Source organism: Podarcis erhardii (genome assembly GCF_964252035.2).
Source record: "Podarcis erhardii genome assembly, chromosome: 3".
Lineage (NCBI taxonomy): Eukaryota > Metazoa > Chordata > Lepidosauria > Squamata > Lacertidae > Podarcis > Podarcis erhardii.
In genome coordinates this window covers 49,649,536-49,893,328 of record NC_138507.1, presented here as the reverse complement: position 1 = coordinate 49,893,328, position 243,793 = coordinate 49,649,536, and the positions used below count along the sequence as shown (strand labels likewise).

Genomic DNA, 243,793 nt, shown 5'->3' with positions numbered 1-243,793 from the left:
TGCAGTGCAACACGATATGATGTCACTTTGCCGGCACAGTAATATGGTATACCATCCTCCAAATGCATCTCACAGGATTAAGATGTTTAAATCTTCGGCACTGTCAGTGTTTTCCAAAATTGTAACACAAACTACTCCATCAGACAATAGCTTAAAGAAAAAAAGACTATAAAATGGATCTGATGCTTGAATGTTCCTCTAACAAAAGTGTTTTTATTTTGCGTCTCAGAACAGAAGCAAAGCAGAAAATTAATCATTAACATAGCAAGCACATTGTCTAAGAGTGATTCATTATAAAGCAGCATTATAAAGCAGTCTCAAAGCTGTTCATTGTCTCAAAGTTAATAAATTTTATTGTTCATTAGCAGCATAATAAACCTGGTGGGCTCTTAAATGGGCTGTGTTCCTGTTTTCAGACCATTAAATTAAACACAACAATGCCATTGCTACCTGTGGATTTGTTTCCAAACTAATCTTGGGTGTTAGCTAACATTTGTGAATGCCAAAGCAATGGTGGTGTATGCACTTACTGCAAACAGCAGTCATATGTTCCAATCCAGTGAGAGTAATGAACCATGTGGAAAAAATTGAGGACCAAGCACACACATGGATCCTGCACTCATAGCTTCCAACAGTGGGTCTCTGGGTCAAGCACTGGTTACTCTTTGTGCATTGTTGTGCAGATGGAGAGGTTTTAATTCCATGCCATGGAGATATTGCAGGAGAAAAACTGCGTGAATACAGAAAACGGCACATGCTACAGTAAGAAAGAAGATTAACTCACATGTAATACACAGCAGTCCATACAAACAGTCCTGGATAGTAAAGTTCAATTCCTTTACAATCACACTTGGAATATTGTGTACAGTTCAGGTTGCTGCACTTCAAAAAGGCTATTGTAGGAGGAAGAGAATATGGCAACCAAGTGATCAATGGGCTGGAACACCTTTCTGATGGATAAAGACATTTGGGGTGTTTCTTGTTTGATTAATAGAATTCACTGCCATGAGATAGCTCAGTTGGTAAAGCATGAGACTCAGAGTCATAGGTTTGAGCCCCACATTGGGCAAAACATTACAGGGGGTTGGACTAGATGACTCTTGTTTTCCCTTCCAAATCTAGGATTCTGTGATGTTGTGAAGCTTAGTTGAATTTAAGAGGGTATTCGACAAACTCATGAAGTATGTATACACCTATCAACAGCTAGTAGTCACAGTGGCTATATGGAAACTCCAGGTTTCAGGCTCAGTGTGCCTCTGAATACCCATTATTTGGGAATAACTGTAAGGAAGGAGAATTTCCACCTGTTGTGCATTGCCAAGTGCATTGTGGGAAATAGGATACTTCTGTTCTGTTCCAGCAGGGCTCTTCTTATGTTCAGAACATTTACAAGAATCCTCTGAATAGTCAACTTTTGTTGAGGCTTCAGCATGATTTAAAAATGAATTATTGTGGAAATCCTCCCTTTAGAAAGAGCTGATAATACTTCCTTACAAACTGGAGCTTCATTTTAATTCCTGTCTGAAAAGGTTGAAAGGATCTGAAGAAGCCTGCAAGTCAAGGACAGGTGCCTGTTTCATACATTGTAGGATCAAAATATCATTACAAAAAGGGGGGGGCATAGAAGCTATCTACCTCTCCACAAGCCTTCCAAGGAAATGTTTAATTTCGGAAGAAAAGAAAATGCCATCAGTTTGAGCAAGTGTGACAGCTGCTGTCGTAAAGCAGATTAGATGTGCTAGGTTCGTAATCTAAAAGATGTGAGTCAATAACAAGTGGGAACTTGGGGGACTTTGAAGAGACATAAAAGAAATAAAATGAAAATAATCATATGTTTCAAATACAGCATTAAGAAGGAAATGAAAAAGAAAAAAATGAACATCTAAATAATAAAAATAGAGTAAGGATGTCAACTTTTTAGCTGTGGTTTAACGATATAGTTTCATCAGCTGTTGATTTGTTGCTTTAAATAGTTGTTTGGATTTTATCCTTTGTCAGAATACTTTGAGCAGGCAGCCTAGGAAATCCTTTAGTGAACACCTTATTCCAGTCTCCATCTGTAATGGGATTTGAGATACATATATGTATGTGTGTGTGTGTGTGTGTATAATTGTTAATTGCTTTAAAATAGTGATTGGACTACTGCAATGTGCTTTATGTGCGGCTACCTTTGAAGGTGACCTGGAAACTACAACTAATCCAGAATGTGGCAGCTAAACTGAGGACTGGGAGCAGCCACAGATACCACATAACACCGGTCTTGAAAGACCTAAATTGGCTTCCAGTACATTTCCGAGCACAATTCAAAGTGCTGTGCTGACCTTTAGAGCCCTAGGCCTAAATGGCCTGAAGGAGCGTCTCCACCCGCATCGTTCTACCCAGACACTGAGGTCCAGCACCGAGGGCCTTCTGGCGGTTCCCTCACTGCGAGAAGCGAAGTTACAGGGAACCAGGCAGAGGGCCTTCTCGGCAGTGGCACCCGCCCTGTGGAACGCCTCCCACCAGATGTCAAGGCAATAAACAACTCTATGACATTTAGAAGACACCTGAAGGCTGTTTAGGGAAGTTTTTAATGATTGTTGTTTTAATGTATTTTTAATCTTTTGTTGGAAGCCGCCCAAAGTGGCTGGGGAAACCATTCTGTATAAATATATTATTATTATTATTATTATTATTATTATTATTATTATTATTAACAACAACAACAACAATAATATTAATAGAAACCCTTAATAAAATATTGTGGAATTCCTGTATTCCAGCTGCATGTGTGTGTGGCGGTCAAAAATGGTATTACAGAGGGGGGAAAGCATTCTGCATATGCTCCTGGGCACTCCCGTGTCTTTTCCCACTTGCCATCAACCCCACAACAGGCTTCCCGCGTCAGGCAGCCCCTCCGTCCCTCCCGCCTTACTCCCCAATCCCTCCCCCCCCCCCCAGTGAGGCAGTCCTCCATAGGCAGCTGCTGGGCATTCTGGCCAATCCCCGCTCCGCGTGCACCGACGGCGCAGTCCCAGTGGCAGCAGAAGGAGCCGCCACATGCCCGGGCAGGGGCCGCCCCAGAAGTCTCCCGGCAGCAGCAGCAGCAGTAGAAGTTGTGTCAGGAAGCCTGCGCGCTGGGGGTCGCTCTTCTCCTCAGGCGCCGCCCGCAGCCCGTCTCGTGGCGGTTCCCTCGCTGCCTATTTTAGTCAAAGCCTCGGCTTGCCTCTCTCAGCGGCTGCAGCGCTGCCAGGCGCGCGGCGGGACGGGGCTGAGGAAGGGACGGGGGCGCGTCGCCGGCGTTGGCGGGCAAACTTGGTGGCAAGGTAAGGGGACGAGAGAGGGGGAAAGGACGCGCGGAGGGATTTTCCAGACGAGGGAAGGAAACGCGAGGCGGCTCTCTCTGCGTGTGTGTCTTCGGGGTTCACTGGCGCTGCCGCCGAGGGCGCTTCTCGGGAGAGGCGAGGAGCCTGGCGCGCTGCTTCTTCGGTCCCCTCGGCGGATGGGTCTCGCTTGCCAGCCCAGAGCTGTAATGTGGCAAAGGCTGCCGAGGCGCGAGGCTCCCGGGAAGCCCCACCCTCTGAACTTGGCTCGCCCGACTTCGCGCGCTGCTCTGGGAGCGAGACCCCTGGGAGGGTTTGCGGTCGCCGCCTTGAGCGCCTCAGGCGTCGAGCTCTCCTGCGTCCGACCTGCAGGCGAGCGCACTTTGAGGACGCCGGCACAGCTGCCCGCTCGGCCTTTCGCCCCGGAGCGGGAAGAGGCACTGATCGGCCCCTTCCGTCTGCCGCGGGGAGATAAGAGAGCGAGGCAGTCCTGGAGCGAAGGGAAAGGAAGTGTAAGCGCGGAGGGACGGTTTTGCCCAGCTTGGGGCAGGGGATAGCGCGGAGCAGGCGTTACTTTGTATGTCATGCTCTTTAAGAATATTTTGAAGGGGGAACAATTAAGATTCATGGGTGGCACTTCTGAGTTGACCCGGCATCCTAAATGGTCCCAATCCCTATTTCTAAAATGAGGAGGGCTGGACCACAGGCCTTCCTTGAAATGATCATTTGTGCCCGCTGAACAAGGCTGAATCGGGGAGTTGGACTATCAGGGTTTCCCAAACTTGGGTCTCCAGCAGTTTTTGGACTACAACTCCCATGCTCCCCAGCTAGCAGCACCAGTGGATCAGGGATGGTGGGAACCGTGGGCCAAAAACTGCCGGAGACCCAAGTTTGGGAAACCCTGGACTAGATGATCTCGGAGATCCCTTCCAAGTCTAGAACTATGGTTCTGTCACACTAATCTGACAATTACAAATTAGTGCACACCAAAAATAGTCTTTGGGCATTCCCAAATCATAACACTAAAATTTCTGTGTACCTAGTCCAAGAGCCAAACTACAGCCTTTTCGCACACACTTTTATTCACTAAGACGTTTTCCTGCCACAGTTTAGTGAGGGCTTGTTGTGTTAATTTGCAGCAGGAACCACAGCCTTGCGGCACTTTTCAAAACTAACATAAGCTTCAGTGGACTAGATTCAACAAAGGTCTAGTGCAGTAATACATTTGTTAGTTTTTTAAAGTGCTACAAGACTTTTTGTGGATTTTATTATTTTCTTGGCCTTCTTTGACAAAGCCAAGGAGGCTCACATTAAAACAAACAGATTGTGTTATGTTTTTGTTGAGCCATGGCCTAGATAAGAGTCACTTGCAGCCATGGGCCTAGCCAGGATTTATGTTAGGCGGGTCAGAACTAAGCCATCTGCAACATGATGGGTCAATTAGTTAAGTATTTTTATTTATTTACTTGATTTGGATGGCAGCTGTCCCCTGTCCCCCTCCTTGGCTACACCCATGCTTGCAGCCCAATCTTATGCCACTCTGAAGTACCATAAGTCCCACAGAGTCCAATAGGGACTTAGAAGGAAGGGCATGGTCTGAAGGCATATGACATGCAAACAGCTGTCTGCAGCGGAGTTCCTCAGTGTGAGATCACCTGGGAAACTCATGCACACACTTGCTTGAGCTCTATGATGGAAGAAAGTCAGAATATAAATGTAGCAAATAAATAATAAGAAGCATGGCCATGTTTTCGTTTTGTAGGTTGGAAGCCAACCATGAGGTAGAAATACTTACTTAGTTACTGCATTCATATCCAATCCTTTTCTCAGAGGAGTACAAGATAGAATACATGGTTCATCCTCCCCTTAATCCCCACAGCAACCCTTTGAGGTAAGTTAGTGACTGACCCAAGATCACCCAGTGAGCTTCATGGCTGAGTAGAGATCTGAACCCTAGTCTCCTGGTCTTCACCACTACACAACAGTGGCTATAAATATTTGCCCCATTGATATAAGAAAGGACTTGGGATTTTCAATTCAACTCTTTGCAGATCCGGTTCAGTTTTGTACACGGTTTATTTACAGTGGGTATAGGGAATCTGTGACCATTCAGAATTTTGTTGCCTGCGAATCCCATCATTGGCCATGCTGGTTGGGGCTGATGGGAGTTAACCACAGATTCACCACTTCCTTCAGCAAGTGGGTACAAGTGGGTAACAAGAGACAGAATAGCATTAAATGTTGCAGGGACACTAGAAACACTTGCTCATTCTCCAGGGTATGCAGAGTCTGGTTGTGGTCTAGTAAGAGAATTGTACTCTTACATAAGACCAGAGGCATTCTTTGCATCATGAATGGGTGTTGGCAATGCAAAAGGTTCTTAAGTGTCAGTGAACATGGAAAGCCCTTAGATGGGATGCTAGCACATAATAATAATAAATTAAATTTGTATACCAACCTGCATAGAGGGATAAAACAAGTATTTGTTTTTCTCCAAAACGTATGAACAGCTCTGAAGATATGTAATATTGTAAAACTTGGCAGGAAAATGATACATTTGATGCACCAGTGCTTTTTACTTGTTTATTTTTTCACTTGCCACAGTTTCCTTGCTCGTAGGTTAGAAAACAAAACAAAGCACACATTCAACAGGGGAGCCTTTATAATACTGAATTCAGGTCCACTTGGTAATGCTGTAAAGATGTCTGTCACTAGAAAAACCTGGGGTGCCAGCATCCTTGCGATAATGTTGATGGGATGGCAGTTGACTTGCATATGGATTTCGGGAGAGGTGTATGATTTATTTGGTTTAATAGCAGAGGGGAAGCCAGCTCCTTGCAGAGGTTATCTGCAATGGCCAAAACAAAATCATAAAGTTTGGGTTATTACTTTATGATGTGACAGTGGTACATATAACATCTCCAGTCCAGCTGGATTCTTTTCAGAAAAAAGGCTTTATGAATGGGTGTCACTATCACATCGAGCTGAGAGAGCACAGGGCAGGGCAAGTACTGGCCGTTTGGCTCTGCATTTCACTTGCTCCTTCTTGGGAAGCTGGAGCAGCCCAAAGATTTGAACTCATCACTCCACATTATTATCCATCCTACATTGTATCCTTTCAGTTGTAGGAAATAGGATATGCAAATAGCTACATTTCCTGTGGTACATACGGTATATGTGCATTGCAAGCCACCCCTTAAGCCAAGATCTAAATCATGGGTAGGCAAACTAAGGGCTGGATCCGGCCCAATCACCTTCTAAATCCGGCCCACGGACGGTCCTGGAATCAGCATGTTTTTACATGGATAGAATGTGTCCTTTTATTTGAAATGCATCTCTGGGTTATTTGTGGCACATAGGAATTCATTCATTTTTTCTTCTTCAAAATATAGTCTGGCTCCCCACAAGGTCTGAGGGACAGTGGACTGGCCCCCTGCTGATCTAAGTTATAATACTTCTTAGAACCATGTTGAGTTTCTGCACCAAATTTCACTAATCCTACACTCCAACACATTCTCTCTTATCCAGACACACTGGCAGTGCAATCCTATGCATGTTTATCCAGAAGTAAACCCCACTGAGTGGGGCTTACTCTCAGATAATTGTTAAAACTTCAGAAGAAAAATCATGCAGTTCCTCTTGCTATCACATGTTCACAGATTAAATCGGATGTTTGTGTTTCAATTTTTTTCTGAATAGGTTTTTTTTCTTTTTGGTCAGGTTTAATGCAGCATAGCAAAAATGCAAACAAAAAACATTCAGGCTGTATTATGACTGTCTCATATTATTACAGTGTTCGTTTGCTTTTTTAAAAAAAGCCTTTATCTCACATGGTGAAATCTAGTTATGGTGTTCTGCTTGCAAAAGGACATTCCCTTCCTCTCCTCCACCCTGTGGCCCCCATGTACCTCTGAAACCTATTCCTGAGGTGGGGAAACCCTCTGAAGCAGATTGAGGTATGAGGGCTGCAAAGGAAGGGGGAGAAGCCAAGTCCCATCACATCCATTGATGACCTTTATTTAAAAATAATATAAGAATGCCTTTACAAAACTGATAAAAGGAAAATCTCAAGTGACTTTGCATCACATACTTTTCTTTTTTAAAAAAGCACCCCACTTTTCTTCAATAACTCAAAAGTACTTGCTTTAGAATGAATGCAATATTTTCAACGCAAACTGGGTGATTCATCACCACCACCTTTATGGATCTTCCGAGGTCACAACTGTAAGCTTCTGAGACATTTCGCTTTGTTAGATCCAAGGCTGTGTGGCAATTGCTTAAGTTACTTTGTTTGGAAGCATGAAGGCTTTAAGAACCGGGCTCTGGGAGACTAATGGACACATTTTGGAAATACTTGCTTTTTGGCAAATCTACAAGTTACGTGTGGGAGGAGAGAGAGCAGACCGGCAGCCAGTCAGGTGGTGCTCATGTGCAAACCATAGAATCGTAGCATTGTAGAGTTGGAAGGGACCCCAAGGGTCATCTAGTGGAACCCCCTGCAATGCAGGAATCTCAACAAAAGCATCCATGACAGATGGCCATTCAACCTCTGCTAAAAACATTAAAAACCTCCAAGAAAGGAGAATCCTCTTGTGGGAGTCCATTCCACTTCTAAACAGTTCTTACTGTCAGAATTTTCTTCACTATATTTAGTTGGAATCTCCTTTCTTGTAACTTGAATCCATTGGTTCAGGTCCTAGCCTCTGAAGCAGGAAGAAAACCAAGCCTGCTCCATCCTCCTTGTGACAGCCCTTCAGATATTTGAAGATGGCTATCATATCTCCTCTTAGTTTCCTCTTTACCACGCTAAACATACCAGCTCTCTCAAGGCTTGGTTTACAGACCCATAACCATCTTGGTCCCCCTTCTCTGCATGCCAAAGCACCATCAGTCCACAAAACCAACAACCTACTCTTTCTAGTCAGCAACAAAACTCACTGGAAGGTATTCAACATTATCTCTCCCAATGAGGAACCCAATTAAGTTAATAGACATGACTAACTTTTGTTCATTTCTTCACTTCAGTGGGTTTACTCTGAGTAGGACTTAGCTGCATTCAACCTTGAGCAGTCACTGATAGCCACCAAACACAAATGTCATTAAGTAAGCCCTTTAAACTAACAGCTGTACAGAAGACTTGAGGAAACATCATTTTGCATATCTAGAGGATGATCGTAAGAGTAACTGACACATTCTACCAAATGATTCTGAAGACGTCCTGATCCGTTTTCAAAAGTGGACTATTTTTGGGGTTCCTACCTCCTGTTTCACAGTATTTTTTAAATCTCTTTAAAAACTACCAGCTATTTCTGTGCATTTCACATGAATATTAAACCTATTAGTTATAACTAGCATGTATTTGACAGAACACAGAACACTTTTCTGTTATTTAACTTCTACTTTCCCCTGTTTTGATTAAGGCTGAAGTACTATACAAACTTACCAAAGAGCAACTGTCATTGAACTCAATGTATCTTATATCTGCATAGGCATGTGTAGGATTGAACTGTAAAATATTGGGTAATAGCCAACAAACTCATACTCTACAAAGTAAACCCATCACCCACAAATTAGAATAAGAAAAGCTCCTCGTCTCTAGTTTAGAAACAGAAAAGCTTCCTGAACTTAATTTGTTGGTAAGCAAATTGCCTGGAGGAACATCATGTGGTTATGCAACATACCAGCAAAGTTATACTGTATTGAATTTACAGGGTTCAATCACAGTTCATTAGCTGACAAGCAGCTTTTAATCTTTTAATGTGTGCCTGCATGTTAAAAAAAAACCTAAACATTACATTTGATACATAGACTAGTTCCTGGCAAGTTGGGGGTTGGTTTTCTTTAAAATGTAATTAAATATATCTTTGCACCCATACCATTTGAGCCAGTTAAATAAACATGATTACCTATTCCAAAAGGGATTAAATTTTATAAAGGGCTAGATAAAGGTGTAGAAAATACCTTGCCATAATAGAAATGGAGTTTTGTTTGTTTGTTTTTAAAAATAAATCTAGTTATCCAAGTTTCCAAGGAAAGTTCAAATCATGTAATAGGACAAAGTACAGAAACAAGAAGTGGTAGAAAAAAATATAAGATTGGGAATAGGAAACAGAGGTTGTGAATAGGAAGCAGGTCTGTATTCTGTTAATGCTATTTATTCTATGATAAATGAAATAATGTGTGTACAATTGAATTAGAAAACACATAATGGAAAAAGGTAATGTGTAAGTGCACTTTCTCATAATTCACTGCCATAATATGACTATATGAACCTAATGGTGGTATCCAATAGTGTCTGTCCACTGATGGAAGTAGTCCAACAGCGGAAATGGTAACAGGAAGGCAATTTTCTGCAATTCCCTATTTCTCCCTGTAGCAAGCAAACAATTCATGGACAAACTGGATGTGTCTGCTACAATTCTAGAATTACACTATTAAAATAATTTGGAAAGGATTGCAATGCTAAAATAAATTGCAAATGTTTAAGGGTTTAGTCCTAAACTTGTATATACCTGGCCCATGAAAAAGATTGCTAGCATGTTGCTATTAATTAATTCATCCTGTAAGTTTAAGAAATGCTGATCCAATATACACAGAACATTTTTCATCTTACTGTTTAATATGAAAGTATATTATTGTGACCTTACTACAGATATACAGAAATGGGGTTTTGTTCTAGTAATGATAATTTGTGCTTGATGTAGAGTACATATGCATGCAACTTGCACTGGTATTCAACATCTATTTAATCTTGTCAATTGCCCTGTGATCTTCAGATGAAGGGCAGTATATAAATTTAATTAATAAATAAGTAATTTGTGCTTGGTAGACTAGAGAAGCATCACAACTTATCAAATATCAGAATATCCATGTTGAGTTTGAGCAGTACTTTTAATAAATCTCATGGAAATCAATTGTGGGGGGTTTTCTGGAGCAAGAACCTTGAGATCTGTTCTTCATCTGACTTCACTGTTTGATTTAAGTAAAGGAAAATGGCACAAGAATTATATAACCATATTTTTATTTCATTTCAGAAGTCTTTTATTAAAAAAAACCTGTGTCAGGCAGGCAATTAACACTAGGAAAACATCATAGTTGAAATGTTCCGTTGAGGTCCAGAAGAGCTCTATATATGAAAAGGAACTTGTGTTAAAAGTTGCCATGCTTTCTGGATTTTGTGAGCTGTCCAGGCAGAAACATTTTTCTGTGTTTATAAAAAATACTCCTGGTACAATTAATGTGTTGTTGCACCAGAAAATTGTAATAATTGGATAAAGATTCTAGGAAGAAATGGCTGAAACATTTATGTTATCTCTTGTTGGACAAAAGTGATTCTAATTCAGTACTGGAGGAGACAGCTGTACAGCTGTAAATTGTTAAACTCTACTGTTAGATGTAAACCATTTAAATTAGATTGCAGCAAATTACTGAATTGGGATTTGCTTGTACAAGTGATAGTGCAAGCAATTCAGCAGAACACTTCTCTGTGTCCCCCCCCCCATTCTGTCTATTGATTAAAAAACTCTTCAAAGCATACAAGCCCCATCCAGAGAAGTAAATCTTTCTTCAGTCCTTTTAAAACCATTGGAACTAAAGTCAGTTGGAACTAGCATGTCTTGTGAATTTCAACCTGGTCTGAGTGCAACTCAATTTCTCTGGACGAGGTCAATGCTGTATGCCATCAGCAGTACGTTGATTTCTGTACTGTGCCACATTTGATTTCCCAGAGCATACTCTACTTATGCTGACAGGAGTTGTGTTTAGATTTTTTGTTCTGAATGAAGCAATAATAAATTCTTAGCTTGCAAATTCAACTCCCAGGAACTGGGCTCCCCTTTGTGTACATTATGTCAATTATGCAGTTGGCACATGCCTTAAAATAACATATAGTCAACACAGACAAGACCACTAAATCAGTATTTCTCACAAGCTCTGAATAATTTGGCATTCTCTCTCTATATTATGGGCTTCTGTTGATTAACTGCTAGATTATTTTGTACTCTGGGAAGCTGCTTAATGTGTCCTGTTTTAATGTGTCTGTTCATGGATTTCATGAGTAACTTGAGAATCTTGGGTATTTCCTCAAAATAATGCAAGAGCATTCAAGGTTTTGCTAATCAGAATATGCATTCCTGGGGATGAAAACATGTTTCATACAGCTGCTTCTCAGAAAAATGAATATAAATATATAAAAACAAAAAATACAGTACAGAGAAAAACTATGGTAAGGTAATTTATATGAAGCTCATCAGTGTTATGATCTGCAGTGATGCCCACTACTAGGGAGGAGTGATGCCCCCCCCAAGGGAAGGTCAGTAGTTCCTGGTTGCCCGGGCAGGCAGGATGGCAAAGCTTGGCAAAGTCTGTCCCTTGGAGGAAGAAAGAAGGTGTGGTTCAGGACCACAAATAGTGCTCCTGTAGCTGAGGCAAAACATTGAACTTGTTCTGGAGCAGCTAGTTGAGTTTTATAGTAATACTAGGTAGTCATTAACTAGAGACCCCAGCTCTTTGTGCTGCACCCTGGTGAGTTAAATGGCTGGTGTATTCTGCAGACATAGGTTCCTTTGAGGTCCTGAGGTACCTGGCTGTGGGGGATCTCTCCTCAGGGCTCTCTTGATCCCCTGAGGAGTCTGTGGACTAGTTATCAGAGTCTGATGGCAGATGTGGCTCATCAGGATCCAAGGGCATGAAGTTGTGCCTGTGGATGCACATGGGAAAGCCCATGGTGTGAATCCATCTCCTTCTCAGAGCTGCAGTTACCAGAGGTCTCCACCTCTGAAGGGTCCTGGTCTGCAGCTATGACTCAGCCACTCGCTGTCTCTCAGTCTAACCAACGTGACAGGATCATTGTGACATTAAAATGAAGGCGCAGAGTGAGAATAATTTGCACCGCCTTCAGCTCCTCGGAAGAAAGGGAGGATATAAACGTCATAAACAAAATAATGGATAAATCACATAGAAGGAAGCATCTAAGCAGGTGTAATGAATGGAAGCTAGACGCTACCTAATTTTGCTTCTGGCCCCTCGCCATTCAGAAATGAATGTGATACTCAGGCTGAAAATTTTGCTTCATAATACCTGTTTGCTGGAAACCACAGGAGGGGAGAGTGTTATTGTGCTCAAGTCCTGTTTGAGGGCTACCATAGTGAGAACAAGATGCTGCAGGCACTTACATTCCTAAAAAAATGTTCCCTGCTCCTGGTCTAGTTTGGCCTTCAAAATGCGGCTAAGTTTTAACCATTCTAAACTTTTGTGTAACGTGCATTGGATTAAGAGCATCAGGCAACACTTGTGCAGTGTTTTTCCACTTTGAATTCTGCTAGTGGTTTAGGTTCCCACCTTAACTATCATTCTTTGATTAGTACTTGGCTGTTTTGTGATTGGACCTCTGAGATGAATACACTGAATCTGCAAAAACTGTAATAAGGAACCTGTAAAGTATGATGAAGGATACAATTAAAACAGACTGTTCTGGAGGCATTAACCATTTATAATGCTCTTAAAAGCTCCTCTAAGGCTTGGTCCAGTTGCTTAAAATACCTTGGTGGTCAAAAGGCCTGTTTGCCAATGCAGTAAGGACAGGTTTAGGTCACCCCTCTTGAAATGCACGAAATAATGGTGGTGGTGGGGAATCTGATCTCATAAGATTCTATTTTCATTAAACTGAGGCTCCGTGATTTAGAGGCTGGGGCTCCCATCAGCCACAGCCAGCATGGTCAACATCTGGAGTATCTCAGGTTATCCACCCCTCTTCTAATGGCTAGGTACACTTCAGGTATCCTTTGTAATATATATTGACTGGTCTGAACAATTCTTGATCTCTTGAATTGTTGTATACTTCCTGTGGTGTTTCCCTTTCCATAATTATTTTGTGCATTGTCTTTTGAAGCAGTTTATATTTTACTCCACATTATCAAGATGCCTCCATACCTTTATGCTTCTGCTCTACATCCAAACTACCGTATTTGCATCACAAGCTGAAGCAGAACTGAAGTTGAGCTCTTTGTTACACAGAGACTATGCTTGTGTGAACATAAGCCTAACAACAGCTTGTTCAGATCGTGCTATGAATGGTCTCTTGAGAAGCCCATAAAAGAATTAAAACATATCACCTGAGAAATGTGATATTGATAATTTTCCATGCTCTGCTTGAGCTTCTGTTTGCATTCACCACAGCAATGGCACTTCTGAAGTGCTGAATCCTCTCAGCATTCAGAGAGCAAAGTGACTGAGTGGCTGAGGAAAAATAAGCTCCATTGATTCCCCATGGAAGATAATGATTGGATGATTGGTTTCTTTAACACAGAAAAGCACTGACATTTAAAACTGCTCTATTTTCGGGGGTTTTGATGGTAATTATTTCAAAGGCAAATTGTAATTTTTGCTTTCCTGCTGTGCCTGCAGCTTGATGTCATTTTGCACAGGTGAATTTTACTCTTAGAACTGAGTCAAAGCCAGTGGGGCTTTACACTTTACACTTTCAACAGAACAAGAAGAAAAACCTCAGACATTCAGCAGCTGCTCCTGAAAACTATATTTTAAAAGTATGAGAAGACTGTTGAGGTTCATGTAAATTTACAACACTGTTTATATTAAAATTTAATTCATTTACTATACCATCCTGATGTTCTTCCAAAGCAGGCAGAGTGGCTTAGATATTGTTTTCAACTACCATCCTGGCAGACAATAGGGCCAGAAACCTGCTGGACTTCAACAGCTGACTTGTTTTCATAGAACTATAGAATTGTAGAGTTGGAAGGGACCACAAGGGCCATCAGGTCCAACCCCCCCTGGGTTTCACCCAATGTGCTTTGCATGTCTTCAGACTATTGGGGAGGGGCTCCCTTTGGAAAACTCCACTCACTTTTTTCACATGCCCTGTAGATTAGAACTGCCATTATTTATTGGGTTGGATCCAGTCTTTGCTTCTGCTGATAGGGCAGGGTGGGGCAGAGGGAAGGCAACTTTTGCAATTCTCCCCCTCCTTAAAAAACAAAAAAAGGTCACTGGGGGCTGCAGGGGGAGGTGGATATCTGCAAAAGTCACATCTACTCTTATTTGCTTATTCACTTATTCACTTCCATGGGCAGAAAGAGCACCTTAGTCCAAGGAAGATAAAGTCTGGATTGAAGCCATTGTTCTTCTTTTTAATATTTACTTAACCACCTCATGCTGGGACAAATAAGAACAATTAAAGAATAGTATTGAAGGTTGTGTACAACACTGGGACCAAGTTATTGTTGTTACCATTAACTTAAGGATGACCTGTAAATGTTGCCCACTTTGGCAGATTTTAGCTTGCTTTAAAAAATAAATAAAAAAATACTGCTACTTACAGTATGTTGTCAGATAAGAGAGAACCAGAGTCGAGTAGTGTTAGAATATCATGGAAGACCAGGGTTCAGATCCCCACCTATCCATGAAGCTCACTGGGTGACCCTGGGCCAGTCACTGCTTCCCAGCTTAACCGACCCCACAGGGTGATTGTAGGGATTAAATAACAAGAGGGAGAACCATATTTGCCACCTTCGGTCAGCTTCCTATACTTTGGATTCTTCTGTTACTTGGAAACAAGCCTCATTGAACTTGCTGAACCTTGCTTCTCTGAATAATCATGCACAGGATTCGACAGTGAAAATACTATACAAATGAATAATAATATTGTATTGAATAAAGGCCTGTACTGAGCCTTGGAAATACATAGAGCTAAGCAAACTTTTTTTGTGGCTATGTTTATACTTTCCCTTCCTCTTTATTCTTTCTCTTGGACAGATCAGTAACATCATGAACCAAGCACACGTGGATGTCTCAGGACACAACTTGGAACAGTATGGATGTCTAAGAAGACTGTTTTCCTAGCTGAGTAACTTTGCATCTCTTTAAGCTATAAAATGCATGGACATTATGGTGACCAGCTAACGAAGGCAAAGTTGGAGAAATGATGGGCTGTTATTCTGTCAGAACCTTATTTTTTTAACAGAGTTTTTGAAATCGCAGAGACAGACGATGACAATCAATACTGATCAGTTGGATGTTCCAGCCATGGAAGACAACTCAAGTTTTTGGGACAGTTTGATATATGCACACCCAATCTGTGTCAACTGGAAGTCGGAAGCAGAAGGATCAATCTATCATTTGGCCAGCATCTTGTTCGTTGTTGGCTACATGGGTGGAAGTGGCATTTTTGGCCTGCTCTACGTCTTCTTTTTGCTTGGACTAGGTTTTCTCTGCTCGTCTGTCTGGTCATGGCTGGATGTCTGTGCAGCTGACATTTTCTCTTGGAATTTTATACTGTTTGTGATATGCTTTGTACAGTTCATTTATGTGGCCTACCAAGTCCGGAGTGTTGCCTTTGACAAAGAATTCCAGGAGCTTTACCTTGCTATGTTCCGGCCCCTGGGGATTTCAATGACAATTTTTAGAAAGATCATCCTGTGCTGTGATGAAGAAGTAGTTACACTGGAGAAGGAGCACTGTTATGCCATGCAAGGCAAAACACCAATTGATAAGCTCTCCTTGCTTCTGTCAGGAAGGTTTGTTTCATTCTTACACCCTGCTTGTAAATTTAGAAACATAACAATAATCAAGAATGCTGTATTTTGTTTTTGTTTTGTTCCTGTTTAAACTGAATGCAGTAGGCTCAGCATTTCTGACACTTTAAACTTGAGTGCAAAAACATTTCTACTACCAAAGATGCCACAGCTTAAGGAGGAGGAGAAGGGTGTGTTTTAATTATCACTTATAGTCTACAAATCCATGCAAGTGCCAAAAAACATTAACTCTGCAGCTTCTGGTAAGACTTCGCTTCCCTGGAAGGATAGCTTTCATAATTTTTCTTTCTTTTTTCTATAAAAAACACCTATATAAATAAAAAATGTAAAGAGAAATGACTGCTTGGAAGTGTGAATTGAATTTTAGAAAATAGGATTACCAAGCAGTGTGTGTTTCTCTTTCCCCTCTTCATAGCAGATTCCCTTTTTACATTGCTCTGCCTCCCTCCTTGCCCTCAGCCATGCTTTCTGCTATGTAATGTAAAATGTCTAAAAATTAACTTGGATATTTCTGAACATTAAATTCAGTAACCTTGTTCACCACTGTGTCTTCTCTAAAACCATTCTGCTTTATGAGTGTGCATTGTCACAAAAGAGACAAGGTAGTGGAGGAGAGCACTGCTGCCTATGTGACCAGTTTCATCTCTCTGAAGATCTGGGAATTGAGAGATCTTTTTTTTAAAAAAAAATCCTTAAATTGGTGTGTGAGTTGTTCCTAATGTGCCACCAATCTAGGGAAAGCTCCATCTGTCACATTGTAGATAGAAAATATGGCACATTTTCTGGTCCCTGTGTGTCAGCAGGGATCTGCTGCCTGTACGTGGTAGCCCTTCTGAAACTGGCAAATGCCAATCAAGGCCACCATTTTGTTTCCAGTAGTGGTCAGCCAAGTACCTTTGGAAATTCATAAGCAGTGCTTGAAGGCAAGTCCTCTCCTGTTTGCTCATAGGCATTCTGACTCTGAATACTGGTTTCATTTACATGTTGGCCAATAGCAATGGATTGACCTACCTTCCATAATGTTGAATAATCCTTTTAAAAAGGGTTTTCTAAGCAAGCATGGTGCCACCACATCTTGATGGTAACAACATCCATCAGTTAACACTCAATGCATGAAATATATGTCTCAAAATCGGACCCCCTCCTTGCTGCCTCCATATATAGTCAGTATCCATGCTCAGATATATATTTGGATGTGCATTCGGTTCCTGATCCAGTAACTGATCTGTGAACACATCTCTTAGTTGGGTCAGAGTGCGGAAACACATAATGGTCCACTTTTGTGCAGTTTTGGAAAACTTCACCAAAGGAAGGAGGATCTCAGTTATAAAAATATCAGTGCACAGATATGATTTTAGCAAAATGATAAAAAGGCTGGGTTAGTCCCGAAGACACATTATTCCTCAATGCAGCTCCCTTATCCCTCTGGCACTGTAGCTTATGAGTCAGGCTTATCTTTTGGGATGGATGACTCTGAGAAGTGCCTATTCCTGTTTGTTTCTTGTACCTCGACTCTGTTTATACATTTTTGTGTTCTGAAAAACTCAGCGCAAAGGAGATTCAGGAACTCTTTAAGAAGACATGAATTGGAATTATTTTTTGTTCCTTGCATGTGCAAATGGTATTATTAATGTATTGTCACTTGCTGCTTATAACATTTGAAAGATGAACATTTTATATATGAAATTTATTATCCAACTTCCCAACATAATTTGGCATAAAAATGGAAAACTTTGAACTGTGTGAGATAACGCTTAATATCTGCTCTCTTTGATATCCTGCAGTATGTCTAGTATGCAACCAAAATGAAAATGAAGCTCTTTTGATTGTTATGAAATCTGTGGAAACTAAATTTTATCCATACCCAGCTGTTGCTTTTTTAAAAGAACTAATCTAATTCCTTTTCTCTGTGCTAACAATATTAACACACTGCTCTGTTTTGTTAGGATCAGAGTGACAGTGGATGGGGAATTTCTGCATTATATTTTCCCCCTCCAGTTTCTGGATTCGCCTGAATGGGATTCACTAAGACCCACAGAAGAAGGCATTTTTCAGGTAGGGGGATCTTGCAGATAAGATGGATAATCTAACATCCTCTCTTTCGCAGAATCCAAGATGCAGAGACTCCAGCAACTGTTCAGCCAAAATTAAAGCTTGCTTGGGGACAAAGGTCCTTACTAATGATGTAGAGCATTCAAACTGGAGTAAACATTTGAGGATGCTATGGATTTAGATCTTTTTTATTTCCTTCTTCCATCCAGCAGCAGTGAAATCACAGGTGCTTACAGGCAGAAACATTCAACATGAGAATTTGTGTAAATACTCATATCTGGGATAGCTTGCAATGCCAGCCAGTGAGGTTTCCCTGATATTGAGGTGCTACAAATTCAAAGAGCCAAGCATTCTGTTACTAACATCTGCACACACGTAATGCAGAAAATAGGGTTTTGGAATAAGTGATTGATTATATTTCATAGTGAGGCCTTTAAAAAAATGATGATGGAAGTAAAAAGATTTCCAGATCCAGAGAGAACATTTTGAAAGCTTTCCTCTTGCTCCTCATTCCACCTTATAAGCCCATTTCTTAAGCTGATATAAATGGAAACAGATCTATTGATTTGCCATTTGTACAGAACACATGTTCCTCCTCCTGTCTGCACATGCACAGCATTCTTTAAACCAATGGTTTTCAGCCAGTGTGCCATGGCACCCTGCGGTGCCTTGGATGATGGTCAGGGGTGCTGCAGGCAACACTGTCCCTGTTTATTTCCCTCCCTCCTCTGATGCCCTCTTGCATCTCTGCCTCCCAGAGACTTGCACAGCTGTTTCTTGCAGCAGCCCTGGCTACAAGCTCCCCAGATGAATGGTGCCTCTGGGGCTGGCCAGGAGGTGCTTTCCAGGCCCCTGTGGGGCAGTGGGAGGCACACCTCTCTTTGGGGCAAGGGGGACAGGTCAGAGACCAGCGGTGGCAGCTCCCCAGGAAAGGGAGAGGAGGCTGAGGGAACACTCCACAAGGGAGGGGGATCATAAAAGAGTGAGAGGCGGCTAGCTCTGCAAGCAAGGGGTGACTTAACGGGATTCCTGAGCCCCACAGGGGTGCCACAGAAAGAATTTAGTTGGTCAAGGGAGCCGTGGACTCAAAAAGGTTGAAAACCTCTATTTTAAACTGTAATAATGGATCCTCCCCGGAGAATAAAAGGTTACAGAGTAGGGTGGAGAGTGTATGCCCTCAATTGGTCTCTCAAAAGATGTCCCCACTTGCTGCCCCCATATATAGTATCCACACTCAGATACATATTTGGATGTGCATTCAGTTCCTGATCCAATAACTGATCTGGGAACACATCTCTTCGTTGCATCAGAATGAGGAAACACAAAATGGTCCACTTTCCTTCACCAAAGGAAGGAGGAGCTCAGTTATAAAGACATCAGTGCACAGATATAATTTTAACTTTCTGTGTTCTCTCTCTCTCCCCTTCCTTCTTCCTCTCCCAATGTTTCTTTCAGGTAACCCTCACAGCAGAAACAGACTGTCGATATGTGGCCTGGAGGAGAAAAAAAATGTATTTACTCTTTGCTAAACACCGATTCATCTCACGGATATTTTCGATTCTAATTGGGAATGACATTGCCGATAAGCTCTATGCTCTGAATGACAGAGTGAACCTGGGGAAAGGATTCCGATGTGACATCCGCTTACCAAACTTCTATCATGTGTCCATTCCAGAGGCACCCAAAATGCAACCTGTAAACCAGATTCAGCACAGTTCAAGACAACATTAACTAATATTGTAAAATGTGACTGTGTTTCAGCATGATGCATTTTGCTTTCATTGCACCTGGAATGAACTGTGGCAGTTTCATAAAAAAACAAATGGAAGATTCTCATTAAGGCAACTTTAAAATAAAAGCGATTTTTTTTCCAGCGGAAAGGAAGAGAAAAAACTAGCTCAGCTCCTTTCACCGTGTCTAAGCTACCAGGATGCCCATCTTGACTGATCGTGCGTTATGATTAGTTTCTGTTTACTCCTTCTGTTCATCTTACTATGTTGTGGGGGATGGGGCGCAGATATAAATTATTATGGGATAAAGCTTTGTTGTAATTGTGGTGCCTTGGATATTGAGGTCTCAAAAATGACATTTGCACAGAGCTCTTCATGTTTATTGAGGCCTCCTTGTCATCATGAATTATGCAAGCAGTTTTATCTTAGAGAACAGCAACATGCAGACCATCTCGAAAAAGTAATCTTGACTCACTTGTTACTTGGTAATTACAATGCATAAATTTGGTCTCATTGTGCAGTGCCTTTCAGAAGATGACACATGAAACAGGAAACTGCACAGCCTTTAAAACCTGAAAGAAGGCTAACAATAATTTCTTTCTTGTATACATTCATGAAGTGATGACTTGAGATTTCTCTCAGGGTATTGCAGAGAGGCTATACATGAAAACAAAAGGCACTAATGTAATTACTTTGAGTACAGAGCATGTGCCAGTCACTTTAATTGCTGCAACATATGTAGCAGGGAAAGAATATTCAGGTATTTTAATTGAAAGCAGAGCAGCAGGTACCCTAGCTGTGGAGAGAGAGCAGTTTTCTAAGAACGGTAGTAGTATGATAAATGCAACATTCCCCATGGTATATACATTCATTTCTGTTGACCCATTATTGCCTCTAGTCAAATAGGTTTTGCAGGTTTTTAAGCACTGCAAAAACCTGCTGAACCTGTGAACTGAAATAGCAACATCGCTCTGTGGGCAATTACTACCATGCTACTACAAGCTCTTAGAGAGATGAAAATACCATCAGCTTCCATGTCTATAAAGAAGATACAAAAGCAAGCCATCAGATTATACAGTAGATTTGTGAATGTTCATATAAAACATGTGATGCAGGGAGACTTGGTTTAAATTATAACTCCTCATCCCTGCAACAGCTTTGTTTGTCATTTCCATTTGACAGAAATATAAGATTGTGATTTTCCCCGAGGTTTGAATCCAGATCCAAGCACCGCTAATGTCATTATCATATGGTACATTATAAATACTGAATGTTACCATATCAAGGTTAACTACCCCAGTTCCATGGTTATGTCATCAGGTGTGGCCACTTTGGTTAAATGGTGATAGTAAGATGGCTTGAATGCCTGTTGTCCATAAGTAATGCTTTATACATCAGAGTGTTGAATGAAACAGCAAAACACTTTTCTGCTTGTATGCCAGAAGAGAGTCCTGCTCACCTATCTTTATGCAGGAAATCAGTGACCTAATATGGATAGTTATACCAATGTAGCAAGTGAGATTTCTGATGCAGCTGATGGTGGTGGTTTTAGTCCCTACTGATGGAAAACGTTGGTGGAGATGGTCATATTTTTCAAGGGACAGAAGATGCACTTAACTAAGCCCAAATGGAAAGGGATATGATGAGCTCTTTTGAGTGCACCTAGAAGCTTTGGGAGTCTAGTGGAATGTTTTACTTTGAACAGCATGCCTTCTTCCCATGCAATTTACCGGTAATTGTTTATGAAAGGGTCCTCAGTTCCAAAACTTGGTGGTTGACATGGGGCATGGGGCTACTGCTTGAGAAACTGAAGTCCCAAGCCCTCTTTGTCATGCCAAACTAGTTTGCTGCTTGTTCATTAGAACCTGGTTTACATTTATTTTTTTATAAAGATGCCAGATTTTATTTTTACCATTTTATATAAAAGATCAAGGAGGAAGACAACTCCACAATATTTTATACTATAAACTTTATGGTAATGAAAAGAGAAACAATCGCATAAACATTAAGTATGTGTGAAATGGCTTGATCTTATTAATGTTATGGGGCTGGATGATCTATTGTGTATGTTACTGCTCAGTTCATCCTGCAGTTGCTTTTCTTTTAAGGAAGAAAAGGTGTAAAGGCTTTTCTACTTACATGTCTGATACACCAAAAAGAATGACTAGTTTTTAAGGAGCAATATTGAAGAGTCTACAATGAGAGATGCCATAATTTCTTTAACCCTGTCAGAAAGCCGGAGACTGTTTGATGAAGGTCTGCCCCTGTAAACATTTTGAGCCAAGGCTCTTTGGAAATGAAAAAAGTGCACCATCCTGGATCTGCCTGGCACCTGGCTCTTATATGCAATTTAAATTTAGTTCACTGCTGATTATTGGTTGTATTCAGTGTTAATCCCACTGAGAGATTGGTTGTATCCAGTGTTATTCCCACTAAGAGTCTACCCATTGAAATTAGTGTACATGGCTGAATTAGGTTCATTAATTTCAATGCATCTACTATGACTATATCTTAGTAGGATACAACACTCTTTTTACATTCCAGCCTGTACCTTCAAGCCATATTTTTGAAAGCACTGCTGTGCCAGATCTGGATTGTCTTATTTTGTCCACACTCTTGCTTCTTGTTAGGAACTGAATTTTCTAGACTTACTAATTCAAATCAAACCCAATATACTGGACTAGGAGTAATCCAAATGGAATCACGTCCAGTGGTATAATATACATGGGAAGATCCAGATTTGCACTCAGCACAGTCCCACTTGTGCCAGAGGAAGGAGATAGAGGAGTTATTTTATGGGAGAGTTGGTGAAGGAAGTGTTGAGGATGGTGGGGTTTGGTAAGTATCTACCACTACCTCTGGTGGGAAACATCTGCTAGATCTCAGGGTCTTCTGTGACTGTCTTCAGATTCCATGACAGATGGGACAATCTTTGGTTTGTAGTATTACGGATTTTGTTGCATTTTTTTGTTCATACTCAGGGGAAGTCAGAAATAGGCAAAGGTAATTTTATATATGTTATCAGCTTTAAATAAAATGTTCCGGTGTTTGACTTTTCTGTACTGAACTTGTTTGACCAAGGTTGTAAAAATACATATTTTACAGATGTTGGGATATAATGTTCAGTGAGAATACCTTATTTTGTTAACAGTCCAGAACAGTTTTACATCATGTACTTGATAGAATATGTGGTGGTGGAAAGTTTCAGAAGTAGTTTCGCAGTAACTTTATATTTCAGACCTTTATATAGGCAGGTCTGTTCTGCACCTATGCTATTGCCCGCACAAAATAAGTCAGATTGTTTAGAACATCACTTTGAAATTTTACGATAATAGCCATTTTGGTTGTGGTAGAGCATTTAAATCTGAAGACTAGCTATTGATTAAACTTGGTGTTTTCATTTGAACTTAGTGTGAGGACTTTGTTGACTGGGCAGTTGGGTGGTCAACAAAATAAATGTCTGGCCAACATATGCAGAAGCATCTTCCCTACATGAACTGTGTGGACAGGCGATTCTTCTGTAGCTCCTAATGCACAGGAACATAGAAAGCTGCCTCATTCCAAGTCAGACCATTGGTCCATCTAGTTCAGTATTGTCTACACAGACTGGCAGCAGCTCTCCAGGGTTTCAGGTACGTGACATTTCCAACCCTACTACCCTGAACTTTCAGGGATTGAAGCTGGGAACTTCTGCATATGTTTTGCCACCTCCCTGTGGCCCTTTCCAACATGCCGCAGCAGCTGGGTTTGTCAGTATTGGGTTTGTCAAGAGACATCAGTAAATTTATCCGCAACCACTTCCATGAGGAAGTAGAAGAGGATTCTCTCTTATACATTCACTATTATATATGATGTGAAATAATGTATTTTCATCTTTTGGTAGAAGACGAGATGAACAGCAAGATGCTCAGAAACATTAGAAGAAAAATGAGCAATTGCTATAAATATTTTAATAGCTATGAAGACATAATACTTTCAAATGGTTGTTCCTTGGCTTTGAATTAATGAGATACATTGATCCTTTCTCTAGATGTATTTTTGATGCATAGCATGAATAACAATTTATTGTACACTGCTTTCCTTGGTGTAGATTTACAATTTTAATAGTTTCATGCCTGCCATTGCCTTACAGACACTCCTGATTATTTAGAGAGTAGGGAAAAATGAAAACACCTCCCACATTTATGGGAATTACATTCTAAAACATGTAGACCCATTTTCCTTCTTCCAAAGCATTTAAATCAGATTATTATTTTATCAGCGTGTATTTAGATAGATGAGAATTGATTGAAAGTGAGAAGAGGCAATCGAGTACGTACATTGTAAGAAATAGGAAGCAGAGTAAGAGAAAATCTAGATACAATTATAGGGGGAATGAGAGACAGGGAGGGGGAAAGAGAAAGACAGAAGGATAGATACATGTGGACCATCAAGGAAGGGCCCTTGCAAACCTCATCACTGGAGAGCTTCGGTGTTGGCTGCCCTCCACTGCAAGGTGGGGAGACACTAGCACCAACGTACAGCTGCTCTGGTGATGTCTGAAGTGGTGGGGAAGACAGGATGCTGCCTCTTGTATTTCTGCCGCCTGAAGCGGCTGCTTCACCCTGTCTCACCTGCAGGCCAGCTCTGCTGCCTAACCACTTCATCATATTTCACAGGGACATAGTAAACCATGTCAGATCAATGGCTCATCCATGGGCATAGCCAGGGGGGTGTGGTGGGGGCAGCTGCTCCCCCAGTCAAGTAAATAAATAGAAATGCTTAACTGACCAATTGTGTGGCAGATAACTTGGTTCTGCCCTCCCCTAATAAATCCTGGCTACTCCCAGGGGCCCATCTACCTCAGTGTGGCCTGACTGGCAGCGGCTCTCCTTGGTTTCAGGACAGGTGTGTCTCCTAGCCTTACCTGCAGATGTCAGGGATGGAATCTAGGACCTTTTGGAGCTACAGCCTTTCCACTTTCCTCATTGCATCCAAATCCTGCTCCCTTATCTGAGAATTGGGAGTAGGGCATCTAGTCGGAGAATACGGATTCCAGGTAAATGTGGGATCCACCTCTTTCTTTAATTCGTAGCTCCTCCCTCACCTGAGAAATTAGCAGGCTATTTCACACCTGTCGTGCTACTCGGGTGGCCATCGGTTCCTGAACCAAAGCACAGCAGCCTAGTACCCTCTGCAAGAGAAGCATTAATTAAACCTTGTTTGATTGGTCTTTCGGGGAGGACGGCGAGGAGAAGTTGGGACCTAATAGATTCTCTGCTACTCAGTGCTGAAAAGAAACACTCGGCCCATGTTCAGAGGCACTCCGAATCTCGTTTCAAACGCCTCCCGACGGCGGGAGCCACAGAACAGTTTGCATCTGCCTGAGTCCCCGCCGTCCAACAGCCGGCGAAGGGAGGGAAGGGCCCGCCTGCCCGGGGCTCTGCCTTCGCCTTCCCGGCGCTTGCGCGCTGCGTCTGCCGCCGCCGCCGCCGCTCTCGAGAGGTCGCAGCAGGCGGCGTGCGAAGGGAGAGCTGGCGCCGCCCGCAACTTGGTGGCGGCGGCTGCTGCCCGCTGCCTATTTTAGTCAAAACCTCCGCCCTGGGGGCTCGCGCGTGCTTCGCCTCGACTCCTTCGGCGAGAGAGGGCGCCCTCGGAGGAACTGTCGCCGGAGGAGACTCACGGCGGGACGGAGGCGCCTCAGAAGCGAGCGGCAGGTAAGGCGGCAAGCGCGCGAAACGGGAGGCGGGACGCTGCCGGGGCCGCTCTGGCGGCGGAGTTACTGTTACTCGCAAGTCCGCCGACTAACCAGCTGCGGGTGCGGGAGAGGCTCCCGCGAGGGGTTTTCTCGGCAGCCCGGTGGCCTTTCGGGCTCGCCTCCCCTTGCTCAGGAGAAAGTTTCCCCGGGAGTCGGGCGCCCCTCTCGCGCGCAGGCAAACCCCCTTCGAAGAATGCCAGGCCGTCTTTCTAGAGGGGCGACAGAAATTCACTTTGCGCGTGCTCAGAGACGCAGCGGAATCCGTTTCCCGCGCTTCCTCAGTAGAGCGCAAGGCAGCTGCGCGTAGCAGTCCCTTTTCCCCCAGACCTGGGTCAGCTTAGCAAGGTCACCTACCTGCCTAGTCTGTGCCATAGAGACATAGTAACTTAATGGAATTGGAGTGTTGGAAGGGACCCCAAGAGTCATCTAGTCCAACCCCCTTCAATGCAGGAATCTTTTGCCCAATGTGGGGCTGGGACCCACAACCCTGAGATTTTAAATGTCTCATGCTCTACCGACTGAGCTATCCCAGGGAACAATTTCATATGCTGCCAGAGGTGAGCTCAAAGTGTGACAAGTGCAAAAAAATACTGTATATTGGTTCCCTCAGTACTCAGTCACCTCTCTCTCTCTCTCTCTCTCTCTCTCTCTCTCTCTCTCTCACACACACACACACACACACACACACACACTCTGCTGCAGTTTAAGAGTTGGAGTGTAGAGCCCCTTGCTTCCTTTCCTTGAGAGGCAGTCTTCACATGCTGAGTTGTTCCTGCTTATTACTCCTGCAGCACCTTCTTGAATGAGTCCTGATGCTTGAAATTCAGGGGAAGCCCTAAGCTTTTCTGAGGCCTGGCTCCATTTAAGCTAAGCACCTGTTGTTGTCCCCAGCCAGGGCCTTCCTGCTTTCTGGTCCGCTTGTGTGCAAAGCTTTGTCACAGCCTGGAATGTCAAGGAACATTTCAGCGGAGACACCCCCAAGTGGTGGTCTGCTTATCTCTTTACAGCGGTCCTTTGTGAGGAGAGCCTTGGGCAGTCAGGCTATATGGGCTTATCTGCCACCCGTTTCCTTGGATGCCTTCAGTCGCTTACTGAGGAGACGACTCCTGATGTTGCTCCTTCTCATTTCAAATATATTCTTTAATAAGTATCTGCTCACAGGTATATGAAAGGTGGTGTATTTATATTTGAAGTCCAGCAAATATAGGATGCAAAATAAATGCAAACTGAATTAATTTATATAAATAGATGCAGTCACGATCTACTTGAAATAACCCTGCCAAATGTTTATGGTTACGCTTTACAAGAGCATACTGAAAGCCTGCAAAACTGCATTAACAATAAAATGTGTTTTCATTTTGAGTCAAGAGTTTGGCTGCTGTCTTTTTTCTTTTTTAAGAATGAATGGAATTAATGCATTGCTTTGTCTGTTTACAGGTCATCAGCTATTTATAAGGACACTTGTTCTGAAGCAGCACAAAGCCAGGTGATTCAGAAAACAGTGGTATCCCACGGGGAATTTTCCCAACGGTTTGTTTATCTGTGATGCTGTGCAGGGATCAGTATTGCACGATACCAAAAGTTCAGAGTTTATCTCTCTTTCCCACTCCTCCCCACTTCACACAGTTGCCCTCCATGAGTTGGAGGGCAAAGCAGAGAGGAGCTTGTGTGTAGGCTTTTCATGCTTGCAGTGTGCCCGGATAGAGCTTAGAAATTTTTTGTGTGTGTGGTGTGTTATATATAGCTTGCCTCTTCTCAGTGACTTGTGCTAGTGTGCAAAAATACCCTACTACTTACAGCCCAAGCCTAGGCATGAAATTCAGTGAGATTTATTCTCCAGTAAGCACTGCAACCTTAAAGGTGTATTTCATCCTGTACTGACCAATTTGTGTCATGTGTAAATGTTTATAGGCATAAATAAATAATCCTAATAAATTAATAACAATACATAAATAATAATAAAATATTTGTGCAGGATAAAATGCAGGTGATAATAAGATTTTACATTCTAGCCCATGCCAGGTTTTACAGTAACACTGAAAGTAAAGAAGTTTGGATTCTGATATGCTTATAATGTTGAAAGCTTTTTCAATGTCTTGTTGAATGCCTGTGCTTTTAAAATTCAAAATCTAATATGGGCCTGACTTTCGACAAATTAATTTTGATGTGCTTTCTTGCATAGTTAACCGCCACCCCACCTTTGTACTTGCATGGTAATTGTATATATAGTTCTTGCAACTTAAAAATGTTAGAATATGCAGAACTTTCAGGTTTAACCCCCAGAATAAGAGTGCAAAAAGAACGTATATTTAAAGAAGAGTGAAAAATATTTATTGAATATATGGGAAATAATTGTACACAGCTGAAAACACTGGCAGCAATAAGATAAATTCAACAGAGTAAACAATATTTGATTGATGTGAAAGTGGAAAATTGATTTGAATGGTTATTGTAAAATATGCAAGAAAGTATGATATGTAATATGAACCATGGAAGGAGAAGAAGGGAAGTCACTGGATATTTTAAAGTTTGTAAAATGTTTAATTTGAAATGTAGGAAAATGAAAACTCAATTCAAATTATTTAAAAAAGGAAACATGACTTAAGGTAAAAAATATTCCACCCTGTAAGTTGTTACATTTGTGTTCTTTTCCTTCACTGTCTTGTATGTGTTGGTGGTATTTTGACATTATTATTACCAGGCAATAAAAAGTACTTGGCTCAAGTTGAAAAGCATGAATACAAACCAGAAAAAATAATTAAAACTGAATAGGAACTGCCAAGAAAGCCACTGTTAAAACTAAACAGTGCAGAGAAGCAAACAGTTATGCCCCTGTTAGGAAGTTTTCAACTTCAATACTAGGGGCTGGTTGTGTATCTAATTAAGAAGTGCCCCTTGCTGATGCCCATGCATGGACAGTTCTGCTCCGTGGTCAGATGCATTATCTGCCCTTCTGTCGTGTTTGGAGATAAAGTAAACCTGTTTCTGCTGCACTTAAAATTGGCTGTCAGAAAAATTGTGCAGCCTTTTGCCTCTCAAGCGTTGTAAAGTGCTATATTTAGTAGAACTATTTAATGTCACTGCCACATGACAGTTTGATAGGTGTGGGATAGATAAGGGAGACTCACTTTATTTTTAAGCATCCCAGGCCAATACTGATCTAAAGGATAGAAGCCACCTTTGGCATACACTTCATGCATGCAGAAAGCTGATACTTTGCCGTGGATAGCAAAACAATTTGGAGCAGCTTGGATACATATGTTGTCTTTTGTTCTTATTTAAAAATAGAGTGATAGTGTGACACACACACACACACGCAAAAACTTTTCAGAATGTTAAATATCAGTATAAGAGTTTTTAACATCTGTGAATATGGTCTCCAGTACTTTTGTATCTGTTGAAAAAGACATTGATTCAAGCTGCAAATGTGAAACTATGTGATGTATTTTCCATTTCTTATTTTAATGTTTTGTTGTTGTTGTTTTAAAAAAACATTTAACAGGCAACTTCAAGATGAATCCTACAGAAGCAAATTCAATCATGGTGACTCATTTGAGTTTCAACCCAGATGTCAACAATCCCATCTCTATGCCTTTGAATGAAACTCTTTGTGAAAACTGGAGAGAGGTTCACCATCTCGTGTTTCATTTGGCCAATATTTGTTTTGCTGTTGGATTGGTTATTCCAACCACTTTTCATCTTCATATGATTGTCCTACGAGCCATGGTAATAATAGGTAGGACAAACAAATATTTAGGAATACGCAAAAGCTTTTACCGTATTTTTCACCCCATAGGGTGCATCAGCCCATAGGACGCACCTAGGTTTTTTTGGGGGGGGGGGAATAAAGAAAAGAAATTTTATTTTCCCCCAGGCACGGGGCTGGGGCGGAGGAAGCCTGAGCTTCCCCTGACCCCAGCCCCCAGAACAGGCAGCTCTCCACAAGCCTTGGGAGACCGGCGCGACTTCCCGCCGGGCTCCCACGCCTTGCGGATATCTGCCTGAAGCCCAAACCAGGTCGGGGAACAGCGGGATGGCGGTGCTCCACCTCCCCACTGTCCCCCGAGCTTGTGGGGCTGGTGGTGGGGAGAAGCACGCTTCTCTCCACTGCCAGCCTCCAAACCAGGTTGGGGAACCAAAGCCTGGGGCACGCTGCACAGCACGCCCCAGGCTTCGAGATACAGGCTGCTGTCCGCAAGCCTAGGGAGCCCAACGGGAACTCCCGCGGGCTCCCAAGGCTTGTGGAGAGCTTCCTGAAGCCTGGAGAGTGAAGCTCTCCAGGCTTCAGCGAATGCCTGCATTCGCCCCATAAGATGCACACACATTTCCCCTTCATTTTTGGATGGGGGGAAAGTGCGTCCTATAGGGCGAAAAATACGGTATATGCCGAATAGATTTTCTTCTTATTGCATATTAGTAACACCCCCCCCCTTCTTCCATACCACAACACAAACTGCTTTTGAAATACAAAAGTAATCTGCGGTGCAGAACAGGATTCTACAGTTTAGTAAGGCATGGAAGAGTTAAAGCCAGAAGAGGTAATTCTGGCTCATACACAACTGCTCTGTTGTCATAGTGAGGGAGCATTGATTTAGAGTGTATCTGATCTGTTGGGTGTCCCCACTAGTAAGGTTACACTGGGCCTCATCAGTGGTGGCACCCAGCTTGTAGAATGCTCTCTGACAGGTTCAGGAACCACTAACACTATTGTCATTTTACATAGCTTTTAGTAATTATGTGTTTCTGTGTATATGACTTAATTGAATTCCTAATACTGCTATACTGATTGTATTAATGCATCTTTTTTTTAATTCTCTGTCTTAAATTAATGTTTTTAGTTGTCTCTGATATTGTAGTATTGTTTTGTAAACCACTTTAGATATTATTTTAATAGAAAGGTGGCCTGTACATACAAACAGCTGTATGGTCCCAGTACACCTCCAGTGTACTTAGTGACACACATACATGTAAATGGCATGCACAGTGACCTTCTGCCAGCCATTATGTGTTCTGGGATTTTTTTTTTAGTGTGAAGAGCTTTGCTTATTGTCCATACATGATTATGACTGTGGCACATATTATATTGGAGTTGCAGTGGAATGCATTTGCATTCATTGCCTACGAAGGGCCAGTGTATGACTTGTAGCTTAATTGCCCTAAGGGGGAGCATTATTATTAATAATATTATTTGGAAGTAAACTAAACAGAATATTTTTATTCTTGGAATACCTAACTGAGGAGGCTGGGGAAAACCAGTCACAGTATTCTGTTGGAATCATAGTTCTTTGGACATGTGTGTGTGTGTATACATAGTCATTTGACACACTTTGTTTTTGGCAGGATGTACACTGTTCATCATCTGGGCAACGCTATTCCGTTGTGCTGTGGATATAATGATCTGGAATACAACGTTCCTTGTTATCAACCTTATGCATTTTATATACTTGCTATATAAGAGAAGACCGGTATGTACATCACCATTAAACTATTGATAAAATGTCTAAGGTGCTACTTTAAAAGGACCATACTCTTCCATCTTGATTCTAACAAGTCTATAATGGGCTTGTTGACTAACTTGAATACATGAATTATCCTTTCTACAACTCTCAAGAGCTTTGCTTTCAAGTATTTGTTTTCAGGTTTTTTAAAACACAAAAATCCTTCATACAGAGGCCTTTAATTCTTTATGAATTCCTATTTTTTAAATTTATTTTTTAGTATACAACCACCAAATTTTCATTTGTGTAACCTGCCATCTTGGTTCAACTTGAATCCAATGTGTCCATTATGGTAGTGGTGGTTGTTTTTCAGTTTTCAAGACACTTGATTCTTTATGATGTAGGGCATCCAGCTCATTATGACTAGGGTAGCAAGTCTTTGGGTATTTCCTCCACTCATCTGTTAAACCAGTTACCCCGGCAGGAAAAATAGATTGGTTTAAATCAAAGTTTGTGCCGGTGATCACTCAATTGTATGACCTTTTTGTTGTATCAAATATGAAATGGTTTTCTGTGTAATAGTGTTTTACAAGATATACAAGTTTTACAAGATATGATTGAAAGGCATCAATTAAGAAATAAGCAGGAAAATTTCTTGTACATGATTAAGGCTATGGACATTTCTCTGAGTGTAAGCCCTGTTGGAAGATACAACTGTGCTGTAAGTCATTCAAAGTTATCTTGAGCCATCAACAAATAATTTATTTCTTTATAGTAGAGTCCCAATTTTCAGTTACTATAGATCAGTGACAAGCAGTTAATTCTATAAAAGGGGATGGGTGTGCCTTGTTTCCTCAGCTATTTTGTTTTCGAGGCAACTGTGCATCTTTCAGTGCCTAGCAATATAACCTAGCAGCCCCTACTGAAGCTGTTCTCCAGCCTCTTAAGATTTTAAAAATTGATTCTGTGTTGCTCAGTATTGACTTTCCCTTTAAGTGTTGCACCTGCGTTGATGTTTTGCTGCTTTGTCATGTATGAAACTAAAAAGCTGGTTTGGCCCTCTCTTGCTATCTATGCCACATGTAAAAATGAATGTCTAATGCAGGCTTTACATTTTTCATACAACTCTTTTTAACTGTAGCTTGATTTCTTTCTTAAGAACATGCTGGTTCAGAGCTCCCCCTCCCCCAACTAAAAGTCTGAGACATTTTAGCCTTTTGTCATAGGGAAAGTGCTCTAGCCCCCTGCCCCCTTTGGCACCATATGTTACAGTGATACATGTGTGGTTTTCTTTTCTGGGGTTGTCTGAACAAAAGCAGATTGCTGGGTGGGAAGGGGGTGCACACTGCAGATTATTGTCCCATTCCAAATTGTTCTTGTAAACCTGCTTGTGCTCCACTTGTTGGATCCTAAACACATGTTTGATTGAGCAGCCCACATCTGGAACATGAGGTGGGTGAAGGAACCATCTTGAATGATTTGGACTGGGAAAGTTTAAGCCCTTCCTTTCTCAATCATGTTGCACATTGGTGAAGTTGCTTTAATAAAAAAAAAGGAAAATGAGTTTGCTTTTGAGGAGTACAGAGGGAGGGAGAAAGGTTATCTCATGTTTTCATGTAATGAAATTTTATAGGGTATTGTTCCATGTTGCATTTACTGTGATTGTTTGAATTGGTATATTTGGAGCATAGAATCATGGAATTGTAGAGTTGGAAGGGATCCCGAGGGTCCAACCTGCTGCAATACAGAAATCTCAACTAAAGCATCCCTGACAGACAGCCATCCAACCAACCTCTGCTTAAAAAAAACCTTCAAGGAGAGTCCAGCGCCTTTTGAGGGAATCCTTTCCACTGTCAAACAACACTTACCTTCACAAAGTTCTTCCTAGTGTTTAGTTGGAATCTCCTTCCTTATAACTTGAGTCCATTTGTTTGGATCCTACCCTCTGGAGCAGGAGAAAGCAAGCTTGATCCATCCTCCATGTGACAGCCCTTTAGCTATTTGAAGGTAGCTATCTGTCAGGGAACTGCCATCAGGGCCGGAGGGAGAGAGCGGGCTCCGGAGGGGTCCCAGAGAGCGTCCCGGGATGGGGAGAGGCAGCCCATCTTCTGGGGAAGAGAATCAGCGTAGCACCAGTGGAGAGGGGGGGCAGATGGGGGAATCGGTGAGGCGGTCCCATGACTCCTTGCCAGGGACCAGCGGGGAGAGTAAGGGTCCTCCGCTGCCTACACCCTCCTTGCACAGAAGGCTTCCGCGCAGGGAGAGTAGGAGGAGACTGGGCGTCAAAGAGCTTCTTTGCTGAAAGAATTTCGGGAAACGCCCACTGACGGATTCTGCCAGCGTTTGAGACAGCCACGGGTGAGTGGCTGTCCGGACAGAAAAGGTTCACTCAGGCAACCCAGCCAGGTGTTGCACCGGTTTACGCACAAGCAACCCCTAGAACCATTACACTATCATATCTCCTATCAGTGTTCTCTTATCCAGGCTAAACATAGCCAATTTCCTCAACTGTTCCTGGTCATCTTGGTCACCCTCCTCTGCACACATTCCAGCATATCAATATCCTTCTTAAATTGTGGCACTCAGAACTGGACTCAGTACTCCAGACGTGGTCTGACAAAGGCACAATAGAGTGAGACTATTACTTCCCTTGGTTAGGGTACTGTACTTCTGTTGATGCAGCCTAGAATAGCATTTTTTTTGCTGCTGCATCACACTGTTGACTCATGTTAAGTTTGTGGTCTGCTAAGACCCTAGAACCTTTTCACATGTAAAGGTAAAGGGACCCTTGACCATTAGGTCCAGTCGCGGAAGACTCTGGGGTTGTGTGCTCATCTCACTCTATAGGCCGAGGGAGCCGGCGTTTGTCTGCAGACAGCTTCCGGGTCATGTGGCCAGCATGGCTAAGCTGCTTCTGGTGAACCAGAGCAGTGCACAGAAACGCCGTTTACCTTCCCGCCAGAGCGGTACCTATTTATCTACTTTCACTTTGATGTGCTTTTGAACTGCTAGGTTGGCAGGAGCTCACGTTGCAGGGATTCGAACTGCCGACCTTCTGGTCGGCAAGCCCTAGGCTCTGTGGTTTAACCCACAGCGCCACCTGTTTTCATATGTACTACTGTCTAATTCAGGTGTCCCCCTATCTGGTTATTGCTGCCTATATATCCCTATTGTCAGGGTTTTAGGGAGAGAGGAGACAGAGAGCGAGGGCGAGGAGGAAGAGGACGACAACGAGCCGAGGTTGTCCCAAAGTCCGTCTAGCGAATCAGAGGATTCCCAGAAGGGAGCCCCCCTGGTCAGGCCAAGGGGCAATAGAGAGGGAATCAGTCAGAGAGAGGGGAACGAAGAGGGAATCCCCAGTGGGAGTGGCAAAGCGGGACCAGCTCCCCCGTCGGAACGGAGTAGAGGGGGGGGAGTTGCCAGTGTGTCAGAAAGAGCAGGACAGGAAGGAGGAAGGGGGAGGAGTTCGGAGCAAGACGTCCTGCCTGAAAGGGAGGAGTGTAGTACCGAGAGCAGCGTAACTGTAGAAAGGAAGGTCAGAGGCAACGTACGCGCGCCAAGTTCAAATATAGAGGCGCGCGGAAATGAGGAGAGCTCTGAGGAGGAGCCTGGTGCCAAAGCACGAAGGAGGGGGGAGCAGGCGGGAGAAGACTCAGCCTCTGGGGAGTCCCGGAAAGAGGGAAGACAGGGGGGCAGGAAGACCCTGCGGAAAAGGAAAGAGAGGAAAAGGTGGAGCAGTACAAGCCTCTTAAATTGGTGCAGGGGAGGGACGGACTCAGAGGGGACTTCTAACATCTAAGGGTAACAGATGCGGAGCCACGGAGTTTGGATGTAATGACGACAATGATCTTCAATAAAACCTTTTGTATATAGCTTGGACTGGACTTTGGTCTCTTGTGAGCTGGGACCCAGGGTGGCTCTGACAGAAAGTCCCCTCCAAAGAACGCAAAATTTTTTTTTTGCAAAGCTCACGAACGGTGACAGCCATGACTGCGGAGGAGCAGTTGACAGCGCTGCGAACTACAGTTTCCGAACTCACTGCTGCAGTCCTTGCGTCTCAGAAGAAGCATGACGAAATGGAGAAGCGCTGCCAGGACCTGCAAACAAGGTGGGAACGTGCAAGCAGGGAAGGGTTCCCAGGGTCCAGATCAGAGGGGATTGGACTTGGACGGAGGGGGGGCAGCCTAGTCACCCACTTCGATGGGAACCTGAAGCACTACCCCAGTTTCAGAGCAGACGTTTTGTATGCATTGCACTTGCTTCGTCATGACTTTAAAGATGAGGAGGACTGGCGCAGGAAATGGCTGACGGGACCTTGGCAGGCAGCACCGGACCAGGTACCAATGGAGGAGGGAGAAGAGAACACCTTGGGTCAAGAACCCGAATTCGAACACTCGTACGACGAACTGCAAACAGAGGAGATGGAGGTGCAGAATCTGTATCCTGCGTCCGCCTCCGAAGAGCGGCAGCTTCCACAACCTGCACCCGATGAGCGGAAGGGGGGAAGGGGGGGCTTCGAGGGGGGGATGGATGTCAGGGTTTTAGGGAGAGAGGAGACAGAGAGCGAGGGCGAGGAGGAAGAGGACGACAACGAGCCGAGGTTGTCCCAAAGTCCGTCTAGCGAATCAGAGGATTCCCAGAAGGGAGCCCCCCTGGTCAGGCCAAGGGGCAATAGAGAGGGAATCAGTCAGAGAGAGGGGAACGAAGAGGGAATCCCCAGTGGGAGTGGCAAAGCGGGACCAGCTCCCCCGTCGGAACGGAGTAGAGGGGGGGGAGTTGCCAGTGTGTCAGAAAGAGCAGGACAGGAAGGAGGAAGGGGGAGGAGTTCGGAGCAAGACGTCCTGCCTGAAAGGGAGGAGTGTAGTACCGAGAGCAGCGTAACTGTAGAAAGGAAGGTCAGAGGCAACGTACGCGCGCCAAGTTCAAATATAGAGGCGCGCGGAAATGAGGAGAGCTCTGAGGAGGAGCCTGGTGCCAAAGCACGAAGGAGGGGGGAGCAGGCGGGAGAAGACTCAGCCTCTGGGGAGTCCCGGAAAGAGGGAAGACAGGGGGGCAGGAAGACCCTGCGGAAAAGGAAAGAGAGGAAAAGGTGGAGCAGTACAAGCCTCTTAAATTGGTGCAGGGGAGGGACGGACTCAGAGGGGACTTCTAACATCTAAGGGTAACAGATGCGGAGCCACGGAGTTTGGATGTAATGACGACAATGATCTTCAATAAAACCTTTTGTATATAGCTTGGACTGGACTTTGGTCTCTTGTGAGCTGGGACCCAGGGTGGCTCTGACACCTATTAAAATTCATTTTGTTAGTTTGGGCCCAGTTCTCCAAACTGTTAAGGTCACCTTGAATCCCAATTTTGTCTTCTGTGGCCAATTTTGTCTTCAGCTACCCCTCCCAGTTTGGTGTCATCTGCAAATTTGATGAGCCCCTCCTCAAGTCTGTTATCCAAGTGGTTTATAAAGGCATAGAACAACAATGGGCCCAGGACAGAATCCAGTGGCACCCCACTTGTAACTTTTTTCCAGAATGATGAACTATTAGTTCCTTTGGGCACTCTTTGGGTTCAGCCAGCCAACCAGCTACAAATCCATCTAACAGTTCCTTTATCTACAAGAATATCTTACTGAAATCAAAATACACTATGTCCACATCTTTCCCCTGATCCACCAAACTTGTAACGAGAGAGAGAGATTCATCTGGCATGACTTGTTTTTGAGAAACCCATGCTGGATCTTAGTAATCACAGCATCCTTTCCCAAGGGCTCGCAGACCGACCATTTATAATTATCTGTTCTAGGACCTTTCCTGGTATTAGTGTCAAGTTGACTGCTTGGTAGTTACCTGGGTCTTCTTCCCCCCACTTTTGTTTTGAAGATAGGGAACAACATTTGCCTGCCTGCAGTCTGCAGGAACCTCCCCTGTTCTCCAAGAATTCTCAAAGATTATAGACAGAGGCTCTGACACTACATCTGCAAGCTTCTTTAGTCCCCTTGGGTACAGCTCACCAGGCCCTGGAGACTTGAATTCATTTAAAGTAGCTAGGTATTCCTTTACCACCTCTTTTCCTATCTTGGGCTGCAGTTCCCTCCTTGAAATGTTGGCATGAAATATTGAAGCGACCTCTCAAAAGACTGAAGACTCATGTGACTGTGATTGTTTGCCTGTTTTAGACAGTGGATTTGCTTTCCGGCTATCAATATTCTTCCTGTCTGTCTTGCTGTGTGTGTGTGTGTGTGTGTGTGTGTGTGTGTGTGTGTGTGTAACTCAATAGCTCATCTGCTTTCCAACATCCTTCACAGTTTGGTTATTCATGATGGATATAAAACCCACATCAAAATTGAAATATTAAGAGTGTTTCATTTAATCCAGTTAGATTTGATTTAATATATAAATAGAAAATGAAAACAGCACAGCAAGCTAGATGACTCATTCTTACAGTCATTGCACAAAAACTTAGTGTTTCAGGCTTTTCTCTTCCCTCCTAAGCTGAATATGTCATCAGAAGAACACCAATGCAACTGAAAGCTTTGGCATGGGAAAACAGGAATTTGGTGTGCAGTTTATTAGAAGCCTTTAAAAGGCGGCTTTTAATGTTGAATAGGGATGGTCAAATCTGTCACTTTTGTTTCTCATTTTTATAATACTCAGTTCTCAACATTTCCTTGCCAGTATGCATTTTTTTACAGTCCTCGTGAAAATTCACCAGCATTTTAGTGTTAATTTCTCCTAATACACACATTTTATGCTATTTTGCACAATTTTTGCAGTGCTATCTCTCCATATATATGCACACTTAGTTTTAATTTATTCATTTTTACTTGACTGAAGAATTGCATGGCAAAATTAAGAGAAATTCAAATTTCAAATCATGGTTCTGTTTCAATTCAGATATTGTTTGAAAAGTACAGGTTACATAGTTTTTATTTCCTGCTAATAAAGTCATTCTAGTTCTGTGATCCATTGCATATGGACACAGTTTATATGGAGATGTACATGATATTTGCTCCTTTACCACTGAATAATTTTTCATCTAGAGTAGTCCTCTCACACTGCACTTTCTACAGCTGTTCTGTAGCATCTGTTCACTGTGGCATGAGTGAACAGTATGAAAATGAAGCATGAAATAACACTTCAACCTAAATGAACTGAAAGGATAAGGGAGAAAACCCTGTATGTGGTTTTTACTTGGCAAAAAATTGAGAACGCAGGACAGCTTGCAAGACTCCTAGAATCTTTATGACAAATGAATACTCACATTTCTCTTTAAACCCAAGGGCAAAGCTCTTTTCCCCACAGAGCACACACCTCTTTTTCCTTCCTTATTTATTAGCAAGAAATAATCTAAACTACAGACAAACTCTCTTTCCTTGAATTATGCCTCTGTTTATGCCTCCGATACTTATTTGTCTAGTGCTGAAGCCTTTCCTGTTTTTGCTCTTCATGACACCCACTTTCTCCTCTCTTTGCAAACCAATTTGGTCTCTGCTCAATCTGCTAATGTTTTTAGATACGGTAGGACACTGTGTCCTGGGTAGTAACTCTATTGATTCAGGAACACAGCTAGATATGAGCCAGTTTTTTTCTCACCCTGTTTCCTGTTTTGGTGCATAAATGAGTGTAGAATGTTAGACACTGTTTTCTCTTTCCTACAGCATCTTATAATGGACTGGCTTTTGCAAGCCTTTAGAGTTGTTTTCAGGGCTCTCTGGCCATCTTCCGTGTCTTAGCAAAGAACCAAAATAATTATATTAGTACTTTGCTTTTGAGCATTACCTGTAGAGTGCTCAAAGTGCTTCATATAACTTGCTTTTATCACTCTAGCCCTGTGACATTTTTTTACCCCCTTATTGCAGTTGGGAGTGTGTGGAGATATAAGGAGACATGTTGAAGGTCACCTAGCTATTTCACAGCCAAATTGAGATTTGACCTGAATGCATCCTGATTTGTAGGTCAGTCTCTTCGGCTATAAACATTTAGATGGAAGCAAGTTTCATTGAACTCAGATGCAGGTCCCATTGAGGAAACGTTTAGAGGACTGTACTCTTAGTCACTGTGCTTCACCAGCTCTATGCTACAACAGGTAGAGAAATAACTGGGAAAATAAGGAAAGATTGATTACCTATTTTATTAGAATATAATTCTATTGCCATTTATATCTTTATTACTGCATTGGTTACATCTGCTTGTAGTCATGAGTGTGATATCACTTTCTGGGTCATGTGGCCAGCAGGACTAAACCGCATCTGCTGCAACAGAGCACTGTGATGAAAGCCAGAGCACACAGAAATGCCATTTACCTTCCTGCCACAGTGGTACCTATTTATTTACTTGCACTGGTGTGCTTTTGAACTACTCTGTTGGCAGAAGCTGGGACAGAGCAACGGGAGCTCACCCCATCGTGTGGATTCAAACTGCTGACCTTCCAATCAGCAAGCCCAAGAGGCTCAGCGGTTTAGACCACAGTGCCACCCGTGCCCTTTGAAACATTTTAACCCGTGTACGTGCACTTCCTAGCTTAAATGTAGGCTGGAAGAAACTGGTATTTCCACACACAGAAAAATACAATGCAACTTCTAACTCTGATATTATTATATAAATTTCTATGGTAAAAGCACATCTGCTAATATGTATGACTATAGTATTAGATGTATCCCATTTGTCAGTTTCTTTGATGCTACATTGGAATAAAGTTGTCACTGGTTTGTATGTTTATGTGTTTTGGATAAAAAGTATATTTTAGAGTCAATGCTAAGAAATACTTACTTTTTGTGTTATAGATAAAGATAGATAAGGAGCTCAACAGTCTGTATAAGAGAATGTTTGAACCACTCCATGTGCCTCCAGAGTTGTTCCAAAGACTGACAGGACAATTCTGCAACATTCAGACACTAAAAACAGGTCAAGCATATGCTGCAGAGGACAAAACATCAGTGGACGATCGATTAAGCATCCTGTTAAAAGGAAAGTACGTGCTTGAAAAAGTTTGAACCAGGAGTAGTCCTTTTCATGGCATAATTGAAGTGTGGAAAAGTGGAAATGAAAATTGAAAGGGACTGTAATATACAATAACTTGTGTCTTCTTTTATACATAACATTAGTTTTGAATAATTTGAATGTATGCAGTAGCAATTCAATGCTGCTTTCCTCCATTGCTTTAAGATACTGCTTTGAGGTAGCAGTAACGTTTACTGATCTCTGCAATGCTTGAGCCAATTGCTTCTTGGCGTCTCACCTACTTTTTTGGTGACAGTGAGCTGGAGCACTCTTTCATGCCACCATGATTCCTAAGTTGTTGATTCACTTTGTTTAACTATACCTTAGTGTTAAATCAGAGTTCTACCCACACCACACATTTAAAGCAATATTATACCGCTTTAACAATCATGGAGAATCCTGGGGAATGTTGTTTGTTAAGGGTGTTGCTCTGTGACCGTTAATGAAATAGAGTTCCCATTATTCTCCATGTCTAGTTCATTTTTCCTGCACTTCATGATATGCAAGTCTACCTTCTGAAATGAGAAGCCTGCTATATTCAAAAACATATTTGTTTTTGAATCCCAACTTTCCAGGGTTCTAAACACAGTAAATTATTGTATGAATTGAACTGAATTGTTGTGCCTCTGGTATTTTCATTTGTTTTTCATATTTTTATCATCAGAATGAAGGTCTCCTATCGAGGGCATTTTCTGCATAATATTTACCCCTGTGCCTTTATAGATTCTCCTGAATTTCGATCAACTCAGATGCATCGAGGTGAGAAGTTCCAGGTATGGAACTGTTCTGTTGGGTGTGAATGTAATTCTTGATGAAAAAAATATGTGGTGCTATAGAGTTAACTTTTTCATATAGCCTTTTCAGATGTTAATGTTGGAGAATATAATCGTTATCATTCTAGATGCAAAAGTGGCAGTGTTGTGTTGCTTGTTGAGGGCTGTAAAATTATATAGTTTCTTTCTTTGGATTCTAAAGGTTTAACACAAGTACCATAATAAATATTGGATAAAATAATCATATGAATCTGTTGTGGGACTAAGGAAACATAGAACTGTAGCATTGGAAGGGACCCTGCAGGAATGCACAGCTGTCCCATAGGGGGATTGAACCTGCAACCTTGGTGTTATGAGTACCACACTCTCGCCAAGTGAGCTATACAGGCTTATGCCTAATGTTAATCTGAACACTAATCTACTTCAAAAGAAGCATTGAAGATAAATAAGGGCAGCAATAGTACTCTGTCCTCCATATTCTAAAATGATTTTGAACCCCAAGGCCCCCATTTTTAAATAAAAAACTGACAATTGTAAATATAAATTTCACCACTACCCCTCCTCCTTCCTTTTCTTCCTGACCTTAAACTGTACTCAACACTAATGTCTCATAACAAATGTAAAACTGATCTGTAGAAAATACTGTATTACCTGAAAAAACAGCCAAGGCATGTACTTTTGTAAACCAAGAAAATATTTCATAAAAAATTACACACACACACACACACACACACACACACACACAGTGGTACCTCGTTCCGGAGGTCCGTACTTAACCTGAAACTGTTCTTAACCTGAAGTACCACTTTAGCTAATGGGGCCTCCTGCCGCCGCCGCCAGAGCACGACTTCTGTTCTCATCCTGAAGCAAAGTTCTTAACCTGAGCTACTATTTCTGGGTTAGCGGAGTCTGTAACCTGAAGCGTATGTAACCTGAAGCATATGTAACCCGAGGTACCAGTGTGTGTGTGTGTGTGTGTGTGTGTGTGTGTGTGTGTGTAAAAGCTGACAATTCTCCATCTCCTAAGTAAAGGGGGAGGCCAGAGGAATAGTGGCTGCTCAGTGGGAAAGGAAGCAGAGTAGGTATTGGCTCAAGAAGTAGGGACTTGATTTGATTGTAAGTAGATGCAGTAAAGATAGGAAACAAGGGAGGGGAGTTGAGTTTCAGAGAAAACCTTCCCACCCGTGGATGTTGTATACTGTTGGTAGGAAGGCAGTCTCTCAGAATGTGATATTTGGAGGCAAAGTCACTGTACATCTGGAAGTTAAGTTGTGAAGATACCTCAGTTTCCCCAAAGGTGGCTGCTGTGAAGTGGGCAAGCTGAATTTCACACATAAAATGGTACCAAGCACCCAGTTTTGGGGCTGCAGATCTTTAGTGAGTTCTTGTTTTTAATTATGACTATGCAGTATCTACTTGATTGTAAAGCCAGGGCAGAGGGTTGATACAGTGTCTAAAACTGGTAATTGATGTAATATGTTCCAGTCAAGACCTGGGCATAAAGCCAAAACGAGGTAGCTGTCAGGATATATTCATCTCTGCACTGGAAGGAAGTTATGGGATTGTTTGTTGTTTAGTTGTTTAGTCGTGTCCGACTCTTCGTGACTCCATGAACCAGAGCACGCCAGTTATGGGATACTTAACACTATTCCTAATAGATTATTTTTGGTCATTGATTTGTTCTGAGCTGAGAGGAAACCACGTAATTTTAAAGGAGTGGTTCTTAGCATCTCTTTTATTTAGATCAGAGTTTGGATTTATTTTTTTTAACACGAAATGAAAAATGTTCATTTTATGACTGACGGGTACACATTTCCAAATTTCTGTTTCTAAATATATGCAGGGATGGAAATTGTATTGTTGTAGCCCACCTGAAGATGCTTACTTGGCAGGTGATATATGAATACCTTAACTAAATATGTACACCAAATTAAAAACTGGTTCATGCTCCTGGCATGCTTTTATATTGGGCATAGATCATTTTGCTTTAACATATTTTGGGAGACAGCACATTCATAATTCACTTCCCTGTCAGGATCACTGATCATTTCTTCCCTATGAGTCTGGGGTGGACTTTCGCTTGGGGTCTTTCTTTCTTTCTTAGTACACTGGTGCCATCTGCTGGATGCATGTCAACCTTAGCAAACGAGCTACCTTTTGCTTTTACTGGATGGTGTATGTGTGAATCATCCCTTGGAACTGAGCTGCAGTCCTACACACATGCATCTCAATCTCATCAGTAGGGTTCCATCAGACTTCTGCATTCATACTGGTCCAGTTGTATCATTTGTCACACTATTGATAAACTGATGTTGTTCGTTCGTTTTTAAATTTGTCGGTGCTGTCTTTCTCTAAGCCATAAAGATGGTGTGCAAGAGATCGAGAGAATTAAACATTGTAATGTTTTAATATTTTATTGTCGATTTCAAACAGCAGCACTAGTAAAAAAAAGGGGTCAAAAAAGGGTGATATTAATGTATTAGTTCATTTAATTTTTTTATTTTAATGTTTTCTCTTTTTTAACATTCTGTATATTATTCTTGTTGGTATATATCGAGAGTAAAAATAATAATTGGTTGCTATTTTTAAATATTGCATTAGTGCATATATTTTTGTTGTTGTTGATATGACGACGATGGTAGAAGCAGCAAGACCACATACAACAGCAAAGTTTTGGGCCTGCATATATGTTCCTTTATTCAAATTTGGCCTGTTTAATCCCAGACATTGGTGTCCATCTTTTTCATTCCTTTTATGCAATAGATTTGTTCTCAGGGTGCGTTTAATTAAATAGATTTGGAGGGCAGGCTTCCAAAATGTCAGAAGAATTTTCCTTGCAAATTTCTGTGAAATTTTGGGAACCCATTGGCCATGATCTATCTGTTAAGCACATTCTGTGTCAGACTGTGGATGCAGTGTTTGAAGGACAAACCACTATTGATACATTTGTGTTAAGTCTCTTTCTGCTGAACATCCAAACTAAAATGCATTGTGGTCAGTGCCACCCAATAAAGCAGTGCTAATTCTATGAATATAATTTCTTTGCAGGTCTCCATTACTGCTGATGATAACTGCAAATTTTTATGCTGGTCCAGGGAGAGACTTACCTTTTTTCTGGAATCTGAACCATTCCTCTTTGAAATATTTAAGTACCTTATTGGAAAAGATATTACAAACAAGTTGTACTCATTAAATGATCCAACACTAAATGATAAGGTAAGGGTTTCATCTCTGCTGTTGGAAACTGTGTAGCTGTTGTCCTCAATTCTTAAAAACACATCTTCCCTTTCTATGCTACCTCTTTTTTAATATATTTGTTACATTTTGAATAATAGTATCATAGAATTGTAGAGTTGGAAAGGCGCCCAACCCCTTCAATGCAGTAATCTCAACTAGATCATTCACAACTGTCCTGAACTCTAGGCCCAAAGGAGGGCTTGTGGGAATGGTTGGGTGGAGTTTTGCTGAAGTAGGATGCCAAAAACTTCAGAATGGCCAGTTCTAGTGCTTTATTAAGAAAAGTATAAACTTTCGGCAAAGCAGCCTGCCAGTTTCGGTTTATGGTTCAGAACAATGATGCTCGTCCAACCCCTACTTAAAAACCTCCAATGAAGGAGAGCCTACCACCTTTCAAAGGAGTGAATCTTCCCTGTGACAACGCTTGAAATATTTGAAGATGGCTATCATCTGCTCTGTCTTCTCTTATCCAGGCTAAATGTGCCCAACTCCCTCAACTTAAGACTTGGTTTCCAGACCTTTGATCATCGTCCTCTGCATACATTCCAGCTCGTTAATATCCTCCTTAAATTGTGGTGCCCAGAGCTGGACACAGCATTCAAGGTGTGGTCTGACCAAGACAGAATAAAGCAAAACTATTACTACCCTTGATCTAGACACTATAATTCAGTTGATGCAGACTAGAGTAGTATTAGCTCTTTTTTTGCTGCTGCTGCATCACACTATGGCGGGGTGCCCGTGACGGAGCCTCAAGAACATCTTATAGGGTTTTTATGAAAACCTATGAGATGGCAGTGAAGGCCGCTAAGAAGTCTTACTTCTCGGCCTCCATTGCATCCGCTAGCTCTCGCCCGGCGCAATTATTTAGTATAATTCGGTCTTTAACGTCCCTCGAAGGACAGCCAAATTTAAATAACAATTTGACACACAGCTGTGAGGCATTTGCGAGCTTTTTTGCGGAGAAGGTCTTGTTGCTCCGCCATGACCTCCCTGCCAATTTGGATACAATAAAGGAACTGGAGGCCCCTCGACTGTCCTCGGGTCCAGTATTGGACCACTTTGACCGGATATCCCCAGCCGATGTGGACAGACTCCTCCGAGCTGGAAAGCCCACCACATGTCCTCTCGACCCGTGCCCGTCCTGGCTGATTAGAGCGTGTCCAGACGAGGTGCGGGCCCCCCTGGGGGATATCATCAATCTGTCCCTTGGCACCGGGACATTCCCAGGGGAACTGAAGGAGGCAGTGGTGCGCCCGCTCTTAAAGAAAACATCATTAGATCCCTTAGATCTATCCAATTACCGCCCGGTTTCGAATCTTCCATTCCTGGGTAAGGTGATTGAGAGAGCGGTTGCTGAACAGCTTGGTAGGTTTCTGGATGAAACATCGGCTCTGGATCCATTCCAGTCCGGCTTCCGCGCTGGTCATGGGACTGAGACGGCTCTGGTCGCCCTAACAGATGATCTCCGCAGGCAGCTGGATCGAGGCGGGTCGGGGCTGCTGATTCTTCTAGACCTGTCAGCAGCCTTCGACATGGTCGATCACGAACTCCTGGACCACCGCCTTGCCGACGTGAGGATCCAGGGCACAGTCCTTCAATGGCTGCGCTCGTTTCTCTCCGGTCGGGGACAGAGGGTGGCGCTTGGGGGGGAATTGTCATCCCGCCACTCCTTGGTGTGTGGTGTGCCCCAGGGTGCAATACTCTCCCCAATGCTTTTTAACATCTTTATGCGCCCCCTCGCCCAGCTTGTCCGGAGTTTTGGGCTGGGCTGCCATCAGTATGCTGATGACACCCAACTCTATCTGTTGATGGACGGCCACCCGGACTCTGCCCCAGACACACTGATCAGATGCTTGGAGGCTGTGGCTGGATGGTTACGTGGGAGCCGGCTGAAGTTAAATCCTTCGAAGACAGAGGTCCTCTGGCTGGGACGGGACGACAGGGGGCTGAGGGGGCAACTCCCATCTCTTGCGGGGGTGCAATTAGTGCCAGCACCGTCCGTTAAGAGTTTGGGTGTAATCTTCGATACCTCCCTCTCCATGGAGGCGCAGATTGCAGCTATAACAAAGGCGGCATTCTTTCATCTCCGCCAAGCTAAGCAGTTGGCTCCTTACCTCTCACGCCCTGACCTAGCCACTGTGATCCACGCGACGGTCACCTCCAGACTGGATTATTGTAACTCGCTCTACGTGGGGCTGCCCTTGAGACTGACCCAGAAACTCCAGCGGGTGCAAAATGCTGCAGCGAGACTCCTTACGGGGTCTTCGCTTAGAGATCACATTCATCCGGTGCTATACCAGCTGCACTGGCTCCCGGTGGAGTACAGGATCAGGTTTAAGGTGCTGGTTTTAACCTTCAAAGCCCTATACGGCCTAGGGCCCTCGTACCTACGGGACTGCCTCTCCTGGTATGCCCCACAGAGGAACTTACGATCTTCAAATAAAAACATCTTGAAGGTCCCAAGCCACAGAGAGGTTAGGCTGGCCTCAACTAGAGCCAGGGCTTTTTCGGCTGCGGCTCCAACCTGGTGGAACGCTCTCTCACAAGAGACAAGGGCCCTGCAGGACTTGACATCTTTCCGCAGGGCCTGCAAGACAGAGCTGTTCCACCTGGCCTTTGGTCAGGGCGCAGCCTGACTCCCTCCTCTGGCAATCTTTACAAAACTTTAGTTTATGGTTGCCATCAATTTTGATTTTAATTCATTTTAATCCATTTTTATAATGTTTTATAATGTTGTACTGTTTTAGTGTTGTTAGCCGCCCTGAGCCCGGCTTCGGCTGGGGAGGGCGGGATATAAATAAAATTTATTATTATTATTATTATTATTATCATGACTCTTGTTAGCGTGCAGTTTACTAAGAGCACAGTGATGACTGTCGTACCATTTTCAAGTGTCCGGGAAAACGGCATTTAGCATACACATGTGGAAAGTAAGAATTCCACAAATAATTATCTCTAAAGGCCTCTTACTAGCAGAGCATCTCAAAAAATCATCTATCGAAATCTTCCAATTCCTGCCCTTGAAACTATAAATATACTACAAATCCAGCCGGAGGGGGTGAGTCTACTTAAATGAGCCCTGCTAATAGCTGATCTCAGTTCCCTGGAAAAGGTATGTATGCCCTATCACATATATGGCAATCTCCAGTGATGTAGCAGAGTGTCAGACTTGGATCAGGAGGAAGCAATTTCAAATCCTCACAGAGCTATGAAGCTCATCAGGTGATCCTCGGACCATTCTCCAGTTCTTAGCCTAGCCCAGCTAATGGCGCCAGGTGAAAATATTCTTCTTTAACCAGGCCTTTGACTGATTGACATCTGATGCCCTTTTAAAATGTGTTGTGGAAGGGGGGATTATTGGATTTTCTTTATTGTGTATTTTCTGTTTTTTATATTGTGAACCATCCTGAGATCTATGGTTATACAGTGGCATACAAACAATAATTGCTTTTGGGGGGGGGTGGAAGAAATGTCTGCCATTCTGAGCTCCTTGGAGGAAGCAAGATTGGTACTGAAATGCAAAGAAATAAATATATGTTCACGTTTAGTAATGATGAACTATTTGGTATAACTCGTTTTGTCTACAGACATCCCAGAAAATAGATCGACAGCCCAGTTTGTGCTCACAACTTTCTGTGATGCAAATGAGAAACAGCATGGCTAGTTCAAGTGATGGCGAAGATGGCTTGCAACATTTTCTCCGTGGGACTTCCACTGCCTCAACCCTTCGTGAGTCATTAACCTACATTTCCAGCTAGTCAATCGCAAGTGTTGTGGGGAAAATACTTTAGCACAAGGGGAAATACCATTGCACTCAGACATTAGTTGTGGGTTCAGGCCATGATTTTTAAGAAAAAAATATGTCCTCACATTCATGCTCATTGTGCAGTGACTGCAATCAAGCAATGATTTTCATGTGTGAATGGGACATTGCAGTTCAGACTTCACAGGCTCATCATTCATATCTTGTATCTCATCTTTCTCAGTGTGCCACAGTTTCTACATTCAGTTGCAAATTATCAAATGCTATGCAGGTTTTACTTTATTTATTAAACTTCTGTACTAAGCTTCCATATCCTACTTTATCTGAGGATCACAGGGTGGTTTACAATATAGAAACACAAAAATACAAAACATACTAACAAATGAAAACAGTACCCCCCCAATGTAGTTTAAAGGGCCATGAATTGTAATATTTATTGCAAGCTTTGATGCAGTGCCCCATTGTGTTAGGTGCTGATCTGAGCAAGAACTACTGTTGGTTAGAGAGTACAGATTTTTTTTTATAATTGAATTAATGAAGAAACACTAGCTGCTATGGATTTCATAATTCTGCTTTTTTCCATCCAGCTTTACTTTCAAACTGAACTGATATAATGCTTTGTTTTTGTATGCTTGCATCCTTTTAAGATATCCCCCCCCCGAAATGTTCCTATTATGCATTTTAGATTCCAAAATACTGAGAAAGTGCTCACATCCTTAATAGTACTGCTCAAGATGGGGAGCAATACTGAAAATGAACCATAGGTGGCACTAAGTAATTCAGTTTTTTATTGTTTGCCTGGCTGGCACCAGTATTCCCTCTAAACCAGCCTGTTCAGATTTAAACCGAAACACTCCATTTCCTTGAGAGGACACATACCTTCTTACTTAGAAATGGGTGGTAGTGGTGGGAGGATGTGCTGGTTTTTGTTTCCTTTTTGAAGTGTAATAATTTATTTTTAAGTTATTTCCTTTTTTCACGGTTGACAGGTCAGCCATCTCCTTGTCTAAGAACATCAGCAAAAATGAAACCAATTGAAGAAAGTGTGGAAGATGATGTCTTTCATCCCCCATCAGTCAAATCAACTAAAGTTTAGTAGTGATCTTGCTGAGTGGAATTTCAGTGAGCTACTACAAGTGTGGCAGACACAGAAAACTTGCCAAAACGCATAAGGTTAATTTTTGATTTTTTAAAATACATATGTATATTTGGCCACACACAGATGCCAGAAAAAAAGACTGTGAGTGAACCCCTTAACCATATTACCTGAAAAATAAATAAAGCTGGTTTTAGTGGGACTTGAAGCCCCATTCTGGAGCTTTGTGTGATTGCAGGAGTAGAATGCCCTGTTTGAAGCAATAGTGTAGAAAGGTCTGTGCTTGTAATGGAACAGTCTGCACAGGAATGGCTTCTCTTTTGAAGTGAATGGGAAAGTCCTTACAGCTTCGGTGGATTCTTCGACTGGAGCAAATGTGTCTGGAAATGGGGTTTTAAACAAGGTGTCAATCTTTGGTTTTCAGTTTATGTTCCAACAAATCAAATTGATTCATTTGCAAAGCTGTGCCATTAAAAATTTGTTTTGTTTTGTTTTTTGGCTTTTAAGCCAGTAAATGCAGTAGTGATACACAGATAAGCTTGACACTTGAGCCTTCTTTTGACCTCACATTTGTGGGACTTGGAAGCGCAAGAATCGGCTGTTGCTGCTGCACTTGCAGGGGTGCTCACCTGCCTAGGCCACCTGTTGGGTCAGTAGGGGGAAAGCAGTCATCTGGGCTGAGGCAACTCCCATCTTCACCAGCCCTGCCTAATAATATTAAGACTGAGCACAGTCAAAGCTGAAATATGTAATCCATCTATTGTGTTGTGTGTCACAATCACACTATATGTCTATTTGTAGGAGGGATACAGGAGTTGCTCCACATTCTCCTAGCTCCCATTTTGTGCTGATGTGCAGGTTTGGCACTCGGACATTTTGGGTCCTGAACGCTGCAGACGTTCTGGTTTGCGAACGTTCTTTGGAGTCCAAAAGTCAGACGGGGCTTCTGCAGCTTCCGATTGGCTGCAGGAGCTTCCTGCAGCCAATCAGAAGCCACACTTTGGAAGTCAAATGGACTTCTGGAACAGATTCTGTCTGACTTCCAAAGTATGACTATTCTTAATCATGGCACACTCTTTGTGAACTGGTACAAATAATATTGCAATCATAAAGATAGCTTAATTGTAACCACATTTTTTTCCCCTTTCAGCCATGTGTAATGTTTATGAATGGTTCTATAATGTGATGTTTATTATAACTGGACACAAAACCTGTAGTATTAGTAATTCAAAATACTATTGCAACGAAATTGATTTGCGGTGTACTTTTGGGTAAATGCACCAGCATTTCATGTGGTAGGGCAGAGTCACAGTGCTTTAATTAGTATCAAATCATTAAAATGAGTGGGCATTTGCCATTGACCTCAGTGGGATATTGGCCAGTGCAGTGGTGGGGAATCTGTTCCCCAGCAGATTGTTGTTGAACAACAATTCTCCATTATATAGCACATTCACCACACTAAGGCAAATTGGTTCTCCAATATCTGGAGGCCCACAAAGTTTTCTATCACTGCTGTAGGTTGTACTTCATTACGTGCATCAATGTTTGATATGTGCTTACATTACACTCCTTTTCTAAGAACAGAATACATCCAATACTGCTTTTTCATTGGGCTTTGCACAAACATAGAATTATTGGCATTAATGGTAAATTGTAATCTGTGGCATAAATGCTGATGGAGAGAATAACACAGTGCCTTTTTTAAAAAAAAAAATTATGGTAATACAGAGATTTCTTCATCCCAAATTAAACACTTCCATAGATTAAAACCGGAAAATTTAAAGATGTGCTTAACTACCAATGAAATAATGGAAGTATATAATTTTAGCTCATTTGTTGAATGTCATCTCTGTGGTTTTTCTAAGCTGGCTGTTGCAAACATTTGTTAATTGCAAGCATCATAATGAAAAGGCTACATAATGAAAGAGTGGTATGTCATTAGCAGAAGTCTCTGGAAAGAGAACCTCGTTTAAATAGCAAAGAATCTTACATGGGAGGGGAGAAGTAGCTGTCATGGTGGGCAAACTACAGTCCTGCTGGACTTCTGCCAGCAGGGCAAGAGGGAGTCATCCCCCCCCCCCCCCTGCTTTGCTGGCATGTTTTTTTTTTTAAAAAAAAAAATCCATACCCATTAGGAAGAAAATAACCATACTAGCCCTAGGCAGGGCTGGCAAACTTTCATCTCTATTTCAGAAATGGATCCAGAAAACAGCAGCATTTTGCATCCAGCAGATCCCAAACTACCTCCAATCCTCCGTCATAACATTTTTTGTTTCGTTTTTTGCCTTTAGCTATTGGAACACAGGCAATGATTGAATAACAGTGGCTACAGCCATGAGGGAGATCTACAAGATTCCTTGGTCCCAGGGACCACCCACCCAGGGACTAGAGGACTGCACCATACAGATATTTATATACCTTACGTAACTGAAGGTTGCTAGGAAGTGCAGCATTGAGATCTCTTCTCCAGTTTTTCAAATAACCCCATGGTCATCAGGAGCTGGCTTAAGGATCTGCCTTATTCACACTTGTAGGTGTTTCCCTTTATGTAAAGTAGCTAGAATTGCACCTTTGCTGGATTGATCCTTCAGAGAAATACTGCTTTCCAGTATGGTTGTTATTGATGTTTTAAAAAATGAATGTAACTGGACTAGACTATACAAGTTTATAGTGTGATTCAGCTATAATTCACTGCTCTATTGACGCTGCATATATAGCACAATGTTACTAACTGGAATAAAGCTTTTTGAAAAGCGTATATATGAGAGATTTAATTTTTCTGTACAATAAATACATATTACATACCTGCATTTCTTTAGACCTCTTCTTTATCCGCCAGCTAATATGAAACACTAGCAGCATAGGAAATTTGTTCTGTCCTGTTGTAATGCACAACCACATTCTTAAGCATCCTCAACAGTATCCTTGACTTAATCTGCTGTAGGACTTGTACCATCCATGTTGAGGTGCTCTGAGGGAACCTTTTTGGACTATAACTCTGCAGCCCCAACCAGCATAGCCAATTTCTCTGGGAGTTGTCACCCGTCTGAACAGCAACATATTCCACCCCCTCTCCTGAAAAAGTTAATAGGGGAAATAAAACAATTTCAGCTTTCCGACAGAAGAATTATTACAGATGTCAGATTGGAAATAATTGGGGGGGCAGAGACTACCCTACATTTAAACATTTTAATAGCTTTCTTTCAGAATAGGAAAAAGTTACAAAGAGTCATACTAGTTCAAATATTCAGTAAATATACTATTTTATATAAAAGGTAATAAATTTAGCTGTATTTATTATGGTTAAAATACCTATTCTTATGCCTGAAATGCCTAACTTTGCAAATTATCAGATTACTTTTATGTCATCTGGCATCCAAAATTCTTGCCCACCTATCTGCATTTGGCATTCTTTTTTACACTGGAATAGAAAGCTGTCAGAACATGCACTGGAAATGGAAATATTAATCCTACAACAACAATGAATTTTCCTAAGCAGAAGGTAAGCCTCCTTCAAAAGCTTCAAGGATACTAAGGATACAGAGACGGAAGCATAAGGATTTCTTCCATTGTAAGAATTGTGCAATAAAAGTGCACTCGGGAAAATCTTGTATGTACTAGAACCTCCCCCACAAACAAGCTTATAAGCAGAGTATTCTGCTAAATACCATCCGGTTCTAGTAACTGAGCACTTATGCTTCTCCTTAATTTCCTCCTTGGAGATTAATAAAATATTAAGACCACATCCTGCTTTCCTGTACAAACTACTCTTGGGACATGAATTCCCCTTCATCCTCTGTAGTAAAAGGTGATGCAGAAACGAAATTTCAGCTACTGATTGACTTAAGCTAAAACAATCAGCCCAGCCACCTATGACACAAAAAGCATGCAAAGCAGAGGTTGTTCTGTTCACAGACATTGCTACACTTAAAAAAAAAGTAGATAAAATATATAGACAATATTCTTCTTGAAACGCTCTAGTCACCAGCCCAGACCTGGCAACTGAGCAAGGAGCCTGTACATTATGCCTGAACAATATTATACAGAGCCACCAACATTAAAGTGTTAATGCATCTGTATGTGTAAAGCAAATGCAGTAATCCCACTGAGTACATGCATTAATATCAGAGATGGGATTTCATTACTCCCTGTAATTAAACTAGAATAAGGCCATTGGTCTGCTGCATCCAACTTACTTGAAACTAAAGGCATAGAAGTTGATCACTAATCCAGTATCTGCTTGCTATTGCCGCTGAACTGTGTCTTCTGTTTGCAGAGCAGATTTGGAGACTATGCACCCCTGAACAGACAAGCCACTAAAAGGTGCTTTCAGAGAGTGGAGAACTGGACCATTACTACCCATCTGAAAAATTGAGTAAAAGGCAATATTTGGGCAGAGTTTTCTCTGATCACTGCAGCATGGTGATGTCTTTGATTTCTATGCAATTCTTCAAAATTACAGATATTACTTAAGAGTTTGGAGGTGGCAGCGCTAGTTCCAAATGACACCACATGCATATATTTTTTTAGTGTCTAATTCAGGGCCAGGTGACCTGAAGACCTCTGGCCTCTTGCTCTCCAGGCAACCATGTGGAGAAAACTTCCTCTTCCATATTGTGTGTGACAGAGTGAAGGAAAGAGAAGACATGGTTGCTACACGATGAAACCATTAAAAAAGGGGGGTGGCTCACCCACTTTTGGCTGCACCTCCATCCACAGCAAGCATGCAACTGCCAACAGACTCCCTCTGAAAGAATGCAGCCCTTGATGGGGCGGGGGTAGAACGGTTCTTGATCCACATTCCTGGTCTAAAACATTCTGAATGCTGAAGATCTGAGAGCAGAAAAATCACAGGAAGTTAATTCCACGTGTTACATGCACAGCGGATTGTGGGATTTTTTTGGGGGGGGTTATTACAGTTTCAATGAGTTTTATGGGATTTGTTCCTATGCATAAGATTGGAGCGTTACTTCTGAGTGCATAGGATTAGGCGGTAATTCCCATTGAGTTCAATGATGTTCATTCTCTTTATCCTGCCTTTTGACAAAGGAGCTGTGTGTTTGTGTTAAAAAACCAAGGCAGAAGGAGTGGGGATACTTTTTGAGTTCAAACAGTAAAAATCATTCAATGTATTCTTTGTAAATGTAGTGTTTTGCATCAGTACTCAGAATAAACCACTGAATCAAAGACCAAGCTAGCATGCTTTTGTGTACAAAAAATGGAAAAGGGGGGAAACCACCAAAGAGGAATTCAAACAAATAGCCAGCACGTGTAGACACAAAGTCAGAAAAGCTAAAGCACAGAATGAACTCAGGCTTGCTAGAGAGGTTAAAAGCAACAAAAAAGGCTTTTATGGGTATGTTCGTAGCAAAAGGAAGAACAAAGAAACAGTGGGGTCACTCAGAGGAGAAGATGGTGAAATGCAAACAGGGGACACAGAAAGGGCTGAACTCCTCAATGCCTTCTTTGCCTCAGTCTTCTCCAATAAAGAAAACAATGCCCGACCTGAAGAATTTGGAGCAAATGATTCAGCAGAGGAAACACAGCCCAGAATAACTAAGGAGATAGTACAAGAATACTTGGCTAGTTTAGATGTATTCAAGTCTCCAGGGCCAGATGAACTGCATCCAAGAGTATTAAAAGAACTGGCAGATGTGATCTCAGAACCACTGGCAGTCATCTTCGAGAATTCCTGGAGAACAGGCGAAGTCCCGGCAGACTGGAGGAGGGCAAATGTTGTCCCTATTTTCAAAAAGGGGAAAAGAGAGGACCCAAATAATTACCGCCCAGTCAGTCTGACATCAATACCAGGGAAGATTCTGGAGCAGATCATTAAGCAAACAGTTTGTGAGCACCTAGAAAGGAATGCTGTGATCACCAATAGTCAGCATGGATTTCTGAAAAATAAGTCATGTCAGACTAACCTGATCTCGTTTTTTGACAGAATTACAAGCCTGGTAGATGAAGGGAATGCAGTGGATGTAGCCTACCTTGATTTCAGCAAGGCATTTGACAAGGTGCCCCATGATATTCTTGTAAAGAAGCTGGTAAAATGCGGACTTGACTATGCTACCACTCAGTGGATTTGTAACTGGCTGACTGACCGAACCCAAAGGGTGCTCATCAATGGTTCCTCTTCATCCTGGAGAAGAGTGACTAGTGGGGTGCCACAGGGTTCTGTCTTGGGTCCGGTCTTATTCAACATCTTTATCAACGACTTGGATGATGGACTCAAGGGCATCCTGATCAAATTTGCAGATGACACCAAACTGGGAGGGGTGGCTAACACCCCAGAGGACAGGATCACACTTCAAAACGACCTTGACAGATTGGAGAACTGGGCCAAAACAAACAAGATGAATTTTAATAGGGAGAAATGTAAAGTATTGCACTTGGGCAAAAAAAATGAGAGGCACAAATACAGGATGGGTGACACCTGGCTTGAGAGCAGTACATGTGAAAAGGATCTAGGAGTCTTGGTTGTTTTAGGCATGGGCAATAATTGTCTCTCCAGATGTTACTGGGCTCCAAATCCCATCAGTTCTAGCCAGCATTGCCAGTGACCAGGGATGAATAGGGATGTTGTGGGCTGCAATCCAAAATATAGGGAGGACTTCAATTTCCCCATCTAAGATGCATCTGTTACTTGCCCAGAAGCTATCCACAATTTGTAGTATTTGCATATTTGTATTGTCAGGGCTGGGTCATGGGCAACAGTGCTGCATGAGCCAACGGTCATGGGACAGGTTAGTAGTCAAGACCTAAGAGTAAACGCAGAGGAAGGTAGGGGTCAGGGCTAAGAAATAAGCCAGGATTGATGAGCAGGTTTCCATGAAAGAACAGAGCTGAATCATACGCATAACCCCCTTGTTGCACAAGCAAGGCTCAACATGAAGCCCTCTTACAACTCTTTTCTGGTCAGGAAGATACAATGGCCACGTTGTGTGGGCAGAGTTGGTCTAGGCTAGGGTCTGAAGATCCTTTTCTGAGAAGCTGCCACCTACAGCTCCATGACTCACCAAAAGGGGGAACTCAACAAATTTCAGCGGCCTCTCATACTCCATTCTACAGCATTGTTGTGGCGCCCCCCTGTGGCTGAACTGGTCATGGTACCCTAAAACCATATCTGGTGTGGTCAATAGACAAGTCATCTGGAAGCACCTTTAGCCTAGGCAATAAGAAGCTGGGTAGAACAGCAACACAGAATTAACATGAATCATGTAATTTTTATTTTTATTTTTTATTAATTATTATTATTATTATTATTAATATATTATTATTATTATTATTATTATTATTATTATTATTATTATTATTATTATACCGCCCTATACCCAGGGGTCTCAGGGCAGTTCACAGAATAAAATAAAGATATAAAACCACAATCAAATGTAGTGTAAAACTCTGAAGCTCAGTGTATTATACAGTAGGCGGGTGGAAAATTGTCCATCTCATAATTGCTACACACCCAGTCTAACTTAAGAATCATCCCACCATCCCAGGGCACCATTTCTGCTTGGAGAGACTAAATGAATCCCCAGCACCTTCAACTAAGCAGTGCTTTTGCACTGAAGTTATTGCCACTGTCTGCCAACACTAAACTGCAAACCTATTGGGCAGGGCTGTCCTTGTAGGTACTGTGAACCGGGCTTAGTTTCTAAACAAGATGAATTTTAACAGGGAGAAATGTAAAGTATTGCACTTGGGCAAAAAAAAAATGAGAGGCACAAATACAAGATGGGTGACACCTGGCTTGAGAGCAGTACATGTGAAAAGGATCTAGGAGTCTTGGTTGACCACAAACTTGACATGAGCCAACAGTGTGACGCGGCAGCTAAAAAAGCCAATGCAATTCTGGGCTGCATCAATAGGAGTATAGCATCTAGATCAAGGGAAGTAATAGTGCCACTGTATTCTGCTCTGGTCAGACCTCACCTGGAGTACTGTGTCCAGTTCTGGGCACCACAGTTCAAGAAGGACACTGACAAACTGGAACGTGTCCAGAGGAGGGCAACCAAAATGGTCAAAGGCCTGGAAACGATGCCTTATGAGGAACGGCTAAGGGAGCTGGGCATGTTTAGCCTGGAGAAGAGGAGGTTAAGGGGTGATACGATAGCCATGTTCAAATATATAAAAGGATGTCACATAGAGGAGGGAGAAAGGTTGTTTTCTGCTGCTCCAGAGAAGCGGACACGGAGCAATGGTTCCAAACTACAAGAAAGAAGATTCCACCTAAACATTAGGAAGAACTTCCTGACAGTAAGAGCTGTTCGACAGTGGAATTTGCTGCCAAGGAGTGTGGTGGAGTCTCCTTCTTTGGAGGTCTTTAAGCAGAGGCTTGGCAACCGTATGTCAGGAGTGCTCTGATGGTGTTTCCTGCTTGGCAGGGGGTTGGACTCGATGGCCCTTGTGGTCTCTTCCAACTCTATGATTCTATGATTCTTAGGCACTTCACAAATGAAATATATAGGGCGAGATTCAGTTGTGGCAGCTTGCTTGCTCAATGGAAGGTTTACTTGTGGAATGGGACTTTCAGATTCCCTTCTCTCCCCCACCTTTGCACAGCCTGAAAATCTGCCCTGGAGGGTCCCTCAACCACTGGGGCATATTGGGGGTGCTGAATGGTGGTGGTGGCTACAGGGAGAAGAAACATAAGACAGCTGCTGTGCTTATAACCACAACACAAAATTATTAGTACTTTTAAAAGACTAGAATCAGAGTGAGCCATGTGACTGGTGGGGTGTATGACAGTTAACAGATTTGGACAGCTGACTGAATGGTCATACTATATTTTTGCTCTTATTTAATAAAGCTATTGTTGTTGCTGAATTGTCATGCTACATTTTTGCTCTTATGAAGTTACTTTGTGTTATGAATGGTTTATGCTGCATCCCTGCATTGAAGTCACAACTACTCTGTTAAGATAACAATAAATTTATTTTAAGGATGCCAGAACAATTAGATTGGCATAAACACAAGCATAAATTTGTTGTGTAGAGATAAGCGCATAGGAAAGCAGCTCCCATCCAGAACAGATCACTAACTGTGCCTTAGAATCGGGTGAGGATTCCAGAGAGTCACACACGCCCTGGATCAGAGTAGCCATTATAGCTGAAGATATATGAACTACCCCTTATTTGTAGTGTGACTAGACATGCGGATAAACTGATTATTTCTCTGCCTCACCCCCATTATTTCAGATCTCCTTTTTAAAGACATTTGCAGTGATGTGAAGAAGCCATTTATCAATTTGATTAGCCCTGCACATGAATGACTCTCCAGGTGGCAATATTCATCCTAGGGATTGCTTTATGTGGTTCCTCTGTGCACACAAACAGCAGCACTGTAGACCTCTTTATGGCTTTTAAGCAGAGAACAAGCATTATTGCTTAACCAATGAGAATTGATAAGGTAAGAGGAAACCTGCTTATGAATTCACCTCACTGGAAGAACTCTTTATTTTTTTCTGCCGAAACAGATAATCTTTAATTCTTAGTATTTAAAAGACTTGTCATTCTTATCTCCTTTTGCAATTACTGGAATTGCAATTTAAGAAACTCACCCCATTTTTAATAAATATGTTTGTTTTGTTGTTGCTGGCATCTGTCGGACTTCAGAGACAATGGAGTGCACCTCTGGAGGTGAAGTCAAACAGCTGTGTTTGCAGCAGTGAAGTGACCTCCCCAGGTCACAAGCCTGGGCAGTGTGAATGGAGATCCTGGGCCGGCTAGACAATAAGACTCAGCCTCACTGATGTGGCCCAAAGGAGAGCAGAGCAATACATTTGGCGCAAATCTGTTAAAGATGAGAAAAATATTGTGGCACATTATCCTTGAAGTTCACATTCAAATGACAAGATCCGGTGGTCTCTGAATTGGTTTGGTGATTGTCAGGGAACTGCCATCGGAGAGTCAGGTGGTGGAAGGGCTCAAGGAGGCTAGGAGACCTTTGGATGCTGAGGAAGGAACCAGTAGGGGGAGAGGGAGAGTTCCTGCAGAAACTCAGTCGGAGGAATGGCTCCAAGATGCTTCCAGTGAGAACAGCGGGGAGGGCTCAGGACCTCCGCTGGGGACGCCTACTCCGCGCAGGAAACTGTCACGCAGAGAATCCAGAAGGAGAGTTTCCATCAAGGAACTCTTATGTTGGCGTAAATTCTGGAAGCGCCCACTGACGGATTCTGCCAGCGATTGAGGTAGCCATGCACCCATGGCTCCGCGGACTGGGAGAGTTTAGGAACTGATGGCAAAGCTTTGAGGGCTTAAACGCTTACGCACGAGCAGCCCCCTTTTCCCATTACAGCAATCCGTCAGTCCTTGACGCTGCTTGTGCGAAGGAGAGGCATCATGAGCAACCCTACCGGAGCCGGAGGAGCAGGAGGAGCTGGAGAGGGACCAACTCTGGAGGAGAGAAACAGAGCTTTGGAGCACCAGCTGGCACTGCTAACGGCGCGGCTCGAGGAAAGGAGGGCGCAGGATGCACAGGGGAAACCCACCCCCATCGCAAGGAAGGTACCGGGGTTGGTACAGAAATTCGGGGGTGACCCAAGGAACTACCAAGCCTTTAAGACAGAGATGCAGTATGCACTGAACCTGCAATTCGATGACTTTGCCGATGAGGAATCGAGAGTGGCTTTTGTGATTGGGCACCTCGAGGGAGGGGCTAGAGATTGGGTGAGGCCCCTGATGGCATCGAATAATGACGCCTTAAAAGACTTGAGGAAATTCTTTATCGCGATGGACTTGATGTTTTCCAGCCAGATTGAACAGGGCATGGTACGCAGACAGTTAATGGCGTGCAAACAGGGAAATCAATCAGTCCGAGAGTATTGGACACAGTTTACCATGCTTATACATAAATTGGGGTGGGACCTGTCTTCGGACCCGATACAGATGCTGTTTGAAGAAGGCCTAGCCCCAGCGGTGAAAGATGAACTTTCCCGCGCGCCCCGTCCGGAGTCCATGGATCAGCTGACCAAGGTGGTGCTTGCGATTGGAGCGCGCCAGGAGGTGAGAGCTCTGGAGAAGCGGGAAGGGAGAGGAGAGCGTTGGAATGATTTCCGCATTCCTGAGATGCCGGCGCAACCTTCCCCGCCAGCAGAACCGATGGAGATCGGAGGGGCGAGCACGCGCGGAACTTCAAATGTTAACGAAGGGCGGAAGAAGGAGGGGAAGAGCGCCACAAAATGTTTCCTCTGTCAACAGCCAGGACATTTTGCCAGGGTCTGCCCGCAAAGGAAGGGATGGCAAGGAATGGTGGGGGCTGTTGGGAGTGAGGAGGAGGGGGTTAAGGAGCAGGTAAAAGCCAACGCCTGGCTGCCAGCGACAGGGCACAGCAGTCAGGCCAAGGATCAGTGAACGTGCCCAAGCCTGAACCCCCAAGAGCTGCTCTCGTCGTAGAGGTGCTGCTAGAGCTACCCAACGGACATCCACTCACGATAAAAGCCCTATTAGACTCAGGCAGCTCCTGCAATTTCATGAGTAAGGAGTTTGCGTCAGAGCACCAGATACAGACGCTGCCCTTAAGTCCTTCCTTGCAGGTGACAACGATTGACGGGAGGGAACTGCTGGGAGGAGAAGTAAACCAACAGACGGTCCCCATGACAATGAGAGTGGCAAGGCACACGGAAGTCATTGCATTTCATGTAGCCACACTAGCAGGACCTCCCATCATCTTGGGAATGAGCTGGCTGGCGCTACATGACCCGCTAGTGGGATGGCACCAGCGGACAGTCTCTTTTGGGTCAGCTCATTGCCTAGAGCACTGCAAGGGAAGAGAAATGCAGGGGCTGGCTAGGGCCAGTCTTGCAGGGATGGCGGTGGGGGAAAAGGGAGAAATACCCCGACAATACGCCGACCTGAGTGACGTCTTCAGTGAGAAGGAAGCAGATAGACTGCCCCCGCATAGACCCTTTGACTGTCAAATTAACCTACTCCCGGGAGCCCAGCTACCAGTGGGCAAGCTGTACGCCATGTCAGACAGGGAGATGCAGGAGTTAAGGGAGTTCATAGACAAGAACCTGAAACGAGGTTTCATCAGGGAGTCAAGAGCAGTGGGGGGCAGCCCAGTGTTTTTTGTGGACAAAAAAGACACTACTAAACCCAGGCTGGTCGTGGACTTCCGGGCCATAAATTCGGTGTCAGAACCTGTGGCCTTTCCCATGCCCAGGATTGACGACATTTTGACCAGGGTGAGGAAGGGAAAGATTTTTACCAAGCTGGACCTGAGGGGGGCGTATAACCTGATACAGATGAGGAAAGGGGATGAATGGAAAACTACCATGTTCACCCCCTTGGGGGCCTTTGAGTATCTCGTTATGCCCTTCGGATTACAGGGGGGCTCAGCCTGCTTTCAATCCTTCATGAATCACGTGCTGGGACCTTTGCTCTATAAGAACTGTGTGGCCTTCTTAGACGATGTGTTGGTCTACTCAGAGGACGAAGAGCAGCATGTCCGAGATGTCCGGGAGGTCCTAAGCAGGCTGCAAGCAAACCAGCTGTGGGTAAAACTGGAGAAGTGCCAGTTCCATACCAGAGAGGTGGAATTCTTGGGGTACCGTTTGTCAGACAAGGGATTGGCCATGGATCCAAGCAAGGTCCAAGCGGTACTGGAATGGAAGACACCCAGAACCAGGAAGGACGTGCAGAGGTTCCTGGGGTTTGGAAACTTCTATCGTAAGTTTATCAAAAACTTTGCCCACTTAACGGCTCCCATCAGCGATTGTCTCAGTAGTAAGAAGAAATTTGCATGGACGGAAGAGGCGCAGCGAGCGTTTGAACGGCTAAAGAAAGTGTTCGCTTCGGAAGAACAGCTCTTGTACAGAAACCGATGAGGGTGGAAACAGATGCATCAGATCGAGCGGTAGGGGCGGTTCTGCTCCAACCGGGGAAGGATGCGTCGGACTGGAGACCGTGTGCCTTCTTCTCGCGGAAGTTGAATAAATCCAAAAGGAACTACACAGTGTACGACAGGGAACTGCTCGCCATTTATGAAGCGTTTCGATGATGGCGGCACCTGCTAATAGGAGCGCAGCACAAGGTCCAGGTGTGCACGGACCACAAGAACCTGGAATATTGGCGAACGGCCAGAGTACTGAACCAGAGACAAGTGCGATGGGCACAGGAATTTTCCAAATTCCATTTTGAGATTCGCTACGTACTGGGGCCAGAGAACGTAAGGGCGGACGCTCTCTCTCGAAAACCAGAGTATATGGAGGGGGAGGGAGCGCCCGAAGAGAGACATGTCATCCCCGAGGACCACTGGGTGTGTGGGGCAGCATTGGTGGGGCAACGAGAACTGGTAGAAGGGACAGAGAACGATGAATACGCCCAAGATAAGCTCAGAGGGCTCAGGAGAGCCGGGGAGAACACCGGGGGGTTTGAAGAAAGGAACGGGGCGTTGTACTACAAGGGGGCCTTGTACATACCAGAAGGGGAATTGAGGGGTAGAGTACTCAAACAACTGCACGACAGCCCCACCGCAGGGCACTTTGGGCAACACCAAACAATGTGGTTAGTTACCAGGCAATTCTGGTGGCCCAAGGTGAGGGAAGATGTACGAGAGTATGTAAGGGGGTGCGACCGCTGCCAGCGAGCAAAGGGGGAGAGGGCGGCACCGGCGGGGTTGCTGGAACCATTACCCACACCCGAACAGCCATGGGAGGCAGTTTCCATAGATTTTATGACGGATTTACCAAGATCCAAGGGGAAATCTGTGGTAATGGTAGTGGTAGACCTGTTAACCAAGATGTGCCACTTTATAGCTTGCTCACATGCGGTAACGGCGGAAGAAACCGCCAGGTTGTTTGTAAAACACATTTTTAGGTTGCATGGCGCTCCCTTGAGGGTGGTCTCAGACAGAGGGAAACAATTTACGTCCAGGTTCTGGAGGAAGCTCATGAGCTTACTGCACGTGGAGGTCAATTTCTCAACCGCCAGACACCCAGAAACTAATGGGCAGGTGGAAAGGGCAAACAGTATTCTGCAACAATATCTGAGGTGTTATGTAAATGACAGAGAGAATGATTGGGTAGAGAAATTAGCCCTGGCCAAATTCGCCTACAATAATGCGGAAAATGTGTCCACGGGCATGAGTCCATTTATGGCTAATTATGGGTGTCACCCCAGGGCCTTTCCAGGGGAAGGAGGGGAAAGATGGAGCGTACCGGCAGCGGAACATTTTGTGGAAGAAATGGAAGCAATACATCAACAGCTCAAAATGAATTTGGATAGGGCCAAGGAGGAACACAAGAAGCAGGCAGATAGGAGCAGAAGGGAAGGAGAGACCATAAGGGTGGGGGACCAGGTGTGGTTGTCAACACAAGGGTTACTGTTCAGGGGGGGGGTTGCAAAAAATTGCGGCCAAAACGACTGGGACCCTTCGAGGTTATACAGCAGGTCAATACGGTGGCCTTTAAACTCAGGCTGCCAGACAACATGAAACTGCATCCAGTATTCCATAGGTCATTACTATCACCATACCGGGAGGGGCGGGAATTTTGGGGACGTGAAGGTGAGGTTCCCACGGCACCGCAAGTAGAAGAGAGGGAGCGCAGCAGTCATGTAGCAGAAATACTCGACTCTCGGTGGAAGGGGAAACAGGTAGAGTACTTAGTGGCATGGGAAGGGGAACCGGAGTCCGAAAATACCTGGTTACCGGCAGAAACGGTCAAGGATGAGGTCTTAGTAGGAACGTTTCATCGCCGGTTCCCAAGGAAGCCTCAGCCCTTGGCTAGGTTCTGGGAGGAACACTTCGGCACCACTGATGAGGAAGAGGAGTTCGCGGGGTTCCCAGAATCAGGACAGGAAGAGGAAGAAGAATCAGATGGGGAAGAGTATGGGGGAAGAAGAGACAGTAGTAGGTGGAGAGCGGTTTTCGAGTCATCCGAAGATGAGGAGGATTCTTTCCGGGGGTTCCCAGCCTCACCACCCAGAGAAGAGGGGGAAATGGGGGGGTGAGGGGGGGTCCTGGAGGGGAGGTGGATGTCAGGGAACTGCCATCAGAGAGTCAGGTGGTGGAAGGGCTCAGGGAGGCTAGGAGACCTTCGGATGCTGAGGAAGGAACCAGTAGGGGGAGAGGGAGAGTTCCTGCAGAAACTCAGTCGGAGGAATGGCTCCAAGATGCTTCCAGTGAGAACAGCGGGGAGGGCTCAGGACCTCCGCTGGGGACGCCTACTCCGCGCAGGAAACTGTCATGCAGAGAATCCAGAAGGAGAGTTTCCGTCAAGGAACTCTTATGTTGGCGTAAATTCCGGAAGTGCCCACTGACGGATTCTGCCAGCGATTGAGGTAGCCATGCACCCATGGCTCCGCGGACTGGGAGAGTTTAGGAACTGATGGCAAAGCTTTGAGGGCTTAAACGCTTACGCACGAGCAGCCCCCTTTTCCCATTACAGTGATCTTTCCTCTTTTATTTTTTTGAACCAATAAGACTTGGATCTGAGAGAAGATATCAGAACAGATTAAGGAGGAGTTTGTTTGTAAACCTCTTTATAACAAGGCCAGCATTTGAAAACTTTAGCGTGGGTCTGTCAGAAATAAATCCTGCCAGACTAATCTTTCTCTCTTTTGTTTGGGTTACTAGCTTATTGGATTGTGGAAAAGCCACAGACAAAAATTATCACGATTTCAGCAGAGCAGTGGCTAAAAATCCCCCATGGTATTTTGGTTTGCAAATCTGTTAAGTGAGGGGAAATGATAGTAACATCAGGTGGATTCACAGCTACCTGGAACACAGTACTCAGGGTGCTCATCAAGGTTGTTCTCATCAACTGGAATGAGATTTTCAGTGGAATGCCACCCTTGACAGATACTTTTCGATATTTTAATCAATGACTAATATAGGGATGGCTCACCTTCTTTAGGCCAAGGGTCACACTGACCCATTGTCAACTCTTTGGGGGCTACATATCAAAGTGGGCATGAGCAAAATGTAAAAGTGGCCAAGGGCTTCTTATTTTTTACAAAGTCATGTTTGGGGGGATCTTGTGTTGCAAAACATTTTGGGATCACAGAATCACAGCACAGGATTTGGTCAGTAAGACAAAAAGTATTTTATTTAAAAACCAGACAATGGGGAGAATCTATCAAATTTGCAGAGAACACAAAACACAAATAGACAACTAACATCTCAGAAGACAGTAATATAATTCAAATTGACCTTGAAAACTGGGCTGAGAATAAGAATATATTTTTTTTAGGAAAGACAATTGCAAAGTCTTGCACTTACGTGCACGTACACCCACCCACCCAAATGCACAGTATAGGATAAGGGATACCTGGCTTGGCAGCAGTATATGTGCAACTGCCCCAAAATGTTAACGCAGTTGTAGGCTCCATTTCATACACTATTTAAAGTGTATACTCAATTTATGAAGCAATTATAATGTATGCATATGGTTAATAATAATAATAATAATAATAATAATAATAATGCCACCCACCTGACTGGGTTGCCCCAGTCACTCTGGGCAGCTCCCAACAAAAAGAGTAAAACATAATACAAGATTGCAATACAATATTGTGCTCACCTCCTCACCGTTGCTTCTTCTCCAAGCCTTTGGCAGCCAGAGACACCCAAGCAGCTCCCAGCTCGTACCAGCCTCACCGCTAGCTTTTCCTCCCACTGAAACCTCTGGAGTCCAGGAGAGGAAAAACTGGAACAAGACTTCTGGCACTTGTCTGGGTCCAAAAGCACTGTGCTGGGCCCCACACCTTGTTGTCGTCTGTGCAGAGTGCCCATTTAACACGCCACAACAGAGTGTGCCAATGGAACAGAAAAACTCCAGAGAGTTCTAGGTAAAGTCAGTCCCTTTACTGAGAGTCTAGAGCAGTTCCACCTACAGCTGTAATATAGCGTCCTTCCACAGCAGCAGCAAACAGTCTCCTTGCATTGTTCCAACACAGACTAGGTTAAGGGCAGGGGCCAAGTGCAAGCTTGCTTCAAACACAGGTGTAGTTATACTTGAGATTGTGCTGACTCACTCTCACATGCTTAACTAGCTGCAGGTGCAGGAAAAACATACCCAAAATGAACCAGCAGTGCACATCTAACGTAACCCTTTCATGTCCCTTTCCCTCTGCATGCATAAACCTTTGTCCATTAATGAGTGATCAGGTTTGGACTGGGACCTGGGAGGCCAGCCAGCATTCAAATCCCCACTGATCCATGAACTGGGTGATCTTAGGTCAGTCACTGCCCTTCAGCCTAACCTATCTCACAGGGTGGAGAGACAGAACCATGTACACCACCTGGAGTTCCACGAAGGAAAAGATGGGACATAAATGTAATAATAAAGAAAATAAGAAGCCACAGTGGTTCATCCAAGCACTCATTTTTCTTTTTCTCTTAACATCCCTTGGTTACTATTTCCTTACCATTCTCAAAACCAAAGCATTCAAGTAGTATTTCTAAAGTGTTAACAATCTCAAACTTGGTTTGTCTTTCCTCTAGTTAACTGAGCATTGAGGAGGATGAATTCACATCAAGAAAATCTTCAGAAAACATAGGGAATTTAAGCTAATGCAAATGGGTTTTTTTTTTATAAAAAAGATAAACACACTCTCTCTTTCCCATCCTTCATGCACGTCATAACAAAATTTCAGAAACCATTGGTAAATGCCAACGTTATATGTTTTATTTTTCATCATGTAATCTTTTTAAACCTCAGTCACAAATCGATGATTGATAGAAATAATAACAGTAGGCAATAGGCATTAAACAAAAATATATAAAATACAGGATATGTAGAAAGGCAATCAGTGCTTCAGTCCAATGAGACAGAGACAGTAAACATGTGAAAAATGGCCTTTAAAAAATCAACAACTCCCTGTCTTTTCTTTTAAAAGACTCAAACGATTCAAGTGATTTTTTTAAAAAAAATTATACCTTGTAAACAAAATATGAATCAAAATGGACCATAAGGTAATCTATATACTACAGAGGATAGTTTTAAAAACACTAGATAAAAAGACAATACTCAAGACGCATAGATATCTGTGTTCACTTTGGTCTCTAGCTATGGGTTTACCATTAGCAACATACAGATTCAAGCTACTCTGGTAATACTTGTGAAACCAGTTTCTTAGTTAAAAAGTAGTAAAATGCAAGAGGTAGTCAAAACCATCATCATGTTCTTCCTTAGTTAGTCTGCCCATTTTAGGTTAGCAACAATTGTAGCAAGTGTCCAAATACTTTCTAATATGCAGTTTATTGTAGTGGCTGTATCCTCAAAATGAACGTCATAAAAGCCTAGTTGGCAAGTAGTTTTATTGGAGGGGCACCAAGTGGATTACGGCACCCTCAAAATGTTCAGTTGTTAGGCCCTGATGCTACTGAATCTGCTCCTCCACACCCCAGGTTTGTGTCTGGGCTTGGCAGTTGGGGGCAGTAGAGACAGATCCTACTACCTCCAGGTGGCTGAATTTGGCCAAGGGGTTGAAAATTGTTTCCCCCAACAAATACTGCTTAACAGAGCCACTGAACTACACACAGCTCCATGATCACAATAAAGAGTTTCCAGTGCCAACATCTTGTTACTAACCAGTCATGATGACAGAAGTAACAAAACCAGGCTGTTCATATAAAACAGAAAAAGGACACATTTAACAAGTCTTCAAAAGCGAGCAAAGACAAAATAATCAAATCTCATTAAAGACATCTAGTAAAATTAAATTCAGTGCATCCGCACACACTTACACCTTTTCCCAAATTACTTTTATAACCATAACGCATGGGGAAGAAAAACACACACACATATATTTTTTATGATAAACATTTCTTAGAGATAAATTAATTTAAATTAGCTTTAAGACTTAATGAGATCTTCCCATGTTCTTTATCATTTTTCTTACAAAGAAGGTCACAAGGTCTATAAACACTTTCATAGGTCTCCATCCACAAAACTACATACTAGAAGTAACTTTGGGATAGCACTAGCACAAATGAAAGAAAGTTTTAAAAAATTGAGTAGCCTTTATTTTGGCAAAGTATCACATTTTTAGAGCCAATTTTAGTGCCCAAAGAGCACATAAGTGATCATCCTGTTGTCTTTTCCCTTCCAGAATGGTCTTTCCAAGAGATGCTATGCAAGTGTGCACACAGTATTTGGGGTCAATTCAGTGGCACAACCCCTGCTGACTTCAATATTGTGTCTGGAGAGGCTCTCCGGGTCTATCTATCACTTTATCGAAGATCAATTATGATATGTTTGTGGAGGGGAGAAGGGGCTCCATTCCTGGGGTCAGGGGAGACATGTGCTGGTTGGGAGCCCCACTTCATCTAATCTGACAAGCTTGTTGCTTGAAACATTGGCCCAGGGGTGCTGTTCAAAGTTCATGCTGTTTAACGAAGTGGAATTTCAACAGAAGCTCAGGATATCATCCAAAATGAGAGTACAATAGTACTTAACATGATACTCAAATGGAAAACTGACCATTTGAATTTTGCACACAAATATTTCAGGATGATGACACCAATCTTAAGATCATTATTTTGGCCTGATACAGATGCAACAGTCATGGTCCAAGAACAAGCCTTGCCCCTTCCCACCATGAGACCAGTTTCAAAGAAGATATTAGCCCTGTTTGTTGGTGCATTTGGGAAGAATGCTCAAGCACATGAGAAGGAGAGCAGGTCATTCTGTGCAGCCATCCAGAGAGGTGAGGTTTGAAGAAGGAAGTGTACTCTATATATGCAAGCTTCTCTTCAGGATTTAAAATCCAGATTGCACAGGGTTCTCAGTCAAAAGGGGAACCAACAGATGTAGAACCTACATATGGAAGCTACATACATACATAGAACCAGTGCTTTTCCCCCCTCAAAAAATGTTTAGGGATGCTCTCATTTTCCTACCCATATTGAAATACTGTCCCTTAATGAGGCCAAACTTAAGATTCACAAAATGTTGAGGGGTATGCGTACCCCAGAAAAAAAGGACTGCATAGAACCTACACAGGGTTGGCAGTGGCTACAACCAATGTTAGAAATTAGCCAGGGGCCAGGCATGTTTTGCGACTGGTTTGGGTCCAACTGTGACCATGTGGAGATCTCTGGATGCCAGGCTGGCAACTGGGGAAAGCAAAATATCACTTAGAGAAAGATCTAGATCTTTTTTCTTGAAGCTTGATTTTGTTTTATCCGGATTGTTTTATCCGATGTTTTAATGTTTTGTAAACCATTTTGAGATATCGGTCTAGATATTAAATTAATAATGATAATGATAATAAACTCCATTACAAAAACAGGGGAAAAGGCACCTAGACATTCCATTGTGGTGACTGTAACATAGGTTTAATGTGCCACTTGGTGATTAGATTATATATCTGAGTTTCTAACACTGGCTACAACAGAAGCTGCGGCTACAGAGTCTTGCTCTTCCACTCTATGCAACCATAACTGCATGAAACAGAATGTTTGAATGGGGCTAATGTGGTTTCTTAAACCAATCTCCTAGTTAAAGCACTGCTTATAAACAAAGATCTGATCCTGGTTTGATCTTTAAACCAGTTTCCTGGTTCAACAAATCAGGGTATCTTCTTCAAAGCTGAGCATAAAAGTGGAAGAGGGAAGGGAGAGTACAGGAACAAGGCTCATTCTCAAGTCTGACAAAACATGGCCTATTTGTCTGAAATTGTTATGTTTAAAGCTGGGTATTCAGATCTGGACCAAGTACTGATTGCTTACTTGGGCTTGCCCATAGTCAAAATACTAAAAGCCAGGAGTGCATATTTTCAAGAGTTGTTTCAAAGCAACTAGATTTTTTGGTGTGGCACAGCTGGGTGGCAAATTACTTCACCAACTGAAGTGGGGTATGAGTGGAAATGTAATATTCCTTACATTTAGGAGTACGCCCAAGTTGTGTGTGTGTGTGTGTACATGCTGCTTATATTTATTTAAAGCAGATAATTTGAGTAATTGTTGGCCCAAACCAACAACAACATGTTTGTAATTTAATTGTAATCCAGGGATATTCAATTAATTGCCACATGCTGTTTCTTCCCCAGAAAATCAGTTACCTTCACATGTGGCGTTTGTGTGTGAAACAGCACCCATTCCCCTTTGAGGCAGAAAAGCAAATCTAAACTTTAAAGAGACTCTCACATCATTTCAAATGGACACATCGTGTTTAAATCACATATTTGCCCTAACATTTTGCAGTGAAAGCTGTATTAATTGCAGAATAATTTCAAAAACAACTGGTATGTACCATAGGATCAACAGCCACCTTTAAGTCCTAAACAGCATAAAGGTGTTGCTTCTGTGGCAAGTATGAGGTAGTTGTTTGCTTGTAAACAGAATAACTTTACTATCCCCTATGCAAACAATGTGGCTTGGAATTTCAGAAATGGTGAGGAGGTGCTCTGCTCACAATTCTGAAAGTCAGCTGCACTTGTGAATGTCAAGTCACAAACGTTCACTTAAAAACAGGAATACCACTGTACTTCTGTTTTAACGGGAAAGCATAATGCAAAAGGTTGATATCTGAGTTATCAGAAACTCCTTAATATGTAAACAGAGATAGCTACTATCATCAGCACATAACATGTATATATTATAAAAGGTCTCTTTTTGGTTTGTTTTGAGCAAGCAAGTAAAAGCAAGTGATCTGTAAAACAAAAATAAAAGAAGATTAACATGGCATTTTCCCTGAGCAAGGTCCTTTGTCCTGAGAAGGCTATTTTGTAATAATGACCATCCTCCGATATATAAAAATAAAATGTAAACTTTTTAATAATAAGATAGGTTTGATAGGCTCTCAGCAATTCAGTCTGTGGCTGCTAGAATTTATTCATTTCATAATAACTTCTGGTCTGGAATTTTAAAGTATGTAAACAGAGGAACGGCCAGTTTTCAAATCCACCATTTCCATCTTACTATATGTAATGGTCAAGGAACTTTGGTTTACATTTTCAAAGTGACCTAAGTTTAGCATTGTTGCTGTTTAACCCAGTTATCATACCTGCTAAAAGGTTATGCAATGCCACTTTGATTTGTCTACATAACTTAAATAAGTTTACAATCCTTACATAAGGCAAGGAAGTACTCCTCTATACATATAATCACATTCAGTATCGTCAAAAAAACAAACAAAAAACTTTTCATCGTAGCACACCAATAACTTCAGTATAAACCATTGAGATTCCCGCCCCCTCCCTCAAACACTGTCATGGAATTCAAGCAAAGGGACATAGGTTTTGTGCCTGTTACTGAGGTTGCTGAAACATATACATTTTCTGCGGTGAGGTGGGGGGCGAGGAGAGAGGTGGCGGCAGCAGCAGCAGCAGGAGGAGGAATAATTCAGGGTCTGAGTCCTCCAGCAAGCAACAAATGTCTTCTCTGCGTAACTCCGATGCAGCGAATGGAGTTACATCAGACTTGACTGGAGGCCTATCAAAACAAGTCATATTGCTGTCAGTGAAACAACAGATAAAACGGTGCTTAGAAGATTCTGGTCAAAGCATTTCACAGTGCAATCCTACACAGGTCTAGTCACAAGGAAGTCCCACTGAGTTTGCATGGGCTTACTCTCAGGTAGGTGAGCAATGGGTTGAGGGGAAATGTTCCGGCAAGATTTTCATGGGAATTATTTTACACACAACCAAGGTTTCATTGGATTGTTCCTACAGCAGCTGCCGCTGTCTAGGAGGCAAATAACTTGAAAAGAAAAAAACAACAACATGCTTGCATCTTTCAGAATGGCAAAAAATGCAGCAAACACCTCAAAGAAAATGCTGGTAATGCACATGGGAGCTTTATGCATAATGATGTGTGACAATTTAGTAATGTGGCTTTATAGAAACCACACTCCAGCTAGCTGCAAGCACTGGCTACAGGTCCAAGGTCATTAACCGTGAGTAGCCTTAATGAATATTCCAGAGCCTATATGTCTATTAGTATTAACACAGGGGATTGGTTGCAAAGTATTTAAAAAGAACACTTTATGTTCAATAGGATAAAGAAATATTCTAATGATCAACAGCTGAGTAGAAGAAACATATCTATGGTGGACACGGCATTATTTTGGGGTTAATGATCAAATAATAGGCAGTCAATTGATTGATTGGCTTTCTAATCTCACTGTAAATTGGAGTTTTCAACATCAAATCAGTTTGGCAACTTCTTCAGAAACTGTTAATAATCTAGTGTGCATGAAGATTACAATTTTAGTATTATTAAATTTTGAATTTTTAAAAAGGCTGAATTGCTACGCCCAATTTCCATGGGAGTAGGCCCCACTGAACTCAATGCAACTTACTTCTAAGTAAACCTGCTTCAAAAATCCCATTGCACTGTAAATATTAAAGCTTGACATTTGTAACATTAAAAGGCCAAGTGGTCTAAGTCCAGTCTCTCAAAATAGAATCAAGACGCAAAAAGGAAATCTTACCTGTGTTCACTTTTCAAAAGATGTAAAAATCTATTCACTTATATTGCATGTAATCAGTAAAAACGGACTCAGGAAAAAATGCTAATTGCTACTGCTGCCTTCATAACGCCTCAAGATTTGCACAAAATAAAGATTCAAGGTGGTATCTCAATACAACTCTAAACAATTATATCAATGTATACATTTTGCCTCAAAGTCACCTCACCTGCATTTAAACCATATTAATTTAATACAATATTTGAGATACCAGCACAGAAAACTACACATTCATAGTCTTTGGGGGAGGGGAAAGAGAGGGGAATACCTTTATTCTTTAAACATTTGTAGCAATTCTGAGGGTTATTTAAACCAAGACATTACCCTTCCAAGGTGAGAAGTTTATAAAAAGCAATGCTATCCTGGATAATGGGAGCAAGAAATTATCCCTGAACCCTACAGGGATGTCTTAATATCTTCAGTACCATGGCAATGGCAATTTTAAGTAGCAAAAATTCTTTGGGCTTCCATGAAATAACAGTTGTGATCTCTTCCCCACCCTTTCTTTTTCTTCCATAATAGCAATGATACATTAAAGAAAAAATCCAGGAATGCCTATTCAAAAATTACTCAGACTATTGCTTTCCAATGGGTATCCAAGGAAACAGAGTGTTGCATGTATACATTCAAGACATGCACAGAGTCAGAGATGGTTTATGAGGACAGAAATGAACTGCAGGTTGCCTGCTTCTCCCACCCCCCACCGCCCCTTCTGGCAAGGCTGCAATTCTAATGTTTGATTAACTGCAGGTTCAGCTGTATGTCCTGTGGTTTAAACTTGTACTATTTATAATCTTTTGTTCTGCTTGTAAGCGGCTTTGAATGGGCATTCGCCCATAAATGCAGTCGAAAAACATTTTAAATTACAAATAAAAATAAACAAGTGGCGGTTAATCTTAACTATGGTTTACTGAAATTAGCAGCTCATAACCCTCAATCTGAATTTGTTTCATTTCAAACAAGCCAGTTAAGATTAACCCCAGTTTGTCAGTGTGGACAAAACATCAAGCTGCAAATAATCAAGAAGAAAACCAGAAGTTTCCCAGCTCCTTGCAGCTGTGCTGGACAGGGAGAGAGGTAGCAGGGAATTGTGTGAAGTGTGTGATCCTAAGGCTTGCTGCAGCTTATCCTCATCACAGTAAGTCATGGTTTCTTGTGGCGTCTGAAGCAGCTGAATAATATAGAGGAAACTCAGTTCAAATGAAGTTTGCTTGGAGTGACTGGTCTGGCTGTTTTCAGAATGGCCACAGTTTTCTCAGCAGTAGTGAAAAGTTGAAGTTGGTTGCATGATATGTGGAATTATTCTCCTTGTGCTTGAATGAGGTAGACGTCCCAAGAGGGTAAAGGAGATGAAAGACAAAAGCTCTAAGTCTTTTTCCTTTTTTGAACAGAAGGCCCCTTCCGGCTCTGTTCTTCGGGCGATGGAGATAATTTACTCGATGCTCCAGCTTCTTGCGGTGACCTGCCTGAGCGTTCTAAGACATCTGCTCTTCCCTCCTGAGAATAGGATGGAGATGTGTAGCCATAAGCCCCTGAGGGCTGGGGATCTGCTTCGTATCTTCCCTGATAACTAGTGGGCTGCTGCAGAACAGTTTTATGTGGGCAGTTCGCCACCATGTGCATGATACTCTGACAGTAATGGCACTTCTTTGGCTGTGGAGGTAGTGTACATTCCTTAGCATGATGATCGAGGCCACCACAATTGTAGCATCTGCAAAAGATAAATATTTTCTTAAACTATAAGAGGCTTAACAGGTGCATTTTTTTATGCATCAAAAAATGGGGGAGGGGGATGTTTTATCTGCAATTGTTCGGGTGACCCAAGATGTTTAAGAGTTATTTTAAAAAGGAAATGATTTCTTCATTATTCAAAGGTGTCCTCAAATGAAAAAAAGGATTTATGGGTCATTGTACATGGTTGTGCAATTTGGGAGTAGAATGAGAACAACCAGCGCAGGGCCTGCGCTTCATGCCACCAAAGAGATTTTGACAACGCTCATACATCTGTGGCTTGTTCTAATTACTCATAATCTGGTAAGAAGTGTGCCACTTTCCTGCTCCTTTTCAGTGCAAACAAAAGTGACCTGCACAGCTAGGCAGATACCCATTACAGTTGCAGGTGAACAGCCAGGCACTTACGTATCCAAAGACTGTCTGTTGATTGTGTTTGAGGCTGACATGTGTGAGCATACATTTGGTGCATGTTTGCTTGTATATCTACACAAGAATGTATGAATAGCCCTACTGGATCAAACCAAAGTCCCATCTATTCCAGCATCCTTTCCTCACAGTGGCCTATGCGAAGACTGAAAGCAGGACATAAACACAAAAGGACCACCTCCAGTTGTGTTCTCCAGCAACTGGTATTCAAAGACATTCCATCTCCAGAGCAATGTCTGTCATTGAGATTTGCCAATTCTCTTAGTGTTTACCTTAGTCCACCAGAAACAAGGCAATGACACAATGAATTAAATGAAGAACTGGCAGTAACTAACTCTTTACGACGTCCCAATTCAAAGATACTGTCAAGAAAACCACCTCACGGTCTACAGATAATATAAAATTCAGAATATACAATGAATCATGGAATAGATGGTACTCAGCAAAGAACTGTAGGCATATTAGAAAAATGAACTGATCAATGAAGTTTATCTTTCCTACATGTTATTTTACAGACCAATATGGGTAGCGGAAGAAGTGTAGAAGATTCAAGCAAAATTTTAACTGAGCTAGGCAGGGAAAGACAACAGAGGAGAAAGGGAGGGAACAGCAAAGATAAGATGCAGCAGAGGGGGAGGGAAAGGAGAGGGAAAGATAACAAGGGTTCATGGGAGCAAATGATACTACAAGTATTGAGTCTTTTAATTGTTTATTTCTTTACACTATCTGTATGCATCATCAGGAAGGAGTAGCTCAATGTACCAGCAGGAATGCTGGAATGGTTCCACTGGTGAGTTTGCACTGACCTGACCTGCCCGCTGTTTCACCTCTCCCCCTCCCCCTCTCCATTCTGGTATTCAGCAGCAACCCAAGTGCCTGGAGGTCAGATGAGCACTGCTGCCTCCCTGTGCTGCCATCTGTATGCCACCCAACAACCTCATACTCTTGATAGCTTCCAACAGTGAAACATTGAAACAACACAAAAGTCAGCAATTGTCAAAAGCAGCAAAGATTTCAGCAGCAGCAAATTAAAACAGTATCACCTAAAGTATCTGAAGAAGTGTGCATGCACACGAAAGCTCATACCAAGAACTAACTTAGTTGGTCTTTAAGGTGCTACTGGAAGGAATTTTTTTATTTTGTTTTGACTATGGCAGACCAACACGGCTACCTATCTGTAACTAAAGCACACAGATGATATAAAATTCAATGGGTTAAAAGTATCTTGTGGACTGCCCTGAGACCTGTGGGTATAAGGGAGGCATATAAATTTAATTAATTAATAATAGATGTATCCAAAAAGCATGAGGATATAAAAAGGTCTTTGCTTGGTGTGTGTGGGGGGGAATAAAGTTTCTAGAGAGCCTGCCTAGGGAGGGTGATAACCCAGGTAGGTGACACCACAGAAAAGCCTCTTTTTCCTGTGATCGGTTGTTACACTTCACTTGGCTGGGGCACCCAGAGGAGAGCTTCCTAATATAAAGGGATAGGTACATGTGGGAGAAGACTATCCTTCCAGTTCCTTGGTCACAATCCATTAGGACTTTTAAGGTCAAAATTGGAACTATGAATTGAGCTTGGAAATGGGCAAAGGACTAGTACAGATGATAAACCACTAGCATATGTTTAGATCATCTGGTCCCCAATGATAAAATTGCTATAATACTACTGTTCTGGACCACTTGAAATTTATGGGCAACCCAATGTATACAGCAGTTCCAAACAGGAACAAACAGGTTAACAGTAGTTACTGCCACTGAGGAATCGCCATAGTTGGCAATTGGACAATCAGTTATTAAAAGGTGCTTTGAGACCTTTTGATTTGTGCCTCTAATGGCAATGCAGGATCAATTAGCATCTATTAGTACCAATGAGCATACTCAAACTATGTACCTGATCCTGTTCTCAAAGTGTCATTGGCACAGGAAATTTCTGTAACTTTCCTTAGGCTAATTTATCTTATGATCCAAGCAAGCCCATGTCTTTAACAAAGCATCCAAAATACTGCAATAGTTTTGAAACAAACTATACCAAAGGAAATTTGCACAGACAGCACTAAGTTATAGGATAACAATAATGCCAGTATAAACTCTCACACAAACATATTAAACAATGTTATACATTGTATTGCATTATACATTCAAATAACTTTGAGTGTGAATAGGCCTCCACTGAACAAGAGAAAGTGCACCAGGGGGTCAGAAATAAAAGAAACAACGGAAAATTTTGGCAATGAGTTACTGAGATAAAGATACTTTATGTGTTTAATCTTTTTGAATGTTTAAACATACTCCACTAGAGGGCAGCAAGAATCTAAACAATTGCCTCTCTCTTGCAGTTTTAAAATCATCATTATAGTATTAGCACAAATTGGAGGGTTCGGATTAATTTTATCTATTCATATGCTTGTTCAGTGATTTGAAATATGCCTAGGCCACTCTGCTAGAGAGCAAGTGGTGGAAATATCACACCAAAGCTTTCCAAACATCGGTTGGAGCACATATACAGTAATTGTTCCTAGCAGATGCATCGTGAAGGCATCGTTTGCTGCCTGTGTTGCATCTGCTGCTAGCAGTCCAGCGGAGTTCTTCAGAGTGGTTTGGAGGTTACTGGCCCCTGAGGGAGTAAAGTTTTTGGAAGCATTCTAGGGTAAAATTTCTGGGCGCTGTGATGCCATAGCTAGTGCAAAACCACATGAGATGTCAACCCACCTTTAACCAAGTTTTATGGGAACAATCTCTTGGTAGCTCAGTCGGCAGAGCATGAAACTCTTAATCGCAGGGTCATAGGCGGGGGCCTCGAGCCCCATGTTGGACAAAAGATTCCTGTATTGCACGGGGTTGGGCTAGATGACCCTTGTGGTCCCTTCCAACTCTACAATTCTGTGATTCTATGACAAGCTGCTTGTGGCTATGCATCTGACCACATGCCTGCATGATCCCTGTTCCTTATGGTTAACATAAACTATCAAGCAGAGCATGACTAGATGAGTCCAAAGTGTTAATTTATCATTATTCGATGGGGTGGTGCCTTCTGCTTTGAGTCCACTAGAATGTGATAGTTGGGTTTTCACTGGTTATTAATATGCATTTTCTTGTGAAGGTAACTGAGAGCACTGGAGCAGCTGCAAACCTTCCTAGTTGAAACTGATTATCTAGACTCATTTCAGTGGCTTGAATTGCCTTTGTTGCCATGGGTGTAGCCAAGGTGGCCAGGGGGGCAGCTCCCCCCCCCAAAAAATCAAGTAAATCAACAAAAAATACTTAACAGAGGTTCTGCCTCCCCAACACAAAGTCTTCCCCCCTAACATAACCCCTGGCTATGCCCATGTTTGTTGCCTTTGTCTTTCCTTCATTGGGAGAGGGACAAGGGGAGTGAGACCTTGCTTCTATTTAATCTCTCCATGTTTTGATACCATTGACCGTGGTATCCTCTTGAACTAGCTCTACACGAAGGGCGTCCAGGGCACTGTTTTTATATTGATTCCAGTCTAACATGGTGAGTCTGTTCCAGAGAACAGCACTGAGGAAATGATCTTTGGCTCCCTGGCATCTGTGTTATGGGCTTGCATCAGGACACTATTTTGTCTCCGATGCTATTTAATTTCTATATGAAGCCGCTGATCATTAAAGGATTTAGAGCAAAGAAGTGTCACTTGTATGCGGATGATATGCCACTCTCTTTCTCTGTAAGCACCACCCCACTGTGTAATGATAAATTCATCCTAATTCCGCAGCAATAAAACTGCTAGCATATTTGCAAAGGTAAGCATGCACTGGCATGGTTTCAAACTGGATGGGGGATTGTATGTTGAGGGGGGTTGGGCTGGATGACTCTGCTTAGCTTTGCAAATGTGTTATCAGTTTTACTGATGTGCCACCTGCTTAACAACACTACTCCTCTGACAGGGTTCGGACTACAAGCCAGGCTTTTAGTGTTACAGCTCCAGCCCCCTGGAATCAGTTGCCAGCTGAAATTAGACAGACAATTAACATCCTGATGTTTAGACAGATACTGAAAATATTTGTTTATAGTCTTTCCCTGAACTGTGAAACACTTAATAGGTTTATAGAATAAACTGAAAAGATAAAAGGACAAGAAGTGCAACCGTCCTACCCATTTTGATTAGCATAGTGGTGTTCTAGTAGCATCATGTGATTGACAAGTGGGTTGATCCACCCACCTGCCAAAGTTGTCCCATGGGATGGGGCCAAGCCAAAAAAGTTCCCTGCTCCTGGGCTATAACATGGTTAGGAGCCCTCTTTAAATTGGATTTAGTAGCTGTCCCCTACTGAACATGCCGAGTCCTACTGATCCATTAAGAAAACCAGAACTGAAGATTAGCTTGTCTACCTTCTCTGATAGATGTTTCCCTTTAATTTCAGCATATTTGTTAAGCTTCCTTCATCTTTTAATGAACATATGCAGAGAGATTACATTTCTGCTCAGAGTCCAGCGAAGGAACCCAAGATCTCTCTGCAATTAGAAGTAGTTTTGGAGTTGTTTCTCAAGGCTTGCTTTTTGTACTGACCACAATGCCCCACTGGGGACCTTAGCAGCTGGCAGGGGGCATTTCCTTTCCACAGAAGAAACAAACCTTACCATAACACTTAGACAACTGTTGCAATCTTCATATGATGCAGAGTTCCATGGTCCACTTTGTCAGGAGGGACCATTGCTAACTTCATATGGTTTTATACAATCTTGAGGGAAACTGAATTTGTAAAGGGAGGAATGGACAACTAGTCCAATCCAATTAAACTTTTTATTGCACTAGCCATAGGCCATGGAATCATTCAGAAGGAGAACAACAACAAACAGCAACAATAACCATAAAAATCATTGGGCACCACACATAAAATAAAACCACATACAATAAAACCACGGCTACCAAAATTATTTGTTGCATTAAATAGAATAGAGTAGCAGAAGATTCTCAGGTAAGATGTGGACAACTGCAGTGGTACCTCGGGTTAAGTACTTAATTAAAGCCTGATCTATTTCAGCTGCTCAAATTAAACCAATGCCACTGTTATCAATAACAGTAGTCCTTATTTTGAATGGGGGGGATTTATACCAGATATTTTGGAAGGACTACTCTGAATAACCCCCTTTTTTTAAAGGAATCATGCAACACAAATATATGCTTGTACACATGTGTGGGTGGGGGGGAGAGATTGAGCCTGAGGCAGATGAGAGACGGAGAATCAAAATACTGAGACTTTCCACATGGCAAGTAGCACTCTCTACATGACAAGTGGCGCATTAACTATCCGTTATGCTGTCTGTTGGCCTTTGTTATGTAACAGAACAAGGACTTTGGTGATGTGGTGAGCCGCCCACTACCCTCCCTCCCCTTTTCAGACTTCCAAAGTTTTTTGGGAACATATGGATGCTTGGCTCACTGTGTAGTAGGAGACCATGTACCTTCTATGCAGCCCCACGACTCTCTGTGTAGTAAGGAATTTTAGGATCAGAGTTGCAACTTCAAACAGTTGCCATATTGTAGTAGGCTCCCTGGTGGCTATAATACTTTCTGAAAGCCTTGTCGATAAAACTGTCCTCAATCCTGCTCTCCAAACCACCAAGATTTCACAATGCACAACAAACTTGAAGTGATGCTGTGGAACAACATCTTATAGACTAGTGTGAATCAAATTGCATATTTGTCTGCCTAGAAGCTCATGAGCTAAGGCAATAAATCTACTTTATATGACATAGCAGAAAATATTTGATGTGATACAGGAACTGAATTTGGCAGACCACGGTCCTTTTGCTTAATAAAATAAAGTAAAATAAAACCACATTCACCTGTGCATATTCAGAGTAATCCATATTCTGTGTTACTGCTTCCCAACTAACATTTGATCAAGATCTTTGTTTTCCAAATACTAGAAACCAAATAAATAACTGCTCTTTGAGTTTGGAGTGGAACCCAAAATAGGCAAAATTCATTTCTAGACTATACCATTTTAAATTTGCTCATATGTTATATCTTTACTCCATGCAGCATTAATTTCTAAGTAAATATATTTGCTAGATTTTCCTCAGTAATTTCATTTGTTTTCTAAATAAGGATTCATGACTGCCCTCCCTGCTTTCTCAACTAAACATTCTGCTATTACTTTGGCTTCTGTGTCTTATTTGGTTACAGCGAGACAACTTAAAACCATCCGCTTCACCCCAGCAAACAGACCCATTTCTTAAGGGTTGTTAAGGAAGGAAATATAAATGTCTAGGTTGAAATGTACGAGGAAAGAATTAGTTCAGTCAATATCACTACCCTCATTTTTCTTCCTGTGCTAGAGAAGATCGGACTACCTTTACTAGGGAAGGAAATTCATTCTGAAAAATCTATAAGCTCCAGTTAAATGACAAAATAAAGTTAACATTTTTATGGAAACACATATTTAGGTCAGCTGCTTTTGTTTAGGTTCATATACACCCAGAAGCACAGTACAGCCCCCACTCTTTTCTTTGAGAGTTCTAAAGTAGGCTAAAGTGTTTCAGCAGCAGAAAAGAGGTAGGCAGCAGCCATGGACAAATCAATTTAATCAGTCACTATGGTATGTACTGCCGTTATCCAATTCACTGAACCATTTCACCTTCCCAATTGGCCAGCTGTCAGGGCTCTTGATTCTACTCAAGGGGGCCTCATCAACCTTTGCAGATCACATGGGTTTACCCTTGACAGATAAATAAAAATAAAGAAAGTTTGGGGTGTAGGGGTTTATTTATCATTTGCAAATAAATGCAGCTTGAATCTTAGACTCTCCACTTCCCTTCTAAATAAAACACTTTGTAATTAAGATTCAGTACTTCTTGTTTGTCACTTTTAGCAAACAGACTTTGTGGTTGAAAGACTGCATTGTGTCGCACATTCACCGATTTAAACATGTTAGGATTTATTTTCCTATCAGTTCACAGCCATTTCCTGAAATATCTCCATTCTCCAGGAATGTAACCAAAATGAAAATGGGTAACTGCTTTGGATGCACAAATGATGCATCATAGCATCACCTGTGAATTAATAAAATTGGGCAGGGGTGGGAATAAAGGTTCAAAACAACTGAACTCTTTTTAGACAGTGTTCCTTAACTATATACACTGCAGCTTCATAAACTCACTCTGTTACGACACATAAAATACTCAGTTTAACTTTTCATGTGGTATATACAAGGTTATACTGTGTATTTTATGCACCATAATGGGACTGACATGTGTAGAAACATCAGAGTAAACCCTGCTCTTAAAAATAGCAATTTAATGGTTTATGTAGCAGAGAAACTCAAAAGTCATTTGACCTGTATTTTACACTAAACGTTTCTAAAATAAAAAGGGGGAAATTCTTTCTCCTATTGTTTCACTGGAAAAAAAACTCCAGCTAAGAGATGCAGCCCTTTCCCCAAAAAACATTCAGAAGATAAAGTATACAAAGAGATGGCAGGTATCTTTAAAAGCATTTAAAAACTGGTTCATCAAACCTAAAGCCATGACCCTAATTCAAGGTTGCCTTTCATATCCAAATAAAATACTGCAGAAAATGAACAGAACCACTCATATATTTACACTGTTGCTGATTTGCCCCAGATCTCTAAACATATCCCTTCAAAATGTACCTATTTGTGTATACAAACAAGTGAATACAGTACTAGTTTGTTTTCTTTGACACAAAAATTAACATGTTGGCTGATTCTGAAAGCTACAATGAGGCATCTTCATTATTTGTATAAATAATGGCAAGTAAATGTAAAAGATATCCATATTTCAAAGTGGAAAGGAGCAGGTTGTATTTCTTTCTTTCTTTTATTAATATTTTATTATTTAGTTATTATTTTCGATTATAACAAAAAAGACAACATTTCACAAGTCATTCAAAGTAATTCTAACATTTTGAACCTCGACTTCCCTTCCCCTCTTTCTGCAGTTCCTTAAAATTGTTTTCATCTTTCCCTGCATAAGAACAGGTTGAATTTTCTGTCCTCAGTACATGACAGTGAGCTACTGAATGCAAACTTTTAAGGAATTCTTACAAACAATAAAAAAGTTCTCAATAATTTTTATATCACAGAACTCGTCATATCTCCAGTTCCTAGAGATAAAATAATTGATACACATTTTGAAACTATTTTAAAACCATTTCGAAACTTGTCAACCACTGGACCAAAGAAGTTGCTTGTCTATCAAGTCAGGTAAGAAAAATGAATTCATTCATGAAATGTGATTAAGTTTTAGGCTGTTGAGCTGGGAAGCTACTTCTATTTCCTACCCTGAGCTGCTGGCAATTGGGCAGGGGAAAATTTAAGAGAAAGCAAAGTCAATATAATTATTACGAAAAAGCTGAACTTGAAGCTGAAAGTGGATTGCACATAGCTAACATTTGTTTCCAGCATAAAGATGACATTTATTTTGTCTTTTACATCACCTCTGGCCTATATTTTCCAGTGCAAAGGGACTTGTAAATAGTTGGCTTTAATTACTGCTCAGCTGATTTAAGCAACAAGGAAAGCAAGCACTATATTCTTTTTCAAGCTGATCTATAATACGATTTGGACCATTAATCCAATATACATGGCAAACAGCCTTGTCATTTGTGTGGTTTTACAATACTATTTGTTGCCAGATTTATTTATTTTTGCCAGAATTATCCACTAGTGACAGTATGCAGACAGCTTTGAATTACTCACTTAATAGTGTTCTCCAACAAAAACTCTTTTCTCCTCTTTAAATGCTAGCAGATCACAAAATGGAATCTGGGGGAACTGATCTGTAAAAAGTTTCTGCTGTTAAGAGTTTTAAAAGCTTTGTCAAAATGTGTATAAAGAGTACAAATTAGATGTTCAGAAAATGTGTCATGTGTTCTAAAAAGCTGGGGGAAATTAAGAAGTTGAATAAATTAAAAACTAAAAGGAAAGTTACTATCCTATGGACACTTATTCAGGAGTAACTAATGGAAATCAATGCATATCTGGCAGCACATCTTATAAAAATAAAGATATGTGTGAAGCCACCAACTCCACAATGTCATCTGAAGGAAATTTAGTGTTTGAGAAAGCAAAACACAGGAACATTTATATAATTATCCTCTTCTGGTTCCAGACATACATTACTAAAGATGGAATGACAAAATAGATTATAATATTAAAAACAACAACAACAGCCATTAGTGTGTTCAGTGTTGCTTAGAAGTAAAAATTTAGTTAAGCCAATTTCATAAATAACAGTATATCTTTGTTGAATGAATTTAGTTAGCACCAAAACAGCTTTGTTTTTCTTTTCTTTTTAAAGAGATGCTACTGTGCAAGTATTGCTAATATGACATTTGATAATATTAAGATGATTACAGCTTAGTTAATGGGGTTCTCAATTAAAAAAACCACTGGAAAATAGCACCCACACAGTATGATCTTTTAAATCAGGAAATCTGACATGCAATTTCCTGGACCTGCACCTTAACACATTATACAAAAACAAAGCTCTTGTTATAATGAGAAGGCAAGTTTTTCCTTTAAAGAAACTGATCGTTTTAATTGCTTATATTAGGAAATAACTTTTAGTATTATGGCCTATGCCTCTTAATGTAAAAGACACAAAGTACATGTAACAGAGCCTTAAAAAAAAATTCTGCATGTTTTAATTGTAAATCCCATTTGCATTTAGAGCAAGTGCAATGGGGATTAATATTATTAGTTCAAACACTGAAAAAGAAAATAATCTGAAAGCCAGTTTTACAACAAGCAGAAAACAGACAAATGCTGCTACTTAAGCACAAATACTTTTTGTCGGTTCCCCACACCCCCAAGTAAACAAAACAAGTTTTATGTGAACAATTGAGAAGCCTCAGAAGAGACACGCATGATGGAACCTTACAATGAGATGGGGGAAGGGGAAAGAAAAGAGAGGAATTCATGTTGGCTCCAGATTCTGTATGACATTCGGTTTGGCTTCTTTATCTTACTCCTTTTCCATAAAGACATTTAGAATACTATAAAAGAAAGTGTTGTTGTTGTTTAAAAAAGCCCTTTAAGAAAGTATAATGCATTGCACAAGAAACAATTGTATAAAATTCTGCCTTCACCTGTATTTAAAAAGAACACAGGGATTTTGAAAAATAGAAATTCAAGAGACATGAAGCTTGTTAGCAGTTAATCAGGATTATTCTTAAACAGAAAACTGAATTGTTTTAAGCATTATAATAGTTGAATATATAATTGATGCAACAAATAAAAGAACTGAAGTGAACACTAATCATCTCTGTTTTATTGATTTACCTCTAGGCAAAAACACTTGAGTGAAGAATGTTCGGATATCTTAGCATCTTAATTTGTTGTTAACATGCAGATTACCTCTGCTAAAGTTTGTCATAAATTTCTATATTGTTTTGGTTGTCAACTGCACATGACAAGTTCAAATAAAATCTTGCATGTGCCTACAAGCCTTTTGCCTTTCATTCACAAGGTGCAGGGAAGTTACTGGATGTGGAATTGCAAACTAGAGGCTTTCAATGACCCCCCCCCCTTTAAAGTAAATATAAGGGACTTCATTTCATACATATTTCCTCAGACATTTCCACCATACACACATATTATAATCCTTCTTTGCATTTTAATAATATTGGATGACATTAAATCATATAATAATAGCGCAATTCCATTTTAATTAATTCAATTAAAATTATGCATGTCCTACGTGTTTTTTTTTTATAATAGCCATTCACTGAAACACATGCATTGGCTGAAGATATAGCCATCTTTATGTTCTTCTGGGAAATGGCTTCTTGGTGATATACTCATGGTGTCTACATGGAAACATGCTGGTAAATAAAGTTTTACACTTATGCAAAGAAGAAGAGAGATTCAGCACCTGAGCCAATGATTGAATTTATGAAGCATCTGTATGGCAGTTGGGAATAAATACATTTGCAGGAAGAAAAAGCAAGTGAAAGAAGGTGGCTTCTCTACTATTAAAGGAGTTGGGGCAAAAAATAAAAATATACGTGTTTAGCTCCTAAACAGTTTTAGTATTACTTTTCCATCACTATGCAGAAACAACTACTCATGATCTGTTAGAAGAAATTGTTACAATAGCAGCATGAAATGTCTGTTTTCTAGTTTTAAAATTTCTACATGAAGGTTTTTTTAAAAGATAGTAAGCAGTATTCTTAAACTGCTTACTATTACAAATAAATTCCAAAGCTGTTTACAGAGAAAAATATATTATAATCATTTCAATAAAGAAATGAAGACAGTTCTATCTGTATTAAATAATGAGAGATAGGACCTTATAAAGACAGAATAAAGAACCTATTTTATTTGCTGATAAACAGTTTGTGAATAACACTCAATTATATTTTGTCATCTTCTGTAATCTTTTATGAGAAAGGAGACACACACGTGAAAAAAGTTTGTTTTCCCGGTGAGAATTTGAAAAATAAGCATTATACATGTAAAGATGTGATAACGCTATGAAATAGGTGGTGGAAAAGAATAACTCTAGTATTTTATAGTAAAAAGGGATAGCTTTTAGGGCAACACATTTTATAAAGATTTGTTTGCTAATATAGATATGTTAATTCATATAAATTATTCTTATGTATTTTTGTGTTGGAGTAATGTGAGAAAGAGCAACAAGCCTGACTTAGTGCACCTGATAACCCAGACTTATTTTGAACCTTTGGGAATTCCCTCCCTTTTCATGTGAATTGGTGCAGCTCTCTTGTTTTCTGGTATTCAGAAAACAACAACACTTGGCATCACAGAATTGTAGTGCTGGAAGGGACCACAAGGATCATCTAGTCCAACCCCCTACAATGCAGGAATCTTTTACCCAACATGGGGCTTGAATCCATGACCTTAGATTAAGAGTCTCACACTCTAGCAACTGAGCTTTACCGGCACTTCCCATTTGTCAACACCTCCAGGGGCTCAAAGACCTGCACATGCATTCTTTAGTTTTAATGCTTGTATACAACCATGCAAATTTGTATAATCAATTATTACTTTCCCCCCACCTTGCATATGGGAAAGTGAGAGAGGGTGGCTTGCCTAAGGCCACCCAGTGATCCTGTTCCTGTAACAACACTAAGCCAAGCCATGACTTGGCAAGAATGAATGTGTAGGTTCCTGGACAGAAAACTGTTACTCCGCCATCAGTCCAGCTACTGTGAGCCAGGGCTACCTAGTCAGTTTATGGCAGAGGTGAGATTTAAACCTGCAACTTCCTGATTTGTAACCTGGCCTCTAAGCCACTGTGTTACACAAGCGCTCATAAAACAAAAAGGTTGAAGGGGTCATTTCATATACATCTTTGTACAAATCTTTGAACTATACAGAATTTTTCCAAGCTTGAAAATTAAATCGCATCATTTTTGAAAGGGATGGTTAAGAAACCATAATAAACGCAGATAACAAAAGCACCTGTGTTTATATCTCTTCAAATTCTAACTACAAAACGTAGTATTTTCCTATAGTCCTTAGTTCTTAAATGGCTCTTAAATGGAACGGAGATGAAGGCTGTGAAGTAGCCACAGAAAACGAAGTTACAATTTGGAATGTAAGTCTGGATTTTATGTAAAGTATAAGATGAAAAAGGCAATTACTTTAAATCAGGCATGGCCAAACATGGCCCTCCAGATGTTTTTTGGGACTACAACTCCCATCATCCCTCGCTAACAGGACCAGTGGTCAGGGATGATGGGAACTGTAGTCTCAAAACATCTGGAGGGCCGAGTTTGGCCATGCCTGCTTTAAATAAATGACTGTATAAAAAGGTGCTTTCATACAAGCGGAAGCATTCCTCTAAGGCAGGTCTCCCAGTTTCACTCTCTATCTATTGAACTCCCTGCACGACCTCCCAGAACTACAGAGAATCCTACAAATCTTAAGAGCAGTTGAAGGCTTCTAGTGTGTAGGAGAGGGTTGATGAACAACTGCTAGACTTCCATGAACAGAAGTGATTTTCTGCTTCAGCAGGTATCTTTCAATTCAACCCAGCATTCAGCTAATATTCAGTTTAAAATTTGTTGGAATGACTACACATTAGTCAGTTTAATGCTAATAATGATTACTGACCACTGGAAAGTGTTTGCAACATTTTGGACTGTCTGAACTGGCAAATTACAATTACCAGTATTTAAGGTATGGCATTATTCTTCCATTAGGATCTAATTTTCAGTTCAGCTGTACTGAAACAACCGCATCAAGAAAAACGATACATGAATAAGGGCGGGTGTTGGCTTAATTTATATATATATGGGCTTGGATCCAGAGTTCCTACATGCAGAATACCACTTGTGCAATAGCAGGAAGGTTGGGGAGGGGGTGCGGAACAGTGTGAGAGGTGGCATGGAGAGGAGAAGTGAATGAAAATTGCCTCTCAGGATCGCAGTTCCTTATGCAAATGAAAGAAGCCCTTCCATCCACAGAAGGAACATTCTGAATTTTATATATCTATATAAAATGTCATCATGACAGCAGGCCACACGAATAACTTGTCAGTACTTCACAGGCCACCAAGAAGAGTTTGAAGGACTTTCCAATATTAAAATTAAAGCCACAGGACATCAACATTAGTCCAAAATACAACAACACTACCATAAATAAATAAATAAATAAATAAATAAATAAATAAATAAATAAATAAATAAGCAAGCAAGCAAGCAAGCAAGCAAGCAAGCAAACATGCATCCCACAACAGATCTACTGGTCTTGGATATTAATATAATCTAATCCAGCATGAAAATGATGCGAATTTGATTCACAATTACCTGATCCAACCCTAGGCATGTGCAACTAGTTAAATATAATGGCAGCTTCATATGCATCAAAGCAGCACAACTGGACTCATGTGAGCACTGCAGTGCAGGTGAACATGCATTTAAGATACACACCCATGTGCCTTTTGCACACAGAATTCTGCTTCTCCTGGTTGCCTCACATAATGGGTTCGGGGAGATAATGTTAAATACATGAAACAACAACATAAGTTTAAGTAGGCTACGCTTGGGTAGCTATCTTGCCAAGTTAAAAGGTCTACTGTTCTCCTCATTTTTATCAATGACTATCAAATGTCACTCCTGAAGCAAGAAACTGAATGTTATTGTGATGCCAAAACCTTATTCCAGCCTTGCAATAAGGCAGTTGCCTGTCTGGTCACCTGCTCAGTCTTGCACCTGCTGCTTCTCAGTTACCTCAATTTATCCTGGGATTAGACCAATACAAGTAAGCATAGGGCAGCCGCAGCTGCCACACCATACATGCATGTATATTCAGGCAAAAGTGAAATAAAGTATTTGTGTAAATCAATGACGCCTCCTGATCTTTTCATGCATCCTTGCCACCATTGCTTAAGTGCATTCACACAGGTGGAACAGCCACAGCAATAAGAGCTAGTAGCCAGAGAAAGTAGCGGGTAGGTAACCCCATCTCAATCCTTATCTGCAGGCTGCTTTATTCAATGACCGTAGAAATAAACACATCTTTCTAGCCTATGTGCCGAGAACTGTGGTAGATTCAGCTACTGTTGCATTTAAGCCATAAATATGTGCAAAACTTCTAAACAGTTTTTTTAAAACAAAGTGACAACCAGGTAGCTGCTTTTAAACTGAAACAGTATCTCAATCAGTTTTATTTTACCGAAACATTTATTGAATAATAGCATAAGGAGAAGACAAGCTTTAGAAATTCTGAAAATTATTCCTTTGTTTCCAATTTCAAGAATCAATGCAACTGGTTTCTTTTAAACTTTTGCTACTTTTTTATGTCTGAGAGATTAAAATGGGCTTGGAACCAGTTGCAACAAAAAATTAAGGCTGCACAACTGGTTTGTAGGATAGGTAGGTCAGTTGTGTCTTAGCTATAATCGCTGCAAGCACCCCTCTTCTTACAGCTCCCAGATTGGAGGTGATTTGGTATAAGGAATACTGGACTGTAGCCATTGGCTCCATGGTGCCTCCCTCTTTGCACAGGGCTGGTTAGAGAACTCTGCCAGAGTTTAGCGTTACTGAACTCTGAATCAGCATTACATTCAACCCAGGGGTCCTGGTTTAAAAAAACCTCAACACAGTGGGTTAATTTAATAAGCTAGTTTCATAATAACACATGTTATCTCCTTGTTATGAAACTTAAGAGAGTTTGCTATATAAACCAGGGTCCCTGGAACACAAAAGTGAAACTAAACTCTGAAACAGTACTCCTCCCAGCCTTGCAGGAGAATCAGAGAAATGAAATTCTTGAAATTTAAGTGTGTTAACTGGCTTGTTCTTCCTTATCACAGAATTGGAAGGGACCCTAAAGATCTCATCTAGTCCAACCTCCTGCAATGCAGGAATATGTAGCTGTCCCTTTGCAGGGATTGAACCTGCAACCTTGGCGTTATCAGCACCATACTCTAACCAACTGAGCTAAACGGATGTCACTTCGATAATCAAACTAGTAAGAATATATTGAATTTGGGAGCATCTGGCCTTGATCTAAATATAAGAGTAGGCAACAGTGTGTGTGTGTGTGTGTGTGTGTGTGTGTGTAATCTTGTGAAAATAGATTAGCTAAATGAAATAAAAACTTAATAGTAAGGATTTTGGCATAGCCAGTCAGCACCAGAAAAGTTCTAAAACACTCTAGGTACCATATCCCCAAAACAGCTAAACATGCACCAAACTGATGGTCATCTCTCTCTCTCTCTCTCTCTCTCTCTCTCTCTCTCTCTCTCTCACACACACACACACACACACACACACACACACACAGACGCAGCATGCAAGTCTGTGCTATCTAAACAGGTTGTACAATTGCTGCCCTTGCTGAAAGGTTGGGCAATCCCTTTTCTCATGAATGTTTTTCTCCCCCCCCCCAAAAAAAAAAAATTCTACCCACAAACTAGTGGATGTTCATAAATGAACTGATCTTGTGGTAACCACATAATGAAGACAGGCTGACTTTAAGTGAGTGGGTTTTAAAACCTGTCTATAAAGCAGAATATTCCTAAGAGAAAATGGCTTTATTACTTTGACTGTAGTAAAACTTGGAAGAAAGAGAGAAAATGGTTTGGGAACAGACTTGGAATCAAAAGGCTGGCCAAAAGGTAAGAACAGCAGCCCTGACTGTGGTGCAGAGCATTATCTGAGGCACCTCGAGGGGACCAAAATGTGAAAGACAGATGCTGGCCTGCTCAAGCTGATTCTGGAGGATTAGTTTCTGGGTGTTTTAAGTGGAAGCAGCTGGGATCCTCTGCAGGAGACTCCCTTGAACGGAAAATGCAGTTTGCAGAATGACAAGTCGATCTTGAATGTTGGCGAGACAGAGAGGCCAATGCCAATAAATTGGAGAGAATAAGCAGCACAGAAAGGTGGGGGGCAGGGTGGAAATGCTGCTTGCCACAGGTTTCCTGAACACATAATGAATAGCCAGCATCTATAAATGGCAGGGCAAGGAATCCTGAAACAATGGTGAACAGAGGAGTGCAGCTATCCTATAGGCAACACAACCAACAGAAGGCTTGGTGAGATCTCATCAGGAAACAGAGTACAAGATTTCATGGAACCCAAGAAGAATTCCATCTTTCATATTTAAAGACAGACACAAGAGTAAATTTAAAAACCATTTGACTGCTTTCTCCATTATCTCCCTTCTTCCAGAAACATTTATGTACTATCTGGAAAGTGACCAATGGGTTGTCCAAGAATAGTGTATTTTAATTCTATTCTGCCAATTTGACAATACAAGGGTGGCAATAACACTGAAGATGATACAACTGGCTGCAAAGCAATTACGCATGCCAAGTTCTATAATCCTCAAAGACCGCCTCTCCCCATATGAACCAACCTGGAGCCTGCACAACCATCATCTGAAGTCCTTCTTCGTGAGCTTTCTCTGTGAGAGGTCCTGAGGGTGACAACATGAGAGCATGCCTTTTCTGTGATGGTTCCCCAAATGTGGGGTGCTCACCCAAAGTAAGGCTTTCTGGCTTTTGCAAGTCAAAATGCACCACTGACAGCTTTCTATACACTTAGGTAATATATACTTTAAAATAATATTTGTTTCTGTAATATAAAATAACTTCTGATTTTAACAAATCTTGATGTAGGCATAGGAATAATGTCAGGAAGGGATAAGTTCTATCCACCTGCTTGGTTTCGGGTTTGTTTATTTATTGGTTACCTGTGTCATGCTTTTCAAACTAGTTTCCATAAACATGCTGGTTCGAAGCTGTTTTTAAAAGTTCAAAAATAAGAACAATAAGTTTGTGGATACCAATGACAATTTGTAGTAGGACAGAGAGATGCTAGTGCCAACTAGCCATCTATGCATGCTACAACTAGCCAGAGTTTCTCTTTTGCTGTGGTTCTTGAAGGAGCTATTATTATAGGATAGTGCACAACAGTTTTAATGTGACAATGATTTAATGAAATAACATGAAATTATATTATTAACATCAGCAAAATAGTGTGGTTCTTTTAAAGAGCAAGCAATAGATGGATAGCTAAACTTACAAAACTGATCAAATTTAAGTAAAATGCTCTCGAGTTCTCTCAAGAATTTGAGTTCTTCATCCTTTCAACCATCCCAGCATCCTTATACATCAAATAAAATATATGTTGTTGAAAGCAATGCTTTGGTTTCACATAGCAGTTGCTAAAAAGGACTCATATTTACTATTTTAATTATATGCCACCTTTCTCCCAAAGGAGCCCAGGACAGCCAGTGGCGTAGCGTGGGTTGTCAGCACCCGGGGCAAGGCAAGTAATTTGCGCCCCCTAACCCGTGGATTTGCGCCCCCTAACCCGTGGATTTGCGTCCCCTAACCCTAACCCCCAGATGTTGCGCCCGGTGCGGCCGGCCCCCCCCTGCACCCCCCACACTACGCCACTGAGGACGCAAACATGTAAGTGATAAAACAAAACACCTAAAATGTTTTTGAAATTGATGTGGGTGGGAACACCAGTCTTATTTTAATAAAATTTCCTTTTTCATATATTCTACTAAGCATTCGGCAAATCTTGGTTTCCCTATATTTACTAACTTGTTTTCAGTAAGTGCTGTTACCATTACATCCAAAGAAAACATCTGAATAATCTCTCTCGGGGTACTAGTAGTGAGTCAGATTGAACCACCAAGAGTCACTCATTGTTCAAGCTTTGCCTTTTTCCATAATGTTGGGATATAGGTCCATAGGGCATCATGAATTCTCATCCCTTGAATATATTGTTTGTCTGAAAAGGATCAAGCTCTGTTCTCTGACAAACTGGCTTTTTATCTTTCTTGAATGCTTGTAAGCAGCAATATTTTTCCTCACCTGCATCTGATGAGAACAACCTTTTACAGCATCTTGTCAATCACATAGTAAGTCAAATACTTTTGTACCATCACCTTTGTATAAAAAAGAAACCATATTGTTCACATGATGTTCTTTTCCTCTTCCCTCTAGTCCTGTTAAGAACTCAGGGCTTGCAACTAAAAACTACTCTAGAATTACTGCTTAGGACAGTGGTTCCCAGTCTTTTAGGTAGAGCAATCTACAAGTCCAGGTTCACTAGGTTTAATGTCCCATCCATTTATTGTCACGTGAGTTTTGGAGCTTCCAAACTGCTGACTTCCCTCAACAGCCATTGGCTTCATGCCTTTTAATTGCAACATTGACTGTTTTATAACCTATACTTGAAGCATCCCAGCAAAAAAAAAGGACATATCACCCCTATTAATGTGCAGTTTGTTGAAACATTTAGAGTACTTCTAAATATTTAAGAGTTATTTACAGTTTTGTTACAGGAATGTTAAGAACACCAATCATCTGATTGTAGGATATTGCTTCGCAAGGTCTAAAAAAATTATTCTACAAAGCATCCAATTGCTCAAGGAGCATTAGATACTCCCCCCCCCCAAAAAAAAATTCTAATCACTCCTGGTCACACTGTTAACGAACACTAGCAGCAGATCCAGTGGTGGTTCACTGCGGGTGTTTGTACAAGGAGTTGGTCTTAGTGACTGTTGCAGCTTGTCTCTGATGTGCAGGTGCTGAAGGTCATGCATCAGAGGCAAGCTGTGGGGGACACTCCGGGGGGGGGGGTCCCTGTGCAAGCACCTTGTGGTGCAACAGTGATTGGAACCATCACTAGCTGCCAGAGAGTGGTTCTCAAGTGTCAAAATGTAAGACTTTTCCAGTGTTCGGTTGCAAGGGCCAAAACATGCCAACATAACAAAAAAAGTTGTAAGAGGTATTCATCATACCAGTTAAAGACTGTAAGCAATAATTATTTCAGGTTTACATATGAAGCCCATGGGCTACAGGTTCAGAAACAGTGCTTTAGGGACCACCTCCCAGTGTGTTTTCTTAGTTTACAACTGCTGTCAGAGACAATTAATTTACGTGCATTTAAATAGCTAAGCATATACAAAAGCAAGAACCACTGGTGCCCTTTCTCCAGATGCACAGGCTAGAGGAAACAGCCAACCAATTTGCAAAGGCAGAATTAAGAAGTTAGGGTTTTGTTTTGTTTTTTTACACTTCTATAATAGAATAATTCGTTATTAGAACACCCTCCATTTAGGAAACAAGTCACACATATTCTCCTTTTTTATGTGCACATCCAAACCCAAAGGTTATTCAGTCACTGGTAGTTAAGGGCACAATTCCAAAAGGTTCACCATGTTAGTCTGTTGAAACAAAACACAATATAGCACCTTAGATGGATCTACAAAAGGGCTGCAAATACAAGCAAGTTCTTCAATTTACACAAGCTCTTGTGAAAAACTATGCACAAACTTACTCTCAAACATTTTATGGGCCAACAGAATTTATACATGATAACCTATATTTTCCTTATTCACAGCTCCTTATAAACTACCCTTTGCATGTGAAGAGCCACTGGGTGTGGGGGGGGGGGCTTTGGGTGCTGCTGGCCCTGGCTGGGAGACACACAAGCTCCCAACATCTGCACCATGTATAGCTGTCTCAGGAGAAAGGAGGATTCTACCGAACATGAGTTATTTATACAGAAACATTTTCTCCTGCAGCTGTCCATGCATTGTTTGAGGCAGGGGAAGCCATGTGATTACAGGGACAGTGGCAAAACCTCTTTATATATACATTGCCCAACAGTAGTTTAAGCTATTTAAATTTAAAATATTTTTTGGTGGCAGAGTAACAATCAGAAAACCGCCGAAGTCTATAAAGATATCAATCAGATTCTGAATGACAGAAGAAACAGCACTTTTCCATAAAAATTGCTTATACATTGAAGGCACAATCTCCTCCTTTTTCCATGAAAGAACAAAGCGTATTTTCTGCCCATGTGAGATTTATATTTTAAAAACAGCAACGGCAAGGAAACTACTAGCAGCCTGCATTTTGTTCATAAAAAAACACTGCTTCTACAACTGATATTGGAGTCTATGTACATGTGCATATACAAACTCATGCACATAATGCATGTGCCTTAAACACACTTATGCAGATGGAGGACCAATATTTCATGTAATGGCACATACATTGTTACCAATGTATTGGTTGGGGTTGATTTCTTTATGTAATGGACAATGCCACTACACAGAGAACATTTGCATTTGTAAAGAAAGGCACAAGAGGCACTGGTTTAATAATTAAACTTTAATTAGGAAACATACTAGCAATTTCAGCACACGATCTCAGGAGTCACTGGGTACACAATCGTGGTTAGATCCTTACACAGGAAATTTGTGTTACTGGTGTCAGTGTTGCAGTTAATGAAAATGAGAAGTAATTGGGCAAAGAAGTTGCAGGACCAGATTCCAAGTTATATTGCAAACTGCTAAAGACTCTTTACGGTACGTGTAACACAATATGCTTGCTATATTTAATACAAAACAAAAAATCTTCCATGATGGTCCTCTTAATTCCAGACATATATTTGCCAAGCACAGTATAATTAATTAACTTGTTACTCTTAAACTACATTGAAAAATAAGTAAATGGTTTGGAGACTTTGATGTTTTGCAACCAAAATAGGCTGGCTAATTTTTCCATTCCAGTTCCCATTCCAGTCTTTAAACTATCTTAATCTCCTGCCCTCAGATGTTGACCTTGTAGGAACAAGGGTCATAGGTTAGAAGAGACAGACCGCAAAAGATCTGGACTATCAATTCATGCCTGAAAGATTTCTCTCCTACAAAAGAAACCACTAAAAAGCAAATTCCAAAATCTGACAAAACAAGTCTTAGAAAGCACAAGCCCACTACAACATTTATTGAAACTTGCTGAAATTCTGCTATTTTTAAAATGCCTAAAATGGCTAGCTCTTTTTAAGCAGTATTTCAACATATTCATTATAAAATATTACCAAAATCTGCCTTTATACCAGGGGTGGGAGAGGGGGAACTGCAATTGTGCTTTAATAATTCTGAAATCTAATTAAGGTCACTTAATGGGTTTACATGTTTTATTTTCTTCTAGCCTGTTTACTGAGGTTTTCAGTTGTCAATGATGTGCCTTTAGAGCTATTTATTTCTAAACAATGGATTCCTTTAAAATGTTGGGGCATTGGGTCAGTCTGCTTATCAGTGACAATGCAACCAGTTTCATTTTAGCTGCATTTTAACTATTATGCAGCTTCTCTTTGGATTGCTTGCAGAAAAACAAAGTGTCTCTCTCTTCAAAACACTTCACCATACTTTTCTTGCACAAATTAAGCACTCCTTCAAAAGAGGCTTAATAAATCATTATAATGCTTATGTTTAAAAATGTAAGACTAGAAATTAATCCTGCTTGGCTCAAGCTAACCCAGCAATCAACTTTCTGGTTTCCAAATTATGAAGAGTTAATTCTGCATCTTGCCTGTCTACTATGGAGCTCAAAGTAGTGTTTTGGCATTTTTTGACGTAGGTCAGGCTGATCAATAGAAGCAAGCTAGCCAGGCCACCTAGTGAATGGGGACTGGAATACAGGCTCTCCACATCAAAACCCAGCATTCTATTTTTCTAAATAAAAATAAAAAGCAACTCCACTCACACTTTAAACCTTGCACAGCAATTTTGCAAGTCCTCAACACTACACTTACTCAGTTCACAGATATAACAGACTAGCATGTTAGAGAACACGGTTCACATAACCAGCCCCATCAACAGAAGCCCACTTGTGTGATGGGACTTTCCAACCTCTCTTGTCCCCCAATATCAGCTCTCAGAGGGTCAGGGGAACCCCAGAACAGTGGGGCAAAAGAGAGGGGAATGGTTCCATCTAGCAAGCTAAAATGCTGGAACAGGGAATGACTGGAAGAGGGAGACATTTAATTCTTCCCAGAGTTGGGTCCTCACTACTACCATGTGCTAAAATTATGAGGCAAAGGCAACCAAATCCACACAAGTAGTTGAATTCCTGAGAGCTACTCCCAATTCTAGCAAAGCAACCTCTTTTCATAGCCTTCTTAAGGAGCCAGTTCCCATCTGTGGCTTTTAACTGAGGTATAAGGAACTGGTGGCCCACCAGATGTTACTGGGCTACAACTCCTATCATCCCTTTTTAAAGTCCCCTGCCCCTAAATATCAACATGGCATTGAATTCTAAAGCCAAAACAGAAAGTGTTTGTGGACATGGATGATTCTAAATTTATATGCAACAAGCCTGCAACAAGTTCCCCAGAAAGCCTCATTTTCTCACAATGATCTGGGGTGTTCAGTTATGTTTTTTTCCTATTAGTTCATTTTGTTGCAACCAAGCTTCTATGCAGACATTGTCTAAAGCTTTCCATTTACGAGCTACAAGAAGTCTTACTATAACCAGGATCAGAATTATAGCGTTATTTATACTTCAGCTCTTTTAAGCTTCCCTCAAGCAAAGTTAACAGTGCTAACTGAGGGACACGTGGGACTGTCTGTCCTGTGATTATTACACTAATCTTCCAGGACAGTAACTGATATGTCACATGACCACCACATATGGTAAAAGGTGGCCAAATTTGATCATATTCCCTCCGACATTAGGACTCGCCCAGTAACTCCCATTATCCTTAATCACAGGCCATGCTATTTGGGTCTGGTGGGGAGTCCAACAACATCCAGAGGACCACAAGGTATTCATTCTGTCTCAAGAATTGTTTCTTCCCTTTTATTCATGGCACATGTGGAGAGAAGAGACTCTCAGCTTTAATCTAGGACTGTTTAAGTCTTAATGGGCACTGTGTAATGTGTTTTGACCTTTGTATTGCAATGTACACTGTCATGCATCTGAAGTGAGATGTTTTCTGTCTAGTGTGGTTAGGGTCCAGTTTAACTGTCAATGTGGGGCCTGACAGCAGTGAGTTAAGTTGCTGAAGCTTAAGTGGCATGGAGACAAAAAACGGGCAATTTGGCTAGGCGGTTTTAATATACAGTCGTACCTTAGAAGTCGAAGGGTATCCATTCTGGAAGTCCGTTCGACTTCCAAAATGTTCAGAAACCAAAGCACAGCTTCTGGTTGGCTACAGAAAGCTCCTGCAGCTAATCGGATGTTCAGCTTCCAAAAACAGTTCGCAAACCCAAACAGTTTGCGGCATTCGAGAGCCAAAACATTCGGGATTCAAGGTACGACTGTAGTAGGTAACTGCTCCTTTAAAACCAAGCCATTTTAGTAAACATTAATAGCTGCATATACATTGTGTGAAGTTGTGTGAAGCGACAGTGTGAAGTCATTGAAGTGTGAAAAAACACTGTATTGTTAACCGGATCAACTTGCGTACCTAATAATCTTGTGATAAATAAATGAAAATGGCTGAATGGAGGCAGGAAGGTTTAGTAGAGCCAATGGGAATGGTAGTTTAGTTTTGTTAGTACAGAATAAATAAATAAATATCTGCTTTCACTCCACAAGGGGTATTAGCTGAACAGGACTTTTGCCACAGGCACAGGGATGTGGATTGTGGCTACTCTATCCAACATACCGGTAAATGCTGGCAGATGCAGCTCTATAAATTTGTGATAATTCTAAATAGGATTTTTTTTCTTTCAACATGCAAGCCATTTAAGGCGCATGTATCAGACATATCAATATGACAGACGAAATCAAAGTAGCCCAGTTAACTTTGATGTAAAGGGTACTGCAGCATTAATGGCAGGCAATGAAACGAGAGCAGTCTGTGGTTTGCTATTGTTTGCCAACCTGTCTGAACTCCATTACATTGATCAGCATTTAAACTGTCCGAAACCTAAAGGGTGGAAAGCAATTCTACCCACCTCTAAAGCCACCGAAGACTATTCTTTGAAAAACTGGATGTAATTTTAATCACTTTTCATACCCTTCTCTGAATGCACTTCTTGACAAAGGCTCCACGCTATGAGAACAAATACTAAATAGTATAAATAAATGTGAATCAAAGAGAAGAATTTGCTTAACTCAGGGGTCCTTAAACTACGGTCCGCAGGCCAGATCTGGTCCACCAGGGTCCTAAATCTGGCCCACCCGGCCATTGCAGAACCCGCCACTAAGCCGGTTAGGACTAATGGACTATTTGGGGTGGAAGAAGATAACTAGGTGGATGAATGGATGAAGACAGACACAGACAAAAGACTGGGAGTAAATGGGCACTGTGGGTTGTGTCTGCATCAACATGCACATAGGAAAGGAGGAAATGCCTACATTTATGAGCAAACATACATAAAATTATCCTTTGCAATAGTATGACTCTGTTTAAACCAGAAATAGGGAACATGTGGTCTTCCAGATTTTGTTGGCTAGTTGTCAGGGATTCATAGTCAGCTGTAGTCTACAAACAACGGGAAGCCCACAGTGTAGACACTCTGTTCTGGAAAACAGGTTTAGTTATGTATTATAGGTCAGAGCTATAGCTTCTTAGGACGCGAGTGGCGCTGTGGGTTAAAACACAGAGCCTAGGACTTGCTGATCAGAAGGTCGGCGGTTCGAATCCCCGTGACGGGGTGAGCTCCCGTTGCTCAGTCCCTGCTCCTGCCAACCTAGCAGTTCGAAAGCATGTCAAACTGCAAGTAGATAAATAGGGACAGCTTTGGTGGGAAGGTAAACGCCGTTTCCGTGTTCACCAGAAGCGGCTTAGTCATGCTAGCCACATGACCCGGAAGCTGTCTGTGGACAAACGCCAGCTCCCTCGGCCTATAGAGCGAGATGAGCACGCAACCCCAGAGTCGGTCACGACTGGACCTAATGGTCAGGGTTCCCTTTACCTTTACCTATAGCTTCTTATGATGGGAAACAAGATACCTCTAGAAAGACTAAGTGCATCTCTGCACCTGTCAAAGCCCCTGTCAGGCGAGGCCAGGTTTTCTTGTGCTAGTGATGGGTCCTTTCATTGTCTTCCACATAATTTCATAGGGCGACTTGGTTTTGTATGTTTTGTGGTATTTTATGCATTGTGATTTTCTATTATTTTTATTGATTATGGATTAGTAATTCTTTATTGTAATTGTAAACTGTTTAATTATTATTTGCTGATGTTTAATTTTACTGTTTACTATTAGATTCTAACAGGTTATTGAATATTGTTTATTAATATAAATTGTTTAATTTAAAGTTCTTGTGACTCTTTATATTGGATATCAGATTGTTACTATAAATGTTTGATTTTTTTGATTTTTTTTTTAATTTGTGTTGGAAGCCATCCAGAGTGGCTGGGGCAACCCAGCCAGATGGGTGGGGTATAAATAAAAAAATATAATATATATATTATCGTAATTTTAACTTAAAATGGATAAAACACACTACATTAAAGTTTAGTGAAACCAACCATAAACAAACCTAGATCTCTATATTTTCTGTTTTGGCTGTTCCTTGATCTTAATAATAGCGCCAGAAGCACATTTTCAGATATCAACACACACAAACGCTCTGCCTATAACACCGCAACAGCTGACATTATCTGGATAATTATTATAGAAATCTACACAGTATAGTCTTCTCAATAGGTTCCATTCTCAGTTGAGCATTCTTTCACCACACCTGCCTCTGGTAGGAGCTCTTTCTCTCTCTGCCTTGCCCCCTTCTATCTCTATTCTTAGCCCGCCTGAAGTCCTGAAATACTTAGGACCTGTCATTATTCTGTTGCATAATACAAAAGAATTTTTTTAACCAATATGAGCTAGCAGAACATGCTGACCTCTGCATGTAACACTAAAATTACTTTATGAGCCAAAGACATGTGGCAGGACATATATACAGCGCAGTACATGTATGTGAGGAAAAGTAGAACCCATTTCCAGTACCACAACCGAATGTGAAATGCAACAAATCATCATGGCAAGAGTGCTCTTACACATATGTAAAGTCCCACAGAGCAAACACATGCTGTACATCTGGGACAGATTGGTCCATCTTGATAATTATTATCAACACTGCCTGGAACTGGCTCTCCCGAGTTTCAGATCAGGCCTCACCCAGTCCTACCCAGAGAGGCCAAGGACTGAGCTCAAAACCTTCTGCATGCAAACCACCAAGCTACAGCTCTTCCTCATTGAAGGAATCAGAATATGCCATTTCCAGAATCACAAGTTAAACCATTCACATCCTTATCATTGCATGACTGCATCTGAGTCTGCAGAGAAGCACTGCGAATAAAAGTTTTCCAAAAGATGTAAAAATAGAGGGGGGAAATATTTACCTATCTCCCTTTGGTTTTCTTTTCTGTACTGTTTTTCCTTTGGGTCGTCTCTCACTTCCTAAACAGGGAATCCCACCTGGACCTGTTACCCGTATTGATTCAAGTCCTTTGGAAGATTTCTTAAAAGTAAATTCCACTGGTTCTCCTTCTTTTAGGCTTCTAAATCCTTCCATGTAAAGCTTGCTCTGTGAACAGAAAACATATTCTTAGTTACCATAGGCTTAGGGAAAATAGAACAATACTGAAGTATGTAAAAAAAAAAACAACCCAAAACAAAACCTGACAACATAATTATATTTCTGAAATATAAAAACTGACTCCTTTTATGAACATACATAGGCACATTTAATTATCTTTTTTGCTTAATTCATTTAAATGAACTTCTAGCAGAACAAAGGGTACCTAGGACACTACACTACAATTAGTACCATTTCATTGTATCTACAGATTAGATGTGGATTTCAGCAGGGCTTCATGGTGGATGTAACTAAGAATTATTATGGATTTTTTTTTTAAAATGAACAACTGAGTACCTGCTGGGGAAAAACTGGTTCATAAGCTCTAAATATATACACAGAGAAACTCTTGGAAAACACTGGCTAGCTAAAGTGTATTTTAAAGTGTTGCTAAAAAAAAGTTCTGTTTCATATTATCATATTATTTATTTTGAGAAACAAACAGAAGTGAAAAGACTTCCTAAAATGCAATGTGAACAGTGGAAAAGGTTCACTTTTGAATCTTTCTTATCTAGACATTGAACAGCACTTTCAGAACAAAGGCAAAGGGGTGGAAATATCAATTTTTCAAACCAACACAACTTCCATACACATCCATAACAGAAGTGGGAAAACCTCTCATGAAAATGGCAAATAAAATCACATTACAATTAATCACCAGTAAATCTATTATGCTACCATGAGTTCAGTATAGATTTTTTTCTTTTTGCTTGATCCATAAAAGCATACATTTTAAACTTATTACTGTTAAGGTTATGAAGCGGAACAGCAATTTCAATGACTTTCTAGGATTTACTTTCATTAGGAATCCTGTCAGTTTTCTGAGAATACAAAACTTACGGCAACTTCTAAATGAAGAGAATAAATAGCTGGAATGCCATTTACAAACTAAAAAGAATGAAACCTTTAAGCACTGTGCCCCAGTTCTCACACAACACTAAACCATACCTTAGCACTGCAGGAAGAATCAAATGCTTCCCCTTCTCCTCCCTCCTGCATGGCCAGGGAAAAGGACTTTGCCAGAATTTAGTTTCACTTTCCCTGTATGTCATCCAACTTCTCCCCTAACCTAGACCGGGGATCATGGCTTAAAAACAAACTGGTTAAGTTTAACAAGACAGCTTCAGAAACCAGTGTTTGAAGTTCACGGTTTTTTTGTTCTGTTCTGATCAGAGTTTTGTTTTTAACCCATAATCCCTGGATAATTCAAGGAAAGCGTTTCTCCTGGATATGTGAGAGACGGAGAGGGAAGTGGGCAGCATATGAGCACAAGGTTTCAAGGCAGCTCTTTCCTGTTTGTGCAAGTAGCGCTATAAACCAGGGTTTAATGGCCATATGAAGTGGTGGGTGGGCACTTGGGGGGGGGGATGTCTGCCAGTGCTGTGGCCTTGACACATGTGTACCCTTTGCAAGCAGGAATAATGCTTGTGATCGCACAATCTTTGCTTTCAAAGTCTTTTCCTGCCAGGGTAATGTCTCTCCATGCACCACAAAAGAGAGAAGTGTTTGGTGACTGAGGAGCACAGTTTACATGGGGATAAATATAACATAGTATTTTTTTAAAAGATATATAGTATTTATTTGCAGTTACCTTATTTAACAGCACTTTGAGAACTGCTTCAATAGGTAACAGTTACTTTTAATCTGTTGCATTCACTTTAAAAGATGTTACCATTGCCTTAAAACTGATAATTCTTGCTTCCAGAGAGCCCTAGTTCTCACGCCTTATGCAAAACTAGGAACCCAATTCTCAGTTTCTCTTCCCTCAGTTAACTCACAGATACCTAGGTGAGTGAAGGCCTCTCTCTGATCAGGGCTCACTGAAAGATTACAAGGTAGGACAGTCCCTTAGCTGTCACTCACTGGACTCCGCCACTGAGGCTGCTACTTTCTCCCTGACAGGCTTGCTTCTGCTTTCCTCTGAAGTCCCTCTTCAGGTCAGGTGCTGGAAAATCAGCCACACAGATGTCACAGTTGTGTCTCTGAAGTCTTTCCTGCTTCCTGTGACCAACTGACAGCTGCTGTCATTCTGGCCAGCAGCTATCCTGGGCAACTGCTTTGGAATCTCCTGCCTGGCTTCCCTCAGCGATTTTCTGCTCCCATCTGCCTCTTCCTATACTCTTCATTCTCTTCAGCCTCTGACCAAATGACTGACTACCAACTCCCCACTATTCACCCTGTGCCTGCCTTTATATCCACTCTACTCAGAACCCTCTAGCCAATCATCAGGCTCTTCCTGGAAATCCAAATCCTTTTGGGCCTATAACCAGACCAATGATTTCAAATGGAACGTCTGCTAAAGGACCTAGCAGAATTCAACTCCTTTTCAATTGCCATATACAGTGGTACCTCGAGTTACAAACGCCTCAGGTTACAAACACTTCAGGTTACAAACTCCGCTAACCTGAAAGAGTTATCTCGAGTTGAGAACTTTGCCCCAGGATGAAAACGGAAATTGCGTGCTGGCAGAGCAGCGCCAGCAAGAGGCCCCATTAGCAAAAGCACGCCTCAGGATGAGACCAGTTTCAGGTTAAAACAGACCTTATGAATTAAGTTCATAACTAGAGGTACCACTATAATACTCATATAAAAGCTAGTATATCAGGTTAAGTGCCATAATTGAAATACTCACAAATATGTGAGCAAAACACATCTTTTGAAATTGCAACAACCTATCTGTTTCTTGGCAGACTGCAAGCTGAACCACATATATTACATCTGTTCTGGCTTTATAGTCAGGGGTAAACAACCACAAAGTCAGCCGTTTTTTAAATGTCAAAAAGCTTTCATATCCTAACAACATTCTTGCATTTGAATTTACCTCATAAAAATACAGTTTTGTCACAACTTCACTGCTGGCCTTTTAGCAATGCACCTCAAGCCTGGCTTTTCAGGTATGAATTTGGACTGATGATTTACAGTGACCTGAGGGATTTTTGGCTGCTGTGACTATTTTTGCTTAAGTGTTACCCAAGCTCTGACTGAGCCATTCTTAGCTCTAATATCCCAACTGACAAACCATGGTTTGCAGAGGATCCGTAAGCCATGCTTTGTGTGCTGTAGCTCAATGCAATGTCTGAACTGAGATAGCATTGGTAGTGGATGATATAGTGCAGGCACTCTGGTCAGTTGCACTGTTGCTACTTCCTGGGATGGAGAGGGAAGAGAGGCCAGGTGGCAGTAAGGTCAGCGCAGCGCAAACATGCTGGCAGAGGAAATCCAACCAGTGCACTGGCATCACCTCCTCCTCTACCTCCTTGTAAGCAGCAGTAAGATCAGTAAACATCAGGACCACAATCAAATATGAGTTTATTGCATTAGTTTAACTAATTACAAGGATACTGCTTCTGTCTTATTTTCTAATGTTCTGTTTACACTGCACTCAGCTATTTTGTCATGTCTCAGACACCGTGTGGTCACGTTGCACTAAATGACATTTGCACTGCAACAATGAGCATCAAATGACCACAAATGTCAGCCAAGATGCTGGTTATGCCCACCTGTATGCACATGCACACTACTGTTCTCCCCATACATCAGGGCATCCCTCTCCCTCTACAGCCTGCAAATCTTCTAGCACACTTTACTCATTGGGCAAAATAACTCCAAAAAAGTGAGCCTTGAAATGGGGGGGGGGGGAGGAAAGAGAGAGCACAGTGCATGCCAGTATATTGCCTTAAGGCTCATCATGTGAGTGGCTGTGGCATTGACCCATTTAAACTGGAAGTACAAAACTCCCACTATTTTCTGGGTTAAGGGGGCTACAAACAGGTTATCTCTATAATCATATAACATGGAAATGCCACTAAATTTTTTATAGCTAGGAAAATGGCAGGAAAACTGAAGCTGCCCAGAATGACTACTGGGGCAACCCAGCCAGATGTGCTGAGTATAAATAATAAAGTTGTTGTTGTTGTTACTACTACTACTACTACTACTACTAGCCATTCACCTGGGCCACATTCACATGTCAATATCCCACAATACTGTCCGCTACTGCATACCATCTAGCAGGAGTGTGGGAGCTGAGGCTCTCCAGATTCTGCTGAACTACAGTCCCCGTTATTCCTTGCAATTGACCATGCTGCCAGGGGCAGATGGGAGACGGAGCTCGCATAAAATCAATCAAAAACATAACTGGCCAGTAAAATTTCATAATAAAGAAATAAATATACAACCCTGCACAGAGCCTCAAAACAAAAGACACAATAAAATAAACCATACAAATCGCATAGGCTAAAAACAACTAGCAAATACAAAAGTTGAAGCCCCCAGCCATACACCACAGCAACTAAAACAACTTACATTACATTTAAGCAAACAACTTACATTACAACTTACATTACATTACATTACATTTAAGCCAGTGGAAAACAACAAAAGGACAATAATAAAGGGTATCTGTGACCTCCCAAAACTTGCCTGCTAGGGTAGAACTGAAAATCTTGTACAGATCTGCCATTCAACAGATTTAGCTTCAGAGCTATAAGTTATTACAGGATTTAGCTCCTGTGCCCTTATTAGTTTAAGCTGATGCTTTAATTAACTAAATAATTAGATAAATGAGTGTTACTTACCCTCTGGTCGATTGGCTGCTTAAGCTTAACTCACCAGTTAGCTACTGTAGCAATAATTGCTAATTGAGCAAGAAACAATGCCTGATAAAATTATCCCTTAGTGTTTTGTTTTGTTTTGTTTTGTTTTGTTTTTAAAAAGTGTTGCCTTACATATTCTACCAGGAGCATCCTCTGCACAAATTCCATCCTTCTGAGAGTCCCATTAATTTCAGTGGTCTTGTACAGAAGACGTTTCTGATGCATTGTGCCCAGTGTCAGTGGGTGCTTCAGAATCTGACTTAAATTCACAAAAGGAAGGAAACTCCAAGTTGGGGCTCTTTATGGTTATCTATTCTCCTCTTTATATGCCTGTGTTACTCCTATTAGCATACAAGCATGGGAGGGAGAAAGGGCTCCCATAATGAGCCTTAATTCAGAATTTCCTCTCTTTTGTGGGCTTCCAGTCAGGGTCCGAACACCTGCTGATGCACCATGCAAAGCTCTGGAGAAAACACACACACATTTCGCTTATAGAAATTCACCTTGCACGCAATATTTTCCTTGCATTTCATTTCATTGGTTTGAGAAGCACAAGCTTATATCATTAAATTAGCATCACAGCCAGCCTTAAATATAAATTTTAATTATTAAAAATAAGCCAGTAGTGCCTAAATATTTCTTCATAGTTTATACTGGCCATTTTTTCTGTGCATGGGAGATTTCTCTCCATATCTGTCTACAGCCACACAGGCAATATAACATATGCAGAGGAGAGATTCATGGCGTGGCATTTTTCTGCAGATCTCAAAAACATATTTCATTGGCACTGGGAGGCTACAGAGCTTGTTACTGCCAAGATATCGGAGTTTCCTAATCACATGCTACACTGCTTTTCTGTGGAAGTGGATCACAATGCCTGCCTGCCTCCCTGCTTACCATACACACCTTCTGAAAAAGACAGTAGCATTCCCAAAAAAACAAGCAAACTGAAGCTGGCAGCATACTAAGACTTATGAATCCACATAGCTTAACTATTAACATGTTTTTTTTTCTGGCCAATACTGAAGGATCTTCTGAATGCAAAGGTAATGAATCAGCAAACTATTTGCATCAAAAGAAGTACATTTATGGCTCAGGCTCCTGGAAAAACATCTTTATTTACAGCACACATACAAAGACACATTCTGTTGTTGTTTTGGGTTTTACTACTGCTAATGATGATGGTAATGATTCATTTTCCAAACTAGTCTACCCAGACATCAGACCTAAACTGGAGCTCTACATGTGCTTGTGGAAAAAGAACGAACTTGCAAATATTATGCAGCAAAGAAGCCAAACACTCCTTGTGCCGTGAACTGTGCTTTTGCTTCTTCTACAGCACAAGCCTTTTCAGAGGCTTCACAAGAGAAATTACTTGTACATTATGGCCACATCTGTCAGTGCACATGAAACAGCTGGGATTCTGCTCCTCTTTAAAGTCCACTTGATAGAGATTAAAGCCCAGGTCTGCATAAAACCAATAAATTACGTGAGAAACTAAAGAGTTAGGCTAGTATATTCACTATTTTTAAAAGAAAGAAAAGAAAGAAAGAAATTCCATGTTTTAAAATAGTATATTCTCAGTGAAAATAATTCTCAATTATGATGGAAGAATTTTTTAAAAAACATCTTGGATAAATAGTCTCTAACTGAGAATTTTGTGTCGTGCAGCTAGCAATATTTTCAGACCAAATTTGTTTTCCTGAAATATTAAATACGGCAGTAAAATTATAAACATGAAACAGATGCATGTTGTTTATGTTACAGTAATAATTGTTTTTTAAAAAGACAAGCTGAATACCCATTAATTTTATATCCCAGCTTACAGTTTATCAACATTATGAAATGTAGAAACATTTGTGACTGAAAGTGCATATGAAGCACAGGAGATAGATAAATAGATAGATAGGTAGATAGATAGATGATAGATAGATAGATAGATAGATAGACAGACAGACAGACAGACAGATTCACTGCTTTCTATAGCATTATTAGTGATGTTTCTGGCCAAAGCAATTTTTACTAATTATGTATTTAGCCAGATCAGCCGAATCAACCCTGGCGATCAATGGGGTGACAGATGTCGCAGCCAGATCGCCCTCACATCCATTTTCACACAAAAACCACCAAAAAACAACAACTACAACAAAAACTAATCGGACAGTCATGATGAGAGTGCATGACGGATCTCGTCTCCAGTTCTCCTTTTTCTGTGAACCGTCCCTTGGATCTTTCCGGGCCCCAAGCTGTTACTGTCACTGCTCAATGACCCACCCTTGCATCGTGGTGTTCCCCTTCTGTTGTTAGATGTATTGGTTTTTATGCTTCTGTGCTTTTATGTTTGTACATATTTTATGGGCTAATAGCCGTAAATAAATATTATTATTATTATAATTATGTATTTAGTTCAGAGATAAAGGTTTTACAGAAACTGCAGATAATTGGTTCTTTCAGAAGTTTAACTAAATTAGTAGTAGAAATATATTACATTTTTAGAAACAATGTAATATATACTTTAGCCTGAGCCAACTGCCTGATAGAAATGGCATATCACTTAAAATATTTAACAGGTATCTGAACACAGGGAGCTTATAATAGTGACTAACTATCTCTGGAAATGTGTTGCAGTACAGGAATTAATTTACAAGTAATTCAAACTCAGAAGTCTAAGATGTAATGCCAAATTTTGCATAAGAACTGTAGACAAGTAAAAAGAAATCCTATCTACCTACCTATTACTAAGGCTGTAATATTCTGCACAGTTGTGCAACTTTCACGCCATCACAGGGCATGGCATTTCTGCCTATGCTCATGTGTATCAACATTTTTCAAGTAATGATTAACTTTTTCCTCATTTGAAGCTGTTGCCGAATAAGTACATAGTGTATTAGGCTTGCTGGTTAATGCCAAGCCAAGCTGATAATTTGCATAATATTTTCATTTATGATCATAGTTTGCAACCAATGTGTTTTTTTATAAAGCCAGTTCTGAGGAAGTTGCCTGCACTATTCTTCCATTCTAACTGAGAATATTGTATTGCCGGCAATGAAATAAATACATTGCATGAATAGAAGATCACTGCTTGCAGCTCAGTCTGTGAATGAAAATGGTCATAAGGGACCTTTAGAGCAGAGTTTGCCGCTGTTGTCATTTACTGCTAGGCTTAAAAATGGCAGTTGCTATAGATGATAATAAAATAATAATAATAATAATAATAATAATAATAATAATAATAATAATAAATGTATCCAACAGATAGATACAAAGAAAGGCCCTATGAGGTTATATTCCAACAGGAAAGATACAGACTTCCCACCTAATGATCACATATGCAATGATGCATCAGATTTGGACAAATCCTGAAGGTAAGCCAAGATGCCACAGAAGGATTTTTGGCTTGCAAAAGGCAATGTGGGGATGTGGACAATGTGGCCTAAGTTGAAGCCAGGTCCCCTGAAGCGCTTTGTGGCACCTTGGTAACCCAGACGCTAAAAGATGCTGTAGACAAGCAACCGCTGAAAGAGAAAGTAATCTCTCTAAGCTGGTCATAACACCAAGGTATGTATCATAACAGAGGGAGAGCAACACCACAGTGGGGACAGAGAAGAGGAAGAACTCCATTGAGCCCAACAGGGCACACTTGTAATCAGTGTGCTTACTTTTATCTGGGAAGCAAATCCCTTGCAGTTCTTTACATCTCAAAATTAAATATGCCTAGCAAAAAAGGACCTGGATCAATATGTCTGCAATCTGCCATTTTTCTTCTGCAGGAGCATTTATCTAACATCTGTAATTTTCAGGCCAACCATCCACATAAAACTAAGGGAGATTAAGTGCTTTTTTTTAAAGCAACTGAAAGCTAACAGCTGCCATTCCAGAAAATCATTGTACCTATCCTAGAATTAGGGAAGAATTATGTTCTCAGAAGGGCTAACATTTCTTTTTTATTTCTTTCTAAAATAAGATGTTAAATGCTGTCTAGAATAAAAATTCCTGGACCTATGTCACAGGCTTCATCCATTTTGGAGAGGTTAGGATGTTTGCAAATTTCATTCATTTTTGTCAAATGGGGAAAAGGGTTTTATATAAAATTTCTGAATAGTGGGGGGAAACAACTAAGCAGATCTTAATGGGTCCCAAGCCAAATACAGTGGTACCTGGGTTTAAGAACAGCCCAGTTTACAAACTATTTGGTATAGGAACTCCGCAAAACCGGAAGTAGTGTTCTGGTTAGCGAACTTTATCTTGGTCTACGAATGGAATCCGAATGGTGGGCACCGGCAGTGGTTCCCTCATTAGGGAAAGTGCGCCTCAGTTTAAGAATGGCTTTGGTTTAAGAACGGACTTCCAGAATGGATTAAGTTCGTAAACCAAGGTACCACTGTATGTGAACTGCAAAGTGCCTCAGAGTGAGGCAGGCTGCTTTCCACAGCCACAAATCAGGATCCAAACCAAGACTTGCTGTCAGTGTACACCCTTAGCAAGAAGCCCCAATACATTCTGTTCACACAAACAGTTCACACATCGCTTAAACTATAGTTTAAAATAAACTATGACATGTTATTGAAAAAAATGAGCATTTAAGCTCATCCACCACTCCTACGTGTTCTCAACCAGGGGTAAACAAACCAGAGACTGGCTTCATGGATCATGCTAATCTGCACTCACGGTTCTCCCCACCACCACCAAACAAACCATGAGCTAGCTGCTGTGAAGAAGCAAGCTTGGCTCACACTTCTTGTGGTTTGGTTGGGGAAAAGAAACCAAGATTTCTGGTTCTCATAGAACCTGAAGTCAGTCTCTGCTTTTTTTCCTCCATGAAGCTCTGAAGGAAGTAACAGGGTAAAAGGAAAGCACATTATTTTGAGTAGCTATGATTTAAAATTATACGGGACATTAGTAACTTTACTGTGATGTGTGGGTTGTGGATTTAAATTCTGTTATCATATAGGATTACCATTAAAAAAACAAATCAGATAAAACCATAAATATAATTGAGGCATCAACAAACCTAAACATAATTTCCCCATGAATTCTAGGCCCTTCATACTAGTTTAGCAGCATAGTCTCCAAATTCTGCATGTGTGCAAACAGTGTTATAAATATGCTAATTTCTTCTTATCGAGAATGACTCTACAGTATTTGAGTAGCCACATGGTTTAAATGATTTCTTATTAATCCTGATACTTCTCTTCTTTTTCCATTGAGTTTCTCATTTTCAGTTCCAAGTCTGGCTCACATTTTACTATGTTTGCATATAGTTACAATTCAGTTCAGTAACCTAAAGCTTCAAGGGTTCCATAAACTCGAAAAGTATTTAAAAGCAAAGCTCTCTCCTTTCTGCCACTGACAGCAATACAGCTCCAAGGCAAGGTTTGACCTGACCACAACACAGGATACCATATCCACATTGCATAAATAACACATCCACTACAAGCGTAACCAGCTGCACTTTACCAGCATTTTGGAGCTTGGGCATACATGGGAGAGCCATTGGCATATGCTTAACTGAATGGCTTTTGTTAACTGAATACAGGCATACCACTTGTGAAACTGTTTCCACTTAAAACAGTTAAAGATGCTGTGTCAAGGCAATGATAACTGAAAAAGCATTCCCTTCTTGCTGCCATCAATGCCACAACAGACTGTGAAGACTGTACTTGGGTTTGACTTGATCATCTGCTTCTCTTCTAGCTATATTTCCAGCTTCATATAACCAAGGAGCTGACTGGCTTCAATTCCCCAGGAGAGGGCACTTAGGAGCAATAATAAATACCTGGCATGTCCAACTCCCAAGAGACTGTGATCTATTCCCAGTATAAAAAAACCTGGCCATGATCTACCCATTGTCATTGGAGGGAGGAGGAGCGTGGGTGGGGTGGGTGGATTGCTCAGAGTTGTTGAGCTTTTTGGGGGAGGATTGCACAGAGTTTTTAAGCTTTCTTCCTGTAACTTTTTGTACACAATAAGGATCCCACAATCTACCAGGATCAGCCAGGGATCTACCAGTAGATTGCAATCTACTGGTTGGACATCCCTGATATATACCACCAGAGTCATCTCTGCATTCCACAGCTAACTACAACTGGAACATCAGCCATACCAACTGCAAACTCCCTCTGCCTGAATCCATGGATCACCAAGACAGACCAACCCAACTTTGCCCCGTTTGCTGTTTGCAAAATGTCAAGGCCACTGAGTCTAAAAATCACCCAAGTGATCTATTTATGGCAACTCGATTATTGAAAATCCTTCCAAGTATAGATCACCAAACTGCCTTGCAAAGAGCATTTAGTCCAGCGTATGTCTTGTTATGAGTAGTAAGTCAATGTTAATTTTTAATTTTTATTAAATTTCTATACTGCCCTTCATCCAAGGATCACAAGGTGGTTTACAATATAAAAATATAAAAATACATACTACAGAAACAAATAAAACACCCACACCCACAGAGATTGCCAAAGAGGAATGTGTTTGCCTGGCACCTAAAAATATGTAACTAAGGCACCAAGCAAGCCTCTCTAGCAAGAGCATTCCAGAAACAGGGAGCCACCACAGAAAAGGCCCTCTTTTGTGTTGCCACCTCCTCTCATGGGTGAGGCATATGAAGAAAGGCCTCATATGATAATCACAGAGTCTGGGTCAGTTTATATAGGGATAGGTGGTCATTGAGGCACTGCGGTCCTGATTTTTATCAATATGTATTGCTTGTATTATTGAGTAGTTTGTTAGAAAGGTAGGATTCAAATGCTGTAAATTGCTTTGAGATAATAGACCAGCCCAGTGAATGATAGTCATATGGTAGCCCTGAAATCCTGAACCATTCCTTTTCCAATTCTCTGTTCCTCCACTTTCACTATTTATGTCCCCCTGCCACAAATTAAACAACCAATTAAACCACACACCTCACCCCAGTCTTTGTCAAATCTGATTTGGCACATTAGAACAGTAAGCAAGATCTAATATTTTAAAACATTAGAGGAGTTTGAGTTGTCTAAACAACAATAGGGCAACTATTGTGGCACACCTATTCAATATGGAGATTGCCCAGAAACCACCAGCCATCCCCAAGACTCTCTCAAGTGGAACTCTAGCAAGACAAGTTGCTGACTAGCTATTATTTTTTCTCCTAATTCTTTGACTTTAGCCATTGTTCTACATATTTCAAGTCTCCATCTTCTGCATATTTTAGATCAAGAACAGTTACCTGTTCTTTGCTGGACTTTTCACTCTCTGTACTATTCCTTGTATTTCTGAAATTCTACAACATCTTGTCTGTCTTTTCTTGATGATTAGTTACTAGCTGGCCTGTTCCAGTCAGTTTTCTATGCCTGCCACTCCACTAAATCTGCTTTGACTCTTATCACTAGTAATATATTACCGGTGATAATTTCAGAGTCTTTTAGAATTATCTGATTTTTACACAAATTATCTTACTATTTTATTGTCTATTTTACCTTCCATTAGTTTTTCAAGTAACATTTATATGGGTCGCTTTTGTATCCAATCTGGTTGCTCTTTACTCATTTCTCCCCTTTTATTTCTGGCTCATATTCTTTATTTCCTCCCTTCTCCTGCTGTCCTTTCCAAGGGTCAGTCCTAGGACTTTTGCTTATTTGTGTTTATTTTTTTATCCTTTTGGCTACTACTATACATTCATGTGGGATTATTAATTTTTCCACAGATGAATTGCAAGTCATTTTTTGGCCCATATCCTTCTGCTTTGTTGTTTAATCTTGTGTTATGTCTTGTTGCTGTTTAATCTTGTCTTCCTCACATTTTTCTTAGATTAAGCACATCTAAAAATGAACTTCTCAACTGTCTTCCTGATTTTCTGGCAGCAGTTCCTTCTCTTATTTGATTTATTGGTTCTGCTATCATCTATCCTTTTACTCAGGTGTACAGTCTTGATTCTCACCCCGAAAGCTTTAGCCTACTGCAATACAGTATTATTGCACTCTAAAACATTTCTAGACTTCATCCTTTGCCAAGACATTACTATATAATTCTCTCTCAACTTGACTACTGCAATTCGTTTTCTCACTTCCATCCAGTTATATCTCCATCCTGCTACTCACATTATTCTTTTTTTTTTTTTTACACTGACCATGCATTTCCTTTATTGTATAACCTTTGTCCTCCCTTTTCCCAGTTTGCATGTCATGCTAAGCCACATTATGGCTTAGCATGAATGTGCAGCTTCCTAGAGAGCAGACTGTGGCTGTTTTGCTCCTCCTGCTGCCCACTAAGCCATGCTTAGGCTTAATGCGTTGTCCCTTCCAGACAGGCAATGAGCTGTAAACAAAGGAAAAGCTATGGCTTGGCTTAGAATTATATGTTGACTGACCTGGTGCCTTCAATTTAAATTCCCTTTTCTTTAAAAGTGACCACATTCCTTTTACACTTACCATTTTTTCCTTGATTCTCTGTGACTCTCCTCAGTTCTTTCCTTTTAGTGCCAAGTTTCTATTTTCTCAGCCAAGGATCTCTTTCTTTTTCACCTGCCTACAACTTTTATCTCAGTCTTCCTTTCTGAAACTCCCACTCATGCACCTCCCTTTCCCACCTTTTTATCATCAACCCCTGAAATGTCTCTTTTCATATCTGCTTTACTTTTGCACAACACCGGGATGCTAAGTGATACAAAAATAATACACATTATTATTCATCTAACAAGGGGACATTGCTATACACTGTCTCCAGTAAAAGAGAAATATTTATAGCTCAACAACCCAAATTTCCTGATGAAACATTAGCCAGGTAAAACTATATGCTGGGGTGGAGAACCTTTCGCCCTCTAGATGCTGGGACTCCATGCCCCATCAGCCCCAGAGTGCATGCCCAGGGGCAGGTCTGGAGGAAGTTGGCTGGAGTCCAGCTACATCTGGAGAGCCACAGGTACCATGTGCAGGAAAGCAGGAAAAGGTATGGAGAAAGTGGATAGAGAAAAGCTTTTCTACCTCTCTCATGACACTAAACTCAGGGACACCCAATGAAGCTGAATGTTGTAAGGTTCAACAGAGAGAGAAGAAAGTACTTCCTCATGCAGTGCAAAGTTAAAACTAGGGCACTCATTTCCATAGGAGGCAGTAATGGCCCCCAACGTAGATGGCTTTAAATCACTGGACATGTTCATGGAGAAGACTATCGATGGCTATTGGCCATGAGATGACTATGCTCTGCCTCTACAGTTTGAGACAGCATCGCTTCTGAATGCCAGTTGCTGGAAACCACAACAGGGTGGGGAGTGCTCTTGTAATAGAATCCTGCTTGTGAGGTTTCTCACAGGCATCTGTGTGGTCACTGTGAGAACAGGATGCTGGACTAGATAGCCTGATCAAGCAGGTTCATTTTATGTTCTTTTCTAAGCCATTGGGCGGGGGACACACCCATGCCTTCATGTGCAAACAATTCTAGCTTTGCCTTACTGTAAACAAATGTTATGTGCAGCATTCCATATGGCTGTACACTAATGTAACCATATGGAACAAAATAGTCAGCCACTCTAGCACCATTGAGATGGTTAAATAAGTTAACCTAAAATAATAATCAGTTGGTGCATATTCAATAAAAACAGAGCTTTCTACACAACTCAGTTTATAAAAATGTTATTCCCATGTGAGGTGTGTGTGTTAGAGAAGGGTGGGGGACTGAGGACTACAGCAGCTGAATCTGATTTTCTGTAAGATTCAGAAAAGTGAAGATGCACAGTTAACATGTACCCAGTATTCCATCAGTTTGACAAAGTTGTAGAATTTTCAGATGTAACAAAAACCAAGGATTTCAGAACTGAAGTCGCACATATAAATACACAATCTATGCACTTTTCTTTAAAAAAAAAAAAAAAAAGATGGTTGCCGCTGAAATTTTTAAAATCCAGGGTTTTATTCCACAGGAAAAGTTGAAAGAATGAAAAACACATGTACACTTAACATCTCCTGACATAAACCAGATTTGAACCATTGACCTTCAAATCTCCTTTGCAAAGGCCTAACAGGAGCAACAGTTGGTTGAATTCTAAGCAAGTCACTGGCAAAGGACTTCACAGATTGCAGAGTCAATTAAGCAGCTATTTGTTAGTTTGCTGCACCAGAGGGAACAACTTGGCAACAACTAGGATCTGGGGCTGCCATTTTAAAACTCTGCATTCTATTTTATTATGATCTTGTCTTTTCATTGTATTAGTGTAACAATTCTGGAAACAGGAAACTATTCAGATCTACTTATATTTACAAGGTTATCATGTGTGAATGACAGACGGGAGTGGGGAGAGGGAGATTTAAAGATTCAAATTTCGCTCCTTGTATTATTTCTCAAAGCTAACAACAATCTCTTACTTTGACTTAGGTGTAACTAAGATGTTGCCATTGCCAGACTGTGTAAACAACAAGGGAAATATATTATTTTCTAAAATCTAAATACTTAGTTGGTACAAAATGTCTCTCACTGATTAGTTGGTGGTTTTTTTTTCAAGATTCCTATTTCATAAAGAAAATCCGAACCACACAGAAAAACCTTTAAGAGTCAAATCAACAAACCTCCTAGACCTATATTTTGTTTACAACAGTCATCTGGGCAGGATGCTTAAAGATAATATAGAATGGCAGATAGGTGCTCAAAGCCAAGCAGTTTCTTTCACCCTTGGCAAAAGGATGTATGTGCCAATACAGATATTCTTGTCTTTATGAAGCTCATTTGAGAACCGATTTATATTGCCTCACACCCAGCAGTAAATTTCATTGCTTTTTTAAAAAACAACAACACAACTGTAACCTTGGGCTGGGGGAGGAAATCTTAATGTGTTGAAATCCTGTGGAACATTTCTTCAGGTGTTCTCTGAGTCACAGAGTCTGCTCCCCCCCCCCCCAGTTTCCTTTTCAAAAAGAAAAAGAGCAAACTTTAAAAACTAAAATAAAACTCCGTGATCTTCAGTGCTGGTATCCACTGAATATCTCTGTCAACTGGGGTGTGTATTAGCTTTGAATGGGAGCAGAATAACAAGATGAATTGGGATGATTTGGGGTCTCTCCCCAAGGTTAAATCATGTCAATAACTCTCCAAGTCAGGGCCTGCAGAATGTCTCATGTTGCTTTTTTGTTGTTTCGTTCTATGTTTCCTTATATCTCTGTGTTTCTGTAGGTCCATGGGCTTTTTCAAGGCTGTCTTGAATGTGGCCTGCAGATACTGAAGAGTTCTGTATTTAATTTTATTACTGAACAGCCACGAAGGATTTTTTGAAAGGTAAAAGCTTCATTTAAAAACAAAAACAAAAACCCTAAATTGCTCTGCTTTAATAAACAATCCCTCAGCGGCTGCTAGTGCCCCTGCCCCAGAGCTCTTGAGAATTACAAAGGGAGCATTCCAGATAGAACTCCAGGCTTACAACATGAGGCTATCTTGAAGGAACCAAGAAGCATTAGAAAGTTTTAAAAAATATACAAGCAAGAATATACACCACTCAACCACATATTATCTTAAGAAAGAGAAAAGCAAACTGTTGCAACTCCACTGAAAATATGAAACTAATATAAATTTAGGAATTTTTGTCAGTCTAATAAAGATATTGCCCTAATATGAATTATGGAAGGAACACTTTCCCCAAAACCCAGACACTTTGGAAGGACTTCCTGTGGTTGTAAACGTCATCCATTTCTGTCAAAAGGGGGAAAAGTTGGAGCTGTTCTTTTGATTCCCCATGACAATGATTGGGAGAATACAAAATGTCTTGAAAGACAAAATTGACATGGAAATGGAGAATGTACAGAGCATCTTAGAAATAAATCAGCATTTTAAAAATAAACAGATGCAAGGTGAATCTTGAGGCCCATGCACACACCTAACTTTACTTACTTATATAGTAAGTAAGACAAAATACCCTCAAAGTGGTTTACAAAAAAGATAAAACAAAATAGATAAAAATTTACAACCATACTTTAAAACATACAAATACTGGAACAGATTATTGAATAAATTAATAAACAATCAATTTTGATTGGTGAAACATAAAATCCTCCCTTTTATTATTAATTTGCTGTTATTGCTATTTAAAACAAGCAAACTGGACAGCATGTTCATTTTTTTCTGCCTCATTTTAAACGTGATTGAACCATGCAACTTAGATGGATTTGTTTAAAGGTGATATAGACAAATACATGGAGAATATTCTTATCAATGGCTATCAGCCATTATAGATACACAGAACCTTCAAATTTAGAGGAAGCATGTCCCTGAATAACATTTGCTGGGGAAGTGCTATTGCCTTCATAGTCTGTCCTTGGAGTTCCCAAAGACATCAGGTTAGCAAGTTAAAAAAAAAAAAAAAGCACCATGTCTTATATTCTTTTGTTTATTATTCTATGTTTTAAAATAAAATACATATGGGAAGATAAAGAGTTAAACAAAATACTGATCATCATGTAACTCCAGGGCTCACTTGAATCTCTACAGTTTTCAGAAAAATAGAACAGAGTAATACACAGGTGTAGTCAAGCCCTTAAACTTCATCCTGCTTTTCAAAACACCCCTCACACGAACACTGCTTCAGATTTCTGCAGTTTTATCTTTGCTGCCATCTCCTTCAGTCTTCCCACTGATACATTATCACAATGGCTCTCTTTACCACAGTTAGCCTTGTCATGTTTGCAACACTATTATTCCTCAAAGCTACACTGGTTCCAGTTCAACATGCAAAAAATCCCAAACTGACACTGGTATTTGTGACCCTGTTCATATATAATTATGTCATTGTTAAGCATTAAGAGAATGAGCCTCAGGTACATACATTCCTCCTCCAGAACTGCTATAAGCAACGACAGTTTAGCCTTGTTTCTGAACTCTAAACCATGGTTAACCTTAAGTATGGTTAGTGAAAACAGGTGAGCTTCACAAATGCTGGCCTGAAGTTGGCTTGTCTCCATCAACTCTTGTTAAAATTATCTGCTTTGCCTAGGCTTTGCTATGACGCTAAACTTTAGTGTTACACTTGAACCATCCAACTGTGTTTGAAAAACATGAGTGAAAAAGAATCTTCACAGAACCCTGATTATAAAATCAATCAATCTAGAGGGATTCATGAATGAAAATTTTAAAAACACAAAATAAAGAGGAATTGCAGGAAAGAGCAAAATTTTCCAAAAAACTAATTCCTTTCCAACTTGCACCCAACAAACTCACATACGAAAGGAGTATAGGGGAGAATAATAAATTCAGCTTTCTCAAACATTTCAGATATTAATATTCCTAAATAAGTTAGGAAGTTCAGTGTTGCCACAGATGAATAGAGAAAAATACTTTAAGACTTAATTCACACTTTAGAATAAATACATACATAAGATCATGCCCATCTTCATCATACATTTTAGAATTTTTATATACTATACAATGTACTTTAAATTAGGAATGATTTGCTAAAACGGTTGTCACTAAAAGCTTCATCCAGCTTCTCCTTAAAAGCCTCTAGCAAATGAGGTAAAGATTTCCACTGTGCACCTGCTCTGAGTGTTTAACATAAAACTACCTTCTCACAGCTCAAATCTATTGCTTCCGTTCTCTGTCTTCGCAATATGGACACCAGATACCAGTTATGTCCCTAACACAGCGTTATTTGATGACATTAGAATATTCCACTTCCTTTCACCTTTGGTGTTTGCCATCTCGGGATTCATTTTGAGAGAAAAGACAGGGTTATACATGCCATGAAATTAATTGGCAATTTCATTCTCAGTGAAGCAGGATATTGGAGAAGACATGGGAAAATTCACAGACCAGATCTATCAACACACTATATAGCAAAACATGAACTTCACTATCCATCTTTTGGTTCTGTAAAGTCTTCTTACTAAAGATGGACACCAGTAGCATCACAGTTTCAAAGTTACCATAGAGATGTTTACTCCTAACAATTAACAAAAGAGTCAATATCATCTTGTGGTCAAAAACACAAAACTAAGGATGAGTTTTCAGGCCCTTATTAAATATACTTCTGTTGTTTCTCTAATAAACAAAAGCTTGATGTTTCTAACTCTGTCGATCTCATGAAGCCTTAATTAAAGGAGTTGTCATATTGACTTCACTGGATTTATGTGAGAAAAGATTAGTCAGGAGCTGCCATGATTTCACCTTTGGCTTCAATATACGGTAAATGTTGCCTTGTCCGGTATCATGGTGGTGCTGACATGTACCCATTATGGATTTGGCTATAATGCCTGAAAAGCTTTAGATCTGACAACACCAGTATCTCAGTAGGGCTAACTTGCAAGATCAAAGGAGAAATGGGATAGTTTTGCCAGTTTGCAAAAACAACAACAACAAAAACCACCACAAACTATAATGTGGTTCAAAGTACTATTACAAGACAAACTACATCCCAAATGCAGGCTTGATAAGTTTCCCTATCTAACACTCAATCTTAAAACAGGCATCAATCAGATGCTGTGGAACTGGGCATTGAAGACTTAGGTCATGGAAAAAATCCTTACTCAGTAAAGTTCCCTTTGAGACTTTGGCAAGTCAGGGTCTTGCCTAACATTCAGAGTTGCTGCAAGGATGAACATGATGGGGAAAACCATCGATGCTGCTCTTAGAATGCAAGAGGGAGAATGGAATACACTGAAATGGAGAGATGGATAGCAAACTCCTCCTGTCTCTTTTCCCCCTCTCTACTACTCTGAAAATTTCCTGACTTTGCCTTTGTTCTAATCAGCTTCCCCCTCATTCTGGGTTGCTAAGCAATATAAAAGTAAAGTGTTCTGAGGGCTAATCAGATAGTGCTAAAATGAAGGAGGCCAAAGTTAAAACACACACAGCTGAACTTTTCTGCAAGCTATACAGCTTGTTTACTTGTTAAGATCTGCTTACAATGTTGCACTTGAATTAAGCATTCTGGCTGCCCAGGTTTAGCAAAGTATAACCATTAATTCCGGAAGGCACCCTCCATTCAAGACATGTTTGTGTGATTAGACTGACTCACACAGTAAATTTAGTATAAACATTATGCATTACCACATAAAGAATTTTTGGAGACCTACATCCAAAAGAAGTAATTACCACTCCCCACCATACTAAAATATACAGTTATTTTTAACTTAGTCACAAACATTACTGTCATTAAAACTGGTACAAGTCTTATTTACTTTTTATATTTCTTAGCTGACTAATAACTAATGTTTTCTGGGTGAAATATATCTTTATAAAGAACAACAAAACACAGAATTAAAATCCTAAGCAGCTGCATTAAACAATATAAACCAGAGAACAAACAAAAACCATACCAGTAGTGTTGTTCCACTTAAAAACATCCCAGGAAAGAAAACAGGGGTAAAAAGATCACATTTTTAAAACCAAAGTGATCTTCATGGCACAGTTTTTCCTTTGTTTTCTAATTCATTCATGAACTCTTAATGAGGAACAAATTATTTGAACTCTTTTTTAAAAAGAGCTTTCCTTAAACACAGGCACACCCCACAGACTCAGTTTATTTCAAGCACTAGTTTCCACAAAGCCATGCCTCCAATCTGAAAACAAGTTAGCAAATATTTATTGTCTACTCCCCTCCCCCTCCACCATGTCATTGGTGTTGACAGTAATGACAGGGCTTAATCACCTGCTGCAAAATGGGATGCTGCAAAACTATATTCAGTTCTACCCTGCTCCAAGATTATCAGAGTTGACAGTGCCTACCAACTGCTTTGGAGTATGTACAGAAGTCTAGAAGGGTAATTTGAGCATAGAAATACATGACTCCCCCCCCAAATCAGGTACATAATTAAATCTTTGCTGAACTTCAGCAAAAATATTTATAGGGAAATGTTCAAAGGTGATTTAGATCTAAAATAATTCTGTACCATAACACAGTCGCTTATTGACTTGACTTATACTTAGCTAGGCACAAACATTTAAACAATCAGCCTGTCTCATCATCAATCAATCCGATTAGCTTTATCATACAAGATAAGACCTTCAAAACCAAGACAAACAAAACTAAACACACAAACCAAGAAAAAATGAATGGAGGGTTCCGGCAGAGATCTTTCAATGTTTTGATGTTGAAATATGACCAACTGCTCTTTTGTTAAAAAAGCAAGACAGAAAACACCCAATCACAAACTAGCCACCCTCAAATGAGCCTTTAACTAGGATTCTAACCTACAACAGCGCCATGATTTTAGATGACGTAAGTACTTAATTAGACCAGGAAAGAACATTTCCTTTAAAAGGGAAAAAAAACCAACAACAGCTAACCAAACCAAATTATCAATAATGAGCAAAACAACAAGATCTAGAGGCTGCAATGCTGTCGGTCAAACATTTTTTGTCTTCAGATTTCAGTCTGACATAAAATCCACCACCGGCTAGGTGGGTGGGTTGGTGCCCCTCCCCCACTTCAGCATCCATGCACATTCTAAGAAAATATGGTATCATTCAGTAACCTCAAGTTCTCCAGAAACAGGAAACATTTCTCCTTCTCCCTCCATGAGCCACCCCCACATACATGTGTATACTTGAAAGAATTCAGTTTCTCCCTCCCCACCTCCCTTTGAACTCTTATTGCGTTCTACAGCTTAAGCCTTATTAAAATAAAAAAGTAGATTTATATTTCTCTCTCCCTTAAAAATAATATGTTGGCATTTCAGGATAAGCATCAATTAAGGTAAGTGTGTGTGTGTGTGTGTGTGTGTGTGTGTGTGTGTGTCTATTAGCCTGTTGTTATGAATTCAATTACAAGCCTTTTCGGCCCAAATTTGTTATAAATGTCAAAATAGGATTTCTGATCTCTGAATCATTCTCTGATTCACCTTCAACCCCTAGCCATGACTCACAGGGTGGTTGGGGGGGGGGGGAGAGAGAAGGGAAGTCACATGACCAAACGCACTGAAAGGGAAAGAGCTGTTTTCTTTCCTTTCTGGGGGAGGGGATATTTATAAAACACCCTTCCAGCAAAAGAAACAAAGGCATGGTATTAGCAGCACAGGGCTATTCAAGGGTGGGGCCTGCATGCCAAGGAGCTATAATGGAGCAGAGTTAATCTTATCGGGAGGCCCCACTTTAACCTTTTGAATGCACCCAATTTTTAAAAAAAACAAAACAAAAAAGTGAAACGGCATCTTCCCCAGGCCCACTGCAAGAGCAATTATTCAGGCATTTTATCTAAAGCCAGAGCTACAATCAAAAGACTTTGGTTGGGACATCAATTCATCATTTCCAAACAAAACAACCTCTTTACTTCTTGAGAGTCACCTCAACTTGTTCTGCCATTTAAAAAAAAATAAAAATGCTATTTTTTATTTTATTTTAAAAAAGCTCTTCCCCGTTCCAACCCCATGTGTTTGCTTCAAAGGCTTCTTGAATAAATAAGATAACTAGGCAGACCTGTGGTCCAAAAAGTTTTGCACCAAAGCTGTGTTTGGGATGCAGAGATAAGAACAAAACATTGGACATTTGTTTCAATCTGGGTTCGGTTTACAGTATTTGTGACTTTAATACCAAATCATGTAAACAACCCTTTATTGGGAAGTGCCAGGACAAATATTAAGTAGAGAGGGGGCAGGTATATTAATCAGCTGAACAGCCTTTTCCTCAATATGGCAATTTTCTTAAAGCAGAGGGCACAATTTAGCAAGTGTTAATCATGCTGAGCAGCACTGATTTCAATGATTTATTCATTAAATTGAAACCAAATACATTTTCACATTTTTAACTTTTGCAACATTGTGTCTAGTCTTATCAACCTAGTAATATTACCAATTTAAAAAGCCTATGGTTGTCTTATGCTATTATTTACACTACAAAGAGATTTTAATTTTCCTCACAATAGCCCTGTGGAGAGGAATATTGATACGCATTCAGCTTCACCATCCTTGTGAAAGGCTTCTAACAACTCTATAAAATTCAGTTCCTTGGTGGGTCAATGCTTCCATCTTAAACATAGGGAATGTCTACATTCATACTCAGAAGTCTCACTGATAGCTATGGGGTATAAGTAAGTGTGTATAGGATTGCGGTCAAAGTTTGATTTGATTTAATATAGACACACCTCTTTTCCAAAGCTGTGCTCAAAATGGCTCAGGCAAAATGAAACATTAAAGATCATGTTCATCCATACAATACTGAGTCATATCCAAGGCAAAATGCCATATAGCCACAGCAAAGGCAGGTTTTGAACCTAGATTTCCTAGATCAGGGTGGCTACTCAGTGGCCCTCCATATATTACTGGACTACAGTCCCTGTCACTTCTAACTACTGGCTGTGATGGTTGGGGGTTGGTGGGAGCTGGGAATCCAACAACACATAGATTAGCCATCTCTGTCTCAGTTCCTGTTCCAACTTCCTGTCTATTATATCCTATTGGAAATAGTGTGCAATAATAATTTACTTTGATCCAAAAGATACACCATGCTTATATTTATGTACACAGCTTTAATGCAACCTACTTTTTAATTTTTTTTTAAAGTCATGTCTTTTAGATGCATTTGCAGTGACATGAAAAGCATTTTGATATTAAGAATTGCTGCATTTTTTTTTACACACAATGCACATCATAATAGGCTAACAAAAATGGAATTCTAAAATCTCCTGTAGACCAATAGCAAAGAAAAGTTCTGACAACTTGCAGAGCAATGGAATGCCTGTGGAAATAATAGGCAATGAATAGCTGTGACCTCTCGGCTTCCCTGGTTTTACCAAGAGGATCTGCAACCTGAGTCAAGAGGGTGCAAATTCCTCACCATTTCTAAATCTTGAGTAGAGTGGGGGAGGGAACCCGTAAGGCAGGCTGCAGCTTTCAACTCAGCACTTACAAATTTACATCCACCGCAATTTAGCCACAAGGTTGTTTGTTTTGTTTTCAAATGCAAGTATTTCAATTTGTTAAATAGGAAATGGTTTAATATGGCCTTTCCAGATTTTTTTTATAACTTTTAAAAAACACACCAAACCCTGACATTATGCTTAGTACTACAATACTGCCTAAACAGAGATATCCTATCTCCACAAAATGGAGGAGGGGAAAGCCTTGCTGAATAGGGGATGGCCATGCCACTCATTGCAACAAGGAGGGGAGGGGGTGGGAGAGGGGAGAGAGAAAGAAAGAAAGAAAAGCCTGACTGGATGAGAAAGACCAGTGCTGACTTTGCACAAATGGTGAAGCACTTGGTCAGCAAAGAAACTTTTAAATTAAAGCAGGATAGCAAGGAGAGTTGGGTAGACTTGCTTACTTGCTAGCATGTGTTATGAAAGCTGTATACAACAAAAGGGGAGGGGCACCCAAAACAGTAAACAGCAACAATGCACCAATATCATCATTATATGAATATGAAGTCATTTATTTTTCTGAATAAAATCATTCCTCTTAGAACATCTGTGGATCATTAGGCTTTAGCACTGCATTACGGAACAGTGAGGGCTGGTTTGCAATTATAAGGGTTGGCATTTTATAAATGAACTTCAGAGGCCTCTTATGCCCTCCCTCATTTTTTTCAGGAAAAATAATGGTTTGACCTTTTGTCTGACCGGGGAAACTGTTTCTACTTGCCCTGAAAATCAGGAGTAGACACCACAGTGCGCTCCCAATTTCTAACCCTGTTTTGCATAGTAAGCAGAAATCACATTCAACAGCAAACTATGGTGCACAAAACACAATGAGGATGGAAGAGAGGGAATCCCAGCACAATTTGAGCAGGGGAGAGACCATCAGGAATAAAAAGCTCATTCACATAGTGCTGAAGTGTGGTTTAGCATGCTGTCTGGTATAGGTATATGTAGGTACAATTGCTATAAAACAGTCAATACAGATTTATTTGCAACATTTTAGTTAGTGATTCAATGAAGCTATATCAGAGCTGTTTGTGTGCTGATGTTTCAGAGGTTTTTTAAAGAAATTGTCAGAGACTGTCACCCTAAGCATGGATACATGGAATAGAGTTTCATTTAAACTAACAGAACATGCCTTCAAGTGAATTTGATCAGAGCACAATTCTAGGCACCATCTACAAGCAAGTTCAAGTATCACCAATGTGGCTTGTATTGTGAGTACAACTCAGAAAGAATGCTGGGATTCATTGTGGATAAGAGAGCAACCCAGAATTTTGATCCTAAATGCTTTCACCTGGAAGTAGATCCCAGCAATTGTAATGCACTACAAGGATTGTCCAAGCAATATGGGAGTACAAAAAGCTCTACTAAAATTAATGGGCCCAACTCTCAAGTAAAATATTAGGATTACAGAACCACCAGCTATTTGTTCTGGTAATCAGAAATACTGCAGGGCTGGAAATAATATCCTAGCTATTCATGCTGTTTGAGAGTATTCAGTTCTTTATATAGGTCAGATAATTTCTATTAGAGAAGTCCAGGGAGCCTGAAGAAATAAAAGATTGTGCATACATGGAAGAGTCTTTAATGAACAGCACACCCCTGACGCAGCACACAATTTGCTTCCAGATAAAGTTGACCAACTTTAATGTAACTAACTGTCTAGTAAGGTTGCAACCCTAAGCATATTTGCTTTTAAGGAAGACAAAGTACCTATCACCTAAAGCTGTAGGCACATACTACTTAGAATCTAAGCCCTACTTCGGGAAGAATGTGGGGGATTAATGACAGGAACCTAGACAATAGCAAGGCATACAGAGATATATGCTATACTCCTAAAAGGTGACTATATCAACCTCTAACAACTTAATTTTGAGGCAGGCCTATATTTGCAGTGTGGCTATACCAATGAAAAGTTTGAGGATTCCTCCCTGAATGCTTTGAGGGCTGCAGTATTAAAGTAACGATGCCTCCACTTGATGCCAATATGAATAAAGATGATCTCAACTAAAGTTTTATGGATCTATAATGCAAGATGGAAGCAAACAGAGAAAAACCAGTAATGGGTTTTTTTCAGGCTTCTGTTACAGTCAAGTAGGTAAGAATAGACAATTGTTTAATAATTGTTTTTCATTGTTGATCTTATTAAATGTCTCTAAAATCAACCTGGTTTAAAATGAAATCTGTGATAATTATTATTGGAACTTGATAGTCGCTTGTTACACTTCCCCCCTGCCAACGAACAAAAGGTATCCCATTGACATACAACATTTTAAAGAGCACACACAAATATAAACACACACAATTCACAAAAATCCCCAAGCAATGCCCAGGAACAGCTACAGAAACTTTAGCAGCACAGCTAACAGCAAACAATATCATTTTATTCCACCAAAAGCCTGGGAAAGGATGTAAAATTTTACCTGCAGCCCAAAAACATCTCAGTGAAGGCACCAGGCAGATCTCACTGGGGAGAATGTTCCAAAAACTGAGAATAGCCTCTCCCTTATAATCCAACAAACCTCTCTCAGAGGACAGACCCTTAGATTGAAGGATATTGTGGTCCTGAGCCATAAATAGCTTTATAGGTCAAAACCAGCACTCTGAATTGGGTTGAGAAGTGTACAAGCAACCAGTGCAGATGTGACAGAGTTTGTATTATATTACCTGTCTTGATAGGTTTGTAACACGGCCATCAGCCTAAGCTTATGGAAGGCACTCTGCACCACCATCAGTCACCTGTGCCTCAAATGAAAGCAAGGAATCCAGGAAAATTCCCAAATTATGAACCTGTTTAGAAGCAACGTGATCCCATCTAGAGCTTCACACCACTCAAGTCAGACAGAAGAACCACTCACTAACAGCATCTCAGTCTTGTTTGGATTGAGAGTCAGATTAGTTGCGCTCATGATGTCTATTACTGCCATCAAGCATCAATTAAGCTCATGCACTGCCTTACCTGCAGAAGATGAAAAAGAGAAACAGAGTGGTGTATCATCAGCATACTGATGACAAAGCACTCCAAAATTCCATACAACCCCACCGGGTGGTTGCATGTAGATGCTAAAACAAAATGGCGGCCGGAATGAACCCCCATGGTGAATACCCATCAGAAGTCTTCCAACCCTCAAGAGATCTGCATCCTTACTGCAGGTGAGAAGAGTGCCACCAACTTTCTATGTGAAAGTGGTTACCCAGTATTGACAATAAAACTGAAAATGTGCATTTTGGAAGCAAATGACAACTCAAGGGCATTACCCAAAGAGGTGCATCAATGCTGCCCTGGCAACATTCCCCTGCAACAATTGGACAATAAATTCCTATGTATGTACTGCAATTTCACAGGTGTTCAGAGACTACTTGATAGAAGGTGAAATTGTTTTAAATGGGTTGCTTTCTCCATTTTCCTTCCCTTTTCCCATTACTTATTTCTATACCAATGTCTGCCTCCCACATGATCTTGATGTGTGCTATATTGACTTCATGGGATAGCTTTAAGCAAATGTTCATCCCTCCCTCTGAAATTGATGAAATGAAGAGCTTTAGTGTTGGCTGGAATATATCCTATGCATCTGAACAGTAGACAAATGACAACTTTATACTTTATAGTCTTAAGTTTAAATGCTACAAATATTTTGTTTCGTATCCACAAAACAAGAAAAGGATGCATTTTTAAAATTCATACTATTTTCAAAATGGAGTTGAGGTGAAGGAACAAGAAATCCAAAAAGTCTTACCACATCATGCCAACAAGGTATAAGCTGGGAGTGGCTGCATCTTTCTGTCTCCACCCCTTCTGTTTCATCCACATTCCCCACCCCCTCCCATTGGTCCCTTCAGTGGGCGGGGAAGCACATTAGTGTTGACATGTATGAAATTCCTATACCAACATGTTTTTACACCTTTTCACCTGACCCAGCATAGGCAACCTATGCACAGCTGTTATTTCTAAATCAGACCCACACATGGAAAACCTGTTTAATGCATATTACAGATGTGCACATCCCTTTCTAGAGCAGGTAACTCAGTAGCTCCCAACACAGATAAGTTCGCATTTCCAGACATAACTTAGTAGGATACATTTCTTAAGGCTTATCTACCTCTTTTCTCAACCTGCATCATATTTTATCCCAACATATAATGACTTAATGGAATAATACATCATGTAACTGGGGCTCTGCCAATGAGAAATTATGAGCCAATGAAATCAAGCAAACTCACTGTGTATTGTAGAACAATCAAAATATTAAAGCACATCATGTTAGATCATAAGTCATAGTAGTCTCCTTTCTGAACTTCTACCTTCTAAATCAGAATCACATTGCATTGTTGAATTTTAAACTTAACAGCACATACATTTACATCCAACAGGAATGCAGACCAAGATTCAAAAAGAGAATGGGGCAATTACATTAAAAGTCCTACTTCACAGGATTAAATCCCCACAGACCTTTGCATAAAGGCTGAAAGCGGATTTCATTAAGCATTCACAAATAATTTAAAATTTACATACAGAATGGCTGTGCTTGCATGTAACACTAAGTCACAAAGTACAGTTTAGTCAGCCTTAAGGTGTGCATGCTGCATGTTGGTGCACAAAGCTCTGGTGCCCTCCAGACATTGTAGATCTACCATCATCCTTGACCAAGGGGTGATATGATAGCCATGTTCAAATATATAAAAGGATGTCACATAGAGGAGGGAGAAAGGTTGTTTTCTGCTGCTCCAGAGAAGCGGACATGGAGCAATGGATCCAAACTACAAGAAAGAAGATTCCACCTAAACATTAGGAAGAACTTCCTGACAGTAAGAGCTGTTCGACAGTGGAATTTGCTGCCAAGGAGTGTGGTGGAGTCTCCTTCTTTGGGGGTCTTTAAGCAGAGGCTTGACAACCATATGTCAGGAGTGCTCTGATGGTGTTTCCTGCTTGGCAGGGGGTTGGACTCGATGGCCCTTGTGGTCTCTTCCAACTCTATGATTCTATGATTCTATGCCTAGTCTCAAAATGTCTGCGTTCCCATTGCTATATGCAACACAAATTAACAATGAATAAAGATTCAGGTAGGCAGCTGTGTTGGTTTGACACAGGCGAAATAAATTTTAAAATTGTCCAGTAGCACCTTAAAGACCAACTAAGTTTGTTCTGGGTATAAGCTTTTGCGTGCATGCACCTTCTTTTTTCATATCTGAAGAAGTGTGCATGCACACGAAAGCTTATACCCAGAATAAACTTAGTTGGTCTCTAAGGTGCTACTGGACAAATTAATTTTTTTATTTATTTTAACAATGAATAGACTAGAGTTTGGAGGGCCCAGCATACAGGAGGGTCCAGTCAATAGAAAGCACCTTAAGAGTTCTGTTAATTCTCATTTGTAAAACAAATAAAAATTAAATTGCATCTTTTAAGCAGCTGTTATTTAACCCCTAAAAGCAAAAAATGCTTATGATTTTCTGACAATGCTTGAGAATGATCACACTTAAGGAATTTAATGATATTATGCATACAGTTGTGTGATGCTGTCCCTATACTTAAAGGGGGGGGGACAGCTTATAAACATGGAAAAATGAACAAAAATAGCTTAACGACATCATCACTTTTCTTACTTGCCTCCCCAAGCCGATATTTTTTCTAATTAAAAAAAAATGCAATGGGCTCCTTTACAAATGTTAGCACATGCATATTCTGAATCAGACAATAGTCATCATATACAACCTTATTACATTACAAATGGCAAAACCTTGGAATGCTTTGTTATTCAACCGGTAGAATGTAGGCTTATGCTTGTTTGCACCTGTGAAAAATCTATTTTCAAATATCACTCTTGTTGGTCAACCAAAAAGGCAATGGACCAAATCCAGATTGGCCATCCAGTGACCAAGGCACCAAGATACAGCAAAAGCTTTGGCGCTGGACTAGGGCAAGAAGTCATATTTGCCAATCCTTCCTCCCCTGTGCCTCCTCTCGTGATGCTCTGGAAGACCCTGCAGTGTTTTGAAACAAAATTTTAGGAGGGGCAAGGACCTGCAGGAGGTATTGGCAAAGACTGCACCCCTGCCTCCTGCCTCCATTGTGAGTGGAACACTTCACTGAATACTACTGTGGATCCAGCCCACAACCATTTGACTGTCACTTGGGGAAACTGAGAGGCAAGCATTCCATCAGCAGAATCATTTCAGCTCGCCAGCTGGAAGGTTTCCTTGCTCTCATCCCACATGCTTGCTCTAGTAGTTCTCTGCCTACCCCCAAGCCAATTTGGTGAATGAAGAAAGGTTGCATTAGTGGAAGTTCTTGCACAGGTTTCCATTAGTGGATCTCATTAGCTGAATCTCGCCCACTGAAAACCAAATCCAAGCTCAACACTGAATTCAAGCTCACACACGTTGTCTGGATAGCTACTTTTCTCACCGACAGGAGGTTTTAAACATACATCCACCTTACTTTTATTACTCTTGTAAAACTAAGTAAAATATTCATTAGTGAATGAAGCTATTTACGATTTTGTTTTGGAAATGTATTGAAGAGCTATGCCAATATTGTAGTTTTTGCAATCCTTTTCTTTTCATGCTTTGCATATTTGAAAAATATTTTAATTGGGTACTTTGTATAGAAACACTACGGAAATGTGAATATTTTTCCAGCTCTGAAAGAAAGCCATATTCCCTTCCCCCCACACCATCTTGGAGAGGCCTCTCTAATGCGAAATCTGTGTTGCATTAGAGAGAGAGAGAGAGAGAGAGAGAGAGAGAGAGAGAGAGAGGAAACTGAGGATGTGTTTTGCACTGAGCTTTTAGCCTGATGCAGTGTTTAGTGTTGAAAGGGCAGCAAGTTCTGAACTGTTCACACATGTGTAGTGCTAAGGAAGTGCTAAAAGCATACTAACCAGTACTGGAAGAGCCCAGTTAGCAACCACTCTTACTCAATGTGTCTTGCTGATTTCAGAGGACTGGTTCCTCTCCCTCACCCAACTAGGAAGCTGCTTAACGGCCAGTATGTATTGCAAATAATTATTCAGAGAGAAAATATCTCACACTTTGTGCTAATCTGTTTTGTGGCCCATGCCATTTACCCTATGCAGGAGAGATAAAGCCAGCCCTTAGATTGGCCTTCTTTGCTATGTGAAAACTGAGCACAGGGCTGGTTTCCCCTTTCTGATCCCAGGTTCCAGAAATTTGAAGGAAAAGAACCCTGTGCCTATACAGCCTCCATAATGTACAGATCTGTGCTGCCAGGGCTGATTCCCACCACTTTTTGAACTTTAAAAAGGCTAGAAGGTTGCTAGGCAATTAGGAAGGGGTAGGCAAGGAAGTGTGATCCACTGGAAGTAATTTTATTCACCAGAAGTCATCAATATTGATTGGCTGTACGGTTTGTAACTGAAAGTAATTTCACAGAATACAAAATCCCTGAGTGCAGAATCTGATACTGAGTTCAGAATTTAGCTTTCAGAGAAACATAGTTCTGGAGAAAGAAGTGGTGTTGCAGCTTGAAAGTGCAGCGAATGTCATTTTAAATCAAAGAAGGGAAACGTGACCGAACATAACAATGCTCTCTCCTCATGCTTGTCAAAACCAAAATAAACCATGCAAAGCTACAAATGGAGTACAGAATTCATGCAGGACACAAAACCCACTTTTCCTTGGTTTAATTCCTCCCCCCCCCCCCAGTACACAACACGCTGCTCATTAGTCATGATGGCTTAGAACAGAATCTTTATTTATATTCATAGAGGTAGTATTCCTCTAGTTACCAAAACAGGATGTAGCTACCTCCAGCTTCAATTTCAGCTCTGACTTCTTCCTGTCCACCACCACCTCCCCAGCTATTCTGCTTCACCTTCATTGTTGTTCCTGGAAGGCTTTGCTCAGATCAACCACAAGTGTGTCACAAGTGTGACCAGGGGTAGTGAGGCTTTTTCAGCCAACGGACCTTCCCTTCCAGGAGCACCATGTGAGCAGAGCCAGAGGCAAAAGTGCACAAGGCAACAAATGCACCTCTCTATCCTATATTATCAAAGTTCAAGGACACATTTCATCCAATGAGGGTGAAAGTAAGGGATGTGATGTGGGGAGAATTCTGAGGACGAGATAGAGAAGACTGGAGGGCTGCCCCAAGATTCCCCATCTCTGATCTAGAGCCTGCCTCTCAAAAAGAGCCATAGAGGTCAGTGGTCTAATGACTGATAGGAGGGAGAGTGTCCTGCATGCTCTCTTTCCCATCCATCTTTGTGGTTAATGCAGGTATGGAAGGGCAAAGCAAGGGTCAAGTTCTGGAATCTCTCTCCCGTCTTTGTCCTAAGCCACCAAAGTAGCACTCACTTTTAAGCCTATGTAAACTTCCCCCCTATCTATTTCAGGGGTGGAGTGGGGAACTAAAAATATAATTTTGTACCAGTTTATACACATAGTATTACATTGCAAAGCAGGCAGCACAGGAATGAAAAATGTTAGGACTTCATTATGGTCTTGATAAGTAGCCTATTAAAAATCAATAAACAGACTCCTCCACTGTAAATCTTTAAGCATTTGTGTAGTCACACTTTTAAGTGTACAAGTAAGCATTCTTGATAAATTGCTGTGCAGTAAATACTTTACAAGGGCAGCATATCAGCCAATAGGTTAATATTGATGAAATTAGCCAATAAAATCTCAAGAGACCTTTGAGTTAAGAACTTGCCAAATGATGTCGTAAAAATGAAATAACAGGTGCTGCTTGGGTGTGCAAAGCCAATGCAATTCAGGGTAGTTTGATTTTGTTGGTTTTCAAGAAGGACCCCTCTACTATACACAACCAAGTTATTTTAGTTTTTAGAAAATCAGAGTACAGTACAGTACCAAAGAACTGTCTAGCTGGATATCTGGGAATAATTAAGAAATCCACAGTTCTCTTATTGGGATGAAATAAGAGGCTTTAAGAGAAACCCTTTGCCCTTCCTATCTGAAACATTAATGATAAAGTACACATTGATCAGCAACATTCCTGCTGCAGTACCAAGTGCTGTCAAATTAAAGCTTTACAAATTCCTGGAAGTTGACAGGGTTCCTGTTTCATTCCTTAGTTAACTCGTTTTTCTCTGCATCTTCAGCAACCCATCAACCATTATAGCAACTGATGTGTAAGCATCTAATGTACTCCAGGCAGCATAAACGGCAATACATACAATTTTAAACTGCATTAAAATTAGGAAACTCTATTAAAACAAATAGTGCAGGGTAAACAGAAATATTTTTTTTTAAGCCACTTAAGAAAGCAAATGTCTTTTTTTAAAGGAAAATGCATCTGATTGTTAGTAAAATAGAAAACGTGGGTTCTGTGCAATGCTGTTTCAATACATGCAAGGCAACTTTTGCACTCCAACATGTCTACCCAAAATATACTCCAGAGGGAAACCTTCTGGAGCAGCTTTTGAGCACACATGGAGGGCTGCAGTGGTGGGTGGGGGTGGAGAGAGATGAAGGTGCATAACTGAAAGTTGGCTGGTGTCCCATCGGATTCTGCTCCTTCTCTTTTAAATGATACGTGAATTAAAATTTAGGAAGTTTTGGGATAAATCTAAATATAGTTGATTGCAAACAGCAATGGATGGATCCAAGATGAAATTTTCAAAACTCTAATATCTGATCGTATTGCTTCACCGCAAGCATGATTAAATAGATTTTAATGACTACGCCTACTGCAATGGGACGTGGGTGGCACTGTGGTCTAAACCACAGAGCCTAGGACTTGCCAATCAGAAGGTCAGTGGTTCGAATCCCCACGATAGGGTAAGCTCCCGTTGCTCAGTCCCTGCTCCTACCAACCTAGCAGTTCGAAAGCACGTCAAAGTGCAAGTAGATAAATAGGTACCACTCCGACGGGAAGGTAAATGGCGTTTCCATGCGCTGCTCTGGTTCACTAGAAGTGGCTTAGTCATGCTGGCCACATGACCCAGAAGCTGTACACCGGCTCCCTTGGCCAGTAAAGTGAGATGAGCGCCACAACCCCAGAATCGTCCGTGACTGGACCTAACAGTCAGGGGTCCCTTTACCTTTTACTGCACAAAATAAAGCATTGCATATGCATTGCCCTAGCACAGGATAGTCTCTCCTCCCCATAGGCAACAGCTTGTAAATAACCCCACTTCCCACAATAAAAATAACACCATGTGTAACATCTTTCTGCAGGTGGATTGATAATGCAGAAACAGATTAATCCATTGGCAATCCAACTACCTTCAGTGCAAAGCACTTACAAAAGAAAAGTTTAGAATTTCAGCCCACTATTTTATCTCTTGATTGCCTAAGCCAGGGGTCAGCAAACTTCTTCAGCATGGGGCCCTCAGACCTTGTGGGGGGCCGGACTATATTTTGAAAAAAAATAATGAACAAATTCCTATGCCCCACAAATAACCCAGAGATGCATTTAAAATAAAAGCACACAATCTACTCATGTAAAAACACGCTGATTCCCGGACCGTCCACAGGCCGGATTTAGAAGGCGATTGGGCCAGATCTGCCGCCCGGGCCTTAGTTTGCCTACCCATGGCCTAAGCTTTATTACGCCTATTGAGCATAATCTAACAACTAGTATAAAGTACCTAAAAAGATACTAGCACATACTAACTAGCAACATGGAAAATAGAAAGCAGTAATTTCACAACGCAAATGTCTTAATAAAGAAAAGTGCCATTGCCACAGGAACAACTACTTCTAATCAGGCTGAATGCCATTGAGATCATTGTTTAAACTGAGCCCAGGACAAGAGATGCTGTGGGCTGACAGTTCTCAGATCTGGAAATCAGGCAGATGGCCTGTTCTGGATGATCATGCAGTGCCCTTGAAATAACAGGTCTATAGTGTGAGGGGACTCCTGAATTCAGTTTTGTTATGGAAAGCCCAAACAACTTCCATAGAAATAAGTGTCTATTACCAGCTTCAACCCAAGCTTTTATAACCTGAGCGGATTACTGCAGTGCACACATGGTTAATGCATGGCGACAGCAAACTGAAATATGAAAAAACAAAGTCAATATCAAAAGCTAAATTTCAATTTATATTGTGACTTAGTAGAACAAGCTGCAAGTTTCTAACTATATAACTTGAGGTATTAAGTTACATAGAGATGATACTAAATATCTGTGGTTATTATGCAGCCGTGTGTCTAAAGGCACTAGCAAATTTGGTTGAGGAATCTGCTCTCATGTTTCAAGGAGACAGTTAACAATCAGATGTACAAGTAGGCTTTACTGCATTGTGAGTTAATGAGCTTCAGAGTTCTCCACCTAAGTGAGCTGTGGACTGGGTCATCCAGTGCCAGAATTTTTGAAAAGTAGATGAGACATAAAAATGTTTTGTTTCACTGATCTTTGCTTCATGCTTTTGGACCACCAATTTACATATGTACATTTCCACTTTGCTGTCATTTTCAATAGATTTTCCTTTTACATTTTTTATGTTCAAATCATTTAAATACATTTGCAAACTGTTTAAAAATAATTTTCTATTTGCAGTTCAGCAACTTTTAAGCAGATCAAGAACACAGACCAGTGCTAAATTAAGTAAAAAGAGATGGTCATGCACACCTGATTTGGAAATTACTTGTTCTTATATCAATGCACATAAAGTGGATCTCTTAGTGGTACAGAAGCAATGATGCCAAACTTTATATATATATATATGTGTGTGTGTATGAGACACCAGAAGCTCAACAAAGGGCCCACAACATGGAAGATATTAAATTTCCATATTCAATTATGTCAACTTGCATAGTTCTTAAAATACATTGTTCAAATAATCCTCTGTTTTAAGAGCACTTGTTTTCAGATGTAAGGTTTTCAGAAAGTAGTTTTGCACCCAGCATTGCTTCTGCACCTCCAGGAAGAAAGAGACAGACAAAAAGAATGCATATGAGAGGTCCCAACAGCTACCGTAATTCTTCTCTGACTTCAACCATACATTCTGATAGTATGGTGAGCCCCATAATGTCACACATGCTAATTAAGAAAATTCTAACAAAATCAGCAGTAGCCGTATATCCTTAATAGTCAGGATCATTCCACCAACTGGCTTGCTTTATTTTTTCAAATAAATATTTCAGGTACCAGGGATGCTCACTTATTACCAACTGGATTCATGGTGGACCAACAACTCTATTCAAAGAGCTGACTATGAGTTTTCAAACTTCAGCTGTTATAATATGCTATTGAAGCTGTAATCACCATGGCTACTAGCACCAGAGTTGCTAGCAAATCTCCAATGAATCCTATAGTGTAATGTTTTCTCTTTCCAGTAATAGGACCTTGAAAAAATCCTGTATTATTTTCCACCTTGGGAAGGAAGATAGGGATGAGAATGGGCAATATGCACAAGTGCTTCCTTCTTTGGATGTCCTAGGCATTTTCCAAGATTCTTATTGAAGACCAAGCTCAGATTCCCAATTCCCAAATGTAAACACAGGTTAATATGTATTGAGAAGTTCATGGTTTAACGGTGGTGGTAGAGGAGGAGGAGAGATAATATGGTGTTTGCTTAAGTAAATAACCAGCAGATACTTGTAATCTACCAACATGAAAATGGAGGTGACATAGCTGGATGGGAAGAAAGTGCACAATTATCAGAGAAACACCATTGTTACATGCACTAATTTATCATTATTGACTATTTTAGTCAATAATTTAGGGGTGGGGGGGCACTTTTCGGCCCTTATTATCCCAGTTATCCAAACCAAGGTCAGTCCTGGAACCAGCTGTCATGCACTACAACAGCTCCTCAGAAGGAATCTTCAATACAGAGCTATATGGTTGGGGTTTGGGTGAGATTATGAGGTATGAAGATTGTCCTGGAAGAATACCAAGGCTGGTTAGGATGTTCATCTGTAGAGCAGGAGGGCCTGGGTTCTAGTGGACCAGATCCAATATTGTGGCTGAACTATAAAATATTTTCAAATGAAGTGAAAACTGTGGCTGAGTCTCCTCTTCTGCAAAAAGAGGGAGAGAGAAAGGCAGCACATAATAAACCCAAATTATAATTTGTGGTTATGTTTGGGTGAAGAGAGTTTAGTACACGGAATTATCTGCTTGAAATCTAGGAGACTTGAATATTTATTCTCTTGACTTGAGCAAACCACCACTGGCAAAGCGAAGCTGGCCAATCAAGGTGAAATAAGTGAAACTTTTCCTTTTAATGGGAAATAAGTGATTTTGGTGTGTTTTTTTAAGCCCTTATCCCAACGTGGATCTTCCAAGTGAAGTGCTCCTGAGTACATTTATCTGGCCATGGGTGTGATTTAGTCCCATTATAAAGGAGAGAGAAAGAGAAAAGAAGTTGACATCTCTCACTTCTAGCCTATTTAAAAAGGAACTTTGTGGTAAAGCTCATGAGTTGTGGGTGTTGAAACGGTTTGCACATTTCCCCCCATGAAAACTTCTGTTCAATAGTTACCTCAAAAAAGATGTTAAGAAATTAGTCTGATGTTTCTTGTCACCTCTTTAGACTATCTGGTCATTCTAAATTACAGACAAAACATGTTCCAAATCTGGGTATAAATTATGTAGACAAAAAAAAATTACAGCCATGTCTCAGCTGCAATGTTAGCAAATATTCCAATATTTCAGAATACTTCATACCAACATTTGTGCAGCTTATAATATGAAAAAAGCCAAACCTACAAGGTTTAATCAACCTATTGTGCAAAACTATACATGTCCATTAAGACGCAGTGTAATTGAGTTCAATGAGGTGCAATTCCAGGTAAATGCAATTTAGAACTGCAGTCTAAATTGGTGCAATTATTAAGGGTTGCGTTCAATAGCATTGTTTTGTTCATCAACAGCTTCTGGATGAATGTGGCAACGAGTAAGGTTGTTTGTCCTTGAGCTCCACTGTCTGTTTTTGTTTTTATTTTATTTTTAATAGTTTCAATAGTTTTATTTTGAATTGTCTGTTGGCTCAGATGCTAATGTTAATTGCAGTGCACAGACAAGAATTAAATCTGTTTTACTTTTACATGGAAAGCTGTTTGATGCAGGAATGGCTTCCAGAGATATAAGAAAGATGATTTGTACAAATTCATCTCTCTCTCTCTCTCTCTCTCTCTCTTTTCCTTAAAGCACCTTCCATGCTATTCCAGTGGATCACCCAACCTTCAAGAGCAAATTGGGAGAGGTGCAAAGTGAAGGAAGAATAATTGAAAATAATAATAATAATAATATATTATTATTATTATTATTATTATTATTATTATTATTATTATTATTTATACCCCACCCATCTGGCTGAGTTTCCTCAGCCACTCTGGGCGGCTTCCAACAAAATATTAAAATACAATAGTCTGTTAAACATTAAACATAAAAATCATCTCCCTTTCCTTTCCATTCATGGAAGCCACTGCTGGATCAAAGAGCTTTCAGTGAACAGAATGACACAATAGGCTGCAACCATAAATCTTTAATTGTAGATAAAGCCCAATTGAACATAACTATTAACAAGCAAAGAAGAAGAAGCTCTAGGACATTTAAGACTTCCTCTTCTCTGCCTCGGGATTCATCAATGGCAAAAGATACATTGCTCTTCCATCCATTTATCAAAGAGAGCATATTGTTCTCATATTGTGCTTCTCACAATAGGAGCTACAAATAAGCTAAGCTGCAATCTGCAATCACAAGTATACATACTAGATGTAACCAACACACCTTGATGCAGCTAAGCTTACATTCAAAGAATTCCATTCCTCCTTCTGCTAACAGATTTTGCACTCTCCCACCCCCACAGCAGCCCTAAACAATTTGCTCTGAATAATTGGAGGGAAGAGTGTGGGAAGGTGGTGGAAAAGATTGCAGGGGGAGAGGGAATGAGAGGGTCACTTCCACTCATCCATTGATTGGAACTTCTACCAACCTTAAAAGCCCAGTAGAAGGACTCATTTGGTCAATGGCACAGGCTCTTGGGATCCAACTTGATTCTCATTAAGCACACTTAGGATTGTATTATAAAGATGGATGTCTTCCTCAAGCATCAATACTTTTAAAAATCTGGATTGGTCATAATATTTTTGGGCCTCAAATGATTTTTTTTTTAAATAAACATGCCACATTCCTAAAATTTAGGAATACTGAAGATAGTAAAAATACTCCTAGAAGGAAGTGCAGTTTTAACAGTATCATCTTATGCAGGTCTACTCAAAACTCAAATCATATTGTATTGAACAGGACCTACATTAATGCAAGTATATATAGGAAATATGATTGTGTCAATCTGTAGGATAACTTCAGGTACATGTGAAAAGCAAGCATAGAAGCCATTCTATTTTTAAAAAATAAATCACAATGTCTATCCATTAAATTTTTTAATCCACTGCACAGAATTAAATTCAGCTAGAATCAATAGGATTTACCACCAAGTAATAAATTTGGAATAAGTAGGATAAGCAGGAAAAACCCCAACAATCTCATTGCTCCCGTCCTTCGAGATTAACCACTTGATGATACAATAAATGAAGACATGCACAATGTTTAGTTCAAGTATGGGTTATTTGGAACTATAGTGGATAAATTATACCATTCCAAGCATCCCATTTAGAAAGAAGCATCATATAATCCGTTCCAATTTTGCTGAAATTAAGATTATATCTTAAATAATATAGCCCTCTTTATGAATTCAGGGCAAAGAAATGTGGGATTAAGGTGGGGAGGTTCCACAATGTCCACACATGCAAACAATGTTGCATGCATTCATCATGAATATCTGAATTAGCATGTTCACCCAGACATACTTAGAATCCTCTTTCAGACCTTGACATTGAATGAAGGAAGGTCTGAAGTGGAGATGATGAAGGCATGGATAAATGGGAGTATGGGCTGCATGCATGCCTCATTCCCCCACCACTTTAAAATCACTTCTGTTTGCTCCAAAACGTATGAATTAGCGTTTATGTGTACAAATTGTCTCATTCCCTCCTCCAAAATTCTCTTCCTTTTGACCAATTCAGCATGTTCACTTCAATACCTCAGTACTGTTTTTGTCCCAGTTATGCTGGCAAAACATACTTTCTGTTAAACCATGGCAATGCAGGAACATTATTTCCAACTATTGCCATTATTTTCGAACATTTTTCCACAAGCTCCAAATCCCAACTAAAACCTACACAATTATAAGCAGTTAATTTCTTAAATACTTCCAGACATGCTGCTAAACACAACTGAAAACAACTTTCCCATTTATTCAATATTTTCTCAAAACAATCCCTTGGTAGCACAGAACTGCTACATCAAAATGTTGCATGTATCATGAAGACAGTCCATTATGAACATTCACAATACACATACAGTGGTACCTCGGGTTAAGAACTTAATTCGTTCTAGAGGTCCGTTCTTAACCTGAAACTGTCCTTAACCTGAAGCACCACTTTAGCTAATGGGGCCTCCTGCTGCCTCGTGATTTCTGTTCTTATCCTGAAGCAAAGTTCTTTACCTGAGGTACTATTTCTGGGTTAGCGGAGTCTGTAACCTGAAGTGTCTGTAGCCCGAGGTACCAATGTACAGTATTCAAGAGATGCTATTGTTGACTTAGATGACAATACTAGTAACACATAGAGAGTTAACATATTCCTTCACATTTATATTTATCTCTTGGTTTTGGCTTTGCTTACTGCATACTATAAATGTTTGCAACAAATAGATAAATAAATATCTTTTCTAGGAGGTTTATTTACTTACCATCTTCCTTATAGCCACCATGGTTTAGTGCATGGAGAAGGGATCATTGAAGAAGAAGAGGGAATTTGGACTTGATATCCCGCCTTTCACTCCCCTTAAGGAGTCTCAAAGCGGCTAACAATCTCCTTTCCCTTCCTCCCCCACAACAAACACTCTGTTAGATGAGTGAGGCTGAGAGACTTCAGAGAAGTGTGACTAGCCCAAGGTCACCCAGCAGCTGCATGTGGAGGAGTGGGGATGCAAACCAGGTTCACCAGATTACGAGTCCACCGCTCTTAACCACTATACCACACTGGCTCCATATATGGATTCATATACTCCACTTACTACAAAATTATTGGGTGTCAGGTCACATATGCACCTACACCATTTGAAAATTTATCTGACAAGCAGTAGTGTGTGTGTTTCTGTGAACTTTCAGTGGAGATTGTAGTTAAAGTGATAGAAAATCTCGCACTGTGGAATTGATTCCATGATTGCTCTTCCACATACAATTGTGATTGTTGCATCTATCATGTGATGACTGAGTGAGACAGAGAGAGAGTGAACACAGGGTATTTATCTCAGTTCCATTTTTATATAGTGGGTTTAAATATGACTTACATCACTATCTGCAATAGAACATATGAGATAAAAAAATATTTGCCATCAGTGTTACTGATAAGCTGGAATATCAAATGCACTCTTCTAAAAAAAAATAAATCATTTTTTTTACCAAAGTCTGTTTTAAAATGTATAGCATCAGCCAGTAGTATATTCTACCTCCAAACATAACGCATTGTTCAGAATCAAAAAAAACGCTGGAAGAGGGCTGTGTGTGACACCAGTCTTGCCACTGCAGTTCTCAAAGCCAAATGAATGGTCCACCACAAACAGATATTATTCCAGCAGTAGAATAGTAGCACTGAAGTCAGAAAGCACTGATCCAGCTGCATGATCAGCTCAATGAGTGATCTTATCAAACGCATTTATGCTGTAAAGATTTCTGATTCTCATACTGAAGAGCAAAGAAAATAATACTGCATATGATCAGAAAAACATTCCTTCATATATACCATGATAAGCATGTAGGATTGTAAACCTCAATACAGTGACCTAAAGAAAGGTCAAGGTGGCAGGGGAGGACAGGAGCAAAGCCCAGAAGCTGCTAGCAATCAACACTGAGAACAGCTTCAGCACTTATATTTCAGAAAAGGAGCAGCTTTCATGTGCTAATGTCAAACTGAAAGTTTAAAATTATACGGAAGTAACACTTCTAGATTACAAAACAGATACCCAATCTCAGGAGATCATTATCCAATTTTATTGTTAGAAACAGAAATTATAAAGTCACTAATTCCAGAGCAGTTTCACTGAATATTGCAACAGTAAGTGGTTTTAAAACTGAGGTCACGTGTCCTTATTTTTCAGTTACCTTAAAGTCTGCTCTATTATTATAAATAGGACCCACAAAATAGATGAGGCGGACTCCCAAACTGTGCAGTGCTTGGACCAAACTAGGGTTTCAGGAATGATATATATACACACAGATTAAAGGCAAGCACAAAAATGTGTCAGTTTGCTAGAAAAGGACTACCACCATTACAAAACTTAAGGCTGTTTTTAGCAGTTCTCATGTGGTCACAACTCAAACATTATTCATGTTCTGAAAACAAACTATAAGCAGTAGTAAGCACATATGGGGTGAATGACTTCCATTTAAATCAATTTGAAGTTTAGCAAAATATATTTAGGCTAAGGGTATTTCATTCTATGAGTAACCCAATAATTTACCCTTTTGAGATTACTGCAATAAAAAGAACACTACAATTCAGGTTTGAACTACTGCTTTTCTGGGCTCAGAAAATCAAGGGGTAAAGAAGACAGTTCTAAGAACACACACATGCCACAAGTTTTTTGTTTTGTTACATTCCCGCCATTATTGTAATGATTTTATAGTAAATATCAACATTAGCTTGGTCTTGCTTTTATATACACATATATGAGGACAATAGCCACCTCTTGTACTTTGGCTTTTGAGCCCTCTGCCCTTAAGGAGACAAGGGCCTTATACATGTCAGGAAAATGTTTTCCAGTCAGAAGACCTTCACACACACAAAAACACAAAACACCAGTGATCCTTTGATGTATCATAGTCCACTATACGAACTCTTTCAATATCCACACTACACTGCAGCAAAACAAATACAAGTTGTGCACTACTGTTTGATCTGAACATAAGCATCATAAAAACAAACTACAACACTATCTAGCTTTTTAAGAGAAAGAAAGAGCCCACAACACTTAAAAGGATTTTAATTTTCACCGTGGGGAAAGTTATCAGACCATACAGTGCATGTTTACTGAAACATTAAGTCCCACTGTTAACTCTGATAAGTATGCACAGAGCTGCAGCCTGGGAGTCATTAGGTGACTTGCTTTTTTTTCTACTATCATTTTAGCAGAGAAGAATCTCTTCCATCACGAAAAACAACTAAAACGCAATCTACCCACAAACAAAGCAAGAGAACATTAACAAAAGCAAGACTTTGTACTAAAAAACAAACAAAAAAAAAAACCTGTTGAGATGGTAGACTTTTCTTTCTGAAGGACCAACAAGCCATATATACTGATCTCATTTGTGGAGGAAGGGCGGTTGGATGGCAAACAGAAACTGCTCTCTGAAGCTGGGTTTAAACAGAGCTCACAAACATCTACGGAAGCATTTAGAGAAGGGGTTTTTATACCACATAAAACGAAGGCATGGGTTAGAGGGAAATGGGTGGGGTGGGGGTGGGGGGCTGAGATTCGACTAAAACAACAAAACGGGCTTACTTGGTGTACAAAGACATCAACCGGAGTCTCCAAGGGGCTTCCCTCGCGGTTGAGCATGGAAATAAATCCGAACCCCATTCGCACATTAAACCACTTGCAATGGCCTGTTCCGTGCAAAACCTGGGATTCTTCTTCTTCCTCCTCCTCCTCCTCCTCTTCTTGTTCCGGCAATTTCCCGGGCTCATCTCCACCTTTACGCGCCCCCGCTGATTTGAAGAGGAGATTGCGGGAGAACAAGGACGTACGTACACACACACACACACAAAAAGGGAAAGAATTAAATTCTAGTAACATCTCCTTGGCGCTTGTACAAGAACGATTGCTACAGATGACACACAAAAACACATGCCCGCACGAACAAACATTACGAAACCAACCTTTGTTTTTCCCCTACCCACAAAAACATTAAGTACACCAAAGTCACAGAGGTAGTAGTAAAAAAATTTTTTTACACCCACACACATCAATAACCTCCAAAGCTTCAGGGCACTGTCGAAGGAAAGGCAGCATCTGCTGTGACTCACTCCGCTTCTATTTCTCACACTCCCCCCACACGCAGCAGCCCAGCCCACGTTTGCTCTGTACATACGTGCGATCCTGCCCTTTAACTCCATCTTTCAGCCACATAAACCACCCCAGAAAGCGATACTTTACTTGGGTACTGCTGGTTGAGCACCGATCCCATCCCTCCCCAGAGGAATTCGCAGGCGAATGAGCCCTGCCTGGCCAGGCGAGGTGGGAGGAGGAGGAGGGGAGAAGGGAGGGGAGGGGAGGGGAGGGGGCCGAGCCGAGAGAGAGAGAGAGAGAGAGAGAGAGAGGAGGCGATTGCGCAAGCACTTGGAGCGGCCCATCCAGCAGCGAGCGGCGTGTTTCTCCTTCTTCGCCAAGCGCGCTCCGCGCCTTTCCCTAGCCTTCCTCCGCCGAATCCCCCCTCCCACTCCGGAATCACTTTAATCTGGACTCAAGGAGGGGGGCAGGTGTACAAAAGTTTCCTGGTTGCCCCCCCTTTCTTTCCCCCCTCCTGGCCACTGCTTGCTCAATCGCACAGGAACAATTCGAACAGAAGCCCCCTCGGAAAGCTTTTCAAGTTGGGTGAATCGAAGGGGGCGGGGCAGAGCACGGGGGAAAGCTCGCCCACAATAGCTTCTCCCACCCACCACAGTTGTGCCCACATCCTTGATTTGATTTTAAAAAAACAAACCAGCGATCTTTTTTTATTTTTATTTTTCAGTAGTACATTCCTTCTCTTGTATGTATATTTAAGATAACGGTGGAAAGTAAAACGTAGCACTACAAAAAGCCTAGGCAAAACAAGAGCTGGGCTGGCCGGGGAGTGGGGGGGGGAATAACCTTCGGCCATGTTGCCCCACCGGCCCTCTGCTCCCGAAAAGCCCCCCCTGGCCGGCTCGCGGGAGTCTTTTGACTCAGCTTAACATCTTGATTTCGAGCGCGCGCTCGCCCGCTCCGCTCCCCTGCGCTTTGCCCTCTCGCGATCCCCCGCCCCCGGCCGCGCTCTCGCTCTCGCTCCGTTCCGGGGCCCCTGCGCGCACGTGACTCCGTCAATTACATGCCTGCTTGCTACTAATTTCCCCTCGGCTCCTCGGAGGGGGTTCGGCAAGGAGGAGGAGGAGCAGCCAATCGGCACCTCGAGCGGGCTTGACACACCGCAATAATTTATGAATGAACGGCGGAATTTCAAAACACCCTCGCCTGGCCGCGGCTGGGCACGTTTCGCTACGTAGATCCGGGCGCCGGTTGGAGGAGCGGGGCGTGTCTCTTCGAGAGAGAGATTCTCGGGCACTAAAACTGCGGCGCTGCATATATAGTGGCGGATCTTTCGCTGCAAAAATGCCAATAATGGCCCTCGGCTTGGGGCACTTGCGCGGCGGGCGCGCGCCTCGTTGGCCGGCAAGCGCGCCTGAAGATTGCATATTTGAAGGCTGATCCGCAAAGTAGTCGATAAAATTACCTAGCCTGAAACCGATCCTAAACGCGCCATTTGTTTCATCCATTTACAGCTCAATCCTAGCCATTATCTCTGCTCGGAAGTAAGTCCTACTCAATTCACTGGGGCTTACTCCCAGGTAAGTGGGTTGAGGACTGCAGCCTTAGGGTCTTGGCGTAAGGATGCAAACTATATCCCGTTGAAAGGAACTCGGTGGATTATGGGATGTATGAGGCCGGGATTTAATCCTATGCACATTTACCTGACGAATGCTAATAAAATAGAAACCTCACTGAACACAGTGGGACTTATTTTAGCAGGGCCATGCATTTATTTATTTCGAAGCATAGGATCGGTAACCTAATAGGTTGACAGCGTAATCCTATATGTTTTCTCAAAAGTGAGCCCCACCGAGTTTAATGGAGCGTCCCGCCCCATAAGGGTGCGCGGGAGCATTACAAATTAAAAGGTGCCTGTTGGTGGGAAAGCAAAGATATTCCACCCCCCACCACTGTCGATATTGGTACACAAAATCCGCTAATGGGTTGAGGGCATATATCATACATAGAAGAAAAAACCACGTCAAACTGACACAGCAGCGGATAGAGTAGGCGGTAGGCTCTCTTTCCTTGGACGTTTCTAAGCAGAGGTTTGATATCTGCTCTAGTCGAGATTCCTACATTGCGATGGCGGTTGGACTAGATGACCCTCGGGTTCCCTTACCAATTCTACGGTCCATATCCGCCCTATTAAGATCACACATACTGCTGAAAAGACACATACCACGTGAGCTAAAGGGGGGGGGGAGGAAAGCGACTGCTTTTAAGCAGCTTTGAACTGACATACAAATTATAGGCGCTAAACATAAATGGTATATGAAGCATATTCCTATGGCATGTAGGCATAGTGCATAGGCATGATCCACGGTGAAAGCCGCCTCCCCACCCTCCCCAGCTCATTACCTATTCAATTCTGAAACGCCCACCGGAAACGCGATAGCACCTCCGTTCGCCTTTCGCGTTCCGAAGCCTTTAAGGGCGGCCATCAGGGGGCGGGGAGGCGCCCGGGGGTTGCGCTGCGCTGCGCAGGTTCCTCGGCCATCGCGTTCCGGGGGAAGGGGATGTGATTAATGACTTCCTAAATAAGAGGCCAGCTTGCAAGCCGAGCGGTGCAGGGAGCAGAGCCTCCATCAGCAACGATTGTTCTCCAGGAGGTTGGGGGGAGAGAGAGACCCTAGAAAAGCGCAGACGGGGGGGGGGGAATGAATTTGCCAGAAATGAGGAAGCAAAGCGCGGGGGTGGGTGGGGAAATCCCGAGGAAACGAGCGAGCGAGGAGTGAGAAAACAAAGGGAAGAAGAATAAGTTGGCCCTGCGAGCGGCGCTTGGACGCACACCCCTGTTTCTTGGCGTTAAGGAGCCCGTGTGACACTACTCGTAGCACTTTCCCTGTGCGGTCCCAAATTTATCTCTTTTCCAAAATAAAAGACCGAACCACCGTTAACAGGAATTACGCGCGCTCGGTCTCCATTCTAATACTCATTTCACCACTTGGAACAAGTAAGTAAGTGGTAAAAATTGATATCTTGATCGATATATTTCAGAAAAATTAATGAAAGTGTTGTTCCATATTCCCCCCCCCTGCTCCACTGTGAGTCCCCCCCCCCAATTTTTAAGCACATGGATCTAGAGCCTCCCCCCCGCAATTTATTTCCTCGGCGTTTCTACCCGAATAAAGTGCTCTCAGGCCCCCGGTCTCACCACTCACGCCAAGTAAGAAAACAAAAAAATTCTCGTGCTCTACCAGCCTAAAGTTTGGACGCTTGCGGCTTGACAGGTTGCAAGATAGATTTTCTCCTTCCTCTTCTGCCCACCCTCCCTCCCTCCGCCCAGTTTGCTGATCTGCCCTGAATATGCTTTTATGCGTTTGCAAGGTTGCCCGCCGTTGTTTTAGAACTGGCGACAGGCAGTCTGAACAAACACAGAAGGCCTCCGGACTGGCTAAAAGAGCCTATTTACTCTTCCCTCTCCCGTTTTTGGTTGTTTTGCGGGGCAGGGGCATTCTTTCCGCGATTTTATTTTTTGGCACCGAGGTGATTCCCTCTTAACATTCGTGCCACGAGGGCGGTTTTCTGCTTGAATGAAAGAAATGCACGCGTCGCGGGCTTCAGTGGAGCAGGCGCCCGAGATCGGGACATTCCTTCGCCGTCTTCAGCTGTAAATTTCCTCTTGGTTATTTCAAGAGTGGCGCTCGACCGGCCTCCCTCCGCCCAGCGGTGTCGGCTTCGCCTGCCGCCCCTCCCCCGGCCCCTCCTCCTCGCCCTGCGTCGCCGGAGTGGTGCCCTGCGCTGAATCCACCCTTTCCAGGTACAGAATCGGTCTGCGCGCTTCATTGAAATCCATGGCCTCTGCAGCCCGGCCTTGCGCGTGTAATTGGACAGATAGGTGCATTCTCCATTTTCAGGAAGGGGGACAGTCAGATCTTTGTTTTATTTAAAGTGCTGTATGCTTGATATGGGCGAAGCGGAGATGCGCGTTGGTGGAGGATGGTTTGTTTGGGGGGCAGAGGGGAGCAAAGACTGTAGTTCTTTCCTACACGCTTCTAGCAACAGCGGCATAAGACAAATGGATCTGTGTGCCTTCTCTTCCGGATGCTGTTTTGCGAAATTCGAACGACAGGCTTTCACGTCTCTCAAAGTCTGGTGTCACTGAACCTTCGTCACTAAAGACTTGCACATTTATAGCATGAGGTTTCCTAGAGACATCAAGTCCACGAACGAATGTCTCATAATAAACACGACTGGTTTTTGCCTTTAGGAAAGTGATGAATATGTTTCAGAGTACCTTTTGACAGGTCAAACGATTTCCATAAAGTTATGTAGCAACACTCTTGCTTTCTCGCTTTATGCAGTTCTTTATGCAGTTCCTACTAGGGCAACAGCCCGGCTTCCACTGACTCAGAAGCCAGTGCAATGTGTGCTTCCTTTGGCTAGGTATGGTAGGGAAAAAACGTAATTGTCGGGTAACATTTTGCAAACTCAGTTCAAAATATTCCTCAGCATATTCATTCTCTCTCTCTCTCTCTCTCTCTCTCTGTGTGTGTGTGTGTGTGAAATGACAACCTGTGCAATGAGTGGCGCCTTTAACTGCAATCCTAACCACACTTTCAGGACGGTAAGTCCCACTGAATACAGTGCAACTTACTTAAGAGTAAACATGCAGGAACTCTAGGAATTCTCTCAAAATGAAACTCCAAGACATGTTAAGAGAGAGAGAGAAGTTTGAACTGTGGACATTTAGCGTCTGATTCAGCAACGATGACTAATTTCTGAAGAGTAGCTTTCCCTTTTAACTCAGGAAATAATTACAAAGTGTGCAACAGTAAGACGTAGGAAACCATAAGCAGCAGTAACTGAAAAGCAGAGGCGGCGCTATTCGACGAAAGGCGCGCTTGCCCAAATTTGGAGGCCTCCAGTCTTAGCGGAATTAAGGCTGGGGGTCAGCGGACTGGTCACTGGTGTCAGATGTTATCGGCTCATTCATTTCCTGCCACGGACCTCGGCCTTTTAAGTTCCGTGGAAGGTAGAGAGCCGGAGCCAGCTGGCAACTCTCGCAAACTTCCTAAATCGAAACGCGGTGGGGAAGGGAGAGAGCAGAGAAATCAAGCGGAGAAAGAGCGCGCAGAACCAGCAAAAATTCGGAAGAGTCTGTATGTAGAAACCCAGGAGGTTTACTTCCCACCAGACTGACCCGCCTGGCCTGGACAAGAGCTTTCCAAAGCGCAGGGCGCCTCTGTCTGCAATGGATCGGGTTGGGTTGCCCAGCGGTGTCCACTGGGTTCCTTCTTTCGTTGCCAGTCTCCACCCCCCGCCCTTCCTAAGCGAGGCTTCCCTGGGAATGCACGTGTTCAGATCAAAGAGAAAACTTCGACGCCCGTCTTTCGGGCCAGCACCTCGCTGCATCCTCTGGAGGCGGCGCAGCATGAACCTGTTTGGAGGGGGGATAGAAGCAAAGCGGGGATAAGCCCTGCTGCCCGCCTGTAACTAAAGCGCCCCCCGCCACCCCCGATGCCGTCGCAGCGGTCCTGAGAGAGGAAACCGAACATCCCGGGTTTTTATTATTATTAATTATTATTTTGCCCCTGGTTTCTATTAAAAGCAGACCCGGAGCAGCAGAATCTCGGGGGGGGGGCGCTTCTCTCTTGCCCGCAGGCTTCCTACAAACCGGAACTATTCCATAGCTGACCTCTGAGACTTGCCGGCGCCCAGCAAAGCCACCCTTCCCTGGAAAAGGCTTCCCTCTCCCACCCCTCCTCTGCGCTCCTCCAGAAAACATTTCTGCAAGGAAAGTGTCCATCCAAGCTAGGTTAATTGAAAGCAATCGGCACATGTTCAGAGGCACTCTTGTTTTGCCCCTCTTCAATTCCCTTTGCTGCTGGCTGTTCCGCATTCACCGCTCTCCTTTAGTGACCTGAAAGCATGAGCCGCTCTCTTTCTCTGCACCCCAGACCCCACTATATATTATCCAGGTCTACGTCGATGAATTTTCACAACGCATAGAACCTCTGCAGCATTTTTAAAAGACATTTACCTTTGAATAAATTATTATTAATAATAATTACACTGTCCAACTATCACCATATTTAACACCCGGTAGAATCTCTCCTAAAGTAGCCTTGGGATACCAAGTTCCGTACCCGCTTGTTCGCCCGCTTTTGTATGCGCCCAGAAATACAGATAAATTTGTCCGTGTCCATAGTTTGGACTTTCCAAGGGGGCGGGGGAGGCTGAAGCTGTACGAGGAAACGGCTTCTCCCTCCAATGACAGTTGACAGAGGAGGGCAGTTTAAATACCACAGGGAAGACTAATTTGTGCTTGTACGTTACGCTGACGCCCAAGGCAAGTTTCAAAAAGAAGAAGAAGAAAAGAGGCCACACGAAATAGGCTTCCGCCCCACCCCGCTCACACCAAACGCGCAAGCAAAAGCGCCCTCGACCTACGCACAGTTGTTTCCTGAAGTTACCAGACCCTCTCTCTCAAAATGTCAGTCTTAATGTGCCGGGCGAAGGAAGGCATAGGAACCACCCCAGTCTTCATTAGCCTTTGCTGAATTATGGCCATCATCGGCTCAATTTTTTGGGTGTGTGGGAGCGCGCGTCCTTTTCTCTTCCTTTCCTGGTTTCTATTTTACTGCCACCCCCCCCCAAAAAAAAAAAACAACAACAAAGTCTCGACGTTTCTGAAATGATCCATTCCTGGAACCACCCGTTGCGAGAGTTAGCTTTAAGGGGGCTGCCTCTTCATATTGCCAAAGACGTTCAGAAAACTAGGAACGGATCTTTCATCTGCGCAAAGTCCACGGAAATGCACAAGAGGCGCGAAAGACACGTGCTTTCGTACGCGGCTCCGATTCCGTACGAGAGAAATGTGGCTACACAGCCACCCCACGTCGAACAAAGCAAAAGCTTCAAAGCAACGAGTACCCCGAAGAATGTTGGGAGAATTCCCTTTCTCCTTATATTTTAGCTTAGCAACAAGACAACCTTCCTTATCTGGAGCGTAACAAAAGCAAAGGGGGAAAACCAACTACCCCCTTTCCGCAATTTCTACTTTCCCTCGACTCCCACCAAAAACACAAAACAGGTGCGTATATATTAGGGTAAATCCGTTAAGCAACAAGGAACCATTCGATTCAGAAGCTGTCGGAGATGTAGGCACGTTGTCTCAAGAGTCCTTCTGCAGCGCCTTTAAATCTAACAAAACCTTTGCTCTATTTAGCAAAAGCTCCGCTGAAAACCTTAATCACGTTGACTTAGGCGTAAGATAAAGGGATCCTAAGTAAACATGCCTGAGTTTGCAGGCTGATATTCTCGAGAAATCGATGCCATACTAATAAGCACCACCACCACCACCGTTTCTAATTTAACCTCACGAGGTGTGGTTACTCCGGTAGACGTGGCACCTTTCGAAAGATAATTTAGTCCCCAAACCCAAAGTGAGGGGAAGAGAGACAGTTTCGGGGCTCCTATTGCCCGCCAACCCCGCGAAGTGTCATATTTCAAATACATCAGAGTTCAGGGAGCCGCGTGGCTCCAGCCAAAGACGACAGCTGAGCACATGGGGATATGCATTCAGAGATAAGTAAATGAATATTCGCAAATTTTACTTCCTTAGCTATGGCTAAGGAACAAAAAAGGAAATCCTATGCATGGGCATACAACTGAAGGACGCTTACTCATGAGTAATTTATGTATAATCTTAGTTGCAACACTACACATACGTGTGAGGGCGGAGGAACCAACGATGTCACCCTCTCTAGAACTACCACTATCCTTGACAGTAACCATTGGTCACTCTGGCTAGGGCTGACGAGAGTTGGCGTTCAAGAGCCACTGGAAGGAAGGCAGTATGTTGGCAAGTCCCGTTTAACTCAATGGAATTTGCTTCGGATTGAACATGCCCCAGATTGCACTGTTCACATGGTAGGGAGAGCCGAGGAAATGCGATGCTGGAAAAATGCCGTGCGAGAAGGGAGCATTCGTGTTCATCCAGCGATGACAAGCAGGTGAGGGAAAGCAACAAACCGCAGCACCACAATGCATTCATCGCCTGTTCCACTGCGTTGTGCGGCGGAGCCTGTTCACACGTTCAAGCTGCATCCACGTGCATTCGTAGCTTTCACCTCCTAAGCCGAAGCGATCGATGCGGTCACCCTGTTTCAATAGGTAAGTCCGGGGCAGTGGAGACGACGGCGCTAGGGCGCTTTGACTACTCGGAGCTCCACCCGGGTGGCTCCGCGTCCGTCGGCAGCTTTTACTTTTGCCTTTTCAACGCAGGGGAGCAGCGGGGGCATCTTGCAGGAGTTCCTTTTAGAAGGCTCCCCGTCGAGGCATCGAAGGTGAATTTCGCTAAGAGTAACTGGGAAGAGTGATCGGCGCTAAGAGGCGGCTGCAGAAAGTTCAGGATTCACAGGGCAAGCCAGGGCACTGTCTACTCGGAAGTAAACGCCACTCTGGCGGAGGGAGGCTTGCTCCCAGGTAAGCGCGCGCAGAGTTCCACCTACCCGTCGACCAGAAAGTTAGCTGGCCGGCCGGCCGGCCGGGAGATTCTTCCGTGCTTTATGGGCCAATAAATTCAGAAAACAGATGAGCGAGAATGAGTTTGACCCTGTAAACTAGTTTCGGGAAGAACGCAATAAAGGAACCACCACTTGGCCTGCGGCGACATGGAAGATAGCTAGCTTTAAAAAAGGGCGGGGGGAGTCGTGTTGATGCCTTCCGGCTGGCAAGCAGTAGGAACAGGGGATGGAGATGGAAAGAGGCCGAGTCAAGAGGCGGATAAGGAGAAAGGTAGGCTAGCACTGGCTGGGAGGGGTGGTCCCCCAACCCGTCCTGGTCTGTCATTAATCCGCCCAAAGTGGGGCTACTAAGCGTAGATCAGAGATTCTCTGGAAATAAGATGGTGTGGGCTCTATACAGTTCAAACCTCTAAGGTTTTGTTTTAACTTAATCTACTTGATTTTGCAAGCGCCTAATACAATCTGCAAGACAGCAGCAGAATTAACTCCAGCAGCCCCATGGCCAGCAAATGAAAAAGCAAACTCTTGGAACTACGGTAATCTACACCCCCACCCAGCTTCCTTTTCCTTCACTAGTTGAAGGAAATGGAGTGGAGTTCGTGTCTATGGTTGATATCAATCTCAACAGGCTATGTTGTATCAGAATTCCTAAAGGGAGAGTATGCAGAACACTGGGGGCGGGAATACAGAATAAAATTGGGGTGGGAAGCCTGTTAGGTTGCAATCCTACAAACATACACTTGGGTGTAAGTCCCACTGGGCATCAACTTACTTCTGCATAAGCATGCATGGGCCAAGGGGGGCAGGAAGGGGCAGCTGCCCCCCAATCAATACAAATCAATAAAAATACATAGCTGACTGAGGTTCTGCCTACCTAACAAAAGGCCTGCCCCCCTAACAAAAATCCTGGCTAGGCCCATGTAAGCATGTACAAGTCTGTGATGTTCGGATGGCACTTTTGAACCCAACAGCAGGATCTGAAAGGCTGTGCCAGAAATAGGAGTATAAGATACAAGGTTTTCTGAAATAGGACACCCTCAGCAAGCCACTATTGACACTTTTTATGTTGTATTTTATTAGTACTAATGTTGGGCTGGCAACAAATTATTCTCGTGAAGATTACAGAATCATAGAACTGTGGAGCTGGAAGGGACCACAAAGGTCATCTAGTCCAACCCCCTGCAATGCAGAAATCTTTTTGCCCAATGTCGGGCTTGAACTCACCACCTTGAGGCTCTCATGCTCTACTGACAGAGCTATCCCAGTTTTTCAATAAGCATACACTACATTAGACTTATGTGTAAGGCTGTGAACCTCAATACACCTACAAGAGATTAACCCTATTGAGCAGTGGGGTTTTTAAGGATGCTGAGAAGGAGATTGTGATGGCTTCTCAAGTTTGGCTCTGCCTCTTTTTCTTCCGAGGGGGCGTGGTACTGTGCATCTTTAAATACTTCCTGGGAAGTAATTATTGGTAAAACGAAAGAAGCGTATGTTAAACTAGGCTACAGAAATTACTGGCTATTATGATTAACTTTTATTTGGATTCAGCTGGCACCTAATTTAGGTAACTGGCTGCCGAGCCTTCGAAAAATCAGGGTACATTTTAATGATGTGTTTCCTCAGGGAAACTAGGCTCAATCAGTTTAGGAAAGATGTTCTCAGTTCCAGTCACCCATGGGCAAACTAGTACAGTCACAAAATGGGGTGGTGAGAGGAATAAAGAGGACTAACCTGGACTTGAAGAGGCTTCCCAGAATGATTTCATAGTCTTCTGAGGCACCTGGAAATCAGAGAGCTGCAGTCACTACTATGTTAATTCTACCAGAGCACTGTATTTAATTATCTGTTCTCCAGTTTAATGGCTCATTAGAAGGCCATAAAATGTCTGTTCTTGACTCTATGAAGTGACCTGTAAACTTTTAACAGGTTGCGATTTACCTAGCTCATCACAACCACAATGGGATAACCAGGTGGTGTTCTAATCAGTCTAATGCACTGAGGGGAGAAATACACCCACATTTTTATGAAAAGTGTTCTTTAACTGATCTCTTCCACAAGCAAGATACCTAATGGTAACTGGATAACACAATGCATTGTTCAATTAATAATGGCAGAAGCAGCTCAAAGTCTATGGCTTGCTGGATGTAGCATTCAGGCAGCACATGTTATATGCAATATAAAATTAATGTCATTGTTTAGCCACAGTCATGATGAACATATATAAAATAACCCAGACAAATGCAAATAAACCTTAATAAAACTTAAAGGCATGTCACATTTCTCTGTTACAAATGAAAATCCTATCAGCCATTTTCCTTCAGAGCTTGTTCCTACAGACGTTAAGCAAAAACTTTGCTTCGATAAACAGAAGGTGTCACATATTGTTTTTAAACTGTTTAGTGCTTGCATGTTGGGTGTCTAAAAAGGGTGAATTTATTACCTGGGTTATGCATGTAGATTAGGTTACATTCCAACAATCCATTTCTGAGTTTTCTGGACTGTCCAGAAGCTAGCTATGTAATGACTACTCCAATAACTGTGTCTCCCTTACAACTGATAGTTTAACACATGCCAAAAGCACTTCACCACTCCTTGTTTTATTACAGCTTTCTTATCAGCACCTCCCCACCCCACTCCCGGCAAAATTCCAGAGTCACTCCACATTTGAAAGATAAGTCATGCAAAATACTGCAAGCTACAAGAATTCATGTAGTAATTAAGATTTAATTTTGTATAAGCTTGTTGAATTAAGGTTGAAAATTTTCTAGTCCATCAGGCTTATGAAGTCAATTAAGAATACATTTTTTCCATTATAGATATCTGCTTTCTAATTTTTAATTATTTTATATTGTTTTCACTGTATGTTCTAATGCATAATTGTTATAAACCACTCTGATGTTTTTATGAATAGCAACATATATAGTTATTGAATATATACATTTATAATTAAATTACACTGTAATACTATATTGAGATAAAGTACCGCACCATATAAATGATTCTTTGTACAACTACAACACTGGAACACCTTTAAAATTCACATGATACAAATAAAATACCTTTTGTTTCTTTAACAGACGACAGCCATCTTGGACTGGAGCATATTTCAGTGATATAGTAGTTACTCATGAGTGGAGAGCATTTTCCTGCCCCCTCTTACTGTTACAAGATTGACACTGTACAGCACATTTCTTCAGTGCCTTGTGATTTTCTTTAAGCCACCCTTTTTATTATTCTTAGAACCAAAAGGACTGATTCTTCTTCACTATATAACATTTACAAGGCAAACATACAGTACTTGGGTTTTACCTTGACGAATTCAATGCAAGCTCCCATTTCTCATGAAAAATAGCTTGGTTTCATGTAGCAGGTAGGAAGTCCATTTTTCCATAATTAAAAGGGAATAAAAACATCAAGAAACAGAAAATTTGCTAAATAATAATGGATACTTACAGAATTTTGGGGCTGCTGGGTTTCTTTTAATTGTGAGCTAACCCTCCCAGTGTAATTTACCTGAGGGAAAATACAATTCCTGAGGTAATGATTTTACCAAGTTTCACCCAAAGCTTCTAGTCCAGGCAAATTCCATCTGCCCTCTTGCACCTGCATTATCCTTTGCATGCAGCAGTATGCTTTGGTATTGCATGATATTATGTAGATCAATAGGCTAGCATAATCCCCAGCACTAGCACAGGAGTTTCAGAAAGCAAGTCAATAAGGTGGGGGTGGTACAAAAGAGATGTGTGTTGGCAAATGCAGATTCCTTGGTCTCAGCAAGTGCTGCACTACAATGGGATGGATCTACTGCAATTTCATATTGTTTCTCCAACTGTTTAGTGAGAATTAGTTTCTCACAGAAACTAATAACCTAGAAAGGATAATGAACAAAGATCTTCATTGTATTATTGGGCAATGCAGAAGTAGGCAACCTATTCAGACAAGCACATCAACAGCTTTCCTGAAAAATCCAAGCTATATTCTGTCAAGTAGTATAGTAATAAGTATGTTTGGGGACACTGTCAAATTCAAGATTATAAATTTTGCTTAAGACAACCCAGAGCTTTTTCAGCAAAATGTTTCCCTGACACTTGGACAAGAGATGATAAAGTGTTACATCAAATCATGTCATATGTTTACATGCTTTGCCATTTCAATTATATATATTTGAAACTTCATTTTTATGTCATTTTAATCTGATATTTTTGAAACTTGTATATTAAGCACCTGTATTAGGCACTCTTCCTCTGCCACCAAAGGCAATTGAAAAATAGAAGGTTATGGTTTTTAAGAGATGCTCTGCCCTAAAATTTAATTCAAATGAGACAACATGAACAATGTAATATTATATATGAGTTCTGAAAAGCTATTCTTCTTTAATTTTCCTTAAAATATGTGCTAAAGAAAAAGTTTAATTGTTCACATTTTAAAAATTGAGATGGGTAAGAATCAAATGAGACAAATAAAACAGTTATGAAAAGTGAGGAAAGAATGTGCATTTATTTAAATACATCATAATACAGTACACACACCCCGGTCCATGTTTCAGACCTTGTTTTGGTTAGTTATGGTCATGTTATATTGTATTTGTCTTGCAGCTCATTTCCCCCCCCCCCACTTCTACTCCTAGATGGAAATTCTTCAGTTAAGCTATCTAAAATGTACATAAGCACTTATTATTTCTATTATTTGTATTAATGTAATTCTTCTTTTCAAGACTAAAATGAAAGCTGGAAGGTTTCCTTTTAAAAATACATTTCATTGAAAATGAATTTTAGTGCTTGAATAAATTCTGCTAAGAGGAATTTGAACTACATGAAAATATTTGTTTAAGTCTTTAGATTAAAACTGAAAATAAACTTCAGTTGTAAAATGTTTAGAATAACATGCAGTAAACCGGAAACTATTTGTTACATTTGTTTTCTAAAGCATTTTTTTTAAAGAAAAGAAAAAGAAAACTGTCTTCTAATGAACGATAGTAATAGAAGCAACATTACAGGTTACAGGACCTGGTTTTATTATATGCGGTACAATCCTATATATGTTGACTCAAACATATGCCCCACTAAATTAAATGAAAGTTACTCATAGGGAAGTATGTACTTTATAGAACTGAAGCCTTAATGATCCGCGTAACTAAGCAAATATGCATTTTACCAACTGCATTTTAAAGCAGCATTCCACAAATCAGATAACTAAAAAAGAAGTTATGGGATTATTTTACCCTTTAATTATATTATGGTCCTAGGAAAAGAAATTAAAGCCTATTCAAAACTGATAAAATAGGTGAAAAATATATCTATATCAATTTTTTGCTTATTTTTTCACTAAACATTGAGAAATCATTGTAGGCCAGTTTCTGATTAAGGCAAACATGTGGTTTCAACAACAGAGATAGTTATGCTAATGCTTAAATATTCCTTTTTCAATTATAATATAATTTAAACGTACTTCATTTAAACTGGATTGTACTGTAACCTTTGTTCAGATCAGAATCCATGGGATTTACTTTACCAAATTTAATCAGGGTAAGATTTCAGGTTTTATCTTTTTTGTGTTAAATCTTGAGTTTTATTTTTTTGTCACCTCTGTTTCTTGTTAAGGTATTAAAATTATTCAGATAGATTAAGCCTAGTGAAACTACAGTTTGAAATTAGCATAGTTAAGAGAACCAATCCATTTATAAAGTTCATTAATTTCAATATATATGCAGTCAAATACAATCTGTTTTATTGATGTTGAGAGATCCATATCTCAGGAATATATGCACTAGCATCAATAATACTATTTATACCACCAGAGCCAAAAGGGTGACTTAATTTATTTATCAAATCAACATTAGTTAGCATTACATAGTTTAGTCCATTTATAGTGCTCCATTCCAATTTACTTAATGAGAGGCTAAAACTGGATTCAGTTATATTAGTGTAGCTGCATGGTCACAAACACAGATTGCTATTTTAAAGTAGAACTCAATGAGCAACAACTTACCCCTCTCTTTATCTCTTTTCCAATGTCTATTCAAAACATACACCTAAATTTCTTGGATACCTTAGTGAAAAGAAATCAAGGGCCTTCCACTTTTTAATGATTTTCTAAACAGCCTTTAAATTAACATTTAACAATTAGTCAATCAAATACATAACTACATTAAGTTTCCATCTGATTTTACAAGAACTGAACCAATTTTATTTAAGCCCATAGCATAGTCTCAAGAGAAGACACATTTAAGAAGAGTTGCTTCTGGTATTTTAATATTAGTAAATGGTTGTATTTATATTGACTTGGTATGCATGTGCAGTAAACCCAAACATATGAAGAATAATATTGATTTCTTGTCTAATCAGCTAGGCATGATAATTAAAAGACCTGGCTTATCTTGTACAGTAATTACAGTATATTCAAATATTATTACCCATGATTAGAAAATGAGCCTATTATTATCTTGATAACTGTATATTTTTGTACTCTTGTGAACCTTTGTCTATGTGGCCTGCCACAAATATTGTTAACACATTTATTTCAGAAGTTAAACATCAAGCTAATTTTTTAAAAAAGTTATCCTAGCACTTGATGACTGTTCCAGGTATTAACAAGCGAACAAACTCAACAAAAACATGCTGATTTTTATGTATATTCATTAACCAAGTGGCAACATTTTAATAAGGTTAGGTAATATTGTATAAATGCAGAATTAAGATGTCTCCATTAAATTTACATATTTTCAGTTGTCATGAACAAAAATGAAGCCACTGAAAAGAAAAATTAGTAACTTACATTCACATAGTTTAAGTTTAATGCAGATCTTGCAAACAACTGAAGTTCATATTTAAAAATTCTTTTTAATGCAAACTATTATAAATAAAAACACATCCTGCCCCCCCCCCCCAGTTTAGTGATAGGTGGTTGGTGTGTTTTAAAAAACACATACTCCCATTATTCTGTGCAGATTTTTAATTTGTTTAATGATACTGTATTTATAATCTGACAATTAAAGGTGAGCAATGAGAGACTAAGTTTAGAAAGTAATTCAAGTCATAGTGGATGACATTATTCAGTAATAATGGAAATATTTTATTTGACTGAAGGAAAACAGCAAATTTGAGAGGTGTACCAGTGTTTTAGCAGGCTCACAACGTCTGTGGCACTCAAAGACAAACAGATTGATTGAGGCCTAAGCTTTTGTGGACAAGGACCTATTTTAATCTTGAAGCTACCAATTAGGGGTAAAACATAATATTAAATTCATTCAACAAAACATATATTTTTTAGTACTAGTGTACTAAAAGTTTAAGATCTTAGTTCAGCTTGTTTAAATTGTGACAAGACATGTGCTGTAATGATGAAATCAGTAAAGACATGGTTGCATTAACATTTAGAGATTGTATCTACTTAGAGGTAATTTACCATTAAAATAGCAATACTAAAGCTCACACGCTGCTATGTAAGATATGAACAAGTTCATTACACTTAGCCTTGAGTTGTAAATGCCTATTACTTCAAAACCTGTAAAACAACCTGCATTTCTCATTTAAGGGTGACATGATACATTTCTTTTCTGTATAGTTAAGTTTTTGTTCTAGCATGAGGCAAAGTTAAATCTGATTGCTTGAAAATGAGCTGTGTGACCTTTGTCTTGGTTTGTCACCTTTGGCCTTTAATTTGAGGACCCTGAATATCAATTCATTCTATTTTTAGAAACATGATTTGAAGCAGTCATGTGTTAAATATTAATATTTTAAAATGGAAAGAGAACACAAACTGTAGTGAACTGCATGGAGTGTTTTTCATGGAAAAAATGAAATATCCCATTTATTCATTTATTCTGCTTGTTTCTCTAAGAGCTTCTCCACCAAAATACATTATGCTCTGCTTCACAATATTTAAGCTAATAATAATAATACACATAATTTTGCTGAAACTTTTATGTAGACCTCACCCAACGGGTTTGTTAAGGATCAGAGCTGCAATGTAAGCTTTCATGATAGACTAAGTTTTGAGAGTTTGAAAGGCTATCTACCCTCCCTAAAATCTATTGCCACTATAGGGCTTTAGTTTGCTAGATTAAAACAATTCTAAGGTGGCCGTTCTTATGATAAGTTATCAATACAGAAGGGTCACAGTATTCAACACCCAAGTATAAAGCACAATACACCAGGCAGACATACCTGCTTTTTGCAAAACTAGCCTTATACAATTTGTTAAATATATAATAAGGGAATAAAATGAAAGATACAGTGACTTACTCTAATAATGCTATCATTTCAGAACTTGAGGATGTTTGCAATTGGATTTCATAATGATCAAGATGGCTGTCTTGCTTCAGCACTCCGGTCAGCGACATCATACAGCGTCATACAGGGGCTATTGTGTAAATGCATATCCTCCAATATTTTTGCAAACCATAACTAGCTTTATAAATTTGGTGAAGTAACATAGAAGTCCAGCAATAAATATATTGGGGAAACTGTAATGATGTTTCTGCTTAATTCATTGGGAGCAATTGCGTACTAGGACAGCTCTAAAATATTTAAAATGGCTCCAGAAACTGCCATCTAGTAACAAATACTGTATACAGTGAGATCCTCTGGTATGTAGCAAAGCAATCAGGCAAAATGATGACTTTGCCACATTTTCCTAAACCATACAATTTAAAACTAAACCAAAGAATTATGTGCAATGCTTAGCTCTTTATACCTCATTTTTCCACTCAAGAGATGTGCTCTGAGGATACTGTTTACATGGGAGCACTTCATTCTGTCAGTAGCAATAGTGAAGGCTTTTAATCCTGACACAAGCCTTTTTTATTTTAATACATCACATTTTTATTCTAGCCTTTTAGATAATTAAAAAAAATCCCTTTTTAATATGCACTTCGCAAGCATGTTAAGATGCTCATTTCTGCAGATTTGGTTTTCACACCTTGTAGTATGGCTGCAAGGGTGTATCATTAAGCAGCAAAATATATAAAGCCTTTCTATTAAGACAGTTCTTTCACAGTAAATTACGAGAGCCAAAAATATAAGATCACAACAGTGTTTTTAATGTACATTTTTGGTCAATACGGCTACTCTTGTAGAGACAATGTATTTAACTAACATTGGCTCCAGATTCAATACAACTAAAAATGAGTCATTTCCCAAATAGTGTCAGGTGTCCCTGCTTCATTAAATAATAATAGAATGGCCCAACCACCTGATTTCTATGTACTGTAGTGCTAATTACTTGACATTTTATCAGTAGCTTATTCTCAGTGGCCAATGGCTTTGCTTGGTTAAAATTAATTTGTTTGATTGACATTTCTGAAATTAAGCAGAACTGTTCCTGAAGACTATTTAGAGAACACAAATTTAAGGTGCCCCTAATTTTGATAATAGCCCTTTTAGGCTTCTTTTTAATGGGCAATATAGCTCTTCTGAAAGGGGAAGATATTTTGATAAAAGGATATGTATATTAGGCTGTATCTAGTTTTCAAAAGAAAAGAGTAAAGCATATGTAAAACTCTACTATACACCATCAATCATTCAGCTTATATTTTCTTATAATCTAGATAAATATATATTATTGCTGCTGCAAGTGTCTTGAAACATATTAGCTAAAATACCTAAAATACCCTAAGACGGCAGTTCAAATTCAGTTTTGACTTGATTTTGTTGTTTTTCAGGTTTACTAGAACTTACCTTTACACGACTTTAATAGCCAGGGAACTTTTAATTAGAGTCTCTCAGGAGCCTGAACCACTGAGACAGAAGACAGCCTACTTAAATACTTTAAATGTATTGTGGGATATATTAAGTTACCTTTTGTTTCCAAATGGGAAAGCAAACCTTTTCCTGACTAGAGGAATACAGAAATCCATCGCACCCTACCCCTAGTACAAAGCACTCCCGTTTATGCCCACCCACCAGACCAATTTAACTAGATTTCTTTTTACAGTATGAGAAAAGCAGGCAACAGAGCTCATATAAGTTTAGGTTCTTTATTTTCCCTTTCATTACATGCCATCAATACATCCAGTTTCACAAGGAGTTTAGAATCATTGCTACATAGTACTGCAACAACTTAACAGAAGAAGAAGAAGAAAAAAAAAAAATAGCAACACTGGGAGCGATGGGGGCAGGCGCGGGGGGGGGGGAGGAAGGAAGGAATTAAGGGGGAGGGGGAGAGCAACAAAGAAACAACGTAAGACCAAGGATTTCATTTTCTACTGCATGAAACAGTTCAAAATGGCGGCCTATTACTTACATTTTACAATCCTAGTGAGGACCCCGATTTACACAAATGATCAAGCATCGACCTGCCTTTCACCCTCACTTCCCCTATAAAAGCCACAAAGGCTAGGCTAGTTACGAAGGTGCATTAGTTTTGCTTTTTTTTAAAAAAAGAACCAAAACCAACAAGACTCTTTGGCCACAAAGTCGATGCAAAGGCCAGTCCCATCCTCTCTGCTCTTGCAATCAGTTTTTAAAAGGCTCACGCCCTGCGGTGCTTAGCAAAACAATATAAGCTGCTGCCCATCTCGCTTCTCTTCCTCAGCTTGCATCCCCACCACCTTCGCAGCGTAAGGCTCTCTCCTCCGAAGAGCTGGGCTGCGGTTCTTCCTTTAGCATCCCACCCCCCCTCCCCCTGCACCCCCTCCCACCCCGCTCAGATTATTTCCTTGGTGGCTTTTTGGAGATACAAAGAAGATCTACTTGCAACAAGGGGGAGAGGGGAGTGGCGAGGCAAAGGGACGGCGGGGCTGGGAGGGGGGGGGGAGAAGAGAGAGAGGAGGAGGAGGAGACGCGGCGCCCCCTGGCGTTCACTTGCGGCACCATTACCTGGCTTCCAAAGAGAAAGAAGAGAACCTTGGCGCAAGCGAGTTAATACATTCAAATGCACGCTGGTGATACAGGCTTTGGTTTCGTGGTGTGTATATATAATGTGTGTGTCTGTGCGTGTAAACAGTGCCGGCTTTACGTATAAGCTAAACAAGCTATAGCTTAGGGCCTCACTCTCTTGGGCTCCCCCCCCCCAAAAAAATTTAAAGGGGAAAAAACACTGGATGTACATTTCCAAAATATAAGATAAAAAAGAAATAAAATGAAAACTACATACAGCAACAGTGTTTTGTGTTGTGTAGGCTCCTATTTATTATGTGCAAATGGCTTTAGGTCCATAAATTACCATATAGCATATATTCAACACAGAAGAACAGCGACAATTTGTTGTTGACAAAGGACAGCTGGACGTGTAAAGGGCCCCGTTACCTTCAGTAGCTTAGGGCCTCATCAAAACTAAATCCGGCCCTGCGGGTGGATGGGTGTAATTATGATGTATATATGGTTCATCATATATATTCTCTCTGCTTGGTCTTGACACACAGACACACGGGACTCCACGACTGACTTGAGGGCGTTTGCGGGCGGACAGGAGAAGTCCTAGGATAAATCATCTAATAGAGGTGTGAACCCGGAAGTGCACCCCCCTCTCCAGCATCCCAGTGGCCACCCAGGAACACAAGGCTCGCTCCTGCCAACAACTTTTCTTTCCAAGGGGGGGGCACACCCCGCCTCGCGCGCCCCCTCCCTCCCTCCCTTGTCCCCGCCCCCTTGCCGTGTGAGGGGCGCCGGGGAGGCGAAGGGCTTGCTTACCTCCCGCGCGCCATGGTTGCTCGGCCGAGTAGGGCTGGGCTGCTGCTGCTTCGCCGTGAAAGATGGAAGAGAGGAGGAGGAGGAGGAGGAGCAGCAGCAGCGAGGGGAGGGGAGGAGGAGGAGGAGGAGGCGGCCGAGAGGAAAGAGCGGCGCTCGCTGGCTGCAGCCGAGCGGGAGCGACGACGCTGAGGCGGCGCAGCTGCAGCAGCCGCTGATTTGCCGCCGCCGCCGCCGCCGCGGGCGCCCACCTGCTGAAGCCCCCCCCCCCGCGCGCGCCCCCCCGGCCTCGCGGACGAGAGCGGAGGCTCCTCTTGCCCGGCCGCGCCTCTTCCCTGCTCCACCTCGGCGCGCCACGCCCCCCTCCCCAAGGCAGCTTTCCCTCTTGTTCGCCCGTGGCCCGCCCGGCTCGGGGGCAAGGGGGTTATTTTGGACCCCAGGTTTAGGGAAATGTTTAATGCTGTATTGTGTTTTTAATATTTGGTTGGGAGCCGCCCGGAGAGGCTGGGGAAACCCAGCCAGATGGGCCGGGTATAAATAATAAATTGTTATTGTTATTATTACACTCCTCCTCCATTTTAAGGTGGTCCTCGTGAATTACTTCGGAATGGGGTGAGGCAACCCCTCTGAGGAGGTTCTGGACTTGTACCTGGGACATGGGCATAGCCAGGATTTATGCTGGGGGAGCAAGCTTTATGTTGGGGGGAGGAGTGTAACAATAACAATAACAATTTATTATTTATACCCAGCCCATTTGGCTGGGTTTCCCCAGTCACTCTGGGCGGCTCACAACCAAATATTAAAAACACAATACACAACCTCAGTTAAGTATCTTGTATTGTTTTACTTGATTTTTTTTGGGGGGGGGGCAGCTTGGCTACGCCCATGGTAGCTACTTGAGCACCGCTTCCCACTTAAGTAGAAATTAGCCTAGGGGACAGTGCTATACTTTAGAAAGATGTATATGCCGCTTAATATAGATAGATGCTTTTATTTGGAGCAGCCTTTCCCAAACTGGTGTCCTCCAGATGTCTGATCAGCCGCCTCCAGTGCTGGCTGGGGTTGATGGAAGATGTAGTACAAAACACATGGAGGGCACCAGGTTGGTAAAAGGTGATTCAGAGATATGTGGGTGGCACTGTAGTGTAAACCACAGAGCCTAGGGCTTGCCGATCAGAAGGTCGGCGGTTCGAATCCCCGTGATGGGGTGAGCTCCCGTTGCTTGGTCCTTGCTCCTGCCAACCTAGCAGTTCGAAAGCACACGGTGCAAGTAGATAAATAGGTACCGCTCTGGCGGGAAGGTAAATGGCATTTCCGTGCGCTGCTCTGGTTTGCCAGAAGCGGCTTAGTCATGCTGGCCACATGACCTGGAAGCTGTACACCGGCTCCCTCAGCCAATAAAGCGAGATGAGCGCCACAACCCCAGAGTCGTCCGCAACTGGACCTAATGGTCAGGGGTCCCTTTACCTTTACCTTTGCATGTGTAATATCACCAAGTTACAACTCCCCCCAGTTGAAATGCACGACACCCTTGCAATTTCTGATAATTGGTCTTTATGTCCAGTCCCTGGAATGGCATCCCTGGAACTGCTAATTTCCAAGCATGGCTGGAATAGAAATGCAACACCAAGCATGCATCTAGTATGCTTTCCCCTGATTTCTCAAAGCATGTAATGTGCTTTCTTCAGTTCGCATTCTTGCCTCTGTTTATGTTTGTTTGGATGATTAGATCCTGTTGACCACAGAGAAATGAGTGGTGCTGGGATGAGCTTAGCTATGCAATTTAAGGCTATATTTACTATCTCCATGCAGCGGCAGACCTACCTTTTTGTGGCCCTGAGGCTTAAAATGTCAAGAGGGTACCTTCACAACCAGTAATGAGGTCTGGGTAACCACTGTTACCTTCTTCAATGGGGTTGTTTGCAACATCTGTGTTACTGACTCTCAAACTTTGGGACATACAACAAAAAATCAATTTGAGTTGTGTGACTCAAATTGGGTCTACTAAACCCAAAATGTTAAGCAATGTGGACTAAAGTTGCTTGTGGGCTCCTCTGAGATTAGGGGCCTTGAATATTAAGCTTCATTAGTTTCATAGTAGATCCACCCCTCTCTCCAGGTACAGCATTTAGAGAAGGCAATACCTGTAAAGGATTACCTTTATTTATCAGGATTTTATTATTTCATAGGGCTGGAACCAGATTGTCTCTCCTATGCACAGAAGGGTTTTTTGTGTCCACAGAACTAAAGTTCCTCAAAGGCAAAAGGGAAAGGAGTCCATTTCCATGGATTTCCCTTGCAGCAAGCACCACTTCCCACACTGCTTTGGGCAAACTACTAACCCTCTGGAAAAACTGCAGATAAAAAGAGGGATCGACAAAAATCACCTCCTCACTTTTTAAAGGTGGCTTCTGTTCGCAAGAACTCTACATCCAACTCATGGTCTCTTATTAAGTGACCACATCAAATGTTCTTGATGTACACTTGAGTTTGTTTTTAAATCAGGAGCAGGGCCTTGAACTAGCTTGAGAATCTTGCCCTCTGCCCTATTGAAATTACTGTGCCAACTCTCTACGGTGATCTGAAATCCTACATATCTGAGCTGACACCCCCCCCCCCCCGTCCAGCAACTCTTCACAATTAACTTTTCGTCAAGTCATAAAACACAGGCTTGATGATGCCCCATGCCACTTCAGTCAAGGGATTCTAGATATCAGAGTCTGAAAGAGATCAGAATAACCTCCACTGCTAGTTTCTGAACTTAACTTCCCATGGCTTGTGCTGATACAAAGCTGGTTACATATAGACTCATAGTTTCACCCATAATAGCAATCACTTGTAACTGGTATCTGAAGAAGTGTGCATGCACACGAAAGCTCATACCTAGAACTAACTCAGTTGGTCTTTAAGGTGCTACTGGAAGGAATTTTTTTATTTTGTTTTGACCATGGCAGACCAACACGGCTCCCTATCTGTACTTGTAACTAGTGATGCCTTGGGGGGGGGGGGGAGGAGGCAGGGCAATGGAGAAGACAACTTGCTTTGACACAAATGTGTCATGAAGGATTTGCCTTTCATTGATCCAGAATGTGATGGATGGAAGGTCATATCCACACAATACATTATGATGGGTGCTGGAGATTGCAGCTCTGTGACAAGCAGGCTACATTCCCTGGGATTCTTTGGGGGAAGCCATGACTTTAGAGGCACCCACTGGAGCAAAACATTTTTACTGATTTCCCTTTCAGCCTCAAGCATCGTGTACCCCACTGTTCTGGAAGGTAACCCACTATCCCTGAGATCATATTCTCAAGGGCATAAGGGGTTGCAGATGGGAACAGGAATAATGGAAAATTTCTTTCTTCTCATTCTCCCTGTTAAAGGTGGAATCTACACATGTTAAAAACGTTGTGAAAATTCTTTTTTAAAAAATCGTTATGAAAAATGCATTGAATTTGCTATAGCTCACAGTTGCTATCTAGTGTCACAATTGCATATTGCACTTTGCAACACATTCAAAACGTTTTATTTGCAGCTGTATAGCTGAGTCCAGAGTGGACTTCCTCTGCAGGTAGGTATGGATCTAACCTATGGCTAGGTAAACTAAGGCCCGGGGGCCGGATCCGGCCCAATTGCCCTCTAAATCTGGTCCATGGTCCAGGAATCGGCGTGTTTTTACATTTAAAATGCAACTCTGGGTTATTTATTAGCCATAGGAATTTGTTCTTTTTTCTTTTCTTTTTTCAAAATATAGTCCAGCCTCCCACAAGGTCTGAGGGACAGTGGACCGGACCCCTGCTGAAAAAGTTTGCTGACCCCTGGATTCTAACCCAATGAAGATATCTAAAATTCTGTGTATAGTTCCTTAAAACTCGCTGATGTACAGAGTAGGCAAGCTTTGGTTATATTTAGTAGCCATGTGAAAATGTTGGCTTACTAAAACTAATTAATTTAATGTTCTATAATTAATATTTTTAAATAATTTTGTTATATAAGAATAATAAAACTGTTTCATGCAGACAACTTTACAGCCTGATTCAAGCAGTACAAGTGACTTGCCTTGGGGAACTTCCTGCTCAAAAATGGCTACATTGTTAGTTGGCAAGGAAAATGCATTTCAGAGCACTCAGTAATTAAGATGGGAAGTGATTATTAGGGGGTGGGGGAGAGACAGAAGGTGCCTTCTTAAGTGTCTGTGGGTGGTACACCATTGCTTGTCAATAAAATTGGCTTTGCTTTTTGTCTGAGTCATCTGCAACAGTCATTTTCATCTGTCCAAAATTATTGCAGCCATTTAAGTCAGCATTTCTCTTCCATCTAGAGTAGTTTCCAAGGAAGATGGATGAGATGTAACAACCTTTCTTATGTCTAACTTAGCTGAAATATCACAATTCTGTAACAACAGCCTGCACACAAAAAGGATGGTGCCAATTAAACAGAACAAATAAGTTTAGTTAGGCGCTCAAAAATTCAAGGCATTGATAAACAATACATGGTAGAATAAACTTCTTTTGGCCAGTTTTGAGGACTAATAGCTGGGGCTCACAATAATGTAAAGGCTGTATGGGGTGGGAGGATATCAAAGAAATTGTAGCGCAACTGCTGCACAATTTCCATAAAAACCTTGAGTGCTGCTTGATCATGTGCATGCTACTTTGCATCTTTAACAGCTGTGTGGATGGCACAGATAAACAGGGTGTATCTTTTTCTAGTGTGGAATATCATTGTGGGGGAAGCTGCTGACATCCAGTCGGACATCTTATTACATCTGTGTGGCCCCTGATTTATTTTTAGACCCCATAGATCTGCACAGCAACTTGTAATATTCTGAGTGCTGATTTCTTTTTGTTAAAAATGATTGTTTTATGAACTATAATGTTAATTTGGATGAACCTGAACTGAACTAGTTCAGAATGGTTCCTTTTGATAGAGGATTAAAAAAACACACTAGTTCCTTTAAAAAAACGAACTTTCCAACCACTTCCTGAATTACAAAGTAAAATGCTATTTCGGATGTTAACAACAAGTTATAGTTTGTCATTGTGAGAACAATCCTACTGCAACCTCAGGCTCACTCCGATTGTCTTCTTCCTTAGTTGAAAGTTTTCAGTTCTGAATTAGCCAGTGTCAGGGAACCATGGTTTGTTCAGCACATGGTTAGTTAAAAAAACAGGAACTCAAACCATGATTTGGTCCTGGTTTGTTTTCTAACCATATTTATAATAAACCACAGTTTCCCAAGTTTAGATATAACAATAATCTGTGCTTATCTCAAAAGTTAATACAGAAGCTTTTGATCTCCTATCGCTCAGGTTGAAGGAAGAATAGATAGTGTGAGACTATTGCAGGTTCTCTGAACCGAGCTATATAACTATAATTAACACTACAGTGTGCTAAATACATATAATATTATTGGGCATTGTGTGATATATATATCACAGAGTACTTTATATAGAATAAGTGAGTACCTTTATATTTAAATGATACCTATATGAAAACTGAAGGGGACACTTTCACATACAGTAGCTTTTCATAAACCTCCATTAATCACATCTTTTTAGGAGTAACATGAATGATGCTTCATGTGTGAGTACTATTTTTCCACCTGAAATAAAGAAATAGCATGCATGAAGTAATCTTATCTTATTTGCTATCCAAAATGCCAGATTATTTACACAGATGGGATTCTGCATGTATCTGTACAGAAGCACTTACACGTATATCTGAATCAGTGTTGACTTTAATCAACCAATATACATGCATATTTTCTACAGTGCCTGGCCTTAATGATCATTGGACACAACGCACTGGTATGCTGTTCTATACAAGAAGCAAAATGATTTGTATGTGTCTGTCTGTCTATGTCACAATGCAGCATAGATGAGAAGTGTTCTTAAATCATAAATATGTTTAGACATTGGATTATAGATGGCTATTGTTTAAAAGCCTGGGTAAGTAAGTATGCTTTGCATTTTTTTATCATATATTATTATTATTGGTCTTATCCTAGCTTGAACTTTTTAAAAAGAATTTTGTATACATAATTGAATCAAAAGGATTGCATCATTTATTAAACATTAGATAATGATTAGAAGTTCAAGAAAAGAGATTTTGAGAAATTGTAGAGCATAAATAAATTTAAGTTGTTGGGGGCAAGTTAAAGATAGTGATAATGAGATGAATTACAGTGCTCCTTGTTTTTAAATATCATTTTACACTATATATTTATATCTATATCTATAATTACTAACATTACTTGTTTAAAAAAGCAAGAGAGAGATAGGAAGGGGGGAATGTTACTAATAAGCCAAAGTTCTCTGGCCTAGAGCAAAGTATAACCCTAAAATGAAGGGCACAATAATCTAGTTTTAATTGTTTTAATAAAACTACATTCCTGGTTCATTTCAGTCATTTTCATATTCAATATTGGCAGTGTCAGTTATGACCCTCATTTAAGCTAATACTAGCAGGTCACCCTGTATTAATGGAAGAGTGATCATTTCCTGTGGCCCACTTTTATGAATGCATTATCCTCATTTGAACATGGATTTATTCAATGATAACAATAACATCCCTTGGCTGTCTAATGGAATCAGACTCAATTATCATGACCTCTAACTCCTAAAGAGTTTGCTTCCATGGTTAATTATAATTAATTGTAGTAAGTTTAAAGGAGAATAGTTTGATTATTCATAATATAAGAAACCTCTGACTCATCGTCAGATTGGTGTAGAAGTGAACTTGCAGCCTTGGGAATGGTGTAAACAAAACAAAAACATTAACAAAAGGGACTGAATTTGTGTGAAATTAAAAATATTTTAGAGCTACCGACTGATGTACACCCGTGAAGATTAACGAAAGAGTAATCAACAGTGAGGGTAAGAAACTGCTTATCATTAAGTCAGATACACAATTATCAGCATTATCTGTCTGTCTTCTGCCCCAAAAGTTAAATATTGGGGATGGAATGTATGTAGTTAAGGGTCACAACAATGCAAAGTCACAAACTATTCTACTAATCTGGTGTTGCAGATAGATAAACCAATGTAAATGTTGCAGCACAAGTGAGTGAATTCAATAAAACACCATACAATTTGTCAAGATGCTTGATTATATTGCTTTAGTTTGTAAGCTTGCTTTCACATCAGAGAACATCCACCCAGCTGATAATGGGGATCCAGCTACATTAACCAGGAACATTAGGAAGCTGCCTTATAGTTAGGCAGACCATCTCAGTACTGTCTAAACTGCAAAGGTTCTCTATGAATTCAGACCAGAGTCTTTCCAGCCCTACAGGGAGATGCCTAGGACTGAATCTGAGAATATTTGCTTTCAAAGCACATGCTGACCTACAGTACTTCTCCTTAGCCTAATGCTACAAGGAAATGCTTCATCTTGATGTTAATGTTTTGTTAATAAAATTTGACAGCCCTTGAAAAATTGAGTTTTATGAAGCTACTGAAACTCTTGTCAGCACTTGCTGGTAAATATTTTCCAGATTTGACTTGGAAGTAACTATAGAAGTGACAGAAAATTATTATTACTATTACTATTGGTGCTATTTTTCTAGAAAAAGAGGTCTGGAACTTAAAAATGAATGCCTCCCTTATTCTTTTATAATGGCAATGGCACCCATCTGAGAGGTGACAAAACTGAGTTCTGGCAAGTTTTGTCTGAAAAAAAGCCCTGATTACGATTATTCATTAAATTTAGGTATACCAATACATTTTGCATCAGACAGAATGTTTTCCACACTTTATAATCCTAGTCATAGTTACCTGATGTGGGAGATTGCAGTCAAATACAGCATAGGGCTAGTTAATGCATGAGGGGGTAAAGGACCACAGTGTTGTATTCCTAGATAGACTCAGTAAGGTCATGCCTCCTCTTCCCCCAGAGAGAGAAGAAGAGAAAACTCCTCTCCCTTCAGAGAGGGAGGAACTTCCTCTGCATCGTGTAAACAGAGAAGAAAGATGTGTATGAACTTGCATTGCACGGGTTTGGAATTATATTCTGTACTTCCTACCCAAGAGTATTATTGCCTGTGTTTCTCCTTGCAGCTGCATGGAACAACACATGTATCAGATGTATGAATCTGCAAGTAAAGCATTTAAAACTTACTTAGCAGTGCGTGATCTGGTCCTTGCAAAGCAGGTAGGAAGAGGGGAACATTGTAAATGGGAAAAGAAAGGTCTAACAACCTATATTCCTAATGTTACTGCTCAACTTTTATGAGTTTAATACTTTGGTACTGAAGCTCTCTGTGTGTAAACCCTGCATTTTTAATCCAGGCACCCAGCCAATTATTTAGCTGTTCACCCACACACGTGGGTCCACAGGGATTCATATATTAAATTCCTCCGGCACCTGGAAGTAAGCACCACTGAAAACAGGCTTACTTCAGAAAAAAATAGATACATAGGATTTCACCGCTGATTACAATTATCTTGTCTATGCAAAGTATGGCTCCATGATAGTGGCAGGGGGTTTAGGATTGCCTTAATATGGATTGCTTGGAGGTTTATTAAATGCCTTTTAAATCCAGCACAAACAAGAAGGACTGATCTGCATCAATCTGACAGCATGTGATACAAGCAGTACACAACATCTCAGAGCAATGAAATGGGGGACAGATGCTTATATACTCCCCCACCTCAATCTTGAATACCGTAAATAGCATTACCCTCCTGGAAATCTTTCAGTGCTTTACATTTCTAACACCATTTATTCGTACATACAATTCATATCATGCTTACCATTTTTATTTTTTAAAAAATATCCAAGTGGTTTGCAAGAAAAAAATACAAGCGTAAGAACACAAAGCTAAATTCTGAGAGATAGGTAAAAATGCTAAATCGGAACACTGAGTGCAATCTGAAAAACTTTTTATTTAGAATCCCTCTTGTTATTCAACCATGAACTGAAACCTATATAAGGACAGGCTTCTCAAATAATGATGATGCTCTCATCCCATTGCTGTAATAAGCAATACTAAAGGACATCCCAAGTGGCAGTTATACAGACACAGCTGTCAGTCTATAGAGAAGAGGCCCCTCTCTCTCCCCCCTCCCATTGTGTAAGTAGTCATTAAAGCATGAGGTAGGAAATGGTGAACATAAGCAGATAAAGGATTAACTATCACTTTAATTATCTGTGGGATCAAAAGGAATCTTTTCTGAAGAGATGTGAATCCCATTTGAGGCTTGGTTGTAAAAGGGCTGCAGTGATGTGTCTTTCAAGTAAATATGCTCATAGCCTAGTCTTGCTTATCTAGAAGGCTAGGATTAAAATAATGAGAATTGTTGATTAGGCATCTATTTCCCTTCTTCAGTAAAACTCCTGTAGAATCCTCTTACAGGGAAAAGACTCCTACAGAGAGGCTAACGCATAACCTCCCTGAACATATTATTAAGGGGAATGGGTTAATATGTATAAATACAAAAAGAGTCGCAGTTTGGCTCCCAGTGGCATGCAGTGATATTTTTTTTTTTGTAGGGGAACAGTTAGGTCCAGATGTGCCAGCTTGTGAAGGCAATATGGGGGCAACGCTGCACATGTGATGTTGTGGTGTCCTGACATTGTGCGCGTGAACATTGTGCCTCGCTCCCTATGCTGGGCAGCAGCTTCCTGGGCTTTGGGAAGGAAGTGCCACGGTATCATTTAGGGGACTAGCCTAGTCTCCTAGCTGGCTGCTCCTAGCATAGGTGCAAACAAACCTTCCCCTTGATCTGCTCAGCATTACTAATTTTTCCATCAGTGTCCAGAACTGGGCCATTAACTGTAGCATGACCTGCAGTAAGTAACATGTCAAAACATTTATCTCCATGCTGTTAAAAGCTTCACCATCTTATTCCTGCATATCAAAGTGATGAAAAGTATTCCCTAGGTCGAAGTTTGGCTTAGTGTGAAGTGTGAATCAGTTAACAGAGTTCACCTTTGTCAGAATACTCCAGGCCTCTGCTGCAACAGAGCAGACTAACACACCTACCCATCTGGAAGTGCCAGCTTTGCTCAGGTATAAACAGAGCTGGTAAGGATCTGTTTTCCACCCACACAAAATAAGCTAAATTCTTCTTAATTCCTTGTCTTTTTGCCCTCAGTTGTTAGCAGCACTTTTCTGCCAGCTCAGCTCTGAGATCAGAAATGAGCTGGTGTGGACAGAAAAATGCTTGAAGCAAAAGTTGCATGGGTGTAGCCAAGACTGTGGGAGCTTCCCCCCTAAATTAAGCAAATTAATAAAAATGTTTAACTAACTGAGATGCTGCTCCCCCAACACGAAACCTGCCCCCCTAACATAAATCCTGGCTATGCCCATGGTGGGTTAAACCACAGAGCCTAGGACTTGCCGATCAGAAGGTCAGCGGTTCGAATCCCCACAACGGGGTGAGCTCCCATTGCTCAGTTCCTGCTCCTGCCAACCAAGCAGTTCGAAAGCACGCCAAAGTGCAAGTAGATAAATGGGTACCGCCCCGGCGGGAAGGTAAATGGCATTTCCATGTGCTGCTCTGGTTCGCCAGAAGCGGTTTAGTCATGCTGGCCACATGACCCGGAAGCTGTACGCAGACTCCCTTGGCCAATAAAGCGAGATGAGTGCTGCAACCCTAGAGTCGGCCACGACTGGACCTAATGGTCAGGGGTCCCTTTACTTTTTACCTTTATGCCCATGGTATGCAGAAAGATTACAAGATGAGTGATAAGAAAAAGATTAGCTCCCCTTTAAACATTTGCAGTAACCACACTGTTTCATATATATAACAACAACCACCCTGTGTTTCGTATATATAACAGTTGCCTGAATAGCTCTAGATCAGATGACCTCTTTATTCAAATATGTCTGTTTTCATGTACAGATGGTTCTTTTTAAAGGGGAAAAGACACAAATAGGCAATACGCACACACCACCAGCAAAAGCTTAGCCCATAATAGCAACAAATATATAAACTGGCACCTAATCGTGTAAAATATTGCATCCTTTAAAGTTATACATTGTCTACACATTGGGTACACCTATAATAAATGAACTAGCCTGGGATTACTATTATTGCTTCACATAAAAGGTACAAAGACCTAGTTGTTATTTATTTCACTTCTGTTGTAAACATAATCCCGTTTCTCTAAGGCAAAACTCTCACCTTAAACAGCCGCACAAGCTATTATTGGATATTCAGTGCTAATCCAACCCTCAGCTACTGCAGCTCTTTTATATCTCCTTAGTAATGAGCACTGAAGCTGTTCACAGAGGCTTCTGCATTGGGGTATGAGCTAGTTATCTATACTGTAGCTGTGCAAACCACAAACAAGGAGCAGAACAGGAAGACATGATTCACACATAAGTAGAAAGTAACTTGCAACAGCATGCTATAAGCAGTCACAAAGACCTAGTTTTTTATTGAGCTGATAAACCTGTTCCTAGGCTGTGTAATTTCAGAATTAATGTGGCCGTTCATATGTTTATTTCTTCATGCAAAAAATGTACTCCAGGTAGAAAACTTGGTTATAAATTGTTCTTGTGTTGCCTACATGCCTCAGTGGGGTTGTTTATCCAAGAGAAGCATTTAGTCATGAAAGTCCTTTCACAGAATCAGGATTGTTAAGCTGGAATGGACTACGAGGGTCACCTAGTCCAACCCCCTGCAATGCCAGAATCTTTTTGCCCAATGTGGGGCTCGAACCCAAGACCCCGAGATTAAGAATCTCATGCTCTACCAACTGAGCTACTTTCCTGCAGTTTGAAGTGATGCAGAAGCTCAGAGACAGGTTTACTGCTCATGTGAGAACTGGGCTAGAGTTTTATAAACGTAAGAGGTCTATAGTTTTCCTGTTTTCTCATATATGATTTCAGATGTTTCATAAGACAGAACGTAATAAACAATATCCTATGTCTGGTTTACTGAATTCAATGAGGCACGTAAGAATCCAATCCATGGCTCCAGTCACTGTTGCCTCTGGCCCATCAATGGACATGTTGCTTCTGGAATGTCACCTATAAATGAATGTGGCCTTCAGGCTAAAAACGTTCCTCACCCCTAGATGATCCCAGCAATATGTTATCATTCCCTTGTTCATAAGGGGAAAACACACCCTGTATTATATGTTGATATTGCTGTTAGTAAAATTGCTGTAGGAACAAAACCCATATTAATAAGGTTCTGCATCCTGAGAAATCCCACTGAGCATGAGAAGCAGAATGGTCAGCAATGGATGCAGATATGTACACCTTGCACAAATCTATGGCATAATGTGATGATTCAGAAAACTATGCAGAAATGTGAAGCATAGCTCCTTCTAATTTTAGTATATGTGCTGCTGAAGCGAGCACAAGCATAGCTCCTTCTGAATACATCCAATGCATAGCACCTGACTTTGAAGCTGGCTGCCTTACCTTATTAATTACAAGGAATAAATATTTGTGTTCTTCTCACCAAGTATCTGTAGAATATAATATTTAGCAAGATATATATATATATATATATATTTGTGTATGTTTGAATCAAGAATTTGCAGCCCAGTACTTCATTAACACTGACATCTAGTGGCAGAACAAAACAAATTCATTCCAGTAGCACCTTAAAGACCAACTAAGTCAGTTCTTGGTATGAGCTTTCGTGTGCATGCACACTTCTTCAGATACACTGAAACAGAAGTTTCCAGACCCTTCTATATAGTGAGAAGGTGGGGAGGGGTATTACTCAGAAGGGTGGTGGGAATGGGTGATTGGCAGATAGCTGTGATGAGCCTGTTGACGACTCTTAACGACTGCAATAGGTCTTACAGGAAAAAGCAAGGGGTGAAAAGGTGAAAAATGGCTTTGTCATGTATAATGAGATAAGAATCCAAGGTCTTTGTTCAGACCAGGTTTCTCCATGGTTTTAAGTTTGGTGATAAGTTGTAATTCAGCAGCTTCTCTTTCCAGTCTATTTCTGAAATTCCTTTGTAGTAAAACAGCTACTTTGAGATCTTGTATAGAATGTCCTGGGAGATTGAAGTGTTCTCCTACTGGTTTCTCTGCCTTGTGATTCCTGATGTCCGATTTATGTCCGTTTATTCTTTGGCGTAAGGTCTGGCCTGTTTGTCCAATATCGAGAGCTGAAGGACACTGTTGGCATTTTATGGCATACACAGTGTTAGACGATGAGCAATTAAATAGTCCCGAGATGGTATGTGTGATGTTGTTGGGGCCAGTAATGGTGTTGTCCGGGTGTATGTGGCAGCAAAGTTGGCATCTGGGTTTATTGCAGGCTCTGGTGCCAGTGTCCGTGTTAGGTCTGGCTGTAGTATTATTGTGGGTTAGGAGTTGTTTAAGACTGGGTGGCTGTCTGTAGGCAATGAAAGGTCTTCCTCCCAGAGCTTGAGAAAGAGAACTGTCATTGTCCAGGAGAGGTTGCAGATCTCTGATGATGCGTTGTACTGTTTTAACTTGGGAGCTGTATGTGATGACTAGAGGTGTTCTGTTATTTTCTTTTTTGGGTCTGTCTTGCAGCAAGTTCTCTCTGGGTATCAGTCTGGCTCTGTTGATCTGTTGTCTAACTTCATCTGTTGGGTATTTTAGTTCTAAAAAGGTTTGCTGTAGATCTCTTAGGTGAGAGTCTCTGTCTGTAGAATTGGAACACATGCGGCTGTAACGTAGTGCCTGGCTATATACAATGGACTGTTGGGTATGTTTGGGATGGTAGCTAGAGGCATGTAGATATGTTTGTCGGTCAGTTGGTTTACGGTATAAGGTGGTGTCTATGTGCCCATCCTGTATTTTTATAGTAGTGTCCAAAAAATGTATTTCTTGCATAGATTGATTCATTGTTAGGTTGATTGTGGGGTGAAAATCATTGAATTTCTGGTGGAAGGTGTTCAGGGTCTGTTGACCATGTGTCCAGATGATAAAAATATCGTCAATGTATCGCAGGTACAAGAGAGGTTTGAGTGGGTAGGAGTTTAGGAAACGTTGTTCTAAATCTGCCATGAAGATGTTGGCATACTGTGGGGCCATGCGGGTGCCCATTGCTGTGCCGCTGATCTGAAGGAACAGGTCATCACCGAATTTGAAGTTGTTGTGGGTAAGGACAAATTGGCAGAGTTTGGTGGCAAAGTCCGCTGTGGTTTTATCTGAAATGGTGTTCCTTATAGCTTGTAAACCATCGTTGTGTGGGATGTTGGTATACAGAGATTCCACATCCATAGTAGCTAGTATAGTATTGTTGGGAAGATTATTTAAAGATTGTATTTTCCTCAGAAAATCTGTGGTGTCACGCACATAGCTGGGAGCACTGATGGCATATGGTTTCAGAACAGAGTCCATATAACCGGAGACACCCACTGTAATAGTGCCAATACCTGAAATGATGGGGCGTCCTGGATTGCCTGGTTTGTGTATTTTAGGTAGAAGATAGAAAGTTCCTGGTCGCGGTTCTGTTGGTGTGTTAGTGAGGATCTGTTCTTGGATGTGTGGGGGTAGCTCCTTAACAATCTTGTTCAGTTCTTTTTTGTATTCTTGTGTGGGGTCTGAGTCCAATTTTATGTAAAAGGCGGTATTGGAAAGTTGTTTGTGAGCCTCCTGAATGTAGTCAGTTTTGTTCATGATGACAACAGCTCCACCTTTGTCCGCTTCTTTAATTATAATGTCTAGTGGCAGATTTCTGAATAAAGCTTCCATAATTATTCCTCTTTCCCTTATGAATCAAAGACCGAACTTAATTTCTGGCATAAGTAGCAAATGTTTACTTTAGTAATGGGATATGTGAGGAAATTTTTGTGTTAGTGGATTTTAGATTATTTGTTTTATTAGTATTTATAGACAAAAATTCACATGGGTACAATGTACAAAAATCATTAATGTATCTATCAGGGTCAATGACATTCCAGGCAATCAGTTTATGGCAGACAGTTTATGTCCATGTAATCTCCACGTAGCTTTGTTTTGCTCAGTAGAAAAGGTAAGAGGGAAATGAAAGCATCGACCAACAAAGAGCATCACAACACTGACAGCCACGCCCCTTGTGACCATGGCAACAGTGCTGAAAAGCATCAGTCATGGAGAAGTGTGCCAAACTCTTGCCAGCAGCCAGCAGGCAGGCCTGGATGAACCATGGTGATCAGGATACAAGCCATGAGATTATACTTCAAAAATACATCACTAAATCTCACAGCCAGACTATGGACACTGTGGCACCAGCGGGCATAGCATCCTCTGTGGTTACTGACAATTAGAGGGCACAAAAACTTGCTCTTGTGGCTTTGAATTGCATGCCACGCTGCAGAGCAGTTCCATCTTACTTACAGTTACTCACATAATCTGCACGAGAGCATGAGGGTTCCCATCTGTAGCACAAACTGAGTAACAAATCTCTAATGTTAAGGGTCTAAACATGTGGATCTTAGAATGTTTCCACAGGCTGTTCAAGCCTGGACTTTAGTGAATCTACAGTGGGAAGGTCTCCTGTAATTTAAGGGAGTGGCCACTGAGAGCCCTTCAAGTCTTTACTGATTGTACCACATACAGAGTTCTGAAGAGAAAGTCCTCAGTAGATCTTGTATATTTGAATGGGACACAAGAGAGAAGCTGCTTGATCTCTAAGGTATGTTGAGTACATATACAGTGTATTTTGAAAATAAAATAAAATAATAGCCACCTATGACAGCTGACACTATGCAAAGAACATGGCACAGTACTGTAATTCTAAAGGCCTGAGGTGGACTACTCAACCCAGAGACTTTTAGAACAGCCCCCATAGCTTAAGGGTGGCTTTTCACGAATTTAAGGTTCGATGACTGAGGCCTTGCAATGCATCAGATCAAATTGCAATTAGCAGGATCCATTGACACAAACATAGTCCATATGAATTGTTAATTGTGTAGAAAGGTCCCATTGACTTTGGAGTGAAATTGCATTGATTGTATTTCAGGCCAATCGATTTCTAGGTGGGCTAAACAAAAAAAAAAAAAAGAGCTGAACTTGCATTTTTCAGATTGTCAATACTATTGACAGCAAGATTAAAGGCAGATTTCGAAGGAAACCCATCTGGAAGAACAAAGAATTGCATAACAATTCTGTTTATCTAGTTTATATAAAAAAACCACAAACTTATATAGGTCTATGAAGAAGCTTTAGAAGATAGCAACAGAAGTACCCAAACATAGTCTACTGATAGAATTCTTGCTAATATCAAGTGATCATCAGATTTTACATGCCCCTCCCTTTGAAAAGGTTTTTCATAAAATGCTGGACACACACACACACACACACACACACACACACACACACCACAGGCCAATAGATAATCCATGAATTGAAGGGGTGGAATATTCTTCCAAGACATTGTTTATGGAAGAATAGCTCACCATAAAATCAGTTTACAGATACTTAGCAAGATATCCTCTCAGTGACTTGGATAATTATATATTTTTTCTACTGTCCTATTATTTTCCAGTGCTTAAATTTGAGTCACTGATATGAATCTGTAATTTGAGAGAGACTGTAGACTTTTCAGTCTGACAAGATTGTGTGGGTTGTGCAGATTGGTGATGCCCATAGGCAGTAAACCAAAATCAGGCTATATATAGCTTTTCTAACTCCATACCAGTCCTATTGCCAAGGCCAGACGCGGTCTTCTCTCTGAAAAATTGCTATATTAAAGGGGTAGCTCTGTAGCTTGGAGTTCTGCTCCTTGTTATTAGAATGGCAGTTCCTCATGGGGTTCAGGCAGTATTCAGTGTGATCTGGGTTTCCGCTATTGGGACCTGGTGTGGGATCATATGGACAAGAGAATGCTGTCGGATCAGATCAAAGGCCCAGATGGTTCAGGATCTTGTTTCCCACACCGGTCAACCAGTTGCCTATGGCAAACACACAACAGCACATACGTTCAATGGCTCTCCCGTTTTTTCTCTCCAGAAACTATTATTCAGAGGCATAGTAAGGTAGTATAGAGCCATTGTGACTCATAGCCCTTGATAACTTTATTCTTAGTGAATGTGTGTAAAATAAGTCATGATCATCTAAGTTTGTGGCCATTGTTGCACTGACACATTGTCGTGTCAATGAATTCCATGGTTTAATCAGCCATTGAAAGAATTTAGGGGAGGAAACTCATTCATTTAAAAGAACCAATTACTGGTAATTTCATTGTTCCTTTTCTACTGGAAAGGCAAACTAAAAGAAAATGAAATACGTCTCCTTCAACTTGCTTAATATAGGATTTTAATTTTTTTTAAACTGAAACAGTGACTTTTTATAGATGTGAAGTCATCATGGGAAAAATGTGTGTTTCTCCTCTAAGTTTTGATGCAAATATTGCAGAAACAGATTCACTTTGTCTTGGTTCACCCATCCCACAACAATAATGAATAATTCACTTTCAGTGACTCTCAGTCTCATATACATTCAAAAGCCTGCCAAGTCAGGCTACATCCACTTACCTAGGATTAAGTCTCATTGAATAAATTCTTACTTCTGAGAAGACATATATAAGATTGAGCTGTTAGTTTTGTCTTTGGTATTAAATTGATAGATTGGGATCTTCTGGTAGATTTCTGTGTGATCTGAAGTACGTCAGCAAGTATTTCAAGTTGTTTTGTGTCTCCCCACCCACATACTGTGTTATACTGCTGAAGTGAAGAAATTGGAGCACAGTAACTAGGAGACAGTTTCTGTATGGCAGGACTGTGACCTCAGTTCATTTCTGATATTTAGAATTCTTACTTTGTCTGTTGCACAGGACTATAGTTGGTGGATCTTGGATTCTAGTAACAAATTAGATAGCACAAATTTCCCCACCCTGATCTTAATTCAGATGCTCAAAGTGAAGAAGAACTCTTTCTTTTTTCTTTTCTTTATAAATATTCAAAATTTCACAGCTATGTGTATGTTTTTAATACAGTATTCCCCAACAACAATTTCTTTTTATAAAGCAAGGGTGATCCATTACAGTGTATTTTTGCAGCTGTTTAGTCAGAATAAGGGACATACCACGAGCAAATTCCAGAGGGGTATTCATGATGGTCTGTTGTAGTAAAGACACAAGCCTTGTATCATCTTAAAGACTAACAAGTTTATTGTGGCATGAGATATCATGGACTAAGCAAACTTCATTTTCTTATGTCAAAATAAAATCATAAATATTTATGATGGCATAAAGTCTTTTTTTAACATTTTAAACATATTAGCAGATGGCAAGCACCTTCAAAATCCTAATAATTAGATTTTGGATCAGGATGTGACTGTGAATTTGCATTTGATTTTTTTTTTTTAAAATAATTTTTATTGGGTTTTTACATTTTATAACAACAAACACACACACAAAGACAAAAACACACAAACACACAAATACAATTACATACCCTAATTTTCTTTACCCACTTTCATTGACTTCCCCCCACCCCCTCCTCTTACATCCCAGTTCCAAAATTAATTCAGCAAGTTCTTACCTAACCTCTTAAAGATATTCATATTGTTTTTAAAAATTAAATTCTTTTTGTTTATCTATATTCAACTTATCCAATTCTCTTATAATCATTAATTTCTTTTTTTTTTAAGGTCGATCTAACTTCCCCTCCACAAATTTTCCCTTTATTATATTAATTATAGGTCACATTGACCAAGTAAGACAAAACATAACATTTTATAGTTCTATTCTCTCCCCCTCCTGCCCCGGTTTCTGTCCCTTCCCAGACAAATGTCCAAAAAACAAACAAAAAATAGTTCTTAGCCCGGATTCCTCACGTCCGAGGCGTCTGATTCTCTATCAGTCCCTCTCTGCCAACTATGTTGGTAATCCTCTTTGTTGGTCCTAAGACCCCGAAGGAGTTCAGTCAGAGTCACATCATATTTTCTTTCATCCAGAATGTTAAAGAGTGTTTGCTGCGAAAGACCATCTAGTTTTCCATACTCAAGAGGAAAGTCCCAATCATGTTGCTTTATTCTTTTTAGTTTTAATATTCCAAGTACTCCAGGGACTTCTCTCTTCTTTCTCATCTTTCGCAGGTTTGTAATCCAAAGGTCTTCTTGCTCATACTCTAACAATGCAGATTCCTGGTTGATATTTTCCACTTGTAGTGTCTGAACTCCTTCTTTCTTCTCTGTCAATTCCAAAGGCATCTCTTCCTGCTCAGCTGCAGAGTTTTTATCATGCGTCTCCTTTGTGCATTCAGCAGAGTTGTTTGTTTCAGAATTCAAGGTCATAAAAACTTTACTCAGAGCCATACTCTGCTCCTGCAGGATTCCCACGAGAAAGAACATTTTTTCTATCTCCGCCAGTAATTTTCCCTCTGCAGCCATTGTAATGTCACTAATTCCCCCTAGGGGGCTTTCAGTTATTTAGTAGTCCTTTTCCAATAATCTGTTACTTTGTTATTATCAATACTTTGTTTCCAATCGCCTCAGTCCAAATGTATCAACTTTAATTCCAAGAGTTATTAAATAACAAAATTCTTTACTTTGTCCGCCCGTTTGACAGCTTCTTTGACAGCTGTCAAACTCCTTTCACTTCTTCCTCCGGCACCCAAATAGGACACTCCCGGGTTTTTTGGGGGGATTACACACAAAGTTCCAAAATTCCCTTTCCCTCCAGCACAAAATCTTCTTCTATCAAATTTGTGAAAAACTTTTAAATCATCAAAACAGTATTCATTCCGCCTTAATTCTCCGTTCCTTGCTTTAAATCGTCTATAAGTAGAGGGGGTGCGGACTTCCCTTTAACACATCCCCCGATCGTGCCGAATTCACAGGATAAAATTTTTAAAGTCCAAATTCCACTACTCACGGGTCCTTTGTTATCCAGTCCAAATTTTGGGAAGAAAGTCAGCGCTCTCCGGCCATGGCTTGCGGCTTCACTCCACTGAAGTAGCGGTCTACTCTCAGCACCACGCCACTCTCCGTACCCTCTCCGCAGCCTTTAAAAAGGCTCTTCGTGGGTCGGGGAGGGCGCTTAAGGTGCCCACCGAGTCACCAAGTCCGCAGGCTTCCGCGCCTGCGGTTTCTGAGGGTCCCCGTGTCGCCGGCACGGCAAGACCCGTCTTCAGTAGAACCGATTCCCTCCGGAGCTCGGAGGGAATCCGCCATTAGCCGTTCGCGCTAACCCGGAAGTGTGAATTTGCATTTGAATGGCAATGGCTTATCTACTTGTGTTATTCAAAGAGTTTTAGGTCCATTAGCAGAACTGAATTATGAAACTTATCTGCAAGGCAAGATAGAGGATTATGTATTGGCATTACATTGTTCATTCTTTTTGAGCAGACTGTACAGGTTAGGATTTGCTATTTAATTCTCAACAGCACTGGATGCTTTATTGAAAGGTCACTGAATTACTTGCATGAACATGCAGTGCAATCTTTTATATATTTCAAAATTCAATAAACAAATGTGGATGAAGGCAAGTAGATTACAGTGTATAAGCATGATGATGTTTGAAATAATCAAAATATTCCTAAAAAGGAAACCTCAACCCAAATGTTAAATGTCATGTGGGTTGGATAATAGAAATAGCAGCATGAAATGGATGAAAGGGTGTGGGAAATCTGCCACGGCATCATCTCTATGTTTGATTATTCTATGTGCAAGCAGAGAACTACATTGTTCTTTTGTGACCAGTAAGTTACTTTGGGATGAAGCAGCTATAATATAAAATCCCTCAGTGATACAGTGGACCCTGGTTTTCTCCTGGTTTTGCAAGTGAAATAGCAGACATGCATACCAACAAATTGAAAATCGGCAACCAATCATGCCTTTCCCCAATGGCTTTTGTAGTTTTAAAATAACCACATGACTGCCCGTATGGTTGTCCATTTATCATTGTCTGCTAATGCATAAAGAAAAGGAAAAGCTTTTTTAAATGGACAAAACTGTTCCAAGAATAAGGAGTGGGGACAGGTTTTCTGGGTGTCGTAGGAGGATCAAGCCTATCTATACCATGTACAGCTGCTTTCTGCTTGAAGCTAGAAGAACCCTTTCTACTCCCTCCCACCCAATCCCTCTAGTGAAGAGAACTGAATGTTTGGGTAGAGAACGCCAAAGATGTTTCCAGAGCAGCCCCACTGCTTTAGAAACATTCTTATAGGTGTGCGCACAGGGTGTGCCAGGTGAACCCAAGTATACTCTAATGTTGTATGGAGTGGCAACCCAGCTCCCTCAGCTGCCACAACCATATGTAGAAGGGAGGAGGATGGAAGAAGATAGGAGAGAAACACAGGCAGAATGGAAGGAATAGATCTGGAGTCTCTGCCTGCATCTGTCTATGGTGGTGAATGGGGCATGGGCCACAAGCTGAAATAATAAGAGTGGAGGAATGTGTCTGTATTTTTTAATTTTTATTTTTTATGTAAAGTTTAGTTGTTAATTTAAAAAATTAAGCTTTGTTTGATTAATTAAAAAAATGCCCTCTTTGATCATGCATTCAACCACTTTAAAAGAAAAAATCCCTGAGTGCACACCCTAATGAATATAAATGCTGATGGTATATATTTTTAGAAATAACTGTTGAAATACAGTACAGTACCAAGAATGTGAAACAGGAAGGTGGAGGAATGATCCAGGGGAAGGACTATCTATCTATCTATCTATCTATCTATCTATCTATCTATCTATCTATCTATCTATCTATAACAGTGGAAGAAAAACAAGACTGAAACAACCCCCTCCCCAATGTAGGGCAGCATGGGCGTAGCCCATGGGGAACTGCGCCCCCCATCAAGTGAAACAATAGAAATACTCAACTAACTGACCAATCACGTCGGTTCTGCCCCTCCCCCCACAAAAGTCCTGGGTACGTCCATGTATGCAAGTTAATATTCCAATCGCCCCCGCACACACATTCGGACCCGTTTGCAATATAAAGCCCCTTACTCTCTGAGTAGACGTGTAATAGGATTGTGCTGTTAAATGCTTTTCAACCCCAAAATAGTTTTCTGTTGCATTGCATTGTTCTTTAAGGATACTGTAGAGTCTGGGCATTTTGTAAACTGCTCCATCATATACCTGAAACATAGCTGACAACTTTTCCCCTTTCTTTCGAGGAATCCTATTCGAAAAAAGGGAAACGTTGACAGCTATGACCTGGAAACCGGTATATAGAGGTTAAAATAAGGAAGAAGTGCCTTCAGCATGGCGCAATTGCGGGGCCGGGCAGCGGTGGCGAGCGGGAGTGTGTTGAGGCAGTCAATACGGCAGCGCAATAAAAATCAAACTCGGAAAGTATTGGCAAGCGAAGGGCATATGCTTCCGCCGAGCGTCGTCTCGCGTCTGAGCATGCGCGCTTGCCGCCGCGCTTCATGTCCGTTTGCCCCTTCGCTCTGTGGCCTGCTTCGGGAGACTGGCGCATGCGTGCTGAAGAGGAAGCGATTCATCCCCACGGTTCCAGGAGCGGGACCCGGACCGGGTGCGGCCCCGCCGCTGGGGCGATGGGCTGAGCCTGAGCTGGGGAAGTCCGCAGTTGCCGGCGGGCAACGGGCGGCCAGGCGTCGGCGGCGTCGGCGTCTCCTCCTCGTCCTCCTGTCCGAGGATGGAGAGAGCCATGGAGCAGCTCAACCGCCTCACCAGGTCCCTGCGCCGCGCCCGCACCGTCGAGCTGCCCGAAGGTGAGCGGAGGGGGGCGGCAGGGGAGGGGGGGGGGCTTGGCGGAAGGCTGGGTGGAAGGCGGCGAGCGGGGACCTCGATGAGGGCTGGCAGCTTGGATAGGAGGAAGCATCCCCTGGGGAGAAGAGAAAGGACGAGGGGACACTTCCTCAGTCCAGGAGCCTCGAGGCTTTACGGGGCAAAAGTTGTGGCCTCTAGCCTCGGAGCCCTTTCCTCCTAATCCCGGGTGTACCCGTAGGGAGCCTACTCTCGCCGGCGTTGCTTCTTTAGGAGGGGGGTGCACTCTGTGCGTGCTCAGAGGCGCTCTGGCGACTGTTCCCGGGTTCCAGCCGGTGGGGATCTCTTGAGAGCGAGCCCAGAGCAGAGCTGGAAGCATGTGTGTGCGTGCGTGCGAGATGGATCTGTTTCCAGAGGGTTTCTCTTCGAGAGCGGCCGCAGTGTCGCTCCAAGAATCAGGGTTTCAACAGGGGATGTGTTTCTGCTGCCAGGTTTCAGGGCTAGTGGCACATGTGTGGTATATACAGTAAGGTTTTTGGGTCCGGTCCTTGCTGTTTTTTTCAGACGAGGGTGGACAGACTTCAGGCATGCCAGATCTGCTTGGTTTGCTTTTGTACTAGAAACCCAGGACCTACCAAACAGTTAGGCGCAGAAGACAAGCAGTTCTACGTAAAGAACAGAGTGCCTCTGAGCATATTCTGAACCTAGGAATTTTCTTTCCATATCAGAACTGGACTGAGTTTAGTCCTTTCACATACATTCCAACCCTAGTTTGTTTTCTTCATTTCAGTAGCCTAGTGAAAATGTGTTTTATTAATGCTGCTGGGAAACAGTGTTGTTAAAGGGCTTCCTAATCTGCCTACAAAGTACAGGTATAAGCATCATCCTAGCAACTGTGAGCAACTGTTTTCCAGGGCATGCAGGGAATAGGAGTATGTAAAGATGCAGTCTGGGTTTCTTCTAGTAATCAATATTTGTATGACTATTGACAAAAATCATGCTGATGTGTTCTATGAGTTACAAGCTTGAGTAATGGTCAGGTGGTGGTATGGGATGTTAGAAGGCAAGTGAAAGGTGGAATTAAGAGTAGAATATTTTGCTAAGTTTGTACCTCCATATGTGACATAATTATAATTTAATTTCTACACAGATAACGAAACTGCTGTTTACACTTTAATGCCAATGGTAATGGCTGACCAACATAGGTGAGTCTTCATATCTAAACAGTGGATCTACAGTAGTACCATTTTTTTATAGTGTGGTACATTTGTTTCATTTTGAAATCAGGTCAGGTTTTTTTTTGCCCTAATAGTACCAGGCCTGAAACTTACTGTTTTTCATGAGCAAGCATAAACAAGCTGGATGAAAGGCTTTTTGGCCAAGCTGAGTTCAGAAGAAACACACATGTTAAATCAACTGTGTTTCTCTAGTGATATTTCTCCCAAAGCAGAGCAATTCTTTATTAGTAACTACACACACGGGGTCAGTGTATAGCCCTTGCCCAATTCCCTACTACAGGATACAATTTACACAAGGATGATTCGAACTCATTTCCAAATAATAAGTACCTATTCGATTTGAGGGAGAAGAAAGAAATTGAAGAAGAAAGAGGAAACTAAATTAGAAATAATAATTTTTTTGTGAATACTTATGTTGTACTAATTGACTCACTTTTTTAGGATTGATGTTTAAACTTCAGAGGCTTAACAGGTAATGCATTCAATAGTGACATGAAAATAGATTGTTTTCTTTTTAGAAAGTCAATTTACCTAATTTCTATGTGCAGCTATGGGAGCATAAATTCTCTTGAAGTATTTCTACTGAAGCTACAGTGGTGCCTCGCAAGACGAAATTAATTCGTTCCGCAAGTCTCTTCGTCTTGCGAGTTTTTCGTCTTGCGATGCACGGTTTTCCATAGGAATGCATTGAAAATCAATTAATGCGTTCCTATGGAAACCGCCTTCCCCCGACCTCTTCTGGCGGGCGGCATTTTAAAATCGCCCAGGACAGCGGAGGACTTCTCCGCTGTCCGGGCGATTTAAAAGCCCCTGGGAAGGCAAGCAGGGGGGACAAAGACTTTTGCCCCCCGCCTGCCTTCAGAAGAGGTCCAGGACAGGCTTCGCGGACCTCTCCGCAAGCAGCGGGAGCGCTCCTTGCGGAGAGTTGCCAGCGCGCCCAGGCTTCGCGGCCCCGCCGCCCGGCTTCGGGACATCCTTCCGAAGCCCGGCGGCGGGAGGAGGTGTCCCCGCCCCGCCGCCAGGCTTCGGAGGAGGTCCGAGGACAGCGGGGAAGACGAGCTGCGCTTCCCCACTGTCCCGGAGATTTCCCTATGGGCTGTCGTCTTGCGAAGCAAGCCCATAGGGAAATTCGTCTTGCGAAGCGCCTCCAAAACGGAAAACCCTTTCGTCTAGCGGGTTTTCCGTCTTGCGAGGCGTTCGTCTTGCGGGGCACCACTGTATTTGAATTTGGCTGGGTACCTGTGTTTATATTGTGTAGCAGGTTGGAGTTTCTGTTTTCTTCTTCAGTGACGTGGCACACACAGCAGACATCTGCCCGCTATTACGAGTAGTTGAAAACACAGATATTTTGCTAAATAAAATGAACTTTTTGCTTTAGATCTGTTTCAGAGTTGCTGTCAAATTCGAAGTTTGATGTCAATTATGCATTTGGACGTGTGAAGAGGAGCTTGCTTCATATTGCAGCTAAGTAAGCAACTTTCCAAAGCCCGGGGAATGTTACAGTGTAAAAGGCAGATTTACATTAGTTTTCTAGATTGCTGTTTCTTGCTTTCAGTTTATTACTATTTTTGCCTGTCATGTTGAATGTGCTTGGCTTGGCAGTAATGGTGCATATAAAACATAAGAAAGAACCCTGTTGTTGCCATAACAAATGCTTATCTAGTACAGCACTTTGTGATCCCAGCAGCTGGTATTCAGGACTAATCCAGCTATCATTCCTAGTAGCTATAGATGGTGTTACCGTCCATGGATTTGTCTAATCCCTAAAACCACAGAGCCTAGGACTTTCCAATCAGAAGGTCAGCGGTTCGAATTCCCGCGATGGGGTGAGCTCCCGTTGCTCAGTCCCTGCTCCTGCCAACCTAGCAGTTCGAAAGCACGTCAAAGTGCAAGTAGATAAATAGGTACTGCTCCGGCGGGAAGGTAAACGCTGTTTCCATGCGCTGCTCTGGTTCACCAGAAGCGGCTTAGTCATGCTGGCCACATGATTCGGAAGCTGTACGCCGGCTCCCTCGGCCAGTAAAGCAAGATGAGCGCCGCAACCCCAGAGTTGTCCACGACTGGACCTAACAGCCAGGGGTCCCTTTACCTTTAAGTTGGAGGCTACAGTGTGTGGTTCATCTTTTCCACTATATAGATTAGTTTTCCCCAACTTGGTGCTCTCCAGACAGTTTTGGACTATGGTCATTGATTAGAGATTATGGGAGTTGGGCTATAATTCCCATCATCCCTCACCATTGGCCATGCTGACTGCGGTAGATGGGAATTGTAGTTCAACCTTGGCAGGGCCACAGGTTAACATTGATTCTGCTTTACATAATGCTGTTTGTATTGGAAGTTATCTTTTTCTAGTCAAGCTGCTTTAACCTTTTGTTAAAACCTTTCTAACCTCTTTCCACAGCTGTGGATCAGTTGAATGCCTAGTTCTGCTGTTAAAGAAAGGTGCAAACCCTAACTATCAAGATATTTCAGGGTGCACGTCGCTTCATTTGGCTGCTAGAAATGGGTAAGAGATGCAGCTTTTTACATTTAGCTTTTTATTCCTAAATTGAATAGTCTTTCAATAATAGTAGTTCTTCTGTTGTACAGAAACTCTGTAGCCAAGCAAAAGCCACATTTGTTTCATTGCTCCACAGACTGAATTGGGAGTCACAAGTGGCTTTTGTGGCTATGAGTGCTTATGCCCAGCTATGGTTAGCTGTTTGGACCAGGAGAGCCTGGTCTTAGTTGTTTATGCTCTAGTTATCTTTTGCCCTGATATACATTTAATAAACAACATAAGTTCAGTTTGTGTAATTTTTTTTTTTAAATGAAAAGAATAATGAAAGTCAGGTCTCCAGGTACACAGACCACCCTACGGAATGCCTAGCTTGCAAAATATGTAATTTGCTTTTTAAGGGGGCAGTCGCTAATCATGCCATGTGCAATAAATTTCCAGCCCTAAGAAACTAGGGAGGAAGCTGAGGAAGTCTTGTTTTATTGGGCTTGTGGCCAATATGTAATTTGTTTTCCGCACAGCCAGAAGAAATGTATGAGCAAGCTGCTAGAGTACAGCGCTGATGTCAACATTTGTAATAATGAGGGCCTGACAGCAGTAAGTCGTGCAATTTTGTTCCTATTACCCTTCACTTAAATATTGCCATTCTATGATCATCCCTAAACTTGCTTATTTCACTGCTTGACCTTCTTCCGATAATCAAGAAATGTAATGAGCTGTACTTACAGTCCTTGGTAGTTAATGGAAATAATACATCTTGTGTTCTGAAAATTGTATTTCTGGCTGATGATGCTGAATTGCTGTTTAATCTGTAAAATATGTTCATGTGCGCCGGGTTGTACTATTTAAAAATGCAGCCTTCTGCAGTGACTTCTTACTGTAAAGATTTGACTTGGCATGTGATGTGAAACTAATGTCATAATATACATTGATGCATGGACTGGTGCAGCAATTTCCCCCCATCCATTATGCTCAAAATTTTGTGCTGTTTTGTTTTTTAGATCACCACCACCAAATCCTTAGTCTTTTACCTTATTTGAAGTAAAATACAACTATGAGAGATTAATAATGGTTTCGCCATGAACACTTGAGCTGGGAATCAGACTGACTGTTGTTTGCAGGTGCTCTGAGTGCCTTAAGACAGTGGCCCCCAAACAAGCCACTGGCCACCAGAGGGAAGTGCCTGTGAGGAGGGGAGTGCCAGCTTAACTGCTACTGGGCAAAGGCTCTTGAAGGGGCTTTGCCCAATGGTGCTTGGGCAAGAAGTTTCTCTGTGTGACTTCTCTATTACACTGCCCCCTCGTCTTCAACAGCAGTCTCTCTTGGCAGAATCCAGGAGAGAGTGGCGGAGAGGATGGGGGGAGCAGTGGATTGGCAGAATCTTCTGGTCCCAATAAGCAGTAACACCACTGTAAGCAACAGTGCAGTGCTCAACCTCCTGCATTGTGACTACAAGCGAGCCTCTCCCACTGTCCCTTTCTGGTCTGGAGCTGGAAAGGTTGATGGCTGGGCCTTTTCCTGGTCTGGCTGCCAAGCTGCAGCCTTCCTCCCGATCTTGGAACTGCAGAGGTGGCGGGGATAACTGTTGCAATGATTTCCATCCAACTCTGCAGCTTTAAAGTTGGGTAAAGTTTGCTCATCATTCTCCCCTGCCTTAGCACTGTTAAGGAATAGAATAGGCATGCTGCTGAATATTAGTTTCCTTGGGTGGGGTAGCAAGCATTGTTGGAACAGCTGGGCTAGGTAGATGTTTGGTTTAACCAGCAAGGACTCTGTATAAAGACAGACAAGGGCAACTGCAGAAGTTGGATGTCATTAAACTCTTGCTATTCATTCTAGATGAAAAGAGTTTGCAATGTGAGTATGGGCATTCAAAGAGCCTGTGTGGCATACTGGATAGCGTGTTGGACTTGGGAGAAGCTCACTTGAAGCTCACTAGGCCAGTGATCTTAGGCTAGTCACTGTGCCAGCCTAACCTAACTCATGTTACTGAAGTGTTCATAAAATATTGTTGCTTGTGTAGAGAATACCATGTACAGCAGGTTTGGAGAAAGGTGGGATATAAATTTAAGGTAATTTAAAAAACCACCCCATAGTGTTCCTGGAGTATCCCCTCTTTCATAAGGTATGTCTTAGATTGCAACCCTCTGCATGCATGCTGGAATCTGGATGTCCTGTGTTTCTGGTATATTCGTTTTCCTAAAGGAAGAGGAAAATGTGTTCCTTGCCTGGTGCAGGTTTCTGTGAGTCCCTCTTTCTTGCATTGTTGGAAATTTCAAGTTATTCAGAGTGCTTGTTTATTCAGCACTTGTGAATATTAAGCCATTGATTGGCACCTAAATCCCTTTTATAGGATTGCAAATAACATTAATACTAATATTTCCCTTTCCCTCAAATTTCATTATTTAGATTTATTGAATTTACTTGCTGAATGTATTTCTCTCCCTGGTCGGCGTTTGGTTTTGTTTTTCGTATCCAGATCCATTGGCTTGCTGTGAATGGGCGGACAGAATTGCTTCACGATCTTGTACAGCATGTTACCAATGTAGATGTTGAAGATGCGATGGGGCAGACAGCGCTTCATGTGGCTTGCCAAAATGGCCACAAGACGGTAGGCTAATGAGCAAAACTTACAGTTTTAAGGGCTTGCAATGTAAGTATTTTGTGGCAAAGAGGCCCATTAACAGGAAACATCAGGTGTTTGGACTCTCAACTGATGGTGCTCCTAAGGAATTGCTTGTTCTTGTAGTTCTTTCACTTCTGCTTAGAAACGGCTTTATAGTGCAGCTGATTCCGTAGAAGGCTAATGAGTTACTTAGGAGATGACATATTTTTCTGCAGCGTTGTTTCATGAACGCTTTTTACAAAAGTTAATTAATTGGGACCAGTCTAATAATTAGGAATACATAGTTTATTTTAATAGGCTTTGGTTGGAAACTAGATTTATACACATACTTAATGACGTATTCTACAAGGGCCCAAATTCAGTTGGGTGAAATTCAGTTGTTAATTCAGAATTGGTCCCCTTGAAATTAGTGAATAATAAATCTCTGCTGTTAAACTTGAAAATGTAGGTGGGAGACAAATTAAATCTGTAAGCTTAACTATTTTTTTAAAAAATATGCCGCTGTAAATGATATTTTTTCTGCTTTTTTTGGGGGGGGGGTAACTTAAAGAAGTAACAGTACAATCCTAGATGTGTATACTTGGAAGTAAGTTGCACTGAATTCCCCGGGGCTTAATCCTAAATAAATGAGATAGGAATACAGCTCAATAGTGCATATTTGTAGATTAACTTCATTCAGTTTTTTTTTTCTTTCCAAAAGACAGTTCAATGTCTTCTGGATAGCGGTGCAGATATAAACAGGCCCAACGTTTCAGGAGCAACTCCACTCTACTTTGCTTGCAGGTATGATTTGTTTTTGTTTTTAAATTATTTTATTAAATGTTGGAAGTTCATAATATCTGAGGAAATCAGGGGAATGTTGACTTAGGTTTGCAAAATCTGTTCTTCACCATGAGGATCACTGAGTAACCTTGCATTAATCACTCTCTTGGCCTTCTTGAACCTGTTAATCTTGGTACTGAATCAGGCTGGTGGCACACATAGCCTGGTAGTGGATGCTCTGACTAACGCAGAGGTCTTTCCTGGCCTTGCTAACAGAGGTTCTTTCAAATGCAGATGCCACAGTTTGCTGCTGGGACCTTGTACATGCCAACCAGGTGCTCTGCCACTGAGTTAACTGAACTATGGTTCTTCTTGGCTGGAGCTTAATTTTTTATTTAATGCCATAATCAAAGTATGATGTAGACCATGGGTAGGCAAACTAAGGGCCGCGGGCCGGATCAGGCCCAATTGCCTTCTGGATCCTGCCTGTGGACGGTCTGGGGATTACCAGCACACGCGTTCTTTCCCTCTCCCTCCCTCTCCCTCACACAGCGGCGGTGGCACCTCCTCCCTCCCTCCTCCTGGCTTCTCCCCGCCCTGCCTAGAGGAGAAAGGGGGCTGGGCTTTGTTGGTGCCACCAGCAGCAGCACTTGAGCGGCTGCCATTTTAAGCAGCCCCTCTCCGGAGCCCTTTTGTGAGCCGCTCATCATCCCTCCGCTGCTGCCAGCCCCTGCCGCTTGCAAGACACAGGTACACAGACACCGGGGCTCATGGTGCTCTTGCATCATCCCCCCCCCAAAAAAAAATATAGTCCGGCCACCACAAGGTTTGAGGGACAGTGGACCAGCCCCCTGCTGGAAAAGTTTGCTGACCGCTGATGTAGACCATTACACTGTACTGAGGATTTATAAATATTATATAAACATTGAATCAGCACTCACTCAGTGTTTTGCATTGTATTCTCTTCAAATGTATTAAACTTCTTAGGGGGGTGCATGGGTGGAATATGGGATCTTCTTTCCCTCAGTTCAAGGTTTAAACATCCCAAAAAAATCATATCTAGGACGTCTTGAAGCCTTATGTTTTCTTCTTTTGAAAATGTTTATTTCCCCCTCCTTTTGGTTGTAAGCACCATTTATATTTGAAAGCTAGACAGAATTTATAAACACCTTGCTTCTATTTGCTGATCCAAACAATTCCCTTGCTGCTTCTGATTTATATTTAGAAAATCTTGAATACCCTTCAGTCAAGTGCCCTTAATACTTCTTTCATTTTTGAAATATTGCGTGGATTCAGGAAGGAAGGCTAATAGAACATGCACTGAATGAATCTTATAACTTCTTTATGATTTATTTAGCCACGGCCAAAGAGACACTGCACAGATCCTTTTGCTGAGAGGGGCCAAATATTTGCCAGACAAAAACGGGGTCACACCACTTGATCTCTGTGTACAGGTACAAATTTGCTTCAGGTTTACATATCTTGCTTAAAACTACTGTTGAGTGCCATTGTAACCTTTTCCTGTTAGTTGGAGGGTGTTGTTGGAAGGTGGTGGTGTAAGTGGCTGTTGTTTCCTGTTTCTGTGCAACGGTAAAAATTATGTCTCTTCTCCGCTTTCCCCTTTGCCCAAGCAGAATGTGTAGGTTTCTGATGCAAGAGGAGCATATTCATTGTACCACAGGGAGATGCATGACTTGCCCTCCATGTATTTGTTTGGGCCTGGAAACATGGAAAGAGGATTCATGAGTCACTTGTGCGTCATGTGTTAGTTCCACATCCTAATATACAAAGCCCTAATTAGATTAAATGCCTCCAGTTAGAGGCTTCTGTGTTCTGTGCAGCACCTGTGATATTACTGAAGCTAAGCAGATGTTAAATTCTTATGAAGTAACGCTTAGAACTCAAATCTGAATGCCGGGAGTAATTGTGTGCAGAGTTCTGCCTTGAATGATATTTCATTTAATCCTAGTCAATGAAATAAATGATCACATGGAACTCAGGCCCCCCCATCAATGCTGAATTCAGCCATTAATGTATTCATTAAAAAATGCCACACTGGAGTTTTAAGTCCAACATTTTATATTAATTAAGCTTTTTATTATTTTAAGGCATTTATACTGCTTTACATATACACAATATCCAAAGTAGTGTACAGTCGTACCCCGGAAGTCGGAACAGAATCCCTTCCACTTCCAAAACATTCGGAAACCAAAGCATGGCCTGCAAAATTAGTTCACAAACCGGAACAGTCACTTCCGGATTTGTGGCATTCAGGAGCCAAAACGTTCAAGAACTAAGCTGTTTGAAAACCAAGGTACGACTTTATAGCACTGTTAAGATGTAGCATAATCAGTAAAATTATGTAAAATCTTAGGACAACCACAATCACCATAGTAATCACAATAAAACAAAATCTTCAGTATCCTCTAGTTGGCAAATGTCTGTTTCAACAAGCATTTTTTTAGCATGTGTAGAAAACATAGACATCACCTGCCATATCTCCTTAGGAAGGCTGCTCCACATTTTCTTGGTGTTCTGGAGATGAATTTCTAAGTGTTGTGGTATCACCAAGAGAGTCACACCTGCTTATCTCAGTGCACAAGCAGGTCTATAAGTAAGGTGTGTTTTCTTTGGGGAGCCAAGTTGTTTAGTTTTCACAATAGAAAGTTCTATAAGGTCCAGATTCAAAGCCAGTTTACACAGTAATTTGGAGTAGAAGTTCTTTATGTGGTAGGAAACAAGCACAAATTGTGCTAATGGGTCCTTGCCTCCTCTTCCCTAAATACATTATTTGATCTGAGCCTCTATATTCTCTCACACAAATGGACTTCCCTAACTTAAGAGTTGAAAAGGGAAGCTTCAGTATTGAGAGATGAGTTAGAACACTTACCCCTATTTTTCACTGCTATTGGTTTTTTTAATTGATCTTGCTTCCTAGTAGCATACCCCTTTAAAATTGTATCTATGTTTGTGTTTCATTTAATGCTCGATGTATTTCAGTTACGCCATTTCCTGAAGGATATGATTTCAATTATTGCTTAAATAAAAATCCTCTCTTTTTCAGGGTGGCTATGGAGAGACTTGCGAAATCCTGATACAGCATCATCCTAGACTTTTCCAAACAATTATTCAAATGACACAGAATGAAGAACTCAGAGAAAACATGGTGAATTCAGTTATCTTCTGATGTTTAGTCTCCAACCCAATGTGTTAATCAGTTAGGTTTTGCAAATTACAGCAGTTTTTTTTATTTAAAAAAAGTTTTATTGGTTTTTAAACAAATACAAAAGCAAGAACTATTACCCACTTACCCAGCATTACATCTAATAGTGTTTGCTCTATCCGTTGACGTTAGACATAAGCTTACAGAGTCAGTGTTCAAACATAATACTTATCGTAACCTCTCCACCAGGAAGATTGAGCAGTTGGTATAACAAGGTCTTGATTTTGGTTGTTAACATAGTTAAAGAAAGAGGTCCACATTTCTTGGAAGTTGTCTCTTTTAGTTATGCATTTAATAGCCCTCGTGTGTCTGGTGAGATGCTCAAACATTGCCACATCCCATATATTACTTTAAAAACTATAGCAGTTTGGTGATAGCCCTACTTGTGTTAGAAATTATTGGTTGACATTGGTTGGTTGGTTTAACATTTTAAATTACTGTCTGGTGTGATCAAAAATTTTGTGACTGTTCCCCCCCCTTCTGTATCTAGTTACGGCAAGTCCTAGAACACTTATCTCAGCAGAATGAAAACCAGTACCTTAAAATTTTGACTAGTCTTGCTGAGGTGGCTACAACAAATGGTCACAAACTACTCAGGTAAGTTGGGCCCTCACCACAAATAATTTATTCTCTTAGGTTTCCTCTGTGTGTGTGTGTGTGTGTGTGTGTGTGTGTGTGGTTTTTCTCCTGCGATGGAATATATCCCACCAAAGCACATTTACTTAAACATAGGTTGAAAGGTGCTGACAAACTTGCTTAACCTTCTTAAGTCTTTGCTGCTGTCAGCCAGAAGAAACAAAGCAGGCCGGCCAAATGTGCAACTACATTGGTGGCATTTGTGTACGTGGATACGTAAGATGTACCGTTTCTGCCTGTGTCACTCCCCCTGCCCCATGGTCATTTGGAAAGGGAAAATAGTATGCCAATTGATTGGGTGCCCTGCTCCCATGACCTAAATTCCCTGTTTATAAAATGCGGAGTTGAGGGAACAAAACAAGACGTCTAAACAATTGATAGGCTGAAGAGCAGAACTGTGGTGCTTTGCCAGTGGAGAATTGATGGGTCTGTGGCTGTAGCTATTTTGAAGATTTTGATTTGGGTCATAAGGAAGTCTCTCCGTTATATTGAAGCATTTCGTGGCTTGTGCTTTCCAGCTTGTCAAGTAATTATGAAGCTCAAATGAAGAGCCTGCTGAGAATCGTGAGGATATTTTGTCATGTCTTTCGACTTGGGCCATCCACTCCCAATAATGGAAATGACATGGGGTACAATGGAAATAAAACTCCAAGAAGCCAAGTGTTCAAGGTCAGAAAAGTAGTTGACGTTATTAGGAAGATAGACCTTAAAGAGATGAATTTCACAAAGCATGCATTCATTAATCAGGCATCTCATGAGGAGGACGTAAGTTTATTGAAACCCATTTTAAGTTGGGACCACTTGCTTTTTCTTTATAATCAATGCTTAGCTTAACTGATTGCCATAGATTTCAAAATGTTTCTCATTTTATTTCCCTCGAGATCATCCTGTGTAGCATGAAACAGTGTCCTAAAAATTGCATATCCCAGTCCTAATTGTATAAATATCATTGCTTCTGCTGAAGTGTGATCGATATGATACCCATAGCTGTCAACTTACAGATTTGAAAATAAGGGACCAGCGGCCTCGAAAATAAGGGATCAGCAGCCAAAATAAGAGATTTTGCTTACCCGGCTCCTCACGGTGCACCCCTGAGGGGGAAAAGGGAGAGACGGACACGGGGCAGCTCGTGCACGCTCTCTCTCGCGCGGCGGAGGACCCCAAGCCGCTGCTTCCCTCCCGAGCTGGGCGAGCTTGAAACCCGGGAAAATTAAGGGACATCATGAATAAGGGACAGCAGCGGGACACGGCACTGGGATAAGGGAGTTTCCTGCCAAATAAGGGACGGTTGACAGCTATGATGATAGCCTTACTTTAGGAAACACTTGGAATTTTGTGTGCTTGGTTTTTCTGAAAACCCCTCATGTGTTTATAGAGAGACTGAACAAGTGGGTCTACTGAGGTCGAGACCTTGTTGCTAAACTGTAGACCTTTTTAGTTATGGATCTCTTTTTCCTCTTTTCATAAAATCTAAGGTCATTTTCTTGCACATGTATGAGTGGAAGGAGAGCTGCTTTTCTTTGCTGCCTCTGAGAAATGTGAGGGTACCACAACCACATGGACAATCTTTATCACAAGAGTTTTCTTACTCAAAAGGCTTCAAATACTGTCCCCATATTTGCTATGGTGGAAGTCAATCCTCTTTTTGCCCTTTTCCCTGTTATATTTAGTGACACATAAGATACAAGTATGGCAACTGCAATATTTCTTCATACAACCGTTAATATGGATATAATTATAGGCCTCTAAAACCAGTTGCCAAATTTGTCTATGGGGACTACACAGTTTTTGAGCACACTCAAAACATATGAACTGCTATGTTAGTTAGTATTTCATAGGAATAAGCTTATCATTGGGTCAGCAAGACTCATGGGTAGCAGATTATCTTGTCCGTGATTTTAAAATCTTAGGGGGGGGGGGAGAGAAAAAACCAGCAAGGGAGGGAGAAAGTAAATGTAAAAAGTTACACCGTGCAAAACTATAGGAAAACAAGAGGAATAGGCAAAAATAACTTTCTCCTAGAAACACAAATGGATAGGAATTCAATAAAAAATCTTCTTTTCACATTAAAAAATAGACTTTTGTTTAGGAGTGAATACCTAAGAAATCTGAAGTATATAAGGCATGCTTATTGGAAGCTTACATTTCCCTCTAAATCTTTAAAGTAACATTTTCTGAAATTTTGCTCTGGCATTTTTTCTGCAAAACCTCAAGCCTATTCACAGAAAAAGGGAAATATTTAAAGTGGTAGGAGTTTGTCTTGATCACTTCTTACCTTGTCCTAACTTTAAGTTCTGGTCTGTGGTCTATTCAAGGCTATGCCTGGATTCTGATTGTCATTTGGTGCAGGGTGTAGTGTTCATAAAACCACATAACCCATAATGAAGGCTTGATTTATACTTTGGGGATCTCTGTAGCCCTTCTATCTGCTTAGCAATAGTCTGCGTACTAACTATTAGCAACAATATAAAATGATTTTTTTTGGCAAAACCATAATGTCAGCATGGCTTTTAATCAAATTGACTATTTTCCCTTGCAGATGCTCCATAGAGATTGAGGATATGGGAGAAAACTTGTTTCATTTTAAAAAAATATAGCTTTACTAGAATCCTAATAGCTTCCCTATAGTAATCTGCAAATACATCAATTGGTCTGCTTTAAATTTAGTTTCTCTTGTGCTTTGCAGCCTCTGGAATTACTCTGGCACTCATTAGATGAATGGTTAGCTCTAATATCTGCAGAGCTGATGAAAAACAAAAGAGACTCTGCCAATATCACTTCTATTTTACTGAAGCAAAAGGGACCAGATCAACAAGATGGCGCTCCTACACATATATTTGATGTTGCCGCATCAGAGAAGAGCACAGCATTACCTATGGACATGGGGGACCCTAAAATGTATGAAGTCAGCAGTACGCAAGAAGCTTATGCAGATTGCCAGGATGTTATTTCTGTGACAGCAAACCGGCTGAGTGCTGTCATTCAAGCATTTTATATGTGTTGCTCCTGTCAGATGCCTCAAGGGTAAGAAGTCTCAGACTTGCACACCTTTTCTTTGACACATTCCAGATCCATAATGCTTTCTTTCTTTTTTCTTCTTTTAGAAGGCTGAAATGTCGCCTGTAAACCTGAGGTTAGAAAAGGGATGGGAAGCCATGTTCTAGATTTTGTTGGACTCCAGTCCTGGCCAGCAAGGCTGGTGTTCAGGGATTATTGTATTTATAGTCTAACAACATCTGGAAGGTCACAGCTTTCTCTTTCCTGGGGTACAATAGGCCTTCATGAAGCTTTCAGCAATCATGGTGTAGCAATAAGTCATTTTTTGCAGGTTCTAGTAGCTTCCTTCGGCTTCCTACTTTTTTGTAATCACAATAACTTAAATTATAAATTGGCTTGTGTAAACTGTTACTGGTTGTTGCTTCATGGACTATAGTTTTTCCAGCACAGGCACGAGACAGGACCTTTACAGAAGGTGTTGTTTAAGCTGAAACATTTGTTCCGGCTTTTTATTTGAGAAGAGAAGAAGGCACCCTCAATAAAAAGCTGGCAGTCTAGCAAGTAACAGCCCTCTTTTATGGACAGCAGGTATCTTTGACAAAAGGGGTCATTGGATAACTTAAATTATAAATTGGCTTGTGTAAACTGTTACTGTTACAACAAAGAAAATGATAGTTACATAAATTAGCCTTTCTCATGTAGGACCGATCTAGACCAATTATGAGGCTAAGGAAATGCAGGCCTGACTTCATAGGAATGTGTTAGTGATTTTTCACTTTCAGTGCCTCAGGGAAAAGTATGTATCTTCCCATCTTTTCATGTATTGTGGAAAGCTGAGCAGGTGGCCTTTCTGTTATCTATATCACTGGAATACAAGGTCAGGAAAACATATCTGCTTTGTAGATGTTAGGATTCCTGTACTTCCAGGGCCCAAATCAGAACCATCCATGTATGTTCAGTTGAATGTGATGCCAGCAGAATTCTAGAATATTGTTGGAAATAAAAACTAGTGCTCAAGGCTTTTTTGTTTCATTTTTTAAAACACCTTTCAGGGTTCAAACAATTGGCTGGGGTGGATGGGAAGCATTTTTAAATTTTAGTGGTTTAGTGAAGGAGAGTCACTAAACCACTACAATTTCTGGTCCAAATGTCTGAAGCCATAGTAACTGGAGGCTACAGGAGACATTTGCACATTGTTTTGTCTCCAAAGAACTCAGTGTGATTTATGTGGTGTTGGTTCCCATTGCATGCTCACTATAATCCTGTGTTACTGTATTAAAGTTTGAGACTCTGTCTTGTTCAGGGTCTGATGCTTGTTAAAATTATATCTTTTGTTAGATTGCTGCAGGGGGTTGAGCCCCCCCCACTATAAAAACAGCTTCTCTAATCTGAAATGAGTGATTTTAAGAAAGCTGCTCCAGACTAAATTGTTTGGATTGCCTCCTGGAAAAGATAATGCTGTGATGGGTTGTTGTCTTTAGATTTGGATACTTTGTTAATCTGATTTTTTAATTGCAGAATGACATCTCCTCGCTTCATAGAGTTTGTCTGCAAACACGACAATGTTCTTAAATGCTTTGTAAACCGGTATGTCACCAGAAACTAACATTTTCATGAATATTTCCCATGAGATCAAAAACTTCAGTCTAATGGACTGAGTTTGTGGAACTTGGTGTGTTGTATAAAACACCATGCTTCATATTCCAGTACTACTCCATACATTCGTCTGCTTTTCTGAGTGCTATAGTTCACCATAGGGTAGCACTGAATGTGAGAGTTATCATTTTCGTAATATGTTCACTACCATTAGATCTCTTATCACATTTGTTTTATATTCTGGACGAAACGGAAGTCAACCACTTCCGTCTATTTCTGTGCTATTATTTCATTTGTGAGTACTTACTCTTTTGGAATCACAGGAGTGATATTTGCACACGCTCCGTAATGTGTGCATGTTTAAGAGGAATAATAATTTCTTCAAAACTGGGCATGTTTCTTAATCTTAATATTTTTTTCCAGAAATCCCATAATTATTTTTGATCACTTCCACTTTCTTCTTGAGTGTCCTGAACTCATGTCCAGATTCATGCACATCATAAAAGCACAAGTGAGTGTTGAAAACATATTTAATGTGTAATACAATCTGTGGCTTAATTTCTAAAACATATATATTAAAGGTACATATTTCAGTTTGCAAAAAACCATGTGGGTTAGAAGCCAGAAATGAAGCTAAATTTATAAATATGCTATTCACCTTCATTTAGGTTTATTGGTACATCTAATCCACTGATTGCAAAAATGATGACTGATACCATAGTTTAATTTTATTATTTACATCTTGTTGAGAGAGAGAGAGAGAGACTATTCCCATTTCACACGTCTGGGAGACTGAGCCATATTGACTTGCTGAAAAGCTAGCCATATCTATATTCTGAAGTAAATTTAATTTTTAAACCATATATACTTCAATTCAAATGAACAAAATTCTTTACGGTCCTGTATTTCATTATAATGTTGTGTGAAAGAAAGCATTGTAAGTTACATGTTTTTCCCAGATGAGGAACCTTGGTTGAGAGAGGAAGACTTGTTATTCAGTTATCCTGACCTGAGATTTTAATTGAATTGGATTCAGTGTACTGCATGCCTACGGGAGCTTTGAGCATCAGCCTGCTATACCACTAGGAAAATACCTTTGTAAACTGAGGAAGTTTTAAAAGGATCTTTGGGCTATTGCTATCCCAAGTTGTTAAGAGAATCAGTCAAAAATTCCACTGGACTAACACAAAGAAAGGCTCTTCTGGATCCTGCCCTATTACTCGGTTTAACCCTTTAATTCCTTCCTGTTTCATGATACATCTGACACACTTGATCTTGTGTGTGTGTTTTTCCTCCACTTAGCCCTTTAAAGATCGCTGTGAATGGTTTTATGAGCACTTGCATTCAGGGCAGCCAGACTCGGACATGGTTCATAGGCCAGTGAATGAAAATGATATTCTGCTGGTCCACAGAGGTAAGGAATTTCACTCGAGCCATCCTCTCTATTCAAAACCCTTCTGTGCAGACAAAAGTAAAGGAATTAATTGGTTTTCATATTTAGATTCTATTTTTAGGAGCAGCTGCGAAGTTGTATCTAAAGCAAATTGTGCAAAGCTGAAACAGGGAATTGCTGTCCGTTTCCATGGCGAAGAAGGCATGGTGAGTGTAATTTTATATAATGTGTAAAAGCATCATTTTTATGAGATGCATTTTAAAATAGGATAGCAGTTCTGAAACTCTCATAGCAAGTCTAAGCTAAGTAAGGGGGAAAACCTACCTGGGCCTGTTTGCTCACTGATGGATATGCCAGGCTCTGATGTAGGTAGATCAAGACAGGAAAATGTCTGAAAGCAAAGACCTTGCAGAGTAAATGCTTATCAGAAGAATAGTGTATCACTTTTAGGGCTTTTGCTGTTGGTTGTGAACAGCACAATTGTTCGTGATTGTAGTTTGCAGACCCTTGCGAGTATTGATTCACCATTTTCTATACCAGGTACCCCCAAACTCGGCCCTCCAGATGTTTTGGGACTACAATTCCCATCATCCCTGACCACTGGTCCTGTTAGCTAGGGATGATGGGAATTGTAGTCCCAAAACAGCTGGAGGGCTGAGTTTGGGGATGCCTGTCCTATACCAAGACATACAGAAATGTGCTGGGCAGGATAACACAGTGTAAAAATTTGAGCCATGTTTCTTAAGAAGGATCACAAGACCTGATGGGCTTTTTTTTCTCTTAAAAAAATACATTATATGAATTGATATTTTTAACAGAAAAGTATAGGACAGAAAAAATAGGACAGAAAAAAGAATATAGGACAGAAAAAATAGGACAGAAAAATGAATATACAAAACTCTATCTGAAGTATTTCACCTTGTGTTTTGCACCCAGGGTCAAGGCGTGGTACGTGAGTGGTTTGATATCTTATCCAATGAGATAGTTAACCCAGATTATGGCCTTTTTACTCAATCAGCTGATGGTAGGTTGGAATCTCCTTTCTCTTACAATAGCTCGAAGCTAATCATGAACAGCAAACCAAGACTGTGCCAGAAATAATCTTAAACTCTCAGAATTTTACATTTGGCTCTCAAAAAGTGTAAGTATGAGCCTTTTAAAAGAGTTCACTTCCTAATGTATAAAGGAGAGGGTTTTGAGATTAAACATTCATCCGTGCTAGATTTATATTTTTAAATTTTTACATGTATTCAATTATATTCCTTACTTTTTTTTCTTTAAACCGCAGCCCACCACGGTTTCCCAAAAACTGCTGCTTTAACACCCTACAGTTTCAAGGTCAAATTGCCAACCTTCAGCCAAAAGCTGCATTTGGCTTATTGATCAATTTCCTGGACTATGTGTTCTCGGTCTGAAGGTGGAACAGATAGTTTTGTGTAATACCTAATAAAATAATTCTGACACTAGGATCGTTTTTGTGAAAATGGAGATGTAGGAGAAGGAATAATACGTTGGCAACAAGCAAACATTGGGTGATGTCCAACAAAGTTGTTCCATTAATGTGAGGGCTTCTGGCTTAAGCAATGAAATGTCCTCTTCCTATATTTCCCCACTGTCTGTTCTGGGGTTCCCAAAATCCTCCAGTGCTAATTTGCAGAGCACATGTTGGGAACAGATAGGGAGGAAAAGTTCTGTTGCACAAATGAAAATCATTGTACAGTGGTGCCTCGCAAGATGAAATTAATCCGTTCCGTGAGGCTCTTCGTATAGCGGTTTTTTCGTCTTGTGAAGCAAGCCCATTGACAGCTTAGCGGATTAGCACTATTAGCGGTTTAGCGGCTTTTAGCGGATCAGCTGATAAGCGGCTTAGGGCTTAGGAAAAGGGGGGGAAAAGGGAAAAAACCCCGCAGGAACTCGCAAGACATTTTTGTCTTGCGAAGCAAGCCCATAGGGAAATTCGTTTTGCGAAGTGCCTCCAAAACGGAAAACCCTTTCGTCTAGCGTTTTCCGTCTTGCGAGGCGTTCGTCTTGCGGTGCACCACTGTACTAACATTGGATACTGCCGATTGTTTTTAATAAAATTAAATTTACAGTAGTACCTTGGAAGTCGAATGGAATCCGTTCTGGAAGTGTTCGAAAACCAAAGCGTGGCTTCTGATTGGCTGCAGGAAGCTCCTGAGGCCAATCGGAAGCCCCAGCGGACGTTCGGCTTCCAAAAGAATGTCCGGAAACTGGAAAACTTACTTCTGGGTTTTGATTGTTTGCGAGCCAAAATATTTGAGAACTAGGCTGTTTGAAAACCAAGGTATGACTGTATTATAGAAATTAAGGTTATATTTCTCAAATTTATTTTATTTAATTTTTAACTGCATTTTTTTTAAAAAGTGGAATTTTGCAGGCCACATTTTCTTTTGTACTGATGCTGAATTACAGAAAACAAATCAAATGTTAGTGTTTTAGACAGTCTGAAAGCCTCTAAGTGAAACCTAATTACAGAAAACATTTTTTTGACAATAGGAACCACTTTCCAGCCAAATAGCAACTCTTCTGTAAATCCTGATCACTTGAACTACTTCAGATTTGCTGGACAGATCTTGGGCTTAGCACTGAATCACAGACAGCTGGTCAACATTTACTTCACAAGGTCATTCTACAAGCATATTCTTGGTATGGTTCCAGCAGTCTTGAATCTTCTCGTGATGTGCAGTGTATCATGCAGTCTGGCTAAAGAGATGTCTTGCACTGTATTTAAATTTCATTCTTACCCCGTTCCTGAGCTCAGCAAGAGTTAGGTTGTTATAAAGACCCTCCTGTACTAATAGGGATGCTGTGGACCTGAGCAGCAATTTGCAATGGAACTTTTTTTTTTTAAAAAAAAAATGAAAACATGCTTCATGTCTGCCCCCGTCCTCCTTTTAGATTTGTTTTGGCTTTTTAATTTAACTTGCTAAACTATTGGGTCAAATTCACACCTGTTGGAATGAATAGGAAAATCAGAGCAGCTGCTAAATTAACAGTTTACTAGAAAACATTTGTTTATGGATTATATGGCTGTTATATATCTGCTATCCCTGCTGTCCTGCACTGTTTCAGTGTGTCTGTAGATGGCAGTGCTTTACCACAAATAAAACAGAACACAGCAAAAACCGTTCCTGAACTAGCAGGCATGAAGGGATTTTTCTTTGCGTTTTTCCAAGGCATTCCTGTAAACTACCAAGACGTGGCATCTATTGATCCAGAGTATGGCAAGAACTTGCAGTGGATTCTTGATAATGACATCAGTGACTTGGGGCTGGAGCTGACCTTTTCTGTTGAGACGGATGTGTTTGGAGCAATGGAGGAAGTGCCTTTGAAACCAGGGGGTGCAAGTATAATTGTCACACAGGAAAACAAAGTGAGTAAGATATTTGCATTTGATGCCTCTAGACCCTTTCTAGCTGAGACCTGTGGCAGCAGGCTGGTTTTCCATGAAGTATAATGTGCCCTGAGTAAAACAGTACCTATTACTGAGCTTGTCCTCCTGTCCTATTTTGACCTCTCCAGAAGACTGAAGCAAAGCAACATTGGAGGCACAGGTACATAGTATGATCTGAATTTCTTGAAGCAAGCCCACTGGATGAGCCTGTAGCAGCTTGTTCAGAAACATTTCTATGCCACTTGCCACATTCATTAAAATCATCATCTGAAACTCACATGCCATAGATACAATCAGAAAATATAGGACAACTGAAGGGAATCACTGGGGGAAGTCTGAGTAAAGAGAGATGTTTTTAACAAATATCAGAAGAACCCTAGCACATTCTAGAAAAGCTGCCAGTGTAGAGGGCTTAACTTCATCTGGGCCTTGCTGTGGTTTAGTTAGGAACTCTTCATGTCCTTAATGTGAATTAAGAACCTCTGAGCAAGCACAGAGTATCTCTACTTCACTACTGAGTAACCATACCCAATGCACACAATTGCTCAGAAGCAAGTCCTATTGAGTTCATGGGACTTACTCCCAGGCAAAAGGGCACCATGTTTTCTGCCTAAATATCCTTCTCAGGAAGATCTCTGTGCGTGGATATCCATTTTGGTTTTACATTTCCATGCTGAATCTTTTTAGACTACCCACCTGCCATGTTAGCCAACGGCCACTTGGTGTCACTTGGTTGTGTTTTGGGCGCTTTGGATGCAGGACACTAATTTCTGTTGAAATGAAAGAGAGTTTTGTGCAGCTAATACCTGTTTGTGCTATCCTGTGTCTTGATCTTTTTAACGTTTTATGGTAGCCAAGTAGACTACTATTCCCCACATTGTGCATGAAGATGAACATTTTGGTTGTTGAAGAGTTACGTTGTAGAGTGCCTGTGAAAAAAGGCAAATATTGTCCTTGCTTCCAGTACAGTGGTGCCCCGCAAGACGGAAAACCCGCTAGACGAAAGGGTTTTCCGTTTTGGAGGTGCTTCGCAAAACGAATTTCCTATGGGCTTGCTTCGCAAGATGAAAATGTCTTGCGAGTTCCTGCAGGTTTTTCCCCTCCCCCCCTTTTCTAAGCCGCTAAGCCGCTTATCTGCTTATCCGCTAAGCCAATAAGTCGCTAAAAGCCGCTAATAGCGCTAATCTGCTAAGCCATCAATGGGCTTGCTTCGCAAGACGAAAACCGCTAGACGAAGAGACTCGCGGAACGGATTCTTTTCGTCTTGCGAGGCACCACTGTATTTATAAGACTGCATGTTTGTGAGGAAGGGTGAATGTGATGCATCAAACTACCACTACTAGCCGCTGCCCGTGATGTCTATGCTCTACCTCCACTGTCAGAAGTCGTCTGCTTCTGAATATCGGTTGCTGAGCATCATAGGTGGCTAGAGTGCTGTTGTGCTCAGGTCTTGCTTGCTCACTTCCCAAAGGCATCTGGTTGGCCTCTGTGAGAACAGGATGCTGGACGCGAGGGGCTATTGGCTATTGGGTGGAATCCAGCTAACTTGTTCTCACTGCAAGGATTTCCACTTGGGCCGTGGGACATTGTCTCCCTGCATGCAGCCTGTGCCCTCCTCAGATCTGCTCTGGAGGGTTGGGGGAGCCTCTTGAACAGATTTAGGGAATGCGTGGGTAGGGGAAAGGATATAAATTCCTTTGTGCAAGTGGAAATTCTTGCTGGGACAGAATGCGTCTGTTGGATACCAACCTTAGGGTCTGAATAGTTGTTGGGACCTGTTAGTAATGTGACTCCCAGCACTGAAAGACTTCTGGAAATGGCCTTTATATATCCCTACAAACATCCCTTCCTGTTTAGGGAAGTTTTTAATGTTTGATGTTTTATTCTGTTTTTAATCTGTTGGGAGCCACCCAGAGTGGCTGGGGAAACCCAGCCGGATGGGCGGGCTATAAATAATAAATTATTATTATTATTATTAATCTCACTGCAGATTTGAAGATTCACATCTTGCTGTTCCGCAGGGGTGGTGGTCTCCAGTAATAACTTTAGTGCTGTTTGGATCTGTGGTTGCTGACTATGGTGGTTGTAGGCAAACCAGATTTGTATAATGTTCAGTCTGAACGCAGTAAAATCCTAAGCACGCCATTTGCATTTTAGCAGTAGGAACCTCTATACAATTTTTGTCTCATGCTCTTTTGTAATTAGCTATTGAACCAAGCTACTGGGGGTTGTTGCTATGTCACTGCTTGATAAAGACATCGGTAGTTACATTCATAATACTTGAGAAAGCTTAAATTGCAATGACTTGTAACACTGCAACACGAGGAAGAAAGGTGTTACGTGCATTATGCAGCAGTAGCAGAATAGATGAGGAATACTTTTCTCTGTTTCAGTATTTGCTTTCCTCTGAAGGAACCTGCCTCATATATAGGTCAGATGCAGCAAAAACGCAGCATTAAGTTTGGCATGGACCCCCATAGCTTTTAGTTCAGCCCTTTTGGCTCTGTCTTTATCCTGCCTCGTGATTCTTTTCCTTTGCAACTTATTTTGGGCATGGTAGAAAGGAGTAAAATATTTTAAAAGTATAAGCCAGAATTGTACGACTTCAGGGATTTTCATATCTTTTCAAATTAGGTCCTGCATACCTTCAAATAGCTTGCCTCAGCACCTGTTAAGCTGTTCAAACATTTTTTCAAAAGTGTTCGCATTTTTAACAGGTTTGAAGTACAGATGTTCTTAAAATGTGAACATCCTGTTGATTATAGAACTGGGCCTCTGGGGATCTCTACAAATGTTCAGAACATGGTATACTTTTATGACAAAACAGATAGTGGTTGAGTCTTACAAAAATGCAAAGAGGTATATGTGAGCTTGCATGTACAGTACATGCACCTTTGAGCTGCCGATGCATTTATCTGGGTCTATGGATAAATGTTACATCTTACTAGAATTTTGTATGCCTTTCCTGCTGTATGTGATTAATTGGTTTGTTTGGGGGTAGGCGGGGTTGGAAGATAATTTGGGTCATTCGAAGAATAGGGTAGAAAATATGCTGCTCAAAAAAAGGAGAGAGTAATATTTGGGGTCCCATGCAGGTGTTTGTGCGGATAAATCCTTTCATGAGTTGATGGGGGAAAGGGTGAACCAATTATGTGAGTGCAACTTGCCTAAATTCACATTCAGTGGGTGGGCACAGAACCCTGAGACTGGTGACTGGCCTCCAGGACCATATAACACTGTTCCTTAAGGATGTTCACTGGTTCTCAGTACGTTTCCGAGCACAATTCAAAGTGTTGGTGCTGACCCTTAAAGCCCTAAATGGCCTTGGCCCAGAATACCTGAAGAATGTCTCCATGCCCATCGCTCAGCCTGGACACTGAGGTCCACCTCTGAGGGTCTTCTCGCAGTTCCCTCACTATGAGAAGTGTAGTTACAGGCATTGCTTTTTTTTCTTAATTTTTTTTTTAGAGTTACTCTCATTTTGACTCAAGAAAATCACCATTTTATACTGTAGTTTAAATCAGGAAAAGTAAATAAAGTAAATGGACAAAAGTACAGAGATTCACAAAATGTTTAGGGGCATGCGTACCCCTGCGTCCCCCCAGAAAAAAAGCACTGGTTACAGGGATCCAGGCAGAGGGCCTTCTCGGCAGTGGTGCCCACCCTGTAGAACACCCTCCCATCAGATGTCAAGGAGATAAAGAACTACACAACTTTTAGAAGACATCTGAAGGCAGCCCTGTATTGGGAAGTTTTTAATGTTTGACGTTTTATTACATTTCATATGTGCTGTAAGCTGCTCAGTGGCTTGGGAAACCCAGCCAGATGGGCAGGGTATAGATAATAAAATTAATAATAATAATAATAATAATAATAATAATAATAATAATAATTCTGTACTATCTGTACAATGGAATTATTTCTGAAAAGGTCAGCTTACACAGCTCTCTCCGTTATGCTTTGGTTGCCTATTCCTTCCATCTCCTCTGTTGGAGCTTGGGCAGTAAGCTCTTTTAATGCAGCTGTCTTTTAAAGCTTACGCTGCTTTGTAAGTTTCCCATACATTGCTGTTATTATTACAGTGCCGCCAGAGTTACTGTGCTTTGTTTGTGACAAGCATAAATGTTCATGAGGGCACAGTAAACCTCCTCAAATTGATATAGTTCTGCTTGCTTCAAATCAAGTGCTTTCCAGGTTTATTAACAACAAAGACCCTTATAGAAGAAAGGGAAGAACCACCGGTTCGTTAGGCACTGGGGTCCAATCTGCCCACATCAAGCTAGGCTTGAGTGCTGGATTTCTGACTGGCCACTGAGAAACTTTCTGCTCTAAGACCCATCAAGCACTGGTGAGAGGTTTGAGCAGAGGGGAAGAGAGAATTGGGAAGTGTAATGTCAGGGACGCAGCGGGAGCGCAGGGAGGGGAGGAGATGGAGAGCGAGGGGGAGCAATCCGAGGGCAGCGTAGGAGAAGAAGACAGTAGCCCGAGAGATTCCATGAGCCTCTCCAGCGAATCGGAAGATTCACAGAAGGGGGCGCCGGTGGCCAGGGCAAGGGGGGCCCCAAGGGGGACACCCCAGAAGCAAGGGGCCAGCAGGGACTCCCAGAGCAGCAGTTGGAAATCAGGACCAGCTTCCCCACCAGAGCGCAGTGGGGGGGAGGAGTCCCAGGTATCGGGACCAGCGTATTCACCACCAGCCAGAGGAGATGAGTCAGGATTGACCACGCCTCCATCGGAGAGCGGGGGAACGGTCAAGAGGAAGGTTGCTGGCTGGGCGCACGCGCCAAGTTCAAATGTACAGGCGAGCAGCACAGCAGGTAGCCCGGATAGGGAACCAGGTCCTAAAGCCCGCCGGAAGGAGGGGGAAGAATCAGGGGGGTCAGTGTCAGAAGAGTCCAGAAAGGATGAAACCCCAGTGGGCAGGAGGGCCCAGAGGAGGAAGGAACTTAGGAAGAGGTGGAGCACGGCTAGAGTCTTAAACTGGTGTGGAAGGGGAGGAGACTCAGATGGAGCTTCGCCGGTCTAGGGGTTAAGACGTAGAGTTGCACGCTGCGGCTTTGAAATGGAAACCAAACTTCAATAAAGACTTTTGTACATAACGACAGCCTGGCGTTGGTCCTCTGTGAGCTGGGACCAAGGGGCAGCTCTGACATGTACAAACAGAACTTGGTAGAAAACAGTGCGAAAAACTATTTACTGGCGTCTGTGCAAGTGAAGCTCTACACATGTGCATAGAGAGAAGTATAATAGAACCATAGGTATGCTAACAATCATAGGTATGCAATACACTCACCAACGTTTTCCCCTTCAGTATTCTGATAATTGTATCATAACTGCTATGTACAGTGGTACCTTGGTTTAAGAACAGCTTAGTTTATGAACAACTTGGATTAAGAATGCTGCAAACCTGGAAGTAGGTGTTTTGGGGTTGTGAACTTTGCCTTGGAAGCAGAATATGTCCCTGTTGAGTGTAAATTGAGTCCCCCGCTGCTATGGGAAAGCACGCCTTGGTTTAAGAACGCTTTGGTTTTAGAATGGACTTCTGGAACGGATTAAGTTTGTAAACCAAGGTACCACTGTAGTTCATTCTAATTGTTTCTAAATAAAATTCTAAGCAATATATATATATAACTATATAAAGTTATCAATTATGTACACAGATGAAATCAGCAAAATATAAAAGCAAAAAAACTAAATTGCATCTTGAAAGTCTTCAAATAAAAAAGGTTTTAGCAGTCATCTAAAACAGTATAATAAATATTACTGTCTAAATAGTTGCTAACCATGTTGTTAAATAAGTTAATGTTTTAATTCCAAAAAAGTTATAATTCCAAAGAAGTCTGTAAATACATGTCAAATAAATGGGCTTCACAAGACTTTGTCCCCCAGTATTTAACGGCCCTCCTTGGAAACCTTGTACCAAGCACATTCTTAATTTTCCCCTCTAACTTTTAGGCCTTTCTAGATGACAGATTGACCAGAACTGGTTTCAGATGAGCGAATAAAGCACTGAAATTCTGGTCGAATTGGATTTGAATTGTATGTGTCACATAACTATATACCTTTTCAGGCAGAATACGTTCAACTTGTTACTGAACTTCGAATGACAAGAGCCATTCAGCCTCAAATAAATGCATTTCTCCAAGGCTTCCATATGTTCATTCCACCTTCTCTGATACAGTTATTTGATGAATATGAACTGGTAAGTAAAATGGTCCATCTAAGTCGTGTCAGATAGAATTCAGTGTGATAGAGCAGCCATAATGTCTGTAATTGGATGGTATTGAAGCTATCTGGTTTCAGGATTGCATCCAGCCGTGTCACTCAGCAAGGCTTCTGTTAGCAGAATGGGGAAGAGAGCAGTTTTAATCTATTTCCCTCTGCTCGTGCACTGCAAAGTCCCTAACCCCCTCACCTGATGATGCAGGGGGCTGGCATCAGCTGACTGACCACCGAAGAAAAACATGGCTCAGCATTTCACTGAATTTTGTTGGAGATGGGTACAGTGTTTTATGCAACTCGGTTTTTCTTTAAACCCTCAAGATCTGGTTTAGTTCACGTGACTCTGAACTTCTGTATCCATTAACGGAAACATTTATTTGTTTGCAGTGCCCCCTATTTTGGATCATAGTAACAATATTTGAAATAGTATTGGAGCTATTTTTTAAGAAAACAGCTTAAAATTGTATCAGATTAACACCAGCTGTTTTCAGATTAAAATTGCCTGGCAAATTCACCATTTTGGTTTGGTTATCTTCTTTTTTTTGAAGGAACTGCTGCTTTCAGGCATGCCGGAAATTGATGTCAGTGACTGGATCAAAAATACAGAATATACAAGTGGTTATGAAAGAGATGACACTGTTATTCAGGTAAGATCTCCATGAACTGGATTGGGGCAATTAGAGAACAATTGTGCATTTCAGAGACTAACTTCTGGGTTAAAATAGTATTGTGAGAATGATGCCTAACTGAGTTATTTGAATCAAGCAGTTATTAATTTCCATAACTTAAAACATCAAATGTATAAGCATGTCCATCTTTTGGCTAGTGTACAGTTGAAAAAGAAACCAGCTTAGATTTTTTTTAATATGTTTTCTTCATCTAGTGGTTTTGGGAAGTTGTAGAAGAACTGAGTCAGGAGGAGCGAGTATTGTTGTTGCAGTTCGTCACTGGGAGGTGAGTACCCTTTTATAACATTTACTGGTAACATTTCAGATAATCATTCATTGAAGGTACTTTATAATACACAGAGTTGTGTCATATAATTCATTTAGTCATATCTACTCAATGGCATATTGATTGTCAGGTCTGAAATGTCCACCATCTTACTTATATTCCAACATCATGGCTGATTAATCCTTGGTCAAGTGGTTGAAAATTTTCTGCCATCAACTTTTGTAATCCCCATGGATTAATTCTGCATCATATGCTTCTCTCTTTTTTTATTACCAATCCTGTTTCAACAAAACCAGGTTTTAGTTTTAGTATTCTGGGAATTGAATAAATGTGCTTTGGGGCCTCTTCCCTGAGGAACAACCAAATATTTGGTTGATAACATGCTTTTCACATAGCACTGAAATCCTCACCATGTCTGCTCAGACATAACTCCTATTTACTTTAATGAGGCTTATGCCCAGGTAAGTAATATTAGCGTTGCAGCCTGTGTTACCTGCTCTTCTAGCAGTAAGAAAGGCCTTAAGAAACTTGTGAAATTTTTTCTAGACTTTGTGGCTGAAGTTGTTTCACTGCTGTTAATGGGGAAAACTGTTCTTTCAGGCTTTCCTCTTCTTGGTTTCTCTCCAACCCATAAAGCTCCATTTTTATTAATCCATATAACTCCTCTTCCTTTGGTTCAGTGGTCCACTTGCTAGCATGAAATCAAGCTTTACATTGTTGCTGTTGTTGTTATTACACAAGCTTACTCACATTTGATGGAAAAGACTACAACTGACTAAAGAGGCCAACCAGGTTTTAGCAGAGTGAGAAATCACTGGACCTTGGAGCCGCTGAATGTGAAATAACTATTAGGGTTGCTAGGTGATATTGAAATGCATTATTACATTTCTCATTTCTGGTCTCCTCCTCTCCTGTTGCTTTATTAAGGAGCAACTATGAGAGGGCCCATTTAAGATCACTTAATGCAACTTCCTTTCTGTGGAATATAGCAGCAGGGGGCTGGAATTTTGTAGGTGGTTGTTGTTTGCAGTTTTGTTGAGTGAGGGAAAAGGGTTAACCTCCCTTTCTTGCGATAGCCCTGGTTCTTATATACTTACACCCACCCCATGTAGAGTCTATTGGTGAAATCATGTATTTCACATACTGTCTTCTTCGGTCCTTGGTCTACTATAATTGCTTATAAAAAGCTATTTTTAAAACATGTTATTTTGTTATGCATTTGCAGTGGCGTAGTAGTGGGGGGTGCAGGGGGGCCCGGCTGCACCGGGCGCAACATCTGGGGGTTAGGGTTAGGGGGCGCAAGTACACGGGTTAGGGGGCGCAAATTACTTGCCTTGCCCCGGGTGCTGACAACCCACGCTACGCCACTGTGCATTTGGTATCTGAAATGTGTTAGGCATCTGTTTTCATTTAAGACAACAGGACCAAGAGATCAAAAAGGGGATTGTCATATTTCATGTTTCAAACCTGAAATGTAGATCTGATTAATGTTGCCCAAGCTTTCTGTGAGGTCATTAATAAACTGACTGTTTATAAAGCATATTTATAAATCTACTTATGAACAGTGAGTTATGACTTCATTATTGATGAGGAATGAAGTTACACCCCCTATCCTAAAAATATTCTAAGCTTCCACTACGCTGAATTTGTCTGTGAAGAGGTTTGGCTTATTTTCAGTATAAGCAAAATCACATTTGTAAATCCTGTGTGTCGTGTGTGACAAGTCTTTCTTGATGTTTGTCAAGCCTGTCTTCCTGTAACCCATTTAAATTTCCTTCTAAAAGCTGTGTATGTGCGTGTTTAACTATGAATTGTGTCCAGATCTGCTTTTAGCTGCTTGGCTCTCTCTGTTCAGCATCTGGATCGTAAGTTTATCCTAAAACCTGAGTAAACGTTTAGTGCCACTTGACAGAGCAATCAAATTTCCTTTTGCAGCCAGAAACCATCAAATTAATTTTATTGATCTATGATAATAACAATGATAGGAATTATTTTGCAGAAGTGTCCTAAGCATATCTTGTGCTTCTTTCTTTTAATTTTTGTTACATCATGCATCATAAGAGTTTAATTCTACTGTGGATATAATCGTATCAGGGGGATGCATTTGACTTTAGTGTTTAGAAAGCTGCTCTGTTTCGTATGCATTCTGGCATAAGTTTGCTTCCTCCCTATAAATGTCAGCAGAAGATATCCAGTAGCCTTTGGTTATTTAATGCTCTGGGATTTTATTAGTACCAACTAATTGCCTAGTTGCAATGGTATTGTGGTTTTTTTCTTCAATATGGTGCTACAAACTCAAGTTTCCTTTTGCATAGCTACGTGATAACAGTTGGTGCATTTAGTTAGGAAGTGGAATTTTACAAAAAAACAACCAAAAACCTTGATCAGTGACAGGTGAAAGAAACTGTTGTCTGTGTACCTGGCCAGGTGATTTGGCTTATGGTTTCATTCTCTCAGGCCCTCTGCCTGTTGCAACCCATCTATTAAACAACAGAAAAATCAAAACATAAGCTAATCTATATATATAGTTGCAAATTTAGACTGTCTTTCAGAGGGGGAAAAACCTTCTCTTGGGTTTACTCTGAGCTATGCTGAGTCATCGGGATTGTCTGGGCTCAGTAAACTGTGTGTGGATTGGCCCCTCAAACCAACCAGTGATGTGTTGAAAAGAATGACAGCTTATGTACAATTTAAAACTAAAACAAGTGTCTCTGGATGAATTAGAATTGCAGATGGTTGTCTTACCAGCACTGTGGTTTGTAGCATGCCTAATTACCCCGGTTGGTTTTTTTAAAGAAATAGTTTTACAGTGGGGAAGGGTTAGGGTTGGAGATGTGGGGCATGGAACAAAAGACCCATGGCTTAGTTTCCATAGACCATCCTCTAACAATGCCCTGCTGTTTGTATATGGCTTCTCATGTATGAAATAAGAACCTGATAGACCATTGAACTTCTACTACTAGGTCACAATGCACCACCACCATGCAAATATGTGGTAAAAAAATTAAGAAAAGGGCACCCAAATGCTTGTTTGCATTAAAAGTGAAATGCTTAAGGATTATTATAATAGACCATTGCCTAATAATGCCCCCCCCACCCAAGTGTTGGGACTCTTTCAGCATCTGTATAGCCAGCAGAGGAAAAAAAAGGAAGAATAGCTTTTGGAAGGTAACTGCTTCTAGACAAAAATAGCATTAAAAGTTTGAAATAAGCAAGGCTTGTAGAACTGGGAATGAAGAATCTTTGTCACAGTGGAAAGATTTTATTGGGTTATGCTGTAGAACAGGAACGGGAAAACTTTTCCCCTTCCATGTCAGGGCCCATATTCTCTTGAGGGTATTCTGTCAAGGGCTGAAATTGGCAGTGGGATGTCTTCTACCTCTTTCTTTCATTGCTCCATCCCTTTATTTCACTTCAGGTTTCCCCTATTTGCTTGAAAAATTTCATGAGGACCACAGGTTCCCTGGGCCTGTCTTAGAAAGTGTAAGGAGGTGTTTTAGAAAAGAAGCAAATCTCTCTCTCTCTCTCTCTTCCGGGTTAGCGCGAACGGCTAATGGCGGATTCCCTCCGAGCTCCGGAGGGAATCGGCTCTGCTGAAGACGGGTCTTGCCGTGCCGGCGACACGGGGACCCTCAGAAACCGCAGGCGCGGAAGCCTGCGGACTTGGTGACTCGGTGGGCACCTTAAGCGCCCTCCCCGACCCACGAAGAGCCTTTTTAAAGGCTACGGAGAGGGTACGGAGAGTGGCGTGGTGCTGAGAGTAGACCGCTACTTCAGTGGAGCGAAGCCGCAAGCCATGGCCGGAGAGCGCTGACTTTCTTCCCAAAATTTGGACTGGATAACAAAGGACCCGTGAGTAGTGGAATTTGGACTTTAAAAATTTTTTATCCTGTGAATTCGGCACGATCGGGGGATGTGTTAAAGGGAAGTCCGCACCCCCTCTACTTATAGACGATTTAAAGCAAGGAACGGAGAATTAAGGCGGAATGAATACTGTTTTGATGATTTAAAAGTTTTTCACAAATTTGATAGAAGAAGATTTTGTGCTGGAGAGAAAGGGAGGAACTTTGGAACTTTGTGTGTAATCCCCCCCCAAAACCCGGGAGTGTCCTATTTGGGTGCCGGAGGAAGAAGTGAAAGGAGTTTGACAGCTGTCAAAGAAGCTGTCAAACGGGCGGACAAAGTAAAGAATTTTGTTATTTAACAACTCTTTGAATTAAAGGTGATACATTTGAACTGAGGCGATTGGAAACAAAGTACTGATAATAACAAAGTAACAGATTATTGGAAAAGGACTACTAAATAACTGAAAGCCCCCTAGGGGGAATTAGTGACATTACAATGGCTGCAGAGGGAAAATTACTGGCGGAGATAGAAAAAATGTTCTTTCTCGTGGGAATCCTGCAAGAGCAGAGTATGGCTCTGAGTAAAGTATTTATGACCTTGAATTCTGAAACAAACAACTCTGCTGAATGCACAAAGGAGACGTATGACAAAAACTCTGCAGCTGAGCAGGAAGAGATGCCTTTGGAATTGACAGAGAAGAAAGAAGGAGTTCAGACACTACAAGTGGAAAATATCAACCAGGAATCTACATTGTTAGAGTATGAGCAAGAAGACCTTTGGATTACAAACCTGCGAAAGATGAGAAAGAAGAAGAGGGAAGTCCCTGGAGTACTTGGAATATTAAAACTAAAAAGAATAAAGCAACATGATTGGGACTTTCCTCTTGAGTATGGAAAACTAGATGGTCCTTCGCAGCAAACACTTTTTAACATTCTGGATGAAAGAAAATATGATGTGACTCTGACTGAACTCCTTCGGGGTCTTAGGACCAACAAAGAGGACTACCAATATAGTTGGCAGAGAGGGACTGACAGAGAATCAGATGCCTCGGACGTGAGGAATCCGGGCTAAGAACTATTTTTTGTTTGTTTTTTGGACATTTGTTTGGGAAGGGACAGAAACCGGGGCAGGGGGGGGAGAGAGAATAGAATTATAAAATGTTATGATTTGTTTTATTTGGTCAATGTGACCTATAATTAATATAATAAAGGGAAAATTTGTGGAAGGGAAGTTAGATCGACCTTAAAAAAAAAAGAAATTAATGATTATAAGAGAATTGGATAAGTTGAATATAGATAAACAAAAAGAATTAAATTTTTAAAAGCAATATGAATATGTTTAAGAGGTTAGGTAAGAACTTGCTGAATTAATTATTGGAACTGGGATGTAAGAGGAGGGGGTGGGGGGAAGTCAATGAAAGTGGGTAAAGAAAATTAGGGTATGTAATTGTATTTGTGTGTTTTTGTCTTTGTGTGTGTGTTTGTTGTTATAAAATGTAAAAACCCAATAAAAATTATTTAAAAAAAAAAATGAAGAATCTTTGTCACAGTGGAAAGATTTTATTGGGTTATGCTGTAGAACAGGAACGGGAAAACTTTTCCCCTTCCATGTCAGGGCCCATATTCTCTTGAGGGTATTCTGTCAAGGGCTGAAATTGGCAGTGGGATGTCTTCTACCTCTTTCTTTCATTGCTCCATCCCTTTATTTCACTTCAGGTTTCCCCTATTTGCTTGAAAAATTTCATGAGGACCACAGGTTCCCTGGGCCTGTCTTAGAAAGTGTAAGGAGGTGTTTTAGAAAAGAAGCAAATCTCTCTCTCTCTCTCTCTCTCTCTCTCTCTCTCTCTCTCTCTCACACACACACACACACCCACACCCACACCCACACACACCCACACCCACACACCCACCCCTTCAGCTCCTTATCATATTTCAGCATCATTCAGAACAGATAAACTTGCGGAATATATTTTTGCTGGCACTTCTCAAGAGAAGGAATGCTTGAGTATGTTACTGTTTTAGAATGAATATATTATGTGGTGAATTGGAGCTGTTTATTGGGAAGGCTGTGGAGGTTATTTAAAGTGCCTGAAATAAAGGTTCAGATAAGAGAGACTTTTATCCCAATTAGGAATGCATACACACATCCATATCCATAAAGGGATGCCAGAATGATGATGAAGCTGTAAAACCTTTTTCAAAGTGAACATCTTCCAAAAGGGGATTAAACACGGCACATATGGCAACCAACTTTTTCTCAGATGCAACGTAAGCCAGGAAGGAATTGAAAAAGCAAATTCATGTGGATCATCTTTTTTAAAAACCTCATGATTGGAAGCAAGAAACCAGGCAGATAGGAAATAAAAGCTTTTTATGACAACAGGTATAAAAGGGAGTGCCGAAGGGAAATGAGGAGATTGTAGGAAAGCACAGATGATGCTTGGCTTCATTCTTTACTAAAAAAAGATACTTGTAGTGTATCCGCAACTGAATTGTTGCTTTCTGGCAGTATAACTAAAAGGGTAATCAAACAGACAAAACAGGAAGTTCTGGGGCTAAATCATGTTCAGTTTGGAACTAAACTAAACCTTGCTGTATTGTTTTATTTCAGGTTTTATGTGAGTGTTTTCAAACATTTCATTTTGCTGCTGTGTTGGATTGTATGTGTGTTGCCCTGGGCTCCCTTTGGGAGGATGGAAGGACCACAAACATAACAAATAAATGTTGGTTGTGCTGTGGGTTCTCATCCTGTCATTCTGTGCATATGGGACAGTGATGAAAAATAATCCTATGTTTTATCTGTGAGCCAACATTTGAAAAAGTAGCACAGACATGTTTTTAAATAAATACAAAACCCTTTGTGATGTGTCAATTAAGGTAACATCTCTAGGAGCCCTGGGCTCCTAGAGTGAATGATGTAAAAATACTGTAATTAAAAGCATCTATGAGATGCATCTGTAAAACTAAATATACAAAAGCAATACCAGCTGCTGAAATTCCAACTCTTCAAGAGTTCAGATATGAAACCATTGCTGAACTTAACTAAAATAAGTCATAGGAGGAGAAAACTGCAGGATGCCTAATGCAACATTTTTCTTAAAAGAAGACTTTGTTGATGATTAAGGGTGAAATATTTCTAAGTATTTCTTGTGAGGAAAACAAATACCCAGTTTTTATGTTTAATTCTGTATGTTCCTAAATGCATCTATGAGGTGAAAATGAAATCCATTTTCAGTCCTGCCTTGTGAACTCTCTTGCAAAGTCTATTGCTTTGCTGCGTTTTTTAAAAGCAAGCTCATGTTAAAATTTAGTTTTGAAACCTGGAAATCTTGCATTCCAGTTTCTGTTTCATGTGAAACCTTTGCATTGGATACTAGTTAGTACTTCACTTCGGGGGTATTTGAAGGTCTTATTGTTTGCTTGCAGTGATATAACAGGATGCTTAGCTAACTTTCGTAGTTCCGCTGGAAGCTAAAATGTGAATTTTAGCTCTGTACAAAACCGAGGCCTTTGCATAGGAAATTATTAGGAATCTGTTGACTGGTTTTAGTATAATGAAGGAATGATAATAGGTTGACCTGCATATGATAAGGAACACAGGGTTGCCAGCAAAAAATAGCAATCTCTGTAAGGTTCCCTCTCCCGGGACATTATGTTCCCCACCCCCACATTCCTGAAGGCTATTGAGAAATATAGCTACGCATTAGTTTGACATCAGGTTGCTATTTTTGCCTCAACTAAAGATGTACTCAGGCATTTGCTCTAATTTATTGGGGATCCTAATTTCACAGAGGACTCTACTCATGTTCAAGCGCTTTGCACATCTCCTTTTTTTAAAAAGAGGAAAGTTAGGATCTGAGTTGAGGGAGTAGGAGCCCAGTGAATGTAGGACATATGGGGCAGGGCTTCTGCAAATGACCTTGCCTCCATCCTAACTTTGAGCACCCTTCTGCGCACCTTTCTGTCTAGTTCTCCTCTTAGCGGCCTTGATCCAGGCTAGCCTCCCCCAGTTTGGTGCCCTGCAGATGCTACAATTCTCTGTCTCCAGCCATTTTGGGGGGAGCAGCAGTTTGGGAAGGCCGACCCACACACTGTAACTTGTATTGCAGAAACAGGCTGCAATTGGCAGAATTTTAATACATACTGATAGTATATCTAACATGCATACTCGTAACTGCAGTAAATAAAATTTTAACATCAATTTTAATGCCTTATTTGTGTTTCTAGTTCCAGGGTGCCCCATGGTGGCTTTGCCCACATAATGGGTGGTAGTGGATTGCAAAATTTCACAATTGCTGCTGTGCCATATACCCCAAATCTTCTACCAACATCAAGCACATGGTAGGTTAAATAGCCTCATTTAAATGCATTGAGAACATCCCTTTGTTTTTCATTTGTTTTCCTTTGGTTGAGAGGGGCAAGAATTCTTCAAGATCAGAATTATATCTTCGTATAAGCTCATCAGAGAAATGCCTCTGGTCAGTATCATTAGCCAAAGCAGATCTGGTTGTTCTAGTCATAAGCTATAGGTGTTTCAATTATTTCTTCCACACTGTTGAAAAAAGAAATCAAACTTGTTGTATAGTTTTAATGGGCAGCAGTACAATCTCACTAAAGGATACTTCATGTTAAATTGCTATATTGCTTTTCTTTTTCTTTTAAGCTAAGAGAAATGTCTTTCCCCCCACCTGGAGAACATCTGAATACTAAGGGGGACTGCATTGCAGCAGCGCGTTTTCTCCCTGTAAACTTCATTTTCAAGGCTTTGGGATCTGAATGCAGATTTGAGAGTGCGGTGTTTAGCGTTGATTATCTTGTGCAAGACAAATGTTTCCCTCCAGATTGAATATTCTTAATGGGATGCTTTCCTCTTTCATTTTAGTATCAACATGCTGAAGTTGCCCGAGTATCCCCAAAAAGAGATCCTTAAGGACAGGCTTCTTGTGGCATTACACTGCGGAAGCTACGGTTATACAATGGCATAATGAAGTCAGACAACCCCTCTGATTACCGATGTGGAATTCAGAGTGGCAGAAGTTAATTTAACAACCTGTCAATAAGAAGATGATGTTGGTTGGAAAACAACTTGATTTCGCAGTCCGTGAGCGGGATTGACTTCCATTGCAATTCATCCAGTTTTTCCTCTTCCTGTATCTCATCCTGATCTTGAGATTGCTGTTTCATGGTATACTGAGTACATTCTCGCTTCAGTTTTTAAATGGTAGTTCTGTATTAAGCATGTCATACTTTTTCATCTCTCAAATATGAGGTTTCCCCCATTATGATTCTGCCTTCATCAGATCTTTCAACTTGGTGCTTTCCCTCCTACTCAAAGGCCAATTACTCAAGAGGGCTGCAATCTGGTATACACTTGGTGGGTCAGGATTTCTCAGACGTGGCCACCAGGAACTTTCAATGCTGCCACTCAGTCACTAGTTTGCGCCATAGATTTGTATTGTATATGCACTTCCTGTGGCCTTGTCTATGGGTCACAGTTAAAGGGCAGTTTGAGAGCCAATGCATTAAGCCCAATCTATTTCATTGAAATAAAAATACTAAGCACGGGGGGAACTGCTGCAAAATCTCAGCCGCTGCCTTTGACCATGCATTATCTTGCATGGAAAAAAAAATGCCATTTATTTATTTTTCTCTAGGGAGCATTGTACAGAAAGTTCAAAAAACTATGATGCAAAATACCAAATCTGATGTATTTTTTGTTCTGCTTACCTTAATGAAACTGTCACAAAAAAGTTTTTTAGCTTTATAGTATTTTAATACCGATTTAAACATTTTTAAAAGTCTGTTCTGTTGTCAGCAAAGAAGTTTAACTTCTGGGGGGAAAAAAAAGATAATTTATATTCTACACTTCAGAGGTACAACACTATTCAAGCACCACTGAAATGTCAGTGACTTCATGCCCCTCCAGAGTTTGTATATATTTTAAAGGAATGAATCCTTTTATTTGGACGATACATTTCTCAGGCCTGAGCTGTGTGAAAAGTATGCATTAAAGTTAAATATTTTATTGTAACTTACTACTGTTTGGTCATGTTTGTGAGTCTGTCCGTGTTCATTTAGATGCTCTTCAAAGTTTCATATCTGCTTATTTAACTAAACAGACAGGTTTTGAGTAGTTTCTATGGCAGAGCACAAAATAAATAAAGGCATAGGACCTAAGAAGTATTTGACACCTTTTTCCTGATATCTAAAACATATTTACCAGGAAGCACATTCCCTTTGTGTCAGTGGAATTTACTTTCCAATAAATGACTTGGGGTATAAATGGTGCTGTTAAGTCAGGACTTTGGGGCAGGTCACCAAGACTGCACTTGGAAGAATGAGTAGGATGGTTCCCTAGTACAGTCGTACCTCCGTTTACGTAAACTTCGGGATGCGCGCGTGGCAAACCCAGAAGTATTTTACCAGGTTTCGCCCTGCACGCATGTGCAGAAGCAGTCTGCGCATGCGCAGAAGCGGTCCTCAGGTTGCGGAAACCTCAGGATCCGAGCAGACCTCCGGAACGGATCCCATCTGCAACCGGAGATACTACTGTAATAGGACTTTAAGATGGTTGGATGGCATCATGTATGCCTTCTTCCTCCTGCCACCAAGCTGGTGCCAAATGTCGTGCTCTGCATTCCATTGGACTACATCTGTGAGGCCTCCATACACACTGCCTAGGCTCGCACCCTGGGAAGGTCGCTTCAGAGCTGCTTACACAGCAGTTTGACTTCACCCCCCCCTCCCGAAGTCCACTTCATTGACCCTTGAGACAGACGGATGCTAGCAACAATTTGTATCTTTTTCATAGAGAATTGCTGCATCTTTCTCTAAACCAGCTTTCCCTAACCTGCGTGTTCTGCAGCCTACTGAGGTTCCACTGAAATGAGCTGCTATGGAAGAAAGGTTTGCACGCCAGTTGCTGGACTTGGGTACCTAGACTTCTGGACTTTTTATTGCATGTTGACCACTGGTTTCTAATGGGCTCACTAGTGCTGCGCAGTTACAAACTGGTGGTGGTGAAACTGCTGCAGTTAGGGAAGCCTTTAACTTGTTCCTTTTCAAGAAGAATGCAGAATCTTGTTCTGTGCGAAGCCTGAGGGATGGATGACATCCACTAAGAGACCCTATTTCCAGCTCTTTGCCTGCACAGTGAATGAACTTCTCTAAGTTATTTCAGGTGAGTGGTTTTTCTTAAAAGTCATAAGATGTCATTGGTATTTTATATATATCACAAAAAGCTTATCTGAGTACTCACTGGGGAATAGAGATACAATTAGGCAAACAAGATTTCTAATGACTTTAGAATTTCAAACCAATATGCATTTTCAAAGTGACTTTTGGTTATGTAATAGCCATGCATAAAGTGGACTGTATCTAGTATATTGACACATGATTAATATAGGATTTAATTGTATTGAAAAGGGTATTTTATCTTTTATCTCTGGTCGGGGACAGATGGTGGCACTAGGGAGGGAAATGGAGAGCCTCAAGGTCCATAAATAACAACACCCTAGTGGTCCCGGGCCCTAAGGAAGTTAGATTGGCTTCGACCAGAGCCAGGGCCTTTTCAACTCTGGCTCCAGCCTGGTGGAATGCTCTGCCTCATGAGACCAGGGCCCTGCAGGATCTGATTTCTTTCCGCAGGGCCTGTAAGACAGAGTTGTTCCGCCTGGCCTTTGGCTTGCAGCCAATTTGATTCCCTCCCTCCCTCCCTCCCTCTCTCTCTCTCTCTCTCTCTCTCTCTCTCTCTCTCTCTCTCTCTCTTTTATATCTTTCTTTTCCTTCTCCTCCTGCGATGAGGCTACATTTTAATATTTTAATGTTCCATTATTTTAATGTTGTATTTTATTTTTGTTTTTAAGTTTGTAATCATTCATCTTGTTTTTATTATTGCTTGTAAGCCGCTCTGAGCCCAGCCTTGGCTGGGGAGGGCGGGGTATAAATAAAAAATTATTATTATTATTATTATTATTATTATTATTATTATTATTATTATTTTAGAACACCTGCGTCCTATTAACAACTGAGGACAAGCTTGTTGAGAAACTATAACTTAACTATATAAGCTTATAGTTTAGAATGTTTGATAGGTTGCTATCCCTCCCACATATCATATTCTTTGCTATGTGTCTCACCTAAAAAAAGAGTCTTGTCAGACCATAGATTGTATATATTCATGAACTACCATTGAAATGTTATCAAGAGTCTTTTAGATCTGAAAGCTTTGCATCTAATTTGCAAAAGCGCTAAAGAATGAGTCATGTTCTACATGCCATATTGAGAATCAATGCTTGGATAGAGCGACAATAAACTTTGGCGGGTGTTTCTTTTACAACATATCAGTTGCATTGTTACTACTGGTTGACATGTTAGTTAGGAAAAATCTAGTAAAAAAAAAAAAGAGCAAGTGTGAGAGAGAAATACCCAGTAAAGCCCTCTGGAAAGAGTTCTGAAACTGGGAGTCATTCCAGATTCTGGCTCAAGTCAGTGTGACTTGGATATCATGCAGTGCATATTCCCAAAGGAGGCAATTCCCACACACAGATCACACCCATTTTTAGGCAATACATTCAGATTCCAGTAAGGTCTCCATTGCACATTATCTTCTGAGCACAGAAGCCACCCCTGCAGCATGGTTCCTTCCTTTGCTGTGAAGGTTAAATCTGATAGCCTGGCCAGCATGAAGAAGATCTCACACTGGGTTTCCTCCCCATATGAACACACTCTGTCTTCAGGTTAAGTGATGCTGACATGGGGAAGAGCTCCAGGATAAATGTGGCCGACAGCTTCTTGTGCAGTGTAGGAAAAAGCTGTTCTACATACAGCAGCTGACATCTGTGGTGTCAAATGCAAAAATCTACGTCTTTACACCCCCAGCCTGCAAAATATATCGCTCCAGCTGGAACTCCCCAAATTCTTGTTTGAAATCTAGCTGGCCTGGCCTGCTGTGGCATTTCTATAATGTTTTAATGGATACCTGGTGGGCTCTGTGGGAACGAGACCTGGGCTGCTTTGCCCACCTCAGCTTTAAGTACTTGTGACATCCGGTGGCGAGAGTTCAATGGTTGAGTTTTCTAGAGAGCACGGCTATTCATCAGGATTATTAGGATTCTCTGGGGATAGCTTCAGTATACTGATTGTCTTTGACACATCAGTTTGCTTAGATTAAAAGAAAATTGCTACTGTCTGGTTGAATTTTAAACACTTCAGAGACAGAGAAAAGAACTCTAGAACTGTTTGGGCATATAATGCACCCTTCCAAATTTATCGGGAGGTGGAAAGAAAACCGATTGAACAGTAATACCTGATAACCACTCAGTGTAAATTTGTGGGTGTACAGAGTTGTGCAAATATTTCAGCGCTGTTTATTTGTAAGAATGTATTTCAATAATCTGTTCCATATTCTGCGGCAGCTTTATTGATTTTGGTATCTAATCTCTTATCACCCCAATAGTTTGATGTGGACAGAAATGTCTTAAATAAGCCTTGGATAAAAGATGTTTGCATTCGATCAGCTACTTCAAATTAAAAGTAGCCCTGTTTTTGTTTTGAGCCAGCCTTGCCCCCCTAAAAAAGGCCTTGGGAGAAATGTGGAGTATGGTCCTTCAAATGTTTTTGTCTACCACTCCTTACTCCTGCTTTCTGCCGATGCATTTCTAGCCCCTGAGACACAGTTCAGACCGAGTGTAAGGTTTCTTACACCTCTGACCAACTCATGTTTAAAGATGTGTCTCATTAATAGATGCAGTGCCAGGGAGTGCCTGGGAAACCAGGGTTCAAATCCCCACTCAGCTATGAAGCTCCTTGGGTGACCTTGGGCCAGTCACTTCCCCACAGCCTAACCCTACCTGCCAGGCATTAAATGAGGAAGGGGAGAACCATGTACGCCACTTTTTGTGTAAAACAAAACACTTAGGAATTCAAGGCAGAATGACACAGGTATGAATGGTTGGTCCAGAAGTACTAAGCTTCTTAAGACTGGGGTGCAGGTTAAAACACTCTTTCCCAGCCCTGAGTCCTCACAGACCACAACCCTCACCATCCTCAGCCAGCATGGCCAGTGGTCAGGGATGATGGGAGTTGTAGTCTAAGCTTCAGGAAGCCTGGGGCTTAAAGAAAGCAAGGGCTGTATGAAACTGCAGCATGAAGGTGTCCATAGCCAACAAGACAATCAGCAATTACTCTCAGGACCATCCATCAATGCAGAATAGGAGCCCCTATTGACTCTATGTCCTCTCTATCATACAGAGCAACACTATTCTCGCCACATCCTTTCCTACCATTTCTATAGTTTGTATCAATGGAAGTGTATGTTGTTATGTGCGTTTCCCTATTCCACGATGAACATAATTTTCTGCTTGAAGTGGGCTCTGTGTATGTGTCAAGCAGGATGACATCACATCCCACTTTTCCATTATCACGCATTCCTCTGAATAGGAAAAAGAACTTAATATGCAGTTTCCTATTTCCGCAGCAGCCTGTGTTGTCCACCATATCTAGCTTCACTCGAGATGTATCTTCATTCTACCATATGTATAAATATTTACAGTGAGCCTTTGTAGTAGAACAGTGTGGGGAGGGGGCTGTTAATTGGGTGATCTAACTGAGGTTCGAATTTACACATTAGAAACTCAGAGGGCAAAGTAGGCGTGGGAACCCATGGCACTCCCGTTGTTGCTGAATGCCCAGCAGCCTCCTTCAAAATGACACATGGTCTGGGATGAGATGCAGGTTCTCCACCCTGGAGGATAAACAGGAATAGAGATCACAGACTCAAGATGGTAATTGAAATAAATCTGTTGCCTAATTGCTGTACAATGCTTCATTCAAAACATATCTATAAGAAGACTATCTTCTTACTGAAGATAAAGATATTATGACCTTTGAAGCAAAACAGCAACAGAAAGCAATTTAAGATAGCATATAGTACTTAGAAAATGATGCGGATTAAGAATGGCATAAGGCTAGCATTATAATTGCATTGGCAAAGCAATCAAGGTGGTTGGAATGACAATCTTCAGCTTACTATTTTCTTCTCTAATTGAAGATTTGGCCCCCTATCGCTCTGCAGTCCACCACGAAACACCTTTTACTGCAGGCTCATTACTTAACTAGGCAAACCCATGTAAGTTGTAGACCGTGGGTGCCCATAATCTAACTAGAGAAAAGTGTAACTGGGATCCTTGCTTACCTGGCATTTATTCAACTTTGAAACATTCCTATTTTGACAGTGTTGTGATTCCATATTTGCAAAACAATCTTGTATTCTTTTTCTGCACTTTAGCATCTTATCATGCTGATATTATGTTTTTCAAGATGCCATTATGACTGCCACTGAGAGTCAGCAAAAAGTTCCATGCGCCCTGCACAAAACAGCACAGAGCTGTATTTTTCTATCCTTGTCATCAACATTGGTCCATCATGGTGACTTGCTGAAGTTGATGGTTCCTAAGACTTAACAGGGATGGCCATGATTTGAAGGAAGGATCTATTTTGACTTCTTTAGTGTACTTCAAATTCAAAGCCCTAAGCTCAAAAACTTGGCAGTCAACAAATGTTGCTTGTTTTAATATATTAAGTTTAAATGGATAATGGGTGTAGTTTTATTATTAAAATCTCCTTGCACAGGTTCATGTGGTACAATAAAAACAATTTGCACTGATAACCAAAAGTCACAGGTTATCATTATCAAAAACAGCTGGAAATAATATTGGTGTATTAACTGCACCTGCCTTATAATGTGGAAATATATGACTTTATAATCAGTTGTCATATTTTGTCCCAATACTGTGATTTGAATTGGTATAACATTACATTAATTATAGCTCTTCAACTCTGCATGGTCATAAATAGTATAAAAGAGAGACTAGATTTAGTTCAGATTTATTAGCCAGGGATCCTTCTCTCACTAGACGGCAAAAGGCAATAAGCTACAAAAGAGTAATAGATTTCTGAAATCTCTTACTATTACCACTAGTACTGTTAATAATGATTATTAAAAATATTCTCTGAGTGGCTACAATATAGAGTAATTAATAGTAAGCAAAAAAGTATTGAGAATAAACTCATTATTCTAGGTATGTAGACTTGTGTCTCTGTAAGAAATAACAGGGAGAACATTTACCGTATTTTTCACCCTATAGGACGCACTTTTTCCCCTCCAAAATTGAAGGGGAAATGTGTGTGCGTCCTATGGGGCGAATGCAGGCCTTCGCTGAAGCCTGGAGAGCGAGAGGGGTCGGTGAGTACCGACCCCTCTCACTCTCCACACTTCAGGAAGCTATCCGCAAGCCTTGCAAGCCCAGCGGGAGGTTCCGCGGGCTCGCAAGGCTTGCGGGCAGCAGCCTGCAGCCCAAAAGCTCAGGGGACAGTGGGGAGGCGGAGTGCCGCCACCCCGCTATTCCCCGACCTGATCTGGAGGCTGGCGGGGGGGAGAAGCAAGCTTGCTCTGTCCCCCCCCCCGCCAGCCCCACAAGCTTGGGGGATAGTGGGGAGGCGGAGCGCTGCCACCCCGCTATTCCCCGACCTGATCTGGGGGCTGGCGGGTGGAGAAGCAAGCTTGCTTCTCTCTCCCCCCCACCAGCCCCACAAGCTCGGGGGATAGCGGGGAGGCGGAGCGCTGCCACCCCGCTATTCCCCGACCTGATCTGGGGGCTGGCGGGGGGGAGAAGCAAGCTTGCTTCCCCCCCCCGCCAGCCCCACAAGCTTGGGGGATAGCGGGGAGGCGAAGCGCCGCCACCCCACTATTCCCCGACCTGATCTGGGGGCTGGCGGGGGGAGAAGCCAGCCCCACAAGCTCGCGGGATAGCGGGGAGGCGGAGCGCTGCCACCCCGCTATTCCCGGACCTGGTCTGGAGGCTGGCGGGGGGGAGAAGCAAGCTTGCTTCTCCCCATCACCAGCCCTCAAGCTTGGGGACAGCGGGGCAAGCCGCTGCCCCACGGAGACTTGAGAGGCTGTCCCTGAAGGCAGAAGAGGGAGACGGAGCGCTCTGTCTCCCTCTTCTAGCTTGGGGATGGCTGCGCAAACCTGGGGGGGAAATAATTTTTTTCCCCTTGATTTCCCCCCCAAAAAACTAGGTGCGTCCTATGGGCCGGTGCGTCCTATAGGGCGAAAAATACGGTACATTGATTTGCACAACCCTTTTTCAGAAGAAAAACCAGCTTTTAAAATGTGTTTAATCCGTTTTAAACATTCTACCTTTGAAGTACAACAATATAAACAACACCAAAACTTTAATTCCTACTCTGATCCAAAATACAGAATCCTAGCATCTGTTACATTCATTTTGGGTGGTATCACGCAGTCCCTCTGATGGCAGAAGGAATGTATCACTAGAATGAGAGGGGAATTTTTCAGTGATTCATCCTCACCCTCTCCACACACATACCAAATCTTCTCTTGAGGGCCCTCAACAATCCAAAAACATATTTAGGGATATGTGTGGAGCTGCTTGGAAGAGAGGGAATTACCAAAAAGTGCTCTCCACCCGCCTCATTCCACTGACCAGATTCTTTCCATTGGATACCACCCTGTGAGCAAGACACAGGAATGGAACTTCACAAAACAAACAATCAACTATGCACACACTGTTTTTTAATTATTCCCTCTCAACTAAACAACACAATTATTTTGAAACCTGATGATATGCTCATGCCTTTCAGTACAATACAAATGCTGATACATTATGCCCATATATAGTTGGTTTTAAGGTGTTTGAAAGAAGTATTAGCCATTGAAATGAGTTTTGAAGTAGTCTTCCCTTCCCACAGAAATGGAATCCTTTAGATGTGTCAGACTCTCTTGTTAAATTTAGCATTTAACATGTAAAATACCTTTCTGGCAGAATCTATTTTCCACAGGTTTGCTAGTGTCCCCAATACTCAGGAGTATGTATCGAATAACAGTCATTCAACTGATATGCTGAACAGTTTTTGGCTTAGTGAGTCTCTCTGACTTTGAGGTGTGGAGGAGACATTGCACTTAGCTAGGTAGGTGGAAAATGTAAAATGCTCCTCTTTTCTCCAGAGCCATCAAAAGACTGACAAGGTCAGGAAGACTTTTGCTCATTCATGGGAAAACGTACATTATAGGCAGCAGCAAATCACTTGAGAAAAGAACTCCAGCGCCTGCAGTTGGGACCTTGCAAAATCATTCAGTAGGTTGGCCAGGTGGAAATATATGCCAAACATCTGCCTTTGTTAGCTTCAGGAGAAAATGAATTCACCCCTAGGTATTCCAGATACTTGCAGCAAATGTTCACATCTGGGTCTGAAGGACACATCAGCTAAATTTGCCAAGTGAGGAAGCTCTGATGAAGTGGTAACAAAGCCATGTTTAGAAATGTCAGCTTTCCTATCAATGACATCTAGGAGTACGACTCTTGTTTGGAAAGCGAGAAGAGTTCTTGTTCATCTTCTAGAGAAGGTCCGAATGTGGTGATTGTGCTGTTTCTTTCTTGCCAAGGATTTTGTTGGGTTTTAGATTCTGAGCAGCTTAATGTTGATTTTCATGGAGACACATCACCCGAGTATCTTTCTTTGACATGCCCAAGACTCTGACCAGGTACAGTGGTACCTCGGGTTAAGAACTTAATTCGTTCTGGAGGTCTGTTCTTAACCTGAAACTGTTCTTAACATGAAGCACCACTTTAGCTAATGGGGCCTCCCGCTGCTGCTGTGCCGCGATTTCTGGTCTCATCCTGAGGTAAAGTTCTTAACCTGAAGTACTATTTCTGGGTTAGTGGAGCCTGTAACCTGAAGTGTCTGTAACTCGAGGTACCACTGTATTGCCTTAGTAATCCACAGTAGTAGCCCTATTCACAGAAATCTAAAACTAAGCACCATGGAGATACTAGTGAACTTGCCCAGCTATTGTGCAAACTTATATTGCAGTACTTTGTAGTGGTTGCTTTCTCATTGTGCATTACTTTGTGTAGTTGTTTTTTTTAAAAAGTCATTTGTAAATTTATTAAACTTAACCCATCCTCCCTATTATGCTGGAACTCAAAGTATTCATGTGACTGCTGTAGTTTTGCCCCAGTTCAGATATTTGTGATCTTAAGCGATTTATCTAGCTCTGACTTGTGGCCTCATTGCCCAGTCATTTCTAGTTTGTATCAATAAATTGGGGATGGGGAACCTGTGGGCTCCCATCAGCCCCAAATATCATCAGGGATGATGGGAGTTGTGGTCCAACAATTTATGGAGGGCCACAAGCTCCTCATTGCTGCAATAGACACGAGTAACAAACAGGCTTTCAAGTGGAAGTGTAGGCCCATTTCTCTCAGTTAAGATCTTGGTTAGCCCGACTTCCTTTCATCTTGAGTTGTGAAGCAAAGTTTCACCAAGGTTGCAGTTCTCTTAACCTTCAGCAGAACGATGGAACAGGCCAGCTGTTTCTGTTTGTTAATCTTTACTCACTCTGCAAAGCAACTGAATCCATAGCAAATGACAATAATAAAGAAACGATGCCTGACAGCTTTGTCTCTCTTCAGTGCCAGAGAGGGGAAAACAGCAATAATCAGGCTTTTCGCATGACAACCTAGAGAGGTCAGCCTTGTTGACAGCCTTTCTGCATAGCGCAGCATAATTGCAGAAGAAACCGCTTTCATGCTGCTTCATTACTATCATTTTCCATGCAATTTCAGTGCCCTTTAGCAGCTCTAGTTTTTATCACACCTGTTAGTGTGAAGTTCGGTATCGGGATCTGTGTCTGAGCCTTTTAAAAGACACCTGCCAAAAGTGGCATTTCAGCACATACAACTGACAGCTGCACTAACTGTAAAATCCTTACAGTTAGTGCTTACTATAACATAGGGTTTTTTCAATGGGCAGGCTTCTGAAGGTTTATTATAGGATGCATATGCTTTGGGGTGGAAGCTAAACAGCTTGTGATGACTACTTATATGAAAAATAGGTAGCATGAGGCTTTCTAGGTTTGGTTGGACTGTGACCTCCATGGTGGGAGAAGGATCTCTCTCTCTCTCTCTCTCTCTCTCTCTCTCTCTCTCTCTCATCAAATTAAATTTTACTTCCCTCACGTCTAGTGTCCACTCAGAGTGGCTTACAACCATTTTAATTCAGAATACAATGAAAAAATAAAATAGGAAGACCACAGCAATAGCATTACATAAAATTTATTTGTAACCCAACACGATCTAGAGGACCAGAGGCTCTCCATAAATACAGGGGAACTGATTCATAAGGCCATCAGTGCTTTTGGGGCTTCTTTCAAGCAACTTAAAGAGGCCTACCTAAGAATAAATGCCTTTCAAAAGAATAGCCATCTTGCTGGTCAGGATTATCAGCATAGAACCGGAACCTTCTATAGCAGTATGGTAAGCCATTACAGTTCCAAAAAGTCGAAAAGGTTGTCATGCCTGTAGAGAATGTTGTTATAAAACTGGGGGGAAAGAAACATTCACACAATTTTTAAAAACCTGTGATGCATTGATTTAGAATCTGGTCACCTTTATCATATTCACCTTTATCATATCCCTGAATCACCCCCACAACACTTCTCCCAGTTTTTTCTAGAGTTCATTTTGGGATGGCTGATATATTTTTCAGGGCAACTTTTTCCTGTTTTTTTTTTTTTAAAGTAGTGTATTCCTTAAAGTATTTCTATGGATCCAGGTCCATATGTGAAATTACACACAGTGATTTTGTTGCATATGTTGAGCGCATAGTATTGGAAAGTCCTTGCTGGGAAATCTGAAGATTGTCTGAAGAGCCTCAGGCATAAACAATTTTGTGGCTGTTTTCGCCTTGTACAAGAAGTAAAATACTATAATATATTTACTGTCTTAGTAAGTACTGTCTGAAATACAGAATGCTTGGTTACTGTAATAAAAAGAAATTGTTTTCCATGGTGGTGGGGAGGCTAATAACATAATCAAACAGGGGACTGCTGTCAGGGTGAAAAGTGAGGGGGAAAAAGTGGAAGGTATATTTATTTTCTAGGAGCTGAGTAGAATATCATTTGTTATTAATGCAGGGAATACTGCAGAGTTGGGAGAGCTGTGGAGATAACAATTTGCATATAAGATGTAATTTATTTACTTTCTTTCATATCTCACAGCTAGCTTTTTCCTCAAATACTCATATATAAAATAAAATATGTATGTGTGCACAAGAGAGTAAATCAGTCAGGAGTGTTACTCTGAAAACATCAAACATTTTTGAAATGTTTTAGGAATAGGCTCAAGTTTGTGAATGCTTTCGTCACCCGTTTACAACCCAGTATGGCATATCCGAAAGGAATTGAGGAAGCATGTTCTGCTGTTCATTGGATTGCTAAAGATAACCCAAAACACTATTGACAAAGGGAAGGGATAGCTCAGCTGATAGAGCATGAGACTCTTAATTTCAGGGTTGTGGGTTCGAATCCCATGTTGGGCAAAATATTCCTGCATTGTACAGGATTGGACTAGCTGACCCTTGTGGTCCCAATTCTATGATTCTCTGCCTTTTTTCTTTTTTAAAAATCTGATATTTAAGTTTGTTTGTTATTACACACCCTTTCCTCCAAGGAGCTCACAGTTCTCCTGCTCCCTGAGGTAGATTAGGGAAAGAGACAGTGGCCTAAGGTCATGCAGTGAGCTTCATGGCTGAGGACAGATTTGAGCTTCGGTCTCCCACATTCTAGCCCAGCACACAAAAAACTACACCACACTCCCAGAGGCGGAGCTAGCTGCTCCGGCACCCAGAGCGGGGCACATGCTGTGCACCTGCTGGCGGGGTGAGCTGCCTGCGGGGGCAGGGTGAGCGGTGAGCATCCCGGGGGGCCGATGTCACCCCCCCCAGGGATGACACCCGGGGCGGACCGCACCTACAACGCCCCCCTTCCTCCACCAGTGCACACTCCTCTTCAGGGTTAAAAATAAGTTTATGGGCTTGCATCCAGACTTCCCAGGGGCACTACTTCTGAACATTTTGTTGGAGGAAGGTGGGAGGCGAGTTCTAGCCTGCTGCCCAGTGTGCACTGAAAAGCTGCCCAGAAAGGCTGGGGGAGCCTTCGGGGCAAAATGGGAGGTGACACTAGGAACTGTAGGGTTGTGAGGGAATGATCAAACCTGGTTTCTCCCTTTCATCCAGTTAGAGCTGAGCTTTCCAAACTCTGTGTTGCGACACTCTTTTAAGGGGTTAGTTTAACCTCCGGTTTGCTAGTAAAACTGAAATACTGTGTCGTGAAATGATGCATGTCTCAAAAGTATGTCACCAACATGAAAAGTTTGGAAAGCTCTGAGTCAGAGCCTCCTCCATTCATGGAAAGAAATTTATTGATCCAGCCTATCATTTCCTCATTTCTTTAGTGTTAATTCTTTGATTACAAATTCTAAGGCTGCAATTCTGTGATTCTTTTTTCTCTCTCTTGTGAAATGTAGACTGAAGAGTGGCAATTGAATAAAAGGAGGAAAGCTCCTTGTTTTTCTGCTTCTTTCTACAATTGCATCCTGCCTCCCCTGCCCCCATATTAGCTTGCCTTTCTATTTGGGGGAAATGTGTTCCCTGACACACCTTCCATATTTACAGGCCTCTATTTGTGTTGCACAGCAAAGGGAATGTTCTCTCTCATCTATGCAAGCATGGCACATCCATGAACGCCTGCGCCTTGTTTACCTCCTTTATAGAAAATTAAACTGCTCATCTCTGTCATGTATAATGATCTTCCTGATGGGTTGCTATTTGCATATAGAGTGAAGCCTTTTGCGATTTCAGTTCTCTGCCCTTTCTGCCATAGAATGTGCTGCCAATGAAAAATAAAGAGGCATCTCTTAATACTGAATGTTTGTTTCTTGTGGATAGATTTTTTTTTCCTGAGGGGGAGAAGTAAAGAGGTCAGAAGGTGTCTGCATATATAGTTAAAGATGGGGATTGATTCTGGAATCTGTTTCCAGGCTGCCATTCATTAACTGAGCCGCTCTGTTGCTAATCATGGACTATCAGTATTCCATGTATGCTTCCTCTGTGCTTAATGTTGGTATAAATTGTATTTATAATTTATCTGTTTGCAAGTGAGCCATAATCCATTCACAAGGGATCCCTTTGTAAGCCTTCTCCATGTGTTGTGAGTAGCTTGAGGCTGCCATCCTAGTCACACTTACCTGGAAGTAAGTCTCATTGAACAGGGCTTGGACAGTGAGTGGGCCTCCTAAGCAGGACACCTGTTTGTGAGGTTTCCAAAGTACTTGTCTGAATTTCTAAATCTTCACTGTAACTGATGGGATCCTGGAATGTCCCATTTTGGGGTCCTGAGCTCTTGCAGGAGTCAGCTAGATCATGCCAAGGCACTTGTTTTTTTGGTCTTGCACTCCGTTGTGAGTCAGCTGGTTCCCATGAGAGCTCAGGAACAAAATAAAAATTAGTGTCCCAATTTGCATCACCCAGATGTTGGAGGGTATGAAATTTGTGTCTCAGCTGGTATTCCTACGTAGGGATGTGGGTGGAACTGTGGGTTAAACCACAGAGTCTAGAACTTGCCGATCAAAAGGTTGGCGGTTCGAATCCCTGCGACGGGTTGAGCTCCCGTTGCTCGGTCCCTGCTCCTGCCAATCTAGCAGTTCAAAAGCACATCAAAGTGCAAGTAGATAAATAGGTACCACTCTGGCAGGAAGGTAAACGGGGTTTCCATGCGCTGCTCTGGTTCACCAGAAGCGGCTTAGTCATGCTGGCCACATGACCCGGAAGCTGTACGCTGGCTCCCTCGGCCAATAAAGCGAGATGAGCGCCGCAACCCCAGAGTCGGCCACGACTGAACCTAATGGTCAGGGGTCCCTTTACCTTTTACCTAGTATTCCTGCATTTCAGGGGGTTGGACTAGATGACTCTTGGGGTCTCTTCCAACCCTACAATTCTATGATTCTAAGCAGTTCATCCTGAATGCCTGTTCCTTCCCAGTTACCTTTCTTTTTGTTGCAGGGAAATGGAAACAAACATTGGCCATATTCCCTAAAATCCCTTCACACCCCTGAGATCTGGATATGTCTCATTTTACTTCTGAGTTTATAGAGTGTGAACAACCCTGTGCTTATATTCTACTATCTTGCATAGAGTGATACGAATTGGAAGCTAACGATGCAGTAAACAAACAGCAAGTGTTTCCTTTAGAAAGATGTGTATTACTATGACTTCTAGTAATAACATGGGCAGTTTTTTTTATCATGGTCTTTATTGTTCAGGATCAAGACCTGTGCAGAAAAGCACTTAGTTTAATAGCACCCTCTCTGGGTTGTGTATGAAGTAGATTCTGGCGATGTGTGACCTTTCAAAATATGAGAACGTGTATTCTTATACTTTCAGTGTGGAATTTCAGAAATATCATTGACAACTTCATTTTGTCAGCAAGTAGTGGTAGGTTTTCATGGTGACCACTACCTTTATCTAAGAGGACAGGTGCAGTGATTTACTGCTACTTATTTTTAAAATAGACCATAATTATAGGCGGGAAAAGCAATAAGTATTCTGTGAGGGTTTTTCTGGCAGTCTACTGCCTGCTGCTTATTCGCCCCCCACCCCTTCAGACCCACATCCAATGCGACGCCTACATGAAATCAGTCAACAACAAGAATTTATATAATTACATTGACTTCTTGTAACTGCAATGGCTAACAACTTCATTTGGTATATTTCCTGCCTGAGATGAGGATATAAGTATCCATGCTTTCAAGCTGCCATTTTTATATGTATTCTGAAACCGTATTGTGCCTCACTGGTCTAATCTTAGGGTCTTTAGGAGACTCCAAACATTAGGCTCCTATTATATATATAGGATGATGAATTTAGAGTTCCAAAAGTTCAGTGTAGGTGTGAAAAAGTCACATTGTATTTCACATGTGTCTTTTTATTTTTGTAATTGTGAGGCAAAGATAAGCAGGGATATGACCCCATATTGGATTTGAGGAAAAGGCTGAATATATAGGCTCCACTTTCCTCATATTTGTAGAAATCCTGAGATATTGATGATCAGAGCACAGGTGCCATGAAATGTACTGTCTGTTAAGAGCCATTCACAGGACCTACCTACATTGATTCCATGTACATAGGAAACTGCCTTACACCAAGCCAGAACATTGGTTCATCTAGTTCAGTATTGTCTACACTGATTGGCAGCAGCTCTCCAGGGCCAAAGACTGGGACATTTTCATTCCTACCTGGAGATGCCAGGGAAAGAACAGGGTGGGGTGCTCTAACACTGAGCTATGTGGTGATTTTATGAAAGGGGTGTGTAATAACCAGCAGCTCTAACCCATAATCCACTTCCCTTGCTTGCACTGAAGTGTCTGCTATAAACTGAACTGCTCTAAATCTCATTACGTGACCAGGCAAAATTGGAGGACTATTTTTTTCAGCTCCAGGGCGGATTGTGTAATTTTTTTGTCTTTAAGAGACAACTTAACCCCCCACCCCTCCCTCTCACTATATATAAGGGTCTGGTGACTTCTGTTTCAGTGTATCTGAAGAAGTGTGCATACACACGAAAGCTTATACCCAGAACAAACTTAGTTGGTTTCTGAGGTGCTACTGGACAATTTTTTAATTTATTTTGACTGTGTCAGACCAACACGGCTACCCACCTGAATCTTAAACTAAACGGTAACATATGTGGGCTATGCATGGGGGAGAAAATTGATTCAGTTCACATTCACAGACAAAACTGCCTAATTCACTTTCCAAGAACTGGAACACAGCCATCCTTTGAACTGTGCACTTCTCTGAATTGCAGTGCAATTCTCCAGCCAAGTAATGTGCACAAAAATGCATATACTATGATAAAGCGAGCATAAAAATGCATGTATTTAGTGAAAATAACATTAAAAAATGCATTATACGTGGGGGAAATTGTTTTACAAAAATGTGTTTTAGGACAAATTTACACGCTCTAGGCTAGAACTTTACTTCACTGTCTTCCAGTGCAATTCAGTGGAGTCAGTTCAGCTCCCATATTTGGGGCATTTGGAAGCTGAGTCCACATGAGTCTTCTGCACCTCTTATCTGTTGTCAAGTCTAGAGGAATCAAACACTGCTCTATCTCTGCACACAGTCTCATATTGTGCATATTGCCTCTGTTTGTGAACTACCACAAGCAATTTATTTCCTTTGCTTTTGCATTCTTGACAACATATATTTTGTTCTTGCCGGCGAGAGGAGATTTTTTTTTGGGGGGGTATTTAATTAAACTCCATGAATTTGCCACACATCCTAATGACTAGTTAAATCGTTAGCTTTAAAAGAAGGGGGGCATTCAGTAAAAATGAAGTGCACCTGGAAAGCCATTTTCACAAATAACACCCTAGGTATTTAAATGAGAGGGGTGGGGGAATCCATTGCCAAGCTTCATAGGAAGATAAACTTAAATCCTAACTTTGGTATCATAATTGTTGTTTGTAATTTGGTTGTCTTGATGATGCATATTCCCACTTATCTCTATTAGGACTGTGATTAAATGTCAGGGGAGTATTCACGTCAGTTCCTGGCTTTGAAATCTACCTGTCATTTTGCAGAAAGCACAAGTAATTAACTTCCAGAGGCACCTCTACCCTTGTGGTGGTGGGGGAAACAGGCTTTTAAAATTTATGCCATGCCACAGCGCCTGACTAGAGCCCATCCGTTGTATGCATTTACAACAAGGCTTGAAGAAACAAGTTTCATTTTCCTGACAAAGGTTTGGAGCTTGCATCTCGAATGCTTACAATTTCAGTTATTTTTATAGGCAAACTCAGCAGGCCTATTCACAGTTCTTGGGAGGGTTGTTAGAGGGATATAGGGTGCTTTCTGATGAATCGGAATTAATTTATTTGGAACAGGCTTATTTATGCAGCTGTTATTTTATGAGGTTGTGGCTTTGTTGAATCCGACTGTGACTGTTTGAATATGTATTACCCTGTCCAAAGTAAAACTTCTCATGTCGTGGTCATAAGTTGTGGTTCAAAATGGTTCAGAGTGTTGTCCTTGTATAACTCATCAGAGAGGAGGATGGGGGAGAAAACTAGAATTATTTGGTTTTGCCTGCCGTTGGTGCTGGCTTCTTGACATCCCTGCCTTTTGCTCTACTGGTTCCAATGGGCACCAGTCAAAACTACTGGCATCTGTAGACTGTAGCTCAATATTACATCCTGCAAGCATTTGGAAGAACATGACTATTCCAGCACAATTTTATGCTTCCCTAGTAAACTATTATGTTTACTTGGAAGTAAGTTTTGTATCTGTGTTTGTATATATATCACCCTTCCTCCCAAAGGAGCACAGGGTGGCAAACACATTGTTATTTGTTTTTGCTGGATTCAACAAAGTGTGCTAGGAGGAGCTAGTACAACATGACTTTCACTCGTGTGTGTGTGTGTGTGTGTGTAGAATCCCAGAACAGTGTGGGTGGAGGAGAGTGGAGATGGTTTTGTTGGGCAAGCTGAAATGTTTGTGTCGATGAAACAATTGAAAGAACATGAAGTTGAGTTCCTCCCAACATCATTAAAAACATACTAAAAACAGTTTTCAAACTATCATGTTCTCTCAGCCAATGATTTCAGGGCTGCCAGGAACAGGATCGTTCGGTCGTCGAATGCCTCAGTAAACAGGAATGGCAACAATGACCCAGACAATAATGAAGGAGACAGATGCACTTCACTTGGGAGGGCATTCCACAAATAGGAAACCACCACTGAGAAAGTCCTGCCAACTGGGCAGCCGCAAGTAAGGAAGCATAAATTTTAAGAAGTAAGCTCTGCTGTGTTCAATGAGGCTTATTTTCATGTAGGTAAGCATGGGGCTGCAGTTCTACAAAGGTAAATATTAGGCCAACATCACTTTAAATACACATCCCCAAAATTTGAAAAATGCCAGCTTGAAATCCGTTTCCACAGCTTGCTTTTAAAACCTGCCCCTTCCTCAGTAACTGTCATGCATCTCTTCTTGGTTTATTTTTTAAAACCCTATCGGCTCCCTTCCTGAAACTGATTTGTTAATCATGTTTTGGTGACTGACTTTTAGGCATATTTCCCAAGAATGTTAAGGCAGGCTTAATAAACACTAATATGTCTGCATACAAAACCAAATGATTATTATTCATGGGTGGGATTACACAGAATTAAACTTTCCCAAACTGCATCGAACACATTCAGCTAGACATGAAAGTAAGCTGAATTTCCATTTGGTTTGCTTCTAGCTGAGCCTTCAAATTATGAAGTGAAGCAAAGCCAAAAGATTAATACAATGAAAACAAAGATTGGGAAATTAAATGACACGATGCAATTTTCTGCCTCATTGGGCTGGCACCAATAATATGCAAAGGGAAGCCTGCTAAGTGTTGGTTAGCTGTTGAATAAATGCAGGACAATCAGTCTCCTTCTCAAGGGAAACTATTTCTTTGACTGATATAGCCATTGACCCTTCCAATTACTTACACTTCCCCTTGCACAGTGTGAAGCAATGGTCTATTTCCCCTCCCTCTGCTGAGGGCCATGCTGCTGCCATTACTGTTTACACAGGTACATGCTTCACCACCATCACAGATACTTTAGAGTTAGCCTGGGGGCATGCCTAGGAAAACAAAGTGTTTCTGCCTCCATAATTAAATGTTAATACTGCAAGATATGGCGTTTTATGTATGCTTAGAGTTGGTGCTAATCTACATTCCCAGAACCGTTCAGTTTCTCATGTTCAGCGTATATCCCAAATTCATGCATCGCTTTTTCCTTCCTGTGCCTCAGTGCTCCAGATGTAATTGCTGATTATTATTATTGTTTTAAAAAAATAAGTCATCATCTTAGTATGCATTGTTAAAAGAAAAGGAGTTGCGTATTTTATAATACACGAATTTGGGTTCCATTAGTTATCTAGTGATTCAAATAAGGCCAAATGTCCACTATACAATGAAGAATGTGGAATATTTTATTATAACAATTGTCCCTATGTTGTTGTTTAGTCGTTGTGGGAGCCATGAAGCCATGGCAGAGGCTTGTAGTGCTGCCTGGTGCCTCGCTGACCTCGGTGACCGGCATGTCCGTGCTTTGCAGTGTATTGAGTGTATTGACCTTATATGGAGTTGTGTTCCCGTTGGGCAGTAATACCATATATGGTAATGAGTGTTGTATAGCTATGACCGGGCGATGTGACGTGGGACATTGGCAGATGGCCACGTAGGCTGTTAGAGAAAGGGGAGGATAATAAAAATACCAGAGAGAAGGAACGCTCGAGTGAGCTGCCCTCCACCCTGAAGATACTCG

At 41.2% G+C, this 243,793-nt stretch overlaps 4 protein-coding genes and 1 long non-coding RNA gene across 14 annotated transcripts; 3 read left to right on the top strand and 2 right to left on the bottom strand.

Moving 5' to 3' along the window:
* The first annotated feature begins 3,006 nt into the window (after positions 1 to 3,006).
* Positions 3,007 to 23,041, top strand: POPDC3 (popeye domain cAMP effector 3). Of its 2 annotated transcripts, none has more exons than XM_081857757.1 (4): positions 3,007 to 3,305; positions 15,075 to 15,835; positions 17,800 to 17,908; positions 19,361 to 23,041. In XM_081857757.1, the coding sequence occupies exons 2-4, from the start codon at positions 15,309 to 15,311 to the stop codon at positions 19,634 to 19,636; spliced, it is 912 nt and encodes a 303-aa protein (XP_081713883.1). In that variant the 5' UTR covers positions 3,007 to 3,305; positions 15,075 to 15,308; the 3' UTR covers positions 19,637 to 23,041. The 2 variants fall into 2 exon arrangements, with proteins under 2 accessions (XP_081713883.1, XP_081713884.1); XM_081857758.1 differs by lacking the exon at positions 3,007 to 3,305 and adding an exon at positions 3,682 to 3,814.
* A 2,072-nt stretch (positions 23,042 to 25,113) lies between these two features.
* Positions 25,114 to 58,140, top strand: POPDC1 (popeye domain cAMP effector 1). 2 transcript variants are annotated; one of them, XR_014155165.1, is made up of 10 exons: positions 25,114 to 25,331; positions 26,810 to 26,858; positions 28,875 to 29,108; positions 30,713 to 30,837; positions 39,587 to 39,774; positions 40,468 to 40,576; positions 43,625 to 43,792; positions 47,401 to 47,542; positions 48,566 to 48,749; positions 57,873 to 58,140. XR_014155165.1 is itself a non-coding variant. In XM_081857345.1 (9 exons), exons 3-9 carry the CDS (start codon positions 28,886 to 28,888, stop codon positions 48,670 to 48,672), a joined length of 1,062 nt encoding a protein of 353 aa, XP_081713471.1. In that variant the 5' UTR covers positions 25,115 to 25,331; positions 26,810 to 26,858; positions 28,875 to 28,885; the 3' UTR covers positions 48,673 to 51,482. The 2 variants fall into 2 exon arrangements, 1 of the variants encoding a protein (XP_081713471.1); XM_081857345.1 differs by lacking the exon at positions 57,873 to 58,140 and having other exon boundaries at positions 25,115 to 25,331; positions 48,566 to 51,482.
* Positions 50,791 to 58,549, bottom strand: LOC309339454. Of its 2 annotated transcripts, XR_014155368.1 has the most exons (3): positions 58,235 to 58,549; positions 53,364 to 53,505; positions 50,791 to 51,747 (listed from the first exon to the last, which is right to left on the bottom strand). It is a non-coding gene; the product is annotated as an uncharacterized lncRNA (long non-coding RNA). The 2 variants fall into 2 exon arrangements; XR_014155369.1 differs by lacking the exon at positions 58,235 to 58,549 and having other exon boundaries at positions 53,364 to 53,861.
* A 13,935-nt stretch (positions 58,550 to 72,484) lies between these two features.
* Positions 72,485 to 164,685, bottom strand: LIN28B (lin-28 homolog B). Of its 5 annotated transcripts, none has more exons than XM_081857439.1 (5): positions 164,615 to 164,685; positions 154,716 to 154,764; positions 143,962 to 144,167; positions 100,821 to 101,005; positions 72,485 to 73,802 (listed from the first exon to the last, which is right to left on the bottom strand). In XM_081857439.1, the coding sequence occupies exons 2-5, from the start codon at positions 154,747 to 154,749 to the stop codon at positions 73,457 to 73,459; spliced, it is 771 nt and encodes a 256-aa protein (XP_081713565.1). In that variant the 5' UTR covers positions 154,750 to 154,764; positions 164,615 to 164,685; the 3' UTR covers positions 72,485 to 73,456. The 5 variants fall into 5 exon arrangements, with proteins under 5 accessions (XP_081713565.1, XP_081713566.1, XP_081713568.1 ...); XM_081857440.1 differs by lacking the exon at positions 164,615 to 164,685 and adding an exon at positions 163,227 to 163,301; XM_081857442.1 differs by lacking the exons at positions 154,716 to 154,764; positions 164,615 to 164,685 and adding an exon at positions 145,312 to 145,389.
* Positions 164,686 to 186,931: 22,246 nt separating this feature from the next.
* HACE1 (HECT domain and ankyrin repeat containing E3 ubiquitin protein ligase 1) lies at positions 186,932 to 224,601 on the top strand. 3 transcript variants are annotated; one of them, XM_081856937.1, is made up of 24 exons: positions 186,934 to 187,171; positions 188,317 to 188,371; positions 189,783 to 189,872; positions 190,806 to 190,910; positions 191,423 to 191,498; positions 193,381 to 193,512; positions 194,228 to 194,310; positions 195,647 to 195,743; positions 197,354 to 197,455; positions 198,003 to 198,109; positions 198,667 to 198,913; positions 200,835 to 201,172; positions 202,664 to 202,732; positions 203,165 to 203,252; positions 204,044 to 204,155; positions 204,243 to 204,340; positions 205,071 to 205,158; positions 206,652 to 206,801; positions 207,332 to 207,528; positions 213,620 to 213,751; positions 214,320 to 214,418; positions 214,655 to 214,725; positions 222,798 to 222,911; positions 223,453 to 224,601. In XM_081856937.1, exons 1-24 carry the CDS (start codon positions 187,096 to 187,098, stop codon positions 223,553 to 223,555), a joined length of 2,829 nt encoding a protein of 942 aa, XP_081713063.1. In that variant the 5' UTR covers positions 186,934 to 187,095; the 3' UTR covers positions 223,556 to 224,601. The 3 variants fall into 3 exon arrangements, with proteins under 3 accessions (XP_081713062.1, XP_081713063.1, XP_081713064.1); XM_081856938.1 differs by having other exon boundaries at positions 186,935 to 187,171; positions 198,667 to 198,817; XM_081856936.1 differs by having other exon boundaries at positions 186,932 to 187,171; positions 204,044 to 204,340.
* Positions 224,602 to 243,793: the final 19,192 nt, after the last annotated feature.

Bases quoted from the DNA above. Each gene is read 5' to 3' on its own strand.
- POPDC3 (XM_081857757.1), top strand. From the start codon at position 15,309: ATGACAATCAATACTGATCAGTTGGATGTTCCAGCCATGGAAGACAAC. The intron at 15,836-17,799 runs GTTTGTTTCATT...CTGTTTTGTTAG, and splicing joins TCCTTGCTTCTGTCAGGAAG to GATCAGAGTGACAGTGGATG. The intron at 17,909-19,360 runs GTAGGGGGATCT...TGTTTCTTTCAG, and splicing joins CAGAAGAAGGCATTTTTCAG to GTAACCCTCACAGCAGAAAC.
- POPDC1 (XM_081857345.1), top strand. From the start codon at position 28,886: ATGAATCCTACAGAAGCAAATTCAATCATGGTGACTCATTTGAGTTTC. The intron at 30,838-39,586 runs GTATGTACATCA...TTTGTGTTATAG, and splicing joins TGCTATATAAGAGAAGACCG to ATAAAGATAGATAAGGAGCT. The intron at 47,543-48,565 runs GTGAGTCATTAA...CACGGTTGACAG, and splicing joins TTCCACTGCCTCAACCCTTC to GTCAGCCATCTCCTTGTCTA.
- LIN28B (XM_081857439.1), bottom strand. From the start codon at position 154,749: ATGAAATCATTCTGGGAAGCCTCTTCAAGTCCAG. The intron at 144,168-154,715 runs GTTAGTCCTCTT...TCTTCAAATCAG, and splicing joins GGAAGCCTCTTCAAGTCCAG to CGGGGGCGCGTAAAGGTGGA. The intron at 101,006-143,961 runs GTAAGCCCGTTT...TTCTGTTCACAG, and splicing joins TTGATGTCTTTGTACACCAA to AGCAAGCTTTACATGGAAGG.
- HACE1 (XM_081856936.1), top strand. From the start codon at position 187,096: ATGGAGAGAGCCATGGAGCAGCTCAACCGCCTCACCAGGTCCCTGCGC. The intron at 205,159-206,651 runs GTAGGTTGGAAT...TTTTGACAATAG, and splicing joins TTTTACTCAATCAGCTGATG to GAACCACTTTCCAGCCAAAT. The intron at 213,752-214,319 runs GTAAGTAAAATG...TTTTTTTTGAAG, and splicing joins TATTTGATGAATATGAACTG to GAACTGCTGCTTTCAGGCAT.